The sequence below is a fragment of the Aythya marila genome, assembly GCF_965140915.1.
Source record: "Aythya marila genome assembly, chromosome: 14".
In the NCBI taxonomy this organism is placed as follows: domain Eukaryota; kingdom Metazoa; phylum Chordata; class Aves; order Anseriformes; family Anatidae; genus Aythya; species Aythya marila.
Genome location: NC_139055.1, coordinates 8,327,876 through 8,603,827, shown reverse-complemented (window position 1 = coordinate 8,603,827; position 275,952 = coordinate 8,327,876). Strand labels below are relative to the sequence as shown.

Sequence of the window (275,952 nt, the reverse complement as noted above, 5' to 3'; positions counted from 1 at the left end):
TCCTTGTCCTTGTCTCTGCCTTGCAAAGGTACAGTTGCCCCACAGCAGGCATCATGCCATGGGGCACCTGGTCTCAGTTAATCCCAGCCAGTGACCGGGTCTCCCTCACCCTGCGCAACACATTCCTGGTGCCAGCAGCATGCAGCTCTGCACCAGCAGGTTGCTCCTTCACCCCTCCTTCAGCCACAGTCCTCGTGGGAAGAGTTAGTGCTACCAGGCACCATCCTGATCTGTCCTCTTCTGTACATAGATGATGGGCCCAGGAAAATCAGCCCTGGAGCTGCCATGAGTTACTGATACCATTACCCCTGGCCTCTATTCTGCTGGTTTTCCAAGCAAAGTTGGCATTTCCTTTTCTTAAATCTTGTAAAGTTCACAGACAAATTAATGGTATAATGAATACTCATTAATAATCAGTATTTCAAAGCCCTCTGTAGCCAAGAAGCTCCTTAGCACTCCCATCACAAAAGGTGTCCTGTTGTCAGTCTCTGCAAGACACTCATACCTCCTGCCCAGCGTATCACTCATTGTCCCCTAGCTAATGAGTTTATAGAATTATTACAGCTGGGGTGGGCTTCTTGCTTTTGCCTCTGGGTGAAGCATCACAACAAAGAGCCAGAGGATTCCTCCTCCCTGGGAAGACATTCCCAGCAGCAAGGTCTGTGCCCACTTTGCTTGCTCCTGACCCCTGTTTTTTCCAGGCAGCTGGACAAGGGGCATTGAGGTCTCCTAGATCCCTGCTTCCCACACAATTCCTGCATGGATAGTTGAGGCCAGCTGACCCCCAGGATCAGCCTCCACCCACCCTCCGGGGTGTCCATCACACAGCTCTCTGGCTCAGTGGGCTCTACCTATTCCTCTCCAGCCTCCCAGCCTCTCTCCTTCCCTTGCAAACTGGCAATCTGCTCAGGCTTGAACCTTTCCAGGGCAGGATTTTCAGTGGCTTCCGTCCCCATTCCCATCTTGCTTCAGCTCTTTTCCCCTCTCCTTCTTCCAGCTGTAAGGAGACAGGAGACAGCCACAGAAAAGTTCCTGCACACACATGGAGGAAAGGGCAGGATGTCTCTCCAACCCTAAGATCCTTCTCACAAACAAATACAGGCCCAAAATTCCTGGACACTGTCTGCTGTACAGATCAGGCAGGAGCTTCCAAAGGCAGATTTGATAGCTGCTGTTGCTGTTTCCCATGGCGCAGGACTCATCATGTCACTAGTGGCACACACGCTGCTACCCGAGCTCCTCTGAGCTAATGGACCGGGACAGCAGAGCTGCTGAGTGAGGAGCTGTTATGCCATGGGTCCTTTGCACAGCAGCATTTCAAGCTTGATGGGAATGAGAGTCTGTGAAAAGAACTGGTGAGAAGCCGTCCCTGTGGAAGACCCTTATTAGGCTTGAAACATTCGTTGTCTGATGAACTTGGCGACGGACAAGGGTATTTCTTAAAAAAAAAAAAAAATATTTTGGTGGGATTTTTTTATATATTTTTTTTTTTTGGTCCTCACAGAAGTGATTCCCCTCTGCCCTTCACCAATTAAAATTGTTCCATTTCACCAAAAGACATTTTTGGATATATAAAATGCCAGTTTTAAACAATGGGGAAACAAAGAGCATCCCTCACAGTTACACATCTCAGGCTGGCCCAGACATCAGCGATCGTATTCTTCTGTTGGTGAAAGTCACACCTGATGGATGCTCCACCCCATTACACATCCCTGTGAGACTACCTTGGTGTCAAAGGGCCTGTTATTGTCAGTGAAGGCTTTGTACAATGGGATATGCAATCAACAATATTCTCTATCATTAGTAACCTCTTTAGGCCTAACCAGCGAAGAGGAGTCTGCAGGGCCCGGCAGACTTCTGCTGGACTGGTGTCTCTTTGGTGTCACAGGCAACAAGAGACTTCTTCCCTGGGTACTTTTCCATGGGAGATAGGTTCCTTGCTTTCACCCAGCAGACCCCAAATGAGGACTGAGGAGCATAGCCCTCCGGGAAGGAGACCCCCAAGGCCGAGGAGACAACTGCACAAAGAGGTCATGGGTGAGGAGCTCACAGCCCCTCTGCCCACATCCTCACTCACTGTGATGGATGCCAGCCCCACAATGGACAGGAAGGAAAACGTTCACCCCAGAAAAGGGCATCTCTAGAAAACCTCTAGAGGTTCAGCTCCAGAAGACCCCACGGGATCAGGTAGAGCAGAGTTAACTCCAGGTCCCACCCAGCCTGCAGGAAGGAAAAGCCTTTGCCCCCCATTATACCGATGCTCATCCCTCCAGCTCTGATTCTGACCAGGAGTCACAGGAAGAACGTGAGGCACCCCTTGGACAACACTGTGTTGAATTTGGCACCAGTGGCACCAAAAGCCATCATGAAAAAAAAAATAAAATTGTCAAGTAGCTCAGTATTTCCAGTCACAAGACAGGATTTTTCACAGGCAGAGGGATGGACCTTGGGACATTTTAAACACTTTTTTTTTTTTTTTTTTTTTTTTTTTTCCTGAGTGGGGAAGCAGTCTGTAAGCCTGATTCCAGCTAACATACCTCAACACACCACCACAGCACAGCTGAGGTAATGAGAGCTTTAGACATTCATTTTTCTTGAGTTTCTTGAGTTTCCTGCTATTTTTCCATCCTCAATGTTTCTATTAAAGATTGTCACTTCCACATAGTTGTTAGTCACTTCCACGGTTAGTTGTTGGGCTATGTGAATTTGTACAGCACATAAGCAAAGATGCTTTTGTCCTCAGTTTCTCCATCCCTAACACTTAGTAAACATGTTTCTGACAGTATTTATTCTACAATTGGCTAATGCTCTATTCTTTGCTGCCTTTTTAAATCATCTTTCTTTATCTCAGCATGATCCTCTATCTAGCCTGTGTGGGACAGACCACTTCTTTTCATTGTTTCTAGCATTTCTTTATATAAAACTGATCTTTTATCTCTAGCAAAATATACCTCCTCTTTTCTCATCCAGGTTTTGACTACCTCAGGCAACTGCAGAAATTCACATCAGCAGTTTCTTGCCTCATTTCTCTGTTTCCTGAGGAGCTCCAGGAAAGCTTCATGCACTGCCCAGCCCTCTGGGAGGCAAGGCTGCAGACAACCTTCAGAGACCCTGAACCTTGCTCCAGCGGGAGGGACAGGAGGGACGCAGCCCTCCCCTCCTCTCTTGCAGCCCTGACATTTTTGCATACTTATCCTGACCTCAGGCCTTTCCTGCGAAGCCGCATGCCAGGCACAGGCATGCTCCCCTGAGACTCCCAGGCAGCTCTGCAGGAGGAGTAGGGACAGGTAATTACAGATCCTGGGGCAGGAGGCACAGCAGCAGTGGAAAGAAAGGAAAGAAGGAGGCTTTCACCTCGCTGCCAGTGTTAAGAGTGACCTCAGAAGCTGGTTCGTCTGTGCCTACCGAGCTGCCCCCAGAACAGCCCCAGCTGCAGCCGCCAGCTCTCATACCTGAACGCCCTGCTCAGTTCATCCCCTGAGGTTTCAGAAGCCAGCTGTAAGCTGACAAGGAGGACATCTATTTAGGAGGATGGCAGAGTAGGGAATGACTCAGCCTTTCATTCCCAAGAACTGGGCCTCCAGTGGCCTGTCTCACCCGCAAGGGATTCCCTAACCACATCCCAGCCTCAGCACCTCCTCTCTTCATCTCACCTGCTCCCCACCAGCTCCCTGAAGCATTGCTGCCTCTCTTCCCCTCTGCACGCTCCCTTTCTCCCCCAGCTCCTGCTTCTCCCATCACCCCAAGCTCAATGATGTGCTGCTGGAGTGGAGGGGACATGGCTCTGCAAAATACAGTGAGATGAGGAAGCTGTCTGAAACGGGTGCCCATGTCTGCAGATTGTCACATTCAGAGCTGCTCTCCTGGAAGTGAGAAAGTTTGGTCCTGATAGTAACATTTGGATCGCTGCTTTGCACAGATGTAACTCCTTTCTCCAGCTTCTGTTTTAATACGTGCATTGCTGCCTATTCCTGGAGATGTGATTCAGTGCACCCTACTGAATGGAAAGAGCAGCCCATGAGACCCAGTCAGCCTGACTGCAACCGCGGGGCTTCCTGTTGCTCTCCCCCTTCAAAAAGCACCCAGCGCTCAGCCCCCACTGCCATGGCATTTCTTAAGGGTGGGAGGTTTTGGGAGTTAGAGTTCAACACCATGCTCTCCTTTCTCTTGGCTTTACCAGACCATTGTACGTGTGGAAATGGGTGCTGGAGCAAGTGATGCTTCCCAGCAGCACATCACTGCAGCCATGTGGTGCCCTGGCAGCTGGAGGAGGCTCTGCTGGAGCAGGATGGGCAGCGCATGTGTGTAGTGGGACCAGAGAGCACTGCCGCTGCGGCACGGAGCTGCCTGGCTTTGGGGTTTTCGGATTCACAGCCTTAATGCAACATTAATGGGCTTCACTGGCGTTGAATATTTATAAACCAGGAGCAAGTTCTTATCCATCCACCGAGCAACTGGGAGCTGCTCTGGAGAGAGGAGATGCCTGGGATCTGTGAGGCCACTGGGGGCTGGCTGCATGCACTGCAGTAAGGTCTGCCCTGGCTGTTTGTTTGAGAAGAGGAAGAAGGTGCAGACAAGGAGAACCCAGAGCTGAGCTGTCTCCCACAGCCTCTTGCTTCAATCCCGTGTGTCTGCTGAAATTCATAGCTCACCACATGAGCTCACACCAACCCTCTTCCCTCCCCCGTCCCGCCTCCCCCGTGCACACCCATCCCCTCCACTCCTGGCACCAGTTGGACTCAGCCACTGGGCTCTCTCCTCCAGCCACAGTCCTGCAGAGCCCCACAGCATGGGATGAGTGGGGCCATGGGGGTCCACCACTGGTCCCAGTCACACTGGTGGCCAGGAGACCTCATGGAGGTCTTCTCCCAGGCCCTGCAGGTTGCATTTCATGCTATGGCGCACAGCTGCCTGCATTGACTGCTCCAGATAAGCCTTTTCAGAGGGAAAAACACACAAAAAGTGTTTATTTTCCCTTTCCATCCAGTTTTGAAGGGATGCTCCATTTTTTGCTTGGTTCTTAAAATCTTTTGTGCGGAGACAGGATGAAAAAATCACTCCACTACAGTTCTCTGGAAGTCCGGAGGGATACACAAGCCACTTTCGGGGTCACTTTTAGGGTTGTAGGCACTTTCTGTCACACCCAGCCTCCTCAGACTGCTCTGTCCACCCTCCTCTGGAGGGAAAGCCCAGGTGGGCTCAGCAGGGGCTCTGCTCCCCAGCCTGGGGCAATGCTGCAGCAGGGCTGCAGGGCCAGGCTCTGCTCTGGTCAGCTCACCTCGTGCTGGGGCCCCCGGGGCCAGGCGTGTCCCCCCCCGGGTCCAGGCATGTCCCCCCTCACTGCCGCCCAGGCAGCGCCCAGCAGCCCAGGCCACCTCTCGCCTATGTTGTTTGAACCATCAGCTGCAGCAATCAAATCACCTCCCCTCCCCAGCCCCACGTTAAAAGAGCTGGACCTAAAATTAATTTAGCCCTGCTCTTTGTTGTGGACAATACAGAGGGGATATTGTGTGTGGGGAGAGAAAGGCTTTTTGTTTGGGTGAGGAGACAGCGGCGGTCTGTTCTTGCGGACATCTGAAAACAAGGCTGGGAAGAGCGGCCCTTTAAGTTCGGCTGAAGCAAAAACACACAGCCCCATCTCACAATTAAACACAGTATCAAACCGAGAAAGGATCAATTGAGCCTAAAACAGAAAGCTCCCCATGTGACAGATTCCAGAAAGTACGTGATACACCATGCCCAGGGCTAGTACATGCCTGCTGTGTTTCCCAGTACATGATTAATTTGACTCAGGGCAGGAGGCTGCAGGCAAGGGATCTGCAGCACACACTGAAAAGTTTTAACACTTTGAAGACTGGAAGCGCGGCTGAGCGCGAGACAAAGGCAGGGCAGCGCGGATGCAGGCGGCTGCGGGAAGGCACGAGCTGGCTGCTGGTGCTGGCAGGGCGATGCGCTCAGCCTGGTTTTCTTTTAATCGCCAGCAAAGGGCATGTTTCCGACTCGGGGCCAGCACCCAACTCACATCGCACCCATCCCCTGCCGGGGCTCCCCGTGGCCCGCTTGCAGGGAGGATGCTGAGGGCCAGGGGCTCCGGGTCCGGGGGCCAGTCCCTGCTGGGGACCCTTCCCTTGGGCGGGTGGCAGGGACCGCTGGGGGCGGCTGCTTCCCTCTCCCGGGCTTTCAGGTGACCTTGGAGATGCACGCAGTACAAACAATTAATACCTCGGTCCCTTAATTGCTGGAGAGTGCAGCCGAAGCCCAGGGGCACTTTCCCCGGGAGGCAAGGGGTGGCGCTGCGACACCGGCAGAGCTGCGCGGCCCGGCGGGGAGCAGCCGGGGGACACCGGGGGGGGACATCCCCACGGCCACCCCCAGCCGGCACCTCCCGGCCGCGGGGACACAGCCCTGCGGGGGCAGGACGCGGTCCCGGCTCTGTGCAGTGCACAGAGGACACCGCCGGGACACTCCTGTCACCAACACGCAACCGTGGGGGACACGGCCGAGGTCCGTGCCATCAGCCCTGCAGAGCTTGCCCAAAGCGTGGTCGCTGTCCCCACAGAGCCACCCCGGATCCCTGAGGCCACCGTGGGGCTGGGGGGCCGGGGGGGGACAGCATGAAGCCGAGGGGCTGGTGTCACCGCAGCTCAGGCAGTGCAAATCACCCAGGGAGCAAAAGTAGCTCATGCTGCCGGGGTGTCCTCAAGGAAGACCAGGATGGAGATCCAGTGGCTTTATCAGTTGCTCCCGGCCTTTCTCCAGCCCTGGGCATGGCACTAGCTTTGTGCTGGGCCCCTGGGAGCCCCAGGCAGAGCTGCTCCCCAGTGCTACACCTGCAGGCTGATGCAGCGGAGCTGCAGCCTGCGCTGTGTACGTCAGCCACGAGCTTTAATTTGGGGCAGGAGGAGCACAGTCCTGCCTTCCTCATGGGAATGTACTGCATCCCAGGGCTGCTCTGCTCCCTGCCAGGCTGAGACCCAAATCCGCACTTCTTTTCCCAAAATAGCTTTGTTGGCAGGGCAGCTCAGGCTGCCTCAGGAAGGAACCAGACCCACAAGTCTTTGGGAATGAGCCCCACAGACATTTGGCTCCATCCTCCTGTGGCTCTCTGGGGTCGGGACGCACTAAAGCAGGCATCCCCATGTGGGATGACGAGCAGGACGGAGCTGGCAAGCAGCGGGGTCAGCCCGTCCTTGGGCTCTGTTCCCCCTCATAAAATGCAGACGTTCCTGCCTGCCTCACAGAGGGGCTCCGTTCATTATCCGCTGCAAAGTGCTGCGAGATCCTTGGATCAAAGGTGCCGTCACAGCGTCGAGCCTGATTATTATTGATTATCCGTTTCAAGCCAGGTCCCAAACGAAGCCAGTGAGCCCTGAACGCGGAGGAGCCGAGGGAGGGCCCGGCAATCGACTGGCGATTTTTACTGCGGATGACCCGAGCCAGGGAGCAATTTCTGTTCATCCATCAAGGAAGATCCAGGCGTGAGCAAACAGTCAGGTCATGGGCATTCATTTTATTATTAAATCCTAAAGGGGCCGTGGCTCGTGCAGCTGGATGTAAGTGATCTTCGTGTTAAAAAGACGAGCTTTGAATTTAATTTTGCAGCCAGGCTGATAGACCTGGGGATGACTCAGCCAGAAGAACCAGCCAGGGTTTCTATTCCGGGTGGATGGGACATGGGCAGGGAGAGTCAGGGACCAGCTGCCAGCACATCACAGCCCCCTGCTCCCTTCCTAACCACCCCTTGTCCCCGTGTCTCCCCCCGTCCTGATCCCTGCACCACACACACCGCCTCGCATACTGCACCACGCACACTGCATTGTGCACGCTGTGCCATGCACAGTGCACCACATGCACTGCACCACACGTAGGGCCCCATGCACACTTGCAGCATGCATGCTGTACAGTGCATCGATGCACCACGAGCACAGCACCCCACACAGCTGCACCCACTGTCCCTTCGGTGCCTGCAGAGGGGACTGGCTCTCTGCCCCAGTCAGTGGGACAGCTGTTGGCCCGGTGCTGGCAGCAGGATGGATGCTGTGCTGCTTGGCTGAGAAGGAATGTCACCAGAGGCGAGCTGCATTGCCTCTCCCCTCATCCCCAAGACGCTGCTTGCAAGGGGTAGGCGCCGGCGCCGCACAGCCCCCGGGAGCACAGCGCCTGCAACGCCCGCAGTCCCTGGCGCCCTTCCTCTTTCTCCCCCTGCCCCCAAAAGGCTGGCTCCACTTTCCCCAGCAGGAGTCCAAGGAAGAAAAAAAAAAAAAAAGGAAGAGAGAGAGGGAGGGAAAGAAGCTAAAAATCTGTCTTCTTTAATTAATGAGGCAAGCCAGCCTGGAGAGCACGTTTGGGATCGCAGGCCCCCAGCCAGGGGCGAGCCAGCAGCCAGGGCCAGTGACATGGAGGAAGAAAGCTGAGGGGAGCGCGGGGGGAGACAGGCCTTGCTTTTTATACTCTCCTGTTAACTGATCCACGGCGCTTTCCTGGCATCGTTTTCAAAGGTATCCCTGCACTAATCCGCCAGGCTGTTCCAGGATGGCGGTTTTGACCAGCAGGAAGGGGGAAGGGAGGGAGGAGAAGCGGTCCCAGGCAGACTGCACCTTTTCACAGCCCGCAGGAAAGGAAAGCAGGAAAAAAGAAAAAAAAAGAAAGAAAGAAAAAAAAAAAAGGAGCCGAGGGTGGCGTGGGGCCGGGGAGGCGGGGGCAGCGCTGGCACTGCAGGCTCTGTGTCAGCCGGCACTGCAGACCGCTCGCTGCGGCGTCCGGGGAGGAAACCAAACGGCACCTTCCAAATATAGCTGCTGCCAGGCGAGCTCTGCGGGTCTCCCGAACACGTCGTCCCGCAGCTTAATATAGGGCGCAGGAGCCGGCCGCCAAGCGTGCCTGTGCCCCCTCGGCCGTGGCAGGCAGGGGGAGAAGCGGCCCCACGGGACACGGCTCCTGTGGGCCAGACGCTGCCTGCCACTGTGAGGGCCAGGGGACTGCTCGGGTTTGTAGTTTTAAGTTATTGCCTCTCTGTTGTTGATTTAATCTAAAAAGCAGGCCGTTGGCACGGCCCTGACAGCGTGCGTGCAGGATGGCACTGCACCCTCACGGCTGCTGAGGCCGAGCTGGGATGGAGGGGCTGGGAGCCGCAGGCAAGCTGTGCCACAGAGTGGGGCTGTCCCCACAAAGCAGGGCTGACCCCACAAAGCAGGGCTGTCCCCAGGAAGCAGGTCTACTGCAGGATGCTGGGGCCAGAGACGTGTGCTTCCAGGTGCCCCAAACCACGGCCCCAGGCTCCAGCACCCGCAGGGCACCCCAGGGCCCCCAGCCCAGCCCTTTACTTCAGGTGCTGCAGAGCACCAGCTCTCCCCATCCCCAGGGGCCTGAGTCCTTCCGCATGTTTAGCCCACCATCACTTCCTGAAGTTGTTTTTGCAGCCCCATGAGCTACTCTCTGCCTCCGGCAGCATCCGGCAGCACGGGGCCGCCTCTGCCCTGGGCGCTGTTCTGCCCCTCCATGGGACAGGACAGAGGTGGCAAGCTCGGCCAGGGATGGCAGGGCACTGCAAGGGCTGGTTTAATTACAGCCAGGCATGGTCACAGCATTGCCACCCAGGAAAAGCCATCGGTGCTGGCTAAGAGGTGCAGGAGGAATTTGTTTCGTGTTAGTTCAAGTCAGAACAACCAGTGTGCGTGACAGGTAAAGCTACGCTGCTGCAGGTCTCGTGCCACTGCTCTGACTTCTCTGGCAGGCCAGAGCCACTTTACTAAACTTCATGTGCTAGCATCAGTCTGTGAGACCTGGGTAAAGGCAGGTAAAACCTGAGCACTTTCTCTATCTGTGGTAGATGTATTAGGTCAAAACACCGAAGTATTCTGCTCTCCAGCACATCTATCTAAACCGGCATCAAAATGGCCACAGAAACTCCACTTCAGTACAGGAAATATGTCAGTCCCCCATTCAATAATATTTGTACAGCTTCTTTCTTCCCAGCGAACTCCCTGAAGTTTCAGCAGTGTTGGTTTTTGAAAGGACCCTTCCTCAGTGAAGGATCAAGTTTTTTGTGTGTGTAAAGACTAAAAACAAACCCTCTTGCACATCTAAAAGAATTGGTATGGTGAGGTTTAGTATTTGGGGCTGCTCTTGCTTCCAGGGCACATGTGACCAAGTCTTTTTGTGTCCCTTGCCGACCTGCATGCACCGGCCCAGCACCAGGCTGCAGTTTTCCCTCTGGACCTCATTTCTGTGCAGCCACCCACAGCCTGGAGCCCCGTGGAGAGAGAAAAACCCTTCTGCTGCCAGGCTTGGCCTCCTGTGCTCGGTCCCACGTCCTCCTGACAGGGACGTTGGGTGGTGGCTGTCCCTGGGTGGGAAGAGCCTGGCTGGTCCCGCAGCACTGACGAGCACGCTCTGCAGTATCCAGTGCAGATACCTGGCTAATGTTACATCGATGCACACAACCGAGTCACATTCCTTCCTGACCTTTGTCCAATGGCTCATTAAAATAATTGATCCCAGCCATGACAGTCACACTAGATGTTTGCTGCATCACCTCCTCAGTGGCTCCTTCCTTCCCCCTGCACTGGCCAGGCTCAAGCTTGTTTTGCAAAGCCTCTCCTTGCTTGGGATGCCAGTGCCCCGAGCCATGCATGCCCTGCAGGCTCAGGTCAGCAGGCTCTAGCAGCTCTGCTCACCCAGGGGGGCCTGGTGATGGTGACCAGCTGTGCCCAGGGGAAGATCCAGCCAGTTGTTTTGCTGGCTTTATCTCCCCAGCGTTAATTATTGCAGCCCCAGGTGGTATTGTCCCTTACTATTACACGGTTGACCTGTGTCTAATCCGTCATCAACTGAAGCCCCCTGCCCCGTCCTGGCATTCCTGCCTCCTCAGAGCCCCCTCAGTCTCCACATGCCCGTTTCTTTATCACTCCCACAGAGCCCCAGTGACAGTCTCAGGACAGAACCAAAGCCAAGCTCCTCCGTTTATACCCAGCAAACCTGGAGACCCCCAGGCTGTGCAGATTCAGTGCAGGAAGGACGCTCTCGGCGCCTTCCTGTGCTGGCAGCAGGTCCTGGCTCTGCGCAGGCTGCTCCCCACGGCGAGAGCAGCACAAAGGAGCCCTCCCCGCGGTGTCCAGCCCAGCATCTCCGGCGCATGACTTGTAGCCCACCGAGCAGCCTGGTCCTTCACACACCATGAATGATAACGCGGAGCCACAGCCCATTGTCTGCCAGCCGTTTCGCCGGTTTGTCAAGTTTGGGGTTGCATTTTAATCCCGACGCCTTTTCAAAGCCCAGCTGCACATTGTGTGGGCACAGGAATTCTTGACTTGCAAATCCCCCCAGCATTAAATTCAACCTTCTGGGGCTATTCCACGGTGTTCGTCCACACGCTGAATGGGGGGCGGAGGGGGGGGGGGGACTTTCTTACCCCCTGCCATGAATAACAAGCAGATGAGAAGCGACACGGGAGAGCGGAGGGGCTGGAGGAGCCTGGTGCAGCAAAGGTGACAGCAGGAGTAACCGTGAGGCTAGGTACAGCTCGCAGCTCTGGGGTTTGTACCCAGCCATTGTGCTGCCAGCCCCCTTACCTCTTGCCCACCACACTCACTTCAGTGCCTGGAGGAGCTGTTAAAAAAATAATAAAAAATAATAAAATAAAATAAAATAAAATAAAATAAAATAAAATAAAATAAAATAAAATAAAATAAAATAAAATAAAATAAAATAAAATAAAATAAAATAAAATAAAATAAAACAAGAAGCATTCAGCAAACAGGGCCTGAGCACCCGTTGCCGGCCTAGGGAGAAGAAGGTGGGGTGGGCAGGTACTGGATAGCAAAATCCTGCCCGTGCTGTGTTGCCAACAGAGGGCTGGGCTGTGTGACATGGGTGGCTTTCAGCCTGCTCCTGCCTGACTCAGCCTGCTCCTGGGTTTGGGAAGCGGCCGGTGGTCCGTGCAGCCTGGGGCGTGGATGCTGCCCAGACCCATCTGAGGCTTGCATGGAGCAGGAGGCTGTTCTGTGGGTGCGGGTCTAGACTTGATGACCCAGGCGGTCCCGTCCAGTCCTCTGGCTTAATGCAAGCCATCCTCCTGTTGGGAGCGGAGAACAATAGGCAGCCTGTATGTGCGGAGATGGGCCTGCTGCCCCAGCTCTCCTGCAGACTGCCTGAACCATCCTCAGACCAGCTGGGCAAGTTTTCAACGCAACTGGGTTGTTTTTTTCATTAAAAACCACACATTTGTCAAAGCTGAAATGTTTCATAGAGCTGTATCATTTAGACAGACTTTTGCCAAAAGCCGGGCAGACTTTTGATGGCAGCCTGCCCAATTTCCTAACCCTTTGCCTAGCAGACAGCCTCAAAACCCAGGTTCCCAGGACACCTCCAGGATGCCAGCTCTGGGCGATGGCTCAGCATGTCCCAGCTCCGTGAGTCACAGGAGTCAGAAGAAGCCAAATTTCCCTGCTTTGGTGGGAGGACACCAGCTCCAGGCACTACCTCACACGGGACCCCATTTGCAGGAGCCCCCCCATCTCTCCCCACCTCTCTTCTCCTTTCCGTGACATCTCTTGTCTGCTGGAAGCGGCTGCAGCATCCCGCCAGAGCTAGGGCAGCGCAGGAAGTGTCAACTGACAGCTCTGCTTTGTTTCAGGGGAAAAAAGAGAAACACAATCCCTTCTCATCTTCTTTGGTGGCCTCACTTAACTTCTCAGTGCCTCGGTTTGCCAGGTTCTGGGATCGTAAAGCCCTGTAAAATACTTGGGGATCCTGGCATGATGGTAGGAACGTAAGAATTAAAACAATGACAACTGGCTCCAAGGCCCCTCTAGCACCTCCTGGCCCAGCACTGTCCTCTCCCCTCCTCCTTGCTCACTGCCATGTGCATGTGATAACTGCATGTCCTCACCTCCCTCACGCTCCCTCTGATGTACTGCAGCCATCCCTGCTTTGGCTGGGCTTCCTTCCTCCAGATCCCTGCCTGGTCTGCTCTGTGCAAGGCTCTTGTGTGGCAGGGCTTGTGCAGGCAGGGTGGTTGCCCCTGCCTTGTGGTTTGTATCTGTGAGCTTCTTCCACCTGGGGAGAACCCCTTGTTCTGGGCACAGACCAGCGTCAGGCTCGGCAGAGCCTCCATGCTGACTGGGAGTCTGCAAAATGCAGGAGTATAAATTCTGCACAAGGAGAAAACACTTTTATGTTCCCCAGGACGTCAGCCAGGAGCAAGGCAGCAGCCCCAGCAAGAAGCTGAGCACTGTCCATCGGCTGTGCAGGACCCAGGGGCTTGCAGCAGGGGCTGTCCCCAGAGCATCACTCCTGGCTCAGCAGAACTCCCGGCACCAATTGGAGAGTGAGGATTATCTCTGTTTGCTTGCCCTGATTTGTTTTTAACAAAACTGTGCTGCTGGCTGTTTATCACTTCATTTTCCTCCAGGAGATGAGGCAAGCGAAGGAGATCAGCCAGAATAAAACATGACCTTTATGGGCTGTGCTGTGGGCTTGGACTTTCCACCTACCGCCTCTGTGTACCAATGGGGTCTGAGATGAGCAGATGCCAGGTGCCGTGTTTGGTGCGGGCAGAGGAGCAGCATATGCAGCTCTGAGCTCAGGCCCACGGGATACTCCCCAGCGTGTGCTCATGACACCCACCCGGAGAGTTTCTGTACCGCAGCACAAGTCACTTCCTCACGCCCAGCAGATTCCTTCTCCTGTCCCACCCCCGGGGAATCTCAGCTGGGGAGAGCTGGGAACTTGAGGGGGAATATCGCACCCAAGACACCGCTTTTTGGGTCACTGTGAGGACAGCCTCCTTGGTCTTGCTCTGTGGGGGCACTGCTTCCTACAGGGTGCTGTTGAGTCTCCTGCATGTCCAGCCACTCCTGCTTGGGCATTTATACCCAGTGCTTCTGTTACAACCTTCCCAGCCTTGTCTGGACCCAGCCCGTCTCTCCTTGCCTTTTCTGAGAGAGGGAGTGTGGCTCGAGTGTGTCATTGCTCCTGACTCCATCCCCAAGCTGTTCTGTTCAGTGACCCCTTAGACTTGTCATCATTTGGCATGTTGCTTCCACATGCATGGCTCTTGGCCACATAGCCCTGAGATGTTCTTGGTCCTGAGAGGGGCTGAGGGGTGCCTCCCTCCTGGATGCGTGGCATGGATAGGAACTGAACATTCATTCCATTGACTATGGCAATGAAAAGACCTTCTCTAATCTGTCTTGGGCAAAATCCAAACTTTTCCACCCATATCCTAGGTTTTGAAGTCATTTACTGAGTAACAGTGGGTACCACAGACCCTCTATGGACCAGAGAAAGGGTGTTCTGGTGGAAGAATCTGTAAGGGAAGATGAGAAGAGGACTTACACCTCCCAGTGCCTGAGGATGCCATCCTACACTTCTTGTCCAAGGGCCAGCATGGAGAGAGGCCTCTGACCTGAGGTGAACACTGTCTGTGCACGGACATGGTCTGTTGAGCTCAAGAGGATGCTCCAACACTGCCTGCCCTCAACTTGGGCAGTCTCAGCAGGCTTCCTGCTGGCTGCCTGCGTTCAGAGCAGCCCAGCTCAGCAGAGATCTCACTGCCACATGTCCTGGCAGCTTCTGGGGAGCTAAAGGGCAGTAAGCCTCAGGCCAACAGGGTCACTATAGGGACTTTCCGACATCCTGTGTGAATGGGGACAGTGAAGGTGATAATTTTGAGATTTTGTACAAAGAATTCATCATATGTATTATCTTCTGCCCCAGTGTTTGGGTAAAGATCTGCAGCTTCAAAGTACCCCAGCAGAAGTACCAAGACGGGTGTCCTCCATCACCATCCCTTATGCATGGTAAGTTCAAATGATCTGGAGACAGATCTAAAGAATACTGCTTCAAGACAAAGGAGAGATTTGGGGCATGCTCATGGGAGTGTGAGGGTGTACAGATGTGCCTTGGCAACTCAGGAAGGCAACCAGATCCCTGAAGGCATTTAAGGACATCCTAGGAAAGCAGTACAAAGACAGCTATCCTGGAAGACTGCACCACAGCCTTTGTTCCTCCTTCTTTTGCTGAGTCTCCAGCAGGTAGTGACATAACCAAGCAGGTTTGTTCCCAGTGACATTTTGGAGGATGCCTCCTCTGAGTCAGGCTGTGCCTGCTGCAGGAAAACATTGATGCAGAATCTTGTAGGATGGTTTTAGTGTCTCTGGAGAAGGAAGACTCCAGAGAAGGGCTACAAAGATGGTGAAGGGCCTAGAGGAGGAGACATACGAGGAGCGGCTGAGGGCACTTGGCCTGTTCAGCCTGGAAAAGAGGAGGCTGAGGGGAGACCTCATCGTGGCCTACAGCTTCCTCACGAGGGGGAGTGGAGAGGTAGGTGCCGATCTGTTCTCCTTAATCACCAATGATAGTACAGAGGGAATGGTGTCAAGCTGAGGCAGGGGAGGTTTAGGCTGAATATCAGGAAGAGGCTCTTCACCGAGGGGGTGGTCACACACTGGAATAGGCTCCCCAGGGAAGCAGTCACTGCACCCAGCCTGCTGGAGTTTAAGAAGCATTTGGACTGTGCACTTAGTCACATGGTCTGAAGTTTTGGGTAGACCTGTGTGGGGCCAGGAGTTGGACTTGATGATCTTTGTGGGTCCCTTCCAACTCGGGATATTCTGTGATTCTGTGATTCTATGATTCTGAGACTCACCTGAGTCAGCCTCATTCATCTGGTCCTTGGGCACTGCCTACCTCTGACAGCCACTGAGTCCTGAAAGGTCTAACACCCTTCCCTCTCTTCCACAAAGTCATTAAGGCTCCTAGAAACTCCTGCCATGACTAGAACCGAGGCTTCCTTTCAGTGAGGTGCCCATCCAGAGGCATCTCATATACCTCTGCCTACGGTATTCCCATCCCATCTATGCCCTGTTGCTAAGGTGCTCAGCCTTGCAACGACTGTTGCTGACATGAGACCCTAGATACTGCCTATCAGATTTCCCGTGAGCAGCAGAGAGCAATGAAAACAGAGATCAGGGAGAGGAGAGGAGCCTAACCTGCTAATTGCAGTGGTAAGGCAATATTCAGCACCTGCTGGTACTTCTGCCGGGGGCTACATGGCAAAACAGGCTTGGCTGGTGGCAAGGCAGGCAGCAAAACAGGATTCATTAGGGCCAGGAGTGGACCAGTGGCCAGGAAAGAAGGCAAACTGGTGGGGTTAGAAGCTGGAAGAATGCACGCATGATGAATTCATGATCTTGCTCGCCTAGATATACCTCCCCAGACAAACTGGGGTGGCAGAGCAGCATGTTGTCTTGATCATCACCCTTCTGTCACCTCTGTGCTCATCTCTGTGCAAATTGCAATGTTTTCTTTCCCCCACCATTCTGCCAGGGTGATTTGTGTCAGCAGGGTCTCTGGCCAAGGTGATTGCAGCAGCCTATTTTTGGGCCTGCCCTTGAGAGCTGCAAGCCAGGAAGGTGGAGCCCAGCTGTTCGATGTCCATGGCCTGGAGAGGCACTAACACCTGCAGTTCGTACTTGCTGCTCTGCAGTGCCTTGCTAATTGCTTCAGGGTCATTAAATAATACAGCGGCCATGTGCAGAAGGGGCTGCCTGCTGGCTCTCCTGGTGCTCGGGAGGCACACAGGGGCTCAGCTGTGCTCAGGCTGCAGGAGATGGGAAAGTCTCTGTACAGGTCCTGGGATTTTGGATTAAAAGGTGCTCTCTGACTCAGCTTGGCTGCTTGTCGTCTGCTGCCTCCCTGGGATATTTATTTGGCTCTGAAAGTCAGCAAGGGGCTCTCAGATGCTGAGCATCTTGCTGGGCCCTGTTGTGTTACAACTCACACCTTCCCTTGAGGCCATTTTAGGTACAGGCTGGGACTTAAGGTACAGGTCTACACCCAAATGTATGTGCATCCCATACTGTCCATGGTGTCTGATGCCGTCATCCTAAAACTCCAGGTAGCATCCCACTGAAGTGTTGTCTGCCCCCAAAGCTGCCTCACTTCCCCAGAACATGGCAGAGACCCATCTGAGTGACTTGTTCCTGGGCCTTCCTTGATCTTCACATCCTGTTGCCTGCAACCCCATAAGCTGCAGACATATTCTGCAGTGTGTATTTTCAGTCAGTTTCTTATCCAGTGTCCTGTGCCAACCTGCTGTGATGTCCTTTCTCAAGGAGTTCCACAGCACCACAACACAGAATGTGAAAAATTGCTATCTTCTGTCTGCTTGAAGATGACTTTTATTGACTTTGATTCACATCACCGTGTCTCAACTGGGAGAGAGAATGAACTATTCCATTCACCTTCCCTGTGCTGCTCACCTTTTTCTGGATCTCTCTCAGCTATCTCTCAAGCATCTCTCCCTGCTCTGACTGTCCATGAGCCATAGCTGCAGTTCACTTACATGTGTGAGAAGTGCTGTGGCCCGCAGAGCTGCCTGAGTAAAGCTGTAGCCTTGTGATACCCTCCAAATGTTGCTGAATTTATCTTCTCAGCACACCTGCCAAGCTAAGAAATCCTGTTACCCCTGTGCTAATGAGGCCAAGTATCGAACAGTCCTGATGGGTAAAATGAGAGTTTGAGAACCAGGGACTGCATCCACACCTCCTGGTTCTCATCTGAGAGATGCCTTGCTGAGGTCACCTCACCAGTTAACTAAAACCTATCATGTTCTATAACTACCAGCCCAAAACTGCTGCAGTTTTCATAGCATCTGTGAGCATCACCTGGGATTTTCATCTGGTTGGACATCTGAAAAAAGCTATCTTGAAAAAAGTCACATTTTACAAACAAAGGAAAGGAGAGAGGGGAGGAAGGTCTGCAGCTGAGCCAATGGGACTGTTTGTGCAGCCATGACCATGCCATAAGGACAAGCAAAAGTCCCTGGAAAACAGCCCTTTGCTAGCTTGGCCAAGAGGCCCTGGTGATCAGAACTGCTCCAAGCAAAGCTGCTGTGCTGGCAGGGCAACTCGCTCCCTGGAGCAGGCGTGCTTGCACACCGGCTGTCCACAGGGGCAACACCATGCTCCTTCTTGCCTGTGGAAGAGCTGTTCCCCCCAGGTTTTAATCTTCACTATGATCGTTTTTATTAAATATTTTAACAAAAAGAGGGTGGCCAGTTGGCTTTGGCAGTTTGAAACAGTCCCACCCAGTGGAAAGAGAAGAGAGCACAAGATGGAGGTGCACCAGGAGGGAAGGTGTCACAGCCCCACGTGCAGCATCTGCTGCTCCCAGTCGCACCTCTGGTCTGTGTGCCCTCCGGCTCAAGCACCATGGGTTGGCTACAACAGATGGGCACGGTGCTTGGCTCTGGGGCACTGGCAGGAACCAGGACAGGAGAGGAAGAAGGTTGGGCCAAAGCCAGGAACCCACCTGGTTACAGTTCCCCTTTGTGTGTGGCCAGAAGGACACTGGGGTGCATTATGGTGCTCACCTACGTCGCCAGGAGACAACTGACAGTCCCTAGTGTCCAACGATGCTCGAGTGCCATGCTGGGAGGCACAAGTAGGGACTGAGAAGAAAACATGAACCTGGCATCCCCCCAGCAGCTGAAACAGGTGGGAAATGCAAGCCAGACTTTCCCTCTTGCTCAGCCCTGTCCCACACACGCTTCAAATGAGAGCTGCAAAGGCCTCTGTTCCCTGGGCTGGCTTCCCCCTCCCTCAGTACTGCTTCTCTCACTTGCTCAGCAGCTCAGCCCCACGTCCAGGTTTACATATAAATAAAGAACGAGTGTGAAATCCACCCTGGGGTCTCTCCTGACTCCCACTTGGCTCCCTAATTGGAAAGTCTGCCAGCAGGAGATATTGCAGTGAGCTAAAGCAGAAACAAGCTCCCTTTATCCCAGGCAGAGATGGCGGGGTGGGGTCAGTTCCCCAGCCCAAACCGTGCTGGCTGGGAGGACGCAGAGCAGGTTTGCACAGCCACAGCCAGGCTCTGGATTTCCGTCACGCTCCTGGGGCTTCACCGCTCTGCTGCACCTGGAGGGAAGGAACAGGCAGGCACATATCAGACAGCAGCGTCCCTTGGGGTAAGGCTAGGCTAGCACTCTGCAAGCCGTGACCAGTTGATGCCAGCAGGGAGGGACAGTAGGACAGAGCTGTGATCGTTCTTCAGCAGTGGGGAGGTGTGCAGCTCAAACACCTGCATCTTCAGAAACATAATCCTGATTTTGGGGTTCCCCCCCCTTTGTTCTGTGCTCAGGAGAGAATTTTCTCCAGTGCACAGACAGCTCCCACTGAATCATTGCTGACCTAGAGGGACACCCCTTCATTTTGGTCATTCTCGTTAAAGGAATCAGGAGTCAGAATCTCACCTGCATCGCCTCCTGAAGGGAAAAACTACCCCTTGAATCTCGTCTCCCCTGTTTCCACCAGCCCAGCCCTGTATCACAGCTGGTGCACCACCAAGTGATGGCAGCACCACCTTTTTGCTGCCTCCTTCAGTTTTTGGAGGCCCCGAAGGCAGAAATATTGCCTCCAGTAGGACTGCTTCAAAAGCAACAGTGGTCTCAGTACATGCAGATCGATGTCCCAGAGCTCTATGATGCTTAGAAAATGATGTTGGTCTTCTGTTCCCTTTGTCAGGGAGGCTTGTTATCTGTATTAGGATGCCAGGTTCACCCCGAGATGAGGGGCTATGCCCCTCGTCACATGCTGTTGGTCTGTCATCACCCAGCCCTGATGATCTTGCCAGATGAGCAGCTGGGGAAGAAGCCTGGGGAGGCAAGGGGGATGGGGTATGGTTAAATTCTTGCCAGCCCAAGAATGGAGTCAGACCATTGCATTCCATCCCACCTTCACATTACAGAAGCGTTGCTAATCACATCCAGGTACATAACAATGAAAATACTCTTTTAAGCTATGTGTACATAATAATGCTACTTGCATGATTCACTGCTCAGAAGGATTTGATGTTTTCTCACAGAAAGTTCATCAAAATTTCCAATGGATGTAGGCCCTGGATAACTGGGAAGTTGGACTTCTTCAGAGAGAAATTTCCTCTTCTGACCAGTTCTCCGAAGGGAAAACAATTCTGACTTGTGAAATACAATATTATTGCTTTTGTTGTCTGTGTGAATTAAAATATCAACTGACCTAGCAAATGGTTTACATCAAAACACCAGTAAGCTTGCAAATTCGATCATGACATTTAGAGCAAGAGGCAAGGCGATGCAGTAGACTCATGTATGTCTCCTGTAACATACAAACATTGCTTCTGGCCTTTTGAGAGTTTCTTGTAATCATTCCCATGATTTCACCCTCCAAGACTGGGCAGGAGCTTGAAAATGTGGCTATACTTTTTTTCCTGGTGAGATACTGCCAGCTGAGTATCGCAGACTCTTCTTTTTACTAATCCTACCTCCTGGAGGCACTCAGCAACTAATCTGGATTACCTATTTCTACCGTTCAATGGTGGTGGGGGGGGGAAAATCTTGGTTTCAAATCCTGTGGGCTCACTCCAAGGCAGTGCCCCTTGGGAACATCCCTTTGTCTTCCTAATTTGATTTAGGTTGCTCTTTTGCCAAGACCCCTCAAGACTCACGTGTATTTAAGTGGGCCATGGTATGGGCTCCAAACACACGCATTCTAGCTAGGAACATTATCCTGTTGTAGCAAACCACCCTCGGACCCAGGCTTGCAGCTGGAGGATTACAGCTATTTAGCAGTGGCTTGTTAACAAATGCCTCAAGGAAATACAGACAACACAGTGCTGACCCACATCATGGAGCTGGAAACATCTTACTGGTCTGATCTAGAGAGGAGTTTTCTACTTCAGAGCATCCCTTGTCAAGTTTTAGGCAGCCAGTGTTGCTGTGGGTCAGAGGATTCAAACAGAAAATGTCCAGTTGACTTCACCAGACACTGGAGCAATGGAGACACCACCCAAAAAGGTCAAAAATGAATACATTTCCCAAGTCATCCAAAGAACAGCGATGGACTGGTTGGTGACAAGGACACACAGAACTCCGTGGGGCTGCGCCCTAATCCCAAGGGTGGATCTGGGGTTAGAGGATGGCTCTGGGAGGGTGGCTTTGACAAACAGTCATGGCTTCATCTCTAATGAAGAGGCATTTTTTTCACTAAAATATCTTCATTTTGAGTCCTCCCAGGAGCATCTCTGGGCTTCCACATTTGTGTTGCCAATGAGGAGCCTGCGTAGCTCTAATATTCAGGGCCTTGCCCAGCCCGACTCTCACAAGTTTTGAGCAAATTAATAGGATATGGTCTTGTTGCAGACTCCTCTTCATGCCCTACAAGAAGAGGCATCATCTTGGTCCACATGAGATTTCTCACAGATGCCACTGTGTTTCATGTAAGAGGATTATTCCCAGGGAATCCTGTTTCATATTTCTACTCATATTTCTTGGTGACCCTTTACTAAGGACAGCAAAAGGCCCAGGCCCCAATCCAAAAGCCTCTCCAAAGAGCAAGGATCAGTGCGATAGATTATTTAGCCCAATTACAGATGGATGGTGTAAGAATTTATTCCACAAACTGCTCTTGGGAAGAAGCAGCTTGGTTTTGTGACCTGCTCCAGAAGGAAGGATGCTGGTGGGTGTACCTAAAGCCTTCAGCTTGTTCGCTAAACCTGGAAAGACAAAAGCACCAGCTTGTCCCCAAAAGCAGCATCATGCTGGTCGTGATGCCAGGCTGCTGCACTGCAGTTTGGCATTTCCTAGGAAAAGCAATTCAGGTGGGGCCAGCGATGGCTGTTAGAGCTCTAAGCCGGTTGTCACAAAAGCTTTTCCGCCTGCCTGCCAAACCGCTCCTCCCTTCCCAGGCACAGCTGCCCCTCCAGCCACCACTTTTCCTCACACAGCTCCAGAGATGGCACCCAAGGGCTGCCTCTCCCTCCCTCCTCTACGTGAGGTGGTGCACGCTAAGTGGGCTTCTGGCACGCTGTGCGAGCCCCTCACCTGCCCTGCTGAGACAGGATCACAGGTGAGGTGAGGCTGGATTGCTCCAGCTCTTCCAGACACCATGCCGAGCTCTGGCCAGTGCTTTTGGGCTCTGCACTGGCTTTTTCACAGAGACACAGACCAGCTGAGGCTGGAAGGCACCTCTGGACGTCATCTGGTCCAAGCCCCTGCTCGAGCAGGGACACACAAAGCAGGGTGACCAGGACCACACCCAGGTGGCTTTTGAAGATCTCCAAGGTGGGAGATGCCACAACCTGTGCCACGGGTTGATGCCACAGTCCTGAGATGGGCAACCTGTGCCAGTGCCTGGTCACCCACACATCCCCTTCATTAACAGAGAAGGCAGCAGTCCTCCTTTGAAATATGCCATCAGCAAGAAGCGGTGCAGCCAGGCAGCTGGAAGGCAATTCTCTCTGCTCTGTGGGGGTGCTTGAGTTCCTCGGGTGTGGGTGTATCTGTAGTGACCATCGCTCCTGCTGAGTACACAGCCTGCTTTTGAAGTCCCAGCCACACATCCCAGCCAGACTGCACTCAAGGTGGCCCTGGGTATCCCATTCTGTCTTTCAGCCTTCAGCCCTAGCTTCAGGCCTGGGCATCTCTGCTGTCTCTGGGATCTCTGCCAGTGCACCTTCAAAACTGGGGAGGAAATGCACTGCCCCCAAGGTACTCCCAGGGGCTGGAGGTCAGCCTCCTTCCCTCAAGCACAGAATTCAGCTCCTCCAGACGGGTCTTTGGAGCAACCAAAACAGCTTCTTCCTCCCAGTCACCTTAGAGAAGAGCTGACCTCCTTCACTGACTGCCGAGTGGAAATGCCCCTCCAAGCTCTAATTAGACTTTCTAAATATCCTGTCCTTGCTCTGTGGCCCTAGAAACATTTCCAAGGCCCAAAGCTTGTGAAGGCAGCCAGCACACTGTCCCACAGAGGGGGAAAGCCCATGTTGTTCCTCGCCACCGCAGCACTTCCCACCCCAACCTCCACACTGCCCAGCTTGCTGGGGCACTTCCCAGCACTTCCATCCAAGCTCTAGCCCCAGGCAGATCCTCTCCTTACTCGATAACTTGCTTGCAGCTCCCTGCTCCATATACTCAGCTGTTCTTCTGATATAGTGCCAGTCGCAACACATGGGAACCAGGCCTTCTAAATCTTCCATAAGCTCAAGCAACTTTACATTAGCACATTGTCTACAATTTCGAAGCCTACAGGCTGAGACCGGCAAGTCTTCTATAAAATATCTAGTAAGGTAAATGGTAGTTTTACGTGAAACAGAATGAAACGATGGAGCCGTCCATCTTTCCAGCTACATTTTTCTTGGCTGAATAAAAATCTTATTTAACAGTAGCATTAAATTCAGTGCCACCTGTTTTATTCCTGTGTCACCAAGACCTGGAAAGAATGCTTTTCTCACAGCTTTCAGTGTTATTTGCAAGGATATGGTTCCTAATTGCAGCTCTGCAATGTTAACATTTCCAGGAATTTTCATCAGACTATTCAACATGAACCTTTGGTTTCTGGGAGTTTCCCTTCTCTTAAGAAACTTTCGCTGGTCTCCTCCCAGCACCCATGAAATATCAGTGGGGAGAGGGGTGATAAGAGTGTTTGACATCTTCATGAATCATTTTCTGCAACACACTGCTTTGGGGGGCTATTCCCTTCTTCCTGGTGACTAATTCCTTCTCTCTTTTCCGTACGAAGCCACATTTGTTCCCTTCAAGATCACTTTCCATCTCACCCCTTTCACCAGCTGCTAGGCATGTGGTCCAGAAGCCGGTTTGGAATACCACCACTGCTGTCCTTCAGGACAAAGACCTGGCTCCACATCTGGCATTACCATGGCTCCCACTGAGCAGCTGAGTGGCGACATCTCTCACCCTTCACCCGGGTGGTGTCCCTGCCACGTCCCCATGAATTGCCAGCAGGGTGTTGAGGACGTCCCTCACTAGCTCCCAGTCATTGTTCTTCACCCTTGAGCTCAGCCCTTCCTGTCGCAATAAGCCTCCAGGAGCACTGGTGGGGTTCCTTGAGGTGTTCGGCACCATGGCAGAGCAGTAGGGCTTGGAGGCATCTCCTACCCTCAGGAAGCCCCACAGATGGAGTTCCCTGTCACCAGGCCCTAGAAAATCATCAACACCATCTGCCATGGCTTGACCACAGACGGCTCCAGCCCCCCACTGTCTCCTCTCCTGGAGGGACTGCACTGCACACCCCATCCCACTGGTGGGGAATGTTTGCAGATTGCTCATCCTCCCTTGCCCTTCCTGGCCCAGCTGTCATCCTGCTTCTCCTGCAGCCCTGTGGCCATCAAGGATGGCTACAGGGCTGCAGGAGAAGCCCTGGTCACCTGTGCTCCTGCTGCTTCATCCCTGGAGGCATGCACAGCACTGCCTCCGCAGCCCCCAAGGCCTTGTGCCCTGCCTCCAGGGGAGGTCACCCTGCTGGGGTGGCTCAGGCTGGAGCCAGCTGGGTTGCCCCCACCATAAACCCCATTCAGGCCACCAGCTAGCCTGTTCTGCCCAGTCCTGTGCGTCCAGGGGCTCGGGTGTCACCCCGCCTGTCCCTGGCAGCCCGTGCATCAGGGGCAGGAGGAGCAGGGATGTACCTGCCCGGGGTGGCTCATCCACTGATGCAGGAGGTGGAGTGAGATCCTCTCTGCCAAGGGACCCTGATGTTCTCCCTGGCTGGCACTGGTTTGGGCCAGATTGGATTTCTAAGCATTTCCCAAGCCGGTAGCTTTTGTTTTCAAAAGGAGAGCTGATTTTCTCCTGTTTCTTCACCCTCCCATCCTCCAACCTGCGATGTTTGGCCCGGCCTGAAGATGGTGAACAAGCAGTGGTGCTTTGGAGCCCTGCTGGCACCCAGTGCCCACCGGGGTCCTGGCAAAGCTGCAGGGGGGCTGAGGTGCGTGTGGGGCACAGTGTCACCACGGGTCTCCTGCAACGTCTGCCCTGGCCCCCCAGGGGACGTGGCTGTGCCCCAGCCAGGCGTGCAGCGTGAGCCACCCCGCGCCTCAGCTGCCAGCTGCAGAAAGGGCTGGCAGCCCCTTCCCAGGGTGCTGCGGGCATGAGCACAGCAGATAGCGTGAGGTTCCCAGAGCAGGTAACGTCCCTCTAATTAAGATAAATACTAATTAAGTCTGGGACTTTCAAAGAAGCCCTGGGAGCAGAGACTCCAACTCCTGCTGAATTTCAATGGGAATGAGGCACCTGACTCCAGAAAAACCCAGCCTCTGATATTAAGCTTAAATGGGCCCTTCTCTAACATTGATATATTGCCGGTCTGTAGCTCGCGAGTGCCTTCCCGTATACCCAAGCACAACATCGACGTCCTGGAAATGCTAATAAGGAGCTTTAGGAGGGCAGCAGTGAACAGGCTCAGAGTCAGACGCCCACGACCATCTTGTGCCATTAAACATTATGGACTAGCTTCGAGCACAGCGTGCATGAGGCTCTGGCTGAGCCCTGGGTGTTTTGTGCATCCCCACTACCAACAGAGCTGCCTCCTCCTCCTCCTCTTCCTCCTTCTCCCCGGACGTGGAGAGCTCCTGATGGCAGATCCCAACCCTACACTGCCTGGCAGGGCTTCACAGGAGTGAGCCAGGCGAAGAGACCGCGCGTGCCCCATCGCAGCGCTGTGCACAGAGGGTGTGCAGGGAGCAGCTTCCAGAAGGCCTCCAAGGGGAGCGAGCCCTTCCCACGTGAGCGGGCCCCAGGCAAGCACAGATGGCTGGGGGGGCTGCAGCGTGCCTGCCCCGACACGCTGTGCCCCCGTGTCCCTCACCCAGCCCCATGGTCTGGCACGAGGTGTGGGGCCAGCCAGCAAGGAGCGTGCTGTGGGGGTGTGCTGTGCACCCCAGCCCTGTGGGAGCTGCTGGGGCAGGCAGGGAGCACACGTGTGGAGCGGCGATGGAAAGCACCTGGGGTTCTCCAGCTCCGTGATGCAGGAGTGCGGCCCACACCACCAAGATGGGGCCACGGAGCTGTTTGGGAAGCCCAGACCGTGAGACCCCGCAGCAAACGCCACATGTCCAGCTGGCTCAGACCCAGCATTGTGACGAGCTGCACTCGCAGGCCTACTGCCAGCCCCGAAGGTCTGAAAAACACAACCTCTCTGTCCTCCTGTCCTGCTACCCCACGCCTGTTTCAAATTAAGCCTCCCCTGCCCCCACCACGGCCATTTGGGCAGAGCCGTTCAGCTGCCGCCCCAGCCTCCGCGCGGTGCGACCCACCCGGGTGCCCTTCGGCTGGCGGGGACTTTCCCAAGTCCCCCGTACACTTTAGCAATTAGAGGGTTAAGTTTCCTCCCGGCCTCGCTGCATTAACTGGAAAGGAATGAAGTGTCAGGCATGTTCTCACCACAGCAGGCTGTTGGAAAGCAACTCCCTTCTCCACGCACACACACCTCCCACTGCTGCGACCAAATTATTTTCTATCCTCCAGAGACCCAGTATGCCAGACAAAATCTGCAGCATGACTCTGATTCATTGCAAAAGGATGCAGATGTAATATTCCCTTTTTTGCCGGGCTTCTTGCACGCTAATTCACATGGCGTCTCGGCGTTGCGAGTTTTACAGCTCTCCTTCGCTCTTTATTATTTTTTTCGGAGGACTCTGACGCCCCTCGCTGACCCTTGGCCTCGCATCCTTTCTCCCAGCACCGCCAAAATAAAGAGGCTAAGCCTCCCATCTCCAGCGTGCAAATAGGCAGCTCTCCCCAATGTGCTAATTAGCCGAGTGTTTGGAAGTAAATAGGTATGATTGGTGGTAATTTCCTGGCTGAAGGGGTAATTATTTGTTTCAAACAGGCTGCAAAATAACCCCTGTAAGGTGAGATAGGAAACTAAATTCAAAAGAGGTTTCCTATTCCCACTAAGCAGGATTGAAAACTGGTTTGAAATTCCTTTTTTTATTTATAGTACATGGTATCCATGGAAACCTACAGAGGAGGTCATGGTAGCTAGGCCTCCGCTTCACCCTGCTCAGGGGATTACCGTTGCACAGTGGTACGCAGCCGTGTAAGAGAGCAGATTCGCAATTCCCCGCAAACAGCCCCCCCAAGCCCCAGCCTGTGCCTTCCTGGAGGGCTGCGGGAGGGCTTCGTGGAGGCTCATAAATCCGAGCGATGGGAGCGCTGCCCGCGGCGTCCGCGGGAGCCAGCGGCCGCCCGCCGTGCGGCCCCGCTGCAGCCGTGCTCCCGCAGCCCGCGGCCACAGGGCAAGGGGCGGAGGAGCGCCGCGGGGAGCCCTCCGCTTGGCTTGCCTCAGTCAGGGCGGCCTGGGCGTGGGCTGGATCCCGAATTCATCCCCTCGCCATTTCCGAGCCGCAATTTGCAGGCAGGGCTGCTGCCGCCGCTACCTTTCCCTGCCATTCGCACGGCAGGCGTCGCTTTAGAGGAGGAGTTGGGGAAGCGTGGGGAAAGGGATGCTGCAGGAAGGGCCACCGTGGGGGCCTGATCCTGGGGCGCCGTGCTCCCCCACTTGTCTTGGGGGAAAGAAGGTGTTTCCTGCCCCCAGGAGTTATTGAGGATCCCCCAGGCAGGAACCCTTTGCCGCTGCAGACAGGGGTGACTCCGCATTGCAGCGTGACTGCACCTGATTTAGCAGGAGAGCATGGTCGGTACTTTTTATACCATAGGTAAACCCAGCCACAGCCCCTGTCATGGCTGAGCAGACAGAAGCAGCGAGCAGCACAGCAGCGGGTGTGTGGGGCCAGCTTACTCACCATGCCGTGGGGGCTGGATCTTCCCCATAAGCCACGGCGGAGCAGAGGCTTCTCCATGGTCATTTCCAACCTGCAACAAGCTGCCACCAGCCCCGCACCATTCTGCAGTGCTTCTCACAGCACACCACGCAGCATCAGGCCCATGACCTTCACCGATTCCCTTTCCCCCTCCACCCTGCGGTCCCTCCGCTGGCAGAAGGACACGCTGCATTGCCCAGCGTCCAACCAGCCTGCACAAGGAGGAGTCTGCAGGCCCAGCAAGATGCAGGCTGGTGTGGGGACTGACCGCCACACTCCCATGGGGAGCTCCCACCTCTTCCAGAGCAGCCTCCAACCACCCCGGTGCCCTCAGCCACCACAACACCTCCACCTTTCCCTGTTGCTGTCTCATCCTCGCTATGGGCTGACACTCAGCATGGTGACACCAAGCCTTTGAGGACAGCAGCTTTTGCGTTCACCTACCCGGGATATGCTGCTTTACCCAAGTTGTTCCCAGTAGACAATTTTTTTTCCCTCTGTTTTCGAAAACTGGAGGACGAGAGCGTCAAAATTATGTGAGTTTTGAGCCTTTATAAACAAATAAATGTCCTTTATAGAAATGAATCTGTTTTGAGCATCTGCCACAGTGGGAAATGGTACTGAAGCCACTACCACCATGGTAAAACTGATCTGCTCTTATCAAACCAACCGTATGTCACCACAAGCGCTGTCCTGACAAAACACCCTGAGCTGCTCTTCTCTCCAGAGGTCCTTACGTCCTGACCCCTCCTTTTCCACCCCTCCAGCTGTTGTGCAGGCACCCTCAGTCCCTTGGGCTTCAGACTTGGTGTTTCCTCACCTCCATCAGCTTCCACAAGCACTGCCAGCTGCCCCCCATTCTTCAGGGCCTTTCCAAAGCCTCTCCTTTGCCATCATGAGCCCCAGGCCTTCTCCTCTGCTGGGCAGGGCTTCAGCTGACAAGTGGGGAAGCCACCACCTGTGTGCAAACTTCTGGGCACCACTCGTGGCTGATCTGAGGAGGTAAATTACATCTTTCAGGTGTTCAGTTTTCTCTAACAGTGCCTATACACACTGAGACATCAAAACATAGAGAGAATGAGTCCAACCAGTGTCATCTCATGCATCTGTCCACGTCCAACTCATCTCCTCTGCCCTACCTGCCCTACACAGCTCCCCAGCTCACTTTCCAGCCTCACAAACACAAACCCTGCACCTACTCCATGTCTTTGTTCACAGTAAGTTCATCCACACAGACAGTGGTTTTCTAGTGCTAGCCACAATTTTGTGCCTACCTCAATGAATTCTCCAGTACAGCAAATATAGTCAATCAATCTTGCCTCCGCCAATAAGCAGGAGAGAAGTAATGTTTTTCATACTCCCCCAGCTCTCTTCTCCTCGCGTTCTCCATCAGGCACTCGGCAAGTTCACAAGGGCAGCCAGCTCTCGGTTTCCTTGGTCACGCACAGCAGCTTGCCCTCCTAGAGTAATAAAAACAAATGACACGTTGCTGTTTGTTGTCAGAGACGTTACTGGGCCCTCCTTGGAGAGAAGGTTTTGGGGCGAAGGAAACGTTTGTGGTTTTAGGTTCCTCCTTGAACAGGTGGAGGAAAAACTGTCAGCAGCCGGTAGTTGTCAAGAGATGTAATGCCAAAGTCAACTGAAAAGGATAAGCAAAGATTTAGAAGTACTGAGGGATGCAAAGCTGAGAGGGAGGAGCACACTTGCTTGTAGATGTTGGAGCCGGTAAAACTCTGTCCGATCATCTGGGAGCAAGCAAGACCAAGAGGTGTCTGTGCTAGGCCCTGACTCTGCCGCCTGATGGAGGTGGCTGGGTCACGGACTGAAACGTGGCCTTTACTCCTGGCTCTGAATGCAGCGACCTGAACATGTGGGCACAAGGCATAGTCAGACACCTTACAGCGTAATTAACCCACCACTGTGGCTATCGGCTGATCTGCCCTACTGCCACTTTCCTCCTAACTCAGCACCCCCTCCACATGGGCGCACACCCAAGCGCTCACCTATGCCCACGTAGCTGCGTGCACACGCACGTCTGCAGGCACACGCACAAAGCTCTGCACCAGCTCCCATGAGTTATGTGTGTGTCTCTGAGCAAAGCTCTGCCTGCTGGGCAGCCGGGCTGGGAGCCCCAGGAGTCTGAGCAGACCTCAAGCTTTGTTGTTGAGAAACTGCCTGGGCCAGCAGTGAGATCTCCAACCCTGAGCACGGTCTGGGGTGATCAAGACCCTGCATGCTCTGCATCCCAGCCCGCATGGGGGCTGCCAGCCGGGCTGCCCCAGGCCGCTGGTCCCAGACCTCCTCCAGCAGCCTGCTGCAGGCTCTGACCACTGCCTGGGCGCCGGCGGGCAGCCAGCAGTGAGCAGCGCCGTGCCTGAAGGACTTCGCCATCTGGCTGCTGATTCAGATGCCAGCCCCCACTCCGTGATGTTCCAAGGGCTGCAGGAGGGTAGGGCTTGAAACACCTTTACCTTTAGCCGTGCTTCTCCCTTTTTTTCCTATTTTTATTGACCGGGAGATATCCTTTCCTTTTTACAGCTCTGAGCTCAAGGGTGATCAGATGAAAGTGCAGGGGGGCTCCTGCATGGGCAGATGAACTACCATAAGGTCAAGGCACCTAAAGGAAAAGTTTCTAGTTTTCACAGCCCTAAAGATTGTCACATAAAATTACTCATAAAATTAATGTGGGTTTTGGGTTTCAAAGTCCTGAGAAACTTGAAATAGTCATCAGTCAGTTCTGGTATATGGCAAGTCTCAAACCTCTGCTTATTGAAGCAGAGGTTAAGGTTGTGCTATAACATCTGCTGGGGACAGGGAAACGCGTCTGAGATGGCAGCATCCAAATCAGCTTGGAGGTTATGGCTCAGGCAGTGGGTGATAAGTTGTTTTCACTATTAAAGCATTTAGCTGGCTCCACGCTATGGATCTGAATTGCTTTGGTCAAATTCTTTCCAATAAAACGCAGAGCCACCTTCTCAGACCCTTCTGCAGGATTTATGAGGACTGGGTCCGCTCCAGTTCTCTTTCTGTATCAAAGTGATGATTTAACTAATTGATGATCTAATTTCAGGCTGGAACAGTAACCTGACGATTTGTGAATTTGACCTTGGTACAGATTAACAGCAGTGGCTGTTAGTGTTAGTTTAACAGCATTCATAATAGCTTTTGCTTTGGTGATGCCTTCTCTGGACTTTGCTTTTTGCTTTTTTAAATATATTGATAGCGTGGTAAATGGCAAGCATGAGGGATAGGGATGCAGTCAGCTCCGAGCATCTCTGGGGGGTGCCCCCGGCTGCAGATGTCACTGTCATAACCTTTGGCAGCAAATGCCAGCTTTGAACCAGGCAGGGGAGCTGATCTCACTGAAAAATACCCCAGGCAAAACAAGGGAAGGTTCCGCTCTGCGGCAACGACAAGGTCACGCAAACGTGTGGATCAGCAGGAGACAGAGGGAGATGAGGAGAGGCAACAGCCTCAGGGACCCCAGCCTCCCCCGCACCGTACCTCGCTCCCGTCCCCCGCAGCACCACGCCAGGATCGTCGTGGAGCAGGAGCCAAACCCCAGTCAGGTGTCTGTGCTCGTGTGCTTGGGCAGCCTAAAAGCACGCCTTGCACCTCCACACAGGCACTTGGGTACCTGCCTGTAGCCCGCATGTAGATGCACAAGCTGTGCCCACACACAGGCTGTGCACACCCTCAAACCCACGCGCTGCATGTGACCCAGGGTGCATGCATGTCCGTGCACACCTTGCACACGGATGGACGCACACCCTCTGCCCCCACATGCTTACACGTGTGCACACAATTGCACATGTGCACACATTTCCAGTCATGCACACACTTACACTCTGCACATATGCCCAAGCACAGCACTTGTGTAAGCACCCACGGGCGCTGCCCATCCGTGCTCCCACAGCTGGCCACAGAAGCCATGCCCCCAGGCTGCCCACCAGCTGCAGAAGTGCTGTGTTCTCCCAGCACCCTGCACATCACTGAGCTGCTTGGCCGCATCTGACTCAGCCCAGACCCAAAGCAGGGCTTTTCCCAAGCCCCACACTATGTGCAGGGCCCTGCTGGCTGGGATTCACCCGTTGACCCAACCCTGCCGCAGAGCCGCCTCCTGCCATTGCCCTTTCCATCTCGGAGCAACTGATGCCCTGGGCCATTGCTGTCTGTATCAAACTGGAAGGAAAGGAGTGGTGCAGGCAGCCCTACACAAGCTGGGGCTGCAGGAGCCTGCTGGGCTGTGCTGGAGGAGCACAGGCTGCAGGAGGGGAGAGCTCAGCACTGGCGTGAGTCTGCGCACACGTGGCCGGACCCTGCCGCTGGGCACAGCATCCTGGCTTAATCCTCTTCATGAAGAGCCAGCCCTGCTTCCCCACGCCGGGCTTGTGTGACCCTGTGCAAAAGGAAGAAACTGGCTCTCAGTCCCCTGTGCTGCTTTGCTTCCTCGTGCAGTAGCACCATAAGCCAAAGAGCAAAGGCTGCTACGAGAGCTGGGTCCTGCATGGGCACCGGGCAAGCATCTCCCAGGGGGGCTCTTGTAGCAAAGCACCGAGAAGGTGAAAGCAGCTCAGGCTGCAGAGATCGCTGCTGGGGCGGGGGGATGGCTGCAGGCTAATAATATTCTGTGTCTCATTATGCCGCGTATTAAGCTGAAATTTGCAGATGCTCTAATCACCGCAAGGCATTCTGCGCACACAGCCTCTCTCCAGCCCGGCAGCTCTGTGCAAACACCGGAGGAGAAGCCCTGCTAACTGTCCTGCCACATGGTGTCCTGGAATCTTTACAGACCATTTCACCTTCACAAATAGCCTTGGAAATGTCTGTGCATCGACAGCCCCTGCGGTAGCCAGATAGCACAGCCGCCTCCTCTGCAGCTCCCCGGGCCCCTCTTAAGCTTTTTCCCATCACACCATGCAAATGCGAGGCTCCGGAATTTGCACCACAGCTGGGTAAAGCACCTCACATCAAATGTGCTCTGCGCCCCAGGCTCGCAGCAAACGTGAACTGTGTTTTACAGAGGTTGAGGGAAGCTCCTGCCTGAATTGCTTTTTTTTTTTTTTTTTTTCCCTCTCTGTCTCTCTCTCTTTTTAAAATGATTTTCTTTTCTTTTCCCAGATCTCTGCCCTTTGCCCTCTTGTGATCAAAGGGGGCACGCATTCAAGTGCCGTGGGAATACTCAGTCCTTGGGTATTCTGGGCAATCTCACGAGAAAAGCTGCTTTTCCCCGGAGGTGCAGAAGCATATGAGCTGGGGTGTGGGAAGGAGGGGTGTGAAGCCCGCTAGCTCGCCATGCGTGGGAAGGAGCAGAGGGGAGCCATGTGGGCAGGCCAGGGAAGGGTTAATCACAGACTGTCCTTGCTGTTTTTTCCAGGCCTGGCTGCACCAGATTCTTCCATTTCTCTTGGCAGGGATTTAAGCCGTGGGGCTGAGCTAAGCACGTGAACCTGGAGAGCCCCTGTGCTCCGACAGTGAGCAGGACCCAGAGCAAGACACCGCAGCTCATTAGCAAAGCAGTAGCCTGGTCCAGGGCATGCAGGTGCCAAGCAAGCAAGCAGCAACAGCACAACAGAGATAGTCGCACTACAAAGAGGCAGAAATGCATTTGGATGAGGAGCTCCTTCCCTCCACAGCTGTGCTTGCTGCTCAGGGCATGCACACACGTGTGCACGTTTATTGCAATTAATAACAGGGAAACCTCACCCTCCCTCTGTGCAGGTGAAGGTATGGTTTGGGGACAGCCCTGCCGTGTGATCAGTGCTGCTTTGAGCCTCCCCGTTGGTCTCCATCCATTTGCATTTGGCAGCTTTTCCTCTGGGGCCTGTGGTCTCCCTCCCCCATCGTCCCACCCTGCCGTGGGGCACGGCACCAGAGGGGGTGTGGGGGTCTGAGGTACCCCCCCAGCGTGGCAGGAAGCCCTGGGCAGGGTCAGCAAAACGGGGTGACCTGCAGAGCACCCTGACGGGTGAAAGGGCTGGGAACGATTCCCCCAGCGAGCACAATGGCTCCTCTCTCTGACAGCTTGTCTCGCTCCGCGCTCAGTTGCCCAGGCGACTGCTGATGGAAAAGCGCGCATGGCCGGAGCGGCTGCTCACCCCGCGGGCCCTCAGCCCCTGCTCCACCCTGCAGCAAAACCCTGCACGCACCCGGCCAAGTGTGACCGCTGCCAGCACCTCTCACTGCCTGCACCAGCCCAGGTCCTGTCCTTGCAGGTCTCTGGCGTCCACATCCAGAGCTTCTGCTTCTGAAAGAAATCAGCTCCCCTTGTGTAATCCTCCGCCGTGTGCGCAGTGTTAACGCGTGCTGCTGCTTGCACCACCACTGTGCTTGGGTGCTGCTCGGGGTGTCCCCGTGCTCCTGCTCCAGCACAGCGGCAGCAGGGAACACAATACAATGGCAGCAACAGCAGCAGCGTTGAAGGTTGGTTCCTGATTGCTTCTAGTGTTGGCCTCTCCTTCGCCTAATACGTGTTTCCAGGTGGACTCAGAGCTGTTCCCAGCTGGCTGTGCCACGGGGCTGCTGCTGTGGGACCCAGGGAAGCAGGAAAAGTCATGAGCAAAGAGCTCAGGTGAGCAGCAGGGGTAGAAGGAAGACTCAGGGTCTGCTGGTGCCGTGTGAAAATCCAACCAGGCCTCCTCCACAGCGGTGTGTCAGGTTCAGATGAACCCCAAAGGTACCTCCAGTGGGCAGGGGAGGAGAAGTCACATTCCCCCCCACTCCTATACCTTCAAAGCTGACCAAGTCCCCACGGAGCAGGCCAGGGAAACGCTGGCCAAGACGTGCCCCCTGCTCTTGCTGAGGCTCGAGGGGCCCTGTCCCATGGCTGAAGCTGACATTGCTGTGTGTAAAAGGCCAGGAGCCCCTGACCTCTTGATCTGGAACCCACCTGGTGCTGCTGTGATAATTAAATGACAGAACTGTTTTTTGCATGCCGGTATTGCCCCCTTTCAGGCCAGTCTGGAGTGCCCCTGTGCTTGGGCTGCCCCCAGGAGCACAGAGCTGTGCCGTGGCAGCTCCACCTTAGCCTGATGTGGCATCTCTGCAGGCAGATCCCCCCTCCCCAGGCCGTGCCACCACCAGGCAGCACACCCCCATTTTTCTCCATCTCAGGAAGTGCTCAGGGCATTAGCCACAGGAGCTGTCTCAGCTTCCATGTACACAGCAGTTCGGGAGCAGATCCAGAGACCAATGCATTCCAGCTTGGACACCGATGGTCCAACACTAACTCTGCTAAAACAGTCCTCGGGAGAAGGAAAAGAAAGGCAGGGATGATGCAAAAGGATAATAAACCTCTCCTTCTGTGGGCCTTTGTCCTTTTCCAGAGGAGGAATTGCCTTTCGCAGGAGGTTACCTACGGTAAGCAATAACCCACCTTAAGCTGAGACACCATCTCTTGCTAATGCAGCATTCAGTAGTGGATTGTCCATACGCAGAAACAAACAGGGACCCAGGGCAAGCTGGCAGGGCTTTAAAAGATTGTTAATAACGTGCTGCTCGCGTTCCTTGGAGGCTGCTGCCATGGTCTGCCAGTAACAGGCTCTGACAGTGCTGATGGGGAGCAGCTCCTGCCGTGACAGAGCCTTTACCCGGCACCAGTCATGAGCCCCTCCTGCTCATCCCCTGGCCTCGTCCCATTGTTACCATCAGCACTGGGGAGGGGTCAGGGTCCCTCAGGAAGACATGAGACCTGGATGTGCACCAGGACATGGGACAACATCAGGCTGGTGGGCTGAGGGAGCCTTGCAGGGTTCCTAGGATGGACCTCGACCTTGAAAGCAGGGGAAGACTTTTGGGGACAGTGAAGAGATGCTGCTGCAGACCTGGCATGGGAAGGGCTAGCACAGAGCAGGATTGGACCTGCGGCTAATGGGGCTGAGGGGACAGTCCCCCCCAGAGCAGGACATCGATAGGACAGCCTGGGTGGACAAGCATCTATTGCTGCCAGACATTTCTTGTACTGCAGCTTGTGAACCGGCGTCTCCTTGGTTGTCCTAGAGCCTGAGCAAATAAGGTCTAGGGCAGAGTGGTACAAGGGAGACTGAAATGGAAAATCGTTCAAACTGCCACGTTTCTACGCAATCCACCTCTCCTGCCTCAAGTCAGACTGAATCTGGTCCATTGGCTCCCAACACTGGGCACAGGAACAAGAGAAAGAGCACGGAGCTTTCCCCCTTTCCCGCAGGCAGAGACCAAAATGTGTCAGGCTGGAAACCTCCCAAGAGCAGCTCCCTCCTGAGCTTCGCTGCTGCTTCCTGTTCTCGGGGGCAGGAAATACCAAGCAAACAGCTCCATGCATGACTTCAAAACTTCCACTTCCAGCGCCGACTGCAAGGCGAGGATGGAGGAGCCTGCTCGTCGGGAACAGCCCGCCAGAGAGTGTGCTGGTGCCGAGCAGCCCCCCACCATCTCCCTGATCCTCCCGTGTCCCTTGGGGAGTCAAGGGAACGGCTTCTCCTAGCCATTAATGTCAAACTCGAGGGGTGGTTGCACTCCCAGGCTGCCAGCCTTGGCGCTCTTAATTTGCTTTTGCTCTCTGCCTCCGCTGAAAACCAGGCAAATGCGTGTATTAATAACTGCACAGAAAAAGAGGCAGAGCACCAGTGCGAGAGAGCTGCACTCATTGCTTGTGAGCGAGGCTGGCCACAGCCATCAGAGCACAGTTGCCCTCACCGTTCCCATGTTGCTGCCATCACTGCACACAGCATTTCCCAAGCTTTGCATGGGAAAAATAACATCTGCACTCCCCAGGAGAGTAACAGCCTCCCCCCAACCCAGCCTGGCCACTCAGTGCCCCATCTCCTTGCCTCCCTTCTGTTTTTTCAGGGTTGTTTGCAGCATTTGCTGGGGCTGCACAACAGCACGGAGTGACTGCCGGAGGGTGAAGGTCCACTTCCCCCCTGCGCTGGCTGGAAATAACACCGTGACAGTGGCCTGGCTCTGAGAGGGCTTCCAGTTGGTCTGTGGGCAGCAGGGAGCAGAGCCGGGGCTGGAGCTGATGGCTCCGAGCAGGAGCCACACCACATGTCCTCGTCGCTGTGCCCCAGGGTGCACGACGGGCACTCAGAGCTCGATGGAGCAGCTTTGCCCCGGAGGTACCAGCAGCAGCACGGGGCTTTGGGGCCATTCCTGAGCCACCTGTGCGAGAGCCCAGAGGTGCCCAGCACAGCCCCAGACTGGCAGGGGGAGGGGGTCACTGCCGGATTTGCCTGCCACGAGCTCCCCACGCTGCTCAGCATCTCTGCTCTTGGCCCGGGTAGGGATGGAGCCAGCTGCTCCTGGCACCGGCGCTCATCTCCGCCAGGCGCTGAGCCATCTGCCTGGCAGGGCCAGCCACACCTGCTGGGAAGGAGACAGAAGCTGGGCAACCTCCCCGCCTTTTTGCAGCTTTCCGGCTGGCGGCATCACCCGGTGGCTCCGAGAGGGCTCCTGTGTGTGTGCACAAAGAGGAGAGATAAGGGGACGCTTTTCCCGCACCGCCCCCGGCACCCGGCACAGCCCAGTCCCAGGATCTGCAGCCCCTGCACGGGGCTCCTTGCTCCTCGGGGCCTCGGAGGTGTGGTCCCACAGCTCTCTGGTGGCTTGGGACTGCCATGCCAGGGCTGTGATTGTTGCAGAAACCAACTGCTCGCTCCACCACATCTCACTCCTCTGCACCAGGAACCCCAGGACGTGCCCGAGGTGTGCTGGGCTGTGTGCTGCTTCTCCCGCTCCTGCTGCACTGGGTGCAGGTGATGCCACCAGCCTGGTGGGACATCCCTCCTGACCCATGCTGGATGGAGCAATTAGAGTCTCCTGGCCTCTGGGGTGGCAGAAATGACAGAGAATGTCTTCAGAGACACACCCCTGCTGAGCATCCCAGACACAGGCAGCTCCTCCACGCTGCCCTGCCCGTTCCCGGTGGGTGCAGGGGGCCAGTGGCCATCGTGCAGCAGAGCTTCCCACAGCCTGGCTGGCTCCTCCGCCTGCACAGGATCCAGGGTGCCCTGTGGCTGTTGCTGGACCCAAAGCCAGTCTTGAAAATCTTTTCCCTTCCCACCCCAGGATCAGATCACACAGGACCTTTGTCTGCAGATCCAGGGAGACAGGAAAGCAAGTTCTGCCTTGGTGTGGGGAGGTGGGTACAGGAAAGCTATCCGAGTGCCCTAAGAAGGCCTCCTTGTCCCAGCCCCCATCCCCAACAGCTCTCCTGGGTACCTGTGTCCAAGAGTCATCTGCAGGGAGCTCAGCTCCTCCTGGGCATCGTGCAAGGGCAAAACACCCAGGTCCTCTGTCCCCTGGGATCCTCAGTGCAGACAGAGCTCTGGCTGATGGGGTGGCACATAGAGGCACAAAAGATTTTCCTGAACAGTTTGGTCAAGGTTTGCCTAGGCATGACACCCTGCCTGTTGTCGTTCTCCTTTTCAGATGCTCTCTCAGGGCATGGTGAATTTGGCCCATTTCCTCTGGTGACCTCAGGGAGGGTGAAATGCCTCCTGGCATCCGCTGACTGCGTCTCCGCTGGGCAGCACAGGAGCTGGGGGTGACGCCAGCACAGCTCCCAGGCTGCAGACACCACAAATATGCCGGGGATGAGCAGGCAGGTCCCGTGACACCCCATGTGCCCGGGGTCCCCTGGCCAGCTGACACCCCACTGCATGCCCTCAGAGCCCAGCGCTGGTCACGGGGCTGCTCAGGCTCGTGGCTGTCCCAGCGGCGTGGTTGCAGCAGAGGACTGCAGCTCCATCACTCACCGACTTTGTGTGAGATGCTGGCCAGGGCTGTGGGCTGGCTGAGACCCATGGGTCCCCCTACATCCCACCCAGGAGCCCCAGCTCTGCCATCCCACCCGCTCCAGCACCAGATGGGGAGGGTTTTGTCTGGCTGCTGACTACCCCTAGTGTCTCCTTGCCCTGTGGGGTTGTCCTGGCCCCATGGGGAGGACACTGCCAGCTGCTGCCACCCATGGGTCCTGCTGATGGCTGCCCCGGCTCAACTCCCTGGCTGGTCCTGCAGCATTTTACAGTCCTCATCCTGCAGCAGTGCAGGGAAAGTTTGCTCCAGGAGGGCTGCTTCGACCTTGACCCGGAGTAACGCTGGGGTGGTGGCTGCAGCAGGGGACATGAGCTCAGCAGCCAGTCTGATGGGAAAAGAAAAAAAAAAAAAAACACACAGAGCAGCCGCTCGCCTTCCTTTCTTCTCTCTACCATCCATTTGGTGGGCAATGCGGCCTCGCTGCAGCTTTATCTTGGTTCTTTAAAAGGCTCCCTGGCTGACATGCACACCGTATGGGAGCAGTCAGCCGAGGAGAGCTGTAAATCTCTGAAGGCCTCATCTTGCGGGGCACATTAGCTGTTTTAAAGTTGTCAGCTTTCAGCGATGGAAATTGACTGTTCAAAGCCATCCTGCCCTCCGCATCCTGCTCCATTTTACGTGGTGGAGAACGTGCCGCATCCTCGTTAGGTGGGAGCAGGGGGCTGCGCACGCCCCACACACATCCTCAGGGGCTTTGCTTGCTTAGGTCTGATTCTCGAGGTCCTGCGGGGGCTGTGAATGTCTCTGAGGCATCTCCTCCCTGCCTCTCCTCTGCAATCCTGTAGAGCCCTCAGCCTGAATGGGGATTTGTAACCCCGCGGAGCATTCCAGTCCACGCAAGCTGGCTTTCCCGTGCCACTCCATTCGGGACGACACCAGATCCCACCAATTTATAATTTATGAAAATCAGCCCCAGCTTCAAGGCATCCTGGTGGGATTCAAATGTGAGGGGTGGGGGGGATGGGGATTGAGCTCCAGTGCTCAGCACAGCATTGCAAGGAAAGCCCAGGGACACAACCTGGCTGCTGGCTGAGCCCTTCCTGCCCTCCTGGGGAGATGCTTCCATCTGGGGGGATGCTCTCACCTGGGGGGATGCTCCCATTTGGGGGGAGATGCTTTCACCCCAGGGGATGCTCCCACCGCCCCAAGGCAGCACATGGCTGCCCACACCCTCAACAGCTCACGAGCTCAGTTGGGAGTGCAAAGTGTGGGGGTTGCAGGGAGAGAAATCTCTGCATGAGCAGCTCTCCCTTAGGCAAACGCCTACGGGGGCAACTGCTCCAAAAGGCACATGACCCTGTCATGTATCCAGCCTGGACATCCCACAGACCTGTCACTTGGTAGGTGCACACCTCACCCCCCGGCACATGCAGCTCAGCTCAGCCATCCTGCCTAGCACGTAGATCATCTCTGCAGACGCTCTGTGCGCTTCGGAGGGACACGGAGAGGAGATCAGGCCCAGGCACTGCCCTTCATCCCCCTCCCCTGGGAAAGGTCCCAGTGCTGGGCTTTGCAACCATCACCCTATGGAGCCACCTGCGTCGATGTCTCGGGAGCAGCTCCAGCCCCAGGTGACTGCAGCACCCCATGGCAGCTCCTTGCTGAGCCTGGCGAGCAGCAGCTGCACCACAGCGGCACAGGTGATGCCTGGCGGCTGCTCTTAGCCCCAGATCAGCCCTGAGCCCCCGCCGTCCCCACACACAGGGTCAGGCAGCAGTGACACCGAGCTGGCACAGAGGCAAGGGGGCCTGGAGCAGCTGCTAGCACCGGGCAATCAGAGGTGCGAGCCCTGCGTCACAAAGCGCCACTTCCTCGCGCTGCTAATTCTTCTCCTTGGTTACAGGAGGCAGCGGGGAGCGGGCCAGGCAGGAGGGGGGCAGCCGGGTGGCTGAGCACGGCGTGATCCATCGCTGGAGCTCCAGAGGTGCCCCCGAACCAGCCGGGTGACGCACCACATGTGACGGGAACAGCAGCACCCACCAACCTGCCTGCCCTCGACCCACTCCGTGCCCCCGTTTTGCCCCCCAGCCCAGCTCTGCAGCCTGCCTGCTGTCTGCGGTGTCCGTCTGCGGTGGTGCCCAGGCAGAATTTGGCAGCACAGCCCAGCCGGAGGCGCTTCCACCCACTGCTCCGCGTGAGCGATGGGGAGAGGAGAGGCTGAGCGCAGCCAGCTGGGCCTGGCCCTGCCGCTGCGGCCCTCTGATAACGCCGGATTTGTGTCCTGTAAACCTGTGACAAGAGGGGTGCCAGCGCGCAGGGAGCCGCTAAGCTTCCTATCACCTGTGGGGCAGCGCTTCCCCAGGGAGCCTGCCAGCTATCCCTGCGGGCAGGAGAGTGGCTCTGGAAGTGGGGAATGGGCCAGGAAGGTGCCGGCAGCACTACACACATCCCCATGCCTGCACTGCAACATCCCTGGTCCCCAGTCCCTGGTCCTTGCCCCAGCACAAAGCGCGTCCCTCCTCGGGTGCTCCCGGCGGTGGGGACGGCAGCACCCACATTAAGAGCCTGATTTGCAGATTGCTGTTCATGACACGGTGCTCCAGCCCGGCTAAGGCTGGCAGATCGGTTATTATATCGACAGCATAAACGTGTCACAAATTGCCTGAATTAGCCGAGTGCCATGAACAGGTTTATGGATAATGGGATGCAGAGCCCTTTCAGGAGCAGGCAGCTCGCAATCCTGTTAGACAGCTCCAGCCCCAGCCTTTCCCTGCTGGAAGATGAAAGCTTTTGGATACACTGGGCAAAACCTGATGTGTGAGTGGGATAAGTGCCCCATGGGCAGGACCTGGCCTGGCAAAGGCAGACTGTTGTCCCCTCTGTCCTCACCTCTTCTGTGCTCTTCTCCTGGTCTCCCTCCTCCCTGGGGTCTTTTCTCAGCAGATGCTGTCCTGGAGGTCCCAGGAGGTGGGCAGCAGCATGCTACCACCCTCCACTTCTGTGCCCAAATCGCGTGGCGAGGCCCTGGCACTGCGGAGAGAGGCAAGAATTAATTCCTGTCACACGCCCAGGGCTATCCTGAGCTTGGATTTTTGAGTTACATTTTTTCCAGCTGTACTGTCTCAGCCCGAAGGGAGAGCTGCTCCAAGATCACAGCTTGCAGCACCTCTCCCACGGTGCAAGGGAGGATCTAAGTGCTAAATTAGCTCTGGCTGGGTTTGCCGTGCATGGGGTTGACCTGATCACTTTTTATGTCACATTTAGCTTTTGGGTTTCCTGGGGCTGGGTCGCTGTGGTCAAAGAACAGCCTCGGCCAGTCTGAAGCTTGTGTCTGGGCTCTCTCCTTCCACACCCCACCCCACCCCATCCCAGTACGGGACTCTGTGGTGGGGTTTCATCCCACAGGCTGCTGAGCATCACCATGGGGCAGCAAAAGCCCTGGGCAGCCCCCCAGTCCCATCCCCACGCTGGACCCACGTATGGGCCCCATCTTTAAAAGGGGTTCGTGTGTATCAAGCAGAATCTCCGCGGAGCCGGCAGCAGGAGGGAGCAAGACAAAGACAAAGCCAGCAGCAGTGGGGAAAGGCCAGGCTCGCCTCCCTGCACAAGCACTGTTCCTCAGCTGAGCAGCGAGAAAGCAAAACTGTGAAGAGCCTAAAATTAGAGCTGCCAAACCCCAGCTGGGGAAGCCTGGAAAGATCCCCAGGCCCTGGAGCCTTGGGCGAGCAGCATAAAAGGCAGCGAAGGGGAAGGGAAGGGAGCTTGGGGACTGCGGCAAGTAGAGCGAGGCGCAGCGGGAGCCAGGAGCGGCTGGCTGTCCCCCTCCCTGCTCCCTCGCATCCCGCCTCCCGCACCCGACAGACATCCCCATGCACGCACAGGGACAGACAGACGCCCCACACCGCACCCAGCAGGGGCTCAGGGGATCTGCTGTCCTTCCGAGGCTGGGTGTTTGGGGATGCATCCGTGCTGGGGCAGCGGGGAGAGGCCACACACTGTCCTGGCAATGGGAGCGTGCCCCTGTCAGGCCTCCAGCTCTCATCCTGCCCCAGGAGACACACAGGTCCCACACCAAGCCCCTGCTGTGCACCCTGCCACAAACCTCTCTGAGGCTCTGGAGAAGCAGGGACAATCAAAGAGGCCAGAAGGTGGGTGACTGGGGCCGCCGGTATCCTCACGGAGACTCAGGTGCTCACCTCACCCCAGTGAGGTGGAATGGCAACCCCACAACCCTCAGCTACCACCCTGAAGTGCCCCCCAGCCCTCAGCACCACCTCAGGAAGACGTGGTTGGTGAGCCAAAAGCACAAGCTGTGGCTTCAGCCAAGGCTGTCCCCAACGCTACACGCAGCAGTCACCGAACCACACAGCACTATCGGGCACCAGACAGATAACCAAAACCTGGAAAAGCAGCAGTTTCACAGGCAGCCGGTGACTTTGCACTAAATTTGGCTTCCTGGATCCTATTTGTCATGATCAAAGTGAACAAGGTTTAGCGCCAGCTCCACTGAGCCCAAGAGATGCTATGAAATGGCTGAGTCAAGGGCACATCTATATTGTTTCCCCCAATAATGACAAAATCACAAAGGCAGCTGCACCCTGACACTTGGCGACAGTGGCACCGATCCGTGTTGTCCCTGCATTCCCCGGTGCTGGCACACCTGCCAAGCCTCTCCTCCCTTCCTGCTGCAGAATCAGACTACCGTTGCTTAATCTGGAGTAAATCAGCCCCTACTTGACATTTGCCCGTGACTCCATGCAGGATGAGAATTGCCCAGGGAAGTTGTAGAGGCTTCAGTTGGTGGGGGTCCAAGAAAGGGTGCTGGGGAGAAGTTGTCACCAGAGGGGTGTCCTCCTCCAAGGAACAGTGCCCTGCACCAGCCAGCTCTGCCCTGTCACCCTGCCACCTGCCTCCGGGGTGATGGGAGAACAACCAGTGCTGCAGGACCTGCACCCAGGCAGGAATGGGACTGAAACAGAGAGGTAACTGTAGGGTCTGTAAGGAGCAGATACTTCCACCAGACTGGTCACCAGGAGATGCAGAGACACTGCTCTTACTGGAATGAGGACAGGACAGGATAGGACAGGACAGGATAGGATGGCATGGAAGAGGACTGGTGGGACAGGACAGGAAGAGACAGGCAGGCAAGAATGTGATGCTCAGAGGAGGATGAGGAGGATGGGATGGGATGGGATGGGATGGGATGGGATGGGATGGGATGGGATGGGATGGGATGGGATGGGATGGGATGGGATGGGATGGGATGGGATGGGATGGGATGGGACGGGACGGGACGGGACGGGAAAAAAAAAGAAAGGCAGCATGGGGAGGGAATAAAACCAAGGGGGGGGATGAGGGGAGATCAGATGGACAGAAGAGGAAGGAGCAGTGATGGGATGGGCAGGACAGAGGGGCAAGAAGCCCAGCCAGGAGCCTGGTCCCCTTGGCACCACTGGGGTGGCCCAGGCAGCACCTCCTGGCTGGGGGCAGAGTCCCCATCGCGTACTCGCCCAGCGGTCACGGCAGTGCCCTCTGGCCCCACGCCCCGCAGGGCCCCATGCCAGAGGCAGGGAGCCACATGCACGGCCAGCACAAGGATCTCACGCTTTCCCATGGGGAAGAAAATTGCTCCCCAGAGCGTGAGATCTGATTAGGTTTGTGACACACCGCAGCGCGGCAAGGACGTGACGGCCAGCCCTGCGTGCGTGTCCAGCACCCGGCCCCCATCCTCCCGGCACTGGGGGCTGCTGCACAGCAGGGGAAGCGAGCTGCCCTGCAGGACACCCTCCTCCTCCTCCTCCTCCCCTGCCCTCCGTCACTGCCTGCGGGTGCTGTGCCTGTCAGACACGCTGTGGCACAGCTGCCCCCCACCGAGAGCCCCCCGCAGTGTGAGGCTGGGGACGGCTGTGCAGCCCCCTCCAGCCCTGCCCTGGCTGCACGCAGGGCTGCAGAGGTGAGGACGGAGCTCTTGCACTCCCCCACAGGGCACGAAGGCCAGCAAGGTGGCCACCATGCTTTGGGCCACTGGCTGGCAAGAGTGGCTTGCCCAGCCTTGTAGGGCAGTGGTTTGCTGAGCCCTGGAGATCCCAGGGAGCCAGAGGTTCCCCTGCCAGGAGAGGAGGTAGCTCCAGAGGCCATTCAAGGTGGTGAACACCTTGCAATTTACCCCTCACTCTTGCTGCTTCTTACAGATTCCAAGTGATGCCTGCCCCTTCACTGGAGATCTTCCAACAGCTGTCTGATAGAGAAGACCTTTATCTTGCCTCTGCCAGGCTCCCACCCAGCACTGTTCTCCCAAGGTAGGGAAGAAGGGGAAAAAGAAAAACATAAATAATATCAAAAAAAAAGAATTCACTCTTGACCAAGTGTCTCACCTCATCTACTGCATGTGGAAAATTACTGCCACCAGACAGGCCCAGCACTGGCCTCCTTTCACCCTCACAAGCCAGCACTGCTCCTACAGATCCTGTGTCTGGTTGGTTTTGTTTGGTTGGTTGGTTGTTTTTTTTTCTCTCCTCTTCCTGCTGGGAGAATGGAAATTTCATCTTTCAGACAAACCCTTGAGGAAACGGCTTTGCACGTGCTTGGGGCATGGAGTTGTGTGCTTTGCCTCAAGGAATAGGTTCATAAACCATCCCACACTGCTGCCTGGGAAGAGAGGTTGCTATTCCCAGCTCACAGCTGGGGAAACTGAGTCACAGCAGTTAAGAAATCATCCCTTCTCAGAGTACAGAGATGGGTGAATGGGCTAATTTTGTCTTGCCTCTCAGGCAAGTTTTGATTGCTTTGTCAGGAAGAAAAAGAAGGAAGGAAGGAAGGAAGGAAGGAAGGAAGGAAGGAAGGAAGGAAGGAAGGAAGGAAGGAAGGAAGGAAGGAAGGAAGGAAGGAAGGAAGGAAGGAAGGAAGGAAGGAAGGAAGGAAGGAAGGGAAAGAAAGAAAGAAAGAAAGAAAGAAAGAAAGAAAGAAAGAAAGAAAGAAAGAAAGAAAGAAAGAAAGAAAGAAAGAAAGAAAGAAAGAAAGAAAGAAAGAAAAAGAAAGAAAGAGTGAGTTGTTTTCTGTGGCATAGAAGCCACTGAGGGCTACCAGTTTTACTTGCTGCATTCCCTGTCTCACATCACCTGACAGTGCTGACTGAGGTGTCCCATGCACCATGTGTGCATCCTGGCCCAGCATCACCTCCTCACCCCTATGGGATCAGTATGTAGATTGCATGGGATCTGCTTTCTTCATTCCTGTAATGGTTTCTGAGTCATAAAGCACTTCCAGCACTGCTGCCAAGCCAAACCAGAATGATGGTGCCTCCAGCCACAGGGGCCTGAAGCTAATGCAGGAGATCCTCAGAGCAGGGCCCTGCAAGCTGGGTGAGAAAGAGAGGGAAAGGACAACGGGAAAAACCCGCTTCCTATAACTCAGGAAACAGAAAGGCAACGTGTGACTGTGCACACACCGGGTGTGCAAGCAGCGGTGCCAAATTATGCTGCTGGTGGTGCTGGTTGAGTTGTGCCTGAGGTCTTGTCCCAGGCCTGAGAATGGGCACGGGGAGGCAGCTGCAGGATGGTCACTGGGCTGGGGAGAAGGAGCAAAACCGTGGCTTTAGGGAGCTGCAGCAGGGAGGGCTGGCCCCGTGCCCCTGTGCTGGGTGCATGGGGAGGGGGGTGGCGAAAGCCCCCGGTGCTGAGCGGGGACACTGGGTGACATCTTCTCAAGTGCTGCCAGGGCTTAAGGGGCCAGCTCTGCAAAGGAATTGAAATTGCAGGAATTAGGTACCTAAATAAGAGTTAGGCACTTGAAAGCCACTCTGGATCAGGCTTTTAATTTACTCCTTAACCATACTGTAAGAAAGCCTCTTGAAAGACAATGGCTGTGTTACAGGCGCACAGAAGAGGCTCCTCTAACCTGGTCTCCTACTGCCATCGGGGCTGGTGTCAGGTGCCTTGGGAAGAGATTACAAACGTGGCTGGTGTGTGCAATGCTTCCTTGCTCTCCTGGTCTCCAGAACTTCACGAGGCAGAGCTTTTTGAGCTAGAGAGATGCTACCTTTCTGCTTAAGAGCTCTCTGTGGGCTTTCTTCTCCCATCTTTAAGCTGCTGCATCTCCCAGGTGAACCCTCAGCCCCTGCAGCAAAGAGTCACAGACCTTAAGGATGCCTCGCAGAACAGACATTTCCTCAGGTTTCCTTCGAGTCTGGCCCCTATCATGTCATCTGCCCCAGGTCTCAGCTGCAATACGAGGACAGGCAGTGAACAACCACCCCTTTGCTCCCTGATGGTCAGAGGTCTCAGCTTCCAGCAAGTGGGTCCTCTGCCCCCTGATGACAGGGCACAAAATGAGTTCGTGCCCCTTGCTGTGGATGACTTTGGATTGGGTTTAGTTTTCCATTCCTGACTAAAATAGAGAAACACAGGAAGGAAATCCCATCCTGCCACCTCCACTGACTTGCTGAGGTTCACAGGTGACCTTGGAGTTCCCCTTGGCGCTGAGGGCATCTCCCAGGCACCAGGCACTGCCTTCATGGCTGGGGAAACTGAGCCACAGCACAAGAGGGGGAAAAGAAAGGCTACCAAAGCCCGACTGTCACTTTTAGGAGCCAGTCCAGACAACACTGCTGGAGCATGCACATTTTGCATTTCCTTGGATGGATTTACCCTCACCACACTGCCCTGCTTACCACCATCACTGGATGTTAGCCCCTGACATACCAGGAGCGGGTAAACTGAGGAGCTCCTGAAATGCAGCAGAACATGGGTGGTGGTGCTGGAGCCAGCCCCATGCCGGACATGTCCCCTGATGTCCCCTGCTGCCCCAGCAAGGGGGGCAGTGCTGGCTGGGCACGTGCAAGCTGGCAGCCCCAGCCAGGCAGCTGATTAAAATGCAGTCCGGCCACCCCAGGCCTGTCCCCACCGTCTCCTCTGGCTTTAAATAATAGCTTAATTATCTCATTTACATTTGGCTCCTTTCAGGGGGGTGCCACCGTTTGTTAACGTTTTCCTTCCCGGTATCTCCCTCTGCGTCCCTGTGCGCTGGCGGTGGCGCACACGGGGGGATGCTGGGGCTCTCCTCGCCCCCCTCACACCAGCACTGGCCACAGTCCTGCCGCTCCTCCGCTGCAGGCTCTGCCCCTGATCTCTCCCTACGTTCCCATTTCCATCCCTCACTGGGCAGCTTTTAACTTTCTTTTTTATCTTCTCTTTTTAAATCTCCTTTGAAAGCTCCTGCTGAACACTGAATTCCTTTGAAGAGGCAGAAAACCTCACTGTGGGTTGTCCTTTCTCACCGGCTGGAGCTGCAAGGGATGCCAGCGCCCAGCCTGCAGACGGGAGCTGCTGCCCTGGCCCCAGGCACATCCCCAGGGGCGCTTGTGGAGGAGGCCAGGACTGAGACATCACCAGCGCTCCCCTCCCACACCTTCCAAGCCCCTCTCTGAGCCTTTGTGGAGCACCCAGAAAACCCAAATTGCACTCCTACACTACTTAGGGGCCTTTGGGACAATACAGTGTGTGTCCCCCAGAACCCAGCTGGGAGGGGACCCCACGGGTGTGGCACAAGGAGGGGGTGCAGCACTGCAGTGGTGGCTCCCACTGCCATCCCCATTGCTCCAGAGCTGGGGGAAGACAGCCCAACGCAGGGGGAGATGCATCCAGGGGGAACCTCGGGGACCTGGCTTCTGCGGCCGTGCCAGCCCCTGCCCTGCAGGCCACGTCCCTGCCTGCTCCATCCCTGCTTGGCTCAGTGCAGCCCTGGGGCTGCTCCCTCCTCTCTTGGCACAGCTGAGCCCAGCACCGCCGTCCCCAGCGCTGCATTGCAACCTCCCGTGTGAGTGGCAGGTATTTCCAGATAGTCCTATTGATTTTGTGTAGCCTCCCAAACCCCCTTCCTGCTGCTAATTTAGCTGGGACTGCCGTGTTGTCCCTTCTCTCAGCGATGCGTGCGGCTAAACCCTTTGATCCACTCCCTCCTGCTCCCTTCAAACATCCCCTCATTGCCAGGAGAGCTTGTGCTTCAGTGCAGAGGTGCTCTTTTTGGAACATATATTTTTAATGGGGATTTCAGACGTGGCGCAGGCACGAGGGAGTAATTCTCCTGTGCCCTAGTATTTACATATTTTCCAGCATGCACAGCACCGGCAGGGGAAGGTTTCACAGAGGGAGTGCAACAAACAGGAAGGAAAGAGCTTTGTGCTTTGTATCACCAGGGCCCAATTACAGCCTGAAAGGCAGGGAGCCCATCCGGGTATTGCCCTCTCCAGCCGGTCCAAGCTGCAATTACAGTCCTCGCCAGACTCAGCAGGATCTGGAAAAAATATCTCGAGAGCTTCAAAAAAAATGATCACTGGCTCACTCTTTGGGGCGCGGAGATTTTAGGGCACCATCTGCTCACTCTTCTCTGCCAGCACGGATCCTTAAAACCACTGGCTTTCACCTGGCCTCCGAAAGAAAACAAGGAGAAGGGAGAGGCCAGGTGCTCAGCACGGAGCTGGGCAGGCATGGGGAGCCGATGCTGCAGCGAGGGGGCTTGGGGATGTGGCGTGAAGCCACAGGGGAGGCTCAGGGCTCAGCGGGGAGATGCCACAGGGTGGAGGTCATGGGGTGAGAAGCTGGGGTGAGCTCCCTGCTGCCACCGCCCACAGAGCAAACTCAGGGGATCATGGACTCGTGAAAAACCCAGGCGTGGGCTGTGCCCAGGCATTGCACTGCTCCTGATGAGGTGCTTGTGCCACCAGCCAGCTGCCCTGAGGACAGTGCACGTCGCAGCTTACGTCTGTTCTGAGGCCACCCTGCTGCCTCCCAGGCCTCCTACCACCACCCCATGCTGCTCGCCCTTCTGGGGACCTGCCTGCAGACACCCGGCCTCCTCCACAGCCTTGGTTCCCATGCAGGTGGTTGACACCATGGGGATGTTGTGTGCTGAAGCAGAGGGTGGTGGGATGGGGACAAGGACCTGTGCTGGGAACAAGGAGAGGCTCTGTGCCGTGCTCTGCAGAGGAACCAGCTTCCATAACCAGTCCCGTATGCTGATTCAAGACACATCGGTGACCAAAGAAAGATCTGCTGCAAGTGACAGCATTTACCACTCTTGCGGGGCAGTTTCTAGGCAATGAGCTGAAAAAACTAAGCTGCAGAAATAGTAGGACGAGAGAGAAAGAGCTATATGGGAATACTGTGTATCGTGCTAAACCCAGCAAGCCTTATTTCTGAGCCAAACCAACAAATATTTAAGTGCTGCAAGTTTCTCAGCTGAAACAGGCTCTTCAGTGAGCCAGATTGGACCTTCAGGCATTGCTAGGACTACGGTACATGCAAAGGTAGGATTTGTCCCACTAAACGTAGAGCACCAGCACACTGCTGTCAAGGCGTAAGAGTTCAGTTTTCTTTGAAGTTCTTCCAGCCTCAAAGTCCTGCCTGGCAATTATATGCATTTTCAGGTCTAAATTTGTTGGCCTGACTCTAGACATGCTGTACAACACGATACAGAGCATTTGGGTATAGGTTTCTGTGCGGCAGTGTTGTCTGCTTCGGAGCACGCATGCTGGGGCACTCTCTGCTCCTTTGACACTGTGAAATCCACAGAATGGTGTTTGGGTTGGTGGGACACTGCTCCATGCCTTGGCGTGGGCAGGAAAGTAAGCCTGAACCCGGGGTCACCACTGCAGAGCGGGACAAGGCCGTCACCCCCACTGGGGGCTCGCTACCCACCTCTCCCACCTCGTCCCACAGGGCTGAGCACACACATCCGAGTGCCAGTAATGAGAGCTGGGGCTGCTCCTGCAGTCTGAGATGTGGCAATCCCCACCAGTGCGTTAAACCCACTGCCAGCCCTGCTCTCCAGGCTGATATTTGCCTGCTGGAGCTCTCCATGTGCTGTGTGCCAGGTTTACTGCTGCCCTCCACAGCCTCAGTCAGGATCTATGGGCACAGGAATCACTCAGAAGCTTATTCTGATTCTGATCAGGAGGGTTTCACTGTTAACAATCAAATTGCTAACACGGCAAAGCAAATCCCTCCCTGTCCAAGCCAAGCAGCTGTATGAGAGACTGACCTCAGACCCTGCTGGTGGGGGTTTCTGCTTGTCCAGATGTGGAGAGGTGCTGACTCCAGCAGACCCTGTGCTGCTCCAAGCATCTCCTGGCTTTCCCTTAGTGCCATGGGAGAGCCACCAGGCCCTGTTCCCACCCAGTAGCCAGACACCAAGCAGAGCTCTGGGTCATGAGTAGGGCCAAAGCATGTCCTGGCTGTAGACCTGAAGCTCCCAGGGTCCAGCAGAACATCCTGCCCCACCATGCCCCTTCCCTGAGGTCTCCCCAGGCTTTGGGACAGTAGAGGACACCTTGAAGCTGCAGGTGATGTGGTGAGGAAGGAAGGTGATGATGGAGCTGTCAGTGTGGTTTGGGACTAGCTGGCTCATTGCCGTGCTTTGTTCCTGCTGGTTTGGCCCTGCTGGATCAGTGGTGATGGCTTCTGCTTCCCTTCTGAGGAGCCCTCACAGCCCAAGAGACCCTTCCATCCTCAGGCCAGAGGAAACCATGAGGTGAGATCAGGGCCCTTCCAGTGCTGATGGCCTTCACCCCGCTATAGGGCCAAAGGGGGTCCCCAGCCACACAGCCGACATGCCACAAGTCTCTGTACTGCGACCTCTCCAAGCCCCATAAAGCAGGAGGCTGCAGCTGAGTGAAGTCCTGGCCTGGGTCTCAGCACCACCAAAGCCTCTTCCCAGCCCCAGATACCGCGAGCAGCATCACATCCACTGTGCTCCAGCACTTGGAGCCGCATGAGGATGAAGTCCCCCTCGAATCCCTCCCGCTGCCAGCCCCTGCCCCCCGCCTCCCCTGCACACCACTGCCCCTAAAAAGCAAAAGCCACGCGCCTCGCTGCCAGCTGCTGGAGAGCTGCCAGGCGCTGCTTCCAGGCTGCGTCACAGCGCTCACGGCCCGCTCTCCTGGGCTATATATAGCTGTGTGACTGCAGTTTTTTCTGGACCTTGAGCTGCCAAGGAACCAGCGTTCCCCAGCCTGGGCAGCACGTGTCCCTGGGGAGCAGGGCTGGGAACGGGCAGCTGCGCACCCCCAGGTGCCGCTCGCCTTGCTGGCTGCTACCTGGACACCGAAGTGCACGTGGAGCTGAGAGCTGACCTTGTTTTGACACGGCTGGGCAAAGAGGATGTGAACCTGGGCACCAAAAAGTCCTTCACAAAGAAGTCGAAGCAAACAGAAAGGGAGGGATCACCACTGTGCTGCACATCACATCCCCGCCAGGCCAGCCACTGTGGTCTGCAGGGTTGTCTGAGAGGCTGAGCTCATGGAGACACTGACTCGGCTGCCGCAGTGTCCCTCTCCTCCCCTGGAGGCCCTGAGCCTGCAGTACAGCAGGGCTGGCATGAGCACATCTCTGCACGTCCCACTGGCTCAGGCACAGCCGGCTGGCTGCTGAGCCTTGTGAGCCTCCTCCTGCTTCGCCCCCACACCTGGGAGGGGATGCGTGCCCAGGAGGTGCTGTGGATGGTGTGTGAGCACTGCCAGGTCCAGTGTCCATGCTCAGAAGGCAGCCACTTGAATGCTTGTGGAAGGCGAGTGACCCTGTGAACCTCTGTTTTCCCGGAGGCGTTGTGAGCATTTTCTCTCCAGGCACTTTCTCTGTAAGCACGGCAATTTAGTTTAACCATTGCTGCCCTAGACCAGACTTCATTGTCCCAGTGCCAGCAAGGGTGCCAACCCAAAGCAGAACGTGGCACTGGGTGACCTGTTGTTCTTTCAGCCATCGTGTCCTTTCTGCACCAGCTTCTGCAGCAGCCACTGTGCAGACCTGTCTTCTGTCTGATCTTTCCCTCATGCTGCTGTATGAATCATAGAATGGCCTGGGTTGGAGGGGACCTCATAGGTCATCTAGTTCCAACTCCCCTGGCCATAGGCAGGGATGCCACCCACTAGATCAGGTTGCTCAGGGCCTCATCTAACCTGGCCTTGAACACCTCCAGGGTGCTGGACTCCAGCTGGACTTCTGCTGGACTCCAGACCTGGACACAGAGCTCGAAGTGCTTCTTGTGCCCACTGCCGCACCAGCTGCTTCCTAAGGCCATGCTATAAACAGCTCAGTGAAAGGACCTAGACTAAAAAGCAACCCCAAAAAGCACCAGAACAAAAGAATTCCATGCACTGAGATCTGAAGCGTGGCTCAGCCATCTACTTCCAGCCTTCGGTAGCCAGAATAGCTGCTTGTGGAGGTAGTCGTGTGGGGCGGTGGAGAGGTCCTGGAGTGTTGCCCTTCACTGCTCAATCATCTTGACCTCATTGTAGCGTTACAGAATAGCTCAGGCTGGAAGGGACCTCGGGAGGTCTATAGCCCTGCCTTCCACTCAAAGCACAGTCAGCTGTGAGATAAGATCACATTGTCCAGTGGGGGCTTGAAAACCTCCGACGATGGGGACTGCACAGCTTCTCCAGGCAACCTGCTGGTGCTTGGCTGTCTTTGTGCAGAAAAAGTGTGCCTCTGTCTCCAGACAGAATTCCCTTTATTTCAGCTTGTGCCCACTGTCTCTCCTCCTCACCGTACACCACTGTGAGAGTCTGGCTCCATCTTCTCGCTAACCTCCTCATACTGGAAGGCTGTCCCCCTGAATCCCTCCTTTCTCAAGCTTTTCCACCACTCGTGTTGCTCCTGCCATCCTTCCCAGCTGAGAGGAAGCTCCTGCAGTCCTGTGCAATAATCCCCCCCAGCTGCCCTGAGCTCACATCTTTCTTCACCCCAAGGCCACTAAACCCGAAGGCAGATGAGCAGATGATGTCCCATCGTACTGCTCAGAGAACCAGCAATGATAACACCACTGAATTAGCTTGGTCCAAGATGTTCCCATCCTTCAGCCAATGCATGATAACATGGGGCAGTTAACACTCCAAGCCGGTAACACCTCTGAAAGTGAAGAAATCCACTTTCTTTGGGAGCTGAACTTTCTCTAGGGGAGCAGAGACACTTAAAGCAATGGACAAGGAGGCTTGACAGGTCTCGGGTAAATCCATTAATCGCACTGAGCCTTAATTTTCCATGCTGCTCCTGCAGAAACCAGTGGGTGAATGCAGTAAGCATCTGCACAGAAATACAACTGCTATCCAGTCGACCTGTTCCCCTGGCTGAGTTATCTGCCCTATGCTCTGATTTTACACTCCATCAGCATGAACCAAACCCAAGGTCAGTCCTCACATACCTAAGCCTCTTCAGAAGACAAGCTGTATTCTTTTCCAAGTTGAAGAGAGGATTAAGAGGGGCTGGAGACTCAAGGAGCTGGCTACAAGGATCAGAAGCAGGTCATTGCATCATCACCATCAATCATCAGTCCCTCTGCCTACCACAGAGCCCCTACAATGTCTCCTCGACAAGCATTGAACCAGACCAAGGTTGGTTTAGAGAGAGCAGTGCTCGATGTGGGACCAATGGAGAGGAAGGTAGGAGTCTACCGGGGAGCAAGGATGCAGAGGGTGTGATGGAGACAGGTGGCTGAGAGCAGTGTGGGGAGCAGCAGCAGAAAACCAGAGCTGACCATGAGCTTTGGGTCGGTTGCAGAGGATCAGCTTACATGCCAGGAGGCCATTTGTGAGCTGGCACGGAAGTGGGAGCAAGCCAGGGAGTCCTTGGAAGTCACCAGCAAGGCTTCAAGAGGGTGAGAAGATCACAGGTCTCATCTTGAGCTACTCATTAGCCACAAGGACTGAGGCCTTTCAACCAGACAAATTACTGATTGCTCAGAGGACGCTTCCCACAGCTGCTAAACTTGCTGACGCTGGGCCCTGGATGTCTTCTATTCTGGGAAGGGGGAGTGGAGTCTCCTAGTGTGAACTTGTGGAGCTGGGCAAAGCCGCACTGGAGCAGCGATAAAGTCAAGGACAGCTGCAGCTGCTTGGCAATCGTTCAAAACGAGCCACGAGTCAGTGACTTGGCTATTCTGGGACAAGCTGAGAAGCCAGGGCTGGGGAGAGCAAATTCATAGCCTGCTACCACATACATGGACTGCAGCAAGCCTGCATCTGAACACCAAGTGTGGAGGCAGAGTAGACATGTCTGGTGCTGACCAGAACCCTACAAAGCCTTCTCCCCCATCACCACTGAGGAGCCGTGGTCATCTACCTGCCACAATTCATCTGCCAGACCTCACAGGGCTGCAGCTGGGGATAGCCACGCAAGGACACCAAAAGTCACAGAGAGAAACAGGTGCTTCAAGGACAGCACGGGCCCTGAGAGTGTCGACATTCATTCAGCAAAGAGATCCCACTCTGAAAGAATCTGTTCCTCTCCAGTGACAGGAGAGGAAGAATGGACAGCCAGCTGAGGTGGGGACAGCTCAGCACTAGGCGTGTGAGTCCATCCCCTCTGACCCATGGAGGCTGAAGGAGCCAGATGAAACTGCTCGCTCCATCCTCCTGTGGGCAGAACAAGCCAGGCAGCTGCGCCAGCTTACAGGAGTGCTGCCCTGGTGCAGAGGATAGCAGCAGAAGGCCAAGGACCTTTGGCTGGACTTCTTTTGGAGGAGGCTCTTTGAAAGCTGAACTTTGAATCTGAAATTTGCAAATGGACCTTTCCTCATCGCTTCCCTGCTTCCCTCCTATTTCCTCAAATTGAATCAAATCTGTGTCTCAGGGCTGATCTACCTGAGCTTAGTTGTTGCTGGAGCTTGTAGTGAAGCTGGCAGAGGTCCCCCAGGTGGGAGTGCTGCTGCAGGTGGGATGTTTTACCCAGTGAAGCCTGCAAGATTCCCCGGGTCTGAAACCAGTGACCCAGAGACATCCCCTCAAACCTTTGCCTCAACCTGGAGCCTGAAGGATGGGCGTTCTGCCTTTCCCAGCTTCTTGGTGAACAGTAGGACTGAATGCTCTGGTGTGTCTCAGCAAAGGTCCCAGCCTCCAGTGACCCAGCAGCACACGTCCCTCAGCACACGGACCCGGTAGAGCTCACTTCAAGAGCTGAGCACTCAGCCAGACAATGGAGTGCTTTGCAAGCTCACCCAAAGGACACAGGCCTTCCGAGGTCACTCACCGCATATGCTGGAAAGCAGATATGATCTCATTAGGCAAATATTTATGATCAATATTGTCCACTCCCTGGCAATGAATAGCATCACTTTGAGCAAGGAGCTCTCCAGGGATGTTTAGGAAGGACGGGGCTTGAAAGCAGAGCCTGGATCAGGCATGAACTTCTGCTCACCTGGCTTAAAAACACCTACATTTATTCTAAATATTTTTTTCCTGCTTCACCAAGAGATTAATTAGCTGCTTGGAAACCCCAGACATTAATTATTGATTATGCAAAAGATTTGGTTCATCACAGTTGCAGAGCTTGTCAGCGCTTGGGGGACCTTCTGGCTGAGGCTGTCAGGACGGAGAGTCCCTGCACACGTCCGGAGGAGCCCTGGAGAGCAGATTTGCCACCGCCTTCCCTCGGCAGGCCCTGCTGTGGGGCTGTAGCACAGCTCAGGGAAAGGAGCCGCATGTGGCAGCATGGCTGGAGCCACACAACGGGGAGAGGGAGGGCAACATGACCTGGCTTCAAGGTGACTGATGGGGCTGAACTAGGGGGTGCAGAGGGGGTAAACCCCGCTGACACTGCCCCTGCCCACCGATGGGCTCCATGCAGAGCCTGCTCCTGCCCCCCCAGCTCCCCGGGATGCACGCTGGCGTGCGGAGCCGCGGCAAGAGGTGCGATCCAGCAAGCCGAGGGTGGCAGTGATAAACCTCCTGCAATGCCTGGCAATTAATCTTGCGACGCAGTGAGTCAGAGTCACCCGGAGCTTCCTCCCCACACCCAGAGCCACCACCGCCTCCAGCCTGGGGGCTTGGAAATGCCACCAGGCTTGGGGAGAGGCTTTTCTGTGCCGCGTGGAGGATGAGGAGCCCTCCCTGCAGAGAGGTGCCAGCCCCCCTCCAGACACCTCCGCTGAGTGCAAGGGGAAAAAGACACGCCAGTGCACACACAGGGGTGTGTTTCAGCAGAGGAGCAGGGAGGCTTAGTCCTGGTTTCTTCTTTGGGCATTTCAAAAGCAAGAGCAAGATGCCATCCTCATGATAAAGCTGCCTATAAAGAGGTGTCAAAAGCGGGAGGGCTGCATGAGGCAGGAAGGGCAGCGGGCATTTAAATGAAGGCCCCAGGAAGGAGCGGGCAGGGTGGATAGTTAGCTCACCCTCAGAAAATCCCCCCAGGCATTTTCCCTGACGCTGCCCCCAAATCTGCAGTGCTCCCCAAAGTTTGCCAAGCTTTCCTGGGAAAAAAGCCTCTTCCCATCTTGCCCTAGGCATGAATGCAGTTTGCAGTTTTAACAGCAGATGTCTCTCCTATTATGATTTATAAAAATGCTTAAAATAAATAATGCAAACATATTTACAGGAATGAATTCCTGCTCCCGAGCGTGTTTGTCACTCGCGGGCTCCTGGGCAGGAGCGTCTGGCTCGTGAGTGCCTCCCTCACAGCCCCCCGGCCCCTGCCAGCCCTGCTCCTGCCGGACCCCAGCTGGGGCAGCCGAGCCCCCCGGCCCCAGATCCGCACCAGCGCCTTGGTCTGAACCCCGTACCACCAACACCTTAAATATTTAAAATGGTCGTGCGGGAGAGCTGCCCGGCAGCGCCTGATTTCACACATCCTGACAATTTCACGGGCCTCTGGGCTTGCGTTCCTTGGCAAACAATAAAAGCCCTCCTTCCTGGGAGGGTAACTTCGGGAGGCTCCTCCAAGCCTCCAAGCGACTTCGGCGGCGCTGCTCCTGCCGCCCAGCCCTGGCGTTGCCAATGCTTTTCAGCGTGACCTTCACGCGGGGCGGGCGCAGCCTTCGAGCCGTGCACGGCGGTGACTCAACGGGAGGGCGGCGGGGCCGGGGGAGGCTGGCAAGGGGGGGGAGGCTGGCGGGTGCAGCCGTGCTTCCAACGGAGCAACTTTGCGCCGCCGTTCCCCCGCGCACACAAAAGAGCGAGGCATACCTGCCTGCGCTGCTGTGCTGCGAGGAGAAGTGGCCCAATTACAGCTCTGCACCGAGGCTCGCCGTTTCCATAGCTTCACAGTGCAGCGCTTCCGTCTCCCGAGGCCATCGGAGCAGGACCCGGCATCTTATCAGCGATCATCCTGCAGCACAGCTCTCCTCCGGCCCTACCTGCCAGCGGCCAGGCTCGCTAGCAAGGCGGGATAATATCTTTTTCCCACCAGAGCCGCGCGATGATTTCTTCCTGCTGTAATTTGTGTTGCTTCCAAAGCCACTTGCATAACCAGCGCTGGGGAAGCAGAGCAAAAGGCAAGGCTGCTGCCCACAGCTGCCACGACAGGGGCACGAGGGGGGCCTGAGCCGGGCAGGGCAGGGAGAGGCAGAGCAGAGCAGCCCCAAGGGGCTGGGCCCTGCCGGGGTGAGAGCCCCCAGGGAGCTCAGGCTTGTACCCAAGCAGAATGGGCACAATAAGGAGCCCAAAAACCTGCAGCAGGACACGTACCAGCCATGGCCCTGAGGCTGGTGCCTTGTGTGCGGTCCCTGCAGGGTGGGCAGCGTGGGCAAAGGCAGGGGGTGGCTCTGCTGGCCTCTGTCCGCAGTGGGAATTGAGCTTTCAGGTGGGATAAGCAGCTGTACCATGAGCTGCACACTCCAACACAGTCCCTAAGAGCCCTGCTCCCCTCAGCCAGAGCCACGGCCAACCCTGCCAGCCAGCACCTGCCCCTGCCTCTGCTTCTGCGCTCCAAAACCTGGTCCGTGGGCAGACCCAGCAGGGCGAGCCACCCGGCACAAGCACCCCAGGGCCCGTCCTGGCCAGAGGCAAGGGGGAGCAATGAGACCCTCCCCTCTGCCCACAGGATCGCTGCCATGCTCCAGCTGTCGCCACCAGACACAGCCCAGCACACAAAATTCCAGTCGCTGCAGCAAAATCCGCAGCCTCCCAGGGAGGATGCTGGTGCCGGAGCAGCTCACACCAAGAGTTTACCCCACACAGTCTCCAGTGTCATAAAGAATAGAACTGTCCCTGGATTTGGGTTCCATTTGAAAAGACAAGGAGCATTTGCTGTCTTGGAATAAGCAAAATGTTTATTTTTGACTTCTGCTGTTTTAGAGGAATTTTTCAACTTCTCACTTGTAATTGATCTAGAAACTTGGTTGACATTGGTAACGGATAAAACCAAGTGCCGCCTTCTACCCAAACACTTTTCTTGTTTTATAAAGAGTATTTAGAACATCTTGGGTTGACCCAAAGTGATTTCTTTTCACTGGATTTTTTATTTAGTATCCAAAATAATACAACCCCACTCCCCCTCACATCCTGAGTACACCTTTGCCCCACATTAACTGCTCATTTGAAATATTCCATGGCTTTGGCCGATTCAGACTAAATTTGCCTCCCTCAGATTTAAGCCAAAGCTGTGCGGTCATCGCTGAGAAGGCAGCTCGGCCACCTGCGGGCAGGTCCAGGTGCTCCCCTCCCCAGAGATGTGTGGCTCAAAAGCTTCCCAAGCTGGAGCTGGGATTTCTGTGTTTGATCCCTCTGCATAGGTGCTTGCTCCTCTTCCTTGCATTCTTTGCCCTGGTGTTTCTGAGTACAGGTTTCAAGCTGTGCAGGCGGAACAGCCTGGTGCTGGCTCACCGGCACCTGTCAGCTCAGCACCCAGGCCATGGAGAGGAGGGCTTCCTCCAGGACCTTCTGCCACCAGCAGGATTTAATTTCCCAGCACAGCTTGACAGGCGAGTGGAGAAGGAGGCAGGGGCTTTCCATGGTGGCAACTGTGTAGCCGAGGTGGGAGAGATCATGACCCAGTTCCCACTGAGTTCCCTCAGCAGGAGGAACTGAAAAAGCATCCAGGCAGCAGGCAGAGCAGCCTGGGTTGTGCTGGTGGCAGCTCAGCTTGGCTCTGGCACTACATGGGACAACTGAAAAACTCTTCCAAGATGGTCAGAGGAGCAGAGAGAAGGCAAGAAGAGTACGTTTCTGTCTTCGCCCTCCCCTCCTGGAGCTCAGCCATGTCCAAAGAGGGGAAAGATGCCAAAAAAAATGCGACTGGAATATGAATATGATGTTCAGACTGCGGCAGTGGCTGTAACCCAGCTTGAACCCTGCGGCAGCAGAGGTCCATCCCAGCTGCCAGACCTTCCCTCCAGCCCAGCCCTCAGCCACCAGCCCCGTGGTGAGCCCCTGCCCACGGCTACTGCCTGTGAAGACTCCCCAGAGCAGACCCAATGCCACCTGCAGCAGCCAAGCACCCAAAGGCACGGCCACAGGTCCCTTTGGCATCGCTGGGTGCTGGAAGGAAACCCACTGCTGAAGGAAAGGGAGTGGCACGAGAGCAGCCATGCCTGCAATGAGTCCCAGCTGATTGCTTTGGTTTGGCCTCATGGTCACGGTGAGAAGCAGGGCAGACGTGCATTATTTTGGAGAGCAGAGTGGTGTCACAGATAAGAGAATCTGCCACAGTGGAGATCAGGGGCTCTGCCCCAGAGACACAGCACTGCTCGGTCAATGGGTGCTGGGGGAAGGTGGGGCAAGGGTCCCACAGGACGGTTTTCCCCGAGGATCTCTGCCCAGGAGCTCTGTACTCTGGCGCAGAAGCCCAAGGAAAATTCCTGGTGGGGCTGCCAAGAGCACATCCAGCTGAGCAGTCCGCCTTGCCCTCCTTGTCCCAGCTCCCTTCTGGGAGGAAGCAGAAGAGCTGCATGGGGCCCTTCCACGGTGCCAGAGCTAGGTCCCCAGCCTGTGTTACCCCCAGTGCAGCACCCATGTGCGAGCCAGGCTTGTAGGCATGGGGAGGGCAGAGGCAGCCTGGAGCTGCCTGTGGTGGAGGGATGCTTGGTGCTCCTGCAAGCAGCAGGGCTCTGCATAGGGCTTATTCCTGGGCAAACCAGCTGCTTTCCTATGTAACGGGGGAAAGGAGAAAACTGGGTGTAAAGCAAGGGTGCTGCAGAGCTGCCCCATCACAGGCTGCGGCAGCATGGGGATCTTCGTTAAGAATTGGCTTCCCCAAGTTTAGGAGGCTGAGAGACGTGTGGAATAAATTACTTGTGACACCGACTCCTACACTCCCAGACTCACGCGGGATTTAGCCACCAGGCTCCCAGTTAAGTCAGTGCCGGTTATTAAGGTCAGGAGAAGTCGGGTGGCTAAATCCTACTGGGGCTGCACCAGCCTGGGGAGGCACAGCCAGGTCCTGGGCACCCAGACGGAGAGCTGCTTGCCTCGAGGCTGGAAATAAAATAAAGAGGCCGTGCATGAGAGGAGAGGAGAGGAGAGGAGAGGAGAGGAGAGGAGAGGAGAGGAGAGGAGAGGAGAGGAGAGGAGAGGAGAGGAGAGGAGAGGAGAGGAGAGGAGAGGAGAGGAGAGGAGAGGAGAGGAGAGGAGAGGAGAGGAGAGGAGAGGAGAGGAGAGGAGAGGAGAGGAGAGGAGAGGAGAGGAGAGGAGAGGAGAGGAGAGGAGAATCTTGCTCTGACCAGGAGCAGCCAGGGCTGTTTTGCTGCTGGTTTCTAAGTGGTTTCACTTATCTCTTTCCTCCTCCACTACCTGAGGTTTCAAATGCTCCAGGGAGATGTCTCCATTAACCACAGTTTTCTTTGGCAGTTATATTTCATTACCGACTCTCTTCCAGCTAATCCTTCCCAGCTTTTGTTGTTGTTATTTTTATTATGATTATTTTTACAAACCCTTTGTTTCCAGCTGTACTTAACCTGGCCGTGTCCCTTTAAATACCACAGCCTGGGCAAAATAGGGGATCAGTCCTCTGACAGGAGCTAAAGTCCTGTTTGATCTGGATTAGATGCTGATTTTGCTTACCAGACTAAAGACCGAGGGGGACCATGCAGTGCCTGTGTTTGCACAAACCTGCCTGGTTACATTCCTCTTCTTCCCTGTGTCCAGCCGAAAGGGCGAGCGCAGTGCTGTGCGCACAGCTTGAAATCAAAGCGGAAAATGGTCACTTTAGCTGGCAACGTAAGAAAATGGAGGTGGGAGGACAGAGCCTGCAGCTGCGTGCTGTGCCGAGGAGCTGCAGACGCTCCTAGGGGTGCAGGCAGGCTGCCACCACCAGCTGGTTCCCATGCGCATCTCCCAGCCTCAGGCAGAGACCACGTCCTGTGTCCCAGCGAGCCCAGCAGGTCCCACCAGGACCCCCCGGCCCGGCCTTGCTCTCTGAGGAGCCATCTCATGATGGGCTTGACTGCGATATGAGGATGCCAAGGGCACAGCCATGCCCCGTACCCAGTATTTCATACTTGCTGCAGGGTTTCCCATCCCCACTGTGTCTCATTTCCACGTACTCCTGCCTCTTCTCCTGCCCTTTTCTTGCTTCCCCCTGCCCACAGGACAAGCGTTTCCTCTGCCCCCTCCAGTCCCGTCCTCTCCCACCTCCGCTCTGCCCTGGGGCTGAGCTCCCGTCCCACACCCCCCTCCCACCACAGCACACCGTGGCCAAGCTGGGCCCCCACAGAGGTGGCCAGGGCCATCGCTGAGGTCAGGTGCTGGCGGGGGGAGACCCTGCCGCCCCCGTTGCACAGGCACGTACTGCCAGCAGAGCCAATTTAAACCTCCCCCTGCGGCTGTCGCTGTGTCGAAATGTCAGGACTCGCTGCGAGGCAGCGAATCGTGCAGCCGCCGGGAGTCCCTCACCATGCAGGAGCTGTGGCTCGTTGCCAGAGCAGGGGGCACGAGTGCAGGCTGCAGGAGAAACCTGGGGCAAAGCGTCAGACCATACCCGTACCCACTGCCAGAGCCCAGGGAGCCCCTCTCATGAGGCCCCGCAGCCCCATGCTTTGACCCCGTTCCCACCACACGCTGGGCTCGTGGGTGCCCTTGAAAGCTGTCAGCCCAAGGGTTGCATCACTGTGGCTGTACCTCATGGGTGACACCAATTTCAAACTCAAAAATCCCCAAAATCCCCAAATCCCGAAGCTAGAAAGCTCAATCTGCTGGATGTGGGGAGGCTCATGGCCATGCCACTGCTGTAGTCCCAGCCTGCGCAGCTGAAAGGCAAGCAGGCAGTGACATTGCTCTCCTGGACAGGGACGTGTCCCCAAGGGCAGCGTGGGTTTGCTCAGCGATGGCAAGGGCATGTGGGGAGATGCAGAAACACAGGGCCACACAGGAGTTTGCCAGGGCAAAGAGATGTTGCATTATGGCACATGTGGGTGAGAAAGGGGGAATTTTTTTCCTCCTGTTGGTCCGTGGGGAACACTTGTGGCAGGAGGTGGCCTTGTGGGATGTCCTGGGCACCATTCCTCACCAACCGGGAAGAGGGGAAAAGGCCAGGCCAGAAAGTATTGGGGACCCGTTGGTACTTTGAGGAAAAGTGACTGAATAATTTGGGAGGTCTCACCCCTGCTCTTGTACCCTTTGTGGGTTTGGTAGCACCTGCTCTAAGCACTTGTTGGCCTGTGGGTTTGCTCGTGACACAGCCCAGCAGCTCCTCCAGCACCAAAAGTGTGGGCTCAGGGAGGTGGGGCAGGAGGATGGGATAAGCCTGGGGCACAGTGCCCAGACAGCCAGCAGCAGGAGAAGCCAGCCCAAGGGCCTCAAAAGCAGAACAGAGAAGGGCAGGAACCCTCCTGCCCTTCAGGATCCCAACATCCCTCCCAGGGGGATACAGGACTGGCCGGAGGGGACGGGACAGGACAGCCTGGATGTGATCCCACCTGAGGCCTCGCTGGGCCTGTCGGATCCAGTGGCACTGCCGTGAACCCCCAGCTGGTCCCCATTGCCACCACTAATCCCCACACAGCTGCTGCCGTTCCCCTCTCATCATCCTCACACTAATGCCAGGGCTGCAGCCATGCCAGCCACTCCCTCCCCTCCCCACCGTGCAGAGGCTCCAGCATTTTTTTTTTCCCCCCGCTAACACGGCGTCTTGTGTTTAGTAGCCTCCTTCTGCTGTCACAGGCCGACCTATTTCTCACAAATCCTGACTGCTCTGGCCTTAAAACATCTTGACGCAGTGCTGAAACTGGCCTTGGCATAGCAGCGAGGCCCCGATTAAGCAGGATTGGTGTGAACTTTGCAGCCAGCAGACCGCGGCTGGGAGAGCAGAGCCGCCGCAGCATGGCTCGAGGCTGGGGACCCCACATGCTCATCGGGATTAGTCAGACCCCACTCGTGATTAGAAAAAGGGACACCACTGCTCAGCCTGGCCACCCGCTCCTCGCTGCCCACAGGCTGCTCCATGCCACGGGGTGCTGCAGGACAAAGCCAGGGAGGCAAGAGATGCCCTCCTTCATGCACACAAAGCCAGCACATCCTGAGCATTCAGGTTGCAGGGAGTGGGGCTGAGAGCTCCACACCCGGCATGGCAGGACTGCTTCCTGTGTTATTCCTTGTGGGAATGAGTGTCAGTGCCTACCCATGGGCTCCTTGCCAGGGACCCTTCCTGTAAACATCCACCTGGCACAGCTCAGCCACGCGGAGGTCTCAGGGGGAGAGGGGGGGGGTTGTCAGGAAGGTTGAAAATCCCAGAGGTGGAGTAATGTGGATGTCAGGCTTCAAGTGGTGCAGGATCCTCTTCCCTGGAAAAAAACCTTCTTCAGGCTTGCTCTCGTACAGAGGTAATGGTGTGGGCAGCACTATGTCCTGGCAGGGACCGCTCCTCCATCACACACCTCTGCACAGGCAGTTCCTGCGGAAAGAAGACAACACAGTGATGGCTCCCAGTGGATAAGCTACGAAGAGGCAAGGGATCTTAGTCCAGATTTGAAAAATGAACACCTATTTAGAAAAATTTCAGCCAGCGACAGAAATTGGACCAGAAATCTGCCAGGCAAATCTGTGACAGGCAAAGTTCCTTGGGCCAGCTGGGGGGAACTGAACTTGGAGAGGTCTGTTTAGGTTGATATTCCTACAGCCTTGAAGATGATTGGGAAGTCCACCACAGCACAAGCCATCTACCTGCAGAGAGGTCAGGATCCCCATGCCCGGTGCAGGACAGTAGCTTGTAGCAGACCCCCTGGAGCCCCAGTAAAGGGGGAGCAGCAGCTCACACGCCAGGACAGGCTGGGGAGCATCTCTGTGTGGAGGCTGTGCAGATCCTGTCCTGGCCCCGCCAGTTCCCAGGCTGTGTGCTGTTCCTACAGAACAAGCCTGAGCTGTCCCATCCCCTGACCCCTGGGATGGGAGGTGGGGAGGAGGGAGGTCTGCCACCCTTCTGCTTCAGCTCACCCAGCTGACAGTCCCACCTGGGCTCCTGGACTGATCCCACTCCCGGGCTTCCCCCATGCTGGAAATGGGCACCCTGCTCCAGGCAAGGCAGGGGCTAGGGCTGGATGTTGCCGGGGGCTGCACGTGGTGCTGCAGGGCCCTGGACACCTTCCCGTGACAGCAACACTGCCGTGGGTCCAGCTCGCCCACCAGCAGAACTCAGTGGCCCATCGGGGCCGGGGGGGAAGAGCCATGGGACCCTCACCACCTCCAGCCTCCGGCCCTCCCCGGCCCTGAGCCTCCTGCTGGCAGGAGGTCACGCCTGGCCGGTGGTGCTCGCGGCAAGCCCGCCATCCGGCTCGGCTGAAGCACATTTTGTTCGGCGCTTCCTGCATCCTGCCCCCATCCCTCTGCCGGGGCGGGGGGGCACGGGTCAGCCCGGGGCCAGGCCGCTAATTGCAGCCTGCAGCCCGGCAGGGCCGAGGCGGCCGGCAGCCCACTGCCTCTCCGGCACTGCTCGGCTCCTCCCGGTGCAAAGCGCCGCTGGCATCGCTGCTGTGCCCCAGCTGAGCTGCTCTGCAGCCCCAGGCCAGGCTCCATCCTTTCCGGGCATCGCTTGCTGGTGCCTTCCCATGTGAAGCCACTGAAGTCAAAGCAAACTCACCTCCATGCCCTCTCTTTGCAGGGCCAATGGCAAGTTTGGTTGGCCTTCCGGTAGCTCCTCTTCCAAGAGTTTAATGAGGATGTTAATTAAGCATGACCCCATGCCAACCCTTGTGGTACCACCCAAGCAGCTCCCTCAGCGATGTGCTGAGCTCGTTATTATCATCTCCTGCTCCCCGCGATGCTGGGCGCAGCCACGCAGCCCGCCCAGCCTGGGGAGCAGCCCCCAGCAACGTCGGGGTGGGCAGGAGACCCGGCACAGCACAGCAGAGGGGCTGTTTGGTGAGGAAAGGGAAGACGGAGCCCGTCATGGAGGTGTGGAGGGCCAGCCCAGAGCCCCTGCACCCCATCTCCCACCTGCCCACCTCCCACCCGCTCCCCAGCTCCTTTCTCCCAGTCCTGTTTTCCTTCCTGGGGAAGGCCCTGCCCTGCATGTCCCCTGCTAATACCCGTATCTGCCTGCAAAAACCATGTGCCCTGCTCCCATTCACATCCCCTGCCAGCACCCACAGCCTTTCCATGCACCGGCTGGAGGAGGGCACACAGCGAGAAGGAGGCAGATGCAGCAGGGCTGGGCTCAGTGCAGCAGCAAAGCCAGGGGCTGCGGAGTCACTCCCAGACCAAAGACCCATACGGGCTCCATGCACCAGCTGCAGGGCACCACAGCCACTCTTTGCCTCGCTGTCCTGCTCCAACTCTCCCTGCCCACAGGGGCTGGGTGCTGCTCACATCTCCCTCCACTCCCAAGGGGCTCCCTGGAGCATTTGGGCTGCCACAAAGCTCCAAATTGGGGTGATGCCTGTAGAGGTAGGAGGGACATGTGCCCATGCAGCATGTTCCCATGGCTGGACACACAGCACCAAGCACAGACTGGTTGGGGGTGACATGGCCAGGACCCCCCAGCTCCACACCTGGCCCCAGACTTGGGGGGAGAAGAGGGACACCTGGGTCTGGCCCTGCAGGGCAGCCCATGGCTATGGCTGCTGGGGGATGAAGCAGCTCCCTGCTCTGCCTCCCATGGGGTCGGGGCTCTGCATGTCATTCTCTGTTTCTGCCCCCTCCCCAGGACGCTCTCTCAGCATGGGTTAAGGGCTGACCCCCCTTCTCCCCCCTCCCCCCAGTATTCACAGTCCCAAATGTTATCCACAGTCATAAAAACACAGCCAGACTCCTTTTCTCCAGAACGCACCCCCACACATGTTCCCACTAAGTGATTTCTGCTGTTGCCCAAGCATCACGAACTGGGAAACATCTCCCCACACACCCTTGCTAGTGTCACGCTGGTGCAGGGCTATGCGTGCCCCGGGGCACGAGCAGGGTCTGTCTGTCCACACCAGCCATGCAGATCTTTCCCTCACCACCCTGGCTTGGCTCCATCCCCACGAGCTCACCATCCCGGGCACGGGATAGCAGCGCACAGGGCACGGCGGATAGCAGTGCCCAGCTCCCACCCACGCTCCTGCCTCCAGGAGCAGCCGGCCGTGGGGGCAGCCAGGTCGAAGGCTGCTGGAGATGGAGGCTGGGGACATTCTCCTGGGCGCCCTGAGGCGCTTCCTGCAGTGCCTGTCCTGGGCAGGTCGCTGCCCACAGGCGAGGAGCCCACGCACCGTCCTTCCGTCGCTGCCCTGTTGCCCTCCTTCCCTCAGGGTGCACATCTGGCCAGCAGATGCTGGAGCTGGGACAAAGCTCAGCTACATCCCAGGGCTCGGCACACCAGCCTCCTCGTTGGGGCAATGCTCCTCATACTCCCGTGCAGCTGGCACCTCTCCCTAGGGGTAGGGAGTACTCGTTTCCACCCCCCCCCGGCACAATGGGGAGCACGACACGGCACCCCAAGCCTTGGCATGCCTGGCATAGTGCCACAGCCGGTGTCCCCTGTCCCGCTGACCCAGGGTCCTGCACAAAACTGGCCTGGACACCTGGACAACTGCTTCCCCAACACCGCCACCACCTCACCTTACCTTGAAGAGTTCCTTTCTCTACGGGTTCGTTTTGTACTTGTCCTGACAAAACGAGTCTCAATGCAGTTATCTGTGGCATGTTAATTATATTGTTTTACAAAAACAAATGGCATGCGCTCCACGGCAAAACTCCAGGCAGGTCAGGCTGTGAAATATACCTGGGAGGAGACAGGGACAGCTTAACCCAGCCACTGCCGGGATGAAACGTGCAGATCTCGGCGTCGGTGCAGTTCCTTGGTTATCGTTTCATTTCACTGCTGCGTCTCCCTTGCCGGGATGTGGTGGGGTCCCCATGGTGCCGACACTCTCCCTGTTGCTCGCAGACACTGGAGTACAGCTGGGTGCAGCGGTGCATCTCCACGGGAGGTGCTGAGATGTCCTGGTGTCCCAGCCCTGGGCAGGCACAGGGTCCACGGTGAGCCCCTGCCAAGGGGCTGGGCCCATCCCAGGGGTGGGAGATGACGAAAGGCGTGGAGTGGCAAGCTCAGGAGCTGTAGGCTATCCCCGGGGTACCCTCGCAGAGACGCAGCATCTCCCCTCCCTGCACGCCCACAGTGCGGCGATTCCCTCCCTGCCGCTCCAGGGCACGAGGAAAGGGGGTGACCACACACCCCTGTGTACCAGGGGAGGATCCTCCACCGCCCGGCACGGCCACCGTGCAGCCTTTGCTGGGGACCCACCACGAACCACCAGGAGCAAAGGGACAGGAGTGCATCTGGTGCAACAAGCGCACAGAGGCCATGGGTGCCGGCCGCTGCGCAGGCAGCACAGCGGGCACGAGGGGGCCAGAACTGTTTGAAACGGGGATGGAGAGAAATAACAAAGCTGTAAATCATGACACAAAACATGCATTCATTTTATTCACAAAAACAGCCTGGATCGCTAAAACATTACAAACAGCATTTCAATTTAATGATGTAGAGAGCTGGAGAGACGGGGATTTGAACAGAAGAGAAATATCACTTTTCATAACTGCTTCAGCACAGGTCCTGCAATATTATTTTTATTTTGATTTTAACTTCAGTAAGTTTACAAAAATTACTTCTAGAAGTAAACCATTGCAATTAGGATTTTTTCTGTATGCAGTATTTCTTGTTCTATATTAATAAACTAACAATGACATTTTTTTCTTTTTTTTTTTATTCTTTTTTTCCTTTTTCAAAGACCACCATTTTTTGTAGCAATTGTTTTCTTCCATCTTTTATACCAAACCTCTTGCTGGTTAAACTTACATACGTGAATGGCTAGGAGAAGGGATACTACATCGCTTTAAACATATTCTCATTTATAAACATGAAGTTGAGGCATTCTAGAAACTATCCACTCTATTGTATGATGGGAAATAATCAAATAAAAAGTATAAATGAGGGTGCAATTAAACAACTGTGCTAAATTACAGTAGTGCTTATTAGTAACTAGATTTTAAAAGGTTACTGTAAATTTACATTCCCTACACAAGTACTGCATCTTTCACACATAAACAACATCAACACCAAAACACAGAAAGAAACTGATTGTCCATACTCTGTCTATTAAGTCTTGGTACTTTACAGATCCATTGTTTTTTTCTTTTAATTATTTTATTTGAAAAGCAGTTAAATGTCTGACTAGGACTCGAAGATGTTAAACAAACGCAAAAAAAAAAAAAAAATTATAAAAACAGGAATGAAATTTGCGAGAAAATATTTTTGGTTCTAAAGAGACACAGGTGCATCCATTCATTTCAGCCAAAAATCCCTTGCCTGAGACAACACAAGCAAGCAGTGACATTGCACTTGGATGACAGAGCTTTGGGATTCCCGTTCCTACTGAAACCATCTGAACGCGGCTCCTGTAGGAAGCATCACCTTCTGGAAAGGAAGAGAGACAGGGGAGGGAGGAACAGAACAAAGAAGGGACAAGGCGTTAGGCTGGGGCCAGCTCAGCTACCTCCACGCGCAGCCGCTGCTGGGGGCCGCCGGCCGGGCTCCCGGGGCAGCAAGTGCCCATCAGCAGCGCCAAGGCCATCAGGGACGGCCACTCGGCCACACGGGCTGGCAGCCCGCACGAGGCACGGCAAAGCCCACCCAGGACACTGGTCCACAGCCGTCACGGGCACCTGGCCCCACTGAGGCCAGGCCCAGCACCCCCGGCAGGCTCTGCACAGGGCCACGGGCAGCAGCTGAGCTGCTGCAGGGGCAGTGGCAGAGGCCTCCATGCCGGACACCAGCCTGCGTGGCCCTCCCCGTAGCACCCACCCAGCCTGACTTCCCTCCTTCCCAAGCCCCTCTGAGGGTGTGGGGGGGAAGGTCTGGCCAGCCTTGGGCTCCCCAGGGGGCACCTGGAAAAGCCACCCCCCGATTGTCCCCACACCACGCAGACACAATGGCATGGCCTCCGGCTTCCCCTCCGGCCGATAGCAAGCACAATGGCTGGGCCGAGCCGAGCCGCCACTGCCGTGGCAGGCACAGCCAGCTCATCCTGTCCCCTTCTGTCCCCTCGTGTCCTGTCCCCTCCAGTCTCCTGCAGCCTACCCACCACGAGGGCCCTGGCCACCCACCCATGTCAGGGATGGACAGACAGACAGCAGGGAGAGAAACCGAGCGCCCAGCCACATCCTGCAGTGCACTGCATCGCCTCAATGCCCACCCCAGCTGGCAGAGAGCTGTGTGAGGGCACGGGGAGGGAAACTGAGGCAGGGGGTAAGCTGGCTGGGCTTGCACAGCACCTAAAGAGGGCTATGATGCCTCGCAAGAGCAGCCTGGGACTCTTGCTGCACAGCCCCAGCACCACCTCTCAGCATCTCGCTAAATTGGGGGGGGAAGAGGGATGAAGCCGGCCACTAACATGGTCCGACCCTGACCAGGCTCAATCCTGCATGGGACAAAGTGCCTGACACCAGACAGCACCTCTCTGAAGCCACCTCCAGGAAAGGAAAGAGGAGAGATCTGGCGTGGGGAGAAGGCTCCAAGAGAAGCTCTGTGCTCCTCTGAGAGGAGGACCTGGCTACCCAGAAAGAGGTGGGACATTTCCCACCTCTTTGCTGGATAGAAGTGGGAAGCCAGAGTTTATGAGACCACAGGTGGCCTGTGCAAGGACCATGATGTTAGCAAGGCCAAGTGATGTTAGCCAGCACACAGCAACATGATCACCAAGAGGATGCGCCTCAGAGGGGATAGCAGGCCAAAACCTAGGGCACCCATGAAAGCTTCCTCCTTCAGTTTCTCCACATCCAAATGAGCACGAGATACCAAAGGAAAACAACCCCAGGCACTGAACCAAGGCTTGGTGAGGCCATCCCTCTTCCCAGCCCATCCTGAGCTCACTCTTCCTGGTTAGTAGAAGCTGCAGGGAACCAGTGGGTTTTCTGAATCAGCCCTTCTTGCTGTCCAAGCGTCCCACCTGCCTCGCTGGCCCTAGAGCCTCAGCCCGCAGCCACCACAGCAGGACACCAGTGGCGACTGGTTATTCAGGCTTTTTAGACGTGCAGATAAAGCTTAATGGCAGGATGGGGATTTAGCCTGATTTTTATGTTGCCATAAAGGTTTAATTCTATTTTTTTTTTACTGCTTGATTTTAGATCAATGTTTAATCACAGCTGCGGCCCCTGCCCGGGCTCTCTGAGGATGCTGCTATCCACACGTGTGGCTGGCAGGCTGACACAGCCCAGCAGGGTCACTGCAGGCTGCTCTTCTCCCTGTCAGCTCTAGCACAGGCCCCCATGGTGGGGGACAACGCTTCAAAAAACCCTATGAATTTTTCAGCTCAACTTCAGCACCGCCACGTGCTGATGCCCAGGCGGGACCAGCAGCCCATGGAGCTGCCCAGGTATCAGCATCTCTGCCCCCCCAGAACCACCGCCACCTCCAGGCAGGGCTCCAGGGTACTCAGGTGGCAGTGGCTCTGGTGTCTGCCCTGAGGCTGGCCTAAGGCAATGCAGCCACCAATGCTGGATGATGTGGGCCGAGACCGAATGATACAGCTGACCTTGGGACATCAGCCCAAGGATCCCTCTCCCAGCCACACAGGGACACAATCTTGTTCAGCCCTACCAAGATCAATGCACAGCACAAGCTGATATTCTGACGGTGGCATTCCAGGAGGATCTGCTCCAAAAGAGAGATGCCAATGCCCCAGAGCAACCTATGTCTGCTCAAGCATCACCAACTTTTCCTCGACCTCAACGATCCTGCACCCAGGAAGGACAGGCCTCAATGCTACAAAATTGAGCAGCTCCAAACTCCCAGCCAGCTGCGGAACAGGAAAAACATCAAGGGGGTGACCATTTCTTGGGCTCCCCGAGCTATTTATCGTCCCCAAACCAGAACTGTGCCAGGAGAAGGAAGCAGCTCCTCCGGCTGATGCGAGCTCTGATTCTATTGACCCGTTTTAGGACTCTTCCGAAGAGATGAACTTTTTTTTTTCCTTTCTCCCTTTTTCCAGATCACTGACTCAGCAAATTAGAACAAGAATATAATTTAGCAATACAGCGGTTTTTGAAAGACACAGTCCCTCTCTCCTCATCCCCACCGCCCAAATAGATTTTTTTTCCCCTTCACTATTCATTCAGAGCTGATGCTAATTGAAAACGTAGAACATGGTTAGGGAAACAGTGGGTTATCTCTTTGGGAAGAGCAGTGCACGGGCAATGCCCTCGTGCCAGGACGCATGATCCGGCTGATGTCAGGGTGACTTCTAGCCTTTGCCAGCTTTGTGGGTGCGCTCAGCAGCAGGAGGAGGACAAGGAAGCACAGAGGCACAGCTGACGTCTGGATGTGCTCCCACAGAAATCACACCCAGGTTAGGCATGATACATGGGGGAGCCCGCAGACAGCTCTCAGCCCAGCACAGCTGCTTCCCAGCACCCCAAGCCTTCATCCACACTGCACCCACCAGGGCTGACCACGTGCTATGCCAGGCATGCATGGCCCAGGGTGAATTTGAATCCCATGACTCCAGACACCTGACCATTCCTGCAGTCCCCACGCCAGCAATGCACCTTCCCTGACCGTTTTAGCAAGGCAGGGGCCATGAGGGGATGCTCCACAAGGCACCGAAGCAGGCGCCCAGACCAGGGGCTGCATCCCACAGCACAGCAGCTGCCCCTGGCACTCACCCACTCCTGGCAATGCACGGAGTCAGGGATGCACCTGAGTGAGCCTCACCGGACTCTGCCCTGGGGAGAACAAACATCGCTCCAGCACAGACGCAGTGGCCCCACATGCCAAATGTGCCCTCGCCTGCGTCCTGCCCAACACGCGTGCTGCAGCCACTTCCCACCCAAAAACATGGGCGTCCTCGCTCCCTCTTGGAACAAAGAGCATGCTGAAGGGCTGGGCTCCTAGTGCACCGCAAACACAGGCTTCGCCACCACTACTGCTCACAAGCTCTACCCTGAAAGACACCTCTGCCATCCTTCGAGCCAGCCACCGGGTTAGAAACTGCTCCCTGGCTTGTGGAGAGCTGACACTGTGACCCCTCTACGGATGCTGGCACTGGCGTTCAAGCAGATGCCAAAACAAGGGCCACCATCACCCTGGGGTGGGGAGGGAGCCTAGCGCTCACCCCAGTACATAAGGAAGGGCAAGGGCAGGGACAGGGGCACTGGGAAAGCACACAATTCGTGGTGAGAACTGTTAATGGAAAAGAAAAAAAGTAAGAAGTACCAGGTGTTTTATTATCTAGGGCAAGATCCGAACCCAGGAGAGCAGCCCAAGGAAGGGTTAGGGTGCCTGACAGGGGCCGGTTACCTCCAGTGCTGCAGAAGGCTTCTTTTTGAGTTCTTCACATTTTCGGAATTTGCAAATCTGGTGGCCAGTTTTGCGATTCCTACAACTGCTGCACTGCTCGCAGTTTATCCGTCTTCGGCAGGGCGGGCACATGCCACATCTTTTCCGTTTCTTTTTCCCCGAATTGATGGCAGATGCCAATTCATTCTGCATTGGATACTCTGCCAAGCCAGCCATATGGAGCGCGCTCTCTGCCAGAAACACGCCAGCAGGGGTCATAATGAAAAGGCCTGGGTTGATGGGAAAAGCCCCCAGGTAAGGAAAATCAGAGGGGCTGTTCATTGTCTCTGCAGCTGAGACTGCCTCCATATCAGAGATACCAGTCCCATGGTCGCTTGCTAGAGGAATATGCTCCTGTACCACTCTTTTGAGCATTTCTGTCGACTGAGCAAACTGTTGTAGGGCGTTCTGTCCTTCTGAGGAGATTTCTGACACCCTGTCTAATTTGCTCAGCATACTAGAGATGTTTTTGTGCTTTGAGGTAGAATTACTTTTTTCCACAGTTGCTTCGTTGCCATTAGTTAAGGGGTTGCCTTTCTCTGAATGTTCGCTTACCGAGCTGCTGCTACCAAAGGTGGAATAGTGGGAGAGTGGACGGGACTTCTTAAGACTTTTGTTCAAAGGTTCACTTATTATTCCACTTTTGTTCCTCCTTTCGGAGTTGACAGGGGGATGAGAGTCATCTTGATTGTTTTTTTCCGTCTCTGGCTTGTTCCCAGTGTCTTGATGGGAGCCCGAATTCGACATGGTGCACGGAGCAGAACAACAAAACCAAACCAAAAAAAAAGCACCCCAAAACCAAAGCAGAAGACCCCCAAAGCCCTTCTTGTAGCACCAGCACACCAGCCACCGGAGAAAGCTTAAACGGGAACGCTCATGAACGAGGCGTATCCTCCAGGGTCGGCTGCAAAGGTCTTCAGTACAATTTCAGTGCAAAGACATACTCTGCGGCTCTGATACAAAACATACGGCTCTGGAAGTAGAAAATAAAAGAGAGTTAGTACTGGCAAGAGCAAACAGGCTTTTCAAAGCATCTCTTCCTCCCCCTGCAATGAAAGTCTCAGTGCCACAAACAAAGAAACTCCAGGGAACGGACCTCGGTGGAGATCCGTTCCGCTGCTCTTTAAAAGGGTCGCCATCCAGACAGAAATCGGGGGGCACAAAGGAAGTCCTGGCCCGGCAGCAATGTCACCGCACAGCTTAAGGGCTCTCTGTGCCTGCCGCTCCTCCCCCAGGGACTGAAACCCCAGGGAAGTCACGGGTCTCCTCTCCTGCTCTGCTCCAGCAGCGTGCGGCCCCGCAGCGGAAGGCAGGGCAGGCGCCTACAGGCTGCCCCGGAGCTGGCACACCACGGCTCCCCCCCTGCGGATGCTGCTCGCCCAGCACGGTTAGGCTGCCCTCCTCAGCCTCTTCCTGCGCCCTCGTACCCAGACCACTGGACGGGTGACAGGAGCCCCAGGGCAGCCTCAGCATCCAGCTCCAAGCCCCTCGCCACCCGCCGGTGCCGTGTCCCCAAGTGCTTTGCCCACACGGCCACCACGGGCACTGCTGCTCCGGCAGAGGTGCTGGGAGAGCCCTCTCGGCTCGGTTCCTCCCTGCAGAAGCAGCAACGCCGCAGCCCCTCGGGCGCGTCGGGGGCAGCTGGGCCCAGTGTGGCTGCAAACACTTGTTGTTGTGAAATTCCTCCTCCTCCCCTCCCGAGCACGCACGCATGCACGCACGCACAGGCACCGCCAGAGTAATCAGGCTTTAGAGGAGAAAAGCTCCAGGGCTTAGCGGAGCAGGAACCCACGTCCCCACCCCAGCAGCAGCTGGGGGAGGGCAGTGCCGGAGGGGGCCCCTCGCCTGCCACGCTGCCCTGGGGAGGCTGCGCACAGCAGCCCCCGCGCAGGCAGCATTCCTACGGCCCCGCTGTCCCACAGGTCCCCCTCGGCTGCAGCCCCTCGCTGTGCAGGGAGACGGCCACGCACGGAAGGCTCTGCTGGGACCCCCGTGCCCGGCCTCGTGGTGCCTGCACCCTGCTAGAGCCCAGGATGCTTCCTCCAGACACAGCCCGGCAGCAGAGCTCTGCGCGCTGCCTCACAGCACCGCCGTTAGATGCTGACGGGGGCAAGGTCCCCGTGCCAAACACCACATTACTGGAACAGGAAGAGAGCCCATCTCACCCCGACACAGGAGACAGCTCGCCTGCAGAGAAAAACACCCCCACCCCTTGCACTAAAACCGCTTGCTTCAGCTGCTGCGGGATTTAAGATGCAGTGTGGATCGATGCAGGACTCGGGTTCCAGCCTGGAGCTCTCCAATTCACGTGGGAAGGGAGGGCTGCAGCGGCAGGACAGCCTGCCCTTCCGACTGGCGGCCACGTGTGCAGTGCTGTGGCCCAGCCCCGGGCCGGGCAGGGAGAGGTCGGCAGCAAGGCCAGGACGTGGCTCCGTCCGGGCGGCCGCGGGGTGCCGGGGAGCAGCGGGAGCAGCGGGCCCCGTCCCCATCCCCAGCTCGCTCCTGTGGCGTTAGGCCGGGTCACACCTTAACGACAAAAAGCCAGCGGCGCTGGGGCCAGGAGGGGAGCGCGGCAGGAAAAGCATCTAACGGGAGGATGTGAGATAAAGCAGCCCGGCGGCGTTATCTCACGCCCGCCTGTGACCGCCTTTCCTGCGGCCCTTCTCCTCTTCCGCCGCTCGGGGCAAAGCCCTGCTCCCCCCCTGGGCGGGCAGCTCCTGCCTCCAGGCAGCTGGCACCGAGCCGCTGCCCAGGTGAAGGAAGGGCCGTGGCCACCTGGGTGCGGATCGGGGGGTGAGTGCCAAGCGTGTGACACCCAGCAGGGCTCACCCCAGTGCCACACGGCTGCACAGGGACACTCCACTTCAGCCCCTGCCCCGCACACCCGGGCAGCAGCTCACAGCCAGACCCAGCCGCTGAGCAGGGATCGGCAGCCCCAGGGCACGGTGCTGGATCAGACCCGGATTTACCAGCCTGCCAAACTCACGCTTCTGTCCTCCCCGTAATCCGACGGAGCCTGAGCTGACTGATACCACTCAGACACTTTTTGGGGCTCTTTGTTGCACCCCCTCCTTTGACACCCCGCTGCGTGGGCACTGAAGCAGGGAGGGCACTGGCTGCAGGACGTCGGTCCCAGCTGGAGCTTGCTGCTGCCGCCGCCAAGCCCCCCCCTCCCCGCTGCCCGGCTCCCTCCTGGCTGTGCTCCTGGCAGCCCTGCACCTCCACGCCTCTCTCTGCACAGCAGCACGCTGCGGTCTCCGTCTCCATCAGTTATTTCCAAGGGCACATCTTCCCCCGCGGTCGGCCGTAACGGCCAGCCCTCTCCAGCTGGCTGTATCAGGAACCTGCTCTCCGGTCCCACCCCGCTGTGTAAATCAGGTCCCAGCAGCTTGGAGCCCCCCCCCCCCGCCCCCCCCACACACACACACAGCCCCGAGCTGGGGCTGAGCGAACCCCGCAGCCTCCGCCAACGTGGGCTGCTCAGCGCAGAGCCTGCCAGGAGGGGAAGGGCTTTGTGTGCTGCCGGTAAATGGCTTTCCCCAAGGACAGCGAGGACCACGGGACTCCCACCCTGAGTGGCCACGGGCAGGGCACGCGTGGGTCCCGCTGCTTGTTGTCCCCACGGGCCACCTGCAGGACCCACGGGCACCCCCGCAGCACCCCGCGGCAACCTAAACCGCCAGCGCTGCGCTCCAGGCTGGGCGCCAGCGGGACGAGGCCCCCGCACTGCAGCCCCTTTCCCCACCACCCCCCGGGGGGACGACGGCTCCCGGAGCCGCCACCGTGCGTAACCCTCTCCACCCAAGCACGCTGCCGGCCGTCGCAGCCGGGTGCCCTGGAAAGCACCCAGCTGCCGGAGCAGAGGGGCAGCCGCGCCGAGCCAGCAGCCCCGCCGCCGCACAATCCCGCCATTGTCCCAGCTGCAGCTCCGCGGCCGCCAGCTCCCCGCCATCTGCACCCGCCTGGCGCTGCCTCCGGCTCCCGGGGCCCAGGCCGTGGGGTGCCCGGCTGCGGCGGGCACAGACGGGACCCCCCCCCTTAACCACCGGGGCCACCCCACGCCCCCACACGTCTTGGCCGCTCTTCCCCAGCCCCTGCCTAGGTTGCTAATTACTGGGGTGTGTGTGTGGGGGGGGGAAGGAATTAATTATCTTAATCCCGTCTTTATGATTGACACGAGTGAAGACGGAGGTGCCCCCCCTTCCCTCTCTCTCTCCGTTCCTGCTCCCCTTTTGCGGCCCCCATTCCCTGGGGAAGGCGCCGGGCGGCGTCATCTGGGTCCCTGTCGGAAGGTGCTTAGCTCCAGACGCGGCATTAAGCAGCATGTGATGCGCTTGCTCGCCCAGGTCTTTGCACCGCACGGCTTAGGCTGGAGGCGTGCCAGGGTTCAAAGGGACACCAACAAGGTCAGGAGGCCCCAGGACGGCCCCGGTGGCCCCCAGCTCGATGCACAAGGTCCTGGGCTGTTCTGGAGAGGGCTACAGAGACCTGAGCCTACGGAGACCTGAGCACCATCCCTGCGGGATCCCCTCCAGTGTGGACTGAGCCTCAGGACGGGTCTGGCAGCACACACCCCAGGGCCCGAGCTGCCAGTGAGCTCCAAGAGAGCTGGAGCCCATGGAGAGGGCTGGGTAGCCCCAGAAACCAGCCTGGAGCTGCCCTTCCGTGGAACTCCCTGCCCCAGGGACCAGGAATGCCAGCCTGGATGCTCCCTGGGTGAGCCAGCAGCGGCTCCTGCCATCCCAGCCCCAGGCTTCTCCTTTCCAAGGGCTTCACCCAAAAGAACCCAAAACCTCCGGAGCACCGCACCCCGCTGCTCCCCTTCCCTGGGCTCAGCCCAGCGCTACAGGAGTGCCGGCAACTCTGAAAAAAAGGTGGCAAGAGGGGCTCCCGCGGCCCAGCACCTGCAGAAGCAATCACCGAGCGGTGCGCACAGCGGCTGGCTGATTGCAGGAGCCGTTTATCCTCGGAGAGGAGCGGGAGAGGCGCCTTGCTTCTTGTAAAAATGACGGACGGTGCTTTCCAGCCCCCCTGCATTATTTCACTGTCCACTGCCCAGCATTACTGGAAAGTAATCAGCTCCTTCAGATGTAAAAACTCTTGTCTTTAAAAATAACTTCTGCTTTCCTTTAATTTTAAATAAATCAATCTCCTCCCGTAAGAGCCACTGTTCGTTCAGCCATGCACAGACACGACTGTAAAGAGAGAGAAGAAAAAAAAAAAAAAAAAGAAGAAGAAAAGCTGAAGCCGAGGTGCTCCCAGGCTCAAGAGACAAAGAGAGAAAATAAAAGTTCAGCTTTTTAAATTCCGGGAGCGCGGCTCCCTCCCCATTGTGCGCTGCTTGGTGGGCACTGGGGCCACGCCATTGTCTGGCCGGCAGAGGTGGAGCAGACGGACGACGGAAGGGAAACCAGCGTCTTTTCAGCCTCTAAAAAGGAGGCACTACGTGGCTGTAATTGTGTCCACCGCGGGGTTTTTGTCCCTGCTTCCTCCCCCCTCGCCCCTCCCCGTGCAGCCGAGGCAGCGGCCAGCCACCCAGCACGGCCCCCACCTCCCAGTAAAGCACTGGGATAGACAGACAGGCAGACAGGCAGACAGACAGACCCACCACGTCACCGCCAGCCCTAACCGTTGCCGCTGCCCTGGCCTGGAGGCACCCTCACAACCCAAATTTTTTTTGGGGGGGGGTCAGACGTGACCCCTGCAGCATGGGCGATGGGCGTGATGCCAGTGGTGGGGGTGCGAGGGGTGTCCCAGGGCACCCGTGGTGCATCGTGGCCACTGAACAGCCAAAAACACGTGGGGAAACCAAGGTGAACCAAGGTAGGAAGGGGGAAATCACACCGCAGTCTCCCAAGGCGAAATGTCCCTGTAGGACACACATTCAGCAGGACCTGTTAACAGGCAGGGGTACCATTAGAGAACGACAAGGACATCCTGCACCTACGCTGTTTGCAAGTCTTCATCTCCGTCAACCCAACAGCCCCCAAGCTCTGCCCTTCCCATTCATCCTCCCCAAAACTGGTCCAGCCAGAAGATCGGCTCCTGGGTGCGCAAAGAAAGTTACCCCCACGCACATCGGGACGTCCAGAGAGGACGGGGAGGCTTGGGGTTTTTTGGGGCAGCGTTGTAAATGCAAAACCTCGCCCCGGGCACTTGCAGGTGAACTGGGCAGAGGTGTGACAGGTCACCGGGTGGGCAAGGAAGGGCTGGTTGTGGCAGCCGCTCTGCTCCTCTCTGCTCCCGAGGTGGCACTGGGGGACGCTAAGAAGCCAACTCCTGAATTAAAAAGGCTATGGAAGATTAAATCCAGCATCTGGAAATAGCCCTGAAAGCAGATGGCAAATCATCATGGTGCACAGAGTGGCTTCCACCGGCCTCCTCTTCGCAGACAACCGCTCCTGCGGCGCCTCCCAAGAACAGCTCTGGGCACAGGGGCAGCCGGAGCAGCGAGTGCCAGGCGCACGGTGCCACGCTGCCCACGGCTCACGCGCCCACCAGGGACGAGCAGCGGGGCCACGCCGCCCTCCTGTGCATGCCCAGACCAGCGGGCAGAAAGAAATGCCACCTCCCCAACAGCTCCTGCCTTGCACAGACACACTCAGACCAGCAGCGAAGTGCCCTGGCCTTCCCCAGAGGGCAGGACTGCTGTGCCACGCACAGATATGCCACCAACATTGCCACCTCTGTGCCCGAGGGGAAAGGGAAAAGCCGACCCCATGCTGCCAGCAGCACCCCGATCTCCTCCCAGCCATAGTCCAGGCAGCTGCTGTCCCCACGCTTTCAAGGCACCCGACCTGCCCCGGTGCTCGGCCACCAGCACGGGCACCAGCCACTGCCTGAGCCCACGCGGGCCCTTGGGGTGTCCCACGGCACCCAGCTGGGAAACGTGGCTCCGTCCTGCCTTTGAGGGGTGGTGGTTGTGGATTAAGGAGTCTTAAATGTCAGACGACCAGGCGCTCCCTCGAAATCCACTTATCTCCGCTGCCACTTGGAAGGGCCAGAGCAGGGCGGTTATGGAGATAACGCGATTTGAAACGTCCATCCGAGTGTTTCAGGGCTCCATTTGCCCTGTGGACAACTCCGGGCGCCTCCTCCTCCCCCTCCTCTGCTCACACAGCTGCTGCCCGGGGACCCAGGCGAAGGAGAGCCCAGCCACAGCCAGCCCCTGCAGCCGGGGGGACAATGGGGGGCTTGGCAGCGTCGCCTCCCCCGGTGCTCTCCCTGCACGGCTCAGCCCCCCCCCGGTCCCCCCACCCCGTGCCAAAGCCGCGCCGTTCGCTGCCCAAATCTGAAAACGACTGTAACTAAAACCTACCAGATTGAGACTCGGGAAGCCCCCCCCTCCTCCCCGCCGCCTCCCCCACCTCCCTCCAAATGGGATTGAACAGATCTGTGTTCGCAGGAGCCGATCTCACAGCCAAGCAGCATCTGACATTCACGCGCCGTGGCACGGCTCTGCTGGGGAGCGCTTCCATGCTTCGCCCACTCCCGGCCCGGCGTCAGCTCCCCAGCGCCGTCCCACGCCCAGGGCCGGAGGAGGAGGCACGACACAAAACGGGCGCTGAAGAGCCAAGCGCTGGAGTAAACCCATGAAATCCCAGAGGATAACACGAGGTGCTGTCCTCTCCAGGCTAGCCGGCAAGCAAGCCAGCACGGGGTCTGCGGGACAAGGATATGTTGGTCCGCCTTGGAAGTGAGATGTGGTCCCAGCCCACCAGAACCACCCTGCAAATCCCCCAGGCCCTCCTGGAGGGAAGCCTCCAGCACGAAGGGTGCAGCTGAGCCCCCCCAGTGCCTCCCCATCACGCTGCCGAGGGAGGGGACCGACATTATTTCAAGGCGGTGATGCTCAGGGGACCGGGGCTGACCAACCCCATGGGAAGGGCACTGGGGACGTTTGCTGCCCGTGCCAGCAGCCAGGAGACATCAACCCCGTGGCTGCAGCATCCTGGGGCAGGAACACGGCACCGCAGCCGGCACCACTACCCGAGCACTGCCCTACCCCGGGGGGCGAGAGCAAAACGGAGAGAGTGTCTCAAAGGAAAGGAACCCAAGCCCTCCGAGTGGGAGGGGACATAAAAGGGAACTGAAAGAGGTTTTGGCAGAGACACGCTGCTCTCCCTCGAGCCAAGAGAGCTGCGGGGAGCCCTCCCACCGAGCCGCCCCGCCACGGCCCTGGGCACCCCGGCAGGAGCACCGAGTGCCGCAGAGGGACCCCAGGCAGCCTGCGCCCGGGGAGACCCCCCCCAGCCCTCCAGAGCTACGAGGCCTAAGACGTGTGAATCGCCACAGCTAACAGATGGGCCGATTAAAGCATAAATTACTTGGGGTATAACTGATAACCAGGTCACAGAGAGACTGATCAGCATCAGCAAAGCTTCTCGAAGTTAATTAAAAGCAAAGTTGTAGGCACGGCAGCATGGGAGTAGTTGTTGATGAAGAGCCCCAAATCCATCAGTGCCACGTCCAAGAGCAGCCCCAGCACCGAGGCCCCTCTTTCTCCCAGCTCTCTCAACCCCCACGAACCTCCAGAAGGTTCTGGAGGCAACGCGGTGGCAGAGCACACCCCCAGGGGATGCTCAGGACCCCCACGGGCAGCGGGGCGAGGGGCCAAGCGGATGGCTGTGGACCAGCCCGTCAGCCCTCTGCCGGCTGAAGATGTATTTGAGAGGACCTGGTAGCACCTCAGCCTCCCACAACACCAAAAACACCCCCGAGGGCAAGGCTGCTGCGCTGATAGCACACATGCAAACCAGCCCAGGGCCCTGAGCACCCGAAGAGGGCCCTCATCCAGCACGCACGGGCTGCTGCTGCTGCAGGAGTCATTTTAACACCAGGAAGGTGGCTGTGCCATCAGGAAGCAGCCGGGGTCCACAAATGGCAGCTATTGACAGATGTCTAATAGGACGCAGAATAATCCCATCTTCCTCTGGGAGGATTCGGGTCGCCCTTGCCCTCACTGGGGGCTTATCCATTGTCTGGATCTGCTGGCGGTTGTTATTTCTGGTCAGCACCATGTTTTACTTGGCCATGCGTGCAGGAGAAAAATAGGAAGAAGAAGAGGGAGAAAAGGAGGAAGGCTGGATGGCCGGGGCTGGGGGTGGGCAGGGCACTGCTCTGTGCCGTGGCAGAGAGCCCCCAGCAGCACCCCACAGCCCGTGGCCACTTTGGGCACAGCCCCAGCTCAACGCAGGAGCTGCCCCGTGCCTCCAGGAGCCCCAAGGGACTGGTAAGGAGCAGTGCTCACTGCAGGAGCTCTGGACCCACAGCTCCCCACAGGTGGGAACAAGCCCCAGACCCGCCTCATCCCCCAGCCTTGGACCCCGTCCTGTGCTCCCCGGGCAGCAGCCGAGCCCCGCTGGTGCCTCTGGGGCTCCCCAGAGGTTCCCAGCACAACCAGACACCGCTCTCAGCACAGCCAGTGGCCAGGATCCGCACCCAGCCCCCCTCCATCTGCGCATAACGGGAGGGGTCAGGGCAGAAAAAGGGGGCGAGGGGAGCCCAGGAGCTCCCGGGGCAGAGGAATTCAAGCGGTGCCCCAAGACTTTGTGCTTCTCACCACCTACCCAGCCACCCCCGGCAGTGACTCGCAGCGCGTCCCCACTCGCTGGGCAGGCACGGCGCCCCGGTCCTTTGTGCGTCGGGCTTGCTTTCTAACGCCACACGTTCTGCCTGCAAAGCACTAAGACAATGAAAGGCTCCCTCCCCGCTCAGCGGGCTCTCACTCCTCCCGCCCCGCTTCCTGCAAGAGATCGAGGGCACGCTGCACAAAACCGACTCTCCCGAGCCTTCCCTGCGCTCGGTGCCACTTGTCATTCAAGCAACCCCGTGGCCTTTAAGCTGCCAAGGTACCAGAGCTGCTCCGGAATCGGAGTTAGCTCAGCTTCTGCCCTGGAGCAAGGAATCTGAAACACTGCCACTGGAAACGAAACAGAGCATCCATCATTTTTCTTGCCAGGAATATATCCAGCCCAAAAAGAAATACTGCCTGCTAAACAGCCAGCAACAAAAGCCCTCGATTTCACCAGCAAAGCAAAGCCCAGCATCTCGCCTATCGGTCATTTCCACGCAGGTCCCGATTGTCTGCTCGGTGGCAGAATTAAACCCCCCCCCCCCGAAACAAAAGGAGCAGAGGAGCTGGGCTAGGGCCGGCGGGGCCGGGGCTGCGGGAGGGCTGGGAGGAGGGTGATGGTGCAGACAGGGTCGGGATGGCTGGCGGGGACCCCTGGGGCCCCACCCAGGATGCTAGGACAAAAAACTCAGCGGCTGGGAAAAAAGGACGCAGGTGTCAGAGCCGGGGCTGGAGGGGCCGAGATGCGCAGACCGCCAAGGAGCCAAGCGCCGCCGCCGCCTCCTGAGAGCCCCGCTGCAGGGGGGCTGCCCGCTGGACGCCCCCCGTGCCCGCTGCCAGCGCCCTGCCCAGGAGCCACCCCGTGCCCAGCAGGTCGCCGCCCGGCGTTTTCCCCGTCCCCTCCCCGGGCAAAGGAGCCGCGCATTCCCAGCCAGGCCCAGCCCCCAGCACAGGCACGCCAACCTAAATATCTGCGAGAGGCTCTCCCCTCCATGGGAACAGCCGCTATACGCAGAGTTCACATGCCCCAGCAATGCCTGATTAAACTCCCAAACTCCAAGGGAATACCCCTGAGGCTGTCTGAAGATAAGCGAGAAACTAGACCGCTCTCAGGAAACACAAGAACTGGGAAAGAGCAATCACTTTTTTTTTTCTTTTTTTTTTTTTTTTTAAATCTACAATAATACAGATCAAACCCCGGCACTCCCGGCCGGGCACCGAGTGATCGCTCGGGCCCAGGAGCTCCCACCCTGCTGTGTGCGCTCGCAGGGCTGCCCAGCATCTTGCTGGGGCTGGGGGTGGTGGAAACTGGAGACCCTGGGGCACGGCACCGCAGGACAGCACTGCCTGACCCAAGCAGCCACCGTGTCCCCATGCCACCAGCCTGGCCGCACGCATCGGGGAGTCCAGGGCACAGAAGGGTGAGGAGGAGAGACCTGGGCTCACTCTTCTGCACCAGGCAGAAGATGCAGAAGGTCCTGTCGCAAGCAGGAGGAGGGCAAGGGAACGCCACTGCCCAGAACCCTCCTCCCTCCGTACCTGCTGCAGACGGAGCGCCCAGCTCCTCGTCCCTTGGGGAGCAGAGCCACGGGGGTTTTGCAGTCCGGCCACGAGCGGTGACACCCAGCGCTCGGAGACGCCAGGGCTCGGGGGACAGCAGCCAGCTCCTGGCAGCCCGCGGCTGGGCTCCGGGGACAGCGGGGGAAAGAGAAGGGGGAAGAAGTGGGGGCATCGCTGCTGTGACACTGGTTCCAGCAGCGACCATCTATGATGTCACGAGAGAAATTCTGCCACCAGCCCATGGGGAGGGAGACTCGGGCCACGAAAAGCCCCTGGCCACAACCACCTCTGTCCCTCCACCCTCTGTTCTTCCGTCCCCACGCAGCACCAGGACCACGGGGGGAATCCTGCCCCAACACCACGCCATGCTCTGCATGGACACCGGGCCCCGTGCCCGGCTCTCTGCTGGTTCCTGATGCTTCCTCAGCCCAAGGGGAAGGACTTCCTTCTCTGTAGCTTACCAGAACTGCACAGAAAAACAGCAGTCCTAGGCAGGAGGATGGCAGAACTGGCAGGAGAACAGTTCCCAGAGAACGGCTGGACACAGGGCGGTGCCGCCAGGGCACTCTGGCACCGCGGGGAGAGCCCCGGTGTCCTTTGATCGGATGACAAGTTTGGTGACAGAAAGCAACTGGATCACCGCAGGGCACACAGACCTCCACCGGGGTCTTGCATGCAGCCACGGGGCAGCGTTCCTGCATCAGCAGCGCTGCCTCACCAAAAAAAAGCACCGCTGGGATGGGTTGTGCAGCAGCAAACCCCAGAAAACCAGCCACAACTGCCCAAAAGTGGAGCTGGGAAGGAGCGAGGGGCCACCACCACCACCAGGCACGGCACGAGCCAGGACGAGGCAGCAAAGGGGCTGCAGCATCCCCAGCACAGAGCCCAGGGGGTTGCTCTGCAGGCAGCACCACAAAGAGCAGCCGGGAACAAGCTGGCTCCCATGGTGGTTTGCAGCTAAAACTAGAGCTCGGCATAAACGTCCCTGCCCTTTCTCACTTCCCCAGTGGCTGAGGAACGAGGTGTGGCTGGATGTGTTTGCCACCACCAGCGCCTGCTGCACTGCTGCCTACCCCTGCCCCAACCACCCCTGGGTGGGTTCAGAGCCCCTCGCCCCTTCCCAGTCACAAGCTGCTGCTGCCACCCCCACGCCTGCTCCTGCTGGCCGTGACCATCCCGTCCCACAGGCATGGGGAGCGCTGGGGGAATTCAGTCTTCAGCCTGGGGAGCGGGGAAACAGGCAAAACGAAACCCACTGCCACAGGCAGGATGGGCGCCGGCAATTTGGGAAACACCCGGGATGACCCCACTGGTCTTGTGGTGGGCTGCTGGCAAACCCAGGGCGTGATTAAGGGAAAGTTTGTGAAGAGCACTGCACAGGCGAAACAGCAGAAGGCACGTTTCCATCCCAAGGGCTCCACAAAGGCTCACCCTAATTTTTTTCCTCCTTTGTTTGTTTTTGACTGGTCTGACATCTGGCACATCCAGGTGAAGGGTAGGAAGCATTCTCCACGAGGCCCAGTGGCCCTCTCCTCCTGCTTCAACCCCCTGGCACGACCACCCAGCTGCCCGGGCCCCACGCACCCTCCCAGCACCTTTCCTCCACGTGGCACAAGCCCAGGACAGAGAAGACCCCCCCTCAGGACCCACAGCGAAAGAGGCACTGGGAAAACCACGGCGGTGCTGCCTGGGGACGAGCCCACGCTCCTCGCCCCCACTGCCTCCCCGGGGACCTGAGCTGCAGCCCCTGACAACCGGCCTCGTGCTGGGAGCTGGGGCTGCCGGCACCACGCACCCAGCACCATCCCCGCGCCCCCACCGCAGCAGCTCGAGCGGTTTAGGTTGGACTAGTGCAAGTCCCCGCTGCAAGACCCCCGAGGCGTAAGGCTCGCTGAGCTCTTAATGGGCTTACAGAGCTGCTCCGACCCAAGCAGCTCCCCCAGCACCGGGGCTGGGGGCCTTAAAGGCGCCACCAGGCAGGCCCCGTGGCACCGCCCGCACGAGCCCGCCCCGGTGCAGCGTGGCCACGCCAACGGCTGGCAGCCCGGAGCATTCGGCGTGCCCCGGGCCCCCCAAACCTCTGTCCCAGCCCTGAGTGCTCCCCCACAGTGCTCAGCCTCGAGGACAAAGAGGGATGTGTCTCCCCCCACCAGCTGCCCCGGTGCTAATCCCCCCGCCACGGGCTCCCTGGGGATGCCACCAGCCCCCTGGGACACCCGGCTCCTGCTCCACAGAGCAGCCGGGGAGCTGCACCTTGCATGCCAGGACCTAGGGCACGCAGGACCTAGGAAGAAGCGGTCAGCAGGAATGGAACTGGGGCAGTCCAGGGGAAGCCCCGCTCCAAACCAGCAAAACCCTCCCCAAAACCACCGACCTGCTCTTCAGGCACAGCTCCGTGCCATCCTGCCGCTCTCCGGAAGAGTGACAGCTCTGCCTTTATGCTTTAACATAATTTGGGGGCTTGGACTCCATCATCTAGATTTGTGCCTTTGGGTATTTTCAGAGGGGAAATATTTAAAAAAAAAAAAAAAAAAAACCTGGGCACACAACTGAGCTCCTGTGATTTCCATATCAGCTGCCGTACATGCACACGGCATGGAAAAATCCTTAGGAAATTTCTGTTAAAAAAAAAAAAAAGGAAAAAAAAGGAAAACCCACACAACATTGAGCTCGCTGGACACAGCATGCCAGGAGGGGCTGACAGAGCTGTTACGGTCTATTGGGCCAATAATCCACAAACTAAGACGGATTTATTGTACATGGCAGATCGTAACAGCTCCAAAGAAACCATCACTGTCTCCTGTGCTTAAAATTCACTTTCTTTTGAAAAAAGGGCCAAAATATGGCTTTACAAGATAAGATGCGTGGTTGTACCATTCTGTGACAGACAGAAGCCTGTGCAAACACATATATGTTTATATATATATATATAAATAAATAAAATATCTGCTCTTCCAAAGCAAGCAGTGCTGCGTTACCGGGCTTGGCGCGCTGCTGTTACCGCTGGATTACGAGGCTGGGTTTCACCTCTGCGAGCAAGCGGGATTTGCAGGGGCATTGTTTCCACCACGATATTACCACCGACCACATGGGAAGATAAAAACAGCGCCTTAAAGCCAGATCGAGCCCTGCAGAAATCTGGCCGGGCTGGCTGGGACGGGGGAGCAGGTGCGGGGTGCAGGCTGGGGTCCCCCTCAGGAAGGGGAAGGCACAAGCCCCCAGAAGTGAGGTCCCCGCGCGTGGGGAGCGCTTCCCGATGGCACTGCTGGCACACCACCAGGCCAGCAAGCACGGGATGAGGGGTATTTAAGAAATAACGCAAATAATTAACACCAGAGCCTGTGCCATCCTCTGCAGCTTTGCTTCTGGGCACCTACGTGGGGACGGGAGCCCTCCGGAGGAGCCCAAGCCGGTGCGGAGGAGTGGGGTGAGACCAAGCCTGCAGTAATTGCGGCGTCTGTTCAAATCACTCCAACGCTGGAAATCACGCTGGGCCTGGATGAAAGCTTACAGTGCGGATGATCATATCAGACTGGGATAAAAGAGGATAAGCTAACAGGTTTAGTGCACAGCTTGTCTGAGTTGGTGCTGCCGCAGAGGGAGGAGAGGAGACTCCGGCTGACCCCAGGGGTCCAGGCACCGACGATCCCCTCACCAGGGTCCCGGTGCTCTGGCGGCACCGGAGCAGTGTCCCTTGGTGGGAGACGTCTGGAAAAGGGACAGGGCACCTTGCTTTGTGCTCAGTGCCTGGGCAACGGGCTGGAACAACGCCACATGCACTCCCAGCGGGGCAGCACACTCACCATGCTGGCCACCCCCTGCCCCAAATCCTGGAAGGAGCACAAGACCCCGGCAGCGCAAGAACCACAGAGGATTCCCCAAGACCTCCTGGGCACGAGCAAGCTTTCGGCTGCGCTCAGCGCTCCAAGCAGTGCCACCAGCTCCCCGCGGCCACTCCACCAGCCCAGCGGGCAAGGAAGGGGCAGGGGGGTCGTGGCGAGCACCGGGACGGGGACGCAGCCCCGCAGGCAGGGCTCGCTGGCCACTGGGTCAGGGAGAGGGAAAGCGAGGGGCTTGGACCGGCCTCGAGCTCCGCAGAGGGAGTTTAGCCGAGTAATTAGAGCAGGAGGCTGTGAGTCAGCAAACGATGCGTAACCTCGCCGATGTTGACAATGAGGCAAAAGATGGCAGTTTCGACTGAGAGCTCCTGATGAAAGGGCGTATTTATATATGCAAGAATCAGAAACTCTGAACAATTGCATGGCTGGTGACCCGCTCTGCAAAACACGCTACTTTACAATGACTGTCCAGCTGCCAAATATTTGACGGCTTTAAAAATAATTGGAAATAGAGACGTGTTTGCAGCCTAGACCTAAAGGAACAAGGTAGCGGGAGGAGGGACCAGGCTGGTTTCAAAAAAAAATAACGACAGACGGGGGAGAAGACACCCGCCAGCCTCTTCTCCGGCATCCAAGGCCGCGGTGAGCTGGTTAACTCGCGGTTCCACGGCTGACCTTGACAAACGCCGTGCTTCAGATGCCCTAGAGAGAAGAGCCGACCATCGCAGAGATCCTCCCCGCACAACTGCCATGCTCCTGGATTTATATTGAGGGCGAGTGCTGGCCTGGAAGCAAATCCCAGCTCCAGCCACAGGCTCGCTCCCTCCCAAGGGCTGCAGTCGGAGGCAGCAGCGCGAGCGCAGGTAGGGAACGCTCCTCCCCCACGGTGCAGCAGCCCTGACGAGGAGAGTTTAATTAACCCTGGAAAGCAATCGTTAACCATCCAGCCCGGGTAATCGATGTGGAAGGGGCAGCTCGCTTCGGAGGGACCATCTGCTTTGGGGAGGGAGGGCTTGCTGCCCACCTGCCCTGCGCCTTCTCTCCCTGTGTGAGCCGCCTGCTGCTGCTGGCCGGCAGCGGGGCGCAGGGTGGGCACGGAGCAGGGCCGAGCCCCCGGGGGTTTCACCACGCTCAGCACCCACCGAGCTCCCCCAGCCGTGGCAGAGCTGCGTGCGAGCGGGGAGCGCACGAGCCAGCTCCCCGCTGCGGGCTGCAGCCCCAGGCACCAGCCCCTGCGCGCTCGCCCCCTCTCCTCTCTAATCTCTCTTCCCGTAAAGCCCCAGGTCTCCGAGCCACGTGATTTCCTATGAGTCGCAGCCCTTGTTCCAAATACCACCTCTCTCCCTGGCTGGAGCACAGCCCCACAGCACGAGCCCCAGCCTAGCCACAGCCTCACCGCTGCCCGTGCCCCACGCCGGCGCCAGCACCCGCACGCCGGGGATGCAGCCGCTGCCCGGGCCGAAGCAGGGGGGTGCCAGGAATGCCAGGCACCAACCTGGCCCTGCAGCGGGGGGAGGCTGTATCCACCAGCAAACCGAGTCTGGGGCACTCCCAGCCCCAAAAGCAGGGGAACTCAGCATCCTCTCCACCCCAGGCCCTCCTCGTCCCGCTCCCCATCCCCGTGGCTGATTCCTGCCCTCGCACACCCCAGGCCAAAGCTCACCCGATGGTGGCTGGGGGGCTTGAGGGGTCACGGAGATTTGTTAAAATCATTAAACTTAATTTAGACCACAGCACTGTCTTTCTCACGGGCGAACATTTTTGCTGACAAAAATCGAAGCCTCTTTCTCCTCCTGCCCTTGGGGGGATTTCTTCCCAAACCGAAGCAAAGCCAGGCCCCCCTGGGGGAGTACTGAGGCTGTGCTGAGCCCCGCACACAGCCCCCAACAGCCCCCAACTGCTGTGGCAGGGAGCACGCCGGGGCTCCACTGCACCCAGCAGAAACATTGGCCTCATCCTGCCCACGCTCCATCCACAAGGAGCCACAGCCCCGGCACGATGCAGGGCAGGGACAGGCTGTGACCCTGGAGCTACTCCTCCCTCGGGGGCACCCATGCACTGGGGAGCTCAGGACGGAGGGACAGGGATCGGTGCTCAGAGCCATCTCCGAGGCCACATCTGCTGGTGGAGCAACGTGGGGACAAGGGCCCAGCAAGCCCTGGGTGTCCTCCAGGTGCCGAGATGCTCCCCGGCACAGCGCAGCGCTCGGCATGGGGCCACAGCCAGCTTGGCATTGGGGTACAGCACAAAGGCAGCCCGGGAGGGGAACAGCAGCACCTGGTCCTGCAGCACGGGACTTGGCAAGGCTGGGACCTGAGCCCCTGGAAGGCATCGCAGCTCCTGCTCCGACCCAGGGACCCTTCCACCTCTGCTGGGGAGCAGGGTGCCCGACCCCCTCACATCACAGCAGACCCGCGCCACCCAGACACAGGACGTGAGATCTCCATGCAGGCGGAGCAGAACGGCCCCGGGGTTTGTTCCAGCATCTCCCAGTGCCCCTCTGCTCCCCGTCCTCGCCGCGTCCCACAGGGACACAGCACGGGCAAGCCCCACATCGAGGACACAGCACGGCACCCAGATGCCTTGGGCACCCCAACCAAGCCGGTGCTGCTGTAGGGATGGCACAGCACAGCCCTGGCACCAGGAAAAAAATCCTGCCCTTGTCCTCTCGTCTCCCTCGAGGCCAGCAGGGAGAGTTCAGCTGCTCCGCTCCCACGAGCTGTCGTGAGAAGCAGGGTGACAGATGGGTCCCTAGGATGGCCTTGACCGGCAGGTTGAAAGGTGACCCACAGACCAAAAAGCGGGCGCGTGCCCTCCTCTGCCACGGGGCTGGGGAACACACAGGGCTCGTCCGTAACGCCACCCACCTTGGCAAGCTGGGTCCCTGGTGCCAGCCCGCAGGGTCCCTGCAGAAAACAGCCCAAAAACACCGCCACGAGAGGTGGCTCAGAGGGGAAATGGCCGTGCTTCACCCCTCCAACTTTCCACTTGCTGCAGCAACGCCTGTTCCGCCCCTGGCTGGCAGGGAGAAGGCTCTGGGCAGGGAACAGCCTCGCCCCCAGAAAAGGGAACCCCATATCCCCCCCTCCGACAGCAGCAGCACAGATCAAAGGGGCTGGTGCCCCCCGCCATGCACCTCCCATGCATTAGCACCAGGGGTGGGCAGCTGCAAACGCACCCAGAAACGGGGGCAGGAGGGGCTGGGACACGGCCGTGTGCGACCTCAGGGACCCCAGCTTTGAGGCTTCCAGTTTCGGTGACACATCGGGGACGGAGAGAACAGAGGGGGCAGGAAAGCAGCACGATGCCAGCAGAAACAGGAGGAGACCGGAGCACGGGGGCTGCCACATTCACCCCACCCTGCCCTTGCACAGAAAGGGCTCGCCAGCAGCACGGCCAGGCGTGTTGGCCCACCAGGTGCTTGGAGGAGGGGGCAGGAGGTCCCAGCTCCATCCCAGTCCTGAGCTGGCAGCAGCAGATCCACCCTCGTGCTTTCTAAAAACTGCCGAGAGGGTCCCAAATCCAAAGGAGGATTTCCCCCCAGCAGGCAGACAGCCCTGAGCCAGAAACGCAAACGTCCGATGGGAGGAGAAAGGAGGAGGAGGAGGAGGAGGAGGAGGAGGATGCAGCAGAGACACCATCTGGACCCTCTTGTTGCTCTGGGCACAGCTCTGAGCCCTCGCCACTTCCCATCCCGCACCAGAGGACCCATCCACGCCCCCAGGGCTGCTCCAGCGTCCTCCCAAAAGGCACCCGGCAGGGTCCTGTCCCCCTCTGCGCACAGCAGGACCTCCCTCGCCCCCCTTTCCGACCATCTCCCCCTCGGGCACCAGCGGGATCGGGGGTGGGCTCCAACCCAGGGCAGCCGGTCCCACTCCCACCGTGCGCCGCCTGAGACACGAGCAGTGACAAAATTTAAGGCCTGGAGCTGAGTGCAACCAAGCACCTCCCGCTCCCAATCAGCTCCTGCAGGCGCTGGCATAAATCAGGAGCACGGCGCTGAGGCGGGCTGCGGAGCCCAGCAGCCTCTCCCCGGCCACCCCGGGGCCCGGCCAAAGAGGAGCCTCATCTGCCCAACCAATTCAGCGTGCAGCCGAAATCCCAAGTCCCCAGCTAATCCCCAGAGCTCGCCGCTCGGCGGGGAGCCCCAGGCCCATCTGCGGGATGCCAGGGACAGAGGAGAGTGCCCGACGGGCAGCAGAGAGTGCTCCTGCGCGGGCAGGGGAGGGCTGTGGGCTGGGGGAGCTGATTTGCTCCTGCCTCCCCAGATGCTCTGAGTGTTTTCGAGCCTTCCCTGTCGAGCGAACGTCCTTTCACATTAGCTGCCGGAGCCGCAGCCTCGCAGCAGTGTCAGGTATTGCCAGCGTTCGGCTGCTTGCAATTACTGGGGCACTCGGCGCGGGTGCAGGTGAGGGCACGAGAGCCGAAAACGCTCCCCGTGGCCCCTGCTCCTCCATCCCGTGGGAGCCCAGACCCCCTCCCAGCTCACACCCAGCACCCCCAGACCCCAGGGGGGAGCTTGGCGCTGCCACCAGCACCCCCAGTCACCTGCCCCCGCCGTCCCTCCTGCCAAAATCCCCCCTCCACCAGTACACCAACCGCATGACTCCATCCCATTTTAATCTTCACGCTGCATCAGCACGGGGGGGGGGGAAAAAAAAAACATCTTTTTTTTTTTTTTTTTTGTCTTAATCTTTACCTGGGGTCATATTTACTAATCCTCCCACTAATCCCCTGACGCCTTTGCAAATAAAAAGGCCCCGTCCTGTCCTCGCAGGGGCTGGGCGCCTCGGGGAGGTGCTGCTGCTGCCTGCAGGGCCGGGCACCGGGGAGGGAGCCGGCGTCCAGCACCCGCAGCCCGGCGCAGGGAGCGACCGCGCCGCTGCTTTTGCATTCAAGGTGACTCCGGTTTTCCCATTAAGACGGCTAATGAGCGTTTTTTAAAGGCTCTTTATTTAAGGAAACAAAACCCGACGCTGGCAAGGGGAGAAGCCGAGCGGCACGAGGCCGATCTGGACACCCCCGATGGATGGAAGGAAAACCTACAGCCCTCCCCTCAGCCCTTGGGGGATCAAGGGTTTCGAGGCGGGGTCCCTGGGACCCCTGGGAGTGCCCTGCCCAGCACCGTGCTCTGCTCCTCAGCCGGCACCTTCCCCCCATAGCCTCGTGCCCTGCTCCGTGCTGCCCCTGGGCCACGCCGCAGCCCAGCCCCGGCCCCTTCCCTCCCCTCCCGGCACGCCTCTGCTAAAGGCCAGGCCCAAACATTGCTCAGTTGCTCTCTTTGCAAAGTATTTCGACACCTACGTGATAAAACAAACTCATCAATAGAAACGCCCTGACGGCTGGCTTTCCCCCTTTCCTTCCTTCCTCCTCCGCACACATACCCAGCTGCTCGCTTTGGAAGCGCCCATGTGCGAACACACAGCTTCTCCCGAGCCAAACGGTGTCAGTCTGGCAGCGAGCTAGCGCAGTCCTGCCGGGGACCAGCACGCCCCGAGATGGGGAGCTCCGCGCCGGGAAGCTCAGCAGCGCCGGAGGGGAGCGGAGCCGTCGGCGGCAGCCAGATGTTACCCGGCCACGGGGACAGGAGCTGAGCTCGGGGACAAGGTGTGGGGGGCTCCAAGCCCAGGGCACCGCAGGCACCGGCTCCTGGAGCCCTTTGGGATCGGCAGCACAGGGCAGGCAGCAGGGTGTCCCCCCCCCCTTCCCCATGACCTAACTTGTTGTGGCAGCGTGGCCCTCTCGGACGCGAGGCAGCGCACGCTCGGCCGCAGACAGCACCTTGCTGGAATTTGCGAGCTGTCCTGATGCATTACGGCACCAACGCCTCGCGCTGCTCCCAGACCTCCCCCCACAGTGTCACACCAGCCCCTACCCCTCGGGGACGAAGCTCCAGCAGCTGTCCCCAAGGGCCGTGGGGCACAGGGAGGTTGGGGTCGGCCGGAGCCCGCCCGCACCCCGGCGCTCCCACAGGCAGAGAGGGACGCAGGGCCCTTCCCCAAACCTCCCCCTTCTCATCTTCTGCATTTATTTTCCTGCCCCAGCTTTAAATAGCAACTTCAGCTGAGCTGGGAGCCGCTGACAGACTCCCACTGCCTCCTCCCGCGGCTCGGCTCGGCTCGGCACAGCTTGGCACAGCACAGCTCGGCACAGCTGACCTCCCCGCGCCCCCCTCCCAGGCCCTCAGGACCTCCCCGTGACACACAGCCCCCTCCCCAGCACCTCTCCCCCTCCCACAGCAAGGCAGAGCCTGGACAGATTGCAAAACCCCACCGGAGACACTTTCTGCAGGGCCCCCGTGCCCCAGCTGCCCTTGTCCCCCTTCTGCCCCCCACCTCCCGGGTCACTTCCCCTGCCTGTGGGAGGAAAAGCGTCCTCCCTGCATCCTCTTTCTGGCCGAGCAGTGATTTAATCAACACTTTCAGAAAGGGGCAAGCGCCCTGCACACACCCAAACCAATCTGATGGGAGCCACCGAGGTGAGCAGGGGCGCCTCGATTCAGCCGTGCACCCACGGCTCCTCTCAGGGCCGGGAGGTGCAGGACCCACACCAACTTCTCAGGGGTCACCACCTCCTCTCGGGGCTCTCGGGGGCACCCGGTGGACTCCCCAGGCCGGGTGCTCCCCCCGTGGCCAGCACCCCCGTCCCTCACCCCACAGCTCCGTGCCAGCCCGTGCCAAGGGGTGCCGGGCCGGCAGCAGCACCCAAGCACACCCAAACCTCCCACCCTGAGCTGTGTCTGTGCTCCGTGGCCTCATCGCCCCCACTGAGGTGGGTGGAGGACGGGCCCCGGCCCCACCTGAGGCTGCCACAGCGCTGCTCAGAGCCCCCATCCCCCAGACACCTTGCTGGTTTGAGCCCTGCTCAACCCACAATGTCCTTCCTGGCCCTTCCACCGCACCGGAGCGCTGCAGGGGACCTGGGCGCGTGCCAGGGCTGTGGGCAGCGGGGACGTCCTGGTCCCCACGGTCGGTACGCGCTCACCGCACGCCCACGCTGCAAAGGATGCTCGCGGAGAGCCGGGTGCCGGCGTGCCTCTGCCCACAGCCTCCGGCACACCCCAAATCCGACCTGTAAAGCACGCAGGGGTCCGGCGGCCCCCCCACCCCGAGCCAGGCGCACGCAATGGGCCCCACGGCCACCAGCCCCGCCGGGCCCCACGGCGTGCCCCACGGCACGGGCACGCCGCAGCGGGATGCCCAGGGGAGGAGGGAACAGGAGCGGCAGAGCAGGCTGGAATAGGAGTGTGAAGAAACGCCTCTTGCGTGCTCTGTCCGGAGCCAGCGAACGAGGCCATATTTGAAATGCTTCGCATACCTCCGGTCATCAGATTAGGGAGATGAAGAAGGTAAAGCAGAGGGCAAGACGAGCGCTCCCCGGAGTCAGCGATCCTCGGCCGCTCACTCGCAGGGGTTACAGAAACTGGGGGAAAAGTCTCCGGCAGCGGCACGGGGGAGCCAGGCACGGCACGGGGACACGGGGACGGGAGGTGCAGCGGGGCCAGCAGCAGGGGTGACAGCACTGGTGGCACAGAGTGGCGGGGGGGGGGACAGCACCGTGCCAGGTCCCAGCTGGCAGGCGGCACAGAGCGGCACAGCCCGAGGAGGACGAGGTGTACAGGGGCAAAGGGGTGGCACAGGCAAGGACTCTGCCTGCTGGGCAGCTGCTGAAGCTGGAGAGGAGACAAGGCCACACGCAACCCCCACGCGACACCTGAGGGCACAGCTCTGGCACTCGCCCTCGCCGTGGACTCAAATCTCCAGCAGAGCAGAAAGAGAGAGCCCTGCGCTGCTGTGGGGGGCTCCCATGGGCCTACCCCACGCTTTGCACTGCTGTCAGAGGGTCTCGAGCCCCTCGGTAGCCGCTGTCCAGCTCCAGAGCCTGCCTCCGACCAGCAAGTGGGCTGAGGGATGAAGAGCCTGGAGAGCACGGGGACAGCCTGAGGGACACTCGGCCCCCGTGGGCGGTGGAAACGAGAGCCGATGTTCAGGATCATCCAGAGCCACGGCCTTTGAGATGCTCAAGTGACAGGCTCCGGGCTCTGGACTGCAAACAGCTTTTCTCATGGAGTTCTGAGGAAGAGAAAGAGGCACAAAAGCCACAAGAGCAGGTCCCGGCAAAAAAACAAGTGAGAATTAATGACCCCGAGGCCCACAGGATGCCAAGAGACCACCTGGGGTCAGAATGGATGGAGCTGTGTTGCTCATTTGGGCGCAGACGGACTCTCGAAAGGAAGACTGTGGGAGATGGATATTGCCCAGACATCCCTACAAAGAGCTGGAGTGGAGACAAGAACTCAAGGCGGGACTGCAAAGGCAAAAATGAGACATCCATCACGTCCCGGTGCTGGGCGAGACCAGGGCTGCCCTCACGCAGCAGGCAGACGCCAGGAAATCAAGAGATGACCAAAGGCAGCAGAGGCAAAGGAAGCTGGAGGCCAGCATCCCCAGCCTCGTGCTCCTGAGGCACAAATCCACACCTTGCTCAGGCCTGATCCGTCCCCAGAACACAGACAGTGCCGAGCAAACTCACACCGGCATCGGATGGGTCTTATGGGCCCCACTGGGCCCGGCAGCCACGACTGCCCCGTGTGCCCTGAGCCCCAAAACCACCCCGAGAGCAGCACAGGGCAGAGCCAGGACAGAGCCTTCTCCTGGGCCTTGGCTCCAACCTGGCTGCAGAGCAGGCGAGGAGCCGCTCCTGGAGCCCCTCCTGGTACCCGCAGGACCCGGTGCCCTACAGGTGGCTGTCAGGCCCTCGGAAGGAACCTGATCTGGCAACCCCGAACTGAAAGACCAAGTTTACAACGCAGCACAGGGCATGGTTATCACCCACACCATGCTCCCATTGAAGACCTGTGTCGTGCTTTTGACGATGGAGAGAGCCAACAAGCCAAGCCCTTCCCCAGCTCTCAGCTCTCCGAGCCGGGGCACCAAGCGCATCCCGCCTGGGAAGTCAGGAGATGGCATCTCCTTTCTTTGCCATCAGCTGTAGGGACAAGGCCAACACGAACCGTCCCATGGCTGGGCCAGCTCTCCACAGGCATCACTCTGTGAAGGTCTGCGTCCTGCCGGCACAACGGATGCCCAAGTTAGGCTGTGAAAGATCCTCTGGTACAAGCAAAACCATTTGAGCAAGAGGAAACAGAGCCAGATCCTCAAATCCCAAGGCAGGAGCACGGACTGCAAGCCAAGCCTTGTAAGGTGGATCCAGCAGGGCCATTACCCACATCCCTTTCCCATTCCGTGATGGGGTGGGTGCCCCCAGGGCTGGTTCTGCACAGAGGATGGGGCTGGTGACACCTCACTGGGGGAGCGGGACAGGAGAGGCCACCAAGCAGATGGCTGAGCTCCTCGAGGGAGGCACATCAGCCCACACCAGCAGGCAGAAGCATGCCAGGGACACCAGGAGCAGGAGCCTGCGGGGTCGTGCCGGCTGCTGGTCCGTGGCACACCGGGCTGGGAGTGACCCAGCAGCAGCCAGGGTGGCAGAGCCGGCTGGGGGCCCGCACACACCGAGCGCGGCCACTGAGCGTGGCCAACAGACAACAGCATTCGAGCCCAGCACTCCTACAAAACACAGGGATTCTCCCGCCTTTATCCTGCCTGTTGAAAAACCCGTGACCTTAAAATTCCTTTTATTCCTCTAATAACAGGCTGCCACCCGTGCACGGCAACGAGTGTCATCCCAGACCGTGCGGTGCCCTCCACCTGCTTCCAAGCCACCAGGAGAGAGGAGGCAGGAGGAAACCACCCCAAACCGCAGCACCGCGGCACATCCCCAGCCCTGTGGCATCCCAAAAGGAGGGAACATGGGGCAGAGTGAGGGCCTGCTCTGCGCCACATCCACACCGCAGATGCTGATGGACATGAACTCCAACTCCATCTTCAGACACCTGAGGTTCATTGGCCAGGGTGAAACACACGTATTTGGGGCTGGGTCACCCCATCCAGCTGCCTGACCCCCTCTGCAGCTCTCCCAGGGCACACGCCTGACCTCTCCCCTTGTGCCCCTGCTGCCCCACAGCCTCCCCTTCACCCCCTTCCCCACCCAACACAGCCCAACCTGTGCCAACCCACACCCGGCGTGCTCTGCCCTCCGTGCAGGGCACAGCCGGACACACGTCCCCAGGAGAACAGCTCCAGCCCAGGGTGACACCAGGCCACCTCCCACGGCCAAGGGCGCACATGGCAAGCACTCGGGGCAGAGCTCTGCACCTGGTGCAGCAAACAGCACGGGACACGGGGGGCAGCTGGGACCACCCCTGGCCAGGGCGTTGAGGAGCCCCTGAACGGCCCCCACGTTCCCAGGAGACAAAGTTGAGTCAGGGGAAAAGGAAAGAAAAAAAAAAAAAAAAAAACCTTTGAGTGCAATATTTTAGTTGAGCAACAGAGCATGAGTAAAGGACGGAGGCTTTTCGTGGTCTGGTGAGTTTAAGCTATGAGCTGAAAGTTTAACTATTAATACACTTAATCAAGAGGTTGTTCCTACACCCAGAGTTTAGGAAAACAAACGTGCCACCGGGGCAAGAGAGGAGCAGCAGCAGTGGGAGACGGGGCTGGAGCAGCCCTGCTGAGAAGCTCCCTGGGGGTGTCTCCACGGAGGGGGGCGCAGGATTGGGACAAATGGGGCAGGATCCGGCCCCAGCAGCACCCACCCAGCCGCGGCTGCTCCGCGCGGGATGGCAGGCAGGCAGCCAGGACGGGGCAGCCCGCACCGGTGAGCAGCAAGGAGCCCAGGGCTGCCCACAAGCAGGAGCCACGAGGGCAGCACACGGTGGCTGCAAGGAGCGGCAGCCCCGGAGCCAGCCCCTTGCACAACCATCTCCCTCCTGCCCCCGAAACAGGAGCTGGGGTGGGAGGGAGGGCGAGCGGACACGTCTGGGGAGGGCAGGCTGACAGAAGTTGTGCAACGTCCCCGTGGCCCAGGACAACAGCGAGCGGCACCTGCGCTGCCCGCACCTGCCCACAGCCCCGGCGGGCCCCAAACGCAGCCTCAGGGCCAGGTGGGCAGCGGGCACGGCCCTGCCCCTCACACCACACCCGCACCCCTTCGGCCCCGCTGCTTCTCCCCTCCTTTGTTAGGGAGGCTGAATTTCGGAGCACGGCGCCCACGAACCCCTCCTCCGCTGACCCACTTCACACCTTGGGGAGCAGCGGCCCCCCGAGCCCCCCAGCTGGGCAAGCACAACGGGATGCCCACGGCAGCACCACACTCGCCCTGCCACAAAATCCACATCAAGGACGACTTGGCTCAACGCCTCGGACACCTCCTGCATTTTTTCCCCACCGAGGCGGTGTAACCCCACTGGCGAGGCACCCACGACGCAGCCCCACGGCCCTCACCGAGCCACGGCATCAAGCCACGAACACCCTGCCAGCACCAACCAGCTGGGACAGAGCCCCCCCGACCCCCTCATGCCACGAGGAGAAGCCCCCCAAGCGCTGCCCCGCTCTGCCCGGACGGCCCTGCGAGGCTCCAGCACCCGCCGCGGGAGGCCAGGAGGCCGGGACGAAGTTGTGCGCGCGGCCGGCAGGCCCTTTGTTACTTTGCTTTTGTTGTCACCCGCCGGCGCGTCCCCCCCCCGACGCCCGCCCCGAGGTCAGGGCACGGCAGCTGCCGGCCCTCCCCGCGCCACCCAGCGCCAGCGCCAGCCCCCGTGTCCCCAGCGCGCCCGTGGGGCTGCCCGGCCCGGCGTGGGGCACGGCTGGCAGGGGACGTGGTGGCCGCTGCTCGTGGCCCAGGCTCATGCCATACAGTGCCACAACACGCTTGAACCCAGCACTGTGGGCAGGAGCTCTTGGCCACCCAGTTTGGGGCTTCATGCCGTGTTTTTGCCGTTCCTCGGGGGTGCGGGGTGTATGTGGCAAGTTGCTCAGGGAGGAAATTTTTAAGAAGAGGGTTCCCACAGATGGAGGAGCGGATGGGGAAGGGCTCCCACGCCTGCCAACCCGGCCCGGCGAGGAGAGCCAGCCCTGCCCTCCTGCTGACCAGCACCCCAAGGGGGTGAGCACCTCGGCCTGCCCCGCTGCCCCCTGCTCCGTGCTGAGAAGCGATGGCAGCGAGCACAGCCGGGACTGGCAGGAAAGGCCCCGAGACCCCCTTGGGCACCACTGGGGCCCAAGGGGACGGCGCTGGGGACGCTGCTGGTGGCTGCTCCCGGCACCCCCAGCCACGAGGCGCCGTGCCAAGGACCCGCGACACCCCCGGGGCAGGCCGGCGGCCGCATGAGCAAGGCCCAGGTGCAGCCGGGGCTGGCGGCCGCGACGCGTTGGGGCCGGAGGAGCGGACAAAGCCGCCACAAAGGGGCTGCTGACACAGCAGGGCCCGCTTCCCGAGAAGCAAAACTTCCGCCACGCAGGGCCGGGGAGGACACGGCCCCAGGTATCCACAGCCGGACGGACGGATGGACGGCACCCCTAAGGGGTTAGGGGGGGCAGGCACGGGACCGCAGCCCCCCGCCTGCTTGGGGCCGCCTGGGCACGTGAGCCCCTCGTCGGCTGCGAGGGAGCTGACCCGGGAGTAAAGGTTGGCAGGCCAGGGTCAGGCCCGGCGCGGCGCGGCACACATGTGATCCCTTATCGCAGGATGTGTGCGCAGCTTTGTTTATGTGCGGGACGCCGGGCGGGAGGGGCTGCTCAACACCCCCCCCCCAGCCCTCCACTCCCTGCCCTCTTCTCCCGATCAATCATCTGAGCAAAGAACGAAATGACCCAAACCAAACAAGGGCCCCGCAATAAGAAGGACGTCTCCGACGGGCTGGATGCAACCTCGCTGCGAGGATAAAAAAAAAAAAAAAATAGTAATAATCAAAATAAAAGGGGAGGAAAAAAAAAAAAGCAGCAGTTCACCCGTGGGGCCTGCCTGGCTCCGACTCAGCGGAGTTTCGTACAATAATCACAACATTCAGTCATCATTCACAAAATCCACTATCGCTTTACAGCTGGCAGCACCCGCTCTGGATGCGTATTAGATATATTACACATTGTACACTGCGATTCGTCTGCTTCCATTTAATCTTTTATTCTTAGTGTATGTTCAGTGCCCTCACATCAAACGCAGGGGGAGCGGAGCTTTATGAATTGCATATTACAGATCCGGCAGCGAAGTGGGAAAAAAAAAAAAAAAAGAAAAAAATTTTTTTTTTTTTTACTTTGCGAGGGGAAGAAGAAGAAAAAAAAAATAATAAAATAATAATAATAATAAAAAAAAAAAACTTCGGTTACTTGTTACACACGGCTCCGCCGCACCGCGCGGCACCGCTCCCACGGCCGCCGGGAGCTGCCCCCGCCGCCCAGGCGGCACCGAGCCCCCGGCGGACCGGGAGCCGAGCGCGGAGGCTCCGCCGCCTCCCCCCCCCCTCACCCTTCCCTCTCCTCTCCTTCTCCCGGTGTCCCCCACCCCCGGACCTCCACCCCCGCCGCGGGGGGACCCCGAGCACCGCCGCCGCCGCCGCCGCCGGCTCCCGGTCCCGGCGCCCCGCTCGGTGCCCAGCGCCCGGTGCGGGCGGACGGCGCCGCGGCCCCGAGCCGGCTCGGCGCTAGCGGGCGCCCCCCCGCTGCCCGCCGCCCCCGCCGCCCCCGGCCGGCCCCGCCGCCGCCACCATTGTCACCCGGGAAACCACCGGCGGCCGCGCCGGGCACGCCGCGGAGGCGATGCTTGGGGCGGCGGGGAGGGCTCCCCCCCCCCCATCTCCCTCCTCCTCCTCCTCCTCCTCCTCCTTCCCTCCCTCCTTCCTCCGGTTTCTTCTTCCTCCTCCTCCTCCTCTTCCTCGTCCTCCGCCCCCGCTCCCACCCCCGGCCCCGTCTCCGGCGGCCTCGCCGCCAGCCGGCACCGGGGCAGCGCCGCCCGGTAGCGCATCCCGGGCGGGCCGGGGAGGGGTGTGTGTGATTAAGGGAGGGGGGGGGAAAACAGGCAGAGAGAGGCTCGGCCGAGCCGGCACAAACTTTGCTCGTTACGAAGCGGCCGCCGGGGAAGCCCGGGGAGGGCGGCGGGGCCGCCCGGGCGCCGCTCGAGCAGCAGCGGCCGCAGCCACCGGCGGCCACCCCCCCCCCCCCCGCCCCGGTGCGGGCAGGCGGCCAGCCCCGCGCCCCACCGCGGCACCGAGCGCTGCGGAGCCGTGCGGGGAGAGGCGCAGCAGCCGCGCCGCCCCCCGGCCCCGCCGCCCCCCGCCAAACTTTTTTCCCGAGACTTTTTCCCCCAACTCCGCCGCCGCCGCCCGTCGGGGCTGCTGCACCCCCCCCACCTCCTTCCTCCTCCTTCCTCCTCCTCCTCCTCCTCCCCGTCTCCTCACCTCGGGGAGGTGGGGGGGGGGCCGGCACCTACCGGGAGCTGGGCGCGGGGAGAGCCGCGGCTGGGGCGCACGGAGCCGCTGCTCCGGGCAGCAACGGGGAAAGGGAAGGGAAAAAGGGGAAAAAAAAAAGGGAAAAGAAGGGAAAAAAGGGAAAAGGGACGGGGTGAGAGGAGGGGGGGGGGGCACACACCGGGGCGCGCCGCCCGGGGCTGCTGGAGAGGAAGGGGGGGGGGGGGGCTCAGCACCTGCCCGGTGGTGCCGAGAGGGAAGGAAAGGGAGGAAAAAGGAGGGAAGGAGGGGGGTGGGGGGGCGGGGGGGGGGGGGCACGAGAGGGGAGCCGAGGCGGGCACGGTGCCTCGCCGCCGCCGCACACCCACCTCCACATCGCCGCTCGCTCTGGGAGTGCACAGCCCCCGAAACGCGCTGCACGGCGCTGCCGCGGCCGCTGCCCGCGGCTGCCGGCAAAACCCGGACCGGACCGGACCGCCCCGCGCCGCGCCGAGACGCGCGCGCCCCCCGCCGCCCCGCGCGCGCGCCGCCCGGAGACCCCCCCCCCCCCCAAAAAAAAAAAAAATAAAAAATACCCACCCACCTCACCCACCTCACCCACCTCACACACCCACCAGCACCCCGGGGTTCGACGCCGCCGCTGGGCACCGAGCGCTGCCCGCCCCCACGGGGGTCCCCGACGTGAGTGTGGTGTCCCCTTGTCTCCCCCCCACCCGTGTCCGTGTACCCCCTGACCCCCGCGGGTGTCCCCCCCCACCCAGTGTCCCTCGTGTCCCATCCACGCCTGCGGGGTGTCACCGCGCTGTCACCCACCCGGCGCGTCGTGCCACGGGTGTCCCCGTGCTGTGTCCCACCCGCATCCCTGGGGTGTCGCCCCCACCCCCATCTGCCCCAAAGGTGCCCCCCAACCGCGCTCCCCCACCCCTCATTCCCCGTCCTACCCCTCCGCCCGCCCTGTCCCCCCATCCTTCCCCACGGGTGTCACCCCACCCTGTGCCACCGCCGCCCCAGGGTGCTCCCCTGTCCCCCACCCCGTGATATTTCACCCCGCTGTGCCCCATCCCGCCCCCCCCCCACACTGGCACAGCCCCCCTTGGGGCTGAGCGCCCCCAACACCCCTGCTGCTTGCAGGGCCAGTGCTTGGGACCCCCAGCCCAGCGCCCCCAAGGGTGCCACCACCCCTAGCCCATGGGGACAAGGGGCTGGGACACCCCACTCCCCCCCACAGCACATCGGCCATCCCTGGGGGGCACCGGGCCCCCCCGGCCCCACTGATTCCCCCAGCGCAGCCACTGCTGGTCACGCTTTGGAAATTCCCCCGAACGCCCAGCATCGAGGCTTCAAAAATGATGCCTCACCTCGAGGGAGGGGACAAACACCTCCCCGCTTTGGACCCTGCTGAGAAGTTTTCTGCAAAACTTTTTTTTTTTTTTTTCTTTTTTTTTTGCATCATTTTTCTTTCCCCTGGCACGGCGGAGCTGGCTGCAGGATGAGTCCCCGCTCCGCTCGAGCGAGGCTGAGTACCAAGCCTCCGCTGAAACGCAGGCAGCCCGGAGTTTGGGGGATTTCTTTTCCAGTTTTGAGTGGTGGGAAATGAAAAATTGGAGCTAAAAATTCATTAAAACTCGCTCTTCAGCAGAGAGCACTGCAGCTTTCCAGGGACAAACAGCAACAAGCCCTCAGTCCTGCAGCCTTTTTGGTTGCCAGCAAATATCCGAAACCTTCCAAAAGAAAACACTGACAAAAATGAAACTCGTTTTTGTTGCCGTTGATTTTTTTTTTTTTCACAGGAATACAAAATCACTTCCCACCCCGCCTGAGTCTCTAAATGAAACAAAAATGTAGACGGTGCAACGAGGGGGTGCGGGGGGTAGGAACCATAACGTGAAGGCGCTGTGAATGCGTTGTTTGTATTTGATACACGTCTTGTTAATTATGCAAGTTTCACATATTTAGCAACTGGGATTTTCAAATGCGGTTGCTGCTGGTGTGACGATGCTCTCGCTTCCCCACGAGTGCCTCGAGCCCCGCGCGGGCACTTCCAAAATAAAAAAAAAAATAAAAACCTCTCTCCGGTGCTGCAGCGGGGAGAGCAGGAGCCGTGGGGCGAGTGCCACTGTGGGGCCAGCCCCACAGCTGAAGGACCCCATGAGGGACCAGTGCCCCCCGTCCCACTCCTCACCCCAGTCCTCGCACAGGCTCTTGGAGACTCTCCCGTGCTCCAGTTCTCACACCAGGCTGGTGGATGCTGGTGGCACTGGTGGCACTGGTGGCGCAGGAGAGGGGCAGGTCCCCCCGTCCTCACCCTGAGCAGTGACCTACAAAGCCCGCAGAACCCCACAGCCACTCAGCAGGTGGACACATTGCCCTGGCCACGGTGACACATCCACCCACTATGCTGCCGTGGGCTTCCTGGGGCTTTGTTGCATTTATTTCACCCTTTTTTTCCCCCATTTTTATGGACCTGAGTTCGTCCTAACCTTCCAGTGCCGCCGTGGAGCCGACGTCCCCCTCGCAAAGGCAGGGTGGTGGCAGGGCCCGCAGCAGCTGCGCCTGGGTTTTGCACACACCGTAGCATGATCTCACCCTCGGCTTATTTGGAAAGCTCGAGCCGATGGGAAGTACCTGTGCTGGGGGCTGAAGTCATTCCAAGCGTGCTGGGCTGCCTGAAGGCGCTCGGTGCCCGTGGGGTGCCACGGGGGGAGCCCAGCCCACCGGGACCAACCCCCAGAGGGGAAACTGAGGCACGCAGCGGAGTCGTGAGCTGCTCAGCACCACACAGGAGGCATAGAGCAAAGCCAGGACTGCAGCACAGCACCTCCACGGGCTTCCAAGCATCCCTGGTGCTGGTACCCACTGCCCCACATCCCGCTGTGAGAGCAGGGGATGTGCCAGGCGGGTCCTGAGCACCAGCAGCTGCTCCCCACACAACCCCATTAAATCCACACGGACCTGCCTTTGCTCTGCAGAAATTCCCGGCCTTCCCATACAGCAGAAAGGAGGTTGGGGCGCTGAGCCCTGGGCACAGGCAGCCCCTGGGCCTCCTCCCTGCCCCCAGACCTTCTCCTACAGCCTGCCAGGGGCGGTGGGAACGGTGACCCCCGGGGCTACGGGACAGAGGGCGAGGAGGGGGATGGGGGTGGAAGGTGAGGAGCGTGGGGGTGGGGGCTGAGGGGGATGGGGCTGGAGGGCACACGGGTGAGGGCGGCAACGAAAGTGGACGGAGGATGAGGGGACAGGGCGGAAAGCAGGCGTGCAAGCAGCGGCGCTGCCTCCAGCCTGTGTGTGCCAGAAGCGGTGCCAAACCCTGCCCCGCCACGCAGGGCACGTGGCTCCCGCGGCGAGGCCCTGTGCTGTCTCCTCTCCCCGGCTGCTGAGCAAATCCAGGACCTCTGCGTGGCTCCAGGAGGAGGCCCGGGGCCGGGCAGCCGCAGCATTGCTGGCATAACAGCGAGGAGCCGAGGCCGGCACCCGAGCGCCGCAGACAGAGCCGGGTGGGCAGCGAGCCAGGGGGCAGGCAGGGAGGGGACGGCGGGGCCGGTGCAGGTACAGCGGCCCCGGGATGCCAGCGGGATGCGGGGCTCCAGCGGCTGGAGGGCTGCCAAGGCTGCGTGAGAAGATGCGTCCCAACAACCTCCCGCGCGCAAGCGCGTTCCAAAAAAAAACCCGACCCGAAAACCCCGAGCCCAGCCGCTGTGATCCAAGTGGGTTACAGAGCTGGCACCCGCTCACTGCCTCCCCTGTGCCACCACCCAGCGCTGGTGCAGGGCTGCGGGGACCCAAATCCGGACAGACGTGGATGCCAGCGCCTCTCCGTGAGCCCCTTGGCAACACCCCTGAGGTGGGGGCCTGCATTTCTCCAGCCACTGGTGCCTGTTGAGATGGGTTCCTGCCCGAAAGCACCCAGCACCGGGGCGCTCAGGGGGATGCAGTGCTGCGAAGCTGCTCTGGATGCAGCGCCGGGGGAGCCCCCTCCCCAGCGGGCTGCTGCGAGCCCGTCATCTTTGGAGAAAGCAGCTTGCTCCGTGGTGCTGCAGGAAAATGGGGCAGCAAGCGGCCAGCGGGCTCTGGGTGTTAACCTGCGGGTCTGAGCGAGCCCCTCTGTGCCCAGAGGCCCCCAGCCCAGAGGTCCCCCAGGCCAGCACCAGGCTTTCAGGGCGCAGAAGCTTCAGGCCCCCGGAGCTGCATGCCCGGAGCAGCACGTAGCCCTCGGCCAGCCGCGCCGCGCATTAATTGAGGCTCTGTCTGTGTTAATTTTTAACCCCAGCTGTCTCCCACATGGCGGGCACTCGCCGCAGTGGCTCGTCCTGGCCCCTGCTCCCAGGGACGTGCTGGGTCCGGCCACCCCATCCCGGAAAGGGCCTGGGGGTGGGGGGACACAAACTCCCTCAGCATGGCCCTGGCCGGATCCCCCCCCCTCCGTGGGACCCAGCGCGGGGCTGGGGGGGGGGACGCAGCTGGGGGCAGGCGCGCAGGGCTGGCCGGCGCAGCCGGGAACGGGGCGGCTGCGGTCGGGGCTGTCCCACGGCTCCTTGCAAACTGCAGCAGCCGTTGCCCGGGAATGTCCTGGCAGGAGGGACCCGGGCCTCAAAGCAAACACGCGCGGCGGCAGTTGGGAGAAGGGCAGGAAGCCGCCTTCCCTCTGCCCTCTCCCATCCCCGCGCGGCTGCGTGCGCCCCGCCGTGCGCGGCATGGTGGCGGAGCGGCTCGGCCCCGCGCTGCGGGGCGAGGGCAGCGGCCGGTGGCTCCGTGCCCTTTCCCTGCCGCTGGGAAGGTGGATGGAGCTGGCAGCCTGGTGGCCAACGTGGGTCCGCAGCGGGGGGTCAAGACAGGAGCTCCCTCCCTCCCCCACCAGCACCACGCAGGGTTTTCCGTGGGCTGAGCGGCTGCTTGAGGCAGTGCCATGGGGCTGGGAGCCCGTGGGGGCATCAGGGTGCCCAGGGGATGGAGGAGAAGGGTAAAAGCATGTGCTGTGCTTCCGCAGCGCCCAACGGTGCGTGGGACCGGTGCACGGTGAGCGGGCGGTGCTGCCAGCACGCCCACGGCGTGGCAGCGGAGGAGCCGCGAGGACACTCGAGCCGCAGCGTTCCCACCTCCGGGGACCCTGGCAGGCGTTTTTTAGAGCAGGGATTCGCCTGGAATTCAGACGCCCACGTGGTCCAAAATAGCCTCGCTCCAGCATCCGGAGCGCCCTGCAAAAGCCATCTGCCTGCGCAGGCTGGGACGCGGCCGGGTCCCTTCCTGGTGGCTCCCGCTGCACGTGGCCGGAGGCCGGTGCCCCAGCCCTGCCGGCCAAAAGGGAGCAGCAAGCCCCGTGACCCTCAGGAGGACGGGGACGCTCGTCCTAGGACACAGCAGCACAGCTCTGCCAGTGCCTGCAGCTTTTTTGGCTCTCCCAGGCGTCCGCTCCGCAGCCAAGTCTGGGAGGACACCAGCGACACAAAAGCGTCTGTTCTCAGACCGAGGTGGAAGCTGAAATCCAGAACAAGCCAGAGAGAAGAAAAGCTCTTCCACTGGTATCCTTTCACACTTCTTCTCCTGGCCAGCCCTTTTTCCATCCCTCACACCATGAAATTCAGCACCGGTCCCGTGGCAGGACTGCACCCCACAGCCCCGGCACCTGGGAAGGGTGAGGAAAGGCTCCCTGCTCGGGGGGCCCCCACAGCAGGGACTGCAGGCACAGATTCTGAATCGCTCCTGCCTGCAGCAGCACTCCGAGCAAACACCGATGGTTGAAGGCAACTGCAATTTTAGAGAAAGATATGTAAGTGAAATGATTTCCTCGGGAAATATCAGAAGTTACTTATGGCAAGAGCTAATTTGGGCACGCTTGAGTCAGGAGCTGTGGAGGAACAACCACAGAAGCCGTGCTGGCCTCCCCCTCACCAGGATGGCAGTCGGGGCACCACCTTCCCCCAGCACATCTACCTCCCTGCCGCCTGCCCTGAGGTCTTGGCCAGGCAGCTTGCCCACAGGCAGCCAGCAGCGGGGACAGCCCTTGGGAAAGGGCAGCCTTGGCACCTCACGGCCCCGTGCTGAAGGAGATCTCAGGGGTGTGAGTCCCCGAGAACCACGGTGTCATCTGGGCACGCTTTTGTTTTATTGGGGACCACGGAGAAGCAATGACCTGGAGGCAAGCTCAGAGCAAGCCCTGGCTCACAGCAGCATCCCTCCAGGCGTGCCTGCAATGGGCACAGGAGGAAGGTGGTGTCTGGGCTGCCTCTGTGGGGAACCTTCCCCACCCAGCAGGGAAACCCCGGGGCAGGCCCAGGGCTGGGGAGCTGCTGCCCCAGCTGGGCAGGCCTGGGTGCAGAGCCCCGTGACAGCCCTGTGATGCTGTGAGAGCCCACCGGACACGTTTCCCATTTCACCACCCCTCTTTCCAGCAGTGCCCTGGCCACTGCTGCTGCCACCAGAGCGCCTTCCCCTCTGGGGTTGGGCTCCTTTGCCCGGCTCCACTGTCCTAGGCAGCGACCACCCTCGCATTTACACCTGCGTGCTGGAAAATGCCCCAGGCCCAGGGCACTCCTCTGTGCTCCCGTACGCTGGCCGTAAGGACATCAGCAGCAACTTGCGATCAATGCTATTGAAAGGATCTGACAGATCTGGCTGTATGGGGAGAGGAACCTGTCCCCCCCTGAGCTCTTAAATGCTATCCATCATGCGGGCTGATGCCACCCCGCGCTGATCCGCAGCCTGTAATGGATTGGGAGATGTCAGAAGGACCCACTCAGTCCAGATATGTCTTCCTCCAGGAAGGGAGATAGGGGCTGAGCAACAACCACGCATCTCTTGCATCACAGGCTTGCTCCTCAACCTCAGACACCTTGAAGTCATCTCTCCTTGCTTCATCTTCAAGGGACCCTTCAATAGCAGAACTTGACTGAAAGGGTGGCAACAAACTCTCAAGCAAACAGAGATGTGCAAGGGGCCCATCTGGGTCTTCTGAGGGGTCGCAGGCCCTTGTGCAGCCTCCCCAGGAGCAGCAGCAGTGGGGTGCACTCACCGTGCTCCTCCTGCTGCCTGGGAGGCACCTCCTCACCAAGAGCTCTCCGCAGCTTGTCCAGGAACACGGCTTGTCACCAGGACCAGCTCCCCACCACCCCACCTCACCTCGCTGCTCCCCCCCACCAAAGGTTTCCTGTGCCCAGGGGGGAAACCTCTGCAGCTCCCCCAAAACCTCTGTCACCGAGAGCCCCTGAGGGTGATGTGGAGCTGGGCCCGAAGCTGCTTTGGGCACCATGAGAGTCGAAGCTCCATTTCTTCCGGGGCAAACACAACTCAAGAAAGCGCGGCAGAGAGCCAGCCCAGAGTTGGATGGGAACAGATCACCATTTCCTTACCTAGGAAGACCAACTGGACTTGTCAAGAGGAAAGAAATTCATCTACATCTCACACATATGGTCTCATCCTAATGGATATGTATGAGCATAAGGGAAGAAGAATAACCTTCTGGTTAGGCTAAGGGCTTGGCAGTTGAGATTTCGAGATGCTATTCTCAGCGCTGTCCACACCTTGCTCCAAAGCCTTGGAAAAGCCTTCATCCATTCCCAGACCTCACTTTTCCGTCGGGAAACACGGCCAATGCCTATTTTGTGCTCGCTGCAGAGGAGAGAGGACGGACGTCTGAGGTGCGCTTCCCCCCTCGGTTGACTCTTGTTTCAACTTAAAGAGAGCAAGCGGGAGAGAAGGGAAGAATAAATAGAAAGTCGCCACGAGGCAGAGCATCCCAACGCAGGCACCGTGGCAGCTGCCTTGTCATCCCGGCAGCTCACAGTTGAAGGGCGAGAAGACAAAACCCACCCGGTTCCTCTTTTCATAAGGTACGGCCACGGCAGCGTGCCCCCGCGAGCGCTGCTCCTCGCAGCCTAGGGATGGATTCAGACCCTCTGTGGGAGCAGGGGGAAGAGACCCTGGTCAGGCTCCATCCTCCTCCTCCTCCTCCACCATCGCCGCCTCCGAGCACTCACGCAGGAGCCCCAGCCCTGCGAGGAGAGCGCGGAGCAGCCAGAGCGGCAGTAAATCCTTCCCTGCAGCCCAGGGCTCTGCCAAGCTCTCCCTTCCACCCAAATTTATGGAAAAGCAGGTCCCTGCCAGCGAAGCACAGTACAATTGCAAGGTGGAACAGACGGTGCTCGCCGGCTGCTAAAAGGGCTCCTTTCAGCCTCCCCCGCTCCCAGCCCTCCTCGCTCCCTGGCTCCGGCTGCCGTCCCTGGTGGCCCGGCGAGGGTCGCCCCCGAGCCCCAGAGCTGCTGGGAGAGGAGCCCCGGGCTCAGCAAGGGGGGCGAGAGCCACAAGCCGAGAGCCGCCGAGGATTTGGTGGTGGTGGCAAAGGTCAGCCCCGCGCCAGCCCCTTCCTCTGCTGTCACAGCAGAGGTGGAGCTGACAGCGGACCCGGGTATTTGCATTTCCCGATGGCTGCGTGCTGAAATTTGCAGTCTTAATGGAGCATTAATGCTGGCTCCTGCATTTCATTACGTCTGAGAGCGAGGAAAGGCACAAAGCGAAAATAAAAATTTCCCCAGCCCTTCACCTCCACCCAGCTGGTCCGAGCCTGGCCACCGAACGCCTGCATCCATCGGCTGCTTGCTTGCCCGGCTGCGAGCTGGCCCCCAGCCTGGAGGCACACGTCTGCAGAAACCTCAGCTCTGCGCTTCTGCTGCTCCTAAAACCTCACATTTTCTTCATTTATCTTTCAGCCTGGGGTTAAAGCCCTGCCCTGCTCTGCTCCCCCGTGTGCACGCAGACGTCGCTTTGCAGCAGTGGCTCCTCGGCCGCCTTCCTGCTTCACCTCCTCATTTTAGGCAGGTCAGGGAATTCAATATACTTTTTTTTTTGCCCAAATCAAACTTGGCTGCCTCTGCTCTGCCGCAGCCTGGACACTGATTTCTGTGCCTGAGCTAAGTATAAAGCACTTGGAAGCCTGTCTGGTCTGAAAGCGCTGGAGGATGCCGGGAGCCAGGGCTTGTGAAAAGGAGCAGGAGGGAGCCAGGGCAGCGCTGGGGGCTCTGCAGGGAGGCGTGGGGGTGGCAGGAGAGGGCTCAGCCTGCAGGAACCTCCTGGCTTGTGCCAGAGCAAAGCACGAGAGTGAGATTTGGGGTGCCCAGGCAGCCGGTGCCCACCCTCTGCCTCTCTCAGCCCTCGTGTCCCAGCCCGGGGCATGGTGATGGAGCCTGGACGCCAGCCTCTCCGTAACCCTGCTGGAAAGCAGCCACCCTGTGGGTGACGGTGACGGGGGCTCCCTGCAGCCTCCCCCAACACCCAGCCTCCACCCCGAGCCTTCCACCCTCAGCCTCCGCCCGCGGCCGCCTCCTGCCCGGGCCTGCCCTGCCTTTCCTGGCCGTAAAAACAACGGGCAGTGGAAACATTTCGGAAACGCGTTTTACAGACGGGGCTGCAGTTAACCCCTGCAGGAGCTGGCTGCCGTCGGGAAAAAAAAAAATAATTTAATTCCAGCCAGATGATTTCACGGGAAAAAGCTTGGGTTTGGTACCGCTTTTAACGAGGGCTTTCAGCACTGCTCCTTGCGCTCTGTCAGCTCTCCCTGTCCTCGTGTGCTGCCACAACCCAGGGCATTTTCTGGACCAAACACTGTCACTTGCCACGGAAACTCCTCAGGACTTCTCCATGGAGCTGCCCTGCTTTGCTGGACCAGGGGAACACGGCCAGAGCTGCTCCATGGCAGCTCGGGGTAGAGCCCTGCTGAAACCCAGCCTCTGCTAACGCTCTCTGGGCTATTTTCAAAGGCACCTACAGAGCATTAGGTCACAGCTACTGAAATAGCAGATTCCGGTCCAAATCAGGGTGATGAGCACATTTTGTCCAGACCTTGCCCAGGTTCCAAGCATCCCAGCTCCTGTCCCCTCCCTCCCGGTGGCATTCATGGGGTGGCTGCACCTCCTGGGGCTCAGTGCCTCCTGCTTTTGCTGCGGGCAAAGCCCTCAGGCCACGTCCATAAGAGGGTGAAACGAGGAGCCCCAGACCGGTGCAGAGCCTCACGCTGGCAGCTCCAATCCCGGCAGCTCCCGGAGACGGCGGCTGCAGGACGTGACATTCCCGTCATTTTATCTTCACACATGGGCAGTTTCCAACCAGCGCTCTGCTATGCCCACAGCAAAGGCTGAGCTCTTCCACCGCCTGGCACGTTAAGTGGGGACAGGGCAAAGCTCGTGTCCTGCAAGCTGCCCGGAGCAGGGGCACCGTCCTCCTGAGCCCATGTGTCAGCCCTGCCACCAAGGTCCCCGGGCAGGGACAAACGTTGCCCGGAGTTAGAAATCCTCGGGCAATGCCGTGGCTGGGGGTCAGGCCTCTGGGTCCCAAACAGCCTTGTCCTGGCCCCAGACACCTCCTCTGTGTCCCATTGCCCTACCGGAGCCATCGCCCCACGCGGTGTCCCCGGGGACTTTGCTCCAGTGCCGCTGCTGCTCCCCCTCCCCGAGGGCTCGGCACCTCGATGGGTGCTTCAGAGGCAATCGAAATCGCTATTTTTGCCTCGGGAGAATTCAGCAGCAGTTCAGACAAAAGCCTGGGATTTGGGCCATCTGCATTCGCCATCAGCTACTGCTGATGTCCCGCAGGACTTAACCGAGTCCCCCAATCACGCTGTGCCTCCGTTTTGCCCTGCACAAAGCAGAGAGGCTGCTCCTTTATCTGTCGCATGCTTTATCCTCCCTTTGTAAACTCTCCGGGGCAGAGACGGCCTCTCCTTGTGGGGACTGCCTTCATCTTGGCTGGAAAAATGAAACCTTCAAGCATCGTGCTGTAGCACTGTAATCTGTCTGCACTTGAAAAATGGACCTGTCCTCACCCTGAACAAGGGCCGGGCTCCCCTCCTTAAATTACTTGTTTGCGCTGCGGAACTGCCCTGCCTTCCCCGTGTGAAAACACGAGCACGGGGGCATCGCTCGGGGGTCCAGCAGCTGAGGTTTGACCAAATGCTCTGGCACAGGAGAGGGGCTGCGGCTCAGGGAGGAGGCGAAGGAGTCAGGGGGTGTCCCCTGGTGTCAGCTGTCCCACAACCTCTGCTGCTCCCAGCCAGCCTCTGAGCATGGTTCGGCGTGTATCCTAAACCCAGCAGTGTCCCAAACCTCCATCCCAGCTGGGGAAACGGCTCGTGGAGGTGCCAGAAGGCCAGTTCCCTGAGGCAGGTTTGTCACCTCGGGGGGACCTTGATCTGTCAAGGAGAACAACGGCTTGGCTGGAGGGCAGGGAGGAGAGAAGCCACAGAGAGCCAGGCTGGGGCTGGGGGGGACAGGTGCCCAGGGGCTGGAAGCCACAGAGGGGTCCTGGTGGCATTGAGGACCTACATGGAGCTGGGACCTTCCCCCAGTACCCCAGTCACTTCTGCAGCCAGGAGAGAGTTTGCAAGGAGCTGAGCCCCTCCAGCCCTTCAAATCCAGCATTCCCCTCCTTGCATCTGTGCCTTAATGAACACCAGGGCTAGATGATTTGATGACAGTTTCCATGGCCCTCAGGAACTCAGCTTCTACTTCCATTTCCCCACATTTCCACCCTGGTCTCAGCTGGGAAATATCTCTTCCACCTTTCCCATGGCTCTTCCAGCACCTGGAGCCCGTGGAGCTCCCTTGGAGCACGGGCAGGGCACGATGGCTGCTGCTGGGGTTGTGCCACCCGCCCCGCTCTGCTTCCCTGCTTCCTGGGACACCCAACAGGCAAGGACCCGCAGCCCAAGGGAGCACCCCAGCTCCCTGCCCCTGCCCCTGCACGAGGCGATGGGGACCCGCCAGGGCTCTGCTGTGCTGCCAGCATCCCCCCCACGGGACTGCTGGGGCAGGATGCCCAGACAAGCAGCAGGGGCCGTGCGCCGTGCAGCTGTGCTTGCTGCCGCCTGCTTGTGTGTGTTGGACCTCAGGTGGCACCCCCAAAACTGCAGAGCTTTCCCCTCCGGCCATGGCAGAGGGCTGTCCAGCCAGTATGTCCTGCCTGGAGGCGGCTGGGACAGTGGGATGCCATCTGCCCCGAAATTTGGTGCCGCTGCCATCTCATCTCCTGGTGGCCTGGGACCTGGAGCACCCATGGGGAGGGATCAGAGGAGGATGGCATCGCCTCCCACCCAGCATGGGGGGGACACAGAAGGGCAGCAGGCGTTGGTGGCAGCGAAGCCTTCCTCCTCCTCTTCCAGACGACGAGCTCCTGGGGCACCGGTGGCCCTAGGGACGTCCAGGCTCGGTGGGGGGAGGCAGAGGAAGAGCCCCCTGTCCCTGGTGGAGCAGCGATGGAGGAGCCGGCAGAGTTGCCATGGAGATTTTCTCCCTAGCAGATGCTCTGGGCAGGTGCAAGAAGAGGCTCTGCCCCCCTCGCTGTGCGGCACAATGCCAGCCGGAGCCTGCAGAAACAGGAAGCCTCCGCAGCCGCCCGCCTGGCAGCCCGACGGCCACCGCCACCCCCTACGAGCCGGAGGGGGCAGCGTCCCCCTGATGGCCTCAGAAGGGGAAACTGAGTCACGGAGCCTCTGCCAAGGCTGCTCCCAGGGCCTGGCTTTGCCTGCCCTGGCGATGACCACACGCTCAGCGTAGACCGCAGGGCCCAGAGGTGCTGGGGTGGTCCCAGGGGGACGCGGTGCTGGGCACCCAAACCGTGCCCGGTCCCGGTACAGGTGCAGCCCAGGGGCCCGCAGCTCGCCCTCCCTCTGCCTGCCAGCAGCTCGCTGCTCGACAGCTTCGCCCCACATTAAAACCATCCGCCTCTTCCTCTGAAGTCACTGCTGCCGGCAGCGTGGCGATCAGATACTTAAAAATCACCCCCCTCCCTCCCAGCCCCCCTGCCCTGCTTTTCCACAAAGGACGCCTTGAAAAATGCGTTGCTTGTGAGCGTTTGGGCTCGGCGCTGCTCCTCCGGCAGGCTCTCGCCGGGGCATTATTACGGGCTCGTTTCAAACCCACGCTCAGGACAGCCTTGTTTCCAAACTGTTTGTGCTGCTGGCTGCGAGGCGGCCGAGGTGAGAGCAGGCACCGAGACAGGTTTTGAAGCGTTATCCACGCCATCAAAAGCTGTTCTATTAAAGTCTGGGGAGAGCGTTTCCGTGGTAAGTAAAAGTCGCTGCTCTGTGTACCTAGTGCAAAGGCTGCATTTAAAAACATGCGCGGGTCACCCTCGCGCTTACGCAGCAAGCCCGAGCAGGAGATAATGGAGCCAGTGTTTGGTCACATCGCCGTGCTACCGGGGAATAACCCAGCCCCCTGTGCCCGCCGCTGCCCTCAGCCCCATGGCCCTGGCACACAGGGGTGCTGTGGGGACGGGGCATGGCACAGCTCGGACCCAGCCCCAGCTCTCCGGGCTTTTTCCCTTTCCAAAGCCCCGAAGGCATCAGTGGCAGTGGAGGCCATCTGGCAAGGCGTCCTGAGCAACAGTCGAGGGACAGCAAGGGACAAACGGGTGGACCTGTTGCTGTCCTATCCCCTTCACCATGGGCTGTGCGTGGCACTTGCACCCTTGGGGCAGGCGAGGGGTGGCTGGCACAGCTGTAGGGCTGGGCTTAGGTAGGAGCAGTCCCCAGTGGGTGCTAAGGAGGGGACGAGGCTGGACATGGAGGGGACAGGGCTGCAGTGTGGATGTCCTGGGGACAGACACGCTCCTTCCCAGGGGCCTCCCAGTGCAGGCAGCATGCGAAGGGTAGCAGCGGAGCACAAACCCGGCACGGCGCCACTTCGGGCTGCAGGACGGGGCTGTGGGGTGGGCTCGGGGTGAGGAGCAGGGTGGTGCCAAGGGGCCCTGCAGGGTGGTAGGGTGGCGGTGGGGTGCGGCAGGGTGCTGCACCAGGTGGATTTGGTGTGGGTGTGACTGTGGGGGTAGGTATGGGTGCAGGTGTAGGTGTGGTGCAGGTGTAGGTATGGCTGTAGGTGTAGGTGTGGGTGTGCATGTGGCGGTAGGTATGGCTGCAGGAGCAGGTGCAAGTGTAGGTGTAGGTGTGAGGATGGGTGTGGGTGTAGGTGTAGGTACAGGTGTAGGTATGGCTGTAGGTACAGGTGGAGGTACGGGTGTAGGTGTGCATGTGCATGTGGATGTGGGGGTAGGTGTGCGTGTGGGTGTAGGGTTGAGTGTACATAGGTGTGCATGTAGGTGTAGCTGTACGTGCAGGTGTAGGTGCAGGTGCGGGTGGGGGTGTAGGTGTGCATGTAGGTGTAGCTGTAGCTGTAGGTGTGCATGTAGGTGTGTCGGTGCAGTTGTGCATGTGTGTGTGTGTAGATGTAGGTGTGCACACACGCGTGCGTGTAGGTGCAGCTGCGTGCCCAGCTGCGGGTGCAGGTGCGGGGCACCGCGCAGCACCCATCTCCCTTCCCTCTCCTCCTCCTCCCGCAGCGGGGCTCCGGCGGCTCGGGGCCCCTCTGCAGGAGCAAGGGAGGGGGGAGAGGAAGCGGGGCGCTGCTCGGCGGCTCCGCGGCTCCTCGGCGTTGCGGTCCAGGCCGGCTCTTCGGGGCAGCGCGGCGCGGGCGGTGCGCCAGGCGGGGTGTGCGGTGCCACCGGCGGGGCTCCCCGGGCCGCCGCCGCCGCCGCCTGACATTGGCTGGAAAGTGGAGCAGCGCGGCGGGGACGGTCGATGCGGATCGATCGCGGCGCGGGTTGCGGCGCGGCCCCACGCCGGCTCCCGGGACGCCGGAGCCGCCCCCCCTCCCCCCTTTTCTCCGTGTCCCCCCCTCCGGACAAGCCAGCCCCGCGCACCCCCGGTGGGCAGCGGGGACGGGGGACACCGGACAGCCCCTCTCCAACAGCCCCACCGTACGCGCACCCCGAGCCTCCCGGTGTGCCCCCCACTCGGTTGGCGGAGCCTCACTCCGGGGTTTGTCCCCGCGGGTGTCCCCGGTGTGGGGTCCCCAGAGCCCCCAAGGGACCCCCGCGGGGACCCGCGGCCAGCCCCGGGCTCTGCTGTCGCCCGGGGTGCCGAGGGTTTGGGGTTTGCTCCGGGCGCTGCTCCCGGTGCGCTCTGCGAGGGGGGACGCTGCCCAAAGTTTCCTCCTGCCGGCAGGGAAACCTTTTTGGGCGTGCTGTAAAAAAAAAAAAAAAAAGCAGCGCACATGCACAGCAGCCGGCACAGCCCTGCTCACCGCTTCCCAGCGCTGGGAAGGGATGCGCGGGTCTCCGCAGCCCACCTTCCCCAGCCAGAGACAGATTTTTATTTTTTTTTTCAGGGCCCGGAGCACCGGGAGCCTGCTGGGCACCTCAGCATCTCCCCACGCCACGGTGCCCTGGGAGACGCGACAAAAATCAGCCGTGCAGGGTCACGGCTGTGCCCCCGCGCTGGAGCAGAGCGCGCTCGCTTTCTCACACAGCGCCTTTAATTAGTGGCAGAAGGAGCCGAGGGGGCTGCCCGGGGGCTCAGCAGCGGCCGGGGAGCCTGGGGGGGGGTTCAGCCTGCGAGCTGGCAGCTCCTGTTGTGTTCCCCACGGATGGCCCTTCCCCGGCACCCCCAGCCCCCGGAGGATCTGAAGTCAATGGGTCACGGTGGGACCAAAGTTTCCCCAGGTTTTGCTCTTGTTTTCCGGTGATCTTCATAATAATGCTGGAGGATCCTCTTACACGAGGCACCCCGGGGGATACTTATCTCCAGCTGGACAGAGGGGGGCCATTTAAAATCATGGGGCTGAAAAGACTTGAAAGGAAAAGAGAAAAAAAAAAAAATCCGCTGCATAAAATTATGAAGTGAGCTCCTGGGCTTGGTTTCCTCTGCATTTGCCCCCTTGGCATTCGCAGGCGGGCTGGGGGAGGCCACTCTGGATCCACAGCGCTTTGCATTACAGGAGGCATCGGCCCATCTCCTTTCCTTCTGTCTTTTTTTTTTTAAAGGAAAAGAAAAATCCCTTTATTTGGCAGCTTCTGCATGAATCAAGTTAGAATTTCACAGCTATTTAACACCTGGTTACAGCGTCTGCAGCAGAACTGATGATGCTCCGTGCTCTGCACCCACTTTGCATCACAGGATCTCGCCGCTTACCGAGGCGGGCATGAGAGTTATTCCTTTCTCATCCTTCCTCCTTTATTCGGCAGCGGTTTAAGGCGCGAGGTGCTCTGCGGGACTTCGCCAAGGGCTTTTCCCCTCCGCAAAGCGGCTGCAGGCGGGGGGTGAGGCCCCAGCACCCCCAGCCCCGGCCGCCCTGCGCTGCCGATAACCCCGTCCAGCTGCCATCGCAGTTCGGTGGGAATTGAATCAAGTCCTTAAACCCCAAGAGTTAATCAAAGTGCTTTGAATATGTAAATGCTGAGTATTGTTTATCATTGCCTAGAGCTGATACAGCAGTTTTCCTGCTCAAAGCCCTGTTCAGATGGTAGCTCATGAAAATTCACAACAGCATGGCAAATAGGTGATGGGTATTATTACCCCCATCTTCCAAACGAGCAAACTGAGGAAGAGCCATCGAGCGACGCTCCCCATGGCAGCGGTAATCAGTGACGGAGGCCAGCTCAGTGCTCGGGAGGAGGCCGTGGGCTGGGTGTAAATCAGCGCCGTCCCCTCCACCGCTTGCCTCATTTCCTCCAGCTGGAAATTTGGTTGGTAACTCAGCCAGCGATGGCTGGTGTGATGTCCTCCTCGATACCTACACCGCTGGCTCTAGGCAGATAAATCTGTGCAGGCGAGATGCAGCTTTCCACAGGGCTCTCCGGCAAGTGCTCCAAGAATAAATCAGGCAATAAATTAATAAAAATACATGACTGACCGGGAGCGTATAACGCACGGGGAATCCAGAGCAGTGAGGGCAAACTACAGGACCACGCACCCCACAGGGAGCGCGATGGCGAAGCACCACGGCGGTCTTGGCAGGGCTGCCCAAACACCTGCATCCTCCGGTGGGAGGGCAGGGGCAGCCCCGTGCTGCTGCTGGCTTCCACCTCCCCCAGCAGCGTGCTGCCAGGGAGAAAAGCTGCAGGCCCCCGTGCTGCTGCAGCGCTGGCTGGGTGCGGTGTGAGAGCCTGGCACTGCTCCTTGCAGAAGGGCTGGAGCAGTTGTGGGGCTGGGGGACCTCGAAGCCAACCTCGACCAGGTTTGGCCCCAGAGCATACAGACTCCACGTTTCAACCCGTTGATTCCTGCCCCTGGAAGAGCTTTTGCTGCGAACCTGAGATGCGTAGCGCAGATGGAAAATGCCCTGGTTTTGGTTTCCCCTTGCACTAGGGCAGGCGACCCTGGAGGGTCAGGGCAGCCTCCTGCATCACGAGACGTGCCTGCCGCAGAGCTGCCAACCTCAGGGGAGGCTGGGGGGACAGCTGGGAGCAGGACGTGTCTCAGCCAGCCAAATTTAATCCTCCTACGTTAGCAAGGCTTAAAATAGGCTCCCTGCAGCATCGATGAGGGTGGTGGAGTTGGCCTACTCCAGCCCTCCCAAGTATTTTGGGGAAGCAGGGATGGCTGTATTGCAGACAAGCACAGCTGGGAGAAACTGCACCGTGCTGCTGGAGTGATCCAGTTAATTAAACAGGCCCAGCAGCACCTTCACCCCACCAGCCTCCCACCAACAGGGGCTCCCCCTGCCATGCGTGGCACCTCATCCCTCCCCAGTGCCTTTCCGCAGCCCTCTCTTGCGGTCACCTTTGGTCTGGGTGCTCCCACCCAGTTCTTTTTCCTCCACACCTCACAGAAGCTGTAACTGGGCTTCGGCTGAGCCCAGCTCACCGTTTGGTCTCATCCCAGCCTCCGCTGCCCCAGGAGATGCCTCCCCAAGAAGTATTTGCCCGTGTCCATCGTGGCCGCACCCATGGCATTGCAACAGCTCCTGGGGTGGCTGCGGGGGCCCCGTGGGGGCACAAGTGGTGCAGGGGGAGCTGGCAGGCTCCTGCCCCCTGCCTGCGGTGGGACGAGAGGGGAAGCCTGAGAAGCAAGGCAGAGGTGGTGACATGCTCAAGGAGTCTGGCAGCGCTGGTGGTATGGACATAAAAGTGTTGCTGAGTATTCAGCTTGTGCAGGGAACTTGTCGGTGTCCCAAGCACTGGGTGGCTCCTCAGTGCAAACGCAAGCCACTGGGCTACTGCAGGGCCAGCTCCAGCAGCTGGCCACCATCCCACAGTGATGGGGGACCAGGGTTTCCCCAAGCTTCTGGTTTTGCTCTCAAGGCTGCCACAGAGGTGCTCCTTGGGCAGAGGGTTCAAGGGCTGTCACCTTCCATCAGACAGACAACTGCTAATCAGGAGGGAGAGCATGGACAGGGAGACACATGGAGCAGCTATCAGCAACGTGCCTGGACTGTGCACAAACCACCCCAGTATGCACCCAACAGTCTGGAAGAGCTCTCCTGCAGTGCTAGAGCTCTGCCCCACCTGGTCAGATCCAAGATACAAGCCCAAAACATGTGAGATGCTGGGGTGGGGACACAGTCCCCCAGACAGGCTCCAAGAGAAAGGTCTCCTGCCTGTGGGGTGCAGGGGTTTGGCCAAGCTTCCGCAGGGTTCGGGGCTCCTGGCAGAGCCCTGCTGCTACCTGGGAGCTGCACTGGCACTGCCCTTGGTTCTGCTCCCAGCTCACCGGTGGGGCTTAGCTCCAGCTCCAGCTCCCTCCAGCCACTTGCCGTGGTGCTCCTGCTAGGCTCCCATCCCATCCCATCCCACCCCACCCCTCCCCATCCCACCCCACCCCACCCCACCCCATCCCATCCCACCCCATCCCACCCCATCCCATCCCATCCCATCCCATCCCATCCCATCCCATCCCATCCCATCCCATCCCATCCCATCCCATCCCATCCCATCCCATCTCCCGGGCCTCCCAGCCTCCTGGCCTCTCCAGCACAGCTTCTCCCTCTCAGGAGGCTCCCTCCTGCCTCCCCAGCGTCCAGAGCTCTGAAGAAGCCGTTTTCCCTTCTCTCCTTCCTCTGCACAGCCTCTGCGTGGGCCTACACACCAGCTGCCCCCCACCCCTGCTTGTTCCTCCTGTGCAGCCCCCACATCCCCGCTGAGGCTGCCACCAGAGAGGCTGGGGCTCCCAGTCTCCTGCTTGATCCTGGCGAGGCTCCGTAGCGTGCTCTGCCTGCAAGACCCCGTCCTGCTCTCCCACAGGGTGCAGGGGTGGCAGCACTGAACAGGGCAGCCTAGGCCGTGTCCCCGTGTCCTGGCTGCGGCACCCCACAGCCCCCTGTGGTCCCTTGCTCAGCTCCCACCCCGCATCCTCACGGGGAGCCCTCGCCCTCCTCCTGCCCGCTCGCCAGGTTCACAACACCCACGAGCACCTCCGCAGCCCAAAGGGAGGTTTGCATTAAATGCACCACCCACACCCAAACCAATTCCCTGTGCTCACAGGCACTGCTGGCCCCGCCGGGACCCCGCTGCAGGGCTGCAGACACCCGCCTCGCCCCGGCTTTGCTCGCGTGGCTCTTTCTGCCCAGCGTTGCCCGTGTCGTTGGCTGGCTGTTGCGTGGATGCGGCTGGCGCAAAAAAAGAAAATGAAAAGCCCCACTAAAAGCCTCTGATTGTGCATATATGTATGTGGAGGAAGGATTTTATTATGGAGAATTGACAGCATGTCCATTGTTAAAACTGGCAGCTTGCAAGATGGATAACAGGCAGCCGGGCTGAGCACACGCCAGGCGATGGCAGATCTATTCCCAACCAACCGCACAGCCTTGGCCGTGTCAGTTCATCTGTCTGCTCCCCAGCTCCTGCGCAGCCCCGGGGCTGCTCCGGCACTGCAGCCTTCCCGTGTCCTTGGGAGGCTGCGTGCCGAGGCTGGCCTCGCTGCGTGGCTGGGGGCTCCGCGCACAGCCCATCACATCACGTTCCTCATGTGTTCGGAGGTTGCTACCAGGCTGTGAGGGAGAGAAGTCAGGAGGTGCTAGAGAAAATGGTTAAGGGGTGACAAGGGGTGGAGGACCCCTCCAGACCGCAGCAAAATGGGAAAGGGAGAGGGATTTGTGTTCACTGGCATCACCAGGGAAGGGCCAAGCATTGGTGAGAAGAGGAGAAGCAGCAGCGATGGACATTCCCACTTGAGTTTGGAAACCCAACTCACACAGGACAGCAGGTACCCCAGGAGGATGACAAGAGACCTTCATCCTCACGGGCACCAGCAGGACCTCAGGTGCGGGGCTCAGCACGCTGGGAGCACTTGAGTTGCTCGGGGCACCTTGGGATCCAGCACGTGCTGATGGTGCAGGAAAAGCTGAGTGTTTTGCCAGCACTTTAAAGGAGGGAATGGGACACCCTGGTTTGTGACCTTGATAAGCACAAAACGGGTGGGAGGAGAACCGGGGACCTATTGCGTAGAGAGGGGAAGGAGAGGTCTGTGCTTTATGCCAGCCCAAATACATGAAAACGGATCTCGTCCGGCCCCTAGGAAATCATTTTGTGAAGGGGCTGATGAGCTGATTGGTAGCAGGAAGGCTGCTGCCAGGATGGGCTTCCGCAAGACTTCCTCTCGCGCGGCCCTTCGTTAGGGAATTAGGACATAGCAGCGCGAGCGCAGCGGAGAGGAAACGAGTGCCAAGGGAGCCGCCATCGGGGGAGCTCCAGGGACTCTGCGGTGGCCCCAGTTGCTCTTGTTAGGGCTGTGGGAGGAGATGCGAGCAGGCTGGGGACGAGGCCAGCAGGCGACACACAGCCTGGGGACAGAGCAGCCCCCTGGAGCTGCCCAAGGGCTGCAGGGGCTGGGGGTGCTGCTGCCAGGGCACCGCGTGTCCTCCTGCCTCTGCTCTGAGCACCCACGAGGAGCGGACTGAAGCCCATGCGGGATGCTTGGAGCACTTCCCATGCTATCCTTCCTGACCCCGTAGGATGTGGCTCCATCAAATCCCCCCGGAACAGCCTGGCCTTGCCCTGCTGTGCTCCAGCCTGGATGTGGCCCCAGCTCTCTGCACGCTGCCTGCCAGCTCCAGCCCAAATGTGCTGGCAGCCAGCTGGGGAAAATGCTGGAATAAACCACCCGAGTGGGCTCTTGCTGGCGGGGCTGTGGCGTGGGAGCTGCCACCACCACCCATCTCATCACCATGTCCCCGTGCCCCCGGGATGGGCACCGTGCTGTGGGCACACAGGAGGCAGCAAGGGGCAGCCCCAGCCCACAGCACCCCTCCAGCCCTCGTCGTAAGCCTCCCCACGACGAGCAGCAAGAAACGCCTGCTCTGACAAACCAGGCTCTCCATTGCCACCCTGGGCACGTGCAGGACCTGCGGCAGAGGCTCGGCTTTCAGTTGTTCGCTATTTTTAATTGCTCCTTCCCAGAAAGGCTCACATACACTTCGAAACCTGCTTCCAGCTGGGAGTTTCGAAAGCTGGTTCCAGTTAGACGCATGGCGCTGGTGGTGCTCGTGGCTGTTATTTTTAGAAGGGCTGAAGGCAACGGCCACCGGCCGCTCGGCTCCGGTCACGTCTCGAGGCTCGTGTTCGCGGGGCCGTGGCACTCGCCAGCATCTCGCCCCAGCGCCCACGGGCCAGCGCCCACATCCCCACGGTGCCTGGAGCAGGGGCTCGGCGGTGGGAGCCCCCCGGGGCAGCAGCACCGGTGGGAAGGGAGAGGGGGACGTCTGGGCAGCGCGATTTTATGGCTGCCTTTTTTTTTTTTTTTTTTTTTTTTTTTTCTGGGGCTTTTTGGGTTACTTTCATCTCTGCGCTTCAAGCTGTGCAGAAAGGAAGACCAAAAGCGGAGGATGTAAGCGGTGGTCATCGCCGAAGAGCCAGGACATGGAGGAACGTCTTCTGGTTTTAATTAAAAACCATTTGCTGGCAAAGTCTGAAGGCGTGCTCGGTGCCTCGGCTATGACAGGGCCAGCAGGGAAGGGCTCCCTGCAGGAGCCTCCGCCAGGCGCTGCACGGCTCGGGGGGAGCTGCCCCACGGGGGGGGCTCCGCTCCCACTCCCCCCAGGAGTTCAGCACCACGGGGCCACCCCCACGGCCACGCGCTCAGGCACGCGGAGCCTCGCTCGGCTCGCCCTGGCAGCGATTTTTGTCCTCGCAGCATAAAAGCTCTCCAGAGACAGGCTCGGGGACTCGGCGCGAGAGCCGCACGTAATCAGCTATATTATATTTGCCCCCATTATTCACACGCTCTCTGCCGTCGGCCCTCGCTTCCCCCGCGCCGCTGGGGCTCCTCTCCCCTCTCCAGCCTCCCACCACCGCCACCTCCATCCTTTCTTTCCGCTCCCCACCCCGAGCACACCCTGTGCCGTCGCGCTGGCTGCGCCGCGCTGACCCCGGCACCCCTGTGCACGCCTTTCAGCTGCGGTCCCCCCCTCGGCTTCCTCATCTGATAACGGGAGGGGGGGGTGGGAGGATGGGGGGGGTGCTGCGTTCAAAGGAGAAGGGCTGACCTTTGCTGCTGCAATGAAAGCCGCATGGAGGAAAAAAAAAAAAAAAAAAAATTGGCTGCAGCGAGCGAGGGAGAGAGAGCTCTGCTGTGGTTTTACAATCCCTAAATAACGCCGGGAGCTTAGCTGTAAACACATGGCGGTATTGCATGAGCGTGTCTGTGCCCCCCCCTCCCCTCCCCTCCCCTCCTCTCCCCTCCCCGCCCTCCCCACTTTAAAAACCCAGCTTGGAAAATACTACAGGCTGGAAAAAAAAAAAAAAAAAAAAAAAAAAAAAAAAAAAAGGAAAAAGAAAGAAAAGAAAACAGCTTTCTTGAAAAAAAAAAAAAAAAAGAAAAAAATCTCCTGAATTATTTAGCGAACGGTCCCAGAGCAAGGGCTAATTCCGGCGGCAGACGGCCGCGGGGAGATGCTATCGGAGCGCCGGGCGCTGCCGGGCGGGCGCCGCGGGGCCGGGGGGGAACCGGGCACGGCTCTGGCCAGCTCACGGCCCCCAACCCGCTGCCGTGAGCACCCCACGGCCCCCCCCCTTCCCCTCTCCGCCCTCTCCCCGCGGCCCCGGCACGGCAGCGGTTAACGAGCGGGCGTCCACGGCTGATTTTCGGCCGCCGCCGCTGCGTTTTCAAATCACCTTTTGTTCCCGGCTCGGCGGGGCGGAGGACGGATCCACCCCACCGAGCAGGGATGTTTACAGCAAACGCGCTCTCCTCCGCTCATCCATCCCTCCCTCCTCCCCCCCCAACCCCTTAATCTCCCCCCCCCAACCCGCCACACGCGCACACAAAAAGGAAAAAAAAAAAAAAAGAAAGAAAGAAAAAAAAAATAAAAACCAACACCCGCGGGGAGAAATGCCAGGCTGTAAAGCGGCAGATTGCCGCACTTCTCCTTCACCTGTAAAAAGTAACAGCCTGGCCCCCCCCCTCCTCCCGCAGGAGGACAGACGGACGGATGGATGGATGGATGGACGGACAGCCCGGCCGCTGCGCCCCGGAGCCTCCCCCCCCGCCTCCCAGCAGCCGGGGCTTCCGCCCCTCTCCCTCTCACCTGCTTCTTCCCAATTTTTTTTCGGAAGCAACTAACACTTTTCTTTGAAGAGCAACAGATGAGCGAGACCCTCCCCGCGCCTTTTATGATGTTAAAATTTATTGCCTGGGTCGCAATTGCCATTTTAATGATGAACGCTCCTGCTGCTTTAATGCGTCTCAAGCGCTGGCATTAAAAAAAAAAAAAAAAAAGAAAAAAAAAAGGAGCCGGGGGAGGCTGGAGGGGGGGGGGGGGGAGGACGGGACACGCTGGCTCCAGTCTTCTGAAGGAGAATGAACTCCAGCCCATTTCCTGGTCCTTGCTCAAAGTTTTGCCAAATAGATAATGTGTTTTATAATTTCGTCTCCGCGCCGTGCTCTGTCTGGTAAGGGAGGCCCTCTGCTGGCACGGGGCTGGCCGGGGAGCCCAGCCGGCAGCCACCCCGAGCCCCCAGAGCTGGGTGCTGGAGGCCGAGGGGACGAGCATGGGGACGGAGCCTGGGGGGCTCCGAGTGCCCTGGGCTGGATGCCGAGGCCGTGGGACCCCATAATTTGTGGGGTGGCAGCACCCGGGCCCCCCCGGGGACACCGCGGCCACCTCCGCTGGGAGCTTCCCTCCGCAGCGAGCAGGGGCCGCACACCCCAGCGGGGCCGTGTGCCTTTGTCAGCAGATCCTTTTTTTTTTTTTCTTTTTTCTTTAATGGTGCCTGAAACTTGGCCTGGGCTATCAGGGAGATATTAAATTGCCGTTGGAAGCAACACCAGGAGGGCGGAAAAGCCGTGATGTGCTCTTACCTCCTCCCCACAAGGTCGAGGCGGCCAGCCCCGGGGGACGGCGCGTTTGCCTCGTCCTTCCTGCGGCGAGGATCGCATGTCAGAGCCCAGCTAAGCTCAAGAAAATCAAACCCGTGAGCTCACAGCCTCGCTGGGCGCAGGCGCTGCTTGCTCATCCTTGGGACCCCGTGCCCGGCCTGGAAATGGGGGTGAGCAGGCACCGGGGGCACCGCCTGCGCGTGGCCATCCCCCTCCAGCTCCCCTCACCACCACCAGGCTCATGCCATGCCCGTAGCTGTGCCCAGCAGTGAGTGTGGTGCCACTTAGAGCTGCCCCAACAACCAGCAGTGATGGAGCATCTGGTCAGGGCCATTCCCCACGTTCAGGGATGGCCAAGCACAAGAGTTGGTTTTCTCCCCGGGTGCAGCACGGCCTTGCAAAACCATCCAGGGGCCAGGCTCGGCGCGATGGAGCCAGTGGGAGAAACCTGACACTGCCTCTATCAGAGCTGGTGTTTGTGCTGGGGTCCCCGAGGGCCAGAGCAGCCCCCACCTCTCTCTGCCATACGAGACCAGCACCAAGGGATGGTGGCACTGGCGGCATTGCCCTGGAGCTGGGGCTGTGGCCAGGCTCTGATGCCTGTGAGCGCCGGGCCGGGGCTCTTTTTTGGGGACCAGGGGTCAAGGACAGATTTGGGTTCAGCGCCAAGCACCCAATGCAGGGGCAGGGCTCACCAGTGGGGAACAGGGCCAGGAGCAGAGGGCTTTGTGCCACCGTGTTTGCTTTACCTTCCTGCCTGGGGCTGGAGATGCAAAGCAGCTGGGGACAGCAGCGTGAGCGGTGGGGGACAGAGTCCACGTGTGCACCTCGGCACAGGTCACAAGCACCACGGCAGCACTGGGGGGCAAGGACAGTGACCCACGTCCTCGTACGCGTCCCACACAGGAGCCTCACGTCCCCCCTGCCCCCAAAACGTGGGCACACACTGGATGTCCCTGCACCCCCCCATGCCTCGGCCATGGGTGCCAGCCCCACAGCACGTGGCTACGGGGCAGCAGCGTGCAAGCAGGAGCATGCAGGGATGCTCCAGCAGCTGCTGCCAGTGTGGGTGGAAGATGCCCTTTGGCCAGGAGCCGCCAGGCTTTTTCCAGCCCTGCCCAGGAAAAAAAAAAAAAGCCCACAAAACGCCGGTTGTAGCTGTAGCGAAGAGGAAGCGGCAGATAAGAGCGAGGCTGGAGCCTGCACCGAGGCCTCCCAGAGATGAAAGGCGATTGCGAGAGAGCCTCCCTGTCCCCTGCGGACAAAGAACTCCTAAAATATTAACGAGGCCCTGTGCCGCCAGGTCCCATGGCCCCAAAAGCCAGCAGGAGCTCGCAGCGCCCGTGCTCCCGGCCCGCTGGTCCTCAGGGGACGGAGGCGCAGCGGGGAGCAGAGCAGGATGCTCGCTAATTACCTCCGTGCTGCAAAACCTGCCCCCTCCCCTCGCCACCCCGGTAAGCCGCTGCAGCTTCAGCGTAGGGTGGGGAATTGCTGCTTTTCCACCAGATTAGCATTTAAAGAGCACGCACTGCTCCATCCACCCCTACCCACAGCTGGCCAGGGGCAAGGTGACCCGTGGGGACACGGAGCTGCCATCCCCGCGCCCTCCAGCGCTGCCCCGCGGTGCTGGACCGGTGGAGAACTGAGGCAGGAGCTGCTCAGGGGGGTTTGCACACCAACTCCATACGGGAAAGCAGGGTGCAGCCTTGGTTCTGCTGTTTGGACACGGTTTGTGCTGTGTGTCACGCTACCCCCAGGCTGGGGACTCCCAGGCTCCCTGGGGTGAGGAGTGGATGCGTGGGTGCTGCACGGGCACAGCCCCACGGCCACCCCCTGCCTGGCTGGGGATGTGATGGGCGAACCCGCTGCTGCCGGCCCCAGCCTTGCCCCCAGCTCCCTCCCAGTGGGGCACGGACACCCACGGGGTGCCACCAGCCCCGTCCTCCCGACAGACCCACCGGTGACTCGAGGTGACCGCTGGCCCCACGTCCCACCCACTGTGCTCTCAACTCCACGGCCCAGCTGGGGCAGAGCAAAGAGCTTTTTTTTGCAGAGGATTTTTGGCTTCTTTGCATGAGAACTGGCGATGTCCCCGCTGCTCTGAATCCGCCGCTGGGTGCTGGAAGGGAGGAGGAGCGAGATAATAACAGCTCCTGCCGCCGAGTCCGGAAGCGGGTCCACACGCAGCCGTCAGATTGGGGGATTTGCATAGCACAGATGGCAGCCCAGGAATTTCAAAGCAGCCCCCGTGCCGCAGCAGCTGAGCGGCTCGGCGGCCCCGTGCAGCTGCCGGAGGCGACGGCGCTGCCCTGGTGTCTGGGGCCGGGCGGCAGGAGGAGGACGTGGCTGGCACGGCGCGGCACGAGGGCTGCGAGGGGCAGGCCGGGAGCACAACAGCAGCGAGGGGCAGGCACCAGCCCCCATGGCCAAGGGGTCCGCTGCGACCTCGCTGCCCGTTCGTGCCCCCAGGACGTGGGGGCTGCACCCAGGGGGGGCGAGGGCAGGCAGCGATGCCGCGGGCCAGGGGTGCCCGCGTGGCGGTGGAGGCGCCCACCAGGCAGGAGCCACGCGGAAGGGCGCCCGCAAGGGCTGGAGGGCGCGACACGTGAGAGACGGTGGGAGCTAAATTTACACCGCCTTGAAGCACGCCGCCTCCAAGGAGACAGGAGCGCAGGCTATAAATACCTGCGAGGAAACAACGGGGGACGGAGGCGGTGAATTATTCACGGGCGCAAGATGGCAGGACACGGCGCAAGACAGGCCCCGGGGGGGGGGAGCGGGCGCTGCGGGGCAGGAGTGGGGCACGGCCTGGCCCCGTGGGGAGGACGCTGGCCCCGCAGCACGGGCAGGGCTGGGTTTGTCCCTGCCAGCCTCACGGGGCCGGCAGCTGCTCGGCGGAGGCACGAGGGCCGTGGCAGGCCCCGGCTGTGGGGCCTTGGGGCCTCCTGCCAGCAGCGGGCCCAGCAGATGGGCGGCGTGGGGCCGCGGGACAGCCGGCACCGCTGGCTGCCCTGGGGAGCTGGGGGGGGCAGGGACCCCCGTGCTGGTGCTGGCTCTGCAGGGGGAGTGTGGCAATGTCCCTATGTCCCCTGTCCCCGGGGACACCCCACAGCACCCCTCCTGCTGTCCCTGAGGGTTTCCTGCTCTTTCCCCCAGGAGTGGCTGCATTCCTCCCAGCACATCCAGCCTTCGGCGTGTCAAGGAGACACCCCGGGGGTCATTCGGGGCGCTGGAGCATTGCAGAGTGCGTCCACCCATGCGTTAAAAAGAAAAAAGAAAAGAGGGAAAATGGAACAACAAAAAGGGGGGAAGGAAAGGAAAGGAAAGGAAAGGAAAGGAAAGGAAAGGAAAGGAAAGGAAAGGAAAGGAAAGGAAAGGAAAGGAAAGGAAAGGAAAGGAAAGGAAAGGAAAGGAAAGGAAAGGAAAGGAAAGGAAAGGAAAGGAAAGGAAAGGAAAATATTTAAAAAAAAAAAAAAAAAAAGAAGAAGAAGAAAGAAAAGCAATGAAATGAAATGAAATGAAGTGAAACTAAGTGAAACAAATCAAAACAACGCCAAACAAGCCAAAACAAAGCAGGTTTGCTCCCACCGAAAGCCTTCCCCGAGCCCCCTCTCCGCGCAGAGCCCCGCTCAGGCCCGGGGGGGCCGCGGGCAGCGCCGCTTCCCTGGGCCTCTGCTGCCCCCCCCTGGCCGCCGAGAGGCGGCGGCGGCGGGGCCGGGGGGGGCCTGGCCGCGGGCAGCCCGGGCTCTGCGACCCCGCTGCAAGTGCCCGGGGGGGTCCGGGGAGGGGGGCCAGGAACCCCCCCAGTGCCCCTGGGAGAGGGCCGGGACCAGGCCCGCCCCGGTGGCGAAGGCTCAGGGCTTGCTTGGAGGAGGAGGAAAGCTGGAGAAATAAGGAGAAATAGGGAGAAATAGGGAGAAATAAGGGGAAATAAGGGGAAATAAGGGGAAATAGGGGGAAATAGGGGGAAATAGGGGGAAATCAGGGGAAATCAGGGGAAATCAGGAGCAGCCTGGAGGGTTCTGTGCCCGCTGCTCGCTGCTGAAGGGCAGCACCGCGTGGCCGCCTCACAGCTGGAACAGGGCTAAGCAGGCGAAACCCAAATCCTGTGTTTGACAGGGCCAAGTCCCCTCAGCTCTGGGCCGGGGCCCCCAGCAGGCCCCAGGTCCCCTCTCTGGGTGCTGCTGGCAGGACAGGACCCAGGTCCCAGCCTCTCGCAACCACCAGGGCAGGTGCTGGTGAGGGTAGGGGTCTCTGATATGCCGAGACGAGCCGCAGTGATGTCCCGCCTGGTGACTTGCAGCAGCCAGCACCTCATGGGTGGCTTGAGTTACCCAACCGGGGCAAGATTTGACTTGAGCAGTTAATATGGAAGAGCCAGCGGAGTGTCCATGCTTACCTTTCATATGCCATCTCCAACTACAGTGCTTTGTGGTTCATTACCCCTCAACGAACCCAGGAACGGCTGCTTGGCAAAAGCCCGTCCTGTGAGGCATCCAGCACGGACCAGGGGAAGTTCCTACAGCTCTGCCACCAGCATTTTCCAAGAAGGGATCACAAGTTGAAACTCTGAGTACTTCATGTTGGTATTTAGGGTTACAACAGAAAAAAACTTACACGTTGCAGCTTTATACAGCAGTGATAAATCAGCGGGGTCAATCCCAGTCACTAACTCGGCAAGCACATGGTGCTGACAGCTCACCACGGACCACGGTGCCACGTATGGGCTATGCACACAGCTTTATCTCTGTAGCCAAGTTGTCTCTTGCACCTGCTTAGTTACAGCAAACAGTCCGAGCACATCCACGGGCAGGCTGTCACAACACAATCCTGCATCACCGTGCTGGCACATCTTCGCCAACTGCTCTGCTTCATTCCTTTTGTTTTCCTGAAAACCGGAGCTGCTACCCTGTAAGGTGCTGGCCAAGGGAAAATAATAAAAGGCAAGTCGGGGAAGCCAAGCGCAGAATTAACAGGAGGACGGCAGATCAGACACCTCGGGGCACCTCTTCATCCAGACAGCTGTGCAGGAGCCAGGTCAACGCAAGGAAGCCATGCCACAGCTGAAGCTGGCATCAAGGCAAAGGCACAAGCAGCAGTCATTTTTCCTTGAAGCTCTGGTGACACCGGGTTATTCGTATGCTCCACATGAGTCACAGCAGGACCAGAGAGCACAGAGGCAGGGGTGCGCGTGACCCTCTGCACAAATGCAGAATCACCGAACCGTGCTGAACAGACCCCACCAGCAGTCACTGCACCGGCAGCACTGCATCCACTCACAAGGCTCTAGGTCAAGATTAGGAAAACCATACTCCCAAGCTGTATGAGTTTTAATATAATGTGCTAAAAACTGGCTCGATACCAGACACGAGGAATCAAAATCAAACCACCCCATCAGAGCTACCGACAGTGCCTCAAGAGGTGAACGAGGAGAGGATTTACACAAAACACCAGTTTTTTGTGTGTGTGCATAAGGAAAGGGAGTTGGAAACCTGTCCAACAGTAAATCCAGGCTCACCTTTGCTCCTTCAGACCACGTAATTCAGGATTTATCCCCCCAGCACCTAGCACAGCCTTACTGGCACTTTTCCACACCTTGCAGCCTCCCGGACCAGCCCAGCGTTGGCTTCTCCCTCTGCTGCAGTGTGCTCAGCCCCACCAGCTCCGTGGTGCACACACGAGGAGCTGCCTGTGGCCGTAGCTGGCGTCGTCTCCTGACCCCACCACCAGCACTGGGGAGAAGGACTGTGCTGGTTCAGCTGCACTGAGACCACGCGTGGTAAGAGGGAAACGAGAGCTCATGGCACCGGACACCAGTCCTGACAGAGGAACTTGGAGGAGAGCTTACACCGCCCAGCAGCCCATGCTGAGTGACCCCTAACCAGCTCAGCACTCGCCTCTTTCCCTTCCTGCGTGAGCTGGTCCAGGTTTAGGAATTTGGGACGCTCAGCGGTGGGTGCCAGTCCCACAATGCAGTCCGAGTTACCCCGCCCCACGCTGCCTTCCAACCTTTGCTTTTGGAGGTAGCTGTTCCCTAATTCCTCTCACCAGTGTGATGCTTAACGCGTTGAGCTTGTCACAACAACCTGAGTCTGCACAGGTCCACGTGTCCAAATGACAGCTTCCCTTGCTCACTTGGGTCCTCCTACCAGCACCAGCTTATGAAGGATGTTGCATGCCTCAATATTAAAATACTAATAATAGGTTGTCTTCTGAAAGGAAGGCAAGGAAAAAGCCCTGAAAAATCTCCAGTGTTTGCAGACTGCATAAATCCACTCCTGTCAAGACCAAAAACCAAAAAGGAGGTGGAGATCAGTATGTCCATAGGCACCATGGGTACAGGCTGCCCTCAGTCAGGCTTTGGAAGCCGATCTCTTATCTCCTGTTAATATATAGAGATATTTAATGAAAAACATTTCTATTGTGGGCATCATACATGAGCAAAGAGCTTTCTGGGGCTGAAGTCTAAGAGCAATTAAAAAAAAAGATGTTTTAATACCAGCTGTAAGTGGTGATGCCATTTTAAGTCAAAGCGAAGTGTCTCTGACTGTTCCTGGCTGTGAGGAGCCCTGCTTGCCCCGAGCCCTGAGATCGCCATCAGTGCCACTGAACTACTTTTGATTGACAAGAACAAACATGGATAAACAATTCAAGATTACACAAACTTAAGGACAGAGAGGAAACACACATAGAAATCAGTTCGAGATAGCAAGAGGTGATAGAACCTGCACTTCTCTTCAGGAAGCTCTTGAAGCAAGCATAGAAAAGCACCACAGCTGCTCGTCCTGTTCTTGCCTTCTTACACAGACCACTCTCAGAAAAATACGGTCTAGCTGGACTCCCAGTGCTGATAAACGCGACTTCCTTTACAGCGAGCAGTGCAGAGGCTGAGAACTGCCACTACTGGTTAGCGACCAAATGAACACAAGACCCCAGCTAATTTGAAGTGCCGAGCTGCACGCTTACGCTCCGTGACTTCATCTTTCAACCCCACCATTCGCAATTCCATCCTGAACCCGCTCTGCAGGCTCAGTACACCCACTGCCTATACACCTGCTCCCTGTAAGGAGCCAGATCAGCAAGAGATCAGCTCTCATGGGAGTGGACTGACTTTTCCCCATAGCTGGAGGTGAAGAAATGTTTACAGCCACACGAGCAACTTGGCGAGATGTTTATCCATAAAATAATATTGATCAGAAATACATTTGGCCGTGGAAGGGCACGAATTGCAGATACATCGGATCCCCACTCACCTCGGGAAGCTGTGCCCTGACTATACAGCTGTAAGGGCTAAATTCTCACACATGGGAGGAAGGAGAGGGCAAGCTGAGGCAGAAACACGAGAATAAAACAATTAACTGGAATTGAAGGAAGAACAGTAAGCCACAGGGATGTCACTTCAGTTGTGCGAGCCCCTGAACAGCCAGAAGGCTCTGGTTCCCTCTGATGCCCCAGCTGCCTCGTGCTGTTGTACCAGAGTTGATTCCAGCCTTACAGAACAGAGCCCACCAAATCGAGGGCACAGGCTTTAGCACTGGCTTGCTTTTAAATCAGAGCCAACTTCTCAGACTTGTTCCTTCTATAGGAAGGAGACAGCAAAGGGCTTGCTGAGAGTGATGCGGTTCTAGGCCAAGGAGCAGGCAGACCACCGAGGCCCCTCAGTGCTGCCCAGGCTGTTTTCACAGAGCACACCAGACCCAACAGGAGCCAGAAGGCCAAGAGGAAGGCGGCTGGAGATGGCTGAGCAGAGACAGCGCAGAACTGGATCGTCAGGGAGAACGAAAAACTCATCACAAGAGGAAAGAAAAAAAAAAAATGAGCGAAGGCAAGCTGAAAAACAGGCAAAAGGCACAGTTAAAGCAAAAAAGCAATCAAGCCACAGTGAGTTTAACGGAATCATTTAATGGCGATCAAATTGCAACACATTACAACAGTACAGGTAGTGTTAGAATAGCTCTAGTCACACACACGTTCCAGGGGAGGGCAGGGGAGGGGCAGCGAGGTGACGCTGTAGGAACTCCTAACGCCTCTGATGGCTGTCACGCATGCAGGGGCTGGTCTCCGCACATCCGGAAAGCTGGACAGCAAGCTTTCCTCCTGTTTTTAATCTTCCATCAGGCACCCTCAAAGCACTTCTCGTCCCTGTGTATTCCCTGTAGGAAACAGCTTCTGCCAAACCCCAAAACAGCTACAGTTTGCCACTCTGATCACAGGCTTGTTACAAGCCTACACACGGGAGCCAAGGAACGGAAGGGAACAACAGTTAATGGGTGAGGAAGGAAAAGGAAACTTTTCTAGGTAGTTGTAGGAGACAGAGGTAGGCTTCCCTAATGCAGAAGGGACGAGAGCAATATTGCTCCAAGGTTCTTTAAGGATTGGTTGTGAGGGAAAGGATGGCCTTCCTTCTCCTCTGATATTCCCTAGGGGGGTTTCTTCTTGCAGAAGGCTTCCAAAATCCTCCTGGGCAAGCGAGCATGCCTGGAACCTAAGCCAAAGCACTCATCCTGCAGCGAAGCACCGAGTCTGTTCAAGAGATGCGTTATGTTACGTTACTCTGGTCCTTTAGAGCAAGGTGACACATCAACAGATTTGAACCACTTGGAGCAGGCCAGTTGTCCTCTGCACCTCCCACGTGGCTGCCAGGTTCTCTCTCCCACCAAGAGGGCCCACGAGGAATGCCGACTTCAGCTGAGCAAAGCAATTCCCATTGCCTTTCCTTTAGGCTTTTGATATTCTACTGTACTTCAGCACAGGGAACATGGAGAACAGCTCTAGAGCCCTTTTACTGCTGCAAGCAGCAAGAGGATGATGAGGACTGTTAGAAAATGAAGCCAGATGTTTCCATCAGTAACTGCAGCTACCAAGAGCTAGGAAAGCCACAGCCTCCAGTGGCAGGGGACAGGCCACTTTACTGAGCCTGCTAGGGACACAGGACTGCATCCTCATTCCACTTCCTGATAGCATTTGATGTGTCCAGGTGGAACAGAAAAAAACTTCAGTAAGCACTTGTATAGGAAAGCAACCTCACTGCAAAACTTTGTGCTTGCACTGACAAAAGGCTGCTCAAGAAATTCAACAGCACATCCTACCCACGGACAATTTTCAGATATCAAGTCCTCAGGCCTCAAGCAGTGCCTACAGCGAGTGCCACCTTGGTCAGTAGGTCAGTGTTGCCTTGGCTTAGAGTCCAGCACCCATTACCTGTTTAAGCTAACTGGCGATTCCTGCACATTGAATAGCGGGCACTTAGCACTGAGCTAGAGAAGTTTCTGAAATACATGGGATTACGTTATTTTGTAGGTAAGTACCATACATGGACACAAACAGCCCCTGCAAAGTTACAGACAGCACACGTTACAAGGAGGTGTGTGTACTGCCAAATAATGCCAGCTGCTTCAAGGAAGCAACGGTGCTAGAAGATAGAGGTTGTGTGTGTTATAATGCAGCACCGCTCGCTGCACTTGGAGTCATCTGGCCTCTGGTGTACTCTTGCAGGGGATGGGTACTGATGAACATAAGCAATGTCCAGTCACAGAGGTTCAGCTTTACAGCACTGCCAGAGTTAGAGGAAACTAAGCAATCCAACACCATTTTTTTTTAATAAATAAAACAGACTTGCTTAGCACATGACAAGAAAAAAATAAGGAAGCTGAACAAGCATGTATGTACAATCTACACCATGGAAGTTCCAGTGCAAAAAATAATAATTAAAAAAAAAAGCCATGCAAAACAAAGCAGTTAACTTAAAATACTAAATCAAGTAAAAAATTGGACAGGGACTGAAATTAATCATGCGACAAGATCAGAGTTTCTAGAAAGGCAACAACCAGGGCCCATGGCTTCTTGTCCTGCTTCACTACATTAGACCACACAGAATTTCAAAAGAGCAAGTTTCTAGTCCCACAAGGCTATAAACTAGAGCAGGTTTTTAGCGAAATCCTGGAAGAAAGGCTTCCTCCTCCACTTCACAGTACAAACGGCCAGCCCATGGGGAACTCCATCCGTAAGAAGCATTGCTTACTTCAGCTGGCCTTTACTAAACCATGACTTCCATCGTGCTATCGGTGCGGAGTTCTGAACCACCTGAAGAATTCATTTCAAATGAGGCCACCACCTTAACACAGGCAGAGGTGTTGCATCTAAGCTAAGGCTGTTTCAACATCCAGGACTCAACTGTTTCAATTCCTACATGGCTGTGTTAATTCCTTGCCACCTAGCATATGTGACATCCGCCCCATCACAGGAAGCAAAACCATCGTTTGTGATTTCTACACTTGTTACTTCTTTCTCTCCTACTTACAGCTCTTCTGTACATGCCTGTTGGCCTCTTCCAGTAATTGCTGGAGTCAAAAAGCAGACAAATCTGTCACAAGAAGTCATTCTTGGGCAGCTCACTGGCAAAGCAGCTAAAGGAAATCCCAAGTCTTGCCCATTGCTAGGTTTGCAATAACTCTACACTGCTCTCCTCATCTTCTCCAAGCAGGGGGGAGGGTTTGCCATGTACTTACTACAAGAACATGAGGATGGTTCCACCAAAGGTGGAGCATGCTCTCTCCCTCTGTCACAAAGGGTCTAACAGGAGCATTAGCTTGCATGTTAGAAGTTTAGTAAAAGGTAAGGCCAGACAGTTGAAGACAAACAAAACCAAGATACTTCAGGCAGGTGTGCAGCCACTGGCTCACGTTCTAGTTTTGACAATGCAACACGTTTTTACCCAGGGCCACACTTGAGCAATAGGCCACTCGCTGCTTTTTAAAGCAGAAGAGGCCTTGTGGCATTAACATAGGGGCATCGAGAGCAGCCAGTTCTTACTTATCCTTGCACACCATTTCTCTCCCCCTTGCCTGTAGCTCTGTCACCTGGCCGGGAACCACAGCTCTGTGCTCCTCATTCTTCTGAGCAAAGCTCTGCTCTATTGCTTTGTAGCTGCCTCCACTAGAAGGCACTGCCCTGTCCCCCCAACAACAGTTCAAAGGCAGTAATTTCATCACATGGCTAACGCAGTAGTCTTCAAGCCAGCTGGAGACACACATGTATTTAAGTTTCACCTACAGCTTGCTGTACAGAGGACTCCGATAACACTGCTCACATTTACAGCTAGAGTTGCACACAAGGACATTGAGAGATGAGACAAGTAGAACAGATTTAGACCAAAGGCAGTGGACATTTATTCCTCATTTGTGCAAGAGTGTAAAGATGCATTTGAAAATGGATGGGACACACCCCTGTGGCTGGAAAGCTGGAGGCCACAGCCTCTCCTTTATAGTTGATGGCTTTGTTTACAATTGTACTAAGAGGAGAAACTTGCAGACTCACCTATTTCACACGAATGATGCTGGCAAATACACTTTGTATACAAAGAAAAATTTCAAACTACATTTTTCACTAGATTCAAGTGAAGACTTTGTTCAAAAAAGACACATACAAGTACAATTTAAAAGTGTATGAACATTTGCAAATGTTTAGTGCAAAGTAATTATGTAAAAGCTACATTTTATGAAAGTTTGTGCTGATGTGTTTGGTAGTTTGTTTTTAATACCCTTTTACATCCATTATTTTAGTTACATAAGGTTTCACTTACCTACAGTACATATGCATTGTGTTAGGTCCCATGCAAGTGGGAATAATACCATTAGGCTTTGTAAAATGTCATTCATTTAGTAAACTGCTTATTTGGTTTTAACAGTCAAGTTCCTGGCACACTACACATCCTGATTTCATGTAAGTGCTTAAGCTTATGGTTGTCTTGTTCAGGTGCATAGCCTTGTGTGATGCAAACCAAACCACTTCATGATTTTCAAATGCAACCATTTGTGAATGCAAAAGTTCTAGAGAAATCCACCATTAGTTTTAGCCTGTAACAAACTGCTCTTAATAATTAAAAGCCTATTCACACAAAGTTATATGTAATGACTGTAGTAATCAGTTTATTACACAGATTAATCATTCTTGAACGTACAAGCTCCAGGGGAGCAGTTGGGTCTTTAAATATACACAAGTTTTCTGTCAAATGGATTTTTTACCCTTACATCCAGAAAGACCTAAGCAGTTAAAAAACTTAAGAAAAATAAGAGCTATTAGCTATGTATTAACTGAGAAACCACATAAAAACCAAAAAGAGTATGAAGGAGGGGAGAGAGTTGAAACAAATCAACATCACTTGATGCACTAATAGCTCCAATCCATTTAAATGTTGACCGGTTAAACTTAGACCTTGAACACAGGATGTGGGTACAGTTTCTCTCATTGGTCATAACATTTACCTAAGGTGTCGGTCCTTCAGAATAAAATGAATACAGAAACAGCTTCAAGTTCTTCACCTGGCCTTTCATAACTGTTATGAGTTTAAAAGGATTCCACTTAAAATCCTTCATGGATCAGCAACACTGTCCCTAGAAATATGAAATCCACCATAAGTCTCCCATTCACGTTTTATTACCCAATTTAAACCAACAAGGAATGCTTTTAGGCTCACAAAGTTATGACTGAAGAACTAGCTTTTCACACACACACTTCTCTGCTAGGAGTCAATGTTGGTACGGGGAAATACAGTATTTCTATTTTGTTGTTCCAAGTATGTACAACACGCAGCACTGCTGTATCAGGTAAACATGTGCACAGGGGAAGATGAGGCGTGGGCTCATAGAAAGCAGTCAAATGGAAATCAAAAGGACTTTCTCTTTCAGAGTTCCCCTATCTTTATTTGTAGAGGTTATCCAATAATTTCTTTAATTACATCGCATACTTCTGAGTCCATTCCCGAGCTATTCTGTTGTACCTGTATGTATAAAAAGAGGATTTACTTAACATAACATCTGAACAGTACTTCAACTCCAGCAGTCTAGTCTACACATGACATGAAATTGCACTCTCTGCAGTAGTATCATTAATTTGTAAAATTACAAAGCAAACCAAAGTATTAGGCAAATGGGGAAAAACACACAGTACTTCATGGATAAGAAGCTTGCCACATTTACAAGAGGTATACAAGGCTTTTCTGATTCAAGCCACAAAACAGAACTAGAGCACGTTTGAGAAGTACTTTCTGTAAGTTTTTACCTACTCCTCTCACAGCCCCCAAGCATTATATCCCCAGGGAAATTACTATTGCCAAAATTAAAAAATCTGCATTCCATAAAAAAGGATGTTTCCCTCCCACATCATTCTTCCCTTACGAAATTAAGCCTAGTACTCAGTATTTACTAGGCTCCCAAACCCTGACAGGCTTGTTCCATGCTACGCACTGAATTTAGATATTCTGATGACTATCAGGACACAAAGACTTGTCCACCAGAAGTTTTTTATTCTAAAGGTACAATATGCTCCTTCTTCCCAGCCACCTGTAGCTTTTGAACTAAACTACCCTTTATAGCCAGTGACCTATCTAGAGGAAGCTCAGGTTAGTTATGTCACAAAGCAGTCATTGTCATTTACAATACTGATAACAGCTGCATTTCTCACAACAGAATTCAAGCTGTTCTTGTTCTACAGTTTGCAGAAAGCACATAACAAGAAGTTTTCTAGTTATTTATATTGACTAAGATTTTGTAATGGAATTTAGTCTGTAGACAAGATTCTTTAGCTTAAGAAATTAGATAAAGCACTCATGAACATGGGAAAGCAACTATTATTTTACTTTTCTGGGACTATTCAAGGGCAAGGCCAGTTATGTTTAAGCACAAAAGTTTCTTAATCTTGCAAAAGTGTCCTACATACAGTAAGTATGCAAGTGTAGTCAGTCACTTAGCTGTGGCTGGAAGTATGTTCTGTTCATCTTGCAACTCTGATTAGAAATGATCCATGGACTTCCTAACACTTCCTCAAACATGCAAGTTGATGGATCACTTTCCCTTCCTATCTTGTTCTCATTAGATGACAATACAGCTTCAGAAGTTAACACCACTGATAAGATGGAACAGCGACGTATAAGAAACTTTACACAATTAAGCTGTTGCTTTTAAACAAATCAATTCAGGTCTTCTCATTACTAAAGTTATCTCAGTATCTTAACTTTTCTTCAGAAAGAGCCCGAGTCCTCTCACCCCACCTCTACACCACTTGTTCTTTCCTTGAGTCAAATGAAGATGAACATTTTTTTGTTATTGCCTTGCTCGCATGACTCCATCACCAAGTGATAGCATTGAAACATTCCTGCGCTGAAGTAACTTGTTCTCCCTCTGCTGGCTATTTAAGATTAAAGCACACAGTGAAGGCTATTAAAATCTGTTCACATTCAGCTTGGTTTCATATGAAACATTTGCTTTGTTCACATTTTCATTAAATTAAGCAAACCTGTAATTAACAGCTACAACACTAATGAAAAGCTATTGTCTAGAATGAAAATGGAACAACAAACCAATAGAAGCACAAGGCCTCTGCTTACTTCACTTCCACTGGCAAGTGTGTCTTTTTCCTACAGCAAAGAAAAGCTGTGAAGATGGCTGTATTACACAACCCAGGAAAGTCTCAGACTACCACAGATACTAAGTGAGAACAGCAGAACACTTCACACTTTTCCAAGAAACAGGTCTTTTCAGTTCCCCTTTACTAATTAAGCATGGATTCCGCTTATGTTACATTTTTGGCTTCCATACTTACTTTTCTCTATCTGTTTTGTAGATCCGTGCAATCTCAGGCACTAAAGGATCATCTGGATTGGGATCACACAACAGAGAACAGATGGACAAAAGTACTAGGGAGAAAAAAAAAGAAATACTGCATTAGAGTACTGAAGACACCTGTAGAATTCAGCCAGCCTACTTGCTACCCCCCTCTAGACATTAGAATTAGCATCATTTTTAAAAATGCTAAGCAGCAGTAATCCCACATACTTCAGTCAAGACAATCTGAAGAAAACTGGTTTAACTAATGAACTGTGCATGACCACAAGCTTTTTTTTTTTTTTTTTTTTTTTGATATTACCACCACACCCAGGAACTTTCTAGGGAAGAGTACCTGGTTACAGCCTTACAATCACAAGGCAGAAGTATTCTATTTGAAACAGTACCTGAACGCCTCTCAGAACATAAACCTGTTACTACACTTGAAACTCAGTTTTTGCCTTAAAAAAGTGACCTTATTGTGGATGACTTACAGAAGCACTAACCAGAAGTCAAAAGGCAGAGACCCAGCTGAGATGAAGGAAGTACGAGCTGCTCACAAACCCTTACTGGATGTTTAAAATAATGCTGGTCTTGCTGAGAATTAGAAGACTTTATCCAATTATTTCCTCAGCATAATGTAAGTTGAAATAAAATTTATTCGAGAGTAGTATTCAACACGAATCAAGAAAGCACTGCTTACTGCATTCAGGCCAACCACAAAGCCCTGAACTTTCAAGTTTCACTATAAATATCTATTGTATATACTCCAGCAGCCACATCCCGCCCATACGATGCTGCTTAGTGTAGCATCAACCTTCATCCATATAAGGAGTCAGGAGACTGTCTGCAAACCTACAGATAGCATGTGCACGTTCCCACATTCACAACAAAGCTGAAGAGATGAGAAGGCAGTAAGTTATAAGCAAAACATTTTGGGACAATGCTACATGAAGAACGTCAAGGACTTCTTGCCCTCTAAGAAACGCCAAACATTCCCTTGATTAGAACTGGCTGAAAGTGCTACAAACAATGCCACTCCGTATGTCCCTTCATCAATAACAGCAGAGTCATCACAAGACATCCTCCAAGCAAGTTGGAAATGACAGCAGCTTTAGGTCTGAAGGCACTGAACACCAATCTGTTAGAGCTTCCGTCAGTTGCTACTGTGACATGGAACAGAGGAGACAGAACCAGGGTGCTGAAATACCAGCTGAGAAGTGAAAGAAAGAACAGCATGCATTCTACAACTCACTTTTTAAAATAGAGATAGCTTAGAAGAGAGGCCACAAAACAAAGATTGGCTAGATGTAGCCAGAGAGAAAGGGGAGAACAGGTCTGATTTGTGTAAACTGGGGAAGATTCTCAAAGTGCAACAAGAGTGAAAGCCAGGTCTTAGCTGGTCCAGCCACTCAGTGCTAAGAACACCCAGGTCAATTTTTCTGCATGTTTCTCTAACCCTTCACTAGAAAATCATGAATTTCAAGTTAAAAGCTTCCAGAAGACATTAATAAGCTCTGTTCTCAATTTAAGTAAACATATTTCCTGGTCTAGAGTAAAAAACTACATCTTCCTCCAGCATCTTGCTCCACTTTGAGTCAGAATAGCACCATAAACTGGAAACAGTTGACCATCTCCAACTAGACAAGCAACTTATTCTTATAGGTGATATTGTACATTACATGTGATATTAAGAACCAAGATGACTGTCAAATTACAAGAACAGCTTTGACACACTAATTAGTCAGTCTTAGATATTTAACTCAATAATATGGAAGTACTCAATCCTCTCAACTGGTTGTCTTAGCACCCTGACAGCATTTGGACCATGCACACAGTCTCTACTGAAAGTAACCTTAGAACAAATGGCAGCTCTAACACTTAACATGTAATATTTCTGAAAACAGCTCACCACCAGAAGTGCCATCTAGAGACACAAATCTGCATCTACAAATGCCTTTTTTTAAAGGATCCACTCCCTTCAGGTCTCAAATACTTTGATGCAAGCCACCTCTTTCAGCAGCAAGTTCCATAAACCAACTGCTCATGGAACAACTGGAATTTAAGTTTTAAATTAACTGTTTCCAGTTTCATTCTGCACTTGTGATTTTCTACTGTCCTCTTGTAATAAAACATTGTGGAGAGGATTTATTCCCTACAATCAATTGCCACCCAGACCATTAATTCAAATACCTCACTGAACACAGCATCATAGCATAAAGATTTTAGTTGCATGGTGGAGGCGTGTAGAAACCACTAGTCCTGAACTGCTTGCTCTCCTTTAACAAAGGCCGAAGGGTAAGGCAGACAATGCTGTAACATACACAGCAGGTTTATTACCTGTAGTGTTTTCCACCAGTTTCAGCTTTGTTTTTCCCCCAAGAATACTGAGCAAGACTCACATTAGTGTTAAGAAACAGTGATCTCTACCACCTTACACCCACCTGCTGCTGGTCAGTGTAGCTTGAACATGGCAGTATCTCCAGCTTTTTCTGTGGCCCATTTCTTTGTACTTGTCAGACTCCACTGATAATCCACTGGTCACTGAAGCTTCTTCAGGTGGTAGGATGAGTAAAAAAAGCTAACACCTGTCCCCTCCCTTTAACAGAAGCAGGAGGAAAACCAGTCACAGTTTCCTGGTCAAGTACTCTACCTGCTCCTCCCCTAGGCAGGGCTCACTGGAACAGGCTCCCCATGGCACTGGTCACAGCACAAGAAGCACCTGGACAACACTCTCAGAAATATGGTTTCATTTTCAGGTAGTCTTGTATAGAGCCAGTAGTTGGACTCCATTCCTTACACATCCCTTCTAACTTAGGATATTCTATGAAGTCTTCTTTTACCAGTCCTTTAATTGCCAAGCACTTTTTTCGAACACGATGGTTGACCCCTCACCAGCAGAGCCCAGCTACAAGCCAGGTCAGCCCACTCTGCCTGCCTTCCCCAGCCACCCTAATGCTCCCCCACTCGACACCCATGGTACTGAGTGGGAGCTCCTCACCCACACCTCACATCAACCTTGCTCTCACACCAGGCCACAAAGGTGGTGTTCAGCTGTTGGTCAGCATGGGAAAACCAGAGTGTTGCTTTGTGACCTTCAGACCTACAGCAATCCCCCCAGGGCTGCACATTAGGGCAGTTTTGTTTGGTAAGACTCAAGTCTGCCTTCAATGGCATTTCCTTTCCTGAAAGCAAAGGGAGAGTTCATCAGTGTCCCAAGTCTAGGAGCTTTAGTTCTCTGCTTATGAACTGTTGGCATGAGTTACTTGCTGGCCATTAAAAACAACATTAATACCCTTTACTAGAGGAGGTTGCCCTTTATTAGGACTCAATCACTACCTAAGTGCTTTCAGTGAGTTCTGGCAATTTACTAACTTCAAAAATAATTCCTGGATTTCATTCTGCAGTAGTTCATTTGTATTATACGAAGTTTCAATCCAAAACTTTAATAAATAGTCTAGATCGTTTAGTTTCAAGTTGCACTGCCATATTCAGCTGTCTTTTGATTAACGAAGACTTAAAAACTATTGTCCATTATGCTTGCCCTGGCTTCTTGCAACTTCAAGTCTTTGATCCGTATAGCTTCAGCAAGCAGAAGTTTTTTAACTGGAATTAAAGTGGTTTAATTTTAAGAGCCTGCTGAACCCAGCTATTTGTACAAAATCATTCAGAGTTTTCTGAGGTTTTCCATCAGAACATGGCACAAATGCACATGCTTTAGACCAATCAATGTTAAGTGGCCTCTAGACCACCACTAACACCCCTAAAAAAAAAAACAAAAAAAAACTTTGCACAAAATTTAAGGACCCAAGCGCAAGTGGGAAGAGGAAAATAACCCTTAGTCCTTAGAGCATCAGCTATGTGTATATACAAGTTCTTTGATGCATTACAGTAATTAAGATAACACTGCAACAGAATCAGCAGACCGCCTTCTGCAGTGCAGCTGAGTATTATTGCAATTAATTTTGTAGTAAAGCCTTGATGTTTATGTAGTCATTTGACTGGTAAACATCAAGATTAGCACAAGACAGTACATGTTCACAAAAACAAGTCTTGTGACAACAGAATTAAGTTGAAGAACTACACAAGATAGTTAAGGGGTTTGGACCCCCTGAATAATACAGGATTTATCATCTCCCACCTATGTACTGCAGACAACAGAAAACAGCTTATCCTTCAGAGGGATTCTTACTGCTATGAACTAGCATGGAGCAAGTACTTCACAACAACTAAATAAGGAAGGGGAAGAACAGAACTAATCAAGGAGAAAGACTGTTAACATAAAATGTTAATGGTCTTAGCTTCCTTATACCTAGAGCATTGATAAAAATTTATTATCTCAAGCCAACTGTTTACTCAACACTCTTTGAGGCCAACGGAGGTCTACCAACATCATGTTGCACAATGCTATTCCAAGTTTCCACTGCAAGACTTCCCCTAAAGTGTATAAAATGCTCCAAACTTCAGGGGTAGTCTCTCAAGGCAGCTTCAATGTGCAGAGAATCCTGTCACTTGCAGCTTGTCAGCAAGCCTAGCTACAGGTTACTGCTGGGAGATTCACCTCATCTTCTCAGGAGGCTTCTGCAGTGGGCTCTTGCATCACCGACAACAGTCTGCATTAAGTACTTTATCTTTCCTGCTCTGCCAAACCTCAGATGGAAATTGCAGGTAGATGCAAATCCCATATGTAAACTCCATGGTTACGCTTCTTCTGCCATGAAGCAGCTCAGTCATTAGTCAGGACAGAATTCATCACGCAGGCTCTCCACAGATCCTTCCAGCACTCGCCAAATGAGCAATATGGAAAACAAAACCACCATCTGCCCACTGGAACACGCTGCTGGCCCACACAACTCTGAGAGACACATCGAGCTCCTACAATACAGAGGTAGACAGACTCCTTTACAAGCCATGGGCCCTCAGCTCCAGCTGGAGGGAGTAGCTACACAGCCAAAAAGATGTCTTCCCCAGAGCCTCAGGAGGAGAGGGAAGGCAGAGGTACCCATTAGTTTATACAAAGCTGACTTCTGTTGATGGCATGGATGACTTTTATAATCAAGAGCATCATGCAGTTACGACACACCTCTGCATGGGCACGCAGCAGCTGCTGACAGTGGTTGTCAGGAATCAGAAGCAGCTGTACAACCCTTTACACACATCGTGTTAACGTTCGAGACAATGGCAAGGTCTAAAACAGTAAAGCCGCCACCGAAAGCCTCTATTTAAGCCTTGTTAGAGCACAACATGAGACTCTAGAGCCACACCTTCTGGTTTCTCTAGACACAGCACTAGAAAAAGGCTAGTACCAGCTCTGTCCTATCGTTCTGTACTGAGACAGTGATCCTGGTTAATCAGGAAGTGTAGATGCTTTTGATGCAGAAGCCCGAAACCTGACCTGTAAGACACAGGCTTCCCAAAGATCACTGAGAACAGCTGATGATTGTCTTCGCTGTGTCAGCACAGAAGTCATCTTCCAAAGTCAGAACTCAAAGCATTCACATTGTGAACAAGCCAGAATAGGTCTCATAACCATTACTTCCAGCTGTTCCCTTAATATAGGGTACTAGCCTCTATACTACTACTACTTAAGCTAAAAGCTAACTGGAATTACAAATAAAACTTGCTACAGAAAGCACATATCCACAGACCATTTATGGAGAAGCAGCAAGTGAGGAGCAATGGAATCTCCAGCTGAATCACAGAAAGGAGATTAAAAAGCAAGTACCGACTCCAAGGTAATGAGCTACCTGAAAGAAGCTTCTTAACTGGTGTTCTGATTCAACAGCTGTTTGGTGCTATTACTGCTCTACAAAGCCAAGTCAATCTGAAGTTATCTAGGAGTAAGATGTTTCTTGGGCACCAACACTGCTTAGATCAGAAACTGAACAGTGACAGCCTTAGCTCTCTCCACCAACACCCGTTAAGATTCACTCCTATGTTAAAAGCAAAGAACACACAAATCACTGGATTGAGAACAGACCGGCTGCCTTTTCAAAAGGGAAGTTATTCCTGTAGTCGCCTCCTGCACAGGGCACAAGGCCTCAACAGACCAAGCCAGCCTTCTCCCACTAAAGTAAGGTCCGTTTCTAAGGAACTAAGTAAGCAAATCTGCACCAAAGTTTGTTAAAGTACGGGGAAAGTGATGACAATTACTTTGTACATCAGGTTGCCAGGACAGCAGGATGATACACAGCCATTTCCCAGTCCTGACTGAAGTCACACAGTTGTCCTAAGCTTGCTGTATAATCAAAAAGCTTGCATAGTGACACGGAGCAGTAAGATAAAAATAGGAAGGTAGCAACTGTTGTACACCATGCCAGTATCACGAGCCCATCCTTGCCTGCTCTGCTCCAGGTGAGTAACAGACACTCTGCCAGTAAGTTCTCGCTACAGAAAGCGATTTGCCATTTGCCATCCTTCTAGAGGACAGCCCGCAGGCTCTGCCAGAGTGTTTTGCTTTTTAATCTGGCTCATGTAGGCAAATGCACGTTTTTGAATATGCAACTAAGAAAGTTCATCAGCTCAGGTTTAGTTCAGCCTGTTTCTCTGGGGATTACGAAACCTCTGCCAGCGTAAGTTTGAGCTTTGGACACCTACCACAGCTCAGGAATTTGTAACTCCACTTCAGAGGCTTTAATCCAGCTATCCTACTTCTCGTACTAGCTAAGGTTCCTCCCTTCCTAACCACCAACCTGACAGCTAAAAACCTCCATGTCTAGGTTCGTACTACTTCGGTCTGTTGGAAGCTTTCTGCTGCTGCTAAGGGCTATGTCTGGGGAATCAAGACACTGAAGACTGAGGGGCTTTCTTCCAAGAACACGCACAGGGCACGCGTGCGATGGTTTTAAGGAACATCCAGCTTTTAGCTTTATGCTCTATGCTTCGAGTGGACAGAGCTCACAGGGCTACTGCAGGTATCAAAGCAGAAGCTCGATGTCCATCCTTGCATACAGCACAGACAGCCAAATAGCATACGATAATGTGAGTGAACAAGCAAAAAAAAAGCTCAGAGAGTGTATTTTGGAAGATATTGAAGTATTTGACTGCTGACAGTGTTTCTAACATCCAGCTTTCTCTGTGCTATCAAGCAGATTACAGAATTAAGCTTTATATTCTTATTTTTCTTTTATTACTTTAGTCTCATTATAGCTGAGAATTTATCAAATTGCCAAGTGCCCTAGAACATGTCACTTCATGTTTTCTCATAGACAGAAACTGAACATGAAGTCTGCTGAGGTTAGAAAATCCTGTTAATACTGAATCAAAATAGTCGCCTCGAAGTGGTCAGAAAGCCAACTCCTGCAGGAAGATTTTGCCTATAGAATTGCTACATTTGAGTTTCAGACCCTTCAAAACTTTTGAGTTAAGAGTTTTCTGAACCTAACATCAGCTCTGACAAACAGTAAGCTTCTACCAGTGAGAACAGTGTCAAACAGCTTCAAATTGTAGCTTCCGAATGAATGGCTTCTACTTGTGAATGGACAAGATGCATCTGGAAAAGACAAGATGCACCTGGAAAAACAAAAGCAACCCTGCTGAAGTTAAACCCTATTTCTTATCTACACAATCCCATTTTAAACTTTCAGCAATCTTACCCAGCCTCACAGGAAATACACCTTTAAATACAAGCAGTTTAAACTTCTTGCTTCAAAGCAATTTAAATCCCTGGTAAGTCAGTTCAGCAATTTATGGGTTATTGAGAAGAAAAAATAAATTTTGCCTGGTGTATTGCCTGAGGTTGCAGGGACCCTCAAGCAGCCTCCCCCCTCTGAAGGTCATCTGTCTAACCCCCTGCTCAGGGAGGGCCACTCAAAGCCAAGGGGGTCTGACCATGTCCAGATGACTCCTGATCATCTCCACATCTCCGGGCAACCCGTGCCAATGCTTGGTCACCCCATCAATAAAAAAACCAGCTTCCTGATGTCCAGAGTGAGCCTCTTGTGTTGCAGTTTGCACCCATTGCCTCCTGTCCTGTCACTGGACACCACAGAGGAAGGCCTAGCTCTTCTCTTCGCACCCTCCCTTCACATACACTGGGTAAAATCCCCCAAGCCTCCCCTTCTCCAGGCTGAAGGGTCCTGCTCTCTCAGCCATTCCTCATGGAAGAGATGTTCCAGTCCCTTCATCACCCTCATGGCCCCTTGTTGGCCTCTCTCCAGTAGCTCCATGTCCCTCTTGTACTGGGGAGCCCAGAACTGGACCCAGCACTCCGGGAATGGCCTCACCAGTGCTGAGCAGAGGAGAAGGATCACCTCCCTCGACCCGCAGGCAATGCGTGGACTAATGCATCCCAGGACACCATTAGTCTTCTTTGCTGCAAGGGCAACATCTGGGAAGTTGCCAAAGTAAATACAGTAGAATTGCAAGAGAGCTGGAAATGCTAAGAAAAGTTTCCCACACAACCCTAGCTCAGCACATTGTTACAGATCAGCATTACGTGACAAAGTCCTGCTCCCCTGCCAGTCATTTGGGTAAGCATTGTAATAGACAAAAGCCAAAAAAGATGATCAGAAACTTCCCCATTTTGAAACCTGCACTCTGAAGATAAAGTTAATTTAGTTTGCAGGGTAGTTGGGAATTCCCAAAGTCTTAGTAAATCAGTTTTAAAACATCTGTAAGAGCAGCACCACAGAAAACTCACTGCACTGGGCATGGAAGAGTCTGAACAGCACAAGATAAATTCTCAAGTGAATGAGACAAGTTACTCGCTAGACAATCTTCCAATGCACTGAGTACAAGCTCCATGGTGCATTAATTATAAAACCCTTAATACACAGTGGAGAAAAGTAGAATGAGACCTAAGTTAGCCTGACCTTTATTGAAGTACTTCAGTTAAACACTCAACTCTTGCACACTATTTGCCATTTTCAAGAGAAAGTAGTGTTTTTCCCCAAAAATGGCTGATAACAGTTAAAAGCAAGTGAAGACACTTGATTCCACTGCTCCAGACAGCAGGGATTCTTATCACAATTATCACGAAGAACATTTTTAATTTAAGCCTATGCATTCTGCTTAAGCTTTGGCATTAAGGTAGCCACCAAGGTGTATTTAAGATTACATTTTGAGATGCCTCACATGTCCTACAATAAGTACTCTTCAATGAGCATTTACTCCAAAATGACTAACACAAGAAAGTTACTGTATTTCATGAGATGTTCAGTGTTGTCCTCCCTATCCTTCAGGATCCATTTTCACAGTCTAGGAGTAGAAAACGCTCAAAGGCAGAATGGTAACCACTCAAAGGCTGAATGCAAAACCAGGATGCTAGTTAGTTCTACTACCACAGTGGTAGAGAAACTTCCTTGTTTATTTTGCAGTCTGAAGTAGAGGTGTCCTGATAGCTAATGCCTGAGCTTTGGCACTGTTTTACTTTGCAGATGTAGGCTCCTAAACCAGATGCTCGGACTGCCCTCTGTAACAGCCTGCCATCCTCCAGAGTGTGAGGAGCCAAGACCCATACCTTTACCAATTACAATATCCTATTCAGGCAGGACTGACATGATTGTCAGCATTTCCACCAGAAAGTGACGTTATAGGTTAAAATGAAGTCACTGCATTTTCCCCTTGCAGGGAACATGAGCAGCAGCACAAAATCTGGGCTACTACATACTAATTGCAGCATCTAGTTCACAAACTGCTGATGATCTACCGGATGCCCCAGAAGGAAGAAGCTGCACCTGACAAGCTATTTCCTAGAACTGCTTCTAATCTTTCCTGAGTTCTGTATCAGTAGAGAAAGCACACCTTCCCCCATGCCCACCATTGTTGCTTTTGAAGGGACAGAAGCTTCATGCTGAATAACTGATGTCTTAAGTCCTGTTATCCACTTAAGTTACCTAACCCAACAGCTTTTCCTACCAGCAAAAGAATTTACTCTGCTACCCAAGAAGTTACCAGAGAGCTACAATAGCCCCAAAGTCTGTAAAAGGCACTCTTCTAGCCTGACCATAAACAAGATTATCCACCCCAGAAAGCAGAAGTTGCCTGTATGGAATTTATTTGTACTTGTTCAAGGCAAGAATGCTTCATCGTGTCAACTCTTGCCCCTTAAGTTATTCTGCCTTCTGACAAGACATCTCTGCTATTTCTGACAGAAGGATTCTTAATTTCTTTGAAGTCCATACATCAGGATTATTTTTGGCCTTCAACTCCTCCATAAAATGACCACCAAGGGAACTCTGATAGGACTTTTCTCACCGGTTATATCTGTATGCATTTTGTGCTATATGAAGGAGTTTGTGTGTTCATATGAACTCTTTTGCAGTGAGTGACAAGCGTAGTAAACGCACCTAATCTCAGGAAGCATACTCTAGGAGAGGAGATGGTGATAGAAGGGACTAGGTAACAAAGGATGGCCACACTGATCCCATGGCTTATTTTAGTTAAGCCACGAGGATGCAGTTTTAAGAGGGTAAGGGAAAGCAGTTCAAGGCAGAGCAGAACAAATGGAGCTGGGGAGAAATTAGAAGCATACTGCAAGTGTATTTAGGTTTCAAAATTAATTCCATGTTATAAACTATTTCATGAGTGATTAAAGCTCTGACAGCCACTAACACGAAGTCCACAGATGCCCTCAACTAGCCTCTAGAACATTGCCCCATCTTTCTGTCATAATTCTAGTATTTTTCCCCAGTATCTCCACACATGCTATTTATCATCCCCATTGCATATGCTCGCTTCAGAATCCCTATGACAAAGGCAGATAACAGACCAGGCCACATTACATGCTCTGCAACTGTAGAATTCTAGCATAACCAGCTGTTATGTTTTGATTAAGTCCCTGAATGTTAGTACTTAATGCTAACTTAGTACTTCTAACAGTAGCTAGTACTTGACTAAAAGCATTCATAAGGAAAGCTGTGGCAACCTGGCAGTCATTTGCCCTTTACTGACACCATTCCTTCAGTTTTCAACTCACAGTGAGGACTTTCAGCTTCATGCACTAGCAGATTCACTTCTGGCAACAGACAAAATACTGTTTTGCCTTTTCATCTCTTTCTACAAATGCAGATGTCTTTAGCTGCACAGAGAAGGTAGGAATTTTCGTGAGTTCAGTAAAAGGCAGACAGTTATGATATGCAAGAGAGGCAACAAGAGTCATCTGTTTGAACTAGAAAACGCCTGGGAACATCACATGTAGTTGGAGATAAGAACTACATGTTTTTGTTAGCCTTTAAAGGCCACAGCTGTTTTCTTATATATCTAACTTGGTTTGCATTTTCAAAGCCTTCCTTTGTCATGTACTATTTTTTTTTTTTTTTTTTTAAATAGTTCAAGTGTTTAGCCTAAAGTACAATCTCCTGAGGAGAGCTGCAAGACTAAGCACTTAAAGCAGAAAGATTTATCTGATCTACTAGCAAAACTAAACAGTCTCCCTGTGGTCAGAGAAATTGGATGGACAGAGCATCCACTTGTGAAGAAGCTGTTACATGCTGGACACGGGACCACACGACTGAAGTTGTGACCACAGAAGCAGTTAATAGTAAGAACACAGCACTTTCACATTCTAAATCTAAATAAGTCATTCACTTGAGCAGAGAAATATTAAGTGAGCATTGTAGGTACCTTTTGAAATAGTTAGTGCTGGGGACCACTGTGATCGTAGAATATCAAGACAAATGCTGCCATTACTGTTAATATTTGGATGATAGATTCTTGTTGTAAATGCAACCTGCAGAAGAAGGAAAATTTCAGTGTAGGCTCACAAATGTACATTACACCACATGGTAATGAACAGATGTATGATACAAGCCACTCACCTTAGGTGGTTTGAAGGGATAATCTGTTGGGAAGTGAATTGTCAAGAAAAATACTCCACCTTGATAGGGACTGTCATTCTGTTAATGAAAAAGAATCATTGCAGTTTGAGAAGTTTTTGTAAGACGATTGGTCATAAAAACTACAAACATCAATGCACTCATACTTACTGGTCCCATTATTGTAGCTTGCCAATGGAACACTGAAAAAAGAGAGAGATTTACTTCAGTTTGGAGAAGCTCAGATAATGAGCTACTTATGTCAAGACAAAGCAGTACAGAAAAGCCTATTTTAAAAACAAAACCTTCCAAAAAGCTGCAGGGAAACAAGCCAAAGAGCTGAACAGAGACAGAGTGAAGTACTCAGCACTTCATATACACTTTGTTGTGGAGGCACACAGTTACACCCTACAATAAGTCCTGTTACAATAAAAATCCAGTTATATTCAATGCTTCAGACCCAAATTTGTGCATTCAATTTCATAGTTTCCCAGGAAGTTCTACCATCATCTGACTCAAAGCCTAGTCTCCAACAACTGCAATACCCTTTTTCAGACTGAGCTACAGCAAACGTGCAGAATAAGCCCATCCGTTTCTTCAACAGGATCTTTCCTGCACTGCTTGTTAGTTGAACAAAGGGTAAGCCTAAGCTTTGTATATACCACATGTAAAGAAGTAACCTACGGGCAGCAGTATCTTGATGAATATTCATCTTCCACAGAAACCTGAAAGTTTCATTGCAACAGCAGAAAGCAGTAACAGTCTTACAAGAAGTAGTCTGCTAAATACTTGAGGCTGTAATATGCTAGTATACTTTAGGTTAAACGGAAAAAAAATTGAGTCTCACTCATATGCATCTGTCCAAGAGAACATCTTAATCTGGTAATACAGAAGACTTGTGAAGAACGTCTTTATGCTGCAGAACATAAGGAAACAATCAATGCTGTTAATCTGTACAACAATTTCCTAATATGTGCCTCATGGGTCCTGCTTTCTCCTAAGGCTCTAACGCTAGCCTGTTTGCAACACACCAGCTTAACAAATTTGTACTATGGGAAACTTCCCTCTGCACGGAGATCACTACATCAGATCTTTAAAAGTCAGGAGCTGTACATGAAACTCCAGCTGTTACAAGGCAAGTCTTTTAGGTGCAGAAGCTGAAGCCATCTGTGGCTGTGAACTGAACTTTCAACTGGTGTCAACAGCTTTCATGACTACCTAGGCCAAAACGTAGCTTTGACCCACAGTGACACTTCATGTTCTCCTCTAGCATGAGCAGTTTTTAATTACACGCTGTACAGACAATACCACTGGATATGATCTCATAGGAAGAACAGAAGGAAGCAGAGCAGAAACAGCCCTGCCAAGCCTGAAGTACAAATGCAGTTGATTCAAGCAGCAGGTTTTGTAACAAAGGGTATTACCACTGGTAACACCAACTAGCATGGAAAGAGATTCAGTGTAGAGTCAGAAGCTCAAGATAATGCCTCATGAGTCCAAATGTGATGTTCACCCATTTTAAAAGGCTCACAGCAAGCCCATATCACCTGTACCTGGACTGGGAGAAACATGTAACAAGAGGACAGAGGGGTGGCAAAAAGCCAGTGAGGAGCAGTACAGCTTATGAAAGAAATCAAGAATTTCACATGCATCTGTAAGCAATGGTTAAGATTCACTACAACCGTACTGCAATACACACGTACATGTAACACTGGATGTTAACCTGAATGCCTCCGCACACTGAAAACATAAGCTGATATAACCAGTCATCTTGAACCCAAGAGAATACAGAAAAAATGCTTTTACACTGACTCCTAGCATTGCTGACTTTCAGTAGCTAAGCACAGGTACGTGTTTGGATGGAAGTAAACTAAACCATTCAGAGTACTTGGTAATATAATGCCAACCAGATTCCTAGAACAGAAGCTGGATGTGAGGTAAGAGGACAAAAGCTACCTCACCAAGAGAAAGAAGACTGTCCTAACAGTTAAGGAGGTAGAAGCAGCTTTTTCTCTTCCAGAGTTTATGATGAGCTGCTGACACATGGGGACAGTTTGTATCAGCTGGCCTAGCCATAAACACTGCTTTGAAAGCACAGCACAAGTCTGAACCCTGAGAAACATCACTCTAACAGGGCAACCCAAGGCAGACCTAGAACATGGGGATCACTATCAGAGAAGGCACATGTCCGTTGCTGTCACTGCTTTTCAGTTATGCACATCCAAAGGGTTAGCTCTCAACAGTGAGAGGCCTTCAGAGGTCTATCAGAAAGGCACCATGAAGAGAACTGAGCATTACTGCCAAATACAGAAAGGTTTAAAGAAGCTTTCGATCATAAACATTATGTTACCACCTCCTCCAGACAGTCTGAAGAGCTTTTGATAAACTTTGGAAACAACAAAATGATTATGATGGCACAAATCAAGCTTGGAGGTTTATGGGAAAAAAACCCTCAAACTGGCCCCTACATCTCAGTAACTGCCCTTCCAGGCAACTCCAAGTTTCTTTGAAATACCACTTCAACAACAGGAAAGCTATGGAGTAACTCAAAGTTTGATAGTATTGCTAAAAACCCTCAAAACAAAATGCAGTATTCATTCAAGAATGAAAACACTAAAATCAGTGGAGATGTTACTGTTTAGCATTCCTTTTTTTTTTTTTAAACCTAGTCTTAGACTTCTATATGAATAAAAGTTTCTAGCAGCTAATGTTTCTTTAAAAAGAACACCTAAGCTTAGAGTTCCCAGAACACAGACTGTGGTTCCCTACTTAAATGCTCCCTGAGCTTGGATGCTATGCTGAACAGCAGCCATGCAGAGATAGTGTGTTGCAGTGGAATGCCACTTGAACACAGTTTCCACTGGGATGCCCACTGAAGTGTTCCTATGTAGCCTTTTGGACATGGCAGAACTGCTACAGGAAAGCAGGAGCACCTTTCCTCATCTCAGGCATTCCATGCATTAAACAATCAGGCATCTAATTCATAATGCAAGTAAGTACCTGAATTCACCCCAGGGCCTACGGTAAAGTCATAAAGCAAAAAGTGAATTTATGGAAGTGTTCCTGTAATCAGACAGCCTATTAATCTTGTCTGCCCAAGTTATGACCAAGAGCTTAATGCTGCTATAAAAAAGGAGCTTACCATAAAGTACAGAAGCCCTAGTTAACATAGAGAAGCCTGAGCAACTTGTGAAACCACTCCAGTTTAGAAGCAAAGGCCTCTTACAAAAAAACACTGTGCAGTAGGGGCCAACACTTAGGCTACCTCATTCACAGCTATCCAAAGCAGACTGGGGAATATCACTGGGAACTACAAGAGGAGTTTTTATACATAACCTTACCCCAAGTCACATGACAGAGCTTGCCTTCCTCTAGTAAAATCCCACAAGCAAGATAAGAGGAGACCTCACTACGAACAAAAACACAGAGTCGGATTTCAAACACTGACTGTCTTCTGCTTTCACACAGCTCTCTGGGCTTCAAAGAGGACAGAAAAAAGATGTCCAGATGACACGCCAAGAGACCAACCTAGCACAGGGAAGATGACCGGCTGACACATGGGCCAAAGAAGTCCTAGACTGTCCCCTCCGGTATGCTGTCCCCTATAGGGAACCTGGCAGAGCCAACTGATTCCAATGAAGGTTTTAAACATAGCAGTACTGTGTGATTTAAGAATGCTCTACCTGTACCTGATGAGACTCTACCTCTCATCATAAGCCTAAACACCTACATCCAAATCCAGTGGCAAAAACTGTCACTGCAGCAGGGTTTGTACATTCTGGTTCTGCTTATCCAGAAGTCCTGAAGTAGCACACCAGATTGAGCAAAGTCCTGCCTAAAAATGAGGAGCCAAACTTGTTTTTCATTTCTTACACTTTGTTGCACTCTTTAACAGCACAAAACAATTAAAGAACAAGCAGCTTTTCCCATCTAACAATACCTCATGATCCAAGCTGTAACTCACCAATCAGTTTTCCTTCCATTCACATTTTACCTTGTTACCTTCAAGGACTGTGTGCTACCCTCTCTAGAAAGGCAGCGGTTACTTTAACTCCCATGTAAGATACTGTTAACTCCGAACCTGATGTCCCACCATTAGGAGCAGATTCTGCACTTCCACAGGCCCACGTGACTACACCAGATATAATTTAGGTACCAAACAAGTCCAGATAGCTGTATGAGGCTGCTTGCTGGTTTGGCCAGACGGCAACTGAAGTTCTCCACCTTTTGCAGGCAGCACGCAGGGTGAAGATGCCAGCACAGTTACTTTGGAAGGCAAACAGCTTCATGTCTTAAGTACCCAGAGCTGCCCAATCCAACAGAAGCCACAGACCTCCAGCGATTCACAAGGCATTACAAAACAGCAACAAATGGGAGATCAGTACACGGAGTAGCCTTCAGTACTCAAACCAAGAACACAGACAAGTTCTCCTTGCTTTAGACAACCTGCTTTAGAAGAAAAAGCAAAAAAAAGGTAGAGACTGCGAGTGTTCGCCAAACAGCAGCATACTTACTGTCATCACCAACCGGCCCTGCTGAACACTGTGCTGGAGGATCACGTGCCAGATCATTCAACTCCTAAAAAACAGGAACAGTTTGTTTCATTTAATTTCAAAAGCAATCATGTTATGGCTAAAACAAGCTGCTAGTAGCACTCTGGCTATCAGTCATGCTCTTCACAGAGTCCTGCTCATGAACATGATGCTCACATCACTGAGTTTTCTGAGACAACAGGAGTGGTAACCTCACTGAACTCAGAGCCAGTGGCCCAGATAGCCAATTTTATTTAAAATAAAATACCTGGCACATGCACCCATCACCTCTCCTAGGTTTCCACACACTCACAGTCACAGTAATGCTTATTAAATCACGTGGCTTATCAGGTTGGCTTTGTCTTCATTGAGAAGAAAGCATAAGAAACCCTAAACATTACCAAGGAATAATGTTTTCCACTGTGTCTAGGTCAGAGACGAGGTGGCTCCAACCCAGTAACTCTCAGTACCAGCCCTATTTTAGGGCTTATACTGTAACAGCTCCCAAGCTGATCCAGCTCTAGTGATCTAGTTTACCTTTTCAAGCCTAAAGTAGCTTTTGCAGCATACAAAACTTGAACAACCTGGTTGTTTCACCTCAAAGTCCACACACCAGCGGATAGGGGTGGTTAAACAATAAAACACGACCTCTGGTAACCAGCTTTAGTCTATGAATGGAAATGCACATTTTTTTATGTGCCCATGTCAGGATTTCTTCAGAGTAAGATTTAACTATCGTGAGTCTCAATCTCTGGCTGTGCGGAACAAGTGAAATGCCTCTGTTCTGAACTATACCAAACTTCAGCTAAAAGCCAAATTTCAGCTGAGATCAGAGAGTCCATGCTGCCACCAGTAACTCACACGAGCAAGCTGCTCAGGAAGTAGACATGTAGCAGCAAGTAGAAGTAGAGTAAAACCCTGAAATCAAACTTGCCTGTTTCCACCTCAGCCACTAACTTGATCCCTGGGACTGTGAAAGGGCAGCATGATGGTCCTGAGCCTGCTAGCCAGCACAAAAACAAACTTCAGTGTAAAAAGCTAAAAATAAGCACCAGACAACTATTATGGGAACTAAACCCAGCATTCAGGAAACACTCCCGTGCTATCCCTGGCCTGCTGTGCACTCAGCTTTTCACCTCACAGCCTGCAGACCAGCAGTCTGCATCACTTCTCCACCGTGCACTCAGGTAGCTACCTACCTGAATCTCTTGACAGACAAAACTCTTAAGGACACTGATCAAGGCAAACCAATTGCAGAAAAAGGACTTAGACTGGCTCTGAGTATCAAACTGATGATGTCCTGGAGTTCCAGCTCCTGTTGCCCCTGAACTTGGAGTCCACCACTAATCAAATCTTTTGCTATGAGAGGAGAAAGTTGCCTTTCACCAAACAAGTGAACCTCTGGGATCTTCCGCTCAGTGTGCGAGCCTCCAGAAGTCTCACAGCCGAGATGCAAAGCTTCACACATTGCAGCTGCTGTAAAGAACATGAGTTTGGTTTTCTGTGTCTCCCAGGTTACAAACAGCCCAGCTGAAAGCCTCCTGACCTGACACCACAGACAACTGACCTAAGCAAAGGTTGCCTCTCATCTCATGGCTCCACGTGGACTTGCACAGGAAAAGACACTGAGCTGCTCCACTCCTGAAGGTGCAGAGCGTCTCCAAACACCAGCTGCTGAAGGGCTTTCCTCTTCCAAGCTGCCAGTCACACAAGTCAGCTTGGAGCAACCAGTTTTAGTCCGGTGAGGGTTCCCTCCTTGCTTCCTGTGAGCATCAGCAAGGCACTCGTTCCCCATCACCATGCTTCACACCACCCGCTGTGCACCTGTCTGAAGTCCGGGGCACTGCAGATGCTGAGCACCACCACAAGGCACAGAACCCCATTCCTCCTACAGAACTGCGTGCAGGACAACAAACTATTGCAGGTAGAAGTGGTCTTAAAAATGCAGTGCCCCTCAGAACAGTGAGCTGTGCTGTGCTCTGCTTCAACATTATTAAGCAGTCACTCTGGGCAGCCAGTTACAGCTTGACACCTCCCTGGGCACATACAGGGCACACACACTCATCAGTCTCATCACTGCTACCAGAGGGAAGTGGCTCTCTGCATGCACAAGTTCAGCAGTACGGGCAGAGGAACTTAGAAGACAGGAATACACCTACACTGCACTGCCTGCAGAGTACAGCCCTCTTCCCAATGCTCTCAACTCTCATCTCCCATAGAAGACAACTCAGTGCTCTACTACTCAGAACTCCAAACACCTCCATCAGAAAACTCCTGATCCTCTCCACACTGGTCTTCATCCTCTTCACTCCCATTTCATGCATAAATACAACGCAACAATACCACGTTTAGAAGAAATAGCACTGCAGGAGTGCACGTCTGTCATGCAGGATCAGTCCACCAGTGATTATGTTTCAGAGCCTAGCACACACTTTCCCCTCCGGGGCAGGGGAAAAAGCTGCAGAAGCTGGAGCTTGAGCGTCCACCTGCTGGCTGGTGGAATTCACCAGGCAGCAGTGCTCTGATGCCCACCCCACACCCTACACCAGCAGCACCACCCCAACACAGCGGTGTAACAGCACACCTCACGTGCCACCACTGAAGGAAAGTCTCACAAGTGATGCAGAACACAAAGTTCAGTTAGCAGTAGCCTTCTTTCTCACCAAAATGCCACCTCTTTCACCTCGACCTGCAGTTCCAGGTAGAAGGAATACTTTGGGTTTTGAAGCTTTGTACAGCACCACGCTGGGAACAGGAAGCTCACGGTGACTACTCCTACCGTTTGCATCAGTGATGCAGCTTTCACCTAAAGCAGCACTTCATATTCCACCCTACAAACTCAGACAAGCTTCACAGATCATATAGCCAGATGCCTCTCAACACCGAGGAGGTTAGAATGGTTTGGGTTGGAAGGGACCTTAAAGAAAATCCAGCTCTAAACCCCTTGCCATGAGCAGGGACACCTCCCCCAGCCCAGGCTGCTCAAACCCCATCCAGCCTGGCCCTGAGCACCTCCAGGGATGGGGCATCCACAGCTTCTCTGGGCAGCCTGTGCCAGTGCCTCATCATCCTCAGAGCAAAGAATTTCCTCCTTGGATCTAATCTAAACCTACCCTCCTGTAGTTTAAAACCACCCCTCATGCTGCGGGAGCTGAGGAGAGGAGCAGAGCAGAACAGTCCCCGTCCTCTCCCTGCTGTTGATGCAGCCCAGCACACAGGCAGCTTTCCAGGCCTCGAGCACCCACTCCTGACCCACACCCAGTTTTCCACCCAGTGGGATCCCCAAGCCCGTCCCTGCAGGGCCACTCTCCAGCCACCTGCGGCTGAGGCTGCCCCAGTCCAGGAGCAGCACCTCACCCTTGGCCTTGCTGAGCCTCCCGATGTCCGTGTGGGCCTGTCCCTGCCCCCTTTAACACGCCGTTCTCCCCAGCTGCCTGCTCACCAGCCGGCTTCCACTGATCACTAACCCAACATTCAGAGCCAGGTGTAAGAACAGGAGCTGCACCCAGCTGCACTCACACACATACAAGTGGCAGGCGTGCACTGCCGCACCGTACCGCCACGCTTCTGCACCCAGCCCTGAGGTTCCTCTGCCTTTCCGAAGTTTTTTGGGCTGTTCCCGAGCTGCTGCTAGCACCAGGCCTATGAAGGCTTTGTTTCTAGGTGTTACCAGAGGAGACTGAGGAACGGCTGGCTTAACTCAGCACAGACAACCCTGGAGCCCAGGTAAAACCAACTCTTAACACACGTAGGATCCAGTTGGCCTGGTATCATCTCCAGGCCAATCATTACCACACAGCAGACCCCACGCTGCGAGGCCTGGTCTGCTTCCCAGTAACCCAGGAAGGCTTTTTAGGCAGGGATCAAGCCTGACCTTGACAGCACTCATTTTAAACCTGCATCTGAAGAAAGCTGGAGCTGCTTACCAGTCAAAGCATTGTCTTGTCCTTAAGCTCACGCAGAAGGTTTTGCTTTGGGAACTTAAAAGCAAGGAATGAGGCAGCCTTTAGATGAAGTTTCAGTGGAGGTTTCCAGCTCCCAGGAGGCTGCCTCTCTAAGAGCGAAGCGAGCTCACAGACCTCGCATCTCCCTTCAGGAGAGGGCCCTGGGAGCCAGGCCCATTGCTGAGGATCCTGCCATTACCGTGATCCATCTTAAAAGTATTAATTACTTCCTTGGCAAGGGGGAGGAATTGGAGGCACGGTGCAACGCAAAGCAAGGCTCGAGGTAACTTTCCCAAAGGCCAAGTCGTATGAACTGTATCTGCGAACCAGGAATCCTAATAAAGCTACAAAACTCACTGACATTCACGCAGCTCATTTTAAGTTCCCCAAAAGCGTAACCCCACTTCGGGGTTCCAGGAGTGTATTTTAGAGAAGATGCAGCACGTTTTGGCCACACTCCCTTGCTGTGCTGCTGAAGAGCATCAGCTGCCAACAAGGACTCAGGACACACTGGAAAGCAGTGCCACAAGTCCCCCTCAGATCCCCGGAGTCGCTGCTGCCCCCTCCTGCTGTTAGTCCATCTCCCAGCAGCTGGTGTGCTGCATTTCAGCTGCAGCTTGACCAAGGACTCCACGAACAGCACACCAAGTTTTTCAACAAGCTATCAAAACAGAAAACGTTTCAGTTTTGGTCTTCGAGTTTAACCCCACACTGGTTTCAAGTTTTCATTTTAAACTCCAGAGACATTTGCTACAGGCATTCTGATTCACTGCTCCAGACAGCGAGCCCCACGCTCCCTGGACCCTCATCCGCTGTGTGCTTGGCCAAAGAAACTCCGGTCCAAAGATGAGACTGGTTTAAAGGATTTGAAGCTACTGCTGATAGAGTCTCCAGGAAGAATAACCAACAGAACCAGCGACACCAAGAAGCCATCCAAGGGAGAAGAAAACCACTGTCCCGTTGCAGTTAGTTCCAGAAATTGTAATAAGCCTTAACATGGGGTACAATTCCCCAGATACACTCCAACGCGTTAGAAATGACCACAAGCAGTCAAAGATTAACCAAAGCCCTTATGGCTTGTGCTCCCCGGTCCTTCCCCTTTACTCCAGTTTGAGCTGTTTTCAAAAACTCTCATTTACTCAGAGACCACATCATTAGTTTGATTATAAGCCTTGCTTTCACTTACAGCAGCAAGCTGACAGTAAAATAAGCTTTTAATCTGACTTCAGCGAGATTCTTCGCCGGAAGCCCCTGAATCCTTCTGTGACAGGCAGCCCAGGACTGTGCTGTGAAATGGGGACTTATCTAACCAAAAAGTAACTTTGAACCACTTCGCCATGAGTTGTTAGCAGCTTTCAATAGAGCACTGCCAAGGAACACATCAGCAGGGCCGGTGACAAATCGATAGCACTCTGCCTTACCTCAAGAGCAGGAGCAGCAGGAGCCCAGCCGCCAGCTACCTGCACAGCTCCTGATGTCTGCAAGTCTCCCCCAAGCCTGCTGCACGCTCCTCAGGCCAGCAGGCCCCACGTCTGCCTAACACAAAGGTCTAAAAGCCCACACCACGGCACTTCACACAACTCCAGTCGGTGCTCGCCAAGCGGGGCCGCTGTACGAGGCGGCGCTCACGTGCACGCACCAAGGTCACGTCACGGATCCCACAGGTGTTCTCTTCTTCTGTGAGACCGTTGTGATTCCAGAATCTCTGCCAGTCTAAGGCTACTTCCCCCCAGTAACAGAAACATTTTAACCTTCAGAAGGATTCTCATCCTTTCCATTGGACAGAATCTGCTTCTCCAGTACTTGACACAGCCTAGATCCGTTGACCTTCTTGACTTCTTACAGGACTCAAGCATTGGAAGACAAGCAGTTAACTGAGTGGCATAAGAACAGCCAAATTTAACGGAATACAGAGTTAGCCAAGATCGATGTTACGAACAAGTTTTGGTATAACCATCAGCCACCTTTCATCTTTGTTTTCTAAAGCCTGGGCAGCAAGGAAACCGAAGCAACGTACGGCTTCCTCCTGCTGTGGAAACCAAACACCAAAAAAGCCCAGCTAGCAGCTCAACCAGCGTGTGCCGGACAGATGGGCTGCACTGGCAGGTCCATGCACACAGCAAGAAGCTCCAAGAGAAGGAGCAAGGCGTTCCCACGAGCTGCTTTCACTGTTTCTGTAGCACAGAAATAAGGAGCTCTGCCCAACACAGGTAGCGCTAACCCAGCTGTACGCACGCTAACATCGTTCGGTTATCCAGTAAACCTACAGCAACTCCTCCACCAGTGACACTCATTTTGGCAGAAGTTACACTGCAATGTTTTAAGAGTTCCAGCAGCTCCGGGCCGTGGGAAGCCCGCTGTCTCAGGGGCATCGCTACGGAGCAGGGCTGTGCCCCACAGAGCAGCACGGTTTACATGGAGAGCCCCACAGAACAGGCAGGAAGCCACCGCTCCTTACAGTAAGAAAATACCTCAGCGGGGCTCAAGCACAGCTTCTGGTTCCCTCTTCTCCCTCACCGTGAGGTCTATCGAGCAGTTCATATGAGGGAATCCATAAACTACAAAAAAAATAACCTTTTACTTGCCCCCCCCTTCCAAGCAATTCCAAACAGCACCCCACTTCCTCGGGGATAGATCAGTATTTCCTAGATAAGCACCCAAAGTGCTTTGGTTCAAGCCTTAAAATCAAAGCCATTCATACAGCCACCCAGTATCACTCCTACCCTGCCTCTGGATGTCTTCGCACTGTATTTCTTCTAAGAGATAACAATGATAAAATTCATCATTGTTATAGATCTAAAAATAGCGATGAAGTTGTTGCAGGCAATTGTTATCCCCAGGCTTCAGGGCCACTCTGGGCAGCGTAGCTGCAAGCAGCCCGATTTGTCCAAAGCTGAAGGGTTCTCCCAAGGCAGGAGTTCAAGTTTCAGATCCACAGGCCAGCACACACCTAAGCGAAAATTCAGAGCGCTGCTGCCTGCGAGACCACAGCGAACACCACAATTTGACAGGGGGCTGTCCAAGAGAGAGTTCCTCAGGAGCATCTGCTCCAAAAACAGCACCTGCTTCCTCGTGCAGAGGCGCTACGCCAGCTCGAGTCCCCAAACAACCCCAAGAACAGCCCCAGAGCCCCAGCTGGCACTGACTGCAGGGGTTCTTGCACCGCTTCCCAGGGGGAACAAGCCTGGAGGCAGCTTTTGGTGCTGCCTCCTCCAGCCCAGAGGAGCTCAAGGTGCAGGACACCGCTTCAGGTAACGTCGTTCACACCGTGCCAGAGGTTTAGTCCTGGGGTTTCCTGCTCGTTTTTGAAGCTGACGTTATCCAGGGACACAAGAACTTTGGAGAAAACCTCACAGCCCGTGGTGGACAATAAACCCAATGAACACAAGTCGCCAAGCACAAAAGCCAGCAGCAGGATAAGAGCTGAACACTGATACACCAAGGCTGATAATACCCTCCCCAAAACGCCCAAGCAGCAGCTTCCCCTTCCATTGCTCCTTTGTACTCAAGCCCACTGGGATTATTTCTACTCAACCCACACTCTGCAGCCTTTTGGTCCTGCCACAAGGTACAGCAAGGTCAGCAGTTTGCTGCTCCCCTGGTTGTCCTGACAGGGATGGTCAGCCCACAGGGAACACCTCCACTTTTCCCAGAGCCCAGAACAAAAGCCAGGTGATACAAACACCCTCCACAGGGTTTAAAACAGCTGAGGTGCAAACCACCAGTGCTTATCACTGACAGAACTGCGGGAGACAGCCCCAGTAACTCCAATTAAAGGATTGCTTTCCCATCTGCACCTGAACTCCCATATAACTTTCAAAGCACCTGGACGGATGGAATGAGGGGCTTTATATCCCTTCGCACGCTTTGCTGGAGATTCTTGCCTACAGCCCTATCACCTCTGCTCCACAGCCACCGTCCTTCCTCTCCTGGAGCGCTCAGTACTTTGTTGAGCTCCATACATGCTGCTGCTCCAGCAATCCCTCCACACCACGCCACTTCCCAAGGCTTTGCAGCATCCTGTGCCCTAACGCAGTCCCCATCATGCCTCAGGATTCTTCACCTTTGAGAAGCAGCACGAACAATCAGCCCATGAGTAACCAGTGAGTAACAGTCAAGCCACGAGTTACCCAAGGCCCAACACGTGCAGTTTCTCTTCTGCTAGAAACAGAACTCTGAGAAACCTGAACCAAAGCAAACGTGAAAGAGAAAGTAGCTTTGCCTGCTTTACAAATTATCCTGCAGAAGATGCAGCGTCCCCACAAGAGCCCTGCATTGTGGGTGTCCCCTCCAACCCCAGCCACCACCTTTATTGTCCTAGCATTCACCGGTGTCCCCCAGGCACACGCTGCTGGCAGGCAAATAACCCGCTCCCAAAGAGGGGCGGTCTTCCGGGGTACCTGCATGTCCACAGATGTGCTACTGAAATAACACAGCGTGAAAACTGATCCGAATTAAGCACCAACAAAATCAGTGACCAAATCTTGTGTACAATTGATCCTAAAGGAGAAAACAGCCTGCTTATGTAACACGGTACTGTGTGCTGATCTGGAAGTTTCAGTAACTAAAATTACACTCCGAGGCCTTCTCCTTCAAGGCCTGCCCATTCCACAAGCACATGCAATCCTTCAAACTCTTCAGCCTTCCTCTTCATCCTAGGTTTAAATTGACCAGTACGACCCATGAAGCTTCCCAAGAACTTCAAGACAACCTACGATCAGAACAAAGACATTAAAACGCAGTCCAGGCCTGATGCCACTTATCAGAACAGGCAAGCCGAGCTCCAATAGCAGGTAGCAGCTTCACATCTGGCTCTAAACACGCATTAGATCCAGTCCGTAATTCAGACCAGCAGCCCTGTGGGAGGACTGGCTTCCAGATCCGAACCCTGCGTGCGGGTCCCGAACTCCCAGCTCTGATATTTTTGAGGATGAAGCATGCAGAGGCCCAGCTTTACAAGGCAGTGATGGTGCAGCCTTCGTGAGGCGAGCCCAGGCAGGGGAAGGCTCCTCGGGGCGCTTCCTGACAGCGGCCCCGGTGCCTCACCGCGGAGATCAGCCCGGGAACAACCCCACAGCCCCACACCGAGCTCTGCCCGGCCCCGGGAGCCCCCCCCTTTGCTTCCAGGCCCCGCAGGGCCCCTCCGGCCTCCCCCGGCGGGGCGCTGCCGGTGCCCGGCCTCGGTCGCGGCCCCTTGGGGGGGGGGTGGTGTGGGGGGAGGCCCGGGGCCGGCCCCACGCCCCCTAGCGGCCCCTCCAGGCCCGGCCCGGGCTCCCCGGGGCCACGTTGCCGCGGTGGGGCCGGGCCGAGGAGGAGGAGGAGGAGGAGGCCGGGAGTGAAGGGGGGGGGGGTGGGAAGCGGCGGCTCCTCACAGGGCCCAGCCCCGTGGGGTGGGGGGGGAGGCGGTGAGGAAGGGGGGGGGTGTGGGGGGGGCGCAGGCCCCGCTGGGCCTCCCCCGGCCCCGCACGGAGCCGCCCCCGCCCCGCTGCCCCCCGCAGCCCCGGCGGGGCGGCCGGGTTACGTAAAAGGAGGCGGCGGCGAGGACGGCGGCGGCCGGGCCTTACCTTGTGGATTCTCTTCAGCGCCATTGTGTGCGCGAGGCGGCGAGGAGGGGCGCGCGGGCGGGCGGGGAGGGGGCGGCCCGCGGGGACTATTTTCCGAGGGGGAGGGGAGGAGGAGGAGGAGGAGGAGGAGGAGCGGCGCGGAGGCGGCGGCAGCAGCGCGGGGCCGGACCGGGAAGGGGAGGAGGGACGGGAGTGGAAAGGAAAAAAAAAAAAAAAAAAAAAAAAAAAAAAAGGGAAAAGGGGGGGGATGAGGGAAGGGGGGAGGCGGCCCCCGTTGCGGGGGGGGGCGGCGGCGGAGGCGGGCAGGGGGCCGCGGGCCTGGCGCGCGCTGCCCGGCGGAGCCTGGAGCCGCAGCGCTACCGCATCCCTCCGCGCGCGCTTTATGCGCTGGCGCCCGCCGGCCTCACTCCCTCACAGCGCCCTCCGCCGCGTATCACTCCGCCGCGCTCGCCTTGTTTCCCCCCCCCCCCCCCCGCACCCTGCTCTCTGCTCCCCGCTAGCGGGATGCAGGCGCAGGGCGGGGAGCGAGGGGGGATTTAAGGGGGGTTGCGGGGGTGTGGGGAGGGGAATGGTTTGGATAGAGGGGGAGGGGAGGGCGGCGCGGGGACTATTTGCCGCGCGCCGGGCGCGCAGAACTCTCCAGAAGGGGGAGGGGGAGAGCGCGGAAGGATACGGCGGAGTGGAAAGGGGGGGGGGGTGAGTGACGCTGAGGTCTCGCGAGAAAGCGCGAGGCGGAGGCGCGGCCCCGGCCGGGCACCGGGAGGGGCGGGGCGGGGCGTGGGGAAGGGGGCGGGGCCTCGGGGCCGTCAGCCCGCCCGGCAGGCAGCGCGCCCGGCAGTCCGGGGCACGGCGCCCCGGGGGGCGGCAGGGGGGACCTGCAGGCTCTGGGAGAGGCCCTCAGACACCCCCCCCCCCCCCCCCCCCCCTCCCCTCAGTTACCGTTTCCCCCTGAGACCCGCATTTGGTTTCCCCTGAGACCCCGATTTGGTCAGAAATCTGTTGGTTTGGGTGGTGGTTTTTATTTTTATTTATTTTTGTATTATTATTATTATTTTGTTTTTCAACTGTTTTTGTTCAGTTTGCAGCTTTTTGCTCTCTCCCCTCCTTCCTGTCGCCTGTAGGGTCGCCAGACACCCCTCGGCTGTGGAAAAGCGAGCAGCGGCTCTGCCACCCCCAGCCCCAGGCTGGGAACCAGCCTCCGCCAGCACGGGGAGCTGCAGCTGCTGGGATGCTAACCCCAAGCTCTCCCTGCCCTAAATTTTCAAAATGTCTTCATCTCACATCCTCTGAGGCCTTCGCTTTTCAGAGCTCTGGGTTGAAGCTGGCTCTTCCCAGTATTCTCCTAAAAAGTACTGGATTTTGTCCCCAAAGTGGAAAATTAATTTGGGCTTGCAATGCAACAGAAAGGTTGCTATTTTTCCCTTGCCAAGCTTTGAAAAAAAGAAGTCTTCTCTGAATGGTACAGCAGTGTAAAGCACAATCCAGAAAAAAAATCAACAGTTTTGAAAATAATAATAATAAAAAAACTGTAAAATACTTTTGTTGTTGTCACTTTAGTACCAGCAGTAACTATGATTTCTTACCAGACAGATCCGAATTTCTCCAAGAGATAAAAATGAAAGTAGCAGAGTCATTTTCAGAGTTGTTACTCCCCAGGTCACTCCACTTAGATGTGCTGAAAAGCAGATCTCGGTTTCAGTTTCTGAGAGTTGGCCTAAACCTTTACACAGATAGATGTTAACTTGCTGTAGACCGGGCCATGTTTTATCCAGAAAGACATTTTCCTCAGGATTTACAGTTAGGTATTTGCCTGATGTGACAACAGACGTTCTTGCTGCCTGTCTCCCTGCTTTCTCCCGAGGTCTGCTTTCCCTTACAGCTCCCTTACCCTACCTGCAGCCTGTCACCCTCACTTCTCCTCCACCACCTGCTCCCACCTTGTTTTTCCACCTCACCTGCTGCTTTCACAGGGGTCCCGCAGGTTTTGGTCTCTTTCCACCCCTGCTCAAACATAAGGACAGTGGGATCAGCTCACACACACCTGCATTTCCCTGTATCAGGTGCTGCATCTGCTCTGAAAACCCTCGAATGCTCCGTACCCACATCAGCCCCTGCTGCAGACATCACCCACCGGGCTGGCAGGTTGCTGCTGGCCATGCAGCATCCTCCTGCTGCGTTTCAGATGTTTCACCTGCAGCTTTCTGCCTTTCTTCTGCTGCAGGGGAGCTGTCCTTGCAGACCTGCAGGCAGGGTTGGTGGTCTCACTGCGCTGGGGGATCTGCCAGCGCCTCCCAACATTGCCTGCACAGGGTCTGGCACCAAGCAGGCCCCTCGCCACCTCCTGCTCTACTCAGCGCGGTCAGGTCACAGCCCTGTATTAGGAAGAAAAATCAACATGCTTAGGCAGAGGCACAAAAAGTTGAAGGAGGACAAAAATCACAGCCTAGCAAAAGTTAGGAGGTGAGAAAAGATAACTAAAGGACATGAGATGATCAGAAAAGGAAACCCCCCACACTTCACCAAGGTTGGGCACGTGAACAGCGGGCAAGCTGCAAAGAAAAATCCCAGAAAATGGACCTGAGGCAGTGGGGAGAGCAAAGGGTGAGGGAGGAGGAAGCTCCACTTCTGGCCCTTGGGCAAGCAGCAAGGACCTGCATTCCTTCATAACCACCAACTGAGGGGAATTACGTGCCTCTGCAGCTTCTAAAACATTTGTGCCTTTGAAAACACAGGCAGAGGCCACTTTTTTTCCCTGCTGCTCATCAGCGTTTCCTCCAGAAGCCTCCAAAGTCCCGTCTGCTGGTCTGGGGGAATTCTGCAGCATCCCAGGTCCAAGCATTTTAAAAAAACTTCCAGAGTGAACTTCCGTGTATATGTACACATCACATGGGGACGCTCGCCTCATGAAACACCCTTTCTTCCCTCTCCTGCTGCAGATCCTCAGCTGGGCTGTCTGTAGGTGCCAGGGAAACCTGCAGTGCAGCTGCAGCGTTGTTCCCCCATTGTCCTCCCTGTCAACAGACGAGGTGGATCAGTATCCACAGCAACAGTTATCAAGGAGCTGATTCTGTGTTTTTTTTTGTTGATTGTTGGTGGTTTTTTTTCCTTTTTCTCCCAGATGAGGAGCTCTAGAGATGCTTGTTTTAGTCATATAACCATCCTGTGGAACATGTGTCCGGGTGTTTGTCAGCGGAGCAGGGGGGATCCCAGCCAGGAGGTTTGAAATCCAGAGACAATCCTTGCCCTACAGCGATTGGACCCCTTTCAGGGTAGTTCTCCAAGTCAAAGCTGAAACTAGAAGCTAAGGAAAGGGCAAGGAGCCCCAGGTTTGGCCTGGTTCATGGCGAGGAGGTGAAGCTGGCCACCTGAGCCCAGCAGGTGTGCCCTTCGTCAGCCCCTAACAGGGCAGTGAGGGCTCTGCTGCTCTGTCCCCAGGCACAAGCTGCCCTAGGCATGAACACGGGTGTCAGTTTGACCTTCAGAACATGACCAGAGGATTGCAGCCTGTAGGAACATAGAGCATCAGGTATCTTGTGGCACGTAATCCAGCCTAGCATCCTGCTGCAGAGCAACCTGGGACGTTAAACTCCAGAGAAAGGCAAAAAACAAACTGAGACGACCCAAAGCAGAATCCACAAGTCACCACCACCTTCTTACCTCGTCCAAAGGAAAACTTCCAGCATTGATTTGGGCTGAAGTTATCTTACTGATAAACCTCAGCAGCGCTTTCATTGATGCCAAAGAGAAAGCATGGCATTTGTCATCTTTCCACGATGCACAAAAGACAGTGAAAGCAAGCAAGGTTCAGAGATTTAGTTATTTTTTATTATTTTTTCCCTCCACAGGACAGCATTCGGGCTGTGGGAACTGTGTCTTTGCAAGCCCCAGCAAATATCTGGCTGTTCTCTGGCACGCAGTTGTGCTTAATGTGGATCATCTCACCCAGAAGGAACTTCTAGCTTCCTCCAGGATCACTGAGCACCTAGGGCTGTGAGCTGGGCTGGTTCTCTCTGAGACTGCTTGTGCCAGGACAAGGAAGCTGCCTGGAGGAAGCAGCCCAGGAGAGGGCAAACCCAGCTCTCTCACTGGCAGCAGTGCTGGCATTTCACTCAAGACCAACGGAATCAGGAAAAAGAGCACACACCTGTGTCTGTATCCTCATGTCTGGGCACTTCATGGTGACAAAGAGAAGGGAAAGAAGGAAAAGGGTAAATGGTCCTGGTCCCACCTCAGCATCTCCCTGTGCCCCAGCAGTGCGCTCTGTCGTGAATGGATGCGGAGGGGAGGTGCGTGCACAGGACCTGCACCAGAAGCCCAGCAGAGGCCAGTGAGCTGGAAGGTCTTCAGACAACCCCGCAGTGCTACGTGCCCCTGCTCCACAGCAATTTTCCATTTCCAGAGTCTTTCGTCCTGAGCTGAATGACTCAAATCCAGAATTGTCATATTTTTAAAGCCTAATAGAAGTAACTTCCAAAGCTACTTGCTCTTGTCCTCGGTTAAATGTGTTTAAAACCAAATTAGTACAAGAATCTGAGATTTTTCTTCATTCAGTAAAGCATGGGTTGGAATTTTGTTTGTTTGTTTTCAAACAATGGGTTTTTCTACAAGAGAAGAGAAAAAAGTGTTAATGGAAATTGCAGTGCACAATGAACCAAACCTGAAGAAAAAAAAAAAAAAAGTATTGTGAAGTCTTACAGATTCCAAAAGCTTATCTCGCTATTTTGCTGCTGTGGTTTTCATTTCTGATACTTACTACCCCTCTCTTCTCCCCAAATCATTTTGTTTGTTTGTCTGCTTTGCAAGCTTTTTCTGGTGTCGGCACAAACCAGAAGGAAGCTCACAGCACTGCCCCACGGGCAGCCGTGGTGGGCACGGGGGCACATGGCGGGGACCCTGGCCAACCGCTGCCACCACGTGAGATGCAGGAGACAAACCTGAGCCCAAAAACGTCACTCACACAAGACCACTGAGAGCTTCCCTGTCACACAGGGTCAGACTCACCCTCTCCAGCCCAGCTCCTGGAGCACTCATTTTTCCCGGAACAGAAGGTGACAGGGTCACGCTGCCCTTGGAGCTTGTGGCCGTGTTGATCTCAGCAGGAGGCTGGGACTGGTGTCAGGGGAAGGCAAATGAAGAAGCAGGGGAAGACCCAGAGCTCAGCCCGGGCTGGGAGGCTGCATTTACGAGGTCCCCGCGGGACATTGAGGACCCCACAGGGCAGTCACTGAATGGTTAAATGGGGACAGAGCGGGAGGCTTTGGGGCAGAAACCCAGGCGGTGCTGGCAGTTGCAGGAAGACCCTGAGTTGTTCGTTCCCTGCCAGAAACCTCAGGGGCAATGGGTCCATGGGTGGTGGAACCAGCACCTGGCATCAGCACAGCACATCGGAGGCCTGGGCCCTGTGCCACAGGGATGGGCTTCTGTGAATCTCTCCTCTCTCGCCACGAGAGCCAACGAACCTCCTTCGTATGCAAGTCCCGACCCAGAAGGCAATAACAATTTTCCTGCAAGTGGGTGAGAGAGGAGGAACAAGGAAAGAAAGACGATATCCACAGGTGTGATTACAGCTGTTGGCATGGCTTTATTTTAAAGCCTAGCAACCCCAGGCAGTCACATTTGGGATCCTCCTGTGCTGCGCTTTCATTTCCCTAAAGTCTTTTTTTCGGAGCTACAGTCTCCTGCCTCACCACATGCCTACCTGCTTGTTCATCCCATTTTATCCCCATTTCATCCACCTCAGCTGTATGAATCGCAGTCTTCCAGGATCAGCTTCTAGATCCTCTACTGTGCCTTTATAGCACTGCCCCGGTAGGATCTGGCCTCAGCTGGGGCTTCTGTGCTGCCCTCTCGCACAGGACAATCCAGCTGTGGAGGAGAAGGGTGGCTGCGTAGGCATGAAAAACAGCTTCAGGCAAGGAATGCTGCTTCATTGAGGTCTCACTTCCAGGTCTGACAATGCCCTGCTGGCTCCTGTAGGTCCAACGAGGGATCCTGTCCTTGCAGACACCGTGTCCTCCTTGCTGCAGAGAGGAGCAATGGCAGGGGCAGCTTTCCAGGGGTCCCTGGGGCTGCCGAACTGACTGGCCAACACCAAGCTTCTGGCGGCTCCATCCCCAAGGCCAGCTCTGCCTGACTTGCAGGCTGGATGAAACCTCCCAAAACATCAACAGCAGAAGTGACTGGAAGGCATAGAAACGCACAGCTACTGTGTTCTGATGTAATTTCACTCAATCTCAGCTTGGTCTGGCCGGGTACCCACAGGACACATGGTGGGAGGCCAGAGAAGGCTCCCAGACACCCTTTTCTAGGTGTTTCCCTTTTCTAGGTGCCAGCACAGGGCTGAGTGATGGCTAAGGGCAGGAGAGCAGGGGGCTGCTAGATGGAGGGCAGGTGGGTGGGGGTCCCAGCAGGAGGCCCATGCTGTGATCCTGGTGGTTTAACACCTGTGAGCTGGAAGAGAGCTGGGAGAACCATTCAGAGCCTGTTGAGGAGCACAACCAAGCACAAAGCAGCTGCTTTTTGAGTAACAGAGAAGCTGGGGTGCTTCAGACCGGAGGGAGGCAAGGGAGGGCTGAGGTCTGAAGCCATTGGTGACCTGGGGATGGGCAGAGGACCAGGGGCTCCTGTCACCCCTAGCACAAGAAGAGGGGCAGCCCAAACAACGCCAGCCTGAGACAGCTTCAGAAAAAGCAAAAAGGGCTTCTCCACCTCACCTGTGGCAGGGGACTCATTGCTACGGGACACTGCAGGTGCTGATGGTTAACAGCGGATCAAAAGAAGATTGATAAATCACAGGTTTATCCACTGATGGTTATTACATGGATAAAAAGCCCTTAGGGAGGAGGATTTACTGCCCCAAAGGGTGTAAGAACCTTAATTGACATGGGACAGGCAGGGTGGCTCCATGATCCCAAGATGAAGGGATGGGCCACCACTGTTTAAAACTCATTGCTGCTGGGTGAGCTCAGCCTGGGGTCAGGGCGAGGCAAAGCACCTCCTGAGCTGGACGCATCCCTAGAAAGCCCATCTCCATGTGGCACTGCGTAGTATGGGGACAGAGGAGGCAACTGCCAAATCCTTTGGCTGGGACACCTGTGTACCCGATGCCTGACCACCTCCCTGTTTCCTCACTGGCTGACTACAGTTTCACAAGCTACTCCTTGCTCCTCTATACCATATATGTACATTTTTTATTTTTTTAACCCTTTAATTTCTTTCTTTTCCTCTTTTTTTTTTTTTCCCCCTTTCTTACATTTTGAGAACCTGTGATCTTTGTTTTACTGTTCTCACACTGCTCATCCTGCTTTTCTCAAGCTTTCACCTTATTTTGGAACAGCGATGCCTTCTACTGCCCACTTACCTATTTAGCGTTTCTCCTTATTATGACTGCACAACTACCTTGGCATACAGAAAAGTAATTTTCTACTGCAAAAATACAACTTAGTTTCTCACACCAAGAACCCGGCAGAGATCAGGAGAGGCTCCAGGCATGTTCACAGCATTCCTCTACCTTCACCTCCTATCGCTGTGGGACTTCCTTAGCCTTGTCCAGGTTATTACAACTTCTTGAGCGTTTAACCAAGACCCTTCACTGGCTAAACCAAGCCCTGGCTGCAGCCATCTGCTCAGCCCATGGGTGCTGAGACCTCAGGGAAGGCTGAGCCCTTCCACTGCTCCAACCACTGCACCAAGGCCCTCCCTAAATTAGTTTGTGCTGCACCAGGTCAGCTCTTCTGGATGCCCCTCGCCCACCAGTGCCATGCGTGGGGCTTTCTGTGAGCTCTGGCACCGTGGTTAGTCAAAGGCCATGGCACGTGCTGCCCGGGGGCACACCGCCTGCACCTCAGTATTTTGGAAGCCTCCAGGGTGAGACACCACCGTCCTCGCTGGGGGCCACAGCCTGGGTGCTTTACACGGAGCTGATTCCCTTGCCCAGCTAAATCTCAACCAGACGTTATCACCACCAGCCCACTCGGCAGTGCCACGACAGTGGTTTGGGGAGGTCCTTTTGGTGTTTTTTTTTAGCACCCCAAACCTTCTGGCGCAATGCACACCGCCCTGGGCCCTTGCCTTGGGTGCGTAACAGCACGCAGTGAGGGGAACCACAACCACTGCCCTCAGGAAAGGCAATCCAAGCAGAGAGCAGCCTGCCTGCAGCTTGCCACCAGCCAAGGCACAAGCTGGGAACACGAATTGTCGCTCACAGCAAGAGGCCGTGGAGGACAAAGCGTCTGCAGCCAGCCGTGATGTCTCTTTGCTCCGGTCCTCACCTCCTGTGCAGATGACATGGTTCTTCCACGCTGCTTCGTTATTCCAATTAGCAACAGCTACGGGCTGAGGCTGTGGGGCAGAGGTTGGCTAGAAGCAGAAGTGAAAGGGACAGAAATAGGGTGCCTGGGTGCTGGGGGGATGGAAGGAGAGCGGCTGGGCTCCACCACGGGCAGGACAGCCACCCGGCTGCTGGGGGCAGGAGGGAGGTGGGGAAGGGGGCAGCTGGTCCAGCTGGAGCCTCCTGAGGTGGCCGGGGAAGCAGGCAGAGCTGGCCCGGCACAGGAGGAAGCCATTTGCTCAGTATTTTAGCCAGCCTTCATGTAGGAGAGGCAAACAGCACTTTGTCTATACCCACAAGTCCTCCCCAGGCTGGAAAACAGGTCAAACATCCTGCAAAGCAGGTTTGCTGGGGTTTCTACAGACAACAAACCACCAACCTGGAGACAAGCACAGGTAGCTCACCAGCTCTCTGTGCAGCTGTTCCTTCTTCCCACCCTCTTACTTTTGCAAATGTTTGAACTGGATGTGGCTGTGGGCATGCCTCAATCAAGGACCTTGGGCGTGCAGCCCCCAGAGACCCCTGGCAAGGGGCCTGTGGCTCTGCAAAGTGGCTTCCAGGAGGATTTGTTCCCTCAGCTCCCCAGGGACAGAGGGGTGGCTGGGCAGGCTGTAGCTCCCCAAGCTCTCTTTCTCACCCTGCCCCATGTTGGGTGTGATGCTCACCCTGTCCCACTCTTCAGGAACCTCCCCGATCGCTACTATTGTCCAGAGAGACATGGCATGGGCCAGCTCCCTCAGCACCCTCCAGTGCATCCCACTGGGTCCTGTTCACTGGACCCAGTTCAGCTCACCCCTGACGTACTGCACTTAACAAAATTAACCTTGTTTTGGTTTCCTTCCTCATTCCAGCCTGGCTCAGCCACTCCATGAGCTGGTGGAGATGCTGGGGCTTTCCAGAGGTGTAAATTCCCAGATGTCGCAACCTGCGGCATCCCCCTGTGCCGCCCAGGGCCAGATTCTTGGGTCCAGGGAACCTCCTGGATGCTCAGTGAGGGAGGCCACCCACATCTTCACCCACTGCCTGCGGCTGCCATAGCTCCTTTCATTTTCACTTCGCTCCTCACCAGGTTTTGGGGAACTATGCAGCTCTGCCCTCAGCCCCGGCAGCGAGCCCAGGCGCTGCCTGCAGCAGCAGCACCCTCAGAAGGGAGCCAGAGGAGGTGTTTTTCCAGGCTGGGCACCACACACAGCGCACGAAGCCCGGGCAGCTCCTGGTGTCCTGGCCCTGCTCGCTCCGGTGAGTGCACAACGGGAGCCCCTGGGCGCAGAGCTGGGGCTTGGCTTTGGTGAGGGGAGCGGGGTGGCCGGCAAGGCTCTGTCTTGCCAGCCCATTTGGGCACTCGGGGTGTGGAGGAACCTCCACAGATGCACACGAAGGACCTGGAAGCTTTGTTGCAAGCCTCGGGGTGCCGGCTGAGCTCTGCATGTGCGCGTTCGCTCCTCACCACCGTGCCGACGTGGGTCCTGGGGGCCGCAGCTGCTGCTGACCCCCCCCCTTGTGCTGTAGATGTCTCAGGAACCGCAGCGCTGGAGCAGCCCCGCTGCCCTGCTCATCCCCAAGCCCCGGGAAGGGCGGGCGCAGCGTGCGGTGTACGTCCTCCTGGCCACCTGCACCGCGGCGCTGTGCCTGGCTGGGGAGCCCCTGTCCCCCGCTGCCCACCGCCTGTCCGCTCACCTGGCCGCCCTGCAGATCGGGGCCCTGCTCAAGGGCTGCTGCTGCCTGGCAGAGGAGATCTTCCACCTCCAGTCCAGGTGAGGCACCTCGGGGACACCACAAGGCCGCGGAGCACTGCGGGGAAATCTGCTGCTTGTTTCCGTCCCCACGGGTGCCCCCACAGCTGCTCGCTGCCATCCTCGCTGCTCCCGACTCTCCCGTCCACCTCTTCTCCTCCTGCCCTTCCCCGTGCCCCTGTGGACCTATCCGTGGTCACTTGCTGCTGTCCCTTTTCCCTGGGGCAGAAATCACAGCCCCAGCTTTCCCCCACCATCAGCTTCTGGGGTGCATGGGAATTTGGGGGATCATCCCCCCTTGGCGTCCAGCCCCACACTGCTCCCCTCCAGGCCCACGAGTGCTGCTGGAGACTCAAGGTCCTTCCTGACCAGGGGCTGCAGGGCTCTGTGCTGCTCCAGGAGGCCTGGCGGGGAGGTGGGAGCAGCCCTTGCTGGACACCCCACAAGGTGTCCACCCTCCTCGCGCCCTCCCTCTCCCACCCAGATACCGCGGCAGCTTCTGGAGGGCCCTGAGCGCCTGCTTCCCACCACGCTGGCACCTGGCCCTGCTGCTCGTCGGTGGCTCAGCCTACCTGGACCTGCAGCAGGGAGAGAGGCTCAGCCCCCACCTTGCCCTGACCTGCTTGTGCCACCTCCTCGCCCTCGCCCTGGGGCTCCAGGTAAGGCACCGGCACCCTGCGCCTGCCCGCGCTCCCCGGGGATGCTCAGCACACGGTGCGGGGTGCCTGGCTCTGTACCTGCAGTACAGCCGCCCGCACGCTGCCCTGCTGCGGGAGGGACAAATTCTGCCTGTTTTGGCTCAGCCCTGCAGAGATGATGCCCTGGGCAGCACCCTGCCAGGCGTCCATCCGGAGGGCCCCGTGCCCCTGCGGTCAGTGAAAGCAGCCGCCCCGTGGCACGGGCACCGGCCCCGCACAGCCAGGGCCCTGCAGGGATGACAAACGGGGCTTACGTCTGTTAATTAATGCAGTTCTTGGTGGAAAGGGCAGCCCATGAGGTCTGCAAAGGCTTGACTCATCACCAGAACGCAGTGAGTGCCGAGCTCCAGGTCCCTCTGCGGTGGTGGAGCGGATAGGGGACCCCACAGGCCACCCAGGGGTCCCCACTGAGAGCCGGGTGCTGCCGGAGAGCCGGGCACTCTGCTGCCACTTCCTCTCCTCCGCCTTCTTCTCACATCTTTCTCTCCTTGCCTCTGCAGAAGCCCTCGGCGGTGGAGATCTCTGAGATGACCGAGAGGTCCCAGCAGAACGTCGCTCACGGGCTTGCCTGGTCTTACTATGTGGGGTACCTGAAAATAGTTCTGCCACGTACGTGGCTGTTCCCCGGCGTTATCAGATAAGCCTAGAGCAGAGCAGCAGGGAGCAGGCTCCAAAGCAGCTTTCCTCACGCAGGCACCCTTGTCCCATGCTCTCTCCCCCCAGGCATAAAGGAGTCTATGGAGGAAATCAGCAGAGCCAACCTCAACGTGTGGGCATGCAGGGAGACCTGGAAGCTCCACATCTTGATCCCGCTGAGCTGTAACATCTGGGATGACCTGGAGAAAGCTGACAGCAATATCCAGTACCTGACAGACCTCACAGAAACCACCCTGACCCGAGGCGGCATCAAAAAAAGGGTCTACAAGCACAGCCTCTACGCTATCAGGGATGGGGACAACCAGGTATGCCGGGGGCAGCCCCACTGCAGCACTCAGCACGCCCAAAGGTCTTTGTGGCCTCAGATCCCAGACCAAAAGGAGCTGTAAGGGCAGGACAGAGACCCTGCTCTGTTAGAAACACCCAGCTTCCAGCAGTCTCCCATCAGATGGGGAGGTCCTGCCCATGTTCCCCTCCCTCCTGGCCCCTTCCTCCTGGCTGCACGCTCCCCATCTCAGCCCTGCAGGCATCTGGGGCTGGCTTACCCCCTCCTGGAGTTGATTGGAGTCCAGAAAACTGCAGAGAGCTGAACAGAAAGAAAAAATAAAAATAAAAAAAAGGAGTGGATGTCAGGTCTGCAGCATCACTTCCCCTCTTCCCATGGGATGGAGGAATATTTCCTTCTGTTAAGAAAAGGTGCCTGAAAATGCCCATGTGATTTCCCCTGGGAACCCCATTCCCAGGCTGGGCCCTCAGCCCCCTGCAGTGCCTTCATCTCCTTCCACGTCCCCAGGCACCCTCAGCTCAGGCTGCACCTCGGTCCTGCCGACACATCTGGGGATGGAGGCACGGGCACAGCCGTGCTTCTCACGGGGGTGCTTCTCCTTTGCCTTCTGATGGTGGCAGCGCCTTGAATCTCTCCTAAGCTGTGTTGTTGACCACCCTCCTCCTAGCTGTACACTCACCTTGCCAATATCTATCCTCCTCCCGTGTCCCTGCTCTCCATCAGGGTGCTCAGACATCTCTAGCAGAGGAGCCCCCAAGAGGGCACCATGGCACGCAAACAAGGGGCATCTCCATGGGGACCCAACCTCCAGGGGGAAACTGCCCCCAGGCTGTGCCTCACCAAAGCTCTCCAAGCCCCAAAACTTGGGACGTGGCACTGCCAGGTCCCTGCCTGGCCGCTCGCTCCCTCCCCATGCAGCAGGACTGGGGGACGCCAGCGGCCGCAGCCCTCGCCTCCCGCCCCGCAGGCCAGGCACTGTGCGGTGGAGTTCGCCACGCCGCTGCAGACGCTCTATGCCATGTCTCAGGACGAGTGCGCTGCCTTCAGCCGGGACGACCGCCTGGAGCAGGCCAAGCTTTTCTACAGGACCTTGGAGGAGATCCTGAGAGGCTCCAGGGAGTGCACAGGAACCTACCGGCTCATTGCATACAAGGGTGAGCGAGCGGGGGATGAGGGCTGAGGTGCCCAGCACGGCGGCCGTGCTCTCCAGCCTCTTGTGTGTTGTTGGATCGGGGCAGGCAAGGGGAAATCTGCAGGATCTCTGCAGATCTGGTAGGATACTGGTCCCTGCTCAAGTCCCCCCAGGCCCCTGAGTTGAGCAGTCTTTGGCTGTGGCAGCAAGATGCTCCCGCAAACATTAGATATTACATCAGCCTTCCAGGGGAAGGAGCAGGCGCTGTCACTGCTGATTTTGCTGGGAGAAGTGTCTGGGGCCATCCAGCCCCCCAGCAGCACGCGTGAAGCTCCACGGCACTCCCCAGGGCGGGAGCCTTCCCCTTCACCCTTTCATTTCCCATTTCTCCACCTCTGCCAGGACAGCGGGGCTTGACAACAGCTTGCTGCTTCTTGCCGAAACAAGAAAATTCTCGTCATTATTTTTTTTTTTCAGAGAAATTCAGTGCTCTCCCTGTCTGGGAGCAGCGTTTCCATCCAGCAAGGTAGTTCCTACCACAGTAGGCACTACTGAGAGCCCAGCACATGGTGCCTGTGCTTTACTCTCCTTCCTGCGCTTTGTGTTTTATTTTATTTGTTCTGGTGTGAGGAAAAGGGAAGTGGGAGCCATATTCTGACTTTTCAGGAAATTCTGCATCTTTTGGGGCATCTCTCACAGATGGCTCCCTGCCCAGACCCCTGCCTCAGGCCAGACCATGAAGGATGCTTTCATCTTTCTTCTCTTCCAGAGCTGATAGAAGCCGAGCCCCACTTCTTGTCCAGAGAGATCCTCTGGCACCTGCGGCAGCAGCAGCAGGAGGAGTTCACGGTGTACGAGGGGAGCCCCCCGCGCACCCTGGCCACGGCCCTGGGCTCAACAGATCTCAGCCTCCAGATCAGTGCCTCCGACCTGCCCCAGCCCCTGCGGAGCGACCACCCCTGAGGCCCCCGTCCTGCAGCAGGAGCCCTGCACCCGGAGCTCCCATGCTTCACATTTACAGCTGACCCAAACCACAGCCCTGTTCCATTTCCTTTGTTTCGTTGTATATTTCTGATATATTATATAGAGAATCGGAATCACAGAATCATCTAGGTTGGAAGAGACCTCCAAGATCGCCCAGTCCAACCTCTGACCTAACACTAACCAGTCCTCCACTAAACCATATCACCGAGCTCTACATCTAAACGTCTTTTAAAGACCTCCAGGGATGGTGACTCCACCACTTCCCTGAATACACATTATTATTTTATTGTTTTTATTTTTTAATCTGCTTCAATTTTTATCATATAAAGCCCTTTTCTCTGGGACAAGTTGGTGATCACAAGTCCTGGGAATGGCACACAGCCTGCCCTCGGGCACCCTGCAGGGCCCTGCACGTGTAGGTGTGCGCTGGGCCCTGGCAATCCTGGCTTTTTAAGGGACTGACTTTGGGTATTCCTGCTGGCCCCAGGCAGGGGCTCAGCCTGTGCCCTGTTCCTGGCCCTCAGCTGCCCGGCTCCTTTTTGCAGCTCCCATCCCAGAGATGCTGGATGCACCTCACTCATCCCACGGCTCCCAAAGGAAGACGTGCAGACAGCCCAGGACAGCTCGCAGCTCACGGGGCTGGGAACGGCCGTGGCAGCATTTCAGCAGGAATACAGGTGCCCTGCCAGGCCCCAAGCCCCGTGCTTCAGTGGTCCTGACTGAGAAAAACTACGTGGCTGGACGTGGATGTCTCTGCTTCCTCAGGCACATGGGGGAACAGCTTTGGTGATGGCTGGGGCTCCCAGCGGGCACGAAGGCAGCTCCAGAGGGCAACGTGGCACAGCAGAGGGGCTGAGGAGCAGCCTTGCTGCACTGCTCCAGTGCTGCAGCGTGAAGGGCTCCAGCACGACGGCGCTGCTTCAGCCTTGTCTGCTCCGCAGAGGCAGCATTGGACTCGCCTCCGTGCCACCCCGTGCCCCCCTCTGAGCGCAGGGAGAAAAGCCTGGGTGCAAACCGAGGCACAGAAAGCCCGTAACCTAGCACCTAACCACCCTGTGAAGCCTCTGGGACCACTCTCCCGACCTGATGAGCACAATGTGGGGACACCTTCTGCACCCCAAGGGTGACCCCCTCTTTAAGGGATCAACTGCAGCTGGCTCCTTTCCCACCTAAAGCCAGTTAAGAAATAGCTCCTGCTCATTCTGCCTCACCTCAGCTTTCCTTCCCAGGACAAAGCTGCTCGTGGCTAGCAGCTGCCTCTCAGCAAAGCAGCCCAGGCAAACGAGAGAGCTCCGTCTGTCATGCACCAGGAAGGACAAGATGGGAAATGCTTCTCCCCAGCTCCAGCAAGCTTACAGAAGAGATCTGTCTGCACATCGGTCCCGCTGGGATTTCGAATTGGAACCCACTGCAGGATTTGGTAAACCTTAATCCGAAGCCTAATCTCTGGGTATTGCATCTGCAGAAAAACCAGAAGTGACAGATGAAAGGTGAGGGACCCCTCAATGGCAGCGGGAGCACACACTCCTCGTGCAGAGAGTCCTGGACCGAGGGGTCTGGTCCCAGTGCTCCTGACACTGCTCAAGAGCAAACCAGGGCCAAGCAAATAAATGGCAAGGTGACAGCCTTCGCTGGCAGAGCATGGCAGGCAGGGCTGACAGAGGCAGGAACAGCAAGCCCCAGAAGGAAGGGGAAGGTCGCTGCCCAAGCTGGCAAGCAGAAGATAGCCATTAGGGACAGCCGTTAGGGATGGTTCTCCCTCAGCCTCCCTAACAGCACTAATTGCCCAAGTTTTTGCACTAATTGCAGCTTTCTCTGTCAGCCCTGACCCAGGGTTGCCCAGCTTGTGGGTGGGTAAAGGTGCTGCAGGGCGTCAGCAGCACAGCCTGGCCTGCTGCTGGCTGGCACTGGCAAAGTGGTGGCACCCCCAGCAGCTGTTGTCACCAGCGTGCCTGCTGGCAGGAGGGGACAAAAGCCCCCGATATCCCTGGGCATCCCCTGGGGCCTGGGCACAGCCATGCTTCAGCAATACCCATGCCACAGCACCCTGACTGCCAGCAGGAGTTAGGTCTGTGCAGGGGGCACAAAATCCTAAACCTGAGCAGCTGAGCACAAGCCCTGGGGGCCAGAAGCACGGCCGGGAGAGGTGCCTGGCACTGTGCTGCGAGCCCCAGCTGGGATGGAGTTAAGTTTTCCTGCAGTGGCCCATACAGCACCATGTCACACCGATGCTTTGTCTACTGCTGAGCAGTGCTGGCACAGCACCAGGACTCTCTCCAAGCCCCCCGGGGCCAGCAGGCTGGGGTGGGCAAGAGGTGGGGAGGGGACGTGGCCAGGGCAGCTGACCTAAACCAACCAAAGGGATACCCCGTGCCGTATGGGGTCACACTCAGCAACAAATCTGGGAGAGGGGAAGGAGAGGGAGGGCTCTCGTTATGAAGACACCTGCCCTGACCAGTATCGAGGCCCTGCATCCCAGGAGATGGCCAGACTTTGCTTGTTGATGAGAAGTAGAGAATATTTCTTTCCTTCTCTCTGTGCTTTTCTTTTTCCTTTTTTTTTTTTTTCTTTCCTTTTCCCTTTAATTAAATTACCCTTATCTCAATCCATGAGCCTTGTTTTTTGTTTTTTGTTTTTTGTTTTTTCCCAGCATCCTTGCTTCCTCCCCCTCTCTTCCTCCGAGGAGGGGGAGAGAGAGAGAGGTTGTGGGGGAGCTTGGCTGCCCAGCAGGTTGTAGAACAACCACAGGCAGGCAAGCCAGAAAGCCCCTCTTTGGGGTCTCCTGCTTACAGGGGTGATGGGACGGGCCTGGGGGTGAGCAGGGAGGTACAGTCACAGTCAGGGTGCAGGGGAGGAAGGTTCAGCCAGGCACAGTCTGGCTCAGCCAGGATTGGGGCCAGGGGTTGAGCTTGGACGCTCAAGGCAAAGGCAAGGCTTCGCACAGCTCTTCCTCGCATCCCATCTGGTTTTGTTAGTGCCATTTGGATATAAATAAACCCAGCTCCTGTTTGTTCAGAACCGCGGAGTTTGCCAGGTTGGCAGTTCTTTCTGAGGCATGCTTTGGTCTTCTCTCCTTGTGGGTGATCAGAAATTCGGCTGTTAGCTGCCTGGAAGGAGCCAGTCCTGTGCCATGGAGCAGAGGCTCCTTTTCTGACCTCAGGGGGTCTGATGCATGAGTTGTCTCAAAGACTCACTGCAAAGCAGATGAATTTTATAATGAATTTATGAAATCCGGCCTTCTGTTTTTCTGCTGGAGATGCACGTGCCGATTACAAGTGTCTTTTCTCCTGCTTTGTGTGTCTTCCTTGCGATGGATGAGAAACCACCAGCACAGCCTGGGATGCCTGGGACAGAGGGATGGGGAGAATGGAGGCAGAGTGCTCCCTAAATCTTGCCTTTTTGTTTAGATATGGTGAATTCAGGATTTATTTTTAGAGGTTGCTTTTTACTGCCTAAAACATCTCTGGACTCTATTTTTTTTCTCTGGAGGGACGTGTATTAAAGATCACTACACTGAAAGTCCCAGGAACTTTAAGGCTGACTCTCTCTATATGGATCAATGTTTAAAGCATCTGAGAGCTGACTTAGGTTTAGGACAAGAAGCGTTTTTGCCTCAGGAGCCAGCTCCAACCCACATGGCACCGGTGGGTGCCAGAAGACAGCAGGAGCTCTGGGCACTCCTCCCCAGCCCTGCATCAGGCAAACAGGAGCCTTTGGGAGGGAGAGCACATTGCCCAGAGCTGCCTTCCCCAGGCGTCCTTTGAGATTTTGTAACTCCTACTGGTTTTGCATACAATTCTCAGCTGACATTGATATCACTGTGACTCTGGGTTTAAGGCTAGAGAGGAGAGATCCTCTTCTGTTTTACTTCTGGGTTGGGGGTTAAGAGGTCAGCACCGATATGGCCCTCTAGAGTCTGTTCCTGTAAAGGACTGAGGTTTGGGAGCTGGAAACATCATCCAGCTCTTCTGGGAAACCTTGTCCACTTTTTTTTTGGCCTGTAACGGATGGTGGCACCTCGGACAGGTTGTGGTTGCTCCTGCTGCAGTGATGAGCAGCAAGAAAACTTTTAAAAAGATAACTTGTGTTGCTCATCAACACCAAAATGTGGCCCTTATTGTGAACTGGTTCCTTCAATCTGGCAACTCCTTTTGGCTGTCTTCAGCAATGACTTTTTTTAAATCCTCTCAAACATGTCTAGGTATCAATCCCTTGGCATCCAAAAAGGGATTTGGGGACCACTGCTACTAACCATTGGGAAATGACCCTTTTTGTTTGTAGATTTAAGCCTCTGTGCAATTTCTCTGGCCCCCAGACAGTGCATAAATCACTGCTTGGCTCGAAATCAGAAGAACTCGTTGAGTCATTTAAGTTCATTCAGTTTGTGGTGGGAACTGGAATTGATAAAGTGCTGTACAAAATGCTTATGTACTCACATACCATTAGCAGCAGAGTAAGGAAAGACACGTGGCTTAAAGGAAGAAAAAAAAAAACAGATGCAGGGTTCCTTGCTCTTGGCTATTCTATCACTAACATTTGTGAAGCTGAGCACCTGATCCGCATGTCGGTTTTCTCCCCCTTGCTCTCACTGGTGAGTGACTGGATCATGGAAAATGTATTGAGGTTTCCCATTTTTGTTTACATTCCTTTGAACTACTGTCTGCTGTGTCTTGAGATCACGTGCCAAGTATGTACCTTGGCTGTAATGTTTCTCTAGGAGCCATGGTGAATTTTGAAGCTTTGAAAGTTTTATGCGGTTTGAATATAGATGTTGGCATTAACAACACAGATCTTTTAGAAGACCCCCAAACCTGACCTCTGGTGCTGAGGCAAGAAGGGTTCTCAGCTTCATTTGTGCTCCCACCCACCCAACAAACACATCCTGCTGCTTGGGCCCTGGAGCATTTGGGCAGAAACTTGCTGATTTTTTTTTTAAAGGCCAAATTCTGGATCCTTGCAAATGCAGGATGCTCCTGTATCTGAAGCAGGAGGGGAGGAGAAGTCAAAGGTTATTCCTGAAGCCTGAGAATAGCTAAAAATATTCAGCAGGACCTGCTTTTATTTGTGTCCGTAGGTCTTATACCCGTGTAATTTCTAACGAGCAGGTCAATTTGGTGGATAACTGTGCAATTCCCAAGCAAAGAAGGCTTTGTGAATGATGATGTTTTACAGTCAGCTTTGCAATGGTTCTCAGTTCGTGAGGCTGGAATAAAACAAATTATTGGCAAATTCGTGTGCGTGCAGTCAGGGAGCTCCATGTGCTGCTGGAGAAAAACATTCTTCTGCAGAAAGGTGCTCGTAAGGCTGGCACTTGGTGAACGTCCCACGAGGAACCAGCCAGAGGAGGTGAGCAGCAGCGGCTGTGCAGCGGTGCTCTGCTGCCCTCAAGTGTTGCTTTTTAGCGATAGTCAAACCTGCAAAGCCTGCAGTTTGCGCTTTTAAAGTTTGGTGGTTGTGCTTCAAGAAAGGCCCTTGCAATCACGCTGATTATTTTACCTTTTACGTAGGAAACTTCCTGCTTGAAAAGTGGGCTTATCTGAAGTGACTGAGTTAAACAGCGTGTTGACCAAGTTCACTCCTCTCTGTGGTTAAAGTTTGGCATCCTGCAAAGCAAGGAAAACAGCAGCTCAGCGCTTCAGCTCTCAGACACTCACACATCTCTGGGGCTTAAACCGGCTGTTCCTTACCTGCCCCGGTGTCGTGGTGACTTTGTAGTCCCTTTCATTTATTCTTCCCAGCAATTCAGGGGGAGAAGTGTAATACATGTGGTGAATGGGTATAAACTAAATTTGAGAGCCACCAGTAAGACAGCCCAGAAACCTTCGTGGGGCTGACTCGATGCTCTTGCATGCTGTAACTGCAAGCTCACACCTGAGCCTTTAATCCTGGTGTACTGTGCATGGGGTTAACAGATACATTAATTAAATGTATCTGTTTTCAATTAAATTGTTAGCCAAGCATCCAAAATATTAATTTCTTTCAATTAGTCAGGTTTACTTCTGTAGTTCCTATTTCCCAAGCTGTTAGTGCTGTCACTTATGTTTAGCAGGTAGCATTAGTGGCTGGGTTAGACTGAGTAAGGTCCCCAGCATGACTTGGTTCTCACAGAAAAGTACACAAAGAAAGGCAAAAATAAGTGCAAAGCTCACGTAGGGGAAAAGGGTTATTTCTGCGTGATGGGCAGGGGGCACATAGCACCTTACCTGAAGAGTGCTTTTTTCCCTCCAGTGAGATGCAGTGGAAGCTGTTGACTTTTTTCCCCTCAAAGCAATATAAAAGGATCTATATAAAAGGATCTGCCTTACCAAACACCTGGGCTCATCTAATCCTTGCAGCCCAGTGAGGAGGTGAGTCCCTGAATTCATTGGTAAGTTCAATCTTCACATCCCAAAGGGCAGCTCACCAGCTCTCTGTTCCCAACAAACTATGGGATCACCCATGGAATTGTCATGGGGTCTGCAGAGCCACCACATGGATTTGCCACAGGGGGCTTCAGGGCCACCACAGGCACCCCCATGGGGGCTGCAGTGCCACCCATGGCTCACAGCATTGGGTGAGGGGCACTGCCAGGCTGGGCAGAGTGCAGAGGTCCCAAGGACCCCTCTACAGAGCTTCCAGCCCAGGTCCCTCTGAGCAGCAGGCTGAGAGCCTGGCCTGGTCGGTGGTCTCCTCCCAGATAGCTCACCAGAGTGTTTTTTGCACTGGGTGCAGGAACAGAGCCACATCCCAGCCATCCTCCCTCCAGAGGTGCATCCCTGTGACACCAGCCTCTTCTCAGAACGAACGTGCTCACACTGAAAAGAAACTGGGAGCAGATGCCAGGTATGAAGCCTCCTGGAGGAAGCCACAAACCAGCACAGCACAGGTTGGAAGACAACATCACATTCGTGGTGAACCAGCCCAAATACCAAGGAACAAAGTGTGGCAGCAGGATGCTGAGTCAAGCGCTGACAGATCACTGTTTGTATGTGCAGGGGATGAGGTGTCCCCTTGACTGCCCTTCACTGAAAAAGAAGCTTTATTCCACAAGGCTTTGGCCACCTTTTTTTTGTTTGTTTGTTTGTTTTCCAGACAACTCCACAGATGGAGCAGTAACTAGGTTTTGCTTTCATTAATCCACGGACAAAATAAGGTAGAAAAAGGGAAGCTGGCAGGCCTGCAAGTGCATTTGAGCCCATCAGTTTGCACTGCTCCCAGCAGCTTGGGCATCCTTTGCTGTGGAGCTACCACAGGAAAAGCTGAGCAGGAACCACACAAGAGCAACATGCCACATCATTTCCACTCCTGGGAACAAAATCTGGATGGCCACAACTGAGACAAAGCAGTTCTTCGTGCATTTAATCCATGGCAACAGACCTAATTTGCAGAAGGAGTACACAACTCCAGCTCCTCTTTGTGCTGAGCTCTTGGGCAATGCTGCTGCAGCTGGGAGAGGTCAGCCAAAAGCCATGTCCACATCTCTGCTGCTCTCTGCCCACTTTTCTCCCTGCAGTGAGCCTCAGTGGGGAAGGCAGCATTCTCCTCGGGTTCTTTTCTTTCGCTGCCTCTTTACACACACTTCCTTTGTCCCACCTTGCTCTTTCCCTTCCTCTTACAAACTGTATCGAAAGCACAATCTCGGCTACTTGCATTGATATGTTCCATTCACGGGGCTATAAAACACTCATAAATCAATACTAATATCATGGTTTAAATACGAATACATATATATTGGAAGTAGAAGACCCTGTCTACTCCTGTTCCCTGGGTGGGAAAAAAAGTAGCCTTTACCCTGGAAACTCTATCAGCACATGAATCAGCTTCCTGTATTGCCTGTTCGTAGCTATTAGCATCTGAAGAGAGATTCCGCTTTCTGTAGCACCCAAGCAAGCATCCTGCCTGTGGTTTCCCCAAAGACTGACACCAAACCTCGCATTTTGACTCCCAAACCAATCAAGTGGAGCCAAATGCCCCAGTCACTGGTGTAGTGGCTGCTGAAGGAGAGCTGAGTCCCTGGAGGCCATGCTGAACCCTGCTGTGCTTTTATTGTTTGGAAACTGCAGGTACACTTGGTAACTTGGCAGAGATGCAGCTGTCAACTAGGTCACTTGGATGCAGTCTCTCCTTTGCTGTTAAAGAGCTTCCCCATTCCTGAAGTCTTCTCACAGGATGGTAGCAGCTGATGATTCATCCCCCTCTTCAGGAAAACAAAACATGAGAGCTGGAAAGGCAGCCAGGCAGAGCAAGAGGCGCTTTTTCCATCCCACAGCAGGTGAGAGGAAGATACACACCCTGTCCCTGTGCTTGCTCCAGGGCAAAGGAGGAACTGAGGCCATTTTTACTCCTGGATGTGCTACAGTAAATACATCAGACCAAAGCCAGAGCATATCACCGTGGCCCTGGGGCACCAAGCGGAGATGTTTTCTTGGGGCCATCTTGCTTTGGAAGGAGACAGCATTAGCAGCAGTGTGCTTGGGCTGCAGGTGCTGTGTTGCTGGGGCCCTGCTCTGCCTTGCCACAGGGCTTCCAGGGTTACTGGTTTCTGCCAGCAAAACACATCTACTCAGCTGCTGAGAAGGCAAAGCAACACGAGTAACCTTGCTTCAGCAGCCAGAAAGCGGGCAAGGAAATGTGCTGAGACATGAGAAGGGAGCTGGGGGGTTTTGTCTAATTGCTTCACCCTGAGCAACCTGCTGTGGTGGGAGCAGAGCCCCGCAGAGGAACCACCGTGACTGCTCCAGAGCCATGGCAGCTAGGCAGTTAGGAAGTTCAAGGCTTTAATTTTGGGGAGTCATTCTTGTTTCCTCATCAGTGTTGTTCAGGACTCTGGTGCTGGGGTCTGCCAAGCCACTCTCACAGCCCAGTGCTTCCCTTCCCTTCCCTTCCCTTCCCTTCCCTTCCCTTCCCTTCCCTTCCCTTCCCTTCCCTTCCCTTCCCTTCCCTTCCCGCCGCCATCACAGCACAGCGGGGCCGCCCCGCCTCAAGATGGCGCCCGGCCGGCTCCGCGCCGCCCCGCCTCAAAATGGCGGCGGTCGGGGCCGGGCTCTCCCACCGCCCTCAGGCGGGGCGGCGCCTGCGGCAGCATGGCGGACGATAAGGTGAGTGGGGAGGCCGGGCAGGCCCGGCACGGCGCCGCGGGCATGGAGCTGCAGCCTGTGTGTTTCCCTAGGACCCGCTGCCCAAGCTGAAGGACCTCGCCTTCCTGAAGGGGCAGCTGGAGAGCCTGCAGCGGCGGGTGGAGGACGAGGTGCACGCCGGTGTGGGGCAGGTAAGGAGGGCTGGGGCCGGCCGGCTCTGCCGCCCCGTCCCGTCCCGCAGCCTCACTCCTCTCTGTCCCCGCAGAATGGCTCCCTGCTGGCTTCTCCTTTCCTCAAGGGCTTCCTGGCCGGCTACCTCGTAGCGAAACTCCGCTTCTCGGCGGTCCTGGGTTTTGTGGTGGGGACCTGCACGGGCGTCTACGCAGCGCAGAACTACGCCGTGCCCAACGTGGAGAAGACGGTCCGGGACTACCTGAGCTCCCTGAGGAAAGGTGGGGACTAGCCAGGGGAACCCGGCCGGCAGCGGCTGTGTCAGTGGCACTGCTGGGGCAGGAGGCTCCTGCGTCCCCGCGTTTTGCTCCTGCCCCTTTGGACGAGGGCTTCGCACCCACCGATCATTGTGAGATGCCCCCCGGTTTGGTTATGGGGTGTCGGTAACCGGTGACGGTGAGGGGCAACCGTGCCGTCACCCCCAGCAGCTTGGACGTGTCGGCAGCCAGCTGGGTGCCGGCTGCCTGCTCCCTTGGCCCCTCTCCCTGCAGCCCCCAAACCGCTGTCACTGCCCCCGTGCCCTTCCACTGAGCGGGCGCCCTGCCCTAGGAGTGTGCTTTGTGCGGTTTCCTGGGGAGACTTCTGTTTCTCCCCTTAATGAGAAACAAAGCCATTCCCTTTCTCTGTATCAGTAATGTAACAGGTAACATCCTGTTTTAATCAGGCTCATTAAATTCATGGTATTCGCTTTCTTCTTGAATGTGCCGGGGTGTGAGTCTATCTGGCCTCTCCCCGCTGGTAGCAGCTCATCCTTGCTGGCTGCTACCTGGAAATGGGTACGTTTGGTAAAGCCACTGGCGCTCTGCTTAGCCCTGCGCCCAGGGTGCCACAGCGGGGGCTGTGGGGACTGATGCTGCTCTTGTCTGTGGCTGTGTATGGCTCCCACGCTCCCCTCCTGACCCTGTGCAAGGTGGATGGCACAATCCCATTCAGCTCTTCATCCGTCGTGGTTCTCGTCGAGCTGACAAAGCTGGTGCTCTCCCTCTTCTTCCTGCTGACCTGGGACCGGCAGCTGCTGGGAGTTGCTGTGTCCTGGCACCACGTCGTTCCCTTTGCCCTTTCTGCCCTGCTCTATGCTGCAAACAACAATCTGGTGGTTCACATGCAGCTCTTCATGGATCCCAGCACCTACCAGGTCCTGAGTAACTTAAAGATTGTCAGCACTGCGCTCCTCTACAGCCTCTTCCTGCGTCAAAGACTCTGCATGCGCAAGTGGCTGGCACTCTTCCTCCTGATGGCTGCTGGGGTGAGCTACAGCCTTGGAGGCTTGCAGGACCCACAGGACTCTAGCAGCCCCTCCAGGATGCAGCTGCACATCACGCTCGTGGGCTTGTTGCTGATTTCAGTGTACTGCCTGATATCAGGTTTGTCAGCTGTCTACACAGAAGCTATCCTGAAAACCCAGGCTCTGCCTCTCAGCCTTCAGAACCTCTTCCTTTACTTCTTTGGGGTCCTGCTCAACTTGATCGGCCATTTCTGGAGCAGCACAGAGAGAGGTTTCTTGGAGGGCTTTTCCTCCTGGGTGTTGGTGATTGTGGTCAGCCAGGCCTTGAACGGCTTGATCATGTCTGTGGTCATGAAGCACAGCAGTAACATCACCAGGCTCTTTGTGATCTCCTGCTCTATCCTGGTCAATGCCGTACTGTCTGTCATGCTCTTCAACCTGCAGCTCACCCTCCTCTTCTTCGTTGCTGTCCTGTGCATCGGCCTTGCTGTTCACTTGTACTATGGGGTCACATAGCTGTTGCCTTCCTGCCCTGCATGCGCCAGGGCAGCTTTTATTTGTTACTCAGGGGTGTTCATTGCTTGCGCTGGGGCTGGTGTTAGAAGCATGGTGGTGCCTCTTCACCTTCTCATGGGCGAGAGGTGCCTGAATGTGTTACTGTTGGTCTAAAGCAAGTGCACGTGAGGGCACTGCTCAGTGTGTACATGCCCAGGAAGCAGGGATAGTGCCCTGCCTGTGCTCTGCTCCAGCCTGGCCAGGGCTCCATGCCATGAGGCTCCCACTTGCTATGGTGGGCCCAGGCTCTAGAGCAAATCCTGAGCCCCTTGGCGTGCAGGACATCACAGACAAGCTGCTTCCTCCATCTTCTGCACACCAAAGCACACACCGAAGCCACATGGCCATCCCCTGTGCCAGTAAATGCTGTTGCAGGGTTAGCTCTGGTGTGCTTCTCACGTGCATGCGGCCAGCCCTGCTGCATGATCCCTGCCAGAGGCACCAGCCTTCTGCGTGGAGCAGCGCGCTGCTGCCTGGAGAGCCCCCGCACTGTGGCTGGGGGCATTGCTCCCACCTTCTCTGCAGTTTTCCAGCCTAACCCTTGACCCAGCCCCTAGCTGAAGATCTGGTGGGCACTGGGCTTCATTTGCCAGTCCTGGGCACAGCGTTACTACCCATCTCTCTGGACAGTATGAGGGAACTGTTTTGCCTGCTTTTCAATGGGGAGACAGCACCTGAATTTGTACAAATGCTGTGGCTAGTGAATTCCTGGTGGGCAGAAGTCACTGCTGGCTCCGGCACAGTTATTAAAGCTGTGTTTCAACAGTGTGTGCGTGTTTGTCCTCCCTTCTGTCACTTCACAGAGCCTTGCTCTGCCCCGTTTGGGGACACATCTGATCTGGACACTCCTTGGTGAGGGGGCACCTGCTTTATTGTGTGTGGCTGCACACCCGCAGCCATGAGCCCTCCCACGGTGCGTGCTTCAGCCTCGTGTCCGTGTCTGCCTGGGGCCCTGCCTGTGCTGTTGAGAAGCCAGCACAGGCTGGACCAAAGGCTTTGTCCTAGGTGGTAGTTGTCACTGTGTCCCCTGGCAGCAGGGGTTGAGGTGTGGCCGTGCTGTCCTTGCTGTCACAGTGGCTGTGCCCCCAGTTCAGGGGCGCTGTCTCAGGGTGCCTGTGTGGTGGCATCAGCTGAGCCGTGCCTTTTGTCTTCCCGCAGCCGCTGGTTGTGAGCAGAAAGCTCCACGACATCCCGCAGCACCTCCTGCAGCAGCGCCCGGTGCCGGTGCTCCAGTGCCTCCGCCCGCTCCTCCGCCTGGCGCCGCTGCTCCTGAAGCACCTGCGGGGACACCCAGAGCCCCATGGCACCCTCCTGGCCCCTGCAAGCGGGGTGGTGCCAGCAGCCTGGGCTTGGTGCCCAGCCCTCCCTGCCCACCTGCTGCAGGAGCTGTCTCCAGGCCTGCATCTCCTGCCGGTGGCTCTGCAGCAGGGCCTCCAGGTCCTGCTCGGCCACCTCGCGCTCCCTTCGCGCTGCCTCCAGGCTCAGGCGCAGCATGGCCACCTCCTGCTGCCAGCGAGCTATGTCCCACTGCGAGGACGGGGACAAGGACAGGGATGGATGTCTGGGAGAGCCTGGAGCCCTCTGAGTCCACCTCTTACACCTCATTCTGCCTGGGGCTCTCCTGTGCTCACCTCCTGGCCCGGTGCTGCCCCATCCCCGAGCTCCCGCTGGAGGAGCAGCTGGTGCTGAGCCTGCAGCCGCTGCCTCTGGGCCTTGGCCGTGGAGTATCCAACCTCCAGGGATGGGCACGGCCAGCAGCGGCTCCCTGCCTGGCAGAGGTAGGGCCATGGGGCACGCTGTGAGGTGCTGAATGTGGGGGCACCTGGCGGGGTCTTGCTCACCACGTGGCCCCCGGTCGGTGCCTGCTGCTCCTCCAGCAGGCCTTGTCCAGCGCTCCCTGGGGCTCGGCTGGGCCTTCCCTGGCAGCTCTCACTGGCCCCTGGTGCTTTTTGGGGAGAACGAGGTAACGTGAGCAGTGCCCCCTGCCATGGCAGCCCCCCAGGCATGGGGCACGTGCCCATCCCCTGCTCCCGACCTCCTGCTGCCTCCAGGCTGGCACCGTCTGGGGATGTCTGGGTCCCAGGCTGTTGGGCTGGTGCTGCGGTCCCTGCAGAGATCAGGTCCTGTGGAAACAAGAGGAGATATTATGGGTACACCAGCAGACCTCAAAACTTCTCCTGTGCCCAGGTTGTCCCAGGGGGAGGTGGTCATGGCCTGAGCTGCGCCCACCTTGGCACTGGGCTGATGCGCCTGGTTTGTCCCAAACACCTTGGTTGCTGCCTGCTTCTCCCACCTTTGGCTTTTCAGTACCTGGAAAAAAGGAGCTGGGGGTGCTGGAGACTTCCAGACACACCCCACCCAAACCATCTTTCCCCCCATCAGGTTGCCCTCAGTGCTAGACGAAGCCCTGGGACACCAGAGGATCAGCGCAATCCTGGTCCTGGCCAGGCCGTAGGGTATCCAGGGGGGCTCCCCCACCTGCAGCTCACGCAGGGCTCTCTGCAGCTGGGCCACGGCTCTCTCCTGCTCGGGGCCACCAGCTGCAGCCAGCAGCTCCGTCCGCAGCCCTCGGATCTCCTCCCGCCGCGCCGCCACCTCTCGCTGGGGGTCCCAGAGGGTGGGTGACACCGCCTTGGCCGCCCCCTTCACCCGCTCGGCCAGCGCCAGGGCTGCCAGGATCTCCTCCCCAGGGGTGTCTGCGGGAGCGGCAAGTCCTGGGTGCCCAGACTGGGGACGTGTTCGTGGGCATGGGGATGTCCCCGGGCTGGCGGGGGTGAGCTGGTGGCTGGCAGAGGAGGAGGAGGAGGAGGAGGAGGAGGGCACCGCGGTGCAGTCCCGGTGCTACCTGGCAGCGTCACGCCCAGCAGCAGGAAGGTGAGGCTGTTCCCCTCCAGCAGCTGCTCCACCACCCATGGCAGAGCCCCGGGAGTGCCCAGTGTCAGGATCGTGGGATGGGGAGCCCTGCTGAGAGACCCCCCCATGGGAGAGGGATGGGGCATGGAGCCGGGCACGCGGTAGCAGGACCAGGCAGAGCCCCAGCTCCATACGTACGGCTCGGGACGGGGTCCTGGGAAGGCCAGGATGCGGAGAGCTGAGCGCTGGTGCCTGCCGCCCTCCAGCTGCCGCTCCACGGTGAGGGTGAAGAGGCTGCAGGCCCTGGGGAGAGGCCGCGGTGAGTGGTGCCTGGACCAGCCCCTGCCTCAGGCCCTGCATCGGCCGGGCCCTCACCCCGGTGCAGCCGAGTGCCCGTCTGCTGGGGACTGTGGGACTGGTGCCGAGGCAGCCCCCAGCCCCCACGTGTAGACACTGATGGCAGCTTGGGCGTCGGGCACAGCGACCTCCATTGCCTCCTCCACCATCCTGGAAGCAGAGATGTGAGCAAGCAAGGAGGGAGCCTCCGGCCTCTGCGTGCCCAGGTCCCTCGGGGGACGGCGCTGGGCAGCCCCACGCTGGGTGTTGGGGTACCAGCCCCCAGCTGGCACCACGGGGCACCAGGTACCTACAGGCCCAGGGGTGCGATGTCCATCGCTTGCAGGGCTCGGCCATCAGGACGGAGCAGGTCCCAGGCTTTGCCCTCAGCACTGACCTGGAACAGGGCTGTGTTAGACATGGGGCAGAAAAAGGGGGCTGCTGGCACCCACCAGGGCCCCGTGTCCGTGCATGGGACAAGGGGCTGGAAGGCCAAAGCCTTGGGAACCCCACAAGACCTGTGTAGGGCTCACACCAAGGTTTTCCATGCCTGGGGAGCCCTGTGAAGAGGTGGGAAAGCCTGAGGTGCAAAGCTCTCTGGTCCTGCATGCAGCACTGGGCACCAGGACTGCAGCAATACGGGGTCCGGCCAGTGGCAGAGGTACAGGGCCCCCAGCTCAGAGCACCCCGTCCTGCCCAGCCCTGCTTCCACCGTACCTGGACCAGGCTGACTGTTTGCAGGCCCTGTGTGTCACTCCCTGAGGCCTCCAGCTCTTGGAAAACAGCTTCGATCACCTGGGAACAAGCTGGTCAAGCTGGGACCCGTTGGCTCTTGGCACCCGTGGCTGGTTCTCACACGTACCAGCAGGATTGGGGTCAGTTGGCTGATCCTGCGACCCAGTCGCCCACTGGATGTTCTGTCACCTCTCCACAACCAGCCCCGTACCCTCACCTGCCAGACGATGCCTTGGAGCGGCAGCTGGGTCCTGGGACCATGGGGGTCCCACAGCAGCAGGGACACACTGTAGCCAAGGGGCACCAGGGCCAGCTGGGGTCTTGCCAGCTCCAAGACCTTCTCCTGGCAGGAGAGATGTGGACAGCAGAGCATGGGTGGCGTGGCAAACTGGGGCAGCGTGGATGGCCCAGTACGGGGGGCATCAGACCAGATAGCACGGATCACAGATGAGATAGCACAGCACAGCACGGAGGGCACGGCACAGGTAACGTATCACAGCACGGCAGCCACATTCCAGCACCCAGGAGGAAACAGGGAAGGGGTGAGAAACACCAGAAGAGCCACGTGTAGGAAAAGACCCAGGGCCCAAGCATGCCTGAGGTGCTCAGCACCTCCCGGTGGGCTGCAGGTGTGCCCCTGGTTCCCCTGGCTGGGGACGGGGGTGCAGAAGGACGTGGGGCACGCGGTACCTGTCCTGCATCCAAGTGAAAGATGCCATCGACGGTCAAGCAGCTCTCCTGGCATGGAGTGAGGGCGATAACGTTCAGCCTCCCTGCCATCCCAGTATGACCAGCACGGGGTAAAGGAAGCACTGAGCACACTGGGCTGGAGATGGTGAGGGCGGCACAGAGGGTGGGGGGAGACCCCCGTCCCTTCTCCTGGTGATCCCCAGGAGCCCCCCTTCATCCTTCCCCCTGGATGATGCCTGGGCAGGCGTCTGCTGGGCAAGTGGCTGGGATGAGGCTCCCTCCTCCCATCTGAGCCACCAGGGTCCCTCGCCCCTTGATGCCCCCATCCTTGCCACTCTCACCTGGATCTCCTTCTCTGCAAGAAGTAGCTGCCGGGGGTCTCTGCTGCCAGCCCCCCAGCTCCCTCCTGGCCCTGAAACGGAGTGTGGAGTGTGGTCACCCTGCCTGCCCCCCCCTCCCCAAACCTCCAACAGCTGAGGGCCAGGGCCTGGGCTTCACGTTGTCCCCAAGCCCTTCCACTGTGACCACGGTGCTCAGAGCCACCAGGGTGCTGTGGGTGCCCTCTCCCCACCAGCACGGCTGGCAGTCCCGGCCCCAGCCCTACCTGCAGCCTGGTGGAGTCCCACGGCCGCTCGCACACACACCTCCTGCTCGGCCTGCGGGGACACACAGCAGAGGGGCAATAAGCAGGGTCCTGCCCCGAGCACCCACCAGGACCTGGATGTGCCCCTGGGGCCACACCACGCAGAAAACAAGAGGCGGCCACCTCCCAGCCCCCCGGTGATGTGCCCCACTCACCTCCCCGGCATCCATGGCTAGCTCAGCACCGAGCTGCCAGGGCAGGGGATGGGGTTATGCAGGGCGATCACGTTCCCGTGCATTATTGATGGGTATCAGGCACAGCTGTGTGGGCAGAGCCAGGCAGGGGCTGAGCACCTCCAGGGGCTGGAGGCACCATGTTCTGGAGGCTGAGCTCTTTCAGCCTTGGAGATCGTTTGCCGTGGGGCTGTTCACCAAGGGGTGCCCCCAGGATGCTGCCAGCCCTCCGGAGCCATGCTGTGGGGCAGCAGTGCCCCAGCACTGTGCGTTATTGGCACCAGGCTGGCAATCTGCCCCGGGGTGCCAGCTCCCCACACACCCTGCGGGTCAGCTACCCAGAAATTGTTCCCAGCTCCACGAGCCCACTGGGGCCGTGGGAGGCCAGCACTGGACCCACTCAGCCTCAGCGTGCTCCTGGCTCTCTCCAGTCTTTGCAAACCAGGGACAGGAGATGAGGGAACTTCAGTTAGGAAGGTTATCTAGGCACAAGAAGCAACCACAAACCACAGGCTCACTCTTGCTGGAGATCGGTCATACCAAGAAAGCAAAAAAGGAAATGCTGAGGCTGGGGAGCCTGCCACTTGCTCCAGCACCCTGCGCCCTGCTCCATGCCGGCCTCCAGCATCACCACACTCATTTCCTGCTCACTGCCTCGCCCAGTCTGCGTTTGCTGGCAGATCATACACACAACACAGTGAAAGCGACACCAGAAATACCCAGGAACAGATTTTAATGAGAAGGCAGGATAGATCTGGGGGACAAGCACTGCTTACCCACAGCCAGTCCCTTCCTTCCCCATCCTCCCCATTCCCCCATACTCGTTCTTTCCACAGCTGCCCACCACGACCCCCTCCCGTGCACTCTTTTATTTTTTTTTTATTTTATTTTTATTTTTTTCTGCAGTCCCCCAGTTTCCCTCGGCATCCCATAGCCAGTTTGCTCTTTCCTGTGAGGTGTTTTCTGATAACCCAGAATAAACCAATTTCCTTATCGGTTACAAAGGTTCTGGCTGAACCTCTTTGAGGCCACACTTGAGGAGTTCATACAGCAGTGCCCTAAGAGCACTTAGAGAGGTCTTTGTTGCTGTCTTTGTCATCTCCTGCTCATTAGGGTTTGCATGTAGAGTTGTTTTATTTGGCGGGTTTTTTTGTTTGCTTGTTTTTTCCCTGTCCCTTGGGCTTTTTTTTTCCTCTGGTACTCAATAGCAGTGAAACAGACATCCAGGCATCCTTACAGCTGTAACCCCCAGAACAGGAGAGGCAGAGGACAGGCTGGGGGGCACCGGGCTACGAGAGAGCTGGAGGTGCCGGGGGTATTGTCAGGCTGGGATGGGGCTTGGGGGGTCTGTGAGCAGCCTGCAGAGGTGCAAACACGACAGACCCAAACTCCTCTCGATCAGGGCTGACAATTCCAGAGGGGCAGTGGGTGCAGTCTGGGACTGGGGAGGTTGAGGTGGGATGTAAGGAAAATCTTTCCAGGGACAGAGCACAGCAAGTGAGGGGGGGGGTCTCCCCATCCTCGAGGGTTTCCAAGACTCAGATGGGGAAAACCACCGTCACGGTGGGACAACGCTGGGGACAGTCCCGTTCCACAGGGAGCCTGGATGGGGTGGGGGCGAGCAGGACAGCCCCTCACGAGCACATCGGGCTCCTGCGAGCCTTCTCACCAAGCTCCTGGCCGTGCAGCCCTTGGGGTTGAGCAGCGCTGGGGCCGGCCGCGCGTCTCCTCCGTGCCATGGCCAGCCAGCCAGCCCCGGCCACGCAGAGCAGCCCAAGGGCCGTGCAGACGGGAGCAAGCACCACAGCTCTGTTGCACTGCAGCACCGAGGCAGGCACGTCCCTCACCAGCGTGCCCTGGTAATGAGGGGGTGAGTGGCACGCGTAGTGCTGGGGCCAGCCCTGCCTGAGGCACCCCGTGGCTGCCAGCGCCTGTAGGGCCCCAGCCCCGGCGCAGGTGCAGTTGTAGGGGTTCCCAGCCGCGGACACCTCCTGCAGGTTCCCCAGGAGCTTCACCTCGTCCCACGGCCACTCCGCAATCAAGTTGTCGTCGAGGTGGAGGGAGCGCAGCGTGGGGTAATTCCTGATGGGGGGGGCGGCCAGCAGCAGGTTTCGGCTCAGGAGGAGAGTCTTCAGGGAGCGGAGGGAGATGTCAACAGCACGGAGGCGGTTGGAGCTCAAGTCCAACACTTCTAGACCAGGAGGCAGAGGCGTGAGGAGTTCATCCAAGCCAGTGTTGGACAAGTTAAAAATTCGGAGGGACGCCGGCCACTGGCAAGAGGAGGCCGGGCTGGCCACGAGCTTGTTCTGGCTGAGATCTAAGTGCTGGAGCTCGTGCAGCAGCTGCACGCTTCTGCACACACCGTGGTAGGACGTCAGGTTGTTTTCTTGCAGACTCAGGACCTGGAGCTGCGGGAAGGCCCCCTTGCAGAAGGCAGGCATCAAGCTCCCATCCCCAAGGCTGTTTTGTGCCATGTCCAGGGAGCGCAGAGCCCTGAACACCCTTCCGATGCCACAGGGCAGGCTGGTGACGTGGGAGCTGGTGACAGACAGCTCCTGCAGGGTCCCCAGCCAGCTGCCCAGCTCAGAGAAGTCCTGCTCGCGGCCCGTCAGCGGGGCAGATGTCACGTTGTGGAAATGCAGGGACAATATGGGCAAGTTCTGGCCAGCCATCTCACCCCAGCTGCTCCTCCCCAGGAAACTGCAGCTCTCAAACGCCATCTCCTGCACCCGGGTGTAGGAGAAGAACCTTAAGACACGGGCGAGGAGGACCTCAGGCACCAGGAGGTCGCCAAAAATGATTTTCCTGATTTCAAGCGTGCCGAGCATGTCAATGGTGGAGGGATCCAGGTCTCTGATGGGGAAGTCAACATATCTCTCCAGCTCTCCTCCCTGGAACTCCACAACAGAGGCCGCGAGGCACTGGATGATGCTCCCTGCGTTGTCCTGGGACAGCCTGTAGCACACACAGTACTCCTGGGTGCGATTGAAGAAACACCTGCCCTCTGCCTCCAACAGCGCCAGCCCCAGGAGGAGGAGAACAGCCACCCTCATGGCAAACAGCCTAGAAATGAGGAGAGCAGCGGAGTAAGGCAGGGGCAGCTGAGGGGACCATTCAGACCAACAGAACAAAGGGCTGACTTGGCCAGGATCTGCAGAAACTTCCTTCATACGGACACCAAGCTGCACCCATCGCCCCTTCCAGCTGCTGGCGGGTCCAGCATGCTCCACCAGCACCCGTGTGGCTACTCAGAGGTGACTCAGGGCAAAGCTCCCAGCCCTTTGTTATCATCAGTGCAACACCCAGGAGCTCCACCTGTGCCACTCGCTCCACTTTGGCACTGGTCCGACCCGACCCCAGAAGCAGAATTTCAGCGAGACCAGGGCTGAGACAAGGAGACAGGGTGGCACTGCTGCAGAGACTCCTCTCTGTGAGCAACCAGGAAACTTCACAGATCTGGAGCAACTAGAAAGGCTGAGTTATGTACAGCAGAGATAGATCGACTGTTTTGAGCACAGGATGGGACAGCCACAGCTCTGTTTGTTTCTCTGTGCAATCTGGGGCAGGAAATTGCAACAGAGAGCTTCATATTTTCCTTTCTCTCACCCAGGGATTTGATTCATTACCAGCCTCAAAGGGGAGAGTAGAAAATAGTCTCTGAGAGTCTCCGTACACCCCCGTCAGCATCAAGTATAACTGCAGAAATCACAAGATTAAAGGCTCCCAAGTTATGCACTGACTCAGCTCTGCCAAAGAAGGGTGATGGGAAGGAGCCTTGGGGGGTCTCTAGCCCAGCCTCCTGCCTGGAGCAGGGCTGTTGCTGGCACCAGCCCAGATCAGCCACAGCTTTTCCTGGCCAAGCCTCAGAAAGCTCCGAGGACAGAGCTCTCACCTGCTCGGTGCTTCCGTGCACCACCCTCCCCAGGGGGACCCTGCACCAAGCCCCCGTCATGAGGGGGGGAGAAAGCGTTCGGCAGGGGTGGGCTGTGCTGAGACTCACCAGCCAGCTCCAGGCTGAAACGCTTCCTCGACCAGTGGCTGCTTCCTCTAGCTGCTGCCAAGTCCCAGCCGTAGGTGCCAAAAGCTCTGCAAGTGCTCAGCTCTCCTGCGCCTGATCCTCCCCTGCCTCCAGCCCCGTGAGGCCGCGGTGACCGCAGGTGCCTCCCAGTTGCTGTTTGCACATTCGCAGCCCTGTCCTGCTGAAGTTGGGTTTAGCGAGCGCCTCCCACCCTGATCACTGTGCTCGGGGCAGGTAGATACCAGCAGCAGGATCCTGAGCTCTGCAAGGCTCCTTCCGAGCAGCTTCCTGAGCAGGATGGGGCCAGTGGTGCCACGGGAAGCAGCAGCCGCCCAAGTTACTTCTGCTTTGTTTCACGAAGGCTGCCCTGGGCTGCAGCTGGAAAGGAGTTTGTTAACCATCCTGGGAAGGACAGGGAACGGCGTGGCAGTAAGCTGCCCTAAAATGTGCTCTCAGGACAAGCCCCAACACACCTCTGCCTCCAGGTGCTCTGGGCTTGCCATGCCCTGGAGCCCACTGCATGGCGAGCACCCAGCAGGAGGTGATGCAGAAAGGGAAGGGGCTGCGATGCCCCGTGTCCAGACCATGCCCCGTCCCCGTGTCCTGAGTAGGATGGGGACAGCTACTGACCCAATGTCCCCGCTCCCACCACACATGGCAGCGCTGTGACAGCACTACCTGAGGTCAGCCGCTTGGCTTGGCTGAGGAAATGCCCTGTGATCACCTACTCCAAAATGTCAATGCTCCTCACCAGCAACCGCAGGCCGCTAGGCATTCAGAAAGATTGATCTGTCAAGGACTTTTTCTACCATGGGGTTTTCTCTGCCTATGCTGGGTTTCAGAATGGATTTCAAAGAAAAAGATGAAGCTGCACAGCTAGAAGACGCAGTTCCCAGTGAGTGGTTAATGTAGGACTGCAGAAAAGCGCAGTCAGCACAAGAGCAGCTGGGTTGCAGGATGCCTGCCCCACGTGTCCTGGCACTGTCTTGCTGGGATGGGCAAAGGGAAGATCTCCTTTTGGTTGTTTATCTCCCTGTGGTTCACTCTTAGTGCCTCAGGCAGGCTCTGTACTGCTTTCACTTCCTTCCCTTGAGCTACTCCGTGATTCCTCTTCCCCGTTCTTGAGTTACATGGAGCTGCTGCCCCATACAGCATGGAAAAATCACGGAAATCACAGAAATCATGGAAAAAAGCAGATGTTCTGAGACCTCCTCACTTCTTGCTCTGGTGACATGGCTCTAACCATCATGACCTGGTGCCTTTTTAATTGTTTCTTCTTGCTACCTGCTGCAAATACCCCCAAAGATCTGCCAGAGAATAATAATAATAATAATAATAATAATAATAATAATAATAATAATAATAATAATAATAATAATAATAATAATAATAATAATAATAGGAGCTTTGTCTCCTTAGTGGCCAGCCACACTTTGGTTTCAGTGAGATTTGGTTTTGGAGATTTCCTTCGGGTGATGACTTTCTGGCTTTAATTACCACCATGGAAGATCCCAGGATGCTGAGACCAACAACCTGACATGGCTGCTGAGCCTCTGGGCTATTTTTGGCTTCATTAAAAACAAATCCTGGCCCTATGGAGATGGAAACCTTGCCTGAGGCTGGAGACTGCCCAGTTTCTTTCCCTGCAAGGCGTAAGGAATTCTTCTCGGCCGCGTCCCCTGCCCGTGTGTGCTCGTGTCTACGTTTCCAAGTGAAACGGAGACGAGGTGATGCCCTGCAACAGCTGCAGCCCAGCGATGGGTGACGGTCACCACACACTCCCTGTGGCTGCGTTAGGAACGAGGACAAAACTCATCCTGCAGCACCCCGCTCTCTGCAAGGGCTGCTAAGAGCGCAGCCCAGCCTGCACGGGATCATGAAGGATCACCAGGGAGAATGTTTTGTGTGAGAATGGAGCCTAAATGACATTATCCACAAGGTGCCCGGCGCCTTGAACACCTCCAGTGACGGGGACGCTACCACAGCCCCGACAGCACCGGGCCCGTTGCGATCGCTGCCCCAACCGGCGGCGGCCACGGGGGGGCCTCCGGGCTCCGGTCACGCCCCGCCCCGTCCTCCTCCTCCTCCTCCTCTTCCTCCTCTTCTTCCTCTTCATCCTCCTCCTCCTCCTCCTCCATGTGGGGCCGGCGGCGTCGCGGGGCCGTTCCCGGTCCCGGGGGGGGCGCGGAGGAGCTGCGGGCACGGCGACGGGAGCGGGAGGCAGGTGGGGGCCGGCTGCTGCCCGCTGCGCCCCGTTAGCAGGAACGGGGCGGCTCGGTGGGGTGGGACGGAGCCCCCCCGGGGCTGGTGCTGACGGGGGGCTGCTTCCCCCGCAGCTCTGAGGAAGGCCCGGCGGCAGGAGCAGCTGGTCAGCAAGCGGCTGCTGCGGGAGGACGAGCAGGACGGAGCCGAGGTCCTGCTGCAGCCTCTCCCCGAGGACGAGGTGAGAGCGTGGGGATGAGGGGGGCCCCAGGGGTCGCCCCCAGCCTTCAGACCTGCTGGTGGTCCTTTGGACAAGGTGCTGGAACCACCGAGGCTCTTTGTGAGCAGCTGTAACACTGCCCGGGTTTTATTTGCCTCTAGGATAACAGCATGAAGCCCTAACGCCAGCACTTTGTTTAATTTTTGGACAGGTCTCTGAGCTGCTCAGAGGCGTGCAGAGGGCTTCAGAGGACAGGAAAACGTTGCTGAGACGCCTCCGCCGGGCTCTGCAGGACAAGAAGACTCAGCAGAAGTTTGTCAGGTCAGCCCAGGCGTGCTGTGGACCAGCAGCTGTGGTGTGCCCGAGGGCAGCAGGCAGCGGGTGCCAGCAGCCTTGGTGTCCCCGCAGGCTGGATGGCAGTGTGCGGACGCTCGTCGGGCTGTTCACCGGCAGCCTGGCCGACGTGCAGATGGAGGCAGCCCGCTGTCTGCACGAGCTCTCCCACTCCAGTGACGCTGCTGTGGCTGAGGCGTGCATGCCAGTGACCCCCTATCTGCTGACGTACCTCTCGGGACACAGCGTTGAGTTGATGGTAATGGCCGTGCTTGGGTTTGCCAGGGCTCTGGTAATCCTCTGGTAGCGGTTGGGTGGCAGTAGGACCCGTTTTGGCCAAGCTTTAGTCTGATGTGGTTCATGTGGAAGCGCTGGTTTGAAGGGCCCTCTGGAATTCCCTAATCCAGCCTTCCCTGTGGAGCAGCGCTGTCCCCAGAGCCAGCCCAGGGCAGCTATCGCTGGCCTAGTCTTGAAAACTCCCAAGTGTGGAGACACCCCTTGGCTGTGCCTTGCCCTCAAACCAAAAGGAGTTTGATTCCATCGTGTTTACATCTTCCTCCACGTAGTTGAAGACTGCTTGTGAATGTTGCCAAGCCTCCCCTAGGCCAGGCAAATCCAGCCCAGCACCCCCAGACTTTTTTGTAACCCTCTGCCCTGACCCAGCTGTCCTGGCAGCTTTGCAGACATCACCTCGCCTGACTTGGGCACACCCAGGTGTAGCCTCCTCAGCACCAAGCACAAGGGAATAACCCCATTTCATACTCTGCTGTTCCCAGTGCTCTGGACACAGCCCAGATCACAGAGTTATGCCTCATTTGCAACAAATTCCCCCACACAGCCCTGTGAGCATCTGCCGTCTTCAGTTCCAAGCTGTGTTTGTGGGAGCAGGAACTGCAGGCTGTGGCTTTTGGACTCCATCACCAGTTCCTGCAGAGCCCTAGGTGGTGGAGCAGAAAGCTGAGGTCCTCAGCCAGGACTCACGATGAGTGGTCAGTTTAGGGAATTTGCTGCAGAGCTTAGATAAGACAGAATCAGAGCTCAGGGATAAAACAGAGCAGCTCTAAGAGGATGACCACATTTGCAAAACATAGGCAGTCTCCAAGACAATACCGTGGAATTAGAGGGGTTTCAGGGATATATAACAGCAACAATTAGAAGCTTGGAAAAACTTTCAAAATTGAAGTGATGTTCTGCCAGTCCCAACATGATTAAGAGAACAAGGATAGATTGAAGCCAGCAGGAAATAGGGGTATCTGTGAGGGTCCAACAATATCCACCTGTGTTTGTCCCTCTGGAGACAGCCCCTGCCCTGCTCAGGTGAGGGGTGACCTGAGGGGCTTGCTGGCTGCTCTGGGTGCCCAGACAGGCCAGGGTCCTGCTGGGGAATGTGGAGGGGGTGACCCGGTCTCTTGTTTGTGTTTCAGGAGCTGTGTTTGTACACGCTGGGCAACCTGGTAGTGGAAAGTGAAGCTGTGAGAAAGCAGCTTCTGCCTCAGGGCATTATTCCAGTGCTGGCATCCTGCATCCAGGTGGGTAGAGTAGCTCAGTCACACTCTTCCCATGCCCTGCCCCCTAAAAGGACCTTTTCTTATACCCTTTAGACGCTGGCTGACAGGACTGAGTTACCATTCCAGCTGGGTAGAGATCCTTCTGTACAGGACTGTCCTGTTGCAGCAAGTGAGGGCCTCTCATAGGCTCCTTGCACTGCTTTTCAGGGGTTCACCACCTTGTGCCCTTTTCAAGCTGCATGTCTCACGCTGATAACTGTGGCTTGCAGGTAAAGTCTCGAACACAGTGAGCTGCAGACTTTTTCCCTCTGCATGGTTTGGGTTCAGCAGGTTTAGGAGACCCACACAGTGAGCAGTGCTGTCAGCTGCAGGTCTGGATGTGCAGAGCAGCAGTGCTGCTGTGGTTGGGCTTCTGAGTCCCTACAACTGCAACCCCTGAGTATGGGGCCAGGGGGGACAGCTCAGCTTTGGCGTGGCTCAGGGTTACACATTGCCCTTTCACTAGCATGCAGGTGATGCCCTGGGACCCCTTGCCTGTGTTGTGTGGGATCAGCTTTGTTCTGTTTGATTACAGTCCCCGCACGAGGCTGTGCTGGAAGGTCTGGGTTACGTCTTGTCACAGCTCCTCCAAGCCAAAGAAGCTCCCACAGAGATCATACCGTGAGTCCGAGCTTTGTACCCTGTGTCGGGATGGGCCCTGGGGCCCTGCGTGGTATTTGCGTGCCAGGGACGATGATGCATTTACCATCCCAGAGATGCTAATAATTCAGAGCAGAATCCTACAGGAACTATGCAGGCTTTTCTGCAGATCAGGGTGCAGGGCCTGACTCTTTTCCTTCAGCCTAATCTGAGCAGATGGCTTTGGTATTTCAGTAAAGGACAGCGTTGAGCAGGGTAGGCCAACGGGGAAATTCTGGCCACATTCCTCCTGCTAAGGAAAAGATCAGTTTGACAGCCCTCAGTGCCAAAAACGTGCCCCCAGCCAAGGTGTTCTGAGTGCCCCCAGGTTCTACCACTTACAGGGACAGCTTGCACATGCCTTGCATTGTGCTGTGGTGCTGCCTGAGTCTGTAACCCTTACCTAAGAGCCTCTTCCATGGGTGTATTTGGAGCTGCCTGGCAGCTGGGGATGATCTGTCCCCATCGGTTGTCTGTCCTGCCTATGCTCTGGTCAGTGCCTCCATTAACTCTGTTGTTCTGACCCCAGCTTGGTTCTGGACTCTGTTCTCCCCCAGCACATGCTTCGACTGGTTTGCTCTGGCCTCAAATCTGGGACAGGAGCTGCTGTGGAATTTGCATGGTGTCTCCACTACATCGTTTGTAGGTAAATGCTCTTTTATCCTCATTTTGTGTTCCCTGGGGGCAGACAAACACACAAGCATAAGGGCTCTGCCAGCTGGAGCACAAGCCTGTGTGGAGCCTGTGGTTGTGGGTCTGGGTCCTGGATTGCCTCCCCTCGCCCCTTTCCCTTTGGAAAGCAATTTCTTTCCCCTCCTGGGCATTCCCAGTCTCAGATTTTAGCACAGCATATTTGCAGGATTGATGAGTTTGTTTACAGGGTGATCACAGGTGACAAACCTGAGGCTGTTCTTGGTGCTCTAAAAACCCCTTGATCACCTCCCGCATTTGGATTTGTGTCCTGCACTTCCCAAGGTGAACTCCCAGAATCTTTGAGCTTCTGGGTTTGGTTCAGTGCCACTTGTCCAGGCTGGCTGCTGCCAACAATCTCTGCCTGCCTTGGTGTGGCTGTTCTGGTGGTGTCATCTCTTTCAGCAGCCCCAGCAGAGAGAAAGGACAGTGTGGGTACCTGGAGAGGACCAGAGCTGTTGTTTCCTGCCCTACGTAGCTAATTCCAGTGGATCTGTTTTCCACAGGCTTTTAAACTTTCTCTTAAGTATCTGCTCAGAAACGAGCTGCTATTTGAATGTGAAATAAACCTGGCTATGGTTTCAGGATAGCACTCAGGATTTCCAGGCCCAGTTGTTTGGTGGAGGCTGGGTGCAGAGAGCAACCGTGGTGTCCCTTCCCTCTGCAGCCACACAGCCAACGCGGCGCTGATAGCGCTGGGGGCCGTACCTGCGCTCAGCTCGCTCTTGTGTGACATCGCTTCTGAAATCTCCCAAAGCTTTTCTGAGGGCCTGGAGCTGGTAAGACGTGGGCAAGGATGCTATTCTTTCTCTGCGATGCTTTGGGGATGTGATCCAGGTGAAAGGCGTTGTCTTTCTCCCTCTCAAAGCTCACCTGCCCGGTGCTGCGGTGTCTCGGCAATCTGCTTGCAGAGGAGACAGGGTGTGAAGCCCAGATCCAGGACGAGCGCTTGCTTGCAGCCCTGTTCACAGTCATGCAGTGCTACCTCCAGAAGCACCCCTTCATCGTACCCGAGGGCCTCTGGCTGCTGAACAACCTCACGGGTGAGTGTCCCTGCGTGGCTGTGAGCAGAGCTGGAGCTGCTGCTGCCAGGACCTGGCAGGCTTCGAGCTCACTGCGTGGGGAACCTCCCAGCGGAGCTGCACCGTGCAGGGGCACAGAGCACGAGGGACTGGCAGGTGGTGTCTCAGTCTAAACAGACAGCAGTGCCTTTGGGGAAACTGCAGAAACACTCCTAAATCAGCCAGGTTCTTCCCTTTGTGTGTGTTGCTTTATTGATTCAGTTCGCAGGGTAGGTTTTGAGGTCAGTAAGGTGGAGTGGGTGGGAGCTGTCTGTCCTCTGACACCGTGTGTCTGAGCTGAGGTCTGCTGTGGGCTGTGTGCCTTGTACTTGCCCAGAGCAGTTAGTGTGCACTGTCTGGCCCTCCTGCACTGAGGCAATTTTATTAACACACTCATTCTCTGCCCGTTCCAGCGGATGATCCCTTCTTCTGCTTTGCTCTGCTCTCCCTGGACTTGCTCCCAGCCCTGCTGCAGCTCCTGCCATGCTCCCAGGCAGCAAGTGTGTTGGTAAGACCTCGCTTTGTGCCCCTGAGCTGGGGAAAGCTCTAGGCTTTGAGGAACGTGGGTCCTGTGTGTGCAGTACTCAGGCTTGGGATGGTAATAACAGCTTGGCAGAAAGTCTGGTGTGGTGGTAACATCCCTGTCTGCATCCCCTGAAGGCACTACCTCTGTCTTGTCAAAGGGATGCCCTACCTGATGCTGCTCCCAGGCACCCAAGGCAGACACTAATTAAGGTCCGGGCCTGCCAGCACTGGGGGTGGGCCCAGGGAGGTGCTGCCTTCTTTTGGAAGGCAGTGAAGGGCTCTCGGGATGCTCTGTCGAGGGAGGTGTGATCATGACTGCTTGGCAGAAATCCTGCTGAGATCTCCAGGGCATGCAGACATGGAGCGGGGATGGGGATGCCCCTTGGTGGGGGCAGGACCTCTGGGGAGGGAACGGGGAGTTCTTTAAAGCCCTCCACGGGCTGTCAGGAACATCGTCCATCGTTCCTGGCTCACTCACTCACAGCTTCTCTGCGCAGGTCCTGACAGTGCTGTGCAACGTCGCAGAGAAGGGGCCCGCCTACTGCCAGCAGCTGCACCAGCGGGCTGCCCTGCCCCTGCTGCTGGGCCCCCTGGCGCTCCCCGACCCCGAAGTGGTGGGGCAGTGCCTGGAGCTGCTGCACCTCCTCTTCCTGCACTGCCCGCAGGTAGGCCAGGGTTTCACACCCCTGAACCCGGTGAGACCTTAAAACAGTGGGTGTTACTTAAACTCACTCCCCCTCTCGGCCTGTACTCCTTCAGTACTCAGACATGTGCCTGAGGTGGGCTGAGGAACACTTGCGTGATGGAGTTAGAAGCCCTCATGTCTTGGGGCAGGGGCATTCCTTTTTGTTGACTGTAACTGTGTTCTGGGCAGGATTTTTGCACCTTTTAACAGTCACTGATTATTACAAGGGGATTGTTTTGCTTCAGTTGTGCTTTCTTCAAGTTCCCTGTGCTCAGACCAGGTGCCAACATGGCTGGGTTTTCCTGCTCCGGACTCATGTCTGGCAGGGCTCTGGTGAATCCCTTCAGCCCTGATCCCTGTGCAGTACAAGGGGAGAGGGAGGCTCAGGGCAGAAGGGATCAGCTGCAGTGACAGCTTGGGGGTCTCAGCCCTCGTGTAGCAGGCAGCCAACCCCCTTCTCGCTCCTCTCTCCTCTCACAGGCAGCTGTTGACTTTGTTGGGCAAGGAGGGCCCCAGACCCTCAAGCAGCACCAGAGCACCCCAGAACTCCAGGAGCGGGTGCAAGCACTGCTGGACATGGCCCTACAGCCACCAGGAGCCTCCGTCTTCAGTTCCTCACCAGCTGCATCGTCCGCCTTCTCCTAGATCACACAGCCTGCCCTCCTGGCCTGAGGAGGAACAAACTGTTCACTCGCTGCCCTGTGTTCCTGCCCCACCGCCCAGGGGCTGGTCAGGCAGTCACAGACTGCGAGCAGCAGTGCTGGCTGCAGGGGAATGCTGTTCCCCGCTCCCCTCCCTGGTGTCCTTTTCACCTTGTAGCCACCACCAGGCGGCCCCCCGCCTCCCTGGTGCAGGGACCAAAGCTGAGCTGAGCTGCAAGCAGTGCAGAAGAGCTCTCGTCGCTGTGGAGGGGAACACAAACCCTGCTGGATTTGCTGTTTCCTTCAGCACCTCCTTTTGGTACTGCAGTTTTAAATCCAACACACAAAGCTCTGGGTAAGCATGTATATTTATATGATTGATAAGTTAAGGACACATTTTACATTAAAGATCATCAGTAAAGCGTTCAGCACGTGCACCTTTGGTGTCCATCTTCACGCCTTGCCTTTCACAATGTTCTCCAAGGCCTTGGCCACTTCATCCACGGAAAGATTATCCAGTGACACACTTTTCTCCTTGCCAAACTCTGCAGAAAAGAGGGAGGGTGAGAGCAGGAGCCTCATTCTTGTTCTCTTGGGTGAGCTAAAGCCCTGCTTTGCATTTCCCCAGGGCCTTAGCCAGTGTCACAGCTGATATCACCATCCCTCAGCACCCAGCACTCTCCAGTTGCCTCCCCGTGCCCAAGTTGTTATTTCCACCTCCCTCAATCCCATTGTTCAGCCATTCCCTTGGCAAAACCAATGCACCCTGCTATATTTGCTCACCTCTTTTTGTTAACTCATGGTGCTGCAGAGCAAAGGCCGCTCTGCTACCTGACAGCCACCAACGTGGTGGCATTTGGCCCTCAGATCAAGATCCTCACCGACACCTCATTAAAACAGTGCTGAAAAAAAACACCCCTGCTGCTGGGGCAGCACATTTGTGTGAGTCAGAGGGAGAAGGCACACAGCAATGCCTGCAGGCTCCGCTGGCCTTTGTGCTAACACTGAGGAACTCCGTATCCGAAGGAACATTTGTAACCTTGTCTGACATGGATGACTTCAGGAGAAAAAACCTTTTTAGAGGGCTTTTTCTGCTCCCTCCCTGGCATTTCAGTGAGAAGGGGGGTCAAATAAAAGGAGCAGGAGCATTTTTTTAACCCATTCCTGGGGTGACCCCGCGGCACCCCCACACGGAGGGCACCCCCGGAGGGCACCCACTCACCGTAGCGGGCCCAGAGGCGGGGCCGCACCCCGGAGCACTCCCGGATCAGGATGGGGAAGCCGGGGTTGGCCTGCTTCAGGGCCACGTAGTGCTGCTCGATGAACTCCCTGCGGACGGGACAACACAAAACGAGGCGAATTGAGCACGGCGAAGCCCCGCGGTGCCCCCTCAGCCCCTTGAGGCCCCGTCCCCGCCCTCACCTGACGCCGCGGCTGCCGGCCGAGCTCTGGCACAGGTGGAGCCGCAGCTCCCGCACCCCGCGGCCCAGCCCAGCCCCGATTCCCCTCACGGCCGCCGCCGCCGCCATCTTGTGCGCTCTGCCAGACGAGGGGCGGGGCCAAGCCTCGGGGCGGGGCTGGCCAATCGCCGCGCTCCCCCCGCGGGAGCTGGCCAATCGCTGAGCGGGGAGGGGAGGGTGGGGCGGGGAGCGAGGGGAGCTTCCGGCACTTCCTGCGCGGCTGCTGAGGGGAGCGGAGCTCTGCCGAGATGCCGGAGCGGGACGGTGAGTGCTGGGGGTGTAGCGTCGTGACAGTATCGTGACAGTATCGTGACAGTGTCGCGGTAACGTCGTGACAGCGCGGTGTCCCCCCCGGTGTCGTCTCGGTGCACCCTCCCCTGGGCTGGGCCCGAGCTGTGGCGGTGGCGGCGCTCCGCGGCCTACCCCCGCTGCGGGGTCCCTGAGCGCCGCCCTGCCTCTGTCCCCGCAGGTGAGCCGTTCTCCAACCCGCTGGCCCCCGATGGGCACGATGTGGACGACTCGCACTCCTTCCACCAGTGAGTGCTGGGCTGGGCTGGGCTGGGCTGGAGGAGGGGGGGATCCCGGGGCTCTGAGGCCGCCTCTTGCAGCTGGAGGCTGGGAGCGCCCCGTGGGGCTCCTGGACCTGGCGCTGTGGCTGCTCAGAAGAGCCCAAGCTGCTGCAGCTCGCTGGGAGGGGGTGATTATTGTGCTCGCTTTTCCCTGCAGGTCCAAGCTGACCAATGAAGACTTTCGGAAGCTTCTTATGACCCCGCGGGCTGCGCCAACATCGGCGCCACCGTCCAAATCTCGCCACCATGAGTGAGTAGAGTGTTTTTCATAGAACTGTGGGGCAAAGCACAGCCTTCTTCCCTCTGGGGTTCTGCTCCTATCTGACTTACTTCACTGTAGAGCGTAGGGGAGAACTTAAAGACCAATGCTAGCAAGCATGCAGATGGGGCTTGACGAGCAGATCCCAGCCTTGGTTTGCACTGGGATCCGTGTGGGCTGTACACATTTGTTATTGGAGTTAGCTGGAGAAACAAGCGGGTCAGGACTGTTGTAAATAACAGTGAATCTTGCATGGTTGTTAGGTTGCTTCATGCAGGTTTTAAGAAGCAGACTAGGTTCTTCTGTGTAAACCTGTGCTTCACCCTCCTCTGTCTACTGGAAGAGTGGAATGAGGGAGAAATCGGATTGTGCTGTTCCCATCTTTGGGTATTGTGGTGTCCAGCTATGTCTGACTTCTGATCTGAGGCTGTTCTGACAAGCTGCCTGTGTTTGTCCAGCTGTGCAGATTGTATGTGTGGTTTCTCACTCTGTTCCAGGATGCCCCGGGAGTACAACGAAGATGAAGATCCAGCTGCTCGCAGAAGGAAGAAGAAAAGGTAAATGTTGAAAGCGATGCATCAGAACCTGTCTTTTAATGTTATATCCTTCTCATGGAAGAAGCTGTTGAGCTCTTGGGCTACCAAAGAGGACCCTTAGCGGCCTGGATTATTCTGGGGCTTTGGAGCCCAGAACTGTGAGGTGAGCTCAGGCTGAGTGACTGTCACAGCCTGTGGGACAGAAGTGGAGTGGCAGCGGCAGGGTGGTGTTGAAGCTTTACCTCCAGAAGAAGTGGGAGAGGTTCCTTTGGTGTCTATCAGGGCAGAAGAATGGTAGGACATCCACACTAGTGACTGGGTCCTTTGGGATCTAAGATGTTCTCCTTTTGGAAGGGAAGACTGAGCTCATTGTTAAGCCTCGGTACAACAGCTTCATCTTGTCTGGTGTTCTCAAGTCGTGTTGTTTCCTACAGTGCTTTAGGATGTTTTTGGGGAAGGGGTAGGGAGTGGAACAGGCATGCGTTGGGCTTCAGTGGCTGTTGCCTGAGCATCAAACATGAACGTGTCACTAACCACGAGCTGTTTCTCTAACCCCAGCTATTATGCAAAGCTGCGCCAGCAGGAGATCGAACGTGAAAGGGAGCTGGCTGAGAAGTACAGGGACCGAGCCAAGGAGAGGAGAGATGGTGTGAACAAGGACTATGAGGAAACAGAGCTGATCAGCACAACGGCCAACTACAGGGCTGTGGGGCCCACTGCAGAGGCGTATGTGAGCTTGTGGCACGTCCTTCTCTTGCCAGTCTCCTCCAGAGTGGTCGTCTCATAATGGTCTCAATTTTTGCTGTACAGGGATAAATCTGCTGCAGAGAAGAGGAGACAGTTGATCCAGGAGTCCAAGTTCTTGGGTGGTGACATGGAGCACACTCACTTGGTGAAGGGTCTGGACTTTGCGCTGTTGCAGAAGGTGAGCACGGATAGCACCATGGGGCTCTTCCTTCATCCTGGCCTCTCCCACAGGCAGGGGTGGTGGGGAGAGGGTGCTAGTCTCAACATACAAACGATTCAGTGTTGTCAGTGTGTTCCCTGAACACGTTTTCCTTTCAGGGAAAGATTTGTATAAGTCTGGGGAGTTGATGGGAGAGGCCTTGCTGGTTTCGATGGGCAGCAGTGGCATGGATGGGTTGGTGATGAGTGAATTTACTTTGTGGCCAGGTGCGAGCTGAGATTGCCAGCAAAGAGAAGGAAGAGGAGGAAATGATGGAGAAGCCCCAGAAAGAAACCAAGTGAGTAGCTGAGGATTTTGCACTCCTGAGTGCAGCCGCCTCACAGCGAGGAGGGTGCTGAGGAGGCATACACTTAGCTTACTTTCTTTTCTTTTTTGTTCCTTTTCAGAAAAGATGAAGATCCTGAGAACAAAATCGAGTTTAAGACCCGTTTAGGTAAGACTGTGCATATGGCTGTTCCCCACGTTATTTGTGTTGTGTCATGAATGTGGGAGAAATACTGAAGTCATTGAAGGGGGGCATGTGCAGTGTAGCAATTCCGAATTTGAGGCCTGGAGTGCATCTCTTCGGAGGTGACTGTGATGTTTCTGATCAGCTAAGAATGTTTCTCTATGGGCTTGTCCATTGCTTAAGTGTAAGAGCCTCTCCCCCTTTGCATTTCCTTCCCCTCCAGGTCGCAACATCTACCGCATTCTGTTCAAAAACAAAGCCTACGAGCGGAATGAGCTGTTCCTGCCTGGGCGGATGGCCTACGTGGTAGATCTGGACGATGAGTACGCTGACACCGACATCCCAACCACGCTGATCCGGAGCAAGGCTGACTGCCCCACCATGGAGGTACCCTGACAGCCTCGGTTTGAATCAGCCAGTGCGAGTCTTGCCGGGAGGGGTTCCCTCTTCAGAGAGTCAGCCAATTCCTCGGGCATTTCTCTTTTCAGGCGCAAACTACGCTGACAACAAATGACATTGTCATCAGCAAGCTAACACAGATCCTCTCCTATCTCAGGCAAGGGACCCGTAACAAGAAGCTCAAGAAAAAAGACAAAGGTAGGTGCTGAAGGGAGCCAAGTGGAGAGGCTCAGAAGCTTGAAGCCTGTCCCAGGAGAATGAGATGTGTTTTGATTTGCTGCGTTCCCTCCACCCTGAGGCAGGGGACTTGGAGGAAAGTGATCTCCTGTGGTTCTCCAAGCACTGCATCCTGAAGGCAGGCTGTGACAGGAGGCATCACAGGCTGGGTGCTGAGACACTACAGCTGCAGGGGTGGCTCTTGCTGCTCTGTTCTTCCTGGTTAAGGACCAGTTCCTTGGGAAAATGTTCTCTGTTGGGGAGGGACTTGGTGGCTTGCTGAGGGAATGAGACGATGCGGTGACCTACGAGGAGGCTGGGAGGACGTCCTCCAGGCCTGCTGCTGTTTGGGCTTGGAAGGTGGATGGGGAACGAGTGCAGGTTGGGTGTGGAGTGATGTGCATCTTACTGCTGTTTGTCCTTGCAGGGAAGCTGGATGAGAAGAAACCCCCTGAAGCTGATATGAAGTAAGTTTCCCCCTGCTCCCACGGGCTGTGGGGTCAAAGCTGTCTGCCCTAAGGTCTGTGTTTTTGGCTGACTGGGTTTGGAGAGGGCTGGGCTTAGTGCCTCTGGAGCAGGCTGCCTCTTTGGACCTGTTGTTTGAGCTGTTTTTAGGACAAGGAGGCCAAAGCTGGAGGCAAGTTCTGGTTTTTATTTCAGACTTGAGGCAGGCAAAGGCTCTCTGTTGTCTTGATCAAAAAGAAGTCCAGGCAGCAGAAGAGAGCAGAAATCCAGTGATATATCTGACAGATGTAGAAGGCAGCACTAAGGGCATCCTTAGCTCTGTGGCTGTGTTGGTGACAAGTGCTCCTTTATTAGGTTCCACTTCAAAGGGAGGCAGTGTTGGCTTCTCTTGCACAACCCGTAACCACGGACTCTTTTCCACTTCTAGTATCTTTGAAGACATCGGGGATTATGTGCCCTCCACTGCAAAGATGCCACGGGATAAGGAACGGGAGAGATATCGTGAGAGAGAGCGTGACAGGGACAGGGAGCGGGACAGGGACCGGGAGCGGGACAGGGAACGTGACAGGGACCGGGAGCGTGATCGGGAGGAGGAAAAGAAGAGACACAGCTACTTTGAGAAGCCCAAGGCTGATGATGAGGTGAGTGCAGCTTTGGGGTCGGTGTGGTTTTGTTCCCAGATGTGCCTACGCTCAGCTCATGTTTAGCTCTCTCCAGCCAGGGGCTGGTGGGTGGCTGGGTGCTTGTCCCCTCCTTCAGCAAGTAAGGCAAGACTGTCACAAGCTGGGAGCTTTTATGGTTCAGTTCTGTGCACATATGTTTGCCCCAAACAGTCTTAAAGTGAAGCTGCAAGTTGCATAGCTCTGTCACTTGCCTGATTTCAGCCCTCCCAAGTAACATGGTGTCTCTCTCTTCTTTGCAGCCCACGGATATTGACAAAGGTGAGTCAAGTGCTGTGGACACTTGAATGAGACTGGACATTTCAGCGAGGCCGTATGGGGCTGCAGGCTGCTGAACAGCTGCTTGCCTCGCTGGTCTTCTTGAGCCCGATTCTCCCAGAGACTGCTACAACAGAGGGAATTGCCTGCTGCAAGGGATGGGTATGGGGGTGAAATCTTGTGCCTGCAGCCTGCTGCAGGCCAGCCCTGGTTGAGTGTGTGCGCAGATTCTTCCCTAGTAGCAGACCTGTTCAAATGACCTTATGCTGGCTGTAAGCTGAGGAGGATTCAGGCTCTCCTAGGATCAGCCTTGCATGATCTGCCCCTGCCTGTGCTCAGACTGGAGGTTGCTGCTCCTAGGTGCTCTCCTGCTTCCTCTTCTCCTACCTTGTGTGCAACCTGTCTCCAGCCTGCTACCCTGTCCCAGCACTGCCCATTCCCTGTACCCTGCAGCAGGCCACCCCTGATTACCCTTAGGGGCTGCATGCAGAAGAGGGCTCTGTCCTGCCCCAGATGAATCGAGGTGAGCTGTTCCTCCACCAAAACTCTGTCTGCTTCTCTCTCTGTCCCAGGACCCGGCTCGGCCAAGGAGCTCATCAAGTCCATCAATGAGAAGTTTGCTGGAGCTGCTGGCTGGGAAGGAACAGAGTCATATCCTTTACTGTCTGACTGCACTGCTGGGCTTCCTCTGCAGGCCAGCTTTGCCTGAGTGTGGCTGTGGAACTACTCTTCCTTACTCTGTGGGAGGGCTCTTTCTCCTGTAGCAGAGGAACCGGCACTCAGTGGCACTCGAACCTTGTTGCTCATTGTACACCAAATACAAGATCTGCAGCCTCCCATTCAGCCCTGCTGAGGCAGGTGCCAGCTTGGGCGTACGGGGGAGGTAGCTTTTTGCCTGGCTGTGCTCAGCCCTTAGCTGTAAGGCTATGTGGCGTTGCTTTCCTTTACTGTTGTCACATTGAAGAAGCCAGAAGACAAGAAACAGCTGGGAGACTTCTTCGGCATGTCCAACAGCTATGCAGAGTGCTACCCTGCTACGTAAGGAGGCAGCAAGAGGCTGTGGGTTGGGAGTGGGGTGCACCAAGGGGCCGCTGTTCTGTGTACTCATCAGCCTCACTGATCCTTGATGGAAGGAGGATCCTTCCTTTTCTTACCTGGGGAGCCTTGCCAGGCTGTGCACGTTCTTGGAAAAATGTTCCTGGAGTCCTTGGGTCTGGTAGACCTGGCCTTGTCTTACCTGGTCTCTGCTATAAATGGCTCCCTGCAATCTGATGCCCCTCAGTGCCAGGGGAAAGCAGAGGTGGCTGAGAGCCTGCTGGGCTCCCTGTAATTCATGTGGTCATTGAGCTCTGGCCCCAAAGCAGGCATGCAGCATCTCAGCTCACCCCTGGGGCTTGCAGTTGGCGAACTTCTCAGTAGTTAGGCATCAAGGTCCTGGGCAGTGTCCCAGAGATGTGCTCTGAGCACTTCTCTTGCTTTGCTCTTACACAGAATGGATGACATGGCTGTGGACAGCGATGAAGAGGTGGACTACAGCAAAATGGATCAGGTATGCTGCTGTGAGCTTTTTAGGGTCAGCCAGTGAAACAGGTATCACTGCAGGCCTAGACGATCCCATTTCTTGCAGGCTTGTGCAGTGGGGTTGCATGCCTTGGAGCTGGGCATCAGGTGTGGTTTGGGGCTTGCCAAGCTGCTGTCCCAGTGGGTAAACATGATCAAGACATCATGGTGGTTTATGCTACTGTCTCAGCTCCATTTTCCACAGAGAAAGTCCTGTTTGGGGCTTTGGGACAAGTCCAGACTGGGTGCACAAGTGTGTTGAACTGGGGCTGATGGGAGGTGGAGATCTTGCCTGGGCGTATGAGGTGCATGAGAAGTCCTGGGTGGTGTCAGCAAAGGAGTTGTTCTGAGCATTTTGTGTTTTCTTTTGTTTTCCTGCAGGGTAACAAGAAAGGGCCTCTGGGCCGCTGGGACTTCGATACCCAGGAGGAGTACAGCGAGTACATGAACAACAAGGAGGCTCTGCCCAAGTGAGTGAGCACCTGTGAAGGGCTCGGTCCAGCTGAGGAAGGACTCTGGCTGGGGATGGCAGTGGCTGCCAAACTCAGGTTCGGGGGGAGCTTAAATCAAGAAGAGCAGCCACTTGTGAGGGCTGGAGGAGGAACTGTGGATCTTTGCTCTTAGTGTTGCTTGTGAGGATGCCTGTCCAGCCACTGCTTCCAGCACAACAAACTGGCTCTGTTGAGTACAGGCTTGTGACTGGAACACATTCCATTGTTTCCATTCCACCACCAGGCCACAGATCCACACCGAGCACTGAGCTGTCTCCTTCCTTCCCCAGGGCAGCCTTCCAGTACGGGATCAAGATGTCTGAGGGACGTAAAACCCGGCGTTTCAAGGAGACAAATGACAAGGCAGAGCTGGACCGGCAGTGGAAGAAGATCAGTGCAGTGAGTGTCTGGTGCTGGGGTGTTGCTCGTTCAGGCTGTGATCTGCCAGCACATCCCTGGGTTAGGAGAGCTTCCACGTAGCCCTGCACTTGCTGTCCCAGGCACCTCTCTTCGGTCCAGTCCGTGCCCTTGCAGCCAGGCACTGCTGTTGTGCGTGTGCAGTAGGTCTGACTTTCTCAAAAGGCTGGGTCTGCTCCTTGCCACAGCAGCAAGCTGTCTACTTGTGTCTACAAAAACTTAAAGCTTCAGGACCAAAGATCTGTCTGGAGCTGCGTGTTCTCAGTTTGCAGTTGTTACCCTGGGAGCTGTCCCAGTCCCTGGGCTCTTTGCTCAGGACTGTGCAGCAGATGGATGTTTCCAAAGCCAGCAGCCCTGAGTCATCCAAATGGGCTTGGAGGGGACAGAGCACGTTTTGTGGCTCTGTTTTCTAAGAAGCAGAGCTGGGAGCCCCAGGAGGGGGTTGTCGTGGCAGGGTGAGCAGGCCATGAGCACTCCCCGTAGCGTGGGATGAGCTAGGGAAAGGTGAGACCAGATGCTTGTCCTTCATGGCCAAAATGGAGCAAAGGAGGAGAACAGGACAAGGCTCTCCAGACTTCAGGCAGCTCGTGGGCAACTTTACCTCACCTCAGCTCCCTCTGCTCCAGCTCCAGCTCTCGCTGGGTGTATCTTAACACTCTACAGCCCTTCTGCTGCAGGCTGGGAGGCTCTGCCCCTGTGATTGCTTTGCCCTTGTGGAGGCAAGGAGCAGTTCTGGGCGGCCAGCTTACCTGAAGGGTAACAGGAGCTTGTGTTTTCTCTGCAGATCATCGAGAAGAGGAAGAAGCTGGAGGCCGATGGGTTAGTAAAGCCACCTCTGCTGGTGCCTTGGCAGCAGGGCCGTGCTGGGGCCTGGCTGTCTTCTGCCACCTCTCCCTGGGGCTGCAGGGTGCAGAGGCGTCTCTGCCAGGCTCTTGGCAGTGGGGTTGGATGGATAAAGGAGAACATTCAGCCCCCGCAGCGTGCTCCTGCCCTGCTCAGCTCAGCAGGGCTTGTGGGGCACCTCTCCCCTGAGCCATCTCTCCCTAGCAGACCTGGGAGGCGCGGATGTGCTTTGTGCTCTCTCTGGACAGTGCCTGTTGTCTGTTTGCAGGGTCGAGGTGAAAAGGCCCAAGTACTGACGCCCCAGCTGCGTGCCTGCGTCTCGTCCTTCGCCTCCTGGAGCCCCAGCCTGCAGGATGCCGCGTCCCAGAGCCCGTGGGGTGCTGCTGCCCCTCCGTTACCCCCACCCCGTTGTAGTTCGGCCCCCCCCGTGCTGTGGGGGGCAGCTCAATAAACGCGCGTGGAACTGGGCTGGAGGTTGAATTGTGCAGTGCGCCTGGGCCGGGCACGGGGGCGGGGCCATGCAAATGAACCGAAGATATGCAAATGAGGGAAGGGGCGATGAACGAATGATGCCGGTGTTTAAATGGCGGGGGTGTGGCTATGCAAATGAGGCTTGGCAGGGCGCCGAGCACGCGCACAAGGCTCCCGCAGCAGCATGGCGGCGGCGGAGGAGGAGGAGGTGAGCGGGGGGCGGCCGGGCACGGGCAGGGGGGACTTGGGGGGGGAACTGAGGGGGTCCTCACCGCGCCGCCCCCTCCCCAGGAGCCCCCCGCGGCCCCCCGGCTCCGCGACACCCCCGAGGACATCAGCCTGGAGGCGGCGGCCAACGCCATCGCCCTGCACCCGGCGCGGGCCCTGCTGGCAGCGGGGGACGTGGACGGCGACGTGTACCTGTGAGTGGCCGCGCACCCACACCGGGCTCTCCGCCACCGCCTCCTCCTCGGTCCTCCTGACCCCCGCTGCCCGCAGGTACGGCTACTCCTGCCTGCCGGGGGACACCCAACAGCTCTGGTCCTCGGGGCACCACCTCAAGTCCTGCCGGGACGTCGCCTTCTCCCCCGATGGGCAGAGTGAGTGCATGGGGACGGGGTGGGGATGGGGATGGGGAGGGGATGCTGGGGTGCCCGTGCTGAGCACTGGCTGCAGGGCTCTTCACGGTGTCCAAGGACAAGGCCATCCACATCCTGACGGTGGAGGACGGGCGGCTGGAGACGCGCATCGCCAAGGCCCACAGGTACGTGGCTCGCTGGGGTCGGGCAGGGACCCCCCGGGTCCCCCTGGGACACTGTCTGACACCGCTGCCCACTCCACACAGTGCAGCCCTCAACTGCGTGCTGCCCATCGATCACCACCTCCTGGCCACGGGTGATGACGGCGGAGAGCTCAAGGTGTGGGACCTGCGCAAGGGGGAGGCCATCCTGGAATCCCGGCAGCATGAGGAATATATCAGCGCCATGGCCGTGGATGGGAACAAGAAGATCCTGCTCACCGCCAGGTACTGCAGGGCTCGGTGGCACCGGGGTCAAGGCCCCATGCCCATCGTGGCAGGGGGCATGGGTGGCCGTGCCCTCATGCCACAGGGCCACTCTGTCTCGCAGCGGTGATGGCACCATGGGAGTCTTCAACATTAAGAGGCGGCGCTTTGAGCTGCTCTCTGAGCCACAGAATGGGGACCTGACATCTGTCGCGCTGCTGAAGGTAGGTGCTGGGCCCTGCTGCATAGCAGATGCACTGTCTGGTGGTTTCTTTGCCATGCTCTAAGTCTCTTGTTTTGCCTCTGCATTGCTCTACCCCTTCCTGCCCAGAGAGGAAAGAAAGTGGCTTGTGGCTGTAGCGAAGGAACCATCTACCTCTTCAACTGGAATGGCTTTGGGGCCACCAGCGACCGCTTTGCTCTGAGGGCCGAGTCAGTTGACTGCATGGTCCCCATCACGGAGAGCATTGTGTGCACAGGGTCCCTTGACGGAGTCATCAGGTCAGAGCACTGAGGGCACGGGATGTGATGGGGGAGGGCTCTGGGGAGGGTGGGGAACAAGGTTAGACCTGGGGAAGGAGAGGAGGGCAAGGCTTTTGTTGGTGCTGGAAGGATCACATCCGAGCTGGAGAGGTGGGCTCGCAATTTTCCTGGGGCTCTGTCTCTTACAAAGGTCCTCACTGTGATGTCCCCATTCACCTTGTCCCTAGGGCGGTGAACATCTTGCCCAACCGGGTCCTGGGCTGCGTTGGGCAGCACCTGGGGGAGCCCATTGAGCAGCTGGCTGTGGCCCCCGACGGGCAGCTCCTGGCCAGCTGTGCCCATGACCAGAAGGTGAAGTTCTGGGACATCTCCTCCCTGGGCTCCATGGTGGTGGACGAATACCGAAAGAAGAAGAAGCGGGGGGGCCCGCTGAAGGCCCTGACCAGTAAAGCCCCAGGCAGTGGAGAGGACTTCTTTGCAGACCTACGAGAGGAGCAGGAGGCCACAGCGGAGGCAGCGACAGGAAGCGACAGCGATGATAGCGACTGAGGGGCCAAGAGGGCTGTGGTTTGGAGGTGGACAAGGCCAGGGTTTGCTGGTGGACGTGGAGGTCCTGGGGTGGGGGGACAAGGCAGGATACTGCCCCAAAGGGTGGGGGCCCATGGTGCTGGAGGAAGTGTGAGTAAGAGGTGGGCAGCGCCTGTGTGGAACAGGGCTCTGAGTTCTCCTGCAGGGGTCCTGGGATCTGTGGGCAAACAGATCCTTCCCAGTCCTGCAGGTCCTCTATGCCTCCTCAAGGCTGCGGCAGAGCTGCCCGTACCACTGTCCCGAGCAAAAGTATTGAGCATTTTTTATTAACTAACTTGAACATGAGATGTATTAAAAAACACAGTGCCTTTTTGTTTCCTAGTAGTCTGTGCTGATGATTTGTCTTGCCCCAACTTCCCTGGTATTTTATAGCACATTAGCGACCTGCCTGTAGGCTACTGGGGGTGACACAGACCCTGCTCAAAGTGCTCCTGTCAGCTGGGCCAGCATTATGAACTGTAGTTGTCTTTACTACATCTTCCTGCAGTGGCAAAAAAAGCTTAGAGGGAGCCAAGGATGCCGCTGGTGCTGGGTCTGTCTGCCAGGTGCTTCTGGAGCAGGGCGGGCGCCACAGTAGCCAGCCTGGAGCAGGGATGCACCTAAGGCCCTGCCAAAAGAAGCTCCTGGCAACAGTTGCCTGGAGCACTGGGCACTGGAAAAGCAACTGTAAAACCACCGTGAGGCTGTCTTGCTATCCAGAGGAATGGCAAATGCTGCTGTGCTAACACATGGTTTGAGCTGGAAACAAGCTGCTGGAGAGTTGTATCACTTTAGTAAACAGGGGACACCCCCCTGGCGGGGGAGGCCATGTTTCAACTAGGAGAGTGGCTGTAAGCTACATTTCATCTGCCTTCTTCCCTTTTATCCTCTTTTAACCTTGTCCCTTCCTGTGCTTCATAGAATCATAGACTATCCCGAGTTGGAAGGGACCCACAAAGATAATGGAGTCCAACAAAGTTTGTGCCCATTGCTTCTCATCCTGTCATTGGGCACAACTGAAAAGAGACTGGCTCCATCCTCTTAACACCCTCCCTTCAGGTATTTATATACAGTGATGAGCTCTTCCCTCAGTCTTCTCTTTTCCAGCCTAAGCAGGCCCAGTTCTCCCAGCCTGTCCTCATACAACAGGTGCTCCAGTCCCCTCATCATCTTCATAGCCATCATCTGGACTTGCTGCAATAGATCTATGTCCCTGTTGTACTGGGGAGCCCAAAATTGGGCACAATACTCCAGGTGTGGCCTCACTTGGGTTGAACAGAGTGGGAGGATCACCTCCCTTGACCTGCTGGCAACACTCTTCCAAATGTACCCCAGGATCCCGTTGGCCTTCTTGGCCACAAGGGCACACTGCTGTCTCATGATCAGCCTGCTGTCCACCAGGACCCCCGTGTCCCTCTCCAGAGCTGCTCTCCAGCAGGTCTGCCCCCAGCTACTAGGAGGAAAACTAACCATCCTAGCCCAAACCAGGACACCATGGTATGGAGTATCCATTTGGGCAGTTTGGGTCAGTTGTCTGTGGTACTTTAACACAGGTGGGCAGTTGAGCTCCACCCCAACCACTCCCTCCCCCTCCTCAAACGGAAAGGCAGAGAAGATACGATGAGAAGGGCCTAAGGGTTAAGATAAGAACAGGAAGATCACCCTATGATTATTGTCACAGGCAAAACAGACTCAACAGAGGGAATTAATGATCCTGATCAGCAGGGGGGTTGGACCAGATGATCTTCAGAGGCCCCTTCCAACCTTGGTCATTCTGTGATTCTGTGAATAAAATGATTACGGTCACATCTTCCCCTGGTTGTTTGTGCAGTTGTCATAGGCACAGAGTCGGTATGTAGCACGCGAGCAGGGCGCAGGACGAGATTAAAAGACAATAAAACGGAAGAAAGCAGATGAAATGTAATGGGCAGAACCCGAGCAGGAAGAAAACATGGAGAAAGCCGGGCAAATATTCCGGAGCAAGAAGTAGGCCAGGGGTGCCCGCGGGACTCGAACCCCCGCCGAGGCAGGGGATCGAAAGACGACAAACAGCAGCCGAAGGAACCGCTGGGCTATAGCCGGCCCACTGCCGCTCCCTGCCTCTGTACGCCTCAAGGCCTCAGCACAACCGTTCCTGCCTCAGAGGCGGGGCCGGGGCCCTGCCCGCCCCACTGCTGCCCTGGGCGGCCGTGGGCACCGGGGAGGTGAAGGCACAGCAGTGAAGGCACAGCAGGGCCCGTAGGGGCAGGGCGCTCAGTGCCCCGGGGGCCGCTGCTCTCGCCTGACGTAGGGGGAACCCAGGCACCCCCTCAGGATCAGCCCCCTCTGGGAGGACTGCAGCAGGACAAGTCAAGAAATACTAATACACAGACGGTGCTCGCCAGGCTACTTTAATACCAAGTCGGTGGCTGGTGGCCAGTCCTCTTGGTCCAGAGGACTCATTCATGATGGCCCAAAACCTCTGCTGCTTCCTCGCAGCCCAACTGGCTCCGTGCCTCCCAGGGCCCGCAGCCCCTCTCCTAGCTGAAATGCAGCCCCCCAGCCAGCGGGGTGTCCCCTGTTTATCAAAGTGAGGCTGCTGCTCGGGTACCCAGCGTGAAGTGGAGGTGAGATGGGGCCACTCATTGTCCCCCCATTCAGTTGGGCCACCCCTGAAAGGTCCCCTAGACCTCCCCAGCCCACACCCCCTGCTGGCAGCCTTTCAGAGCAGCTGCTGCTGCTTCTAACTTCTCCCAAGACCTATGCTGGGGCCCTACTGCACCAGAGCAACACAGAACGATTTTATAAAAAAAGGAGAAAACGGAACCAGGCAGGTCAGGCCTACCTCCCCCAGAACAGAGCAGAACCGAGTGCCGGCTGGGAACAGGGCAGCTGTCACGCACCACAACAGCACCCACATCTTCCAGCACTGGCTCTCAAAATAAACCCCAACAAACTGAAACCAAAGCTGAAACAGGACCACATCCCCACCGGGCCCGTGCTCCACTCCTGCAGACAGCAACAGGACGTCTGATGGCTCCGGTTTGGTTCACAGTTCGGGCGAAACAGCTGCCCGCATCCAAAACACACTGCCTATGTCAGCAGGCATTCTGCAGAAGAGAAGAAAGCATTAGGCTCTGCATGGTTCTCTCCCTCCCAGCCTGGGCCCCCACCTGCAGAATGAAGTCCAGCAGCCCCTCAATCCCAAGAAACCCTCCAGGACTTCAGGAAAGATGGGAAATGGCACCAATTCTGTGCCAGGACTCACCTAACTTCCTAAGAGCCAGCCGCGCCACTGCGCTCTTTGCCTTCTCATGCCCACTGGTGTTTGGCGCATCTTCCTGCACCCACAGCAACCCGCTGAAGGGAAAGGGCCACGCCGGGATCACTAGCTGGCACCAGTACTGCAGCCACCCACCGGGTTTCACCTGGACACACTTTGTGAAGAAGCGGGGGGTCCCCAGGCACTTCTGACGGCACAGGGTGTTCAGGCAGTCCAGCACGTCGCACAGCTTCAGGGACATCAGCAGTTGTTTGGGGCTCCCCAGGTGCTTGCCATGCTTCTCCTTACACAACCGCAGTTTCTCCTTCAGCTCTGGTTTCAGCCACCCCACCTTCATGTTCTCCCCACAGAGCTTCACATTCCCTAGGAGAGACCCAGAGCAGCTTGCAGGAGATACTCACACAGCAGCCTCCAGCCTGCAGTCACACCGTGCAGCCAGTGCCCCACCACCACGTCCTGCCCCCCAGCATCTGTCCCAGTGACCCCATGATGGTCTGACCCTGAACCAGAGTGCACAACGCGACTCGCCTTCACCGCAGCCCCACCAGGCCTGCCAGGGACCAGCCTCGCTGGGGACGGCCAGCCCAGAGGGGACACAAGGAGAAGCCAAGGGATGTCTCAAGCCTGTAGTCACTCCTCAGCTGAACCTGGTGCTGGGATCTATGCTCACTCACCCAAAAGATAAAGCCAAGCAGCATGCCACAGCACCCCAGCCTCCCACTTGCCTCCCAGTACCTTCTGTCAGGGTTTTCTTGGCCATGGCAGCAGCCCGGTGCGAGCTGTATTTCAGCACGGCGAGCTTGGCCTTCTTCTGGTAAGGGCTGGCATGCAGGGTGATGCTGAGGACCCCCTCGGTGGCCTTCAGCACCACAGCCTCCAGGCACTTCTGGCTCACCGAGGCGGGCAGGCCGTCCACACTCAGCTCGCACTTCTCCAAGCTCTTGCACACCACGATGGTGTAGCCCTCCTGCACCTCCAAGTTGTTGAGGGTGGCAATGGCCTCCTTGGCGCCCTGCCAGTTGCTGTACTTGGCGTAGGCAAAGCCCCGGTTGAGGCCGCTGAAGGTCATCATGAGGCGGAACTCGTAGAGCTTCCCCACGCTCTGGAAAAGCGGGATCAGCGTGTTCTCGTACATCTCCTGGGGCAGCTTCCCGATGAAGACCTCCGAGCCCGCCGGTGGGGGGCTGCCCACCCAGCCTGCAGGCACAGAGCAACACGTGGGTGAGATGTGCTTGGCCACCCTGATGTGCCACGCGCCCAGGGCACTGCCATGCAGAGCTCACCACGTACCTGGCGGGGGGCCACCGTATCGCCTCTGGCCATTGATCTGCACCAAATCGATGCCGGTTTCTCTTACCCAGTTGCGCAGGGCCATCTTATTGGCCTGGTTGATGCTGTTGGCCCACGCCTGAGGAGGGAGGTGATGTTAGTGCCGGGCAGTTTCCAGCCTCCCAGCCGGGGGCATCTGAACCCCACAAAGCAACGAGGCCTAGGGCAAGCCAGGAAGTGGAGGAGCAGATGCTGGACTGCTCTGCCCTCAGGGAAGGGCAATGCACATCCAAACAACTATCCCGTCTGCCGTCCAGGACTGCTCCAGCAATTTTGGTAGAGCACAAGAACACCAGTGCTCCAGAGATGCCTACAAGGGCTTTGAAAACAGAGGCTCAGGTGCCTGCTCAGCAGCTGGCTTGCATTATGAGAGGGCAGGAACAAAGAGCCAAGGTGAACTTTGTATCACTGGAGCTTTACAGAGGAATTAAGGACACGACCCACATGGAAACACCAGGTTTTAGCTCATTAAGTACTACCGAGACTCATTAGGGCCTCTGAAGACTACACGCTGAGTGGGATTAAAGTAATCTCAGCTCATGCCATAAAGCAGTTTGGTCGCATCCCACCCTCGTGCATCCTTGGGTGCGCCACCAAGTGGTGGCACCTCCCTGCCTTCACGCGGTTTTTTTGCCTTTCTCAAAAGCCAAAAAACCTTTTGGATGAAGGCGCGGGCCTTAACGGGACATCTCTGCCGACAGCGTGCACGAAGCCAGCCCCGGGGGCTCCTCCTTGCCCCCTGCAGCCACCTTTCCACCCAGCCCCGCCGCGGCTCTTCCAGCACACCCCGGCCGCCCCCCGAGGGGCTCCGAGGCTCGGGGAAGCCGCTGCCGGGCTCAGCCTCCCCCGAGGCTCCCAGCCCCGGGGGCTCCGGCAGCCGCAGCGGCTCCGAGCCCGGCCCCGGGGGCTCCCCGACGGCCGGCCCCGGGTGAGGGGGGTCCGGAGGATCCCCGGTGTGCGGCCGCCAGGTCCCTGGGGGGGTGCAGCCCCCCGACGGCACCTACCTCCTCCTCCATCGCCTGTCCTCGCCCGGCTCTGGAAGCTTCCAGCGCCGCGGCTGCTCCGCCCTGGGGAGGGAGGGTCCTGCCGGGACCCCCCCAGGCTTGACCATGCAAGTGGCAAATAAAAAACCAGCTCAATGGCCCCAGCGGGGCAGGAGGCGGGCCAGAGCTCGCCCCGCGGCCAGGGGAGGTGTTTGAGGCACGGCCTCCACGTGGCTCCTTCCCCTTCAGTCCTCCCCACATGGCGCTGGGGCCAGCACAGCTCAAGGAGCTGCCACCCTGGCCTTTGAAAGTCAGCTCTCACCCAGAGGTGAGCAAATCCCCGCCCGAGGCAGAAAGTAGGGACAGAAGGCAAGGGAGGGGGTTGGCAGAGTATTTATTGTTTCTTGGAACCGCTGGCTTGGGATAAGGTCAGCTCCCTGCAGCCACGCGCTGGGCTGAACATTTATTCGACATGAAGGGCACAAGAAGCTGCAGCCAAAAGCCTGGGGTCTGCTGACAGCGCGGGGCTCCACGTGTCATGGTAACAACTGCAGACGGGAGGCCATGGTGTGCCAGAGCCACTTGCAAAACATCTTTCCAGCAACATACTGAAGAGCCAGGGCATTTTGTAGGAGTCAGTGTAGCCTCTCTCCTCCCGCTGGGAAAGGGAGCACACAAAACGAGAATAAATACAGCTTTCAAAGGCTCCCCCTGACCCTGCACTTGCTGCCACCTGGCCTGGTGAAGGAGACGACCAACTTGCTATTTAGAGGAGGAAATCTGTCCGCCAGAGTCCAATGAACAAGTAGACAGGTCCACGCGGGCTTTAAAGTTGACTTGTTCGCATCCTGATCTCCTCAATGAGGTTCTCCCTGCGAATGTTGACCTACACGGGAGAGCACAAAGGTCCATAAATACAACACAAGCAGCTTGTCACTGGGTGACTTTCTCTGGTCCCACGCCCCATTTGTGGCCCTCTTGTCTCATGAGATCCCACCGTCATGGCACCAGTCCCTTTATGGGGCGAGGAGGCAGCAGCACCATACACAGAGCAGAATGCAGCCCTGTGAGAGCAAGCACTGCCCATCCACCTCGCCAAGCACCCTCTGCACTGCAACTGGACAGGGTACGGCCAGGTTTGGAGGGTTTGCCTGAGCTGGGAGGGAAGGTAAGCAGCTGTAAGCAGCCATCACTCCCCTTCCAAGCCACCACGAGCCTCACTCACCTCCTCACGGGTTGCCACGTCCCGCAGCTTAACAACTCCATCCTTGAGCTCCTGCTCTCCCACAATGGCAACAAGGGGGATGCCCGTTTCCTCGCAGTACTGCAGCTGATTCAGGAGCTTGGGGTTCTTCTTGTACAGTATTTCTGCCTGGAATGGAACCAGAGCACAGTGCTGTACTCAGCACGGGCCTGTTTCTCTGCACCCCATCATCACAGCCCCTGGCATTCTGGGCCAGTCTCATCATTGCCATTTGGTGGCTGTGGATGTACGCACAGACTGGCTAACAGACAAGGCAGGGCACTGCAACTAATGAGTAACATAACACAGCTCCAAGGTACTCAGAAGACAGTGCTGCTCCTGGGAAAACACAAAGTCATCAGCTCCAGTCTACACCTGACTAGGGCCGATACCTCCGGTGTCCCTAGCAGCTCAGAAGCCCTGTGGAGCACCCATTCTCCTCTGTCCAGCCAAGGGAGACTGCCTGCAGCAGGAGCAGGGCCCTGACGCAGGTTGTCTTCAGCCTCTGGGATGTTTCCACCCAGACTTTTCTCCTCCTTGCAAGGCTCTGCACTTTTTGTTTTCTGTTCGAAGTGGCATCACAGCCGCCACACAGCAGAGGCTGAAGCGCTGCCTGCTTTGGGAATCTGTCCTGAGCAGACAAAGCCAGAGCATCACCTACAGTATTACAGGGCTAACCAAGTTGCACCACCCAGCCCCCACTGGAGAACATCTCATCTGGGACACTGAGAAGAAGCAGGCTCAATCCAGGAAGGCAATCTGCTGCCCATGATCTCCCTGTGACCCCTTCCTCCCACAGAAAACCCAGGTCTGGTCCATTCCTGGCATAAGAGAGCAGATCAGGCAGCTCCTGACTTGGCCATTGCCTGGTCATACCTTGATTCCAGCATCCCATAACTCAGAGATGAGCTTCAGCCGCTCTTCAAGGAGCTTCTTTTGGGCAGAGGCCACCAGCACCTGTGTTTCTGTTGTCCTGATCTTCTCCTCAGAGGCCTAGAGAGGGGACAAGACTCAAGAGATGACACAGATATACACGGACATACCTGAGACCCTATGAGCAAGAAGGGTCCCCACCTCAAGCCCATCAGTTTAGCAGTGAAGAGGCTCTGGATCAGTGGGATGAACAGCATAAACTCTGGAGAGTCAGGCAAGACCCCAGAGACCCCATCCTAGACCAGAATCTCACTCTCTGTGCTTGTTCCATGTTGGGGGCTTAGCCCAGTCTCCCTCCTGTGATGCACAAGCTGGAGAACATGCTGAGAATGAGGAATTTCCCTGTCGACTTCTGCCTAGAGGTTGCTCCTCCACACCCAAAGGCCTGTGGCCTCTTAGAGATTTGCTCTGAGTGGCTAAGGAGCAGCAAGCCCTGTGGAAGCTGCACAGAGCCACTCTACAGCTCGGTTGGGAACTACAGGTTAGGTTAACAGCAGCGAACTGAGGTGCTCCCGGACTGTCAGGAGCCACCTGCTCCCATGGCAGATGCTGGGTACTCAAAGCAGCACCTTCCTGCCTCTGCTCTCTCTGAAGGGTTAAGTCTTTAAAAGGTCAGCTGCAGAGGACCAAACCTGGCAAGGACCAGAGGTTGTGGGGGAAGAATTCAGTTTCCTCTTAGAAATCCCAGTTGTGTCTGCCAAGAGAGATCTCCCCACAACAGGGCTCTGGGTGAGGGAAACACATGGCTGTATTTTGAGAGCCAAATAAGACCTATTTAACACCCACTGGACAGGACTGAGAAGAACAAACTAGTGGAGCAGCTCTGAGGAGAGAGGAACAGGAAAAATGTACCTGGGACCCTGCGAGAAGGGCTGCGCCCCCTACCCTGGGACATCCAACACGTCTGGTCTCTGCAGTGCCTTCAACAGGACACACGTGCAGGACTGTGGTCTGCCAACCAGCCTTGCAGAGCAGTGCTGGCTTGCCATGAAGGTGGTGTGGCCTCATGGATGCTTAATGCAGTGGGGAGCACGAAGGCATCTGGCAGGACCGAGGAGTCAGGCTGCAACTGAACAAGTTGTACCGGGGGCTGCCAGAAGAGAGGTCGTGTCCCAGCAAGACCCTGAGGGATCATCTCCAGGCCAGAGGAAACAGGAGATCGTGGCCTGGTTCTGCCTCCTGCTGTAGAGCTCAGCAGGGGCCTCTCTGAGTTCTCCAACAAAGACAGCAGCAAAGAAGACTCACTTAAGCATTTGCTGGACTGGGTCACTGTGGTGGGTACACTCTGCTCCTGCACTTTTAGTAGTAAAAGTCTTGCTCAGGCTTGTAAGCCACAGCAGGCCTCAGTGGGATCACGCCTGGAACCCTCATCGACAGCTCATTAACAATGGAAACCCAGGAGAGTTCATTCCAGGAAACAGCCTGGTAAGAAAACTGAGCTTGCCTATGGGTCAAGCACTTCACATAATAAATAGGAAAGTGAAAGCCTTTTCTTTTCTGACATCATTCCTTTGTTATCTACAGAGGGCTGCCTCACACCCCTGTTACTAATTGACAAAGACATGATTAAGGGCTAAGGGAAGGAGGGTTGTACAACCTGATTCCTAAACGAACTGTAAACAAAAGACCTGAAAACCTGGAAAATTACTAATCAAAAGGCAATGGCTTTGCAATCCTATAAATACTGATCCCAAGCAAGAATTCTTTTGAGCTCTCAAGGGACAGCAGTGGGCTGCACCCTTGATCTCCCCCTGTAGAATACTGCCAGGCTTGGTGGTGTTGAAATACTGAGTGACTGTAAATCAGATGATTGCTGAGACTGGGCTTGAGCAGGAATGTGATTTAATTAACACGCAGGAATGTGGATTGATTAACATGTATGTCTTGCTCATCTGGCAAAAGTACAGAACCATTGGAGATCTGCAATTGCTGGAGATCTGCAACCTGCTGGTCTCACCTCCCTTTTCCTCTCCACCAAACAATGCAACAAGCCTTGCTGAGGGCCAATCACATGGTGAATGACTCAGTCCCACCTCACCAAAAGTATAAATCTGCTATTCAGAAACCTCTTTTTGAGGATCTAGAGGATGAGAACTCCAATTATCAGATGGGCTGACAGGCCTGGACCTCTCTCCTTCCCAAGCAGGGACACCTCTTGGTAAGACTTTGCCTTCGACTCTGTCGGATACTACTTGGGAAAATATTAATAACTAAAGCACTGAACCATTAACTTGAGTTCAGTTATTGCAGTAAGTGAATTTATTAACAGCAATCCTGAATCTGTGATATCTGATGCCTTAATAAATTACCTATATTTTCAACTTTGCAAAACTGTCACGGTGAAAGTCCTTGGCAGCGCTCTGAAACAGGCAGACGTTGACTCTATGAATTGGCTATACTCATAATCCTCCAGACATAAACCGTTGACCAAGTCTGGGACTAGGACTGGATCCAGCCACACCTAGGCTCTTCTCTGAGGAGTTTAGAAAGCAAGGGGGTCCTTTCTGAACCTCGTGACTCACATACTACACACCCTTAACGCAACACCCCTTTAGCCAAAGCCACCTCTCAGGGCACCCCTGATGTGATGTGCATCCCAGGGCTGACTCCTTGAGGAACAAGCTCGTCCGTGGGCAAATGCAGACAAGGGATAAGGGTGAGAAATTCACTCTAAGAGGGGTATTTTGGAAGCACATTACTGCTTTTAGAAACCTAAATCCTCCATTAAACCTTGTGTGAACCTTGCCGTTCATAAATCTTTAACAAAGTTTCTATTGCTATTGTAGCAAATTCCTTTAGATCACTGTGTTAATTGACTGATGCTTATGTACTGATTAAGTGCTGTTAAAATCATATAAACTAACCTTATTTTCTATAAAGATATGTAACAAATCCTTAATTTCTGCTACATTAAAGCTGTGCAAAATTCTCCAACAGTTACACACAGAGAATGTAAATCCTTACTCTTTCTCTGTGCTTAGTTGAGCATCAAGGCACTTACCTCCACTCTCTGCTCTAGGATGGAGAAGATCCGCTCGATCCCTATGCTGACCCCCACACAGGGCACCTTCCGTCCCTTGGGATCAAACATCCCCACCAGACCATCGTAACGACCGCCTCCGGCCACGCTCCCAACGCTGACCGGGTCCTCCACGTGGTCGTTCTGCTGCTGCAGCAGGACAGCCTCATAGATCACCCCCGTGTAGTAGTCCAGTCCTCGTGCCAGGCTCAGGTCAAATGAGATCTGTGGGACACAAGGGAAGCCCCCTCAGCACCACGCTCGGGGCTGCCCAGACACCAGAGCAGCACCCCTCCTGCCTCCGCCCCTCCTCACCTTCCCTGTGATGCCAAACAGGGTCAGGTACTCAAACAGCAGCTTCATGTCCCCCAGACCCTCCTTGGCCAGCTTGTTCTGGGACAGCTTCGGGTCCTGGAGAAGCTGCTCGATCAGGTCCAGGCCACCTGCGGGAACAAGTCATGCCTCACCTACAAGAACAAGTCATGCCTCACATCTGCCAGCACAGCAGCACCTGCAACAATGGGCCCAGCCAACTGCGTGTGCTGCTTCGCTCCCTCCGTCCCTGCCCCAGGCACACCAGCCCCTGCCTGGCCTGGCAGAGAGCAGCTGCACTCGTCAGGATCATGAGGGATGGACAAGGGCTCCATCCCACCGTGCTCACCGTGAAGCTGGACGTACTCCCCAATGCGATCCGCAGCCTCAGGGGAGAGCCCCTTCTCTCCGACCATCTCATTCTTTACTTCCTCCCAGGGCACCTGTGTGGGGTGAGAAGAACATGAGCCACTGCCCCAGGGATACAGCCTCTCCTGAGGAATGCCTCTGGTAATACCGTCCCACAGAAGTGAAGAGACATCCGCCCTCACCCATCTTCACACTGCACAGCTCCCTCAGGGTGGTTAAAAGGTGCACAAGAAGAGCAGCAAGTCAAATGCTCTCAGGGCATGTTTCTAACTACACTTCTCATACCACTGCACAGTCTTTTTCTATCCTAACCCTGCAGTCACCAAAGCTGCCCGAAATCCTGACAGCCGCAGGACAAACATTTTGGTTTAGTGATCTGGCCAGAATTAGACATTTGTACTGAGTTTGTGAGATGTCTTGCTGCTGTGATTTCCATGGTTAGGTACAGTCACAATCACCAATTAAGGAAGCGTTGCAGGCCATGCCCACCACCTGGAAAGTTGTGAGGAGATGGCTGGATGATACAAAAGCCCAATGTAAGCAGGATAAGCAACAGCTTTCCCACCAAGCAAGGTGGAAAGCAGAGCCATGACAGCATCCGGCTGCACTAAGTTAAAACACAGCCTTTCGGTACAATAACGAGGAAATTACGCCATCCAAGAAAAGCCCAGTCCTCCCTTCCTGCTGTTCTTCCATGCATACACAGACCCCAAACCTACACCTACAAGTCATGCCTCTGCAATACATCTCACTGCTAACAGCACTTTGACTAAGGCCTCCTCTGCCTGACTTCAATCAATCATCAGACAAGGCCTGATCAGGCCTTGATCAAAGCCAGACCAGGTCACTTGGTTTAACAGGATCCAACAGGAAGGCTATAAGCACTCCTTTAAGCAATCAGCCCACAAACTGTGTCCCACATGTCTCTGATGACACTGAAATTCCCCTTGAAATTCTGATTTGGATCCCGAGCCAAGAAAACTGAGTCTATACGTGGCACTACATTTTAAGGTTCCTCTTCCTTAGCTTTCAGTGGAGGACTGTAAACACATTTATAGTCTGATCTGTCCAGCATTCTTGTGCCTGACTAGGGCCTATAGTAAAGACGATTGGCTGCAGATAAAGAGCTCTTCCTACACTGGCATCTTTCCCTCCTCCCAGAAGTCCGCTTAAGGGTCTGAATCCCTTAAGAGTCCAACACTACAGTCAGTGCTTTTGAGGCAGCGTGGTGAGCATAAACCCACAGGTTGTACCTACTTGCTGCCTCGTCTCTTACAGGAACAGCTGTACAAAGAGAGGGCTGTTCTGCATCACACCAAACTAGAGTAAGACAGCGATGTCCACATACAGCACGTTCATAAAAACCAAACCCGTCCTACAAGTCCAAATCAGCACAAGTGTGAACGAAGCGACCAGGAGACATGGGATGGGCTACTACGGTCTCACAGCACTGGGAAGAGATTATGGCACTGAGCAATGTCCTCCTTGTGACTGTGTGCACCCTGCTGGGATGCTGTGCGGTCCAGGCCAGCCCTGGAGCCCTGTTCCTAGCAATAACATCCTTGCACTGATGGTAGCAACAGATGAGTGTGAAGACGTGCTGTGGGGACACACACAATACAGAGCGGTACCAAACTGACCACCCTTCCCCTGCGCAGGAGGCAGAAGTGCTGCTGGTGGTATTTTACAGCTCCGTGTTTCTAGTTTCCTATTCTTTCTCACTCCAAGCATTTTCCTCTACCTCAGATCTCTACCTCCAGGTGAACATGGAAACCTCGCCCATACAGGTCCGCCTCACTTCCCTCTGCTGCCTCTGTGATGCAGCTACGTGGGACTATCTCCTGAGGGTCCTCAAAACAGCTGGAGACACATGCTGCGCAGTGACACCCTGCTCATGCACAGCACGGCCAGCAATGTGCACGTGATGCAGGCTCTGTGCTCTCAGCAGACATCACGTTACCAGCCAAGAACAGCATGAGCTTGCAGACAGCACAACAAAACAACTGGATAACGAAACAACTTCAGCAGCATTGCCACCTGGGGATGTCCATTTGTCTCAGCATTGTCACCTGTAAGCTCAGTGTCTCATACATCCACCTCTTATGATTGCAATTCTCTACTCCTGAGAAGGGCAGAGATTTTCCCTTTACGTCAGTTTTTTTTTTTTGCCTTGCTACTGAGGTGTGAAATTTTAGCAAAGGTTCCAGGATACAACTGTGATTCCTCACACTGCCAGAGCCGAACCTGCTGTATTTGAAAAATCTTTTAAATGCCCTGGACTAGTCTGGGGGCAGGTTTCCATGACCTAGATTCATAAGCAGTAGCAGCTTAAGAAAGCTAAAATTTGGGATGTTGAACCTCCCATATGCAGAGCTATTTTCCCTCCCTTCTTTTCCATCTCTCAGGACGCTGTGGGATGCTAGGAAGGATGCTGAAGGAAGTGCAGAATCCAGTTTTGCTATGTGACTGACTTGCCTGGTGTGCCTCCCTTCCCTCTCAATGCATAGGGTGAAGGGGCTCACATGGGCAGCTTGATGTTTATCAGCATTTTCTGGACAGTTCTCACAGACCTGGACAGACTCACAGGAACTCCAGAAGCCCGGAGCTCCAGTCCATACCTTATCCAGTTTGTCAACACTGGAGCAGATTGTTCGGAACTTGCTGTCTGGGACACCACAAACTGCAAACATCCCATCGAGGATGCGCCGATCATTGACCTGGGAGACAAGGAAAAAGTCACTTACGATGAGCTCAAGCAGATGCTTCAGGTAAGTTTCTCTCCTCTCTAATTTTAAGCACAAAAAAGAGAATCTAGCAGTCATCCTAACCCCATGGGAAATTCGGGCCCCAGACACTCTGATGTTCTGATGTGTAAGTTATTTCCTGTTGCAAATCTGTGGTGAAAAAAATAAATACAGCTATCTGCATTTTCAAAAGCCTCTGCCAACATGCCTCTCTAGACACTCAAGAAGCCACAGTCAGAAGGGGGTAAAATTTTGTTGTAGATTAGGAACTGATAGAGGGAAGGTGAGAAAAAGAGTTTGGCAAGAACATGGTAAGCCAGACTACTCAGATGGAACAGCAAAGAGGAGCAAGGGATGGTGGAAGAACCATATTACAGTCTACCTGAAATAAGCATGCCTAGAGGGAGGCTGCTTTTTTTTTTTTTTCCCCCCCCTCACGTCATTGTTTCTGGGTAATTTCTGTCTCTTCCCCATTCCTGCAAAGCAGGCACTTCTTGGGGAAGATGAATGTAACTTAATCTTAAAAATTGAACAGGATAGAGGGAAACAAAAACAGAACTAGAACCACCTTTCTTCCACCCCTCCTCCTTCCCAGGCTCAGCTTCGCTCCTTACTCTTCTACCTCCCACCACCATCCCCATGAGCAGTGCACATGGACAGAGAATGGGGGTTGTGGTCAGTCCATAACACTTTGTCTCTTCCCACAGTTCTTCAGAAGGGACTGCTGCAGCACGGACCCCCACAGGGCCACAGTTCCTGCCAGACACCCTGCTGCGGTGTGGGCTCCTCTCCACATGCTGCAGCTTCCTCCTTCAGCACATACCCACCTGCGATCTCTTCCTGCAGCACCCTCGCTACCAAAACCTTGCCACGTGAACCCAGTACAAGGGCCTATGAATCACCTCATGGGTGGATATGTAAAAACAGCTCAGGAACAGACCACAGACTGAGGAGATGAATGCAGTATGTTACACTGCACCCTCAGTACAAGAACAAAGGGACATCTGGTTATGTTAAAACCTTACTAGGAGATGTTCTTTCCTTTTACTTCTTTTGATAGTGAAGTCAATTCCATGGTTTAATTATGTTCTGTAAGAGAAGGTAATTGAGGCCAAAGGCTTAGCTGAATTCAAAATTCCATGGGTAGTGAGAGCGTCTACAGTTAAATTAGACAGAAACAAAGGCTGCTCAGGAGGTTGTAACCCTCCAGCATTGATATCAACCAAAGAGTCCCTCACAGAAGCCATGGAGCCCTCTCCACTGCAGGCAGGTTATTCTGCTGTTCCCCTCTGCAGAGATGCCTGCTCATCCTCAAATAGATTTGCTCATACCGCTGGCCAAACACAAACTAGCTGGACTTGATCTAGAGAGGCAGCTCCTATGCACAATGCTTCAGCTCATCTGGTTCAGGGGCAGGCAGGCGGGAGTGCAGCACCCAGCCCACACCACTCAACTCCCCCAAGTTGGTGGGAAGGCAGCAGTTTGCAAACTACACAGTGCACACACACAGATGTTCGTCCTAAGGGGGCATTAATAGCTGGGACAAGCGCAGGGATCCTGGGCCAGAGCCTGTATTTCACTGCAGGCAGTGAACGTGGCAGTCACCTTGTTACTTTGCACTGGGCGTTTTGTAGGGGACCACGGTTGAGGAGAAAGAACTCTGCCAACTATGGCCTCAGGAAACCTACTTGAATTCCCATGTAAAGGGGAGCCTCAGATGAAGTCCAAGCCGTTAGTATAGACACCATGAGAAGGCAGAGAGGCAAGATGATTTCTGCATCTGGATCACACGCCTCAGTGTGCAGTAGAGTAGGAACAGGTGCTGTTGTGTAAAATCACAAACAGCAGCCACTGCTTCCTACTGCAGCACAAAGGAACCTGTCCGAGGACCCAGCTCCAGCCTCACCTTAATGAGAAAGTCCCCAAGCTGCAGGTCACTCAGGATCTCGTGCACTATCTTCAGGCACTCAGCATCTGGAATCATGGGGTCAAACTGGCCAGCGATGTCAAAATCCTGAGGAACAAGAGAAGGCAGAGAGCATTTCAGCACAGCAGAGAGGACTGCAGCCACACAGCCTCCACTCTGCTGTTAACAGCAGTTTGTTTACAAAAAGCGACAGAGATGTTGTGAAAAACGACAAAAAAGAAGACAGCAGAGATCATCAATAGCAAATAAATAGAACAAAGGAACCAGGAAGGGGAGGAGAAAACTACTTGTTAGTTGGTATGACCTAAATGCCAAATGTTTTTCCTTGATCCCCATGATGTTTTGTTTTTTTCTTTTTTTAATATACAAGCAAATCAAGTTAATGACCAGGCACACAGTGGGAATAATACAACAGAAGTCATCAACATTCAGAAAAGAAAAACAAAAGAAGCAAAAAGAGACCTCTTATTCCACCCCAATTTACAAATCCCCAAACACACAGCTTTCAATCACATCTTGAGTAAAAGAACAATTAGGAACACAGGAATGCATTGCGACTCAGTAAATTTCAACATGGTTTCAAGAAGCTTCCAAAATAAATTGGGGCAATGGAGGAAGAAAGAGATGAAATTGCATCTGTCGATTCTCCAATCAGCTGAGTGTGAGGAAAGCTGATGCAATCCCCAAGGAAGTTGGGCAAGGTCTGGTACAGCCAGGAAAATGCTGCTACCATCATACAGGTGAAATCTCACTGGGAAAACCCAGTGGAGGGCTGGTCAGTTATATTTAAAAGGTGCAGAAAAAAAAGCTACGAGGCTGAGCAGCGAAGTAAAGCATCTCCAAGGAGAGAAAAGCAACAGAACTTTATCTAACCAGCCCAGGGAGGAGAAGGTTGCTCTCAACATTTCCAAAATGTTCATTTGGGAAAGGAAAGGAATCAGTGTCAAGGGATAACGGCTACCACTTAATAACCTGCACTGGCACAAGGAAAAGTAAGCTGTCAGACACAAGTAAGTTTTAGCCTATTTGCAGCTAGCCTAAGATGATCCTAGAATGCTCCTTCAAATGAGACAGCAAGCAAAGACTCCAAGTTGTGTGAAAATGGGCCTTCACCAAGGTCCAAAGCTGGAAGGTATAGACAGGGATTGTATGAAGAAATGGAAATATTCTCAATTAAGAATTTACTTGCGATATGATGCCCTGGGGACTGTGATAGTACAGTGGAACAAATCCATTCCTCAGGGCTATCACACTGAGAAAGCCACAGAGGAAATTGAATTCTTTGTTCTGGAATTAGGTCTCAGGGTTTTTGCCTTCCTTTGAAATAAAGCTGGACTAAGCATGGGATGGAAGCAACGGGTGCTGTGGCTGAGTGACTCACCTGGCTCATGCATTCTTGCTCACACACACAAAAGTTCAATTGCTGCCACATTTGGGATCAGAAGGAAATTCGTTCCCTCAACCAGGCTGACAAGCACAGTGGGATAGAGTAAGGAACTACCCTCCTCCACAGTGCAAAGCACACCCAACATCTGGGGGTTACATTGCAAAGTTCCCTGATATGGCAGCGCCCTGTGTTACGACCATCAGTCTCTCCCACTCTCAAGCTGCTTTTCAACCCCAAAAAGGGAAAAGAATGAGAAGATGAGTTTCCCACCGCAGGGAAGGCGACTGCAAGATAACACAGCCTTCGGTCCTATGTCTTTACAACCACTGCCCAGCCTAGAGACCCGCAGAGCAGCAGCCCTGCTGCTGGCCAAACTCACACACTGGTAGAACTCCCTGTAGCGGCCCCTGGTCATGGCCGGGTTGTCCCGCCGGTACACCTTAGCGATGTGGTAGCGCTTGATGTTGGTGATCTTGTTCATTGCCAAGTAGCGAGCGAAGGGCACCTGGGACCACAGAGTTAAGGATGGGAATAGAGAGGGATCACCCCACCCAGTTATCAGTCACAGGCAGCGCTGCAGCCTCGCTATCTTCCCAATGCCCAGCACAGTTCAGCACATGTCCCTGGGGCAAAGCAACAGCTACCAGACAGCACGCCTGGCCACAGCGCTGCAGGGTCTGCACAGCTGTCCAAGATACAGCCCACGCATTCTGCCACTGGCACAGGAACAGGTGCCCCTGCAGGCATCTCCCAGCACTGCCTTGGGGTACATCTCACTCCCTAGTCTGGGTTCCTGTAGAAGAAACCCCACCCAAATTTCTCTTCCCTCCACACACAAAGTGTTACTTTGCCTAACACAGACAATGGACAGTATATAACTGAGCGATGGTTCTGTGCCCGCTACACCACACTAGCTGCTCATGCTTTCCCTGCCTGTATAGGGTCAGAACCCTCCTCCTCCCTTGCCCTTGGGGCAGCACTGTCCCAAAAAGAGGGCAGCAAAGATGACGAAACCCCCCAGCACTGGCTGTTGCAGGATACAGTCAGGTCATAGCGCAGGGACAGCAGCTCTCCTCCTTGATCTTTCAGATCATAGATGAGCTTTGAGTCTTCTCCGTATTTCCCTGTTAGCGTCTCCTACAAAAAAAAATAAAAAAAAAAAGACACATGAACAAACAGTGTCTTCAGCAACAGGGGAAGAGTCCTAGAGTACACAGAACAAGGACAGAAAGGAAGGACAGCTAGGAGATGGAAAAAACTCAGCCCTCTGCTTTCACCTGCAGGATCCCCACCAGCTCAGCCAACTTGCTGTGCTCTTGCTCAACTCACCTTCAGCTCAAACACTGGCGTATCAATGACTTCTGCTCCGTGGCGCTTGAAGCAGTTGATGATAGCAGTGAAAACTCTCTCACGAATGGCCATTTGTTTGGGGCTGTAGTCCCGCGTGCCCTGGGATAAGAAAAGGAAAAAGAAAGCAAATGAGACATTGGCTTACAGATATGCAGTGGCAGACAGATGTGAGAGGTGACGTGAAGAATCTGTCATACTGCTTACCAAGCTAGAGATCGGATCAATTCACCAGATACCAGTACAGGGGTTAAAAAGCAGCATTGGAAAACATTAGGACACAACTCAGATGAGATCTGCTACAGTCTGCGCACCTGAAATATGTCAGAAGTTTCACTATGTACAAAACAGAGGAGCTAACATGGATCCAACACCCAGACAGTTCAGCACCTTCAAGGATGACAACGCAGCTAGCACGTGTCCACAGCTCCGATTCATGTGCAGCATTAGCCAGAGCCTTACACAACAAGCCATCCAGAGAGGTGGAAATAGGAGGACAGGCAATACTGTGAAGTTTTGGAATAAGGAACAGCTTTATGCTTTCCAGAGCACCCACAGAGAAACCAAATTTCCAAAGCACGATACTTATGAAGTTCACTGGGATGGGCTCCCTTTTAATCTTCATTACTGTTAATAGTCACCAAATTGTTTCAGTGACCACCTCCAAGCTTTCAGTAACTCACATAACTGTCAGTTAACTGTACCTCTCACTTTCATTTTTCCAGGGCCCAACGGTTAGACAGGAGGAAGCAGAGAGAGCCTGCAGGTTGAACAGCAAAGGGTTGCTTTCAGCAGCGCACTGACACAGCTGAGAGAGGCTGGAAACCCAAGCTGTTTCCCCTGATGCTCACAGAGCTGCAAAATCCTCTCCCTGCATCTTTAACAGTGAGATATTCTTTCTTCCCAGGTCTCACACCACAGTTACAGTTGCCAAAAGATGTGATAAAGGAAACGGACAGTGCGACTGTGTTGAGGCACTTCCTTTAAATCAGTGACATTTATATATATTAGTAACTGTCTCTGTGCCACAGCATGAAAGCACAGCTGGTCTCTGGTCAGCTGCTGGTGTTGAAACATCCAGGATACAAAAGAACTTCAGCATAAATTGCATTACGAACGCTCTTCTCAGACGTTCTGCCACTGAAGGAAAGGTTCTGCCAGAAGAGGCCAGAGAGATACCTGCAGCTGTGGGATGCAGGTATCCATAAGCGGGATGACCCCACTCTTACAGACTAAGGCAAAACCAAAAGCCGTGAGCTCTCTGAGCATTCCTGGCAAGGCTTCCAGGCACCTGGAGCACTTTGCAGCACTGCGTGCTCACCCGGCCTGCAGCAGCCTGACCCACTCTGCCAAGGTTAGCATGAACAGGAGCAGCTTGAGGATCCTTGCGGGCACTAGTGGGGTCAGTGCTACAATAAATTTGAAGTTCTGATCCTAAAAGCACTGGAGCAACGCAAGTCATGACCTTCCTTCAAAGAGAAGAACCCAGTTGGAGAGGAGACCTCATACTGGGCAGCTATGAATAAGACTGACCAAAACTGATCCTGCCAGCTGGTGGTTGGCTTCTCAGAGAAGCACTGCAAAGCGTTTGGTTAGTGAGGTATCAGGGTTTGGTGCTGCCGGGGTCATTTTGATCCCCCTTCTCCCACCGCCTCACTGCTGGAAGCAAAAAGGGGCAGAGCACGGGCCCGGTGGGTGCTGCCCGCCCATGCTCGGCACACACAGGCCGGGGGTGGCTGTACACACACGAGGCGGCCCCACACAGGGCGAGGCGAAGCGAGCGGGCTGCGGGCCGTTACCTTCGGGGTCTTCAGCACGAACTTGTGCTTCCCCTCCTCGCCCCCGAGCTGCGCCTTCATCTCCAGCAGCTTCGCCACCTCCTTCGCGATCTGCGGAGGGAAGGAGAGGGGAGCCGGGCGTTACCGGAGCCTGGTCCCTCTAACACCGCCTCCCCCCCCGCCCGTCCGCCCGCCCCACACACACGGCCCCGGCCCCCCTCAGCCTCCTCGGTCCCCGCCGCACCCGCTCGGGGTCGGCCTCGTCCTGCTTCAGCCTCCGCACTGCCTCCGCCTGCTCCCGCACCGCCGCCGCCGCCGCCTCAGCCGCCATGGCCGCGCCTGCGCAATGCCGCCGCCGCGCCTCACCGGGCGGAGCTGAGGAGGCCAAGAGGCGGCGCTTCTCCGAGTTTTATTTTATTTTTTTAATAAAAAAAAAAAATACACCACAGAAGGGCTCGGCCCAGCCCCAGAAGTGCCCCCACAACGCGTGTGGCTCGCCTGTTGCCCGGGGCATGTCCCTAAGGCCTTCTGGTCCCCCCCTCCTCCTGGGTCTCCCCGCTGTGGGGACATGGCAGGGCCCCCGCTGGCACCGCACGCCTCAGGACCGCAGTGTCCGTGATCTCTGAACCATGTCAGAACCATTTCAGAACCCCCATGCTCCCTCCTGGCACAGCCTGCTGCAGCGCTGCCAGGTGGGCAGAGGGCGGCCGGACCTCAGCAGGAATCAGCGGGCGCTGGGGTTTCCAGCTGTGCGGCAGGTCGGGCAAGCAGCTCTGGCCAGAAGGGTGCTAGGGCTCCAGCCGTCTTCGGATCTCATCGGCAAGCCCTTCTCTTGGGATATCAACCTGCAAAGCAAACAGGGGGGAGCAGTTATCTGTCAGGCCCGTGATACAGCTCGCCATTAGAACACCGTCACTGAGCGAAAACCCAGAGCCTTTCAGCAATTGCTGGAAGCACTTTTGAAACCTGGTGTAGAAAGGCATTCTCCTCACCTCCACTCTTGTTGCAACATCTCGCAGCTTGACAACTCCATCTGACAGTTCCTGCTCTCCTATAATGGCAGCAAGAGGGATCCCCATGTTCTCGCAATACTGCAGCTGTTTCAGCAGTGTAGGATCCTTCTTGTACAGCATTTCTGCCTAGAAGGAAGCAGCAGTGAATCATCGATGCAAAGCTTGCTCTGATGGATCTTGTAGCAAAACTGCAGGCAGTGAAACTGCATGGAAAACTCTGCCTCATTACTCCTGGAGCAAACGACTGCCTTCAGTACACTCAGATGCCTTCCTTCTCTGCCTGCTAGATCTCAGGCAGGCCACAGTCTTGAACAGAGAGCTAGTGGAGTTAGTATAGCTGCTCCAGCTCCCCCCTGAGACTCTCCCTCCCTGGTGACTTACAGCACCAAGCCCGCATCCTTACTTTACCTTGATCCCTGCATCCCATAGCTCAGAGATTAGCTTCAGTCTTGCACTGAGTAAGCGTTTCTGAGGTGTAGCCACCAGCACTTGTGTCTCAGTCGTTCGAACTTTCTCTCCAGAAGCCTGCAGGGACAGACACACTCATGGAAGTCACTGGCTCTGAGGCAATCTGAAGCTCACAGCAGAAGCTCACCTAGGTCATCTCACTTGACCTAAGTCCTCAGCTGTTAGCTCTACAAAACAAGAATATTTAAAGCCTGATCATTGCCTGATCATATTGAATATTACTGAGCAGAGTCCTCCAGTGCACCTGCATTCTGACACACTATCTAACTGTGTCCTGCTGTATCCGTGGGACCTTGGCTTTCCTCCATCCTAGATGAGAGCTGCACTGCTTTCTAATCTATCTTTTGATTCTTCAGATGCAAACACTTTGCCTCAGCCTCACTTACTATGAATCACAAGCTCAGAAATAAATGCAGGGTGGTAAATTTCCCAACTGACTTTCCTGTTATAGAATGAGTGCCACAGATATTATTGAATTTATAATTTCAGGACAGAAAGCTTCACAAGCACGAGACAATTAAAGTGACTTGGGAACAAACTTCAGGGAATGGATGAGAAGTCAGGGGATATCTATGATACTTCTGTTGTTTCTGCTACAAAATGCTGCCCGTGACTGCAACTTGATGGGCTACAGGAGAGAAAAGGGCTCTTTCTTCTGCATGGACATTCAGGCATGAGATGAGCCACCCTCTCCCCTCAAATCCTTTCTTCTTGAACACTGTAGAGCTCTGTAGTAAGTAACAGACTGCTTCCTAGAGCCCTCCCCCATGTGACACACTGCCAGCAGCACCTACCTTCACTCTCTGCTCTAGGATGGAGAACATCCGCTCGATCCCTATGCTGACCCCCACACAGGGCACCTTCCGTCCCTTGGGATCAAACATCCCCACCAGACCATCGTAACGACCGCCTCCGGCCACACTCCCAATGCCGACCAGATCTTCCACATGGTCATTCTCCTGCTGCAGCAGGACAGCCTCAAAGATCACCCCTGTGTAGTAGTCCAGGCCTCGCGCCAGGCTCAGGTCAAATGAGATCTGTGGGACACAAGGGAAGCCCCCTCAGTGCCACGCTCGGGGCTGCCCAGACACCAGAGCAGCACCCCTCCTGCCTCCGCCCCTCCTCACCTTCCCTGTGATGCCAAACAGGGTCAGGTACTCAAACAGCAGCTTCATGTCCCCCAGACCCTCCTTGGCCAGCTTGTTCTGGGACAGCTTTGGGTCCTGGAGAAGCTGCTCGATCAGGTCCAGGCCACCTGCGGGAACAAGTCATGCCTCACATCTGCCAGCACAGCAGCACCTGCAACAATGGGCCCAGCCAACTGCATGTGCTGCTTCGCTCCCTCCGTCCCTGCCCCAAGCACACCAGCCCCTGCCTGGCCTGGCAGAGAGCAGCTGCACTCGTCAGGAGCCCAAGGGAGCAGGCTGCAGGGAGGAACAAAGGCTCCATCCCACCATGCTCACCGTGAAGCTGGACGTACTCCCCAATGCGATCTGCAGCCTCAGGGGAGAGCCCCTTCTCTCCGACCATCTCATTCTTTACTTCCTCCCAGGGCACCTACAAAACAAGAACACCCATCACCACCCAACGCTCTCGTCACCCACCATCTCTATCAGCCCATGTATATTCAGAACATGTGAGGGAAGATAACACGCTTTTTGGTGAGCAATTTCACAGATCACTGCATCCATCTCACAGGGATCAACTAAGATCACTGAAGTTGCCAGGTGTTATTCTTGGCCACTGCTACCAGCCTAAGAGCTCTCCAAGTCCTTTACAAACACCAGTGGCTTAATTATTGTGATGAGAATAGCCATGACAGTGCCCAGCCAAAGCCATCCAGCCCCTGGGACTGGAAGTGATTTGCCCTGAGAGCACAATGCTTACCTTGTCCAGCTTGTCTATGGTTGAGCACGTACTTATGAACTTGCTCTCCGGGATGCCACAAACGGCCAACACACCATTCAAAATTCGTCTGTCATTGACCTGGGGAACGGAGAAGCATGCTTAGCTGAGGAAAGATGTCCCAACACAGCTTCCCCTTGCCCTTGCCCAAGGGATGCTAAAAGCTGCAGCTGTTGAAGACTGTTTGTGCCTTTTGGCTGGTGTCTCAATCCCATGGCACCCTGGAGCCAGGAAAAGAAGGGGCAAGCGTGTGAAAACCACCAGGCTCTGGTCTCACCTTAATGAGAAAGTCCCCAAGCTGCAGGTCACTCAGGATCTCGTGCACTATCTTCAGGCACTCAGCATCAGGAAGCATCGGGTCAAACTGGCCAGCGATGTCAAAATCCTGAGGCACAAGTAGAGGCAGACTCTGGTGTAGCTGGACTGTGGCTGAAATCTGTCTCTCAGCTGCCGTCCTGTTCAGCACTGAGTTCTCGCTGCTTCAGCACTACCCCAGCTGCAGGCTGGCTGTGCAGGGCCTCTGCTCCAGGCGCAGCTCAGCCAGGCACCTCACCCGGCCCCGCAGCTGAGCACAGGCCGTTGGTATGGCCCAGCAGTCCGCACCAATTCCCAGCTCTCTCCTCCCAAGCAGCCCTGTCCCCGCTCCCCTTTCAGCAGGCCACAACACTCACGCACTGGTAGAACTCCCTGTAGCGGCCCCTGGTCGTGGCCGGGTTGTCCCGCCTGTACACCTTAGCGATGTGGTAGCGCTTGATGTTGGTGATCTTGTTCATTGCCAAGTAGCGAGCGAAGGGCACCTGGGACCAGAGAGTTAAGGACAGGAATAGGGAGATCCTCTGAGCTGCAGAAAGCTGAACCTCAAAGCTCCTTGTCTTCATCTAACTTTGCTCCCAGATCCCCAACAAATCTCTGAACAGCCTTGGCTGACAACAAGTACCACTGTCATAAGAACAATGACAGCAAAGGGACAACTCCATTCCCTTCTTCCTAATCACAGTATGTCAGCACCCTGCAGACACAGGTCTTTACTAGGTCATTTTGCTCTCTTAAGGTGCAATACAGACAAAATTCAACATATAGTGCACATGATAAAGAAGAGAGCTTTTAGGTGAGGTGCGGAGATGGAGCTGCCCCAGGATGGATGCTTGCTTTCTATGTGCAGCAAACATTGCTGCTCTCTCACAAGTACCACAGCACTGGGAAGGTGGCACAGCCAGGACAAGAGGGCACAGAGGTGGGGACTGCAACAACCAAGAGCTACAAGCAGTAGTGTGGAGCATCCTGATGCATGGCCACAGAGTAGGGAAGAAAGGGCAGCTTTGCTGGAGATACTGGACTGACTGGGAGGTGATTTGAGGCAGGGGCCATACTGATAAAAGACCAGATGGGACGTCCACCAGCTAGAGGGAAGGAGGTTTAGTTCATCCTGATGGGAAAAAGCTGGGATTTGCAGACAGGTGAGGACAAGGACGATCTGCCTAACACCTTTAAAGTAGGCTGGGTGGCAGTGCCCTCAGTTTGTCACTATCCCCGCCACCAAAAGCGGAGGCTATAGCAGGATACAGTCAAGTCGTAGCGCAGGGCCAGCATCTCTCCACCTTGATCCTGTAGCTCATAGATGAGCTTCGCGTTGTCCCCGTACTTCCCCATCAGCGTTTCCTAGGGAGAAGCGAAAAAAAAAAAAGTGACTGTCAGAGGAGGCGAAGGAAAGTAAAGACGGGCAGGGACCAGGCTGAGCTTCCCCTAAAGCAGGAGGGCAGGGGATGGAGGGCAGGGGACGGAGGAGCACCCCAACCCCACAGCGGTGACTCTGCAGCCCCAAAAGCGGAGCCGGGGCTGCCCCAAAGCGGAGCTGCCCCCGCTGCCCCCCGGGGCACCCCCTCAAGCCCTCCCCGGTCCCCACGGCATCCCCGAGCCCTTCGGGGCCCCTCACCCTCAGCTCCAGCACGGGGGTGTCGATGGCGGCCGCCCCGTGCCGCTTGAAGCAAGCCACCACGGAGCCGAGGAGCCGCTCCCGGAGCGCCGCTTGCACGGGGGGGTGGTCGCGGGTGCCCTACGGCGGGGGGGACGGAGAGCTGAGCGCCGGGACCTCATCATCATCCCGGGACATCACAGCTCGGCCCCGCCGCCCCCCTGCTCCCCGCAGCCGTTACCTTGGGCGTCTTCAGCACCGAGCCCACCGCCCGCCCTTGCCCTTGCCCCTGCCGGGAGGCGGAGAGGAAGCGGCGGGGCGCGGAGCACCGGGCGAGGAGGAGGAGGAGGAGCGGGGGGGGCCGCAACATGGCGGCCGCGGGGCTCCGGCGGCGCTGAGGGAGGCGGAGGCGCTGTGAGGAGGAGGGGAAGGGGGCAGCGGGAGGAGCCGCGGCGCTTTACGGCGCGGGCGGCGCCACAGGGCCTGGAGCCTCGAGATGGCGTCGGGCAGCGGGGTAGGCGCGGCGGGGACGGGGCTGGGGTCCTCGGGGGTGAGGGAAAGGGAGAGGGGGGTGTGGGACGGTCCTGAGGGGGCTCCGCGCCTGCAGGGGTAAAGGGGGGGGGAGCGGCCTCGTGTAGGGCCTGGGAGAGATCCCTGCTATGCAGGAGTGTCCTGGGTGGCCTCTGGGGGGAGAGCGGCCCGTGGGGCCTGGGGTTTCCCTTCCCTTCCCTTCCCTTCCCTTCCCTTCCCTTCCCTTCCCTTCCCACCCAGACCCCGCAGGGTTTGGTGTTGGGAGCACAAGGTGGGTCTCGTTTCCGTAACCTGGCCGGAGAGCCAGGCTGGTTTGAGCCCCTCTAGTACTATCTAGCAGCTGGCAGCACCACACGGCTGTGTTTTCGGGCTTTCTCGGCAAATCTTCCCTTCGTTTGAAGCCGCTTGCTGAGGAGAGCACAAGGAGCAGGACGGCGGCCAGGGAATGAGGTGGAGCCTGCGCTTTGTTTTCAGCTGCTGGGGTTTCACAGAGTCACAAAACGTCCCGAGTCAGAAGGGACCCGTAAGGATCATCCAGTCCAACTCCTGTTTGTGTTCACGATACTTAGAGCTCTTGCTTCCTTGTACAGGCCTCAGCGCTGATACTGGGCTGACCAGGCGGTCTCCGTGTCCATAACGAGCAGGAGGGCACTTCCATTTTTTTAACTGTTGTAACTTCATGCGAAATACTGTCTGTCAACCCGAGCACAAAAGATTCAGGGGCTCGCAGCCACCCTCACCTCCACCAGACCAACCAAGACAGGTTCCTTTGGGTATTATCTAGCCAAGGCCTTGTTGCAGGTGCCCAGCTCAGAGTTTGGTTTGTTTTGTTTCATCGTGCAGGCACTGGGCAGAAAGCAGCAGTTTCCCTCATGCTGTAACAGGAGAGTGAAGCAGCAAGCAAGTTGCTTTCTCTCAGGGCTCCGACCAGCTATGATTTGTGATAATGCGCTGGAATGCGGGAGGATCTTGATTCTGGAAAATACCCTAAAACATTAATTTACACTCTGTGATATTTTCTTTTCTTTTGCTCAGGGTGGTTAATAAAACCTGTTATGACATGCTTAAAGTGCTTAAGAAGCTCTGGGAATAAATGAGAATTTTTCTACGCTTCCCTAAGGCATTTTCATTCTTATCAGTAGTTGTTCACTCTATTTGAAGGATCGCCAGAGGAGAAAACGTTAAATGACTGTGCTGCTGCTGAAGCTTCAAATGGGATTTATTTTATTTGGATTGTGATTGGATTCTTGATTTGGCTGAGCAGAGAAGGCGGTGGGTGGGTGTGGGTCCTTTCTTCCCAGAGGTGTTTTAAAATACATCCATCCTTTTTTAATATGAAGCTGGGAGCCTCTCAGTGCTATTCTGTGTGAAATGCATCTTTCTTGCCGTTTGAGAGCTTTCTTCATAAGAAAGTAAAGAAGCATCTGATCTGTGAGACAGGTGTGGGGGCTTGTGGCCCTTGTTGCATTCCAGCCTGACACAGGGAAGGGGCTGCCTCAAGCTGTTGTGTGAATAGATGGGAAAAGAAAGGATTCTTGTCATGTCACCTCTGCCCTCAGCACTGGAGACAGTTCTTTCCAGAGGGGACTTACCCCAGTCTTTGTCTTTATTTGTTGCCAACTTTACCTGAATTCTTCTTTTTTTACACACAGTTTGTCCTGCCATTGACAGCTCAGCGTGCTCTGGGGGGCTGGTTAAGGGCCAGGCTACCTCAGAGATGCTTCTTTCCTTCCCTGCTTGGCTGAGATAGGGAGGTACAAGAGCAGGACAGCTTAGTGTGTTTCATACAGATGTTTTCCTGGTATCTCCCCATCCTGGCTTGACATTTGGAGTTTTCAGAGTTTTTTTCTTGTATGTTTGTATTAGTATCTTATGTGAAAAACTCATACTGGATCCTGTGATTTAATATCAAACTCAGTGCCTTGATTCCTGTAACCTGTTGACATACTGCTGATATCTTTGAGAGCAGGTATACACATCCTTCTGTGTTCCTGCATCTTAATTAAACCCTTTATAGCTCGTGTTGTATTTCATGGATTCCTCATCTGCTATTTGCAAATGAAATTTAATCAGCCTTGGAAGAATCACGTGTAATTTGCTAATGACTATTCTGTGTTCATCAGGTGGCACTTGTATGGTCTTGGATTCATCAGTTTAAATGCCGTTTGCCTGTTTTTTGGAGGGAAGGGATGGGTGATCATCTCAGGAACTATTAAGATAAACTCATTACTTTGGTCAGCACTTTGAAATCCTTCTAGAAGTAGATGTAGGTGTGCTGAGTATTATTCTCCTACGCTCCACCCTTAGTTACTGCATATGAAAACAGATGACCTGGGAATATAATGTAGTGCCCCTAATTTACTGCTGTGGCCTCACAGGCCAAATGCTTCCATTTCTTTCCCCATTCTCCTCTCAGAGTTAGTCAAACTGTGTAACAGATGTTAATGCACTTTGTTCCCTTCCCAGACTAAGAACTTGGACTTCCGTCGGAAGTGGGACAAAGATGAATACGAGAAACTTGCAGAGAAGCGGCTCACGGAGGAGAGAGAGAAGAAAGATGGTGGGTAGCACACTGATTGCAGGCAAGCTTTGCTCATTTGGCTGTGAATTGCCCAAATCCTCTGAGCTTTGGGTGATAGAGCAGCTAGAAATGAAATCCCAAAGGGAAATAGCGTCAGTTCAAGCTTGCTCTTATCCTTTTACCTGTGCTAGCCACTGGACACGTGTTTTTTTTTTTTTTTTATAGATGTAGTTACTGAGAATCTTTGTCTCTGGCCTATTCTTTATGGAGGGGGAGGAATAATCAGCCATTGGAAACGGGAAGATCTGAGAACATGCCAAGTCAGATCTACCTGCATCTAATAGTCTTAATTTTTGCTTACATAATGAGGAGGAAATGGTATCTTTTACTGACTTTAAAAACAAAATAAACAACAAAAAAACAACTAAATCTCCCCCCCTCCCTATCTTGCTCAGTGCAATTTCTGTATGAATCACATAGTTTACACGTTCCCAATAGGCTCCTCTTCATTAAGGGCAATGTAAAATCCAGCAGGTAAAGCTTGACCTTTTCTGGCAAGCACTTAGGATTTTTGTGTATGTTTTAGGCAAACCAGCTCAGCCCGTCAAAAGGGAACTTCTGCGGCACCGAGACTACAAAGTGGACCTGGAATCAAAGCTGGGGAAAACCATCGTCATCACCAAAACTACCCCTCAGTCAGAGATGGGAGGGTAGGTTATGGTCTTTCTGTTGGAGTCTGAGTTGTGTTGGTAAGAGGGGGTAGTGATAAAGCAGTGAGCCCTGAAAGAGTGGGGGAAAAATCCCCACCACTAGTGTTTGAGCTGTGCTGCGCTGTGTTACACCGAAACTGCATCTTCTGGGATAACATAAGGAAGAGAAGCAGAAAGCTGAGCCCCTTCTGATGCTCTTGCTTGATACCAGTGTTGCTTTGCCCTGCTGTAGGAGTAGCTGAGGGAGATCTCTGCTGCCCGCTTGGGTTTTGTTAGCCAGGAGGCCTGCTTGCAGTGAGGCACTACCTGCAGTTGATCCAATGCCTGAGCACTGGGAGTGGGAGAAACATCCAGAGACCTCTCCTTAGGAATGGCGTCTGGCCACTGTTTGTGTAGATCATGTTTGGCCGAAGGCTAGAAGGATTCTTAGTGCATCCAAAGCCATCCTAAGTGTCTCAGGATCATAGCCTAATAGCCAGCAGTGCCAGGGAGGTGCAGCATCCAGGGATGGAAATGCAGGCCATGGCTGGGCTTCTGCATTAGCTGTTAAGGTGGGTGGAAAGCACTGCTCTATAAAGCAGGGGGCTGATTCTGTGAGGTAGTAGGTGTGGGAAGGCTCACGTGCAGTCAGGTGAGAGCCTTTAGCGGGCTGCAGTCAGGAGCTGAGGTGGAAACCTGGGCTGGTGGCCAGTCTTGCCATGGAGGAGGGCAGCACTGGGGTGTCAGAGTCCAACCCTCCCCCTGTCCTTTGCGACTGGAAGGGGATGATGCCATGACTGATTGCAGATCAGCTCATGTCTTGGTTTCTGTCCTCTATCAGAGGGGCATAAGCATCAGGGTTGATAACTCAAAATGTTAACTCATGTGGCTCTGTAAATCTGGTATATGGCCTTGCACGTGTCTTTTCACCAAGGCTTTCAGTAATAGAGGTAACTTCCCTCTTGCCCTGGCTAGTGGAGCTATGTCCCAAACAAAGGCCTGATCACTGAGCGGCTCTGAGCCCAGGTAACCCAGTGGGTGTGACTTTTTGTAATGCTGGGGCTGTGCTTGTTTCAGTACCTCCAGTGAGGACTTGTGGTATCAGACTAGTTTGATTTTAGGCTAGAGCCGCAGCCTGAGTTACAACTAATAGGTCCAAATTACATGGAGATTTTGAATTTTAGATAATCTCAAATAGTTGTTCTGTGAGATGAGGTTTGTCTCATGTTTTGGAGTTCATGTTTTCTCTTTCTCTCCTGCCAGGTATTACTGTAATGTATGTGACTGTGTGGTGAAGGACTCCATTAACTTCTTGGATCACATCAATGGCAAAAAACGTAAGGACAATTTTTCTGCATTGTTGGAGGGCTGGTGCAACTCTCTGGGCTCTTCCCTTCACACATCACCAGTTTTAGAGTTCTGAACATTCATACATGGATCAAAATGAGATCAGGGTATAGGCAGAGTTTACTCATGAGAGCTATGGAGATGTTGCCTTTATCTCATGGCAATCTCTCCAGGTTGATGGACTGTTTGGGTGGAATAAGGCTGGAAGAAATAGTAAGTGTCCAGTAAGGTGGAAGTGTTTTCCCTACTCTGCGAGTCTGCACTGCAAGAAGCTCAGGGTCAGCAAATCCTGATGTCTCCTCTGAAAATCTCAAGAGTTTTTTTAACAGCACTGAAACTTCAAACAAGTTCTTAGAAAAGTAGAAGGTGTGTGGGACTGCCTATTTTTGGATCATAAATTTCTCTTTGTAGAGCCTGAGTATGAAGCTCAGAAGTAGCTTGTCTCTGAGCTCCAAGGCTTTGAATCAAGAGGTTACAAGGATGGAGGCTGTGGGCTGCTGAAGTACAGCAGGGACAGGGGTGGGACAGGACGACCCCAGAGTTGTTGTGTCCTGTACAGCTGTTCAGGTGTGATCACACATAGTGTGATCTCCAGAGTGCAAAGTATAAAGCTGTCATGGTTTAACCTGGCCGGCAGCTAAATACCACACAGCCATTCGCTCACCCTTCCCTCTCCCTCTCTGGGATGGGGGAGAGAGACAGGAAGAGTGAAGCCTGTGAGTTGAGATAAAGACAGTTCATTAAGACAGGAAAATAATAACAATAATGATAACAGGACTACTACTAATAATGTGTACAAAACAAGTGATGCACAATGCAATTGCTCACCACCCGCTGACCAATGCCCAGCCTAACCCCGAGCAGCCACCCCTATATATTGTTCAGCATGACCCTAGATGGGATGGAATACCCCTTTGGCCAGTTGGGGTCAGCTGTCATGGGTCTGTCCCCTCCCAGATCCTGCTGCACCCCCAGCCTGCCTGTTGGCAGGACAGAGTGAGAAGCTGAAAAGTCCTTGGCTTGGTGTAAGCACTGCTCTGCAACAATTAAAACATCAGCATGTTACCAGCACTCTTCTCATTCTAATCTAAAACACAGCACCCTACCAGCTACTAGGAGGAAAATTAACTGTCCTAACTGAAACCAGGACAAAAGCCCACAGATTTCTGGTCCTTCTCTCCATTGCTGCAATCATGCAGTTAAGTTATCCTAAGATAAAGGCAGGAGAAGAGGTCCCTGTTGATCAGCCTGTTTCTTTAGTACATTTACCTTGAGTAAGAGGACAGTAGTGCAATGTAGTCGAGGCAAGTTTTCTATAGCTTGGGGATGAAAATCCCTTGCATTAAAGCCCTGTACTTTTATGTGAATGGGAGGATGACAATGAAGTGCTTTGTCTGCCATGTGAGGAGGTCAGCAGTAAGTCTGTATGAGAGAATCTGGAATCAAAAATAACTGCTATGTCTTTGTGCGTGGTCCTGAGATGAAGGGTTGAGCTGGGGCTGGAAGGGGACATAGCTCTCTTTGGTACAATACAATTTACAGTTTGGGAGCTCTTGATCCAGCCCACAAATCTGGCTGAAGCCTGCTTGTTCTGGCAGCATTCTTGCTCAGTACCAGTGCATAGTTTGAGCTCCCTGGTGCTGCTGCAGCCCCGGGACAAAAGTGTGCCCAGTTACCAGAGTCAGCAGGCTGTTGGGATCGACCAGGCAGCGTGGGTTGGAGACGTGGCTGGGGGTGGCCCTTTCACACTGGGCTCGCTTATGAGTGGAAACCTGGGAATCTGCTCTAGACAGCCACTGGATCAGAGGCCTGTCTTAATGTTTCGTGTCTTTGCTTTAGTTAGAAACGTGCTGTGTAATCAGGATCTCTCACTGAAAGCTGTTTGTTTGGTTTGTCCCATAGCTGAGAAAAAAAACAGCTTGGCAGTTTTATTCTGACTCCTTTTTCAACACTCCAGTCCTTGTTTCCTCGTCCCAAGCTTAAATTCCCTGAAGTATAAGAACACCAGCATGATGGGGAACGCCCTCATACCTTAAAAGAAAAAGCTTGCATCTTCTTCCTTGTTACAAATAATAAAAGGATCACTGTAGTCAGTGACTGGTTTAGGTTATCATATCCCCTAAAATCTCCCTAAATCCTCACTAATCCCCTCTGACATAGGAAGTCCCAATCCATGCAACAGCGTGGGACTAAATGAGGGCAGAAAGTGTATGCCTGTCGGGGAGGAGGCATGGCTCAGTCAGACTCCCCACACTGGGTGTGAATTCCCTGGCATGTCCCTAGGTAGAGATGGTGTGGAGAGGAACCCCTGAAGGCTGGGCAGTCGCACAGTGCAGTGCTGGGCTCTGCTGCTCAGGAGTGTGGGAGGCTGTGCTTTGAGTGGTGATGGGATGCCGTGCTCACATACTTAAACGGGGATCAGGGAAAGGGGCTATGTGCAGACCTTTAAAGGCTTAATAATGTTGCTGAACGCGGCTGGCTCTGTTCCTCCAGACCAGAGAAATCTGGGCATGTCCATGCGGGTGGAGCGCTCCACGCTGGACCAGGTGAAGAAGCGCTTTGAGGTGAACAAGAAGAAGATGGAGGAGAAACAGAAAGACTATGACTTTGAGGAGAGGATGAAGGAACTCCGTGAGGAGGTGAGTAAGGGCAGCAGCTGACAAAGTGGAACCCCCCAAGGAACGTGTTTCCTGAGGAGAGCAGCCCTGGTTCCTAATCTTGTACTAGCTAATGTGGGCTTCTCATCTGCTGCTCTGAGTGGATTTTGCTTGTTTTTTTTTAATTATTATTTTTATTTTAAATTATTATTATTTTTAATTGTTGCCCTCCCTGGAAATTTCTTTCCTCTCTTTGTGTGCAAGGATAATTTTTGACGCTTAAAGTTTCTGCTGAGAGTGTAACACAGCCCTGGCAGTGCACCTGTTTTGTGTCCCATTACTTGTGTTTGATGTCATGTGCCCTGATAAGCAGGCCTGTATATTCCTTCCTTAGGTGTGACATGGTTCTGGGGATCGCTGGGATTCCTCCAGTGTGCAGCATGCTGCTCCTGTGCGCCCTCCCCAGGCGTGGAAGGGTTTTGTGAGCAGCGTGCTGTGCTGTGTCCTGTGTGTCTGTGCGTGTGTGGAGGCAGTGAAAGGTACCGGATTCCTCTTAAACCTGGGCTTAGGTGCCAGTTCCCTGAAATGAAGATCAAGTTTATTCTAAAAACAGCTGACAATGTTCTGACAGCTGAGGAGCTTCTGTGCATGCTCCTCCTTCATCAGCAGTCGTGTAAAAAACAAGCATTAAAAACTGCTGCCTGTTTGAGTCTCCCGGCCCAAGCTCTGAGCTTTGCTTCACAGCAGGGGTGCTCTGCTGGGATCCTGTGCAAGTCCTGGCACTCGAGCAGCCCTGTGCTCTGCTCTCAAGCAGGCCTCGGTGCTGCTGAGGCTAATCTGTCTGGGGGAGGCAGGAGACAAATGCCCCGGCAGCGCAGGGCATGCTGTGGGTTGAAAAGCTACTGTCAATCAATGCGTGGCAACAAAGAAATTAGCAGCAGCTTTTGGTGTAGCTTTCTCCAGGGCCTGGCTGTTCTCACTGGCTGCAGAGCAGTAGATGGAGATGGGAATGGCAGGCTCACTTGCTAAGTTGGGAGGTGAAGCCATACTTGTGTGTCGCCCAGTACAAGCCTGGCGCTGTTCCAGGGCTTGTGATCCTTACCGAGCAAAACGCTTTGATTAGCGCAGTGCAAACTCTTTGATGCCAAAACCCCCAAAGCCACTTAGAGCTCAACTTCTGTTCCAAAGAGCAGCTGTCACTCCGCCGCACTGAAAGCCAACAGGCAGTGACAGGCAGCGTTACAGCCGTTGGAACAGGGCATCGTGCGGTGGAAATGTCTCCTGCTTTACAAACAGTCCCTTCTTGCCTCAGCGTGGGTTCCAGGTGAAGCTTCTGACATGTTTGGAAGCGAGAGCTGATGATTTCACGACACTTCTCTTTGGCTACGTCCTCTGTGTGTGACTTGCTTCTTGGGGTGGGAAGTGAGTGGTCTGTAGACAGCAGGAAACCTCCTGGAAGGCTGCAGACCAGGATTTTTGCTGACTGTTTTTTCTTCAAGTTACAGCGTGGGTACTGTTGGTAGAACGTGGGTGAACTGCAGTGCCCAGTGTCTTAAAAGCTTACTCGGCTTAGGAGATTCAAGTTATTTTGCTGTTCTTTTCCTTGCTGCAGGAGGAAAAGGCGAAAGCCTACAAGAAGGAGAAGCAGAGAGAGAAGAAAAGGAGGGCAGAGGAAGATTTGACATTTGAAGAGGATGATGAAATGGCAGCTGTGATGGGTTTCTCTGGTTTTGGCTCAACCAAAAAGAATCACTGAGCAGCTCTGGACTCTCCTCTTTGTTAACACAGATTGTTTTTACCCAGGAGACTCTGGATAATTCTTTAAAGACTTGACTGAGGACTTGTATGTAAATCTCCCAGTAGAAGTTGGCCAGAGGAGTCGAAAAGTGATTCCATGCTCTACCTGTGCTGCAGAACAAGCTCCACTTGTCATTAGCTTCCCATCTCCTTCTGTGTCCTAGATCTGGCTGCTCATCAATGCTCTTTGGCCTTGTGTGTGCAGGGAAATGTTCTGCTGGGTACGTTTTTGTGTCAATAAAGTGCAGCAGTTCTGTACAGATGGCATTGTTCGGAATTATTTTAATTGTCAGCTGGGCATCATTGTTTTGAGGTCGTGTGTTTAAGGTGCAGAGAGGGATTCAGCTTCTTTTTGGATCATGTAACTGAAGGAATTGTGCCACAGTGAGTGAGCAGTGCTGGTTTGTACAGCCTGAATCTTTACGAGCTGTGCTGAAGCAGAGCTGGGGGTGCATGGAGTCTGGGTTGCTGAAGCTTTTCCTGTGTATTTTATCTGTAAGGGATACTTCCCTGTTTTTCCTTGTGTTTTGTGCCATAACTTTGATATCTTTGATCCAAAGGAGAAATTCCTCCCCAGGACTGATCTAGGATAGAGCAAATAAAAAAAAAAACAGTGTGCACAATTTGCCCAAAATAAACTGATAGTTTTAATTGGCCCGTTGGTGGGAGTTTTATTCCTTCCTTGTTTTGAGAGCTTCTGCCTCCCAGTGAGAAAAGTTGCTGATGTCTCCTGAGGTGCACAAAGCTAGTGGAAGTCTTCTGGGGCCCTCAAAAGATGCAAAGGTGGGGCTCGTCTGCCCTCTCCCGAAGCAGGTACTTGCTTTCCTGTGCAGGCAGTTGCTGCCATTTTTTGCATTTTAAAGTAGTTCTGGAGAGGCATGTAAGAAACTGGGAGAGGGAACGGAAGCGTGGACAACGCTGGGGACCTGCATTTCCATTAGGCAATCCAAGAGCAGACTGGGCTGCATTCCAGAATTTACCAGCCTTCATATATCAAGGGGCACTTTTACCCTGTCTACTGGCTTTCAGTGTCGTTTCACCTCTGCCCTCCCCTGAATCCACTTCATTTCTGCTTTTATTTACTTCAGTCAAGCCGTGTGTGACTCATTTCCGTCTCCAGTTAGGATTTACATTTTGCGTGGCTGGGTTTTCATAGCTCCGTCTCGCTCCCTCTCTCTTTTATGTATATTGATGAGATCCTTGTTCTTGCCCTTCTCTGTACTTTCATGAAATTTCTGACCCAAGGAAGGCTGACGTGCGTTTAGCCTGCTCTTTCTAATACATCTAGAACAAATCCTGTAATGCTCTGCTGCTGTTTTAATTCCTTAATCTTAGACTGCTGACAGCTTCATTGCCTCGGGTCTTTCCACTTCAATTCAGATTATAATCCCCGTTGAAGATGCTATTGAAATGATATATAGCCACTCAGATACAACTGTCCTTGGAGATTTGACCCTTTTAACTCGGCAATCCTTTGACTTCAACAAACACTCCCCAAGCACTCGAGCTGCGAGGCGACTTTCATTCCAGCCACGTACCCAGCGCTGCTCAGACTGCGGCACGTGGCTCCAGCTGAATGGGAGAGAGAAGACGCCTGTGCCTTTGTGCCCTCTGGGGCAGCAAAGGGACGCTGCCGTGGTTCCATTTCATACGCATTACAAGTTTAGGTTGTTTCAGACAAGGTTTAGTAGCAGCCATTTTATCCCAGCCACCAGCTCTGCAGAATCCAGACCCTTGGTGCAGCCTGAATTAAGTTTGGACAAATGCTGCTGAGCTCTGCTGTGGTCCCGTAGAGGGAAAGGGCAGAGGCTGCACCGCACCCTTCAGCTTTCCCAGCTTGTTGCCTTGGTTTCCCTATGGTGCATGCAGCCCCTGCAAGGGGCGAGGTGCTCCTGCATGCCTTCCTCTCCTCTCCTTGATTGTGCAGCTCCCTACGGCTGGGTCAGAGCCTGGCTGGGGCTGACTGAGCCTTTTGCACCCTCAGCTTGCCGCTGCCTGCAATTCACCACCCTGCCCCTTGCTTGGGAGAGGGGGAAGGAAATCCCTCTGCAGTACAGCGGGGTGGGAGAGGATTTTCTTTAAGAGATTCTTCCCAACCTTCTGCTAAAGCCTGATCCCTAAACTCAAGCCCAAGGCCATCTGCAGCCCCGGGCCGAGCACCCTCCTCCCGGTGCCAGCATCTCCTCGCTGCCGCTGCGGCCCCGGCGCTGCCCCTGGGGAGCGCGGCTTTGTCCGCCCGCTTGCTGGGAGCGCTGGCGTGTGCAGGAGCAGATACAAGCTCTTGCCGGATTCCCAGCAGCAGGAGCTGCCTCTAGCCAAGGATGAAAAGCTAGTTTCATGGGAGGAAATAATATTTAGAGGAGAGACAGATAGCATTCTCTGCGCGCTCTGGGTTAACCCTTTGCTCCCACCACTGCTCCATGCTGCTGGGGACTCTTTAACACTTCGCTCACTGCCCCCAGCACAGGAGCAGGATGGTCCTTGGCTCTTCGTTAGCACTTCTCATCTCTTGCTGGTGCTGCACATGCCCTTGTAGATCTTAGGGTTTTGTCTGGGTAGGTCTCAGCTCTGCAGCTCTCCGGCCTGCTCCCTGCCAGCAGCAAACAGTGCCCTGCTGCTCTGCGCCTGCTGCTTCCCACTTCACTCTTGCCCTACCCGCAGCCCCTTTTTGCTCTTCCCCAGGTTAAAACTGGGCCAACTGGGGGCTGGCAGGGGAAGGAGAGGCGGTTCTTATGGCTCTCATACCCAACCTGCCATAACCTGTCTGATGTCTCAGTGTTCAGAGCGTGGCTCTTGCTCTCAGCACCTGGCAGAGGGTGCAAGGCTCTGCCCTGGCCGTGGAGCAGTTGCTCACGGCGTGCAGGATCCCCCCAAACCTGTGTGCACCTCAGCCCCTGCCAGGCTGGGGGCTGCGGTCAGCCTCAGCCTGCCTATTACTGCTCCATCCAATTAAATATTGATGGCAGTGTTTGGAGAAGCGCTCAGGCGTCACAGCAGACTCCAGAGAAAACAAAAATCCATCTTGCTCTCACCATGTCTTCTCTCACAGATATCTTCTTCCCTGATCCCCTACTGGGGAAGGGGGGAGGGGGGGCTGAAGCCCTATTGAGGGGCTGAGCACCACGTGCAGCATGAAGCTGCTTTCCCCCTTTCTTCCTACCTTCAGAGGCAACGGGGGGGCTGCTGTGCACCCTCCTCCCTCCCTTCTCTGCTACCACAGCCTGGGCAAGGCTGGCTCTGTTGCTGTCTCCAGGCCGTGTTTAGGACCAGAGCAGCAGCAGCCAGATCCAGCCCCGCATCCCCACTGTCCCAATAAAATGCCAGGGTTTGCCCCTGCATCAGGGAAACTGAGGAAGAGATTCAGATGAAGGGGGTCCCAGCCTGGCCCCATGCACTGACCAGCTGAGCTGTTCTGCTCTGACACCTCCCCACAGCACCCTGGGTCTTTCTGCCTGCCCACAGCCCACCGGCTCCGTGGCCACCCTGTTCCCTAAATGCCACCTCCATCCTGGTGGGCCTGTGCCCTCTGTTCCGTGGAAGCCACTGAGACAGCAGCACGGCCACCAGTGTCCCCTCGCAGGCTCCATCCACCTCAGCCCAACCTGCCCCTGCTTTCCTCAGCCACGGGGAGGAGGTGTCCCTGGGGAAGACCCTAAATGCCTGCAAAGTGGGGGTCTGACCCCTGAATGGGGCCGGTGTGTCCAGAGAAGGGACGGAAGACCGTGGTATGGGAAGGTAGAGACGTGGGGGGGCTTCACTGAGGTGGGAGGTGTTTGCTTCCCATCCAGAGCTTGGAGGGCACCATTTTCCAGATGGGAAGCAGGGAGCAGGGGATGCCTACACCGAGGTCGTGCTTGTCCTGGAGACCCGAGCAAGCTGGGCCACCCTCCACACACTCAATGCTCAAGGCTGAGCCAGGTTAGGCCAAGAGGGAAGCGACGGTGCTCTTGAGTGCTCTAACGGGGAGGAAGGAGGTGGCTCCAGTGGCTCCCCCATGCCACCAGATCCGCTCCTGCAGCTGCATGCGGCTGGTGGGCTCGGTGGAGGGGCTCGTGAGCAAAAGGGAGCTGCTGCTTTATTGCAAGCCAAGTAAAAATCTTCATCAGCTGGAGAACCAACAGCTCCAGGCTGAAGAAGGGCAGTGATGGGGAGCAGCAGGGGAGCACCAGGACTGGGCATCCGCAGGACCTCTTCGGGGGATTTGTGCTCTCGGAGCAGATTTCTGCTGCTGGAAGCGTCCGCCCGGATCCCACGTGTGCTGGTGCTGCTCGGCTGTGCTGGGCGCCTCAGGGAGCTGGAGCTCCTCTGCGGAGTGGGAATATGGTCCCTGCTCTCAGCAGCATGTGATCCACCAGGCAGCAGTGAGCCCAGGGGCACGGACATGCCTTTGTTCCTCCTTCTCTTTCTTTTCCGCCTCCAGATTTTCTCCTCTGCTTCCAGCCTGCTGTGTATGCATCACCCCCCTTCCTACCCACAGCTCCTGTCTGATTTTCCTTCCCCTCTACAAATATGTGCTCCCTCGTGCTGCTCTTCCTCCACAGGCTCCTTCCCGTCCTGTTCCCCTCGCCAGCTCTGCCTCCCCAACTCATTCTCCTCTCCCTTCCCTTTGCTCCCTGTTTCCCCACGTGCCCTCCTCTTCCCTCCCTGCCTGCTCCTCTCCCCTTCCCCAGCCTCTCATTCTCTGTCTCCCCTTCCCTGACAGTTTGGGGGAATCTGTCTGTGTCAACGCACAAATTCCATTATTTATTGGCTGAATGAGGCAAGGTCCTACACTCATCTGTAATTGTCTGCAGATCAAAGCGCCTGCTGATGGCAGCTTCGCCTTCTCGCAGCATAACACCACCCCCAGCCTCCCGGGGGGGTCGCAGGCTGCGTGTCGTCGGCACCCTCAGAGACTGATCTCCCCGACAGGGAGGAAAGAAGTAGGGCTGGGGCGGGGGGAGAAAGATGTGGGGAGCTGCCTGGGGGCAGGCAGGGACGCTGGGGGCATCTCAGAGGGCCTGGCAGGGGGTCGGGGGGAAGGTAGGGGTGGTCGCTGTCCTGGGAGCAGGGACACAAAAGGAACGAGGGGGGCACTTGGGAGCAGGAAACATTCCCATGGGTGTCCAGCACTGGAAGAACTGCAATTTATTCTACAGAGATGCATCCCCAGAGATCCAGGATGGCTCCGTAGGAGCAGAAGGCTATGAAACAGAAGTGGGGACCGAGGAGAATGTGCTGTTTTCTGCCTTCCTTAAACCTCCAACCTAACCCAGAGAAACAGGGGGATGGGAGAGGAGAGGAGAGGAGAGGAGAGGAGAGGAGAGGAGAGGAGAGGAGAGGAGAGGAGAGGAGAGGAGAGGAGAGGAGAGGAGAGGAGAGGAGAGGAGAGGAGAGGAGAGGAGAGGAGAGGAGAGGAGAGGAGAGGAGAGGAGAGGAGAGGAGAGGAGAGGAGAGGAGAGGAGAGGAGAGGAGAGGAGGAGGAAGATGAAGGATGCGAGGTCTACCTGAACCCCTCTTCCCTGCAGCAATCTTTCCATTTCGTCATGATGCATTGGGGAACCTCGGCTTGATGAACCCAAATCTTCTGTTCTACAGACACCAAAAGACAGACACCATCATCAGTCCTGACAGCGTGATCCCCTCACAGTGACCAATGCATGAAGTTGTCTGGCTCAGGCCATGGGTTTTTATGCCTTTAGCTATTCTCTTGTCCCCAGCATTTCCTCCTTGTAGCACCTCCCTGGCTCTACGATCAAACCTCCTCCTCCTTATTCCTGCACAGAGTTCAGGCAGTTTCACTTAAGCTTTTCCCTGTAAGTTAGTTTTTCCAAGCCTTTAATCTTTTTTTTTTTTTTCCTTTTTTTTTTTTTTTTTAAGTCTTCTGACAAAACTTCAGACACAGGCAGTGTGCAGTGTTCCAGGAATGGCCATGCTGCTGCCTGATAGAGCAGAGGCATCATCGCCTCTTTCCCAAAGCCTCTCCCATTCTCCCATGCAAGCATCTTACCACTCTCCACCCTTACTTTTCTCCTCACTGACCACCCCTTCCTTCAGTCCTTCCCAGAGTCCCAGGAGAGGACATGTTCTCACAGGGCATTTTAGGGGAGACCTCTGAGAAGATGTGCAGGAGAGGACCAGTGCCAGCCCCAGCACAATGGGGACCCAGCCCTGCTGATATGGATCTGATGTTCCAGAGGAGCAAAGCAAGGAACAAGCTCCTTGTGCGGGCTTGGGCTTGCAAGAAAATCTCCCCCTCTGAAACAGGAAGAGAGACACTGGCTTTCTGAGTTGTCATGAAGTTTAAGTCCCCTATGGAGGACACGAGAAAACTCCACTGACAAACCCAGTGTCCCTCACCTCGGTGGCCACGTCACCTCTGAGCAGGGTGGGCTGTTACAGACTGGGACGTTCAGAACTCCAGTGTAATTCTGCTCACTCTGGACCTCCAGATGTCTTTTTTCCTAATACCTGACATGAATTTCCCTTGGCCATCTTGTGCTCATAGCTTCTCATTCTCTCCCTGAAAGGAGATAGACTCCATCTTTCCTTCAGGGAGCTGAGGAGGGCAATCAGCTCCTCAGCTGTGCTCTTTCCTCCAGCCTAACGAGGAAATTAGGCTCTCAGCCTCCCCTCACACCATGTGCACTCCAGACTCTGGCTGTATCAGTGACCTCCACTGCACTTGCTCCATTTTATCAGTGTCTTTCTCATACTGGGGAGACCCATATAGTCCTAGCATGGTTTGATACCTGCTTAGTGCTTCATGTACCAGCACCCAAGGGCAGGCACGGTGCCCCACTAGCCCTGATAAATACGTAGAGATGGCCACCATCCCCTTCAGGACACTGTTTTTTCTCCCCAGGGGAAGTCAGGGAGCAAAAGCTTCAGCAGGGAGGGAGCCTTGTGGCTTCAGAGAGCTGAGCCTCTGGCATCTGACCCTGCTCAGGCAACGGGGGAGTGATGTACAAGCTGCAGGGCCAGCAAACAACCGGGCTTGTTCTCATCTTCCAGTGGGAGCCCCCCCCTGCTGCGGTTTCCCTCGTGGGCAATGCGAACTATAGCTGCTCTCGCTTCCAGCAAGAAGGGAGCAACAAGCCCACATGCATGGCTGGGCACACGGGTGCCTTGGGGAGCTGGGGGAAGGGATATACGGTCAGACGGGGACGGCTTCACTTTCAGACCTTTCTTCTGCCCCACAACGCAGCGGGGAGGGCAACAGAGCGACAGCGGTGGCTGGGCACGGCTTGGTGCTGGCGGGCAGCTGGCTGCCTGCCCCCCCTTTGCTCTCTGCATGGCTTTTCCAAGGCGGCTCAACCTGCGGCACCTCCTGCTGCATCCCATCCCGATCTCCCTGGCCGGCCTGCCAAGGCACATCAGCGTTGACCTGCGGCAACTGGCCACCCACCCGCTGTGCCAAGACATCTCACAGCAAGCCAAGTCCCCCCCCCCCCCTTCTCCCAGCTTCCAGTGTTTTCCAAAACCAAGCTTATAGCCCTGCCCTGCTTCCTTACCCCAAGAGAGCAGGGGTGACAGCTGAATGCTGGCCTGGATGATAAGAGGAAATGCAAAATCCAAAGGATGGGAACTGGGTGTGAGGTGGGGTGCCGGGCTGTCCCCATGCCATATCCCCCATCCAGCTGCCCTCTGCTATGAACCTCCCCCCCAACAGAAGGGTGATTTTTGGGTCCTCGTCCCTCTGCAGCACCCCCAGTCACCCCCAGCCTGTGCCATTCCCCCAGGATCCTCAGGACAGCTTATGCCCCCCCCCCAGGTTGTCCCTTTTGACCTTGGCCCACTGCAGTCCTGGACCTGGGGGAGAGGAGGGTCCGGAGGGGCTGGGGCTGGGCAAGCAGCAGGAGTTTTGGTGGCTGGTAAAGCACAAACATTGGGGTGTCTCAGTGCAGAGGCTGGGCACGGATGGAGGATGGGGGGGCAGGAAGGGACCCCAAGGTTGGGGGCAGGTGAGGAAGAGGAGCAGGATGGCGCTGTCCCATTACGTCCATTAGGGGAGGGAATCAAGGGGGGAGAGGGAGAGATTACCCCCCCCCCCCCAAAGGAAGCAGTGATGAGCTGCACGGGGGGGCTTCACCCAGCAGAGCCGGAGAAGCACAGACAGGATTGAGTGGGGGAGATGGCGGGGGGGGGGATGGCGGGGGGGGGTTGTCAGATCCTGCCGGGAGCAGATTGAACCCTTGGTGGGGAGAATGAATATTTAAATCTGAATTAAACAAAAGGGTGAGAACAGTTCTGAGGATTTCCCGGAACACACTTGGCTGGAGGTGGGAGAGGAGTGGAATGGAAGGAAGGAGACCCCCGTAAATCCCCCCTCTCCCCAGTACCTCCCTGTCCTGAGCACCCCTCAGAGCGCTCCCGGCACAGCACCGGGAGGGCTGGGGGAAACACAGAGCAGCCACGAAGGGACAGACCGGGGAGGTGGGGGGACGGATCGGAGATTGCAGGGGGAGCAGATCGAGGGTTGCGGGGTCACATCAGGGATGAGAAGGAAACAGATCGAAATGGGGAGGGGGGTGGCAACGGCGACGCCGGGGCTTGGAAGATGGTGCAGGGAACGGGCTGGCAGTGATCGGCGCCTCCGATACAGCTCGGGCTTCACTTACCGGGAGTCGTCCCGATTCTAGCGCTCCCACTCGAGACCGAGCACACGCGTGACCCGGCGGCGCCTCTTGTCACCTGTCCGTCCCGTGGTGTCACCCCGCTGCCACCCCACCCCTCCCCACGTCTCTCCCTAGGCGGCAGCCCCACGAGCGGCACGTCCCGCGTGGGTCGCGCCGCGCTCCCAGGGGCCAAGCCCCCCCCAGCCCCGGCCCCATAACCCCCCCCAGCCCCGCTGCCGCCGGGCTCGCCCCCGCATCCTGCCGCCCACGCCGGGCTCTCGGGGGGCGGCCGGTGCCGGCGGTTCCCTTCCCCGGGAGCCCACTGGGGACCGGGAGGCAGAGACAAAGGCGGTAAAATATCCGTGCGCAGCTCCAGCCGCTCCGAGCCCCGCCGATCCCTTGACTAGATCGTGAGGGGATTATCCAGGACCTCATCATTGGGGTCGGAGCGTCCGCCCCGTCCCGATACCGGGCGCCTACGGACGGCGCCGGCGGAGCTACCGGAGAGCTGGGGGGGGCAGCGAGGAGCGTCCAGCGGCGGCACCGGGCCGGTACCGGGGCGGGGCGGGGGTCGCCCTGTGGGGGTCGGACGGGAAACGGGGCTCGGTCCGCGGCCGGCGGAAAGTTTCTGCCGGTGTCCCCCCCCCTCGCTGCGGGGGGAGCCCGGAGCCCGGTCCCCGGCGGGATCGCGGCCGAGGGCAGGAGGGGTCGGGGGCGGAGGCAGGCGGGGGCCGGGGGGAGTAGGGGGGTTGGGGTCTCTCGGTGCGTCCGCGCTGCTGGGCTCAGCTTTATCCGGGGCTGTAATCCCCCCTGCTCCGGTAATTAAAAACTCCGCATTACAAGGGAAACGGTGTGCGGGGAAATGTAATCAAGTCCGGAGGGGCTTAACCATCTGCTGAAGGTTAGGACCGGCACGGCGGGGGGACGCAGCCGGGGGATTTGGCAGCCGCCGCGATCCGGGCTCCTCTTAATACACCGCGGGGACCAGCGCTGCATCCGCGGGGTAACACCGGCTCCCGGGGCTCAGGGGGCAGCTCTCGGTCCGCCGCGGGCTCCCCCCGCCTTTAACGCGGCTCCGGGGCCGCGGCGGGCAAGGGGTTAAGCGACGGCCGCTGCTGGGGCCGGCACTGCGGTGCCGAAACCCCGGAGGGGCCCCCCCGCCGCCCCCAAAACTCCTTGGAAGTGCAAGGGGCTCGGAAGGACGAGCGCGGCGGGTGGGCGCCGAAGGGGGTCTGCGGGGCCATGGGGGCCGGGGCAGGCTGCGGGCGGGGGCAGCTCTTCCTCCCCTCCCTCCTCCTCCTCCTCTTCCTCCTGGCCGCTCCGCGCTCCGCGGGCGGGCAGCTGCGCTACGCCGTGCCCGAGGAGCTGGAGCACGGCGCCTTCGTGGCCAACCTCGGCGAGGACCTGGGGCTGGACGTGTCCACGCTGTCGGCGCGGCGGTTCCGCATCGTGGCCCGGGCCGGGGCCAGGCAGCACCTGGAGGTGAACCTGGAGAACGGGATCCTCTTCGTGAACGAGCGGATCGACCGGGAGGAGGTGTGCGAGGCGGGGGGCACCTGCCTGCTCCACCTGCAGCTGCTCGTCGAGAGCCCGCTGGAGCTGTACCGCGTGGAGGTGGAGGTGCTGGACATCAACGACCACGCACCCACGTTCCCCTGGCAAGAGTACGTGCTGGAGGTGGCCGAGTCTGCCGTGCTCGGTGCCCGCTTCCCACTCGAGAGCGCCCAGGATCCTGACGTGGGTACCAACTCGGTGCACACCTACCAGCTCAGCCCCAACGGCTTCTTCTCACTCGAGGTGCAGACGCGCAGCGACTCCAGCAAGTTTGCAGAGCTGGTGCTGGAGCGTGCCCTGGACCGCGAGCAGCAACGCACACACCGGGTGCTGCTCACTGCTCTCGATGGCGGCATCCCCAGGCGCTCAGGAACAGCCCACATCCTCATCACAGTGCTGGACGCTAATGACAACGTGCCTGCCTTCGATCAGCCCTCATACAGAGTGAGCCTGCCTGAGGATGCCCCTGCCGGCACCCTGGTCATCCAGCTGAATGCCACTGACCTGGATGAGGGTCCCAACGGGGAGATCGAGTACTCCTTCAGTGGGCACGCACCACCCCGTGTCCGGGAGCTCTTCCGTGTGGAGCCCCGCAGTGGGCAGGTGCTGCTGAAAGGACCTCTGGACTATGAGCGGGCAAGCCTCCATGAGCTCTACGTGCAAGCCAAGGACCGCGGACCCTCGGCTGTGGCTGTGCACTGTCGGGTGCTTGTGCACCTCCTTGACGTGAATGACAACGCGCCAGAGGTGACCCTCACCTCTGTGTCCACGCCTGTGCAGGAGGATGCCCCAACAGGCACCGTCATCGCGGTCATCAGCGTTCTGGACCGGGACTCTGGGGACAATGGGCGCGTGAGCTGTGAGATCAGCCCCAACGTCCCTTTCGAGCTCCGCTCCTCCTTCCGCAACTACTACACCCTGGTGACCACAGAGGCGTTGGACCGGGAGGTAGTGCCTGAGTATAATGTAAGCATCACAGCGCGGGACATGGGCTCCCCTGCCCTGCTGACCCGCAGCACCCTCACCATCCCGGTGTCCGATGTGAATGACAACGCCCCACGCTTCCTCCAGCCCTCCTACAGCGTGTACGTGATGGAGAACAATGCACCAGGAGCCTCCATCTGCTCCGTCAGTGCCTTGGACCCTGACTGCCAACAGAACGCCTATCTGTCCTACTCCATCGCTGATGGGCACATCCATGGCATGCCAGTGGGCACCTATGTGTCCATCAACTCGGACAGCGGGCACATGTACGCCCTGCGCTCCCTGGATTATGAGCAAATCCGCAGCTTCCAGATCCAGGTGCAAGCGCAGGACGCAGGCTTCCCCCCGCTCAGTGCCAATGTCACTGTTCACATCTTCGTGCTGGACCAGAACGACAACGCTCCTGTCATTGTGTCCCCCATGCCACGCAACGGCTCTGTGGCTACCGAGCTGGTGCCGCGGTCAGCTGGGCCTGGCTACCTGGTGGGCACGGTGTCAGCAGTGGACGCGGATGCAGGGCTGAACTCCCGCCTCTCCTACCAGCTCCTCCAAGCCACCGACTTCACCCTCTTCAGCCTGGCGCCGGACACGGGCGAGCTGCGCACCCTCCGCTCCTTTCTGGAGCAGGACGCAGCCCGGCAGCGGCTGGTGGTGCAGGTGCGTGACGGGGGGCAGCCAGCGCTCTCAGCCACCATGTCCCTCCTGCTCTCTGTGGTGGAGACCATGCCTCAGACTCTCTCTGACTTCAGCAACTTCAGCCTCCCCCCAGAGGACTCTTCCTCCTCCCCACTCACACTCTACCTCCTTGTCTCCTTGGGCTCCATCTCCTTCACCTTCCTCCTGGCCATCCTCATCCTCACAGCCATTCGGTGCCGTGGAGAGCAGCGCTCCTGGAGACGTGGCTGCCGCTGCTGTCCCAGGCCCAGGTCCTCCCCTGATAGCCTCAAGACATCCAACCTCACAGCACAGCCCACCGCAAACACAGCCGCCCACCTTGATGTCCCCGATGGTGGTCCCCCAGGCTACTGCTACAAGCTTTGCCTCGGTCCCGAGTCTGCCCAGAGCGACTTCATGTTCCTCAAACCCTGCAGCCTGCCCCGCAACAATGAGAAAGGCCCCGGGAACCTGCCGGCTGCTGGGAAGCAATCCTGTCCCGGCCAGCAATTCCATGTCTCCAAGCAGGTAAGGGGGACACGTCGGGCTCACCAAACTCCTCTGGGACCCCCGGTCCCATCCCTGAGAGGTCTCATCCCTAAACCTGTGGGAGAAAACAGGCACTGATTTACCCAGAGGATAACTGGCACCTTTGATCAGTGCAGGAATCAGGATTAGGCTGTGGGAACCTTCCACTGAGCCTTCCCCCATGGGTGCAACCACCAGGGGAAGCTAGGCTGGGGTGAGAGGAAATCTCCTCCCCACCACCTTTAGCATGCATGAGAGGCAATGGAGCTGCACTGGTGCCTGGGGATGGGATGGTGGAAGTGGCATCTCCTTTGTGTCAGCAATTTGCCGTGGGACACCTCTCTGCTTCCCCCATGCCAGTGAGGGGGCCATAGTGTCCCAGGGCAGGACCAGGGGCCAGTCCCAGCCCCACTGGCACTGATTGTGTCCCCATTCTGGCACCCAACCCCTGGGCCGTGCCACTGGGGAGGGAGTGGGCAGTTCGGGGAGAGATTTTGATGTCAACATTTGTTAGGTACTGAAATGAGGAATGTCTAATTTTCATGATGAGAGGCTCTTCCCAAAACACGATTACAAGGATGGAGTGATGAGGCATCTAATCCACTTATATCTGACTTAATAAAACAGCCCTTCCAAGGAGAGCACAGGACTCTGCCAACAGGCTCCCCCTGTGCTTCACCTTGCACTGCTGGACTCACTTGTCTTAACGTGTTAATGGGACTTTCCCCTGGTTGTTTTCAGCCCCCCAGGACACTGGGTGTGCAGACAATTTCTGAACCTCTCACCCTCTTGTGCCTGAGACCCGGGTTAAGCTGTCATCACACCTGCAGGAAAGGTTTTTAAAAGTAACAGAAATAGGAGAAGCCCTGCTCTCTTCTCAGAAGGACAGAACTTGGCAATTGAACTCCCACAGGTGGAGAGCAAGTGTCACCATCTGTGACAACCCCAGTGTCTCAGGAGGGCAGAGAAGCCTGGGAGCAAGCAGACTGGATCAGCTGTGCCTCAGTTTCCCTATCTATAAAATGGGAATGTGCTGCTTGCTTCCCCACAAGAAGAGGGCAGAGAAGAGACAGGGTCTTACCCCCCTGCTCACTGAAGATTAAGAGTTGTTCCCATTAACGCATCTTCCCCCTCTGTGTCTTGCAGGTCAAGCAGCCCAACACGGACTGGCTGCCCCCCAGCATGCAGCGACCTGCCCTGAAGAGGTACCAAACCCAGCGGGTGTGGGTGGAAGGGGAAGTGGGGACTGGGAGCTTCTTGCTGATGCAGCATTGAATTGGTCTCTTCCCTTTAGCTCCCAGAGCCTGGAGGACATGGGGGAAATCCGCAGAGCCCTGCAGAAGGAGCATGAGAGGCTGTGCACGTTGGTGACCCCTGTCTCCGGTTAGTGCTGGGGGTCTGGGGTGGGGAAGGCCAGACCCACTTGGTGTCCCTGGGCAGAGATGCAGTGGCCCATGCACATCCCTGCTCCTAGCAGTGTGCCCAGGGATGCCCAGGCCCCCGGGAAGGAGGGAGGGTGGTGACACATGGCTGTAGGCTTGCACCCTGGGACAGACGTGTCCTGAGCAGTGGCTGTGCCCTCTCCCAAGCCAGTCTCACCCACCCCTTTCTTCCAGAGTTTCAAAAGGCCTCGGCAGGTGCCAACAGCATCTGGGCACCCCAGCACAGCCCCTTGTACCCGGGGCACATCCCGGCCCTGGATTATCAGCACAACGTCTACATCCCCGGCACCCCCACTCTGCTTTCCAGCAAAGACGGGCCCCTTTTCCCAGGCTGGGAGAACAGAAACAGCTTCTCCACCTTCGGCAAGAGGAAGAAGATGACAACTTACTGCGACATGCCTGACAGCGTGGTCATCAACAACGACCTGAAATAGTGACCAGTGCTGGGCCTGGATCACCTGCATTGTTTCAGCTGCTGGGTCCATCTGCAGCACACAGCTCCACATGTGGACCACCTGGGAGTTTGCAGGGCTGCTGAGATGGTGGCTCACCAAGGTGTGGAGAAAGGAGCAAGAGACTGGGAGAGGGTAGGGCAGGGGGAGCGGGTGTGTTTCTCCCATCTCCTTCTGCAGAGCTGCTGGCAGCAGGTGCTGCTGGGGGTCCGGACGACCAGATTTCAGCAAATCTGCCTTGAGTTTTCCCATTCCTATCCTTCTCTGTAAATGTTGTCACTTTTTGTCTTGTCTGGCTGTGTGAATATATTGAGCTGCATGCCTGTATTTCTGCCCCAGGAGGCACGGACAATTTGCACAGACCAAGCCTGGTCCAGGCAAGCCTGGTGCTACGAACGAGGGCAGCAACCACTGCTCTGCCCTGAGACCCAGCGGGATGCATTGCATGTCCAGAGCACAAGTTGTTGTCTGGCTTCTCCAGAAAGTGAGTGCAAGACCCAGCCATTACAGGGGCTCCCCTTTAAGTCATGACCTGACACTAGCAGGGCTGGAGACCAGAAATCCAGGACACAGCCAAGCCTTGCTCTGAAAACAGCATGGGATGGCCAGAAGAGCTGTCAGTATAGGCAGCTGAGAGATGCACAAGGTGAGGCTTTGCTGGGTAACTCTCTAGCCCAAGGCAACCCCATGTGAAAGGCAGAGTTTCCAGACATTGGAGGGACCCAGCACAGCAATGGGTCCTCTCCCCTCCTCCTGCCTTCACCTGCATCTCGTTTTTCTGAGCGCCTCGGACAACCGCCTTGGGGTCACACCTGCACAGGACACATGCCTCCCACTGCTCCCTGCTCCTCTTCAAGGTCTTCTACCAGGCTGCCAGGAGCCCTCAGGGGCCGGACTCCAGCCCCAGAACTGTCTCTCCCCCACCCTGCTCACCCCCCACCTGTCCACCCAGTCTGTCTGCCAGCGTTGCCAACCGCTCACCTGTCACCAACCCATCTGTGCAGAACATGACAGCTCTTTCTAGACCAAGTTTGTTTCACGGTGTCTGATTTGTACCAATAAATTGTATTTTAATAGCTCACCCTGGCTCCTGGCTGTCCCTGAGCCCCAGCTGCACCCCATGCAGGGGTCATAGCCGAGCTGTCGGAGCAGGGCTCTCAGCTCCAGCACACGTGTGTGTCCCTCGGGCCCCCTTCACTGCTGGAGTGGCTCATGAGAGCTCATTTCATTCACTTCACCCAGAGGCTGGGGGCTTGAGGTCTCCTCTCTGTATTCAGGAGCACTTTGGGGTCACGGCCAGGCATGGGCGGAGAGTCATTAAAGGTAACGGAGATGCCTTGAACTGCTGGGGATAGGGGCTGGATCTGGTAATGGCTTATTGTTATTATTGTGCATTGCTTTCTATGGCTCATTTGAGCTTTCCCCTAGATGCTTGCCACCCACCAGGTTGCCACAAGAGCAGCAGGAATGCAGGAGGAGATGTGTGTCTGGGGTAGGCAACGAATGGGAACAGGCAAGCCTGTATCTGCTGGGGGGCTCTTGGCGGGGTGGGGGAAGGAGCTCACCTTTGGATGAGGTCCTGAGAAGGTCACACTGTGGCTGTCCTCCTCCTACCACCTGCTTGCTCAGTGTTGGGCTTGGGGAGGCTGCAGTGTGGCTTTTGGGATTAACCCAGAAAAGTCCTTGTCTGCAAGCAGGTAATGTGCTCTCTGGTGGCGGCGGGGGCGGGCAAGAACTTGTAAAGGGGCCCTTGGGAATCAGAGCAGCAGGAGGACCGGGCTTTGGACATGAAAGAGACAAGGCTGCTGCTGGTGGCTTCAGTCCCAGCTCACATCTGCCTGTCTGTGAGCAGACTGAAGATTCCCTGTCCCAGTTAGAAGGTAGAGTGAAGGATTTGATGCTGCCAAGTGGATTCTGCAATGGCCTCTGCAGTGTGTTAAGGATAAAAAAAGAACACAAAACAGCTACTGCCTGAGATCCTGTACTGCATTAGCCTGTTTCACTGCTTCAAAAGACAAGAGAATTATGCAAAGTGATACAATAAAATTAATAACAGCCTCAAGAAGTAATAAAAACATCAAATGGACTTGACTCCTTGAGGGAGCAGCAAGCATCTCCCTCTCCCAGATTAGCTCTGGTAATAACTTCCCTGCCATTTTCAGGTGGTGCTGGCTGGGTGTTAGGAGAGTACTGCAGCCCCTCTGCAATGCATGCAACCAATTTACTTGGTGTGTGAGCCCCACAGCACCCAGGATCTAAAAGAATGTATGGAGCCCTTGCCTTGAGTTGGAGTCACAGGTGATGGTCCCCAAAGGGAGGTCTCAAAAGTTAGCACTTAAATCATAGGCATTGGAAATGAACAGTTAGCACACCTGTCCTTGGGAATTCATAGCCTTTGCCACCTCCCCAGGACTGTGTCACTCTCTAGAGCATTTCATTGGCATCTCTTTTACCCCTACCAAAGTTAAACCGACCATCAGGAAGTCGCCTCCCTCTGCTCTCATTGCTCTGGGACATCCTCACCCAGGAGATGTCACAGGTACACATACACACACACATCTGTGCCTCTTGCTGATCCCTGGGTGGCACCACAGCTCAGGGCAAGTATCCTCCAAACAGTGTTTGGGGGTTAGCACACCCCTGGCCCAGGCCCCAGCACCCCTCTTCCCTAAGCATCTCTTGCTACTTTGTTGGAGGAAATCCTGCACTAACATTCTTCAATTTCAGTCTCTCTCCTGGATCAACATATCAATGAAAAGGACAATAAAAAGGGATTTGCTTTAGTGGAGGTAGCACTTAAACCTAACTACAACTGCACTGCTATGCCTTCCTCAGAGGGTATGCTTGGTCAGAATGGTCGCTCTAAAGCATCTTCCTCTGATGATCTTCCATAGGGACAGGTCGTCATTAAAAATGCAAGGTCTTTGCCCTGCAACCAGTTATTTTTACAACTTTTCCTGTGCTTACACTCCTGCACAGTTCATGAGCATTAGCTGATTTCTGCAGCCTGGTAATGCACTGGGCATGAGAGCTGCTTCAGAGACATGCTCAATGCTCTCTATATGCTCTACTCATACTTCCCAGCTCTCTCAGAGATCCAGAGGCAAATCTGGCTTTCAGGGGCCTGCCAACCAGCTTGAGCTTTGCTTCTACAACAGTGGGAAAGCTGCCATGTGGTGCAGTTGGCTGCAAAATGCTGCAGGCCATGTTAAGCAGGCACATCGTGCTTCTGGGCAACAGCACAAGTAGGGCTTTCTTTGTGCTCTTGCTATTGCTGAGTAGACTCTTAGGTAGGAAAGATTACTTATTTCTTTGTAATGACTTAAAAGTGTATACCAGAGAGATGAATCTAGAGGCAGAGAGAAAAGTGGTCAGAAAGGACATGGAGAGGCTGGTGCTCAGCTCTGCCTGGATCTGCAGTGCACGGAGTCGAGCCACAAAGAGTAAAGCCCCAGGAAGCCCTCATGGAGATCCAGCACTCAGCTGGGTCAGGTGGGGTAGAGCCAGGAGCGTGTGTGGTCTCAGCTCCCCAGAGGGATCCGTGTCAGCAGGACAGACCTACAGTCCCCGAGGACCAGGGGGGTGCACTGACCTTGGAGGGGTCTGGATCCAGCCGAAGTCCGTGGCACTCAGTGGTTAATTCCAGGCTCTGGTGATGCTATGCCTTCATTTTCTTTTCTTCTGTTCTGACCTGGAGAAGATGCAGAACGATCATTCTTTAATTTAGTCAAGAATGGGTCCAGCCCCTTCCTGATTTCTTTTCAAATTGCCTCAGTGTCTTAAATATCTCCCTGGACTCATCCTACAGAGCAGCCCGCTGCTCTTGGCTGCATACACACACACACACACCTCTTTTTGTTTGCAGAAATAAACATCCTCTAGTTTTTGTCATAATAATTTAGCCTCTGCCACTCTGAAAAATCATCTGCATGATTGTCATGTGTTGATTTTCTCTGCTCCTTTGCACCTTTTCTTTCTTTTTTTTTTTTTTTTTTTTTTTTTTTCTTTCCTTTTTTTCTTTTCTTCTTTTTTTACTGCTCTGAAAACATCAATTCCTGCCTCCTCCGCAGAGATCAGATGAAGAAACCGGCCTGGGCTAAGTGAGGCTTTTGCCTCCCCAGCTTCTGTATAATGTGTTTTCAATCTAAGTGGTGGAAATGTCACTGACTCTGTTTGCAGCGTTCACTCAAGTGGAATTAATGTTTCTTGTTAGTGATAATATGACTTAATCATCTTAATCATTTTGAGACAGAAGCAGACACCTTTGTGTATTGAATAACTTATGACACACTGGACCAAAAAGCACAAAAGAAGGCTTTGAAAATAAATTAAATATGACCTCTAGTACAGCCTGCACTTCAACTAATGATTCCTCTCCCATGCAATTCAATGATTTACAAATCTTACATTTGAATAAATGATAGATTTTTGCATGTTTTAAACAATAGCAGCAATTTTTATTTCAGCATTTGGAATTCAAAGTGTTTCTCCAATGCCAGGAAGCAGGGTAAACATGTTCATGTTAAACGGATTGAAAAATAAAACGTTTGTGCAGTCAACCATCAGAAATACATCAAGAGGATCTGGAGGCAATTGTGATGAGATATTTATTTTAATTCATTGCTAGGAATACCTACAAAAACAGGTGAAAAAAATGCATTGGAAGAAATGAAGTGAGAGCAAAGATTCTCAGAAGGGTCTCTAAGGTCTTCACATCAAATCTGTTCATTCCAGTAATGTCTACAACAGAAATGTCATCAAATAGCTCCAGAAATGTCTTATCATACATTT

At 55.7% G+C, this 275,952-nt stretch overlaps 15 protein-coding genes across 23 annotated transcripts; 8 read left to right on the top strand and 7 right to left on the bottom strand.

Annotated features, from left to right (window-relative positions):
• Positions 1–67,891: 67,891 nt before the first annotated feature.
• CXXC5 (CXXC finger protein 5) lies at positions 67,892–102,565 on the bottom strand. 3 transcript variants are annotated; one of them, XM_082771550.1, is made up of 3 exons: positions 102,471–102,565; positions 72,789–73,800; positions 67,892–68,909 (listed from the first exon to the last, which is right to left on the bottom strand). In XM_082771550.1, exons 2-3 carry the CDS (start codon positions 73,572–73,574, stop codon positions 68,865–68,867), a joined length of 831 nt encoding a protein of 276 aa, XP_082627676.1. In that variant the 5' UTR covers positions 73,575–73,800; positions 102,471–102,565; the 3' UTR covers positions 67,892–68,864. The 3 variants fall into 3 exon arrangements, with proteins under 3 accessions (XP_082627676.1, XP_082627675.1, XP_082627677.1); XM_082771549.1 differs by lacking the exon at positions 102,471–102,565 and adding an exon at positions 102,126–102,261; XM_082771551.1 differs by lacking the exon at positions 102,471–102,565 and adding an exon at positions 95,118–95,269.
• Positions 102,566–137,316: 34,751 nt separating this feature from the next.
• Positions 137,317–166,759, bottom strand: UBE2D2 (ubiquitin conjugating enzyme E2 D2). 2 transcript variants are annotated; one of them, XM_082771663.1, is made up of 7 exons: positions 166,569–166,759; positions 157,043–157,106; positions 152,700–152,731; positions 152,532–152,609; positions 152,338–152,443; positions 140,771–140,864; positions 137,317–138,950 (listed from the first exon to the last, which is right to left on the bottom strand). In XM_082771663.1, the coding sequence occupies exons 1-7, from the start codon at positions 166,590–166,592 to the stop codon at positions 138,905–138,907; spliced, it is 444 nt and encodes a 147-aa protein (XP_082627789.1). In that variant the 5' UTR covers positions 166,593–166,759; the 3' UTR covers positions 137,317–138,904. The 2 variants fall into 2 exon arrangements, with proteins under 2 accessions (XP_082627789.1, XP_082627790.1); XM_082771664.1 differs by lacking the exons at positions 157,043–157,106; positions 166,569–166,759 and adding an exon at positions 153,376–153,400.
• Positions 166,760–176,040: 9,281 nt separating this feature from the next.
• STING1 (stimulator of interferon response cGAMP interactor 1) lies at positions 176,041–182,094 on the top strand. Its single transcript, XM_082771682.1, has 7 exons — positions 176,041–176,136; positions 176,407–176,651; positions 177,115–177,289; positions 177,829–177,937; positions 178,052–178,290; positions 179,239–179,425; positions 180,173–182,094. Exons 2-7 carry the CDS (start codon positions 176,407–176,409, stop codon positions 180,364–180,366), a joined length of 1,149 nt encoding a protein of 382 aa, XP_082627808.1. The 5' UTR covers positions 176,041–176,136; the 3' UTR covers positions 180,367–182,094.
• Positions 182,095–189,411: 7,317 nt separating this feature from the next.
• LOC309883479 (SLC35A4 upstream microprotein) lies at positions 189,412–190,365 on the top strand. Its single transcript, XM_082771576.1, has 3 exons — positions 189,412–189,464; positions 189,536–189,634; positions 189,709–190,365. The coding sequence occupies exons 1-3, from the start codon at positions 189,450–189,452 to the stop codon at positions 189,904–189,906; spliced, it is 312 nt and encodes a 103-aa protein (XP_082627702.1). The 5' UTR covers positions 189,412–189,449; the 3' UTR covers positions 189,907–190,365.
• An 81-nt stretch (positions 190,366–190,446) lies between these two features.
• SLC35A4 (solute carrier family 35 member A4) lies at positions 190,447–192,216 on the top strand (the record flags this gene model as incomplete). Its single annotated transcript, XM_082771575.1, has 1 exon — positions 190,447–192,216. The coding sequence occupies one exon, from the start codon at positions 190,447–190,449 to the stop codon at positions 191,413–191,415; it is 969 nt and encodes a 322-aa protein (XP_082627701.1). The 3' UTR covers positions 191,416–192,216.
• A 5,837-nt stretch (positions 192,217–198,053) lies between these two features.
• Positions 198,054–201,683, bottom strand: CD14 (CD14 molecule). Of its 2 annotated transcripts, none has more exons than XM_082771867.1 (2): positions 201,654–201,683; positions 198,054–199,947 (listed from the first exon to the last, which is right to left on the bottom strand). In XM_082771867.1, the coding sequence occupies exon 2, from the start codon at positions 199,935–199,937 to the stop codon at positions 198,519–198,521; it is 1,419 nt and encodes a 472-aa protein (XP_082627993.1). In that variant the 5' UTR covers positions 199,938–199,947; positions 201,654–201,683; the 3' UTR covers positions 198,054–198,518. The 2 variants fall into 2 exon arrangements, with proteins under 2 accessions (XP_082627993.1, XP_082627992.1); XM_082771866.1 differs by lacking the exon at positions 201,654–201,683 and adding an exon at positions 200,885–201,155.
• A 1,335-nt stretch (positions 201,684–203,018) lies between these two features.
• Positions 203,019–209,656, top strand: TMCO6 (transmembrane and coiled-coil domains 6). Its single transcript, XM_082771416.1, has 12 exons — positions 203,019–203,126; positions 203,239–203,345; positions 203,536–203,645; positions 203,733–203,916; positions 205,082–205,186; positions 205,740–205,825; positions 206,373–206,489; positions 207,201–207,312; positions 207,402–207,576; positions 208,008–208,102; positions 208,617–208,784; positions 209,285–209,656. The coding sequence occupies exons 1-12, from the start codon at positions 203,039–203,041 to the stop codon at positions 209,447–209,449; spliced, it is 1,512 nt and encodes a 503-aa protein (XP_082627542.1). The 5' UTR covers positions 203,019–203,038; the 3' UTR covers positions 209,450–209,656.
• A 139-nt stretch (positions 209,657–209,795) lies between these two features.
• NDUFA2 (NADH:ubiquinone oxidoreductase subunit A2) lies at positions 209,796–210,998 on the bottom strand. Its single transcript, XM_082771417.1, has 3 exons — positions 210,868–210,998; positions 210,668–210,774; positions 209,796–209,990 (listed from the first exon to the last, which is right to left on the bottom strand). The coding sequence occupies exons 1-3, from the start codon at positions 210,972–210,974 to the stop codon at positions 209,899–209,901; spliced, it is 306 nt and encodes a 101-aa protein (XP_082627543.1). The 5' UTR covers positions 210,975–210,998; the 3' UTR covers positions 209,796–209,898.
• A 102-nt stretch (positions 210,999–211,100) lies between these two features.
• Positions 211,101–219,481, top strand: IK (IK cytokine). The gene is made up of 20 exons (XM_082771633.1): positions 211,101–211,169; positions 211,375–211,441; positions 211,632–211,724; positions 212,231–212,290; positions 212,828–212,995; positions 213,080–213,194; positions 213,443–213,513; positions 213,623–213,669; positions 213,908–214,071; positions 214,173–214,281; positions 214,727–214,766; positions 215,192–215,405; positions 215,687–215,705; positions 216,275–216,355; positions 216,662–216,740; positions 217,194–217,251; positions 217,644–217,732; positions 218,044–218,152; positions 218,955–218,989; positions 219,282–219,481. The coding sequence occupies exons 1-20, from the start codon at positions 211,154–211,156 to the stop codon at positions 219,307–219,309; spliced, it is 1,662 nt and encodes a 553-aa protein (XP_082627759.1). The 5' UTR covers positions 211,101–211,153; the 3' UTR covers positions 219,310–219,481.
• Positions 219,482–219,531: 50 nt separating this feature from the next.
• Positions 219,532–221,879, top strand: WDR55 (WD repeat domain 55; the record flags this gene model as incomplete). Of its 2 annotated transcripts, none has more annotated exons than XM_082771634.1 (8): positions 219,532–219,692; positions 219,776–219,906; positions 219,983–220,083; positions 220,180–220,247; positions 220,329–220,508; positions 220,612–220,711; positions 220,819–220,988; positions 221,198–221,879. In XM_082771634.1, 8 exons carry the CDS (start codon positions 219,532–219,534, stop codon positions 221,517–221,519), a joined length of 1,233 nt encoding a protein of 410 aa, XP_082627760.1. In that variant the 3' UTR covers positions 221,520–221,879. The 2 variants fall into 2 exon arrangements, with proteins under 2 accessions (XP_082627760.1, XP_082627761.1); XM_082771635.1 differs by having other exon boundaries at positions 219,549–219,692; positions 220,160–220,247.
• A 2,794-nt stretch (positions 221,880–224,673) lies between these two features.
• Positions 224,674–227,144, bottom strand: DND1 (DND microRNA-mediated repression inhibitor 1; the record flags this gene model as incomplete). The annotated part of the gene is made up of 4 exons (XM_082771979.1): positions 224,674–225,162; positions 225,535–225,996; positions 226,090–226,207; positions 227,133–227,144. 4 exons carry the CDS (start codon positions 227,142–227,144, stop codon positions 224,741–224,743), a joined length of 1,014 nt encoding a protein of 337 aa, XP_082628105.1. The 3' UTR covers positions 224,674–224,740.
• Positions 227,145–227,486: 342 nt separating this feature from the next.
• On the bottom strand, positions 227,487–243,007 carry LOC309883679 (histidine--tRNA ligase, cytoplasmic). Of its 3 annotated transcripts, none has more exons than XM_082771942.1 (13): positions 242,884–243,007; positions 242,192–242,281; positions 240,375–240,494; positions 240,087–240,182; positions 239,425–239,550; positions 237,638–237,745; positions 235,606–235,704; positions 232,968–233,061; positions 232,622–232,749; positions 232,289–232,531; positions 229,231–229,347; positions 228,337–228,483; positions 227,487–227,997 (listed from the first exon to the last, which is right to left on the bottom strand). In XM_082771942.1, the coding sequence occupies exons 2-13, from the start codon at positions 242,249–242,251 to the stop codon at positions 227,938–227,940; spliced, it is 1,398 nt and encodes a 465-aa protein (XP_082628068.1). In that variant the 5' UTR covers positions 242,252–242,281; positions 242,884–243,007; the 3' UTR covers positions 227,487–227,937. The 3 variants fall into 3 exon arrangements, with proteins under 3 accessions (XP_082628068.1, XP_082628067.1, XP_082628069.1); XM_082771941.1 differs by lacking the exon at positions 242,884–243,007 and adding an exon at positions 242,415–242,603; XM_082771943.1 differs by lacking the exons at positions 242,192–242,281; positions 242,884–243,007 and adding an exon at positions 240,600–240,620.
• Positions 242,884–247,886, bottom strand: LOC309883680 (histidine--tRNA ligase, cytoplasmic-like). Of its 2 annotated transcripts, XM_082771944.1 has the most exons (12): positions 247,710–247,885; positions 247,490–247,609; positions 247,120–247,215; positions 246,228–246,353; positions 245,834–245,941; positions 245,539–245,637; positions 245,115–245,208; positions 244,779–244,906; positions 244,446–244,688; positions 243,592–243,708; positions 243,163–243,309; positions 242,884–243,015 (listed from the first exon to the last, which is right to left on the bottom strand). In XM_082771944.1, exons 1-12 carry the CDS (start codon positions 247,836–247,838, stop codon positions 242,959–242,961), a joined length of 1,464 nt encoding a protein of 487 aa, XP_082628070.1. In that variant the 5' UTR covers positions 247,839–247,885; the 3' UTR covers positions 242,884–242,958. The 2 variants fall into 2 exon arrangements, with proteins under 2 accessions (XP_082628070.1, XP_082628071.1); XM_082771945.1 differs by lacking the exon at positions 247,490–247,609 and having other exon boundaries at positions 247,710–247,886.
• Positions 247,887–247,920: 34 nt separating this feature from the next.
• Positions 247,921–257,210, top strand: ZMAT2 (zinc finger matrin-type 2). The gene is made up of 6 exons (XM_082771946.1): positions 247,921–247,982; positions 250,466–250,559; positions 251,107–251,230; positions 252,473–252,546; positions 255,050–255,195; positions 256,766–257,210. Exons 1-6 carry the CDS (start codon positions 247,965–247,967, stop codon positions 256,907–256,909), a joined length of 600 nt encoding a protein of 199 aa, XP_082628072.1. The 5' UTR covers positions 247,921–247,964; the 3' UTR covers positions 256,910–257,210.
• A 9,579-nt stretch (positions 257,211–266,789) lies between these two features.
• Positions 266,790–271,143, top strand: LOC309883365 (protocadherin-10-like; the record flags this gene model as incomplete). Its single annotated transcript, XM_082771356.1, has 4 exons — positions 266,790–269,267; positions 270,414–270,472; positions 270,562–270,650; positions 270,884–271,143. The coding sequence occupies 4 exons, from the start codon at positions 266,790–266,792 to the stop codon at positions 271,141–271,143; spliced, it is 2,886 nt and encodes a 961-aa protein (XP_082627482.1).
• Between the last annotated feature and the right edge of the window lie 4,809 nt (positions 271,144–275,952).

Coding starts and splice junctions, on each gene's coding strand:
- CXXC5 (XM_082771550.1), bottom strand. CDS start 73,574: ATGTCGAATTCGGGCTCCCATCAAGACACTGGGAACAAGCCAGAGACG. Junction 68,910..72,788: donor AGCCTTCTGCAGCACTGGAG/GTAACCGGCCCC, acceptor CTTCCTTTCCAG/AAGGTGATGCTTCCTACAGG.
- UBE2D2 (XM_082771663.1), bottom strand. CDS start 166,592: ATGGCGCTGAAGAGAATCCACAAG. Junction 152,444..152,531: donor ATCCCTTCAAACCACCTAAG/GTGAGTGGCTTG, acceptor CTTCTTCTGCAG/GTTGCATTTACAACAAGAAT. Junction 140,865..152,337: donor AGCACTAACTATTTCAAAAG/GTACCTACAATG, acceptor TTTTCTCCCTAG/TACTTTTGTCCATCTGTTCT.
- STING1 (XM_082771682.1), top strand. CDS start 176,407: ATGTCTCAGGAACCGCAGCGCTGGAGCAGCCCCGCTGCCCTGCTCATC. Junction 178,291..179,238: donor TCAGGGATGGGGACAACCAG/GTATGCCGGGGG, acceptor CCCGCCCCGCAG/GCCAGGCACTGTGCGGTGGA. Junction 179,426..180,172: donor CCGGCTCATTGCATACAAGG/GTGAGCGAGCGG, acceptor CTTCTCTTCCAG/AGCTGATAGAAGCCGAGCCC.
- LOC309883479 (XM_082771576.1), top strand. Junction 189,635..189,708: donor TGCACGCCGGTGTGGGGCAG/GTAAGGAGGGCT, acceptor CTGTCCCCGCAG/AATGGCTCCCTGCTGGCTTC.
- CD14 (XM_082771867.1), bottom strand. CDS start 199,937: ATGAGGGTGGCTGTTCTCCTCCTCCTGGGGCTGGCGCTGTTGGAGGCA.
- TMCO6 (XM_082771416.1), top strand. CDS start 203,039: ATGTGGGGCCGGCGGCGTCGCGGGGCCGTTCCCGGTCCCGGGGGGGGC. Junction 206,490..207,200: donor CTCCACTACATCGTTTGTAG/GTAAATGCTCTT, acceptor TTCCCTCTGCAG/CCACACAGCCAACGCGGCGC. Junction 207,577..208,007: donor GCTGCTGAACAACCTCACGG/GTGAGTGTCCCT, acceptor TGCCCGTTCCAG/CGGATGATCCCTTCTTCTGC.
- NDUFA2 (XM_082771417.1), bottom strand. CDS start 210,974: ATGGCGGCGGCGGCGGCCGTGAGGGGAATCGGGGCTGGGCTGGGCCGC. Junction 210,775..210,867: donor GCCGGCAGCCGCGGCGTCAG/GTGAGGGCGGGG, acceptor TCCCGTCCGCAG/GGAGTTCATCGAGCAGCACT. Junction 209,991..210,667: donor CCGCCTCTGGGCCCGCTACG/GTGAGTGGGTGC, acceptor TCTTTTCTGCAG/AGTTTGGCAAGGAGAAAAGT.
- IK (XM_082771633.1), top strand. Junction 216,356..216,661: donor CTGGGAAGGAACAGAGTCAT/ATCCTTTACTGT, acceptor CTGTTGTCACAT/TGAAGAAGCCAGAAGACAAG. Junction 218,153..218,954: donor AGTGGAAGAAGATCAGTGCA/GTGAGTGTCTGG, acceptor TTTTCTCTGCAG/ATCATCGAGAAGAGGAAGAA.
- LOC309883679 (XM_082771941.1), bottom strand. CDS start 242,501: ATGGCGGCTGAGGCGGCGGCGGCGGCGGTGCGGGAGCAGGCGGAGGCA. Junction 242,282..242,414: donor ACGAGGCCGACCCCGAGCGG/GTGCGGCGGGGA, acceptor TTCCCTCCGCAG/ATCGCGAAGGAGGTGGCGAA. Junction 232,750..232,967: donor GGAGTACGTCCAGCTTCACG/GTGAGCACGGTG, acceptor TTGTTCCCGCAG/GTGGCCTGGACCTGATCGAG.
- LOC309883680 (XM_082771944.1), bottom strand. CDS start 247,838: ATGTTGCGGCCCCCCCCGCTCCTCCTCCTCCTCCTCGCCCGGTGCTCC. Junction 245,942..246,227: donor ACAGGGAGTTCTACCAGTGC/GTGAGTGTTGTG, acceptor CTTGTGCCTCAG/GATTTTGACATCGCTGGCCA. Junction 243,310..243,591: donor TATGGGATGCAGGGATCAAG/GTAAAGTAAGGA, acceptor GCTTCCTTCTAG/GCAGAAATGCTGTACAAGAA.
- ZMAT2 (XM_082771946.1), top strand. Junction 251,231..252,472: donor CCTCAGTCAGAGATGGGAGG/GTAGGTTATGGT, acceptor CTCTCCTGCCAG/GTATTACTGTAATGTATGTG. Junction 255,196..256,765: donor TGAAGGAACTCCGTGAGGAG/GTGAGTAAGGGC, acceptor TCCTTGCTGCAG/GAGGAAAAGGCGAAAGCCTA.